This window comes from Diadema setosum, chromosome 20 (genome assembly GCF_964275005.1).
Source record: "Diadema setosum chromosome 20, eeDiaSeto1, whole genome shotgun sequence".
Lineage (NCBI taxonomy): Eukaryota > Metazoa > Echinodermata > Echinoidea > Diadematoida > Diadematidae > Diadema > Diadema setosum.
Genome location: NC_092704.1, coordinates 17,099,469 through 17,387,826, shown reverse-complemented (window position 1 = coordinate 17,387,826; position 288,358 = coordinate 17,099,469). Strand labels below are relative to the sequence as shown.

The window sequence follows — 288,358 nt, the reverse complement described above, 5'->3', positions numbered from 1 at the left end:
CTACAGTATACACGCAATTTTCATCCCCCGCCTTCCAATCCCCGGTCCAAATCTTAAGGGGGGGGGGGGGGGCGACTGCCCCCATCGCCTACCCCCCCCCCTTTGGCTATACACCAGTGCCTATATAGTAGTCAAATAATTCACTCTCTTATCAAGTATTCAGTTGAATAAAGAACCTACAACTCTGAATTAATATCGTGTATTGCCATATTTTCATTGCTTGTTTGGTCATGAAAATTCAAATAAGCAGAAGTCCAGTTCATATCTAAGCTATCTCTATTCTGTAAATTGAGTGTTGAATAACAGTCCCTGTTATGCATGTGTATAAATAGCCTGAATGATCCGGGAAAGATGTGAAAGCTCTCTAGAGAACTTCGTGATTGAATTGAATAAACCGCTGAGTAAATCATAGAAACTATTGTCATTTAATGAGATACCAAAAACTGAGCCAGACTCTCACAATAATCTATTTTGGTGGCGCTGCCCATGTATAGACTCACAAAGAACCGCTCCCATTAAAAAAAAAACAAAACAAAACAAAACAAAACAAAACAAAAAACATAAATAGATAAAGAGCAGATGAAATTCTCTGATTGAAATTATATCTTGAGAAATGTCATAGAAAGTAGGTTATTTTTTGTCAGTTCAAACTTTGTTTAATTGCTTAAATTCAAAATATAGTAAGCCTTATAAGAATTGTAGCATGATTTTCAAGCGAGGTTATATAGCATTACTACAAAAATCTAACATTTCAGCGAACATGTGAAGTTGACAAAAATTCTTGCCATTTTCTTCGAACAGTGGATTCTTTGACTAGTTTTCACTCCAGAAATGTATACTTTCATTCACATAAAGAAGTAATAATTTGAAAGTAAGAGCTCTGAAAAGGCCTATAATTTGATAATTCCCAGCTTGACACAAGCCTGTCAGACGTCTTCTGACCACTGTAGGACCATACTGAGTATAAAAGTACGTATATCGATTTCAGTGCTTCCGACCCAGGTTCGATTATCCCCGCTCACCGCTAGAGGGCGGCTGCCACTTGCGTTTCACCAGCGGCCGTGTAAAATCGGGAGAGTTGACCATTTTAATTCAGTGTACGATCTTTGGTACAATACATGCACGCAAGGTAGCAAAGAGTATAGAAGCTAGCGCTAAGAGGGCGTACTCTCGCGATGGCCAGAGCGGGTTGATAGATATATCAACCCGCTCTGGCGATGGCCAACCCGCTCTGGCGATGGCGATTTCACCACAGAACTCTTCGTTTGAAGTTTGAAGTTTGAAGTTTGATTTATTACTCAACGACCCTCATGGGGTATGGGAGTACAATGTCAATTGAAAATACGCAAAATAGAAAAATTTCAAATAAGGATTAACATAGATATACATGTATAATAATAATAATAATAATAATAATAATAATAATAATAATAACAATGATAATAATAATAATAATAATAATAGTGGCGACTTGTATAGCGCACAGGTCCACTTTTCAGTGCTCATGGCGCTTCAAAAATGAAAAAAAAATCATATATTTACATGCATATACATATTCAAACATTTCAACAAAGAAGAATATGGTAAACAAAAGCAAATATATACCAAATAAAGAATACAACATATATCAATTAAAAATACAATATTGATCCAATATTAATGACATACAGCAATTACAGTCCTCAGTATGAAAGGTACAGATAAGTTTTAAGTTTGGATTTGAATGGCTCTGTAGATGACAGTTCCCTTAACTGAAGAGGTAACTGATTCCACAATTTTGGTCCCATAACGGAAAAAGCACGATCACCATACCCATGTTTTACTCTGGGTGTTTGGAGTAAGAATGCATCTGATGATGAACGTAGCCTTCGTGTCGGATTGTATTTTTGAACAGAATTACTTATGTATCAAATTGGGGAAAAAGAATGAACTGAATGATGTACTAATAACAGAATCTTGAAAATAATCCTTATTTCTACAGGTGACCAATGTAAGGAACGGAGAACTGGTGACATGGAATCAAACTTATTAGTAAAAGTTAATAATCGGGCAGCAGAATTTTGCAACCGTTGAAGTTTTGTGACATCTTTTTTTTGAAAGATTACACAACAATGAATTCGAAAAATCCAACCGAGAAGAAATCAAAGCATGAATAAGTATCTCAGCTGCAGATTTAGACAAATATTTCCTTATGAAACTTAAATTACGCAACTGATATCGAACATTCCGCTGAATATGAGTAATAATACAAATATATACAAGATATCAACATACTTTTAAAATAAAATTTGCATAAAAGTATGTTATTAATAATATACTATACAAATGTAAATCTATCACATGAATTACGAACAATGCAGGCACTGCCTGATGCAAATAATCACGAAAAGGGTATATAAAATAAACTACATTTTGTAAATCAAACGAAATAATAAAGTGCAGTAACTAACTAAAAAAGGACATTATTACCTTACAAAACCTCGAAATGTTTGACAAAGTCTTTTTCTTAGTGGAATTGAACAATTGATCATATTTGAATGTGTTAGGATACTTCCTATAATACTTTTCGAGAAATCTTTTACGTTCTGTCTTAAAGAAGGGACATACAAACAAATAATGGAATTCATCACCAATATCATTTTTAGAACAATAGGTACACAAACGTTCAATTCTTGGAATGTCTTTGTAACGCCCAGACACTATTGGAAGCTTATGATTAAGGCAACGAAAACGTGTTAAAGATTTCCTATTATTTTCATTAAGACGAATCAGATACTTTTCAAAGCATAATTGCTGCTTAAAAATTCTATAAACAGTGCATTGATTGTTTAACTCAACATCACTGTGCCACTCCTGTTGACTCGTATCTTTAATTTTTGTATCTATTATTCTTTTGAATGAAGATAAAGATAGATTACTTGCTTGACTCTTCCACATGTCAGAAAGGCCTAAGCTATCAAGAGTATCCTTTACTTTGAGAATCCAACCCATCTGATTTTCCCCTTCAAAAAGGAGAAAAATCCAAAGCTTGATGCTTTGATGCTTGATAATTTAGCTGATTTCTCATTTACGAGACGATACCAGAACATTAGCATTCGACTAGTGACAGTTTTTTTCTAATTTGTAGTGCCCAAGTTCACCGTAAGTCATACAATTGGGAGTTCTCTTGTTCAGACCAAGCAATTCCTTACAGAACTTCAAATAAAACGTTTCAATTTGAATTACATTTTCAAAACCCCAAACCTCACATCCATATAACAGAATTGGTAATATCAATTGATTAAACAGCTCAAGTTGAATATCAGCAGGTAGACAAAGAGATGCGATTTTGCTCTTCATGGAGTACATAGCCCTTTGTGCTTGAGTTACTTGTTTATTTATAGCTTTTTTGAAGCTATTGTTATAGTTGAAATTGTTCCTAAATACACATACTCATCAATTACACTTAAAGGTTCATTGGCAAAATAAAACTTCGGAATATTTCTCACTTTTCCTCTAGAAAAAATAACAACCTTCGTCTTTGTGGTATTAACAGTAAGATGCCACAATTGGCAATAATCAGAAAGAGCGTTAAGAGCATTTTGTAAATCATTCGCACTTTCAGCAAGTATAGGTCTACAATAGTATCGTCAGCGTACAAAAGAGTGAATAAATTTATATAAACATCCATTTCATTCTCATAAAAGCAATCGTGAACTGATGTAGATAGAGAGCTCGGACCATTGTATCTCTCTTGTAAAAAGGATTCAAAATCATTCAGATACAGTGCAAATAAGATTGGAGACAAATTTTCACCTTGCCTTACTCCTACGTTACTCTTAAAAAAGTCTGATTTCTTACCACCATATGAAATGCAAGATTTAGTGTGGATTTCACACGCAAACGGATGTAGTACGTCATGGAGCCCCACATGGAGCCGAATGGCGGCCATTTTAGTAATAATAGGGCTCACACGGGTAAATAGTTCCCCATAGAGACGTGTGTTATAATTCAAATTTCAAAAAATTCTGTAAAATAGCTGGGAGAAATGAGGTGTTTCATATTCACTATCCTGAATAAGTGAGATATATACCCTTTCATCCATCAAATTTTCAAGGCAGGTTCTTCGGCTCAAACTCTGTCCAAGGGTCCGCAAAGTCAGACTACGAGTTCTTGTCACTCAAAAAATATACCTATTTTCGGTACATGCAGCCAGTGAAATATAGTCCCCTCAAATTCCATCAGAAAAGCTTTCATCTTCCATCCAAAATGCAGTTTGTAGAGGAATTCATACTCAATATCTACAGCTATTTTTTTTTTTTTGGCCAAACTGCATCACTGATTTTTGATTAATTTTTCTCTTCATTTATTTTGGTATCTTTGGTACGAATTTGTGAAGGGGTCTGGGACATTCCATTTTATTTACAGGTGTGAGCCCAATAGCGCGAGATTCTTAACACGTGAGCCTATGAAGCGAACCCCACCTTCCTTTCATTTTCTTCATTTCGAGTAGACACAGCGGTAAAATTGTGTTTCAGACCTCAAAATATCACAAGAAGTATATTTTCTGTCGATACGTTAAAAAATTTGAAGTAATGTCATTTACTTTTCAATCTGTAGTCTTTCAAAGTTTGCGTTTGAGCTGACAAACGTCGTCTACTGTATCCCTTTCTCTCTCGGGCTGCTTTAGCTCAAACTTTGTGGGACTGTATATTGGAAAATAAATGACATTTCTTCAATTGCATACTGTAGCTTCTATACTCTTTGGTCGGTAGTACTGTACTGAGTGTACTCTAGCTCATTTGCTCTGGCTTTGAGCTCTTTGCATGCTCAGCCCGCCCTCTAGAACCTACAGATTGCCAAGTACAACAACTCTTGGTCGAAAAGTGAAACGCTGCCGAAAATGCGCCAACTAGCGTTCAGTGAGTAAAATTTCCCGGTGAGCTGTACTTTCCCGATATGTTTGTGTGAGACCACGACAGGATGAGGACCAAAGATTCATGAGTAAATCTAAGATTGGTGCAGTGAATTAAAATGCACCAATAGGTACACCCAACCATCAACATTTCATCATCATTACGATTTCCAAAAGATTTAGGAAAGTAAGAAAAGTGTTTCATGATTCACGTTAGATGTAGAGTTTGCTGGCGTTAAGGTACCCGGACAAGTAACAAAAAATGTAGCCGCCTTTAGGGTGCCCGGACAAGTAACTGACAAAAAATGAAGCTGCCTTTTTGTCTTTAGATTTAACAAAAACTATGCATTCATAAGTGCTAATAGTCATCAATATTCATTATCCTCCATGATATTGCCTATAACGTTTGTGTCAAAAATGAAGAGATTTTGCGTGTTATTTTTTTTTTTTCAAATGGTTGTTTAACATTGTCTGATCTATAGGACACCCAACAACTGGGAAATAATGTGTCAACTGGAAAGGGGGTTGTATTTCCGATCACTTTAATATTTCAGATTTTACCGTGTTTTCTCATGAAATTTGAAGAGTCTATATTGCATTTTGATTGGGTGCTTGTACAGAAAATGTGTGTGTGTGTGTGTTTTTTTTGTGTGTGTGCATGTACAGAAAATATATGATTTTCTTTTAAGCATAAGAACTCGTAGTCTGGCTTTGCGAACCCTTGGACAGAGTTTGAGCTGAAGAACCCCCTTGGAAATTTGATGGATGAAAGGGTATATCTCTTCTTTCTTTTTTCTTTTTTTCAGGTTACTGAAAATGAAACACATCATTTCTCCCGACTATTTTACAGATTGTTTATTGTTTTGAATTTTTATGGGGAAATATTTACCTGTGTGAGATAGAGTATTATATGCATGCATGTACTGCACACAAGTCAATGGAAACTATTCATCCCATGCAAGCTGTGGTGTTTGTTTGTTTGTTTGTTTGTTTGTTTGTTCATTTTCCATCTGAGAGATGGCTGGATAGCCCATATTCAGCTACGTTAAGCTGGTCTTCCATGGGGTCCAGTTGGATGTGAGGTCACGTGGGACCACTTCACCGGGTTAAACACCCTGCTCTTTGCGATCAATGAATGAAGCGGGATCTTTTACGTGCATGAGTTGTTACTCTCTCATACACGGGACCTCCATTTTTACGTCCTATCCGAGGGACAGAGTGTTTTGCCTCTTACTAGAGGGGACGGTATGCTTACACACAACATTGCTCAGTCCAGACTCGGGTTCGAACCCGGGCCGCGTAATCGTGAGGTAGACGCGCTACCGACTGAGCCAACTCACCAACAACACCGTTTATGTTGTTCTGTCAACTCCCTCCCTCTAACTCTGCTTAACTACACTTTGCTTCCTTTTATGTTCTTGTGATACGAGATCTTTGTAGTTGAATTCATGAATAATAAAGTTTGCGATCATTATCACACAAGTTTGAATGATTGTGGTATTTTGATGCATTTATTTGTTTTGGCTACCACTGAAACATATAGTTCAAAATACACATTAATCCGTTGATAAATCGAAGATTTTTACAGTACTTTGTACACAATAAGTTGATGATGATTATCCCTTATGTAAGGATAACTGCATGTTTGTTGAAAAACCCCAATGTGCATCATTTCAAAAGTGTCTGGGTTCACATAGAAGTATACTATTCGGGTATACGGTGCACGTTTTCGAGTGCACGCGAATAGCTTGCATCGGACAACAGGATTTCCTAATACCGGGTCACATAAAAGAGGGCACTATTCGAAATTGCCGTATAGCTGCGTATAGTGTAATATAATATAATATAGTATAGTATAGTTTAGTATAGTGGGAATCGTGCTTGTTCGATTTTCGTGCAGCGTATACCATCCTGTTCGGGTGCTGGTATTCTGAATGCGTGCTTTGGTTGAATAAGGTAAGTTACAAATTATAGGATTTCATGGTACTCCTTTTATTGGAATATTGGAAACACTTGATTATTCTTATAATAACTTGAAAATAATGTGGAAATAGTTTTAATCCAAGAAATTTGTTTATAAAATGATTTCTTTATCATTTCACTTTTGCTATGAGTTCACAGAGCTGGGATGGGGGAGTAAAATTGCTAACCCCCCCCCCCCCCCATAAAAGTGACGTAATCAAAGCAAAGATAGGAATAGCTGATAAAATCATATAGTCTGATACATGCTTGAAATGTTGGAATAAATATTTGGAAACATAACTACAGTATTTCCAATCACATTCCCCCTTCCCCCATCCCCCACCCCACCCCCTAACCCCCCAAAAAATGAAATTTTAGTTCTTTGTGTGTAAAATCATATGGCTGAAATAACCCCATCTCGATCGACTGGCTGAACTAATCCCCATTAAGAAAATCATTAAAAGTTGTAATTATAAGTTCAATAATTTGTAGAGGGGATTTCTCTGCTTAAAACTAATCCAAAACAAGGTTATTTTCGAATGAGTCAATAAGATATGTTGAAATTTTTTTTTCTTTTTTTCTTTTTTCTTTTTTATACATAAATTAACTTCAGGTACAGACGCCAAAAGTATTTCAAAGTAGGACACGCGTGTTAGCTTAATGTGACCCGCCATGCCCGTATAGCGTATAGCGAATAGCGAATAACAAATAGCGAATACCGTATACCATAATTATACCGGGTGCTGTTCGTTATTCCGAAGGCTCGATATTCCGAAGGTTCGTTATTCCGAAGGTTCGTTAATCCGAACATTTGTGGCGTTATTCCGAAGGTTCGTTATTCCGAAGATTTGTTAATCCGAAAATGAAATTCAGAATAACGAACCTTCGGAATAACGAATCTTCGGACCGAAGAACCATTGGAATAATGAACCTTCTGAATAACGAGCTGTAACCCCGTATACCGTATAATTCTATGTGAGCCCAGCCTTAAGCAGCTTTACAACCCTTCAATGTGCAATTTCTCATAAATCATGTAGGTCGAAATATGAAAAACACATTTATGATTTTAAAAAATTATTTAAGAAATGCGACCTTTACTATGTGGCCTACAACTATAGATATAATGGAATATCCCTGACCGCATCACAAAATCGTACCAAAGTTACTGAAATGAGGTTAAAAATGATTAAAAATCAGAAATGCAGTTTGGCAAAAAAACAAAACAAAACAAAAACAAATGAAAAGCTGCTGATATTGAGTATGAATTCCTTTACAAAGTGCATTTTGTTTGGAAGATGAAAGCTTTTCTCATGAAATTTGAAGGTTTATATTTGATTGGGAGCATGAACAGAAAATATGTGATCTTTTCGAATAAAAAGAACTCGTAGTCTGGCTTTGCGAACCCTTGGACAGAGTTTGAGCTGAAGAACCCCCTTGGAAGTTTGATGGAGATGGATGAAAGTGTATATCTCTTTTTTTTTTCAGGTTACCGAAGATGAAACATCTCATTTCTTTCGGCTGTTCTACAGATTTTTTATTTTATTTTGAATTTCAACAGACGTCTCTATGGGGAAATATTTACCCGTGTGAGTCCTACAGACTATCCTTCATGCAAAAGTTTCACGTACAGTCACTTGAGTGTATATTTCAGAGAATAATAGTATGTCTTTGTCAGCTCATTCGATTGAATAAGCAATGATTTCCAATAATTCACCTATACAATATTTTATCATTGATACATTATGTATGATTATACATAATGTGATTAGTATTGGAAAATTGTTTGTTACGTTATATATTATACTTTGTGAAAAATGCAGAAATAAATCAAATCAAATCAAATCAAATCAAATCAAACGCGCACAATTTTTGTTTCCATTATTCTACAACTTTTTGGCATTAGTGAGTCAAACAATATAAGTAATTCACAAAAAAAAGTTTAATGTTTTATTTTCAAAGTGTATTAAAAGTATATACTTGTAATTGATTGCTCAATCAATTTCCTTCAGTGTACTAGCAGTATAGTCTATTTTCTTTTACCCGCTCAACGCTAGCGGGCGGCAGCAACTTCCGTTTCACCGGCAGCCGTGTAATGTGCAAAGAGCTTTTCCCAGTAAGTGTAATTAATTCTGGAGGGCGCAATTTAAGAAAAAAAAAAGTGTCACATAGATTCTAGTTTTAACATTTTCAGCAACTTCAATATTAAACTTGACACTTTCAAAGTGCCAAGGATTTTCTATGAAATCTTTTTAACTTCAGTATTATTAAGTCATACAGCACGTTTCCTCATTAATCAAGTCAGCATAATATTATATCACCAGTATCATCAGCATATTGCTCTTGTTAGTGTGTGCAACATTTGCAATGGGGACATTTGGAGGATGAAATCTTTAAGATATTATTGAAAAGATATAGGGAGGTCCATTTATATAAACGTACACATGATCTCACATTCGAAAAAAAATATATATTTAAGTGGGCAATTGCATGTGGACAAGTGCAGTGGACAGTTCAAAATGAAAATAAAGCAATTTATCTCTATTTTGGTCATGAGCATGTTACAAGTTCAACAGGATCAAATTAACAGATCATGGCGAGGTTAGAACTGGGATGCTATTCCAAGCATGGACTCAATCTGCAATTCGTCCTGGAGTTCCTGTCCTCCACTGCAAAAAATGCATCTCCAAGGAAATCTTCCAGAAAACCTGAACAAAGGGAATGGAGAGTTCAATTTGGTACTAACATATTTCACTTTTATAAATAAAACTTCTCAAACTATTTATACTGAAATCAATCTTATTGACCAGTATTGAGCAGCATGTTTTAACATATGATGTCCTTAGATCAGCTATGGTTGTCTAGATTATTGGACATCACAGTTTTTGTTACGGGTTATACGGAATTACAATGCATATTGTAACTACAGAAATAATGAAACTGAAATTTCCAACTACCCTCTGCTAATCATTATGATGTCACTACATTCCACCATTTTCACAACATGAAGCTATCTCTCAGCTAGAAGCACATGTCCCTCACAGCACCATGACATTTTGCTTCCATCATCCATGTCAAGAGATCGAGCATTCTGAATGAACTCTCATGAAGCACCGCGTACATTTCCGGGCATGCTTTAAGTCCAGTCTCCTGAGAATAGTAACAGCATAACTGGCATCAACTGGCATTTTAAGAATAGTAAAAAAAAAATCACTGCGAAGAACTGATGATCATAACTTATTCAAACTATTCATTTTACTATAAGTACGGACAGAGCGAGAGAGCCACTCGGGGGGGGGGGAGGGGAGGGTGTGGGAGGTTGATACCACCTCCCACGGTAGGGACTTTTTATAAAAACGGAGTACAAAAGTCGCGTTTTGAGAGCATTTAAAAGCAAATTTCTCGGGAATTAAACAGTGGAAAAAATCATTGCGAAGGACTGTGATTTTAACATACGGGGGTACATTATTTTATGTGACGGTGTGAGATCCTCGGCGAGGGAGCGAAGCGACCGAGTGGGGGAGGGTGTGGGAGGGGGATTTCCCTTCCCACGGTAGGGACTTTTTGTAAAAACAGAGTATAAAAGTCCCGTTTATAGAGCATTTTAATCAAATTTCTAGGGAATTTAATATAGTAAAAAAAATCACTGCGAAGAACTATGATCATAACTTATGCAAACTATTCATTTTACTATAGGTACGGACAGAGCGAGAGAGACACTTTCACTTTGCCATTCGTCTGAAATAAAATATTAAAGCTAAAACGTAATCGCATTGTTCGAGCAATAAAGATTATTCTTGTATTACTAGAAAGCATAGAAGAAAAGGAAAAATGTAGGGTTTACTAAAGGTATGTTCCACGGGGCACACTCGAGGACGCGAGGCTACCATCTATACTCTAAATTTACTCATAAGTAAATATTAGTGTATAGATATAAAGCTGAATGCATACACTGCAAAAAGTCCGGTGTTAAATAGTGAACACCGAGCTGGTGTTAAATTTTCGGTGCTCATTTATGGTGTTAAATTAACACCCCCGGGTGTCATTTCCAAATTTTAAACTGTTTTTTGAAGAGTTTCTTAGTAACTGCACTTCTTGTTAATTTTTAATTTAAACAAGACGATCAAGAATTTTACATTAAAATACTAGATTTTCGAAAAAATGTGAAAATAATTTTACACTTAAGTAACACCAGCTGGTGTGGTCCCTTATTGAAGCTGGACGGGTGTTAAACCATTGATATTAACACCAACAAGTATCAAATCAACACCATGTGGTGTCATTTTTTAATTAACACCAGTACAGTGTCAAAATAACACCAGGTACAGTGTCAAATTAACACCACGAAGTGTCAGGTGAACACTTTTCAACACCATCACAGTGCATTTTTAACACCTGTGGGTGTGGTCCTTTATTGAATTTGATCGGTGTTAGATTTAACACCCGTGGTGTTAAATCTAACACCCATGTTTTTACAGTGTATCGTTAGTGTATTATAGTTTTCGTCCCGTTAGGGGCGAAAATTTGTGACCCGCTACCACGAAAGGATCCAAAAGTCGGGATAGCAAAATTTTTTTGAAAATGGCATGACATTATTCCCTTACTCTTCTACTTTAATTTCATAATGGGATATAGTACAACTCATAAAAGTACTCGGTTGCGGAAATATCGATGATTTTATTAGCGCATGTCAAGTGGTTGAGGAAATCAGAGTTTCGAGAAAAACGCCTTCAAAGTTTTCCTTCCGACGCTATCATGATCAAGGGGAGGGGAGACAGTTTTCACCACTTGACAATTAGAAGGCATGCTCCTAGCCAGTCAGACCGCAACGTCCTGAAAAGCCTTCGCATTTATCGTAGGCGTATGCATGGACCTCGCGGACATGAATACGTAATGAGCTGGGAGACCACCTTTTTAGAGTGCTTTTGCGGATATTAGCTCCGCGCGAAATTTGCGAAAGTTTCATGCCCGCGAAAAGCATTTATACCATGGAAATAAAAGAATTGCAACGCGCCTGGCACGCAGGTCACACGGAATACCCGCAAGAAGAACATAGGTAGCACGCATCCAGCAAGTAAGACACATATGCACAAATCCTTGTCCGCCCTCAAAATCCTCACACGCAACAAGCCCGCGTAGCTTGCCCGGAAAGGTGTGACAGTTCCTTAACCCGTTCAATACGGGAACCTGGTGGCCTAGCCTGTGTATTAAGTCTATGGGGATTTCAGAATTTAGTATGAAATGGGTTAACATGGTTACGGGTAAAAATGATTTGCGTGCGCTCCTCCGGGCGACTACGGGTGAGATACGTGCTAAGTAATGTTACGTGCAGATCATTCTGCGGGGACCTCTGGGTAGTAAAAATTGTTCTTCGCAAGTCGCACGCAAGGCTTGCAGGCCGTGTCACACCTTTCCGGGCAAGCTACGCGGCTTGTTGCGAGTAGGGATTTTTTTCAGCACGCAGGAAAATTTTCTGCGGGCGGACAAGAATGTTTACGAGTTTCGCACTTGTCTCTTATTTGCTAGACACGTGCTACTTACCATCTACTTGCGTGTATTCTGTTTGACCTGCGCGAGAACTTTGAAACCGATCCGTTTTCTGTTACGAGCGACTTACGGGTACCGCGAAGTACCTGCGTTGGAGTTGTCTGCAAGGTGCTGCCGGTAAGGGTCTCCTACTGTTTTTTTTGCGTGTACCCCCGCAACTCACTCGGAGCATATTTTGAACATGCTCAAGGCCTTGTCATACCGTATCTGGGGAAGTTTGACTTGCGGGGAAGCAAATTTGCTACCCGGAGCTCTCCGCAGTTGGTCCGCACCTGACAGTGTACCTAGCGCGTATCTCGCCTGTATTTGCCTGGAGGTGAGCATGCAAGTCCGATTTACCCGCAGCAAAGTTACAGCATGATCAACACTTTTTTTTTTCCGGGTAAGTCGTGAGAATTCCCCGCAGAGGTACACGCAGAACGCCAGTAGGAGGCCCTTAGCGGCAGCACCTCGCAGGCAACTCCCACGCTTGTATTTTGCAGTCCCCGTTTGCGGGCAAATTAATGGAATACTGTGGTACTTCTGCCATTCCTTCAGAGGAATTCCTTCACTGAGTTGTCAGCCCCACGCACCTGGCACGCAGGTCACACAGCATACCCGCACGAAAAGCAATCGCAATAGCTTACTCGAGCCTTCAGATCGGGTGAGCTAAATATGTGTCTTCCCTGTCTTTACTGCTGCAGCAGGACCATAATCACTTTAACTCCTTAACCGTATTACTAGTATAAATCTCAAGCCCATCCATAGGTTTTTAGTTCAGTTACCAAAATGTGCAGGCAAATCCACCTTTAACTGCACATTTTGGTAACAGTTGATCCCGTCAGGTGTAGGTGCACTATCGGCACCTTTTGGTAAATTACCAAAATGTGCCGACACTATGTGTCGGCACATTTTGGTAACTGCACATTTTGGTAATTTACCAAAATGTGCCGATTTACCAAAATGTGCCGTAACACACCCTCATTAGATGAGCCTATCAACTCAGCGACCAAGACCATCTACATAAGGAACTCAGACATGTCACCGACGCTCTCACTACCATCAACCAGTAACCCTGACGGTAGTCTAGCGGTCGATGTATTTTTAGCCTGAATCAGTCCTTGATCGCCAGACAATAGAGGGCGCGACTCAGGAGAGCTGCTAGCTGGTATGGTTGTCAACTAAAAATACGTCTAGAAAGGGACCTCCGATTAGAGCGTGGAACCGGGCGTGGAAAGACAGTTGACAGTCTTCAATATCGAAGTTTCACTGGCTGAGCACCAATGTCAATAAAAACACATCGCAGAGTCCGAAGGAATTCTAGTCTACTCTCCTAGGTATAATACAGATTGTCTTTCAATGAAAATAGTATTTCCCTGTCTCTTTCACATTATTATAGTATTTTGTCATTCTTTCATGTTCATTCTGAGGTGTACAACATCTTACTTTACTTCAAATAAAAGAATGATAGCTTTCAATGCAACTACACGTATTTTAAAATTCATGAGAGTTCTGCACGTGGATACTACTCAAGAATTACTAAGTAAACTTTTCTCTGTTGTTGTAAAGTCTACTAGATATTCACTGTGATTGTCAGTTTTGAAAGTGTACTCAGTAATTGATGACATTTCCCCCATTGGTCATTTTTTCCTTTGAAATATATTTTCATATTAAATTTAGAGGAAAATTAGAGGAAAGCCATTGTTCATGACGCATATTCAAATTTGATTAGATCTGTCAGAGATAAAGTTGTTCGCCGTTTGTGACAAGATTTCATGAGAATTGTGTTCCTTCATGTCCTTTCCGAAGTTGTTCGAAGGATCGTTAATCCGAAGACGAGATAGGGTTCGTAATTCCGAAGATGAAGTTAACTGTCTTCAGTGACAAAATATGGTGATGTAACAAAGAAGTAGGATATTACGCAAGGGAAATTGAACATAAAAGCACGCACAAGTACCACCCCCCCCCACACACACACATACATACACGCACACAAGTCATATTTGCAAACACACAAACACTACCGATACACACACTCACTGGCAAACCGGAATACAATCGTAGTTTGAAAATTGTATTATAAATAAAAAAAAGTATTTTTCCCTCTCCTATGTATACCGCTATACTCATCTACAACATCAGATAGGATGAGCCATGTATGGCGTATAAACAATTATTACACCAAGAGGCCACCTAAAGGGAAAAAATCCCATCACCGAGGCACAACCCTTTTTGAACCCAAATCTTTCACATAGGATGACGAAGTCAGTTTCGTCCAGAATATTGACACTTTTGTCAGAATTGTACCAATCTCGATATGTGATATTAATAAACACTACCATTTTGTTGTGTACCTGACATGAGATCTATGTGATTGTATGTTACGGTTCTAAACGTGCGTAAAATACAAGAAAAAGCTGTAAATAAAATATCACGGTAACAAAACCGATTCTTCCCTAAACACGCTTTAGAATTGCACTGTAGGCCGTTATATCAAGTTACTCAATGTGCGATATCTAGAGTTTCTTCAAAGAAATGATTAATGTAGTTGGGTTAGAATTTGTAATATAATTTTTCCGACGAAATAAGTTTCCCAGAATATGGCGAAGCAAAGTAGAGAATTGTCATAGCTCCAAGGATGTACGGTTTTGAATAGGCAATAAAAAGAGGTTATCTCCATTCGATATATCCTTTCATTAAGGTGCCGAATTGACATTTCCCATTGGGTAGTAGAAGGGCAGTAAGAGCAGGCGGTAAGGATGACGAAAGCAGTTTCGCCCTTTATATTGGTACACTAACAGTTTTATATTAGATTTGCACTCCTCCTAATGGGTGATGGTAACAAATAACCTCCAATTAACATGAGATTTATGTTACGGTTGTGACGTCACCATTTTCACCGTTTTTGTGTCTCATTTTGATTCCTCTGACCCATAACACATGTCTCTTGGTGGAAACTTCTTGATATCGCAATTCTAAACTGGTACGACAGCTAATAGTACTTGAGCATATTCTGGACCAAATCAATTTCGTAATGGTTGCCGTCACCTTTTATTCACAACCTTCTCATGTATTTTAGCATTCTAATTTAACGCACACTTCTCCTTGATAAAATCTCGTCATATTACACAATTCTACTCAAAGTGGTATCACGGGTTGATACATTACCTAAGCATATTCTTGGGGGAATTAATTTTGTCACCGTTTTCGCCCTTTTTGACGCCCATATTTAGATCTTTCTTACGTACTAAAAGCCCTTAAACCAAAGGACGTATCTCATGGAGGACTGCTTAATTTCGTATATTAACAAGCATGCAATTCTCAGCAAAGTGGCATGAATTCTTGCATCTCCCAACTATGTTTAGGCCGAAATGATTTCGTCACCGTTGTTGTAGTCCTTTTTGTCACGTTTTATTTACAGTCGCCTCGTGTATTGGAGCCCTCGAATCGAAAGCTCATGACTCTTGGTAACGAAAAAAACCCTGCAACGGTGACGAAATCGATTCATCCCACAGCATCCTTGGGTAATTCATCAACTCGTAATACCACTTTACTCATTCAAGAAGTTTAATCGACGCTTAATCGATGTTGTCACGGTTGCCCTCCATTTTCGGCACCCTTTATTTACAACCGTGTCATGTATTTATTTTGAGGGGTCTTATCGAAAGCATCTGTCCCACGGAAGACTTCTTGATGATATAGCAGATTGAGAAAAATGCAACTCTAAGCAAAGCAGTCTAACAATTTGATGTGTCGCCTAGGGACTGTCGGGAAGGAGGGGGGGGGGGTCATCGTTTCTTTAGATTAGTTATATGAGGGTGGGAAGGTGGTGAAAATGATAAAGGGTGTACACAGTAGTTTTTCAGATGGTATCATCAGTACGCACATGCGTCATTTTTTTTTTTTGGGGGGGGGGGGGAAGGGAGCCTTTAGCTGCCTTCTTGTAATAATTGTTTCTAGGGCATACATGGCTCATCATAATGATGTCTGTTTGTTTCCATTAACAATACAATATTTGCAAATTGCAAGATTGTATTCCAGTTCGCCAGTGAGTGCATCGGGGTGTTTGTATATTTTCCACATCTCGCTCTCTATGGTATATATGCCTGTTTTGCTTTTTGTTTTTTATTTTTCAATTTTCATTGCGTAACATCATACCTTTTGCTATATCACAGTCTTCGGTCTCTAAAAGAAGTTTATCATTCATTTTCGGAATTTGAACTTTATTTTGTTTTTGGATTAAGGATACTTCGAATACATTCGACAAAGAAAATGAAAGAACACAGTATTAATAAAATCTTGTCAAGAAATTTGGGTTGAGTTTATTTCTGACAGATCTAAATAAATAAGTACCTACATAATCAACAATTGCTTTCCTCTAAACGAGATATTCTGGAAAAAAAAACGGTGTCAGACGCTTCACACGGATCTTGCGCTTTAGACTCAGTCATAGATTTTGCGTGTTGGGCTCCACTTTCCTAATTTGTCGTTTTTTGTGCATCATGCACAAAGGTTAGCTTGTTGGTGTTATTTAATTTAGCTTCACATTTTTCTGCATAGCCATGCATTCCGAATGGACAGAAGAGATATCCTCATCTACAAATTTGTGTGGAAATTGTAATCAGGGTCGACTTCCCTTTACTAGTATACCTGTACCGTCATCATTGAGCCTTCTGTAAGACTGGCGTCTCGTAATTTCGTGATTGCAAAGAATGCACCGTATTTCCCTTGGTACTTTGGCTTTGCAGGAATTCTTTTGTGTCGCAGATCCTCTCTTTTCCCTCTCACAGGAAATGTACCACGGACGGATTTTCTTATGACAGTGTTGTGATCACCCAAGAAAACGTCAGGAGATGTATGTTTAATGTCGATGGTGCTTGGCAATAGAGATTGTTATCTTGACGGCAGATTTTATTGATGTTTAGCAAATAACTTTATAGATTCAATATGAAAAAATGATCAATGAGAGAAATGTCATCAATTACACTTTCAAAACTGACAATCACTATGAATATCTCGTAGACTTTACAACAGTGAAAGTTTGCATTCGGCAGTAGGCCCTAATTTTGGAGAAGTTTCCACGTGCAGAACCCTCATGAATTTTCAAATGCATGTAGTTGCTTTGACTACTATCATTCTTTTATTTGTTGTAAAGTAAGATATAAAACACCTCAAAATGAATGGGTAAGAATGACAAAATACTATAATAATGTGAAAGAGGCAGGGAAATTCCGTTTTTATAGAAAGACAATCTGTATCATACCTGTAGGAGAGTAGACTAGAATTCTTTCCATCTCTTGGATGCGTTTTGATTGACACTGGTGCTCAACCAATGGAACTTCGAGATTTGATAACAGACAACTGTCTTTCCACGCCCGGTTCCACGCCTCTATTCGGAGGTTTCTTTCTAGACGTCTTTGTCGTCGACTACGTGCTAGTACCACACCGTCGCGCCCTCTGTTGACTGACAATCAAGGACTGGTTTAGGCTAAAAATACGTCGCCAGCTCGACAGAGGGGTGAAGATGACGATGATAATGAAGCAGCATTTGTATAGCGCCATCTGTAGAAACATTCAAAGGCGCTATTCATTCATTCAAACATTCAAAGATGGCAGTAGATGACAGGTTCGATTCCCGATGGTTCCTTTTTTCCAACGTGTTTGTTAAAATCATAGATCAGCAGCCCCTCCCTCACTCAGGTATTCATCTATACCCCGATTTTTTTTTTTTTTTTTTTTTGGCAATAGGGGGTCTGTAGAGCCCACTAACGTCAAAATCGACCACTAATGTCAAAACAACTACAAATGTCTTAAGACGTCGACCACAAATGTCACAACGACCACTAATGTCATAACACGTCGACCACAAATGTCATAACGACCACTAACCACTAACACGTCAACCATAGATGTCAAAATCGGATTAACAACAAATGCCATAACACGTCGACCACAAATGTCAAAATTTCCATTTTTACTGCAAATGTCATAACACGTCGACCACAAATGTCATAACGACCACTAATGTAATAACACGTCAACCACAGATGTCAAAATCGGTTAACCACAAATGCCATAACACGTCGACCACAAAATCAGAATGTCAAAATTTCCATTTTTACTGCAAAGAATTTAATGTCATAACACGTCGACCACAAATGTGAAAATTTCCAAATTTACCGTTGAAAAATCTTGTTGATTGAACTATTCTCTCATCTTTTGAGCAATTGACCCCAAAATTGGCACGTGAGACCGATAACAAAGGTAGATGTGCAAGACACCTTATTCGTTAGTATCACATAATGTGTTGCCATGTCAACCGGCATATTTTCATGAAAAATTGTTGATCGAACTACTCTCTCATTTTTTGAGCAATTGACCCCAAATATGGCACGTGTGACCGATAACAAAGGTAGATGTGCAAGACACCTTATTCGTTAGTATCACATAATGTGTTGCCATGTCAACCGGCATATTTTCATGAAAAATTGTTGATCGAACTACTCTCTCATTTTTTGAGCAATTGACCCCAAATATGGCACGTGTGACCGCTATCAAAAAAAAAAAATCTTCACCGCTATCAAAATCATCTTCAAAAAATAAAGATGTGAAAGACATCTCTTTCGTTAGTATTCACTAATGCGTTGCCATAGCACACCAAATTGAAAAAAAAAAAATCTTACAAAATGTGGATCGAACTACTCTCTCATTTTTGAGCTCTGGTCCCCAAATTTAGCATGTGTGACAGCTATCAAATGAAGATGTGAAAGACATCTTTTCCGTTAGTATTCAATAATGCGTTGCCATGCTAGCGGCAATTTTTTAAAAAGATCTTTCAAATATTGTGGATCGAACTACTCTCTCTTTTTTGAGCATTTGACCTCAAATGTTGCATGTGTGACCGCTACCAAAGGTAGATGTGCGAGACACCTTTTTTTTTTTTTTGTTATTATCACATAGTGCATTGCCATTGGCAATGACATATTTTCATTTAAAAATAAATTGTGGATCGAACTACTCTCTCATTTTTTGAGCAATTGACCCCAAATTTGGCATATGTGACTGCTATCAAATGAAGATGTTAAAGACCTCTTTTTCGTTAGTATTCAATAATGCGTTGCCATGGCAACGGCAAATAAAAAAAATCTTACAAAATGTTGTGGATCGAACTACTTTCTCCTTTTTTAGCACTTGACCCAAAATTTAGCATTTGTGACAGCTATCAAAGGTAGATGTGAAAGACACCTTTTTTTATCACATAGTGCGTTGCCATGGCACGCGAACGCTATATTTTCATTAAAAAATTGTGGATCGAACTACTCTCATTTTTTGAGCAATTGACCCCAAATTTGGCACGTGTGACCGCTATCAAATGAAGATGTTAAAGACCTCTTTTTCATTAGTATTCAATAATGCTTAGTGGGACCCTCCATTTCCATCTCCATCCTTAGTTAACTTGTATTATACGCTTCATGTATATGGGCGTTTTTTTCATCTGCTACTCATTTTCATATGTACTCTGTTAAATCACATTCTGCAATCATTACAAATATCCTGTACATATGCATTGTATATTATTTCTTTGTTTATTGATGGAAGTGAAAATAAATTTGAATCTTGAATCTTGAATTTTGAATGCGTTGCCATGGCAACGGCAAATGTTTTGAAAAGATCTTACAAATGTTCTGGATCGAACTACTGTCTCATTTTTTTTGAGCATTTGACCTCAAATTTAGCATGTATGAGTGCTACCAAAGGTAGTTGTGCGAGACACCTTTTTTGTTATTATTACATAATGCGTTACCATGGCAACGGCATATTTTCATTAAAAACTTATGGATCGAACTACTTCCTCATTTTTTTGTGCAATTGACCCCAATTTTGGCATGTGTGACCGCTATCAAATGAAGATGTGAAAGACATCTTTTTCGTTAGTATTCAATAATGCGTTGCCATGGCAGCGGCAAATTGTTAAAAAGATCTTACAAATATTGTGGATCGAACTACTCTCTCCTAGGCACTTGACCCCAAATTTAGCATTTGTGACAGCTATCAAAAAGGTAAATATGCAAGACACCTTTTTTGTTTTTAGCACATAGTGCGTTGCCAGGGCAACGGCATTGGTATTTTTTCATTTAAAAGTTGTTGATCGAACTACTCTCCTTTTTTGAGCAATTATTGACCCCAAATTTGGCACGTGTGACCGCTATCAAATGAAGATGTTAAAGACCTCTTTTTCGTTAGTATTCAATAATGCGTTGCCATGGCAACGGCAATTTTTTTGAAAAAAAATTACAAATGTTCTGGATCGAACTACTCTCTCATTTCTTGAGCACTCGATCCCCAAAATTTACCAAATTTAGCATGTGTGACCGTTATCAAAGGTAGATATGCGAGACACCTTTTTTTTTGTTATTATCGAATAATGCCTACTTTTTTGTTTTTATCACATAGTGCGTTGCCATGGCAACAGCATATTCTCAGAAAAAATTGGATCGAACTACTCTCTCATTTTTTGAGCAATTAATTCCAAATTTGGCATGTGTGACTGCTATCAAATGAAGATGTGCACGATACCTTTTTGCTAGCATCGCATAATGCCTTGCCGTGGCAATTGCAAATTTGTAAAAAAAAAAAAAAAATGTTGTGGATCGAACTACTCTTTCAGTTTTAAAGCAATTCAGTTGAAATTTTGGATATATGATAAATGCTATGTGTTATTGTGCAGCACGCTTTTTTTTAATTGTGAATAAATCCAAGTCCACTATACTTCTGTATGCTTTTTACTGAAAAAAAAAATGTTGTTACCATGGCAACACTTTGTTTAACAATGATGGTAGATTAAGCACATCGACTTACAATAGGCGGTGAGTTGGCTCAGTCGGTAGCGCGTCTGCTTCACGATCACGCGGCCCGGGTTCGGGTTCGAACCCGAGTTTGGACTGAGCAATGATGTGTGTGAGCATACCGTCCCCTCTAGCAAGAGGCAAAACACTCTGTCCCTCGGATAGGACATAACATGGAGGTCCCGTGTATGAGAGAGTAACAACTCATGCACGTAAAAGATCCCACTTCATTTATTCATCGCAAAGAGCAGGGTGTTTAACCCGGTGAAGTGGTCCCACCTCACATCCAACTGGACCCCATGAGAGACCAGCTTAACATAGCTGAATATGGGCTATCCAGCCATCTTCTCAGATGGAAAATGAACAAACAAACAAACAAACAAACAAACAAACAAACAAATAGCGGTAACATGTGCCAAATTTCGAGCCAAATGCTGGAAGACTGAGGGAGTTATTTTTGTATAGTATTTTTGTATAATTTTCATTCGAAATATGCTTTTACCATGGCAACGCATTTTCAAACAATGACGAAAGTCTAAGTTTGCACATCTTTGTACTATAGCAGTCAGATGTGCCAAATCCCAAGCTACATGCTCCAAGACTGAGAGAGGTAGCTGAATTTACAATATTTTGGTATGCATTTTAGTAAAAAAAAATGTTGTTACCATAATAAAGCATTGTTCAACAATGACGAAAGATTACGTTTACACATGTGCTTAGCAGTCACATGTGCCAGATTTCAAGCCAAACGCTCAAAGACTTAGGGAGTTAACTGAATAAAAAGTATGTTTGTATGATTTTCATTCAAAATATGCTGTTACTATGTCAACGCATTGTTCAACTGTGATGAAAGATTAAATTTGCACATCTATGTACCATAGTGGTCACATGTGCCGAAATTAAAGCCACATGCTCAAAGACTGAGGGAGTAAGCTGGGTCCTAAATATTTCTGTATGCTTTTTGATAAAAAAAAAACTGCAGTTACCATGGCAACACATTGTTTAAAGAGATGGTACAGTATTGGTGGAGATGAGAATTGGGCTTTAACTTTTTGCGAGATACCAAGAAAACACTTATGATATAGTACAAAGCATACCATTTTAAAAGGAATACAAAGTTTATTATTTTTGATGGAAATCGGGTTTGTAACGACTGAAACGTCCAAAAAAAAAAAGTAAAACAAAGCGATCGTAATGAAGTGTGGGTCCCACATTTTATTAGAATCACTCTTTTTGGGATATCTAAGCCATTTCAAGACCAATTTTTATCAAATAAACGTTGAATTCCTCGTAGAAGTCCATGCTCTTTCATATTTCATAAGAAGTTTCTCATTATCTCACCAAAAATGTAAGAAACCTGAAATTAGATCTCAACCAAAGTTGTACGATCCCTTTAACAATGACGATAGATTAAGTTCGCACATCAACATACAATAGCGGTCACATGTGCCAAATCGCTGAATTTCAAGCCAAACGCTAAAAAAAAAAAAAAAAAAAAAAAAAAAACTGAGGGAGTTAACTGAATCCACAGTATTTTATATGATTTTCATTCAAAGTATGTTGTTACCATGGCAACTCATTATTCAACAATGACGAAAGATTAAGTTTGCCCATCTACGTACCATGGCGGTCACATGTGCCAAATTCCAAGCCATATGCTCAAAGACTGAGGGAGTTAGCTGAATCCACAATAGTATTGTATATATTCTTTACGGTGAAAAATGCAGTTACTATGGCAACGCATTGTTCAAAATCGAAAGAAGATGTGCTCTAAACATCTATATACTGTAGTAGTCACATGCGCCAAAATTCAAGTCAAATACTAAAACACTCAGGGAGTTTGGTCAATCCAGATTTTTTTTTTTGTGTGTGTGTGTGTGTGTGTGTATATGATTGGTTTCGAAAAACTGTTGTTGCTATGACAACAGATTTATTCACATGCGTCCTGCACAATTACAGATTACATTTATCTAATATCCAAAATTTCAACTGAATTGCTATAAAACTGAGAAAGAAGTTCGATCCACAACGTGAATTTTGAGTGAAAATGTTCATTTTCACTCATTTAAGAGTAACCTCAGGGACCACTCGAAGATTTTGGAGTGATCCCTGAGGTCACTCCCAAATGAGTGAAAATGAAAATGTTCACTCAGAATTCACACTGTTCTGTTATTCACTCCTTCAAGAGTAAACATTTTCATTCGATTTTTTTTTTTTTTTTTTTTTTTTTTAGAGAGGACTCTTTCACAATAACGTGAAATGGACGATGAGAGAAATGTGCTAAAATGCCAGAACAAAAGAGAGTAAACTTATGCCAAAATTATTCATCACACAGTGCTCATCAGTCATGAAGGGATATTTTAACCTTAGCACTATACTTGCAAGTGATATCTATACTGCTCAAAGAATTATACATATATTGGCTAATAAGCGTATATCACTTTACACATTACGATGATTTTGAGCTCTCTCTCGCGTCGTTCGCGCATATAAATGTGTATGAATAAATGTTTCTGATAGGATATTGCACGACAAATGTTACTTCTGTTATTTTGAGTCAATAATACAGAATATAATTGATCAACCGTGAAAATCTACCATATACATTCCGAAGCGCTCTCTCGTTCTGCCCGTACTTAGTAAAATGAATAGTTTTCATAAGTTGTGATCATAGTCCTTCGCATTTTTTTACTATGTTTAATTCCCAATGAATTTGTTTTTAAATGCTCTATAAACGCGACTTTTATACTCTGTTTTTACAAAAAGTCCCAACCGTGGGAGGGGCTGTACCCCCTCCCACACCCCCGGCTCGGTCGTTTCGCTCCCTCGCCAAGGATATCACACTGTCACATAAATCTGCCCCCGTCGAGTTTTTGCCCCTCCCCCCACCCCCCCCCCCAAAAAAAGCTTCCCTTCCAAAAACATGCAATATGGGGGCAAGTTTGCTTGCCTCCCTCCCAATACCCTGAAATAGGGGGTATTTTTTATGGCTTCTCTTCCAAATGTCCGTAATAGGGGGTAAAAATCCTAATCCATTTCCATCATTAAAAGGGGTATCTCTACATAGGAATCTGGAACAAGCATATATGTGTATAATTGACCGTATTGGGGGGGGGGGGGTGGATAGCAGTTGCGGTCTTACAATTTTTTTTTTCGCTACAGATTCGCTACAGACAAATTGAAGAAAAGTTTAACCTAATGTTAATCATTCATGTGCCCTTTCGTCGGATTCATAAGAATCATTATCTCAGAATAAGTAAATCGAAGCATCACCCTGTCTAATAGTTTTGTATAATGTCACCGGCTACTGAAGAGTATGTCATTTCAAAAATAATTACTTGTAACACATTTACGTTTTGCCACATATCGACAAATAGTATTGCTTGGTACCATTAATGGCTATTGCACTTTCACTTATTATAGTTATATCAATTAAAAAAAAAAATCAATAGATCATATTCAATCCCCACTATCATTAAGAACACAGGGAGAGAAAGACATTTTGAACGTTATGGATTTATAAGATTATTTCGTCGTGAATATTTTTTCTCACAGCTTATAAATTGTACATCATTTTCAACAGCATACATACGGTCCATTATGATTTATCATTTAAAAAGATTCTGTACTCAGTTTAACTAGGATACATTTTACTCAGTAATGTTGTGTCTTGAGTGATATTAGCAGCAGAAGCAGAGACAGAACTTTGGTGTTCGTATGTAAACCTCCAGTCGATACGCGCAGCTTGAACTCCCAAGTTCATTAACCTTACATGCAAAAAAAAAAAAAAAAAAAAAAAAATCCCAGGATCACTACCAAATTTCCTTTCCTGCAAGTTTCACTCAAATCCGTTCGCAACTTTTTGAGTTATTTTGCAAACAGACAAACAAACCAACAGCGATGAAAACATAACCTACTGCCTTGCGGAGGTAATAATAGCATAAATATGTAGCAGATACAAGAAAAACAGAAACACTAAGAAAATCGAACAGAAAATGAAGTGGTAGAAATACACAGAGATAAATCAGAAAGAGACAGAAGGAACATCTATGACAAATTCATGTGGAGAATGAGGGGGTTAAAACGAATAAGAGAGACGAGCACATGTATCAACATTTTGCTGGTTTTAAGAAATGCGTGTATCTATTTGTTCTTTCCCGAAATCTCCACGATTGTAATTACCTACCGGACTTGCAGCTAACATTACCTTATGTCTCATGATTATGTAGCAGTTCGATCTAATAAATTTTCTTCACTAAATGCACTTGCCTTGGTGGTTCCTTGCAAGTCCAACGATACAGTCAATCATCAAAATGGGTAATGTTCGTTTTTGATTTGATTTGATGGATTCACAAAATGCATATAGGTCCTACATACATTATTCACAAATATGGACATAGTTTTACATGAAATATGATATCATACCACATTGTGTGGATCGTCATAAGCTATGAAAAGCTTGGCTGGGACGTCCAGTAGGGATAACTTACACATTATTTAAATTCATGAATTTGATTAATTACGCAGTACCCGCTGCATGCTATAAGGATTAGAACCAACACTTGCTGTCGGGTGAAAGCTCGGTGGTCTAGTGGAGATGACGCCTGTCCGGTGATCAGGAGGTCGTAGGTTCGAATCCTACTCGAGTATGTACGCCCATGATTTTTCTTTATCATGGCTACTACTAAAACACTGATCGATTCAGTGCTTATTCACGTCGATGTAGGGCAATTTGTCAATCAGTTGCAACTTACACATTGTTTTGTACATAAACATCATAAAAATGTATTATGCACGTTCAATGGATTCATAGATAGGGAAATAAGAGAAGGAAAGAGAAAGAAAGAAAGATAGAGAGGAAAAGTAAGAAGAGGGATACTCTACATCATGGTGGTTAAAGGTAAACAAGATTGATAATTCTGGTGACATAAGACTCGCTGCCATATGTACGTGATATACGTATGACAAAATAAATATGTAAACCTGGAGGTGTAGGCAAGAACCATGGAAATGGTATTGCTTGAACATATTCTTTTTTTTATTATTTGTAAAGAAGGGTATTCTTTACTTGTCTTCCAAAAGTATGCTTAGATTGGCACTGTCGTATTTCCTGAGAAAAATAATTCCAGACGTCAGGACCAGCATGTCGTATGTATCGGTGGGCAAGGACAGTTTTTGGATTTTCTAGGTGAACATTTTATTTTGTCGAGGTTCTGGTTGGATAACTATGAATAGCCGAATTAAAACGGTACATATTTAACAGGTTGGTGGGGAGTTGGTGGGAATGGAATCTGTACATAAACACAGCACTTTGGAGGTAAATGAATATCGTTATTCCGAATGTTCGTTAATCAAAAAAAAAAAAATATTCCGCAACAAAGTTCGTTATTCCGCAACAAGGTTCGTATAAATTCAGAAACACACAAGTTCCGTTACCTATAGAGATCGTTAATCCGAAAAAAAAAAACGAACAAAAAACACTTTCATTAACCGAACAATCGTGGTGTTATTTCAAGTGATTGTTTTTCCAAAGATTCGTCAATCCGAAAATACAATAAGGTTCGTTATTCCGAAGATTCGTTAATTCGAAAATAAAAAAATGGTTCGTTATTCCGAAGGTTTGTTAATCCGAAAAAGAAATAGAATTCGCTAATCCGAAGGGTCGATAATCCGAAAAAAGAAATCGGGTTCATTTATTCCAAATATTCGTTAATCCGAAAATGAAACAGGGTTTGTTAATCCGAAATGTAATAGAGTTTGTTACTTTGAAATGAAATAAGGTTCCTTAATCCAAACATAGAAAGAGATTCATTATTTCAAAAAATTGATTACTTTGGGACGAAAAATGGCTCCTCCTAATAAAGATATATAAGAGGGAAAAGGGTGGCATATGGAGGAGCAGAAAACAATTTAGTTTTTGTATCGATAACACTATTAAAAATTACGTTTGTATTCCAGTTCGTCAAAAAGTAGGTATATTGTATGTGTTTCTATCTATTAATAGACATTCCTTTGTGTGTAGGGGTGATGTGTAATTGTTTTAAAAACGCTGGTATTCGGGGATTTGAGAATTTTCATTTGACCTTTGACCTCTGCCCTTTGATCCCATGGCCTACAATTCTTCAAATATCATCTTGGGATTAACGAAACTTCGGAATAACGAACCTTACTTCAATTTCGAATTACGAACCTTCGGAATAAAAAACCTTTGGAATAACAAATCTTCGGAATAACGAACTGTTACCAGAAGAATAGAAGATTCATTGTTCATATCATTGGTGTTCTAAATAAACTGAAACCGTCTTTTTTCTCGATTTATTCCTTTTATTGGATTTACAATCACTTATATCTAAATCTATTTGTATACCGCTTTGTCCAACACTAGTAATTAAAAGGGATATGTCATTCGCATTTGCATCATAAAAGATATTCTACAAGCACTGCAAGTAATGATCTCTGCAGCTTCTCAGTAGGCATATATTTTGCAATGATAAACTATGCGGAGGAGAAATGCATATCAGCCAACGACCTTCTTAACCTGCCGGTTTCTCTTGCATGCCACTTTAAGCATCGAACGTGATTTAATGTTCAAATGATGGGGGCCTACTTATCAAAACCAATGTCATGCAGGAGAAGGGTTAAGTATCAAAATGGAAAAAATCTGAAACTGCTTTATCTCTGATGATTCATTAGCCGAGTATTGTCTGATGTACACACAAATTTAACACAAGATTCCATACTGAATATGATATTAGTTGTTGGTTAAAATAATGTGCGTTGATCAAGCGTTTTCTTGTTTCCTTCATTTTGGCCTGTGTTATATAAACTGTATACAGTAAGTAACATGAACAAGAGGAAACCTATCTAAACGTCACAGCTGAGCTGCTGGTATCATGCATAAAGAGCATGATCTTAAGCAATGCAATGTTTGTATATTTACATGTTGTGTAGTAGGCACCCTATCATGATGACACGCAAATATACAGTACATCACAACTGAACGTGTACACGTTAATACGGCTGGGGACGGCCGGGATAATGTGATGCGAGCACTCATCGTAATGCGGAGCGCCATTATGTACAGGCAAGCACACCCACATTGAGGGATGTGCAACACGCTCGTCTCGAAAAGGGCACCAGGTAAATACGCGATAGTGTGCTTACGTGCGTAATTCGCAGTGTGATATTTTGCCTGTGACACTAGAATGTACTTCAAAGGTACTCATACTCGTCTATTTGTACAGATTTAACACAGGCGTATATGTTTATGTCTATATGTGTGTGACGTAGACATTTAGTATATATATATATATATATATATATATATATATATATTATATATGTGTGTGCGTGTGTTTGCGTGTGTGTGTGTTGTTGCTTGTTTGCATTTATTCTGCTTTTCAAGTCAAAACACAATGGTGTAACATTGTTGTAAAGAATTAAACAAAACATAACCAAATAGCAAAAAAAAAAAAGAAATTCATAATCTTATATCATACCACAGAATGATTACTATAAGAAACATTTATGGCCGTATAAATCATGAAAGGTAATATATTTGTTTCAACAAGAAAGCAGAAGACCGTCAGCATGGCTTGACTAGGCTGACAGCCTAATGGGAAAGTAAGCACAGGTTTGTCTGTCACAAAAGGTAGATTTTTCAACAGTGGGAGAAAGATGCAAGGCAGTGCTGTGCGCGTGCAGCATGTGCATTATGTGTCATTTTGTGCTGGGGTCATGTAATATGGGTAGTTAAATAAAGTACCCAATTGTGACATTGTTATTTTGACAATAAAATAAGAAAACATTTTTTTTTGTTAAACAAGGGTTAAAAACATTCATGTTTAGCAATTCCTTTAAAAGTAAGTAAAAACTAACATTCTTAACTAGAAATAAAGCAAGTCAGCTAACAAAATAGCAGTGTGTGTTGGGGGGGGGGGGGGGGAACACGGTTCCTCGTGTAAGCGAGCACCACGGTGTCCCGCGAACACGAGGAACCTTCCATTCTGACATCTCTACCTATTCATACACTAGTTTGGTTCATTATAAGAGTTCGTTTTGAAATAAAAAAAATAATAATTACACTATTCAGGAATCGCACAACTCGAATTTCCGGCCAGGAAAAAGATTCAACAAGGCTACTCGTGTAATGGGACACCAAATATTCATTCGGCATTTTTTTTTTTCAAAACTAACACTGACAATGGTCAGTTTTGATATCTATTACACAGAAACAACAGCTACATTGCAAATTACGCGAAAGAGGTGCAATTGTTATAGTAATAAGATACCAAAAAATGAGCTATCAATATGCCCCGACGTAACATTTCGCGGGTCACCAAAGCCATCTGTGAAAATTACAATTGGCAATATCAGTAATAATAAATGATACATATATAGTGCTTAATACTGATGTTTCTAAGCGCATTGATACGAAAATATTACATTAAAATGCAGCATTATGTACATATTATAACACAAACAAAAAATTGGATTGATTAAATAGATAAGTTTTAAGCAATGATTTAAACTGATCTATACTTTCAACATTTCGAATGATGAAGAGAAAGTTTATTCCAGAGAGATGGAGAAATGACAGAAAAAGCCCTATCACCATAACGGGCTCAGGTGCGGGGACCATGTGATAATTGCAGAGTGGAGAAAGGACGGAGAGAGCGGGTTAATGGAGGAGCGGAGAGGATTCAAATCTTTGAGATAAAATGGGGTAATAATATTATATATCTTATAAACAATGAGAAGGAGTTTAAAGGTGATACGCTGATGTATGGGGAGCCAGTGGAGGGATTGAAGAACTGGAGTTAGGTGGTCAAATCTTTTTGTAAGGGTCATAAGCCTAGCAACTGTATTTCGAATTCTTTGTAATGGTGCGGTGCTATATATAGAAGCAGCGAGGCTAACAAGAAGGGAATTACAGAATATTTTTCATTTTTGTTTTTGTTTTTTCAGCAAATTCTCTCTCAAAATCTTTAAAACTATGTGAGTAGAAACAGTTCAACATTGTGCTTAATATGGATTTCTTCATCATAAGTAAAGTTTCCTCGTGTAAGCAATTTTCGGGACATCGAATCTTACATGAGGAATTTAACTTTTGAGATTCACTCGTGCAAGAAGTACCATCGTTTGACGTGTGATTTTGTTTATAGAATTCAAAATTTACTTGCCTTCTATCATTGTTGAGTCATTCAAATATATTTTTACAGGAATTACAGCTGTAAATGCATCAAACTGGTATCACAGTAAAAATGTCAAACAATTTTGCCTCAAAATGTCATGATTTTGCACCTTTTCTGTGGTACTTTGCAGTATCAAATCTTATTTTCCATCAAAAAGGAAGATACTTACCTGAATTATATTACTCAAGAGTAAAATTACTGTATGGCTTGTACTTTGAAAACAATGACATGACGAAACTAATAGTAGAGGGCATTTAACCACTGTGACCCTATTGGTATGGAATAACCCATATATCAGTTTTCATCAATATTATCACAATAACACTGAAGGTGTGAGGCGAGTACTAGTAACTAGACAAGATTGTGTGTGAATTATGCATAAAGGGTAATTACGTATTTCAATCAGTGTATTGCGTTTGATAGAAAGCAGATACTAATAAACATTCCACATGTCTGGTCTGTAGTGCCTGACTGATTGTATACTGTTAGGATTTTTGGATTTTGAAAGTGGAAATCTGTTGAGTATTGTGTAGTGCATGAGTGAATGTTTGTGGTGTAACCGAAGAAGTTTTGAAAGAACTGCGACATCAAATTCTTGGTATATTTGTACATGAATATAGCAATTCGGAATTTATCATAAATCATTTAGATTCAGCTGCACAATAACTTAATGAAAAGTTAACTTTGATATGTTATAATCTTGCAGACTATGAATATATACTGATTTTTTTGTTGTTTTTTCTGGCAATAACACCAACAAAATTTCCTTGCGTCTTGTCTTATTAGAACTTTCCCAAACAATATTACAGTGATTCATGTAGGGAAGAAAAGATGCATTTTAAAATATGATTTTGACGACAATAAATACCGCAGTTTATATAATAGAACATCTGCAGGATAATAATGACACTCATTATATTCCTAGGATAGTTATTTGATATTGTCCAATAAGGAATGTGCCGTAAATATACGAATGTTGCATTTAACATATTGTGATTGTGATGATTTTCAATACATGTAATTTGTTTTTGAAATGCTTAAAGATAAATTATACATTTGCTCAATGAATGAATTTTAGACACTTCAGATCTTATGGTGGTTAGATAAGGGTATAAATATTTGTATGAGAAATTAAGATATTTGTATTATCCGTGAAGAGTTTACAATTTGATAGTGGGGCCGAATTACCAACGGATCATTGAGGGACATCAGAATTTCTTCCCTTTTTTTTGTATTCGTTGCGACTCTGCAGTTTTAGACTGAACATATATTTTGTCGATTATTCAAATACGATACAAACAGTAATAAACCATTCCCTCGCATTCCGTATGATAATTCAAACACGTAGCTGACTGGAAGTTAGTAATAATAATAATAATAATATATATATATATATATATATATATATATATATATGTGTGTGTGTGTGTGTGTGTGTGTGTGTGCGCGCGTGTGCATGTATAAGCAACTCCTTACGCCCTCATTTCCAAGTGTTTGTCCTCTCTATAATGTGTATTAGTAAATAATGTGCCTGGAATTACTGCAAACGAAACAGAACACACACACACAAACACACACACAGACAGACAGACACACACATACACAAGATTGATAACATGAAAACAACCCGATGAATGAATCATTGATTTGAATAAAGATATCAGTATTTATCAGTATCTATTATCTATAAATATGTATTACTAACAACTATTACAAATGCTTGAGTGAAAAAGATATCTTAGAGTTTAAAAACCTTAAAATATGAAAACAACCCGACGAATGAATCATTGATTTGAGTAAAGATATCAGTATCTATCATTCATAAATACGTATTACTAACAACTATTACAAATGCTTGAGTGAAAAAGATAACTTTGAGCTTAAAAACCTTGTTTACCACTCAGTTTTTTTTATCATATTGATTAAACAGTTTCTGTTCATAGTAATTTACCTCCCTTCCTATTGCCTATCAGCATAGGAAAAAGACATACGAATTGCATATACTATACTTTTGCTGTCAGGGAACTGTCAGCAACGAGATCAGAAGTGCGATAAATTTTCCTTTTCTGCTGCATAATCTGCAGTCAGTGTTTCTGATTATTTGCTACACAGAAAGTTACAAGCTCCCATCATATTATCAAATATTCATTTAACAGTAGCAAGCCTTGCAAGCCCTTTTAATATTATTGGCATAGACATAATGACATTTGCTAATCCTATATGACTACCATGTACATCATTTAAAAAGTCAAATTGACTGGGGGGTGGGGGAGAGGATTATGCTGCATAAACTATTTCCCAAAGCAAGGGTTGACTCTTGTCTTTCCAATCGTACGTTACAACAAACACGATAACAAACAAGTGAATGCATGTTTTCCTTAGGACTTTATTGTTTTGATCTTATTTCTACATTAAGTCACAAATTTCAGGTGCTCTTAAAATTATTCCAATGTGTAATAAATCATGCTTTCGCAGGTAAACAGACAGAGTTGTTTAGATCGTAACATTGATATCAAAATTATTTCGTATTTATTTTTCAGACTTCACAGCATGGATTGTCATTGTCCCTTTTCAAGAAAATTATCTAGATGAAATTGTTGAAGTCAACCTGGAGATACCGACAATCAAAGATCAATTTAAGTCGTTATCCACATACTCCATTCTCAACATTGATTACTAGACACTACATCACCTGGGTAACAAGTTCCTAATTATGATCGTTCTTTCTGAAAGTGCAGTAGAGTATATATGACATTGTTTATTAAATCGATGGAAGCTTTTTTGATCGATATTTGTACTTGGGACTTGAGATGGTTTCGAATTTCCTGCACACTGCGTCCAATTCACTGTGGATAACGTTGTCATAAACACCTATATGTACCCTCATAGTTTCATTTTAGCAATTGATTTGAACTGATAGAATTAAATTCATTTCAACAAATCTTATTAAACGTAATTACATTGAAAGTATACACGCACTGGACAATGTACAAAGCAGAGGATATAATAAGTCCACATTGTACAAAATCTGCACTGAATTGATTGCCCAACAGTGTTTGCCCTGAATCATCCTCATCACTGGTACTATCCTGGGCATGGACATTTAGTTTGTTGGAAATGAAGGCATCATCTACGTAACGAGCTGAAGATGATATCAACCAAATTATTTTCGTATATCAGAGGAGGTGATGATGTAGATTCATACTTCTTTCATTTGTATGTACATCAAAATGTGCTGAGGATGATTCAAGGCAAATTCTGCGGGGCAATCAAAACAAGTGCAAATTTTGTACAATATGAGTTTAATCATTTTAAATCCAGAACGATTTCATGCAAAATGAGTTTCCGTTGATTTTGTTTTACCTGCTTTATATTGAATACTTAGCAATTTCCAACTCTTTCTGAGTGTGCACTTCTCTTATCTCTTGCCATATTCTAAATACTAACCGAAAGAAATGTGACAAAGAGTTGTTCTAGTTGGTTTTTTGTTTTAAAGATCGGATTAAGAATATGCGCGATTTTGTTGAAAAGTGTCCCTTGAACAAAAAGAGCAAATACATGGATGTGCCAAGCAAGTACTTATATGAAGGGAGACTCTGGAGGAGGGACAAAATCTGTGTCATAAGTGAGAGAAAAACAGACTTAGAAGAGCGAGAGTGGAATAAGAGGGAGAAGAAATGACCTGAACTGGAGGTGGAAGATGGAGAAAAGCAATTTCATGACGAGAGACAGTACACGAAAGAGACAGCTTACTCAAAACCCGTGTACCAAGAAAACGTGAGGATATAAAGCACGCACTCTGCTGAAAAGTGGGAGATGTGCTCGGGAAAGACATCGATAGCGCATGCGCATCATGAATCACATTTCGCTTTCCTTGCACGCTTATTAGTCAGAGCAGGGCAGGGCAACGTGACGTCACTCAGCTCTGGCAACAACAGTCGTCAAATGCTTGCGATGCGGCGCCTTTCGGGCAGATGTAATCCTGTAGTCCACGACGGCAGCTGTACGCCACTGAGCGCATGTCTTAAACTGTATTGTGGGTTGCATCTGCGTCTCCAAATCAAATGATTATACCTCGTAATCAACAATTTGGACATCATCCGCATCACCGATATAAATGTGACTAGCAATTGACATCTAGAAGTGATTATATGTTGCTGTGTTCTACCCTCTCTGGTGGGATTTTATCTCCACTGCACGCCGAGGTATCAGCTGTCTGCGGCTGCAGTTGCAGTAAACTTCGCTACCCACTAAGCATACGCATTTCTCCAGCCAACATGGGGACTGTACTGTCAATCTCACCGAAGCCTCACAGGGGTGACTACGGTGGTTATTCAGACACAACAACGCTCAGTGTGGGCAATCTTAATGAACTTTATTTGAATAACAGCAAAAATGTTGCCAGTACCAAGGAAAATATACATCTCGTTGGTGAGCGACCCATGCGCAAACACAACTCCGCCCTGTTTATCAGCGCATTAGGTCTTAAAATGTTCAGCGTTTCCAAGAAAAAGACCGCTAGTACTGGGGTAAGTACCACCTCACTAGACTCTAACTTCAATAGCAGTAAGCAGTCACTCACGGGATCAGATAAAGCGAATAACAATGTGCTTAAGCCTAAAAATCACTCTAACCATAATGCGAACAATGCCATGTATCGACAGTACTCGGAGAGTGTGGCAATTCTCACACCACAGAAAAAGGACTCGAAAACACTGGACTCAAGCATAAAAAAGTCGTTTTCGTGCTTCAACCTCAATTCGCACTGTCCTTCTACGCAGAATGGACATCACGCAGCACACAAGCAACATAGTAAGATCAGCAACGTGTCAGGCTCAACAGCCACTACCACCACCTCAACAAATGGACTCACTGGCTTCAGAAAGAGTTCGAGCCACGGAATTCGCTCCTCTGGAGTGCAGACAAACCCGAAAAAGATCTTGCAATGTTCGACTAGTGAGCTCCTGAAATGTCTCGGCAACTTCCTGTGCCGACGATGTCCCTACCTGAAGAGCTTTGATGCAAATGACGCGATCATGTGGCTCCGAGCTGTGGATCGGTCGTTGCTCATCCAAGGATGGCAGGACATCAATTTCCTCAACCCCGCCAACGTTGTTTTCGTCTATATGCTCGTACGTGATCTCCTTGGTGGCGACATCGTTGTTAAGAGTGAGTCAGAGCTGCAGGCAATGGTACTTACTTGCCTCTACCTATCCTATAGCTACATGGGGAATGAGATCAGTTATCCATTGAAACCCTTCCTGGTCGAGGACGACAAAGACAAGTTTTGGTCAAGGTGCATCAAGATCATCAATAGCTGCAGTTCTAAAATGCTGAGGATAAACCAAAATTCTAACTACTTCACGGACGTCCTTGCGGATCTTAAGTCTTTTGCCAGGAGTTGAACACATGACCATGACCCCAATGACAGCATAATTATGGACCTTTCTACGCTGAAACTGCATGTGCAACGTATCCATACCTAAAAACTGTGGATGAATTATACGGACGTGGTACTAGATACTTTGTTTCATATGTCATTCGCTTTCCTTTGTTTATGTTTTTGACAGTGATTTCTTCGAGTGTATTTCATGACTAAAATGTAAGAAAGTTTTTATGTGTATATTGTGCAGGTTTTTGATCGTTCTCTGTATATACGAGAAGATTTTACTTGTGTATTTAAAACAACATTGAGAGGCATATGACCCACTGTGTTTGTTATCACTGCACTTAATCGTCGGGAAAGCAATGCCTCTGGCAATTTCGCATGAAAAAGAAATGTCTTTGCTAGGAAATAATATGCCAAACATTAATGCAAAATTTCATTCCCGGAGCTAACACGAGATGAATGCTGCCTCTTGTCCGAGAAATCGAATACGTGTACTGCCGCTGATCCGGTAAACAGATGCTGGAATGTAAAACCCTTTGCCATCTCGTCTTCTCTCTCTCTCTCTCTCTCTCTCTCTCTCTCGTGGTCTGTCACTATTTTTCTATTCACGTCATATCTTGAGAATTTCTCTCTTGTGAAGCATAGCTCAATCTTACTTTGTTGTTGATCAATACCGAATCCTTTTCGATTGGATTATATCTTTCATCCTGTCACCATTAGGTCCGAGTGAGCATAAGTAGGTTAAGTGAAGAACGAACTTGAAACTGGGGCAAAAAAAAAAAACGTAATTCCGCATTGTGCTATGAAATATTTGACGCCATTGGTCCGGCTGTAGGTATAGTCAGTTAAGAATTACTTCTAACGGGACGCAATGCTTAACTGCTTGACTGATGCATTCCTCAATACGCTGTGAATATTTCGCAACTGCAATGTGTGAATATGTGGTGATAAATGTTTCCGTTGTGTACATATATATAATATTTATGTTTTTACACCAAAGAACAACGAAATATTTTTTGTAATGATTTGCTCACGTTTTTACGGTAGTTTGTTTTATTTCTCGCTTGCTGCTTTGTTTTCTTTTGTTTTTCGTTTGATGCTTTGTTTTTCTCTATGGCTATGTTGATGGGTAGATATATTTTCAAACAATTTAGATATCTCTTCCCGTCAAAATATATTTGCAATTCTGTTTTGTGCAATTACAATGATATTACGTTCCCTTATTTCCTACTGTTCATTAGTACAGCACATAACTGTGACTTAGATCAATCTAATCACTATCAGACATGTGACATAATCATATGTATGAACTAAGATAGTGTGTGTTATGTGAAATATGGAAACGTACTGAATAATCTGACTTAAACAAGGGACTACTTGCAATGTCCTACCTGCTCGTGTGCAATATAACATCTTGTTGTTGTTTTGGGGTTTTTTTTTACGGCTTGTTGATTATGGTTATTTGGATTATAGTCGGATCTGACTTTAAAGGAAAAGAAGCCATATGTACAGTTTGATTTTTTTTTTTTCACATTTAGACCTTTTTAAGACATTAAATCTGAAGATATTAAAACAACTCTGTTCAAAATAAATTGGCTTTATCTGCATTGAAAAAAAAAATGATATCTGTATCTTACATCTCTTCTCTCATCAGCGACATCTTGTCGCGCATACAAGGCGTTCATACACAGTGAGAGTGTCCACTAATTATTCGTTGCGGGTGTGCCTGCATGAAACTCAACCGGATTGTCATACAAGACGTATGGCTTCTGTATAAGTGGATTCGCCTAATGGCCTTGTATACAGTGTATCGGGTACTATGTGCTGTAAACTCCCAGCCAGAGCTTATTAGCATTATTGACCTGGCAAACCTCTCTCGTTCTCAACTGCCAATCTGCTTCGCATCCATTAGAAGCCCGGTAGCTATAGCAACGGGCTTTCATCATCGCATAATCTCATTATGCTCTGTGGTTATAGCTGTCTCGGCAGAAGGGTCGGCAATGAAATTGCGTAAATAATTTACAGTTCTCTTTCGTGTGGGACAGAACATGCACTAATTACCACCGATACATTATCTCGTTCTAAATCATTCAACGGACTACATCCTAACAAAAGCTGAAACGCCGAGTACAAACTGGACGTTGTTGTTATTGGTTCTTCACGTGCTGCATGCAATTGCCATCTTTGCTTGATCATTTTGAGGTATGGTTCAAGTTTAAACACAGATTAGTTGTCTGTTTGATTCAATTACACGCGAGGTATTTTAACTTGAATTGAGACAGATAACTGAATTGAAACAAAACTCGTAATAGCATGCGTCAAAATAATTTAGCACACATCCGGGTAGTAGCCGCCGAATGGTTGTCAAGCGTAAAAAGAAATTCAAGGATTGTGTGTCACCCCGCGTTTTCACGAATTGTTGCCCTCGCCTGTTGACTCGAAATGGAGGTAAAAACAAAAGTTCATAAGGCTGCAACGCGCAGTGTGTGTATCTAATAACGAGGTCATGCATTATCACTTAATAGAGCTGTGCCCGCGGATATGATGGTAATATCATCACTCGATCACACCACCGGAATTGTGTGCCGGATAATCACTACTCTTGAGCTGCTATCGCTTCCTTCAGGTCACTGACTATGCTATACAATCAGATTGCTATACAATCAGATTGCTCTTCTCTCTTTTTACGGTGGTACAATGGCACAGAAACATTTTTTTCCCAGGTAGCGCAATGAAACTATCTATTATAGTCAAACTAGACTTTACGCATGTTTGACTACTTTTTTTAAGTGTGAAGTAATTATGTACTTAAGGCCAGTTCTTGGTCAATGTCTAGGCTACGTTCTAAAACCTAAAATATAAATGATGTACACATCAGAGACACACGTTTGTGTACCGAATATCAAACACTCTCAGATAGAGGGATATGTCTTGAACGGATTTCCACTTACATGTGGTTCATATCTCTTCGCATAACTAGTACTTGATATCATTCTAGTGTAATTCCTTTGTTCCTTTAGCTGAGAATCACTCTCTGATTAATCGAATGCACAGATGTATCTTGAAGGAAAGTATTCTGTAATGAATGTTTGTGTATAAAGCCCCAACAAAGATGATTCATAGAATCTTTGTTCCAGAATTTCCGTACGTTGTTGATGTTAGAAGTACTGCGAATCTATATAGTACTGGTTACTGTTTGTGAATCAGTCTCCCATATGTTATGTCAGCAATGTGTTACTGCTTGAAATATGATTATTGAACAGATCTTTATAAATGTGTGTGACGTAAAAACAACAAAACAAAATGAATAAAAAGCCTTGTATAAGGGCATATAAATTATTCGAGAAATATGACTGAATTACTAGATTTGTTGAGAATGCATGGACATGATATACAGTATATGGGAATGCAATGTGTCTTGAGAGTAGGTGTGCGAGTGCGCGAGTGCATCATTCATGCACGTATCAACTCTTGACTGCATATATTGTTATTTCCAAACCTAATAAGAGCGTGGACGCGAGAAATCTCTTACACACACTTCCACATTATCATTAATATGCATCTACGCTATCACATAAAAACGTACACATGCCGACACATCCGTATTCATTCGTCTCTCTGATTAATTTGAGGCCAGAATGTGATTCTGCCTTTTACCAATATAATTTTTAATTGATCTACTTGAACACCAGATAATCAAATCAAGTATTCATTTTTTTTTTTTTGGTCAAGTGAACGGTTCTGTTTTTCGTAAGTGGACAAATTATACTTGGATGACACCATAAATAAAACATGGAGAAATTAGGAGAATGTATCTCATGGTCGGATATCCGGATATTTTTCGGCTGCTAGAGTGAAAACAAACCTACGACAAGCGGTTGTTGTTTTTTTAAAACGGAATAATCTACTCTTCTTCCGCAATTGGTTCGAAATTTCATTAAACTGTCAGATATTGTACATTTAACATTTATAATAGCCACAAGAAATGTTACGAACAAATTACGGTAAAGAAATATAGAGCGAGGATTCTGAACGCCGACGCCGCCGTGTCATCTGTATTCAATTCAATTCAATTCAGTTGATTTGAAACCAAAAAAACCAACCGTTTATCTAGGATTACATAAATTTTTGTAATATAAAATACAGGAATTACATACGAATGATTTTTCAGGGCCCCTTCAGAAGCCAGGCTTGTGAGTGGGGCCCTATACAAAATACAATTAAACATAACGTATAGACAATGAGATAAGCTGGACTTCATGAAAAATGAGACCATAAACACATGAAAAAACATACACACACACACACACACACACACATCCACATAACACAGAACACACACAAGACTTCATTTGTAAGCTCGCCAACCTGGCTTAAATAGTTCAATTCAAATTTTTAAATAGGTAATTTTTACATTGAACCTTGAACCCAGAGAATATTGTACTGATCCTTATAAAAACTGGCAGTTGGTTCCACTATTCAATACAAGTAGATTCGTACACTGCATGCTTGCATGCGTACACTGCTTTCAAACCAATTCAAACTCAAGCTCTGCAGTTGTACTGTACAGCCAGCCGTAAGAGGCGAGGCGTTTTTTTTTTTTCACTCCAGCTATACCGGAAGTGACGTCCGATCATGAAAATAGCGACTTAATTATAGCCAGTGCCAAACAAAAAAAAAATGACAAGCGCTTTTAGAATTAGGTTTTAGACAAGCACAAGAATCCGGACATAAAAACATATCATGTCTACAAAATGATGCAGAAATGTACATACATTTTCTAAACATTCGTGGGCCCTATATGCGGTATGTGTGAATTAAACTTCATAATCTGCAATGCTTGGATTGTATTGTCTGGATTATGATATGTGTAATGATACAGTTCTGGATAAGTTCGGTGGTTGAAGTATGATCGGATCTGTAACGTGCCTGCATGATATTTTTAACTTAGGCTACAGTTGTCATAAGGCAACGAAATCGAAACAAGCCACTTTCGACGAACTTTATTCATTAATTAAAGGAATCCTCCGGATGATTTTCAGACTTTTACATTTGAACAACTATAAATTAGTTATACCGAGTACAGAGTTTCAGAATTCATAGTGATTGGGTTCAGGAATACGAATATTTTCAAAATTTACAACAAATTGCAATGAACAAGGCTGATGACATGGCAGCCTCACCATAAGAATGCATGAGTTGGGGCTCGAGGAAGCAGAACAAAAGAAGATGGCATGCATTCATTCTACACAGGTAAACTTGTTAAGTAAGTGGTATTGTAATGGAATTACACTGCTACATTTCTGAAATTATGTGAGGCTCATATGTCATCAACACTGTTCAGTGTAATTTGTTTAAGATTTTTTTTTCGGAGTATCTTTTCTCTGCTCAAGGACCACAATGATTTCCACAAATCTATACATGGAGCTGTCGATTACTACATGATGTGAAATTATGAAAATCGTCTGGAATGCATCTTTAACGTCCCCTCATCATTTAGCAATGTAATTGATACGAAGTTCTCAGTGAATGTGACTATTTCCTTTGAATGCCTAAAATTACGTTTGAGAGCCGGTAGTTTCCTAGGAGCGAAGTACATTGTATAAACAATTGTCATCATACAATGCAAGCTATGAGTCATGTAATGCGCAACCGGGATGATTGTTGCAATGGTGTCGTGTGTTGTTACCATACATTGGCGAAATCAAAACAAGATCAGTTTCGAAGTCATCTCTTTGGAAGTTGAAACACTACGCATCATCACACAATTAAGCTGTCAGTGACGAGACATCAGAAAATGGAATGTACTGTATATGATGACTGGTTAAAATTTGGTAAAATCTCTCTCATGACAATGGAAATGAGTTTGTTGTTTCATGGTTTAAATTGAACCAACAGATGTAAGGGCGTATAAATGCGCAAATGGGATAAGTGTTTTGTAATAAAAAAGGCCAGTGTATCTTGATAAAGTCCTGAATATCTAATTCAGGCACCTAAGATATTACATCAACATCATAGTATTGATAAAAGGGATACACTGATATAGTGAAAAACAATCAACATACTTCCTTCTTTTGGCACATCATTCTTTTGTGGTGGCAACAATAGGTAAATTTAGCCTGAAATTTAGCTTTATAGAATCACATTTCCGTATGAATATGGATGTACAATGTTGAAGAGGAGATTGACGAGCGAATGCTAGCAAGATCAAATGTTGAGCATGTGGATGATGAAGGAAAATGACAGGGTCAAATGGAGGTGGAGCTGCAGGGAGAAGGCCGTGAAAAAAGAGAAAGAGATATACAGAGAAAAGGTTACTGTGTGTGTTTTAATTGGTGGCTTCTTGTCATTTATTGATATCAAATAATTTGATTAGGGAAAACTTGAAAATATATCGTGTTCGTCGTTTAAATCAATTTCTTATGTATTTCTTATGTAGAAACACAGAATATTGCTATTATATTTCGGAGACTGTTTTTGATAAAAGGAAACGTTTTTATAGGGGAAATACTTTTGTTTATAATGCTGCTGTTGGAACCAGCTTTTACATGTGTTTAGCATGCATATTATGCACAGACAATATTCGCACACAGATCCGATTGGATATATAGCACAAATACAAGCACTTATCTGCACATACACATATAAAACAACAAAACAACTTCCCTTTATACCCTTTGGAAGTGACATTCACGAAATATCAATGTATATGTTTATAAATAATTATGTATGTAAATATTTTTCCTCTTATTTCCTCAGCTCCATCGAATACAATCTCTACATATGACGGCGGTCAATGTTGGCTTGTTTTCTCCCTGAAGTGTTGTTTCTCGTCTGCAATATCGTTAATTTGCTGTATGTCAGATTTCATTAAAAAAGAATTGATAATTTCTTCTGTGATTGGCATCTTCTACTCTCGTAAAATACTTGTTATCTATGTGATATTTACCCTAGAGAAAAAATACAAAAAATAAACCTTAGACAAAAGCAAAGACACAAACAATTTTATATAGCGTGAATTGTTCATTCGTTGATTGTCTCACTGTATGCTCTCTCTAGAGTCTTTTAATACTTTTTTGGGGGTTTTGTGAATGCTACTTGCTGTTAAAGTTATGCCAGTAGCATTTCATGACAAAATGATGTATTAAGGCTGTTGACTATTTCAAACAAAACGTCACTTCAGATAAATATATATATCTGCTGTTAACTAGACAGGTAATATTTTGTGATTTTGTTATGTTTAGATCCAGCATCTCTGCGGAGCTAGGACATTCCCTCGAAATCCAAATAACGTATCAATGAACACATAATTTCAATTGTCATCAAGAATTGTGCCTGCTGTACATGGAGCCTCCGTGATAAAACAATGAACCGCTGCTTCTTCTTTTTTTTTCCACACTACTCTAAGATTGATAACAGTAGTAAATCAAACGAAGTTCATGCAACTTGTACTTACACGATTATATGAAATACCGTCCCTGCAAATGGGAACACGTCCGAAAAATGTCGACTTAGCGCAGTCTATACTGTGTGCGTTTATGGCGTCGCATACTTCCCTTTAAGATCGAGTAGAGCTGTAGACAGAGATGACAGTCAAGAGCAGATAGCATTGTCGATACCATTTTTGATTGATGGCGCATTGCCCATTGGCTCATCAAAGGGACACATCATGGTTCTTAAAAGTGCAATATTGAAGGTGATTTGATTTGTGACTCCCTCTACCTCTAAATGGCTTCATTAGTTTTGTTATCATTTGATAATACAGTAATGAAGAGGAACATACCAATATATTTATGATATGTTTTGCAATCTCCATCCATCTTTTTCCTGTAAGACTTCAATTCATATTCATTTATGATTATCATTAGCTTTGTGCAGATTTAGACATACGTGAAGGGGTGTGGGGTAGAAAACCTGTGAGTCATGGTAATTTGTTTATGGTTTATGGTTTTTTTTTTTCCCCTGGCAGCCCCTTTGTTATGTCACATTCTACTTTTCCACTTCTGTTTTGTTAATGTTTTGATATCCTATTTCATTGGTTCCTTTTTTTACGCTGAATTGAAATTTGTTTGTGTCTTTCTGTGTAGAAACAATGTCTGGAGTACCAAATAAACAACAACAATAATAATAATAATAATAATAATAATAATAATAATAATAATAATAATAATAATAATAATAATAATAATAACAATAATAATAATAATGATAATAATACTAATAATAATGTACTGCCTACATCTTTCGTCACGACAAACTTGCTCATATTTTTTTTTAGATAATTAATGTATGGCACACTACAGGAACTTTATGGCTATGTGAATAAAAACATCTTGACGATCTGCTTACTTATCGGACTTCCCAAATCAGCTGAACAAAGTTGGGATTACACAAGTAAAGATGTAATCTCCGCCTTAAGCAGACCATTGTGTTACCGACTGAATAAAAAAAAAAAAGGAACTAACCCTCTTTGTTTATAGCCATCACATAACTCTGACAACAGTAACTTTAATTTCAGCGTCAAAATGTGGAAATGCCACTTGATATTTTTCGTACTGTTGTTTGTACATGTAGGTAAACTTACCATCATAAATAGTCTTTGTAGCCTATACGATAGCCATCATTCCCATAGGGAATTGTCACCACCCCCATACCCATCCAGGATTTAGTCGGAGATTCAATACTTTCTTCTGACAAAAGAATAAAAAACTCATTCCAGGCATTTTTAAAGGATTCATAAAAACACGCCCGCAAAGAAACATTGTATCTAAAGGCCGTGTCACACCTTTCCGGGCAAGCCTTGCGTGCGACTTGTGAAGAACAATTTTTACTACCCGGAGGTCCCCGCAGATGACCCGCACATGACAGTACCTAGCACGTATCTCTCTCGTAGTCGCCCGGCGGTGCGCACGCAAATCTTTTTACCCGCAACCATATTTAGGCCTATAGTTGTCACACCTTTCCCGGCATGCTACGCAGGCTTGTTGTGTGTGGGGATTTTCTAGCATACCGGACAATTTCTGAGGGCGGACAAGGATTTTGACGAGTCAGAGCATGTGTCTTACTTGCTGGACGCGCTCTACTTAAATTCTACTTGCGGGTATACTGTGTGACCTGTGTACCAGTCGCGTGGGTGCTGACAACTCAGTGAAGGAATTCCTCTTAAAGAATGCAGAAGTCCCACAGAATGGCATTATCTTGGCTGCTGCATACGGGGACTGCGAAGTACCTGCGTGTGAGTTGCCTGCGAGATGCTGCCGCTAAGGGCCTCCTACTGGCGTTCTGCGTGGACCTCTCCGGGCATCCCCGCGACTCACCCGGAAAAAGTTTTAGTCATGCTCAAAACGTGGCTGCGATTAAATGGGACTTGCGTGCGCACCTCCGGGCAACTACAGGCGAGATACGCGCTTTATAGGTACTGTCAGGTGCGAACCAATTGCGGAGAGCTCCGGGTAGCAAATTTGTTTCCCCGCAAGTTAAGCCACAAAATTTCCCCAGATACGGTATGACAAGGCCTTGAGCATGCTCAAAACTTGTTCCGAGTGAGTCGTGGGGGTTCGCTCGCAGAGAAACACGCAGAACACCAGTAGGAGACCCTTACCGGCAGCACCTCTCAGACAACTCCAACGCAGGTATACTTCTCAGTACCTGTAAGTCGTTCGTAACAGAAAACGGATCGGTTTCAAAACTTTCAGGCAGGTCACACGGAATACACGCAAGTAGAAGATAAGTAGCACGCGTCTAGTAGGTAAGAAACAAGTGCGAAACTCGCAAACATTCTTGTCCGCCCGGGGAAATTATCCTGCGTCCTGGAAAATCTCTCCTCGCAACAAGCCCGAGTAGCTTGCCCGGAAAGGTGTGACACGGCCTTTAATCTCACAATCAACAGTTCCAATTGGTACACATGCTATAACGTTCCATATGTATGTTCCATTACGTATGGAATGGTCCATAATGTAAAGCAATGAACATTATAATATATAAGAATTCATGTTTTAGGTTTGGACGCCACAGAAAACCCATGGACTTATGCTGACAATACGTCATCCCTTGTGTCATCGCTTCCTTCCGAATCATGCTCCACATTGATGCCTGGAATTCTAAAAAAGTAGAGCAACTCATATGAACATCTTTTGCCATCTCAATATTCAAATGACGTGATTAGATATGGACACACAAATTGTTGAAATCATCAAAAACGTGTACAATTACGTCACATATCTTTTTTTTTACGTTTGTATTTTTTTTCTTTTTTTTTTGTGGTGTAAATCGAATGTCTTGTCCAACGTATACAACGCGTGGGAAATGACATTTTTGTCATCCCACATCTTTCCACAAAAATATAATCCAATATTATTTCTGCTAGCACGTACAAGAGAAATAGCCGGCAAACATTGCCTGTTTAACATCGAAAGCGAAGATTACTTACTCACTGGATCAGAAAAGTGGTCACCTTGTGCGAGTAGTCATGGTATGGACTTTAAAGGGATGGTACAGTATTGGTGGAGATGAGAATTTATCTTTTAACTTTTTGTGAGATACCAAGAAAACACATGATATAGTACAGAGCATACCATTTTAAGAGGAATTCAAAGTTTATTCGATGAAAATCGGGTTTGGAATGACTGAAACATCCAAAAACAAAGTAAAACAAAGCGATAGTAATAAAGTGTGAATCCCACACTTTATCAGAATTGCTCTTTTTTGGATATATCAGCCATTTCAAAACCAATTTTCATCAAATAAACATTGAATTCCTCATGACATTACATGCTCTTTCACATTTCATAAGAGGTTTCTCATTATCTTACCAAAAAATGTTAGAAACCTGAAATTAGGTCTCAACCAAAACTGTACAATCCTTTTAAATTATTCGTAAATGCACTTCCGTAACGAATTACTTACAGATATCTTTTCCAACCAACCACTATTACTGTTGTCAACTGATTTCAAAGAATCAAAGCTGTGAGTCTTTCTCTCCTTGAATATGACTACCCTTGTATAAAGGTCGTACGAAACATATCATTTTTTTTTTTTCGTTTAGCAAAAAAGCCAGTAAATTTCTGGCTTTTTATCTTGTCGACTTCGCTATGTCCGCGGAAGCACTGATGTCTATTATCAGGTACCTATTGAGAGTTAGGATTAGTCAAAACATCATATAGTGAAGTCAATTTCTTATTACACTAGAAACAGGTGGGGACTCATAGACATGATATAGTTTTTCAAGACTTAATCATTACCTTTTTTTTTTTTATTCACTTGAGGTTTGACATTCTGAACATTCAACCTGCCTATTTGAGCTTCGTAAATACACATGTTTCGGCTTCTCAATAAACTACAATCGGAAACTTACCAATACATACATACAAACTGCAAAAGATGAGAAATGCTGTGGTTCAAGATTATTTGCGGATTGCTGCCACAGGTGAGTGAGTGAGTGTGTGTGTGTGTGTGTGTGTGTGTGAGTGTGCGTGGGTAATATCTGTGACGCATCTCTTGCTTGCTATGTATTAGGTGTCTGTTTAAAAGTTTGATTAACTCAAAGAAGTGCTTGGATAATCATATTCCATGTTTGATTGTCTAGTGAGTTTTTTTTTATGTCATATTTCTGGGACTATAATATTTTTTTTTTTGCGGGGGGGGGGGGTCATTTCTTTTCAGAGGGAAATGTTGTTCTTTGAAACCACGAATCACAAGTTTCTTATGGGCACACCATGTGACAAATACACGCGTTGTCAATTAAGGCCGTCGTGTACTGAAATGTAATGTTGATATGACAAAGCCTCATTTAAAAGAAGGCTTGTATCAGATTTCAAAGTAGAGCGAAAGGCCGCTTCCTGTTCTCTCGAAGAGAAATGTGAAATGCCTTTCAGACCCAGGAAATCAGTTGCTTTACAGCCTGTATGGTATATGTTTCCTTACGGACAAATTGTATCGGCTATAACAAGTTTTGAAACGTTAATTTTGAGTAAAAGGAAGAAACCATATCACTGAATGTTGGGACAGCACATCAACGTACACACACAGACCCACAATCAGAAAGCGATTGTGATGAAATACAACAATGCAAATTCAGGATGCTGGATGCGAGGCGAAATAATGTATTAGAGACAGATACCATTCTCTGATATTAAATAACGTTGGCTCAACGTAAACGGGAATGCTGGAAGCGGAGAGATATAACCCGCTTCTATCAGTCTAAGGGAGTGTTGCAAGAAAGTTGCAATTAATTGCAAGTCTCCAAAATCTATTGCAAATCCTGCAATTCATTGTAAATTTGCGATTGATTGCAAGTTGCAATAGATCTATTGCAAAGCTGCAATAGATATTTGCAATTAATCGCAACTCAACTTTCTTGCAACACCCTCTAAGCATTATGCTCATCATTGTCCACTTCAATCTACCAAGTAACAAGCCCATCAAATATATATTTTCGCATCTTTGCCTGTAGAGGACTGAGGACAAAATCCTACAAATGCTTCGTTGGGTATTCAACAGAGTAATGCTTACTTGGCAATACATGTACACATGTATTATCAAAATTATTAAAATTCTCACTCCCTCTGTGGAGAGCAGCAAGGAAAATAACCCATTATTGAAATATTGTGATTACTATGACAAACATCTTTTGTTGTATAGCGACTGGAGAGAAACTATAGCCAGGAAATGTGACTACTTGAATACATGGAAAAGATATTACAAAGAGATGATAAAACGACAGTAAATGTGGTCTGTCAGTTTCAACATACGGGCCGGACATAAACCTTGATGTTCACACTGAATAAAGATAGTGAGAGAATGTAAGATAAAGAAGAGATAGCGGAGAGGGTTAGATGAATAGATAGGAAGAAATAAAGACAGCAATGATACTAGCACTTATTCGCGAACACTATATGTATGTTCAGCGATAGGGAATGAGACAAGGCATTATACATGTACCTCATGTCGTACTTATTGATTATCACATAAATATTATGATTTGTGGTGAAAATATAGCTAGCTTTAAAACACAACACTCATGTCGTTGCATCATCGAAACATGATAAACTGCTACGGCACGATCGCGTGTTTTGTGGGTAATTTGCATAGCATCAAATATAAGAGCAACAGAAATTCACGCGCTATCACACTTCAACTACAGACATAAGACTTCTGTTACATTAACTACTGTGATGAAAGTGTTCCCTATAATGCAGTTTACATCTCCGTGTAAAAACTCTACTAATAGCACCAGGCTTAGCAAAGGCAAACGCAAATGAAAATGTCAAAAATGTCAGTATGATTCAAATCATTTCGAAAAATTACAATCTAATCTATTTGTTACATTGACACTTGAAGTATCAAAGGTTTAAATGGATAATATAGTATTGGTGAACATGAGGATTGGGCTTTTAACTTTTTGCAAGATATCAAGAAACCACTTATGAAATAAGACACAGCACACCATTCTAAGAGGAATTCAAAGTTTTTTAGATGAAAATCGGCTTTGGAATGGCTGAGACATGGCTGGTGGGTCCCATCTTTTATCAGGATTGCTCTGTTTTGGATATCACAGCCATTTCAAACCCAATTTTCATCAAATAAACGTTGAATCCCTTTCGATATTACATGCACTCTCATATTTCATAGGAGATTTCTCATTTTCTCACAAAAGGAAAAATGTTAGAAACCTGAAGTTACGTCTCAACCAAAACTATATGATCCCTTTAATTTGAAATGAAGGACAATATCTACACATGGTTGTCCATGTGGATAGTAAATGAAAGTTATCCATGAAAACATATTCAGTACAGAAATTAAATCTAGCATTATAGTACCATCGTTAACACAATTGCTTTGATATCATCACTCTGTGTATGTACATAAACAACAAAGATGAACGGGTTACCCAAGAATGTTTTGACTGAATTTGTATACTGTTGCTACATGGAGGGCACATACATGTATGCTGTAGAACTAATAGCATATCATTATACGAAAGGCAGTGTGCTAAACATGTATTAGGAGCTCTTTACATTCACCGCAATACGCAGGACAACAAGAATATTTTGACTGAATTTGTATACTGTTGCTACATGGAGGGCACATACGTGTGCATGCTGTAGAACTAATAGCATATCATTATACGAAAGGCAGTGTGCTAAACATGTATATAGGAGCTCTTTACATTCACCGCAATACGCAGAACAACAAAATCACATATTGCTTGTCGTAAGTACTGATGTAATTTTGTAGCAATTGCAAAAACAGTTTTCAGTACTCCAAGAAAAAACATTATCATAAAATTAGTCACATTCAGCTTGATATTTCAAAAAAAAAAGTATAAGTAGTGGACACATTCCATTTTAACAACCCAGTAGCACAAGTACTATGTTATCATTTCTGCATCGTGGCATAGCAAGAGTCCTGTCGTTGTGTGATTAAAACCTTTCACTGAACAATCAATGAACGGCATGTACTGGCTATCAGAATCTCACCGCAAACGTTTGCTTGGCTTCCGTTTGATAACAAATCACATCACGTGGAGCGGAAAGACGCCGAGGTTTGGGTTGTGTGGTTACAGGAAGGAAAGATGAGCCAGTATAGTGATCCGTCCGATGCTAGATATCCAACAAGCACATACAAGGGGAAAGCCATTCCAAATTGGTCTTTTAATGTCGGAATATCTAATTGAACGTTAAAATTCTCAACATCATTTAATTAACATTTGTAATTGTTTAAGTGTACGATATCAACGTGAAACATGTCCTATAACAAGTGTAGGTCACACAGGACAAGATGTATATGATCATTTGTTCATACAACTACCGCTACACGTAAATAGTGTATGGGCAATTGTTGGTGTAACAGTGTAATTTGAGGAGCTTGGCTTCACTTTTAGGCTATTGTGTGGTATTCCATACAATCACAGATAACGCGAATACTACCAGCTTTTTGTTTGGGGGGGGGGGGGGGGGGGCGGAGGTGGAGCCGGATATAAGATATGCATTTCATGACAGTTTGATCAATGAACTGTGTTTACATCGACTTTTACCGTCACAATCGCTCAAGCTATCGCTGGTCAGTATGCCCTGTATAAAATTGTTTTGCCTTTTTATTTGTTTCCACCTACTGTAGTCACTAAAGAGATGTATTTTGAAAGGTCAAAAGCAGCTTCACGATTCCACTTACCTATGACCTTCAAGATAACTATCAGTTATAACCTATCGTATGCCTCCTCAGGGAACCAAATACTAGTATTTACGGTATATACATGCAATACAATTTATCCACATATTAATTTTTGAAACACCATCTATTTATTTGTCGTGTTGGGTTATTATGTTACAATACCCTTCTGCGCCTCAGAACAGTGCGACTAGAGTGATGGCCCATTACGAAGTGCTGTGTATTATTGTTATTATTATTATTATTATTATTATTATTATTATTATTATTATTATCATTATTATTATTATTATTATTATTATCGATATTGTTATTATTATTATTATCGATATTGTTATTATTATTTCATATTTATTTATTTATCTTTCTATCTATTTATCTATTCATTATAAATATTATTATCATCATCATTATAGACTTCTCACGTTCAGAGAAAGATAATACTTGAAATTCGTGGGTCTCATAATGAACCTCGTGAAGAAGTTTGTAAAAGTGTAATGGTTTTTGTCAAGCATCGGTGTAATCTGACCATTTACCCCCCCCCCCAAAAAAAAAAGAGAAAAAAGATAAGAATGAAAATTTCAATAAAGTCCTCCATAACACGTTACCACTGTCATGAACAACATTTTCCCCTCTACACGAAAACTACACTCTACACTGTGACAGTTGTTGCCTTGCGGCCAGGATTATGACATTCTTTTGGACCACCTTTGTGACTTGCGGGGGACAATTTTGGCTGTACCCAGAGGTCCTCGCAGATGGCACGCACCCGACAGTACCTAGCACGTATCTCTCCCGTAGTCGCCCGGAGGTGCGAATGCAAGTCCAATTTACCCGCAGCCAAGTTTTGAGCATGCTCAAAGCTTGTTCCGGGTGAGTCGCGGGGATTTCCAGCAGAGGTCCACGCAGAACACCAGTAGGAGGCCAGTAGCCGCCACAAGTCACAGACAGTTAACCCACTTGAAGTACGTAGGTTGCCCGTGGATCTGTGCCTATATGCGCCAGGACAAGCGCGTCATCTGCGGGCATTCTACGAGCATAATACGGGCAAATTACTGACAAGGAACAGTGTCGATACTGCCAACATCCGTGTAGCTGGTAAGATCTGCGGATTAACACATTGCGTGCATGCTGAGGGTCAGTTACTGCCTTTCTGTTGGTTAGTTGAGATTTGGCTGCGGCCAAGATAATGACATTCGGCGAGACCTCTGCCATAAGTCCTTATGCCTTCGCGCCACCCATTCGCTTGACACGCAGGCCACACGGAATACGCGTAAGTACAACGATAGTAGCGCGGGTCCAAATCCCTGTCCGCAAGGACCCCCACACGTAACAAGCTCGCGCAGCTTGCCCTGAAATGTGTGACAGTGGTTTATTGCCACTTGGTCTACTATCATAACGTAGTCTACTTTCCGGTTCGTCTAATACCACAACGCCTAAACTCATTTGGTCTAATCCTCACTTGGTCTAATGCTCAATTTGGATAGTTATCATTTTTTTCTAATGACTAGATGGTCCAATTGTCACTTCGTCTAGTATCATTTGGTCTATTGTCAATTCGTCTAATTCAATTCAGTCTATTCATCATTTTTTTGTCTTTGGACATTTCCGCTGATATCACTTGGTCCACCGTCCGCTTGTTCTATATTTCAATAGGTCTAATAGACAGTTAGTCTCCTCCCATTTCCGGTTTGTCCACTAGCCATTTTGTCCAATTAGCATTTCGTCTAATCACCGTTTAGTCTAATTTTCATTTGGTCCAATTTCCAATAGGGCTACTCTCGTTTCGTCTATACAGACAAGATACAAATAGGGCCTATCACAAAATGTTTACGTGTATATTACCAACTTTGCTGTGATTGAAGTTCAGTTCATGTGAGGTATACGTAACCAAATTGTGAATTCTTTTGTCTACTGTACATGTGCCTGTGTAGTTTGTGCCCCCGTGTCTGAATTGTGGATAGTTTCAGCGCAATCGTATAATCATGGAATCTATGGAATCATGAATAATCACTGAGCTTCAAACAAAAAAGTGAAACTGTCAGTTAATATCAGCCTTACGATTCAGGCCTAAATCTCGGTGAGTGATATAAGAATGAATACTAATACGAGTATGTGACCATGGTAGGGTCCATGATATGACCAAGGGGATTCTAGACGCAAAATATATACGATAGCTGCGGTAGCAAATTTAGCTTTGGAGTCCTGCCACTTGATTTTCTTTGATGAAAACACTTGGGCGCTTTTATTTCAGCCCTGCAAGATCAGGGACTCGAGGTAGAACGAAACTCTCTTGAACCACGGCGCAATAGAAACGAAAACTTCATGTTTCAAACTTTATTGTCTCTGGATTTTATCAATTCTAATCTCTTCTGCATGAAGTATTATCTCTTATGTAATAGCAAAGTTGTACACAAATCATGATAAAAGGAGGAAAGGTTGTGAAAATACTGTATGCCTTAAATAAGCAGTTTCAGTTGCTAAAGCTCGCCATCAAATCACCGAAGTGGGAGTAGACCAAGTGATAAATCCCCGTGACAGGGCCTAAACTTGGCTGCAGGTAAATAGGACTTGCGTGCGCACCCATGGACGTCACCTGCTGGCAACTACGGGCGAGATACGTACTAGGTACTGTCAGATGCGGGTCATCTGCAAGTCACAAGGCAGGCCTGCCCGGAAAGGTGTGACAGACTCTTGAGCATGTTCAAAACCTGTTTCGGTTGAGTCGCGGGGGATTACCAGCAGAGGTCCACGCAGAAAACCAGTAGGAGGCCCGTAGCGGCCGCACCTCGCAGGCAATTCTTACGCAGGTAACACGCAGTTGTAACGCAGTTACCTCGCAGTGCCCGTATGTATATTGTTTACATGGTAGGATGCTTTTACGCATCAAATGTGATAACTCAAACTTTTTTTTTTTTAAACCACTACCCCCAAATGATAAACAGTACCCATAATGATTATCACGTGACCTACAATCGTATCCACCTGGAGTAGAGTCTGTTCTAGTTGTGTCAAATTATCGCTCGTGATATTACCGAAGCTTGCATTTTTCCCTATATCAGTTATGAAGTGACATATAAACAGCACGCATGTGTAGGAAGGAGCAAATTCGACATCAAACCACAAGAGCCTGGAGTAGGGTGCTGGAGAATAAGACAAGACAATTTTGAGCGACAAAATGCACTCACAAAAAAAAAAAAATCGACATGACACACAAGGAGACCTACAATGACGTGACGGACAGCATGACTTTCATGTTGGAGCGACCAAGCATCACTTTCTTTGTGCGTCTCTAACATTACGAGACAAATATTATACTCAAGTCGCATTCAAATTTTACACCGATGATTCATCAACAGGCCTCTGCCCGTTCGAGCGCCGTCACTCCATTGTATTTATCAAGGCATGCAACGCGAGAGGAATGTTCCAGCTTTTAATACCCGTATGCTATAGCTTCTGACACCACGTACTTAGGCGTTAACCCTGTCCTCTCTCTTTTCTATTTCTTCTACTCCTTCTCTGTCAATCCGCTGAGTGAAAGACCTTTACTCCTGCATTTGGAAGAGAGTGCATCATTTTAATGTCATCAGGCGGTAACCTAAGGGCTAATAATGCGTGTGATGTGCTTGTGTGCGCTGGTCCGAAAAATTATCACTCATGTCTCGTCATGCATCATCATAACAACGACAGAACTGTCTTTCGTCGCTGCGGTGTTTTGAGAATGCGTTTCTCTCCATGTTTCTTTCATGTAGGAATGGTTTGATTTATTGGTGCAATAAACCGTATGAAAGAAAATTTTGAAATGTAAACAAAATCAAATCATTTGCGGGTTTTATATCGCAAGTTTTAGTCTTTTACAATGAAATTGCATCTGCAGAATCTACTGGCACATTCGTTCTCTCCTTGTCAAACGATAAACGTGTGATTGAATCATTTTTACACGTGCAAAGGACCTACCCCACCAGATGAACATAATTAAGCTAGTATCAGAAACCCCCTTTTCCTGTTTTCAAATCTTATGTTTGCTCCTTTTTACATCTAATATATTGCCTATCGAGTAAGTGTCCTGCTTTTCTGAGAAGCGTCGCTTTTATTCTAATTTTCTTTTGATAAGTGCCTTATACTTTACACGTATGTAATTTTCATTGCTTGTATGTCATAAACTAGCTTCTCTCGCTTGCAAATGGATCATTAGACAATTACATTGCTAATTCGGAAATAAGGTTCATTGCATTATTTTGTTGCATTATTCTGAACGTTTGCTAATTCATAGGTGAATGTGCACAAACTTGATAATATGATTGTCTAAATAATAGTAAGAAGATAATCATGTCGAAAACGGAAATTACCGCAGGGAGCGAAATGTAGTACTGTTTTTATGCCTCCGCCAACGAAGTGGCCGGAGGCATTATGTTTTCGGGTCGTCCGTCCGTCCGTCCGTCCGTCCCGTTTTGTTTTTGTCGATATCTCAAGAACCGTGAGGTGGTTTTGCATCAAACTTGGTATGAGGGTATATCCTGGGGGGATAATACTTTGTTTGGATTTTAGGGCCACGGGGTCAAAGGTCAAAGGTCACAGGTTATTTTGTGAAAAAAGGTTGAAATTTCATGTTTTTCTCCATATCTCGCAAATGGTTCAAGGTATCTTCATGGAACTTAGTATAAATGCATGTACTGATGGGCAGTGATTATCTAGGGAAGTTGGGGGTCATGGGTCAAAGGTCAAGGGGTCAAAGGTCAAGGTCAACCCCTCAAAATATCACTGCTTTCCTTATATTTATGCAATGCCTGAAGGATTTTTTTTTAACTTGATGTATGCATGTATAACCCGATATATATTCTGTGGGAAGTTTCTTGCCAAAAGGTCAAAGGTCAGAAGGTCAAAGGTCAAGTGAAAGCGCTAAATTGCACTCCTTCCTCCATATCTCAAAAGTAACTCAAGGTATTATCATGAAACTTACATATTTATGCATGTTCTACCTAACAGTGATTCTCTTTGGAACTGTGGGGTCAAAGGTCAAAGGCCAGGTTTCGATAATACTATTTTACAATTTGATACTGAAATTATACTTTTTCTCAATGCCTTGAAAGTTACTTAATGCATAAACTTGTAAAAGAGTCAAAAGTCAAGTGAAAATCATCAGTTCCCCCAAATACCTGCACTCTGACGTTTTAATCATTCATCCAATTGAACCTAGTTCTAGGAAAGTGAACATTCAGCACATTTGTGGCAAATCTGTCATTTTGATATTTTGCCAATTGTGTGAAACTGTCATCACACATTGTTAAGACATTGTACTATTGACCTATTAGGAGAACCATGCATTATGGCGGAGGCATACACCAGTCACCGTAGCGACATTTCTAGTTAATAATAAAAAGAAACGTTCCTTAGATTTAGAGACACATCTTATCCTATTTTATCTAATGTGCCCCTCCTGTCCCTGCCGAAATGTCTCACGCTGTGCTTGTGTGAGGGTGGGGGCAGGGGGTACAGTGCCCTTCCCTAATACGTTTTCAAGTGCACTTTTCTCTTTTCTCTTTTCATATCTGTTATTTTCTCTTCTGCACATAATGATCGGTCATCTTCTCTCTCTTATAAGTGCTTTGTTCTTCTGATGAGCGTTGTTTTAACTTTGATAAGAGTAGGAGGGGCATTTGCAAGCAAGGGAGCAAAATATCCCATATATACTGCCGTTCAAAGATTGCGTCTGCCTCCATTTAAATTGGGAGCTGTTGCGTCAGACAATGTCATACGACACGGCGGCAAATTCAAGTTCTGTTGGCCATGGACGGTAGATGAAACAGCGTGAGTAATTAAGCGTCTAAGTACTTTTCAGTAACGTCTGCGTTAATTTTGAGTAACGAACGAAAAGGCTGGTAAAAGGTCTGAATTACGTCTGTCAACATCTTAGCCTATAGTTTGAAAAAGGCCAAGATCAGCCGCAAACGAGTCCAGAAACACCCCACTCCTCTACCTGGGAAAAAAAACTCAGGTTCAGATGTCCCTGAGGTCCCTGAGGACATCCCAGAAAAGGTCCTGGTACAGATAGAAGAGATCACACAGGTGTTAAAGGAGGATGTCCAAACACTAGAAGAAGGGACATCAGAAGGGACACTATCGTATTCATCAGACATAGCGCGGACGAAGGAGAAACCTGAGGAGGCCTTCAAGTTAAAGGACCAGGAGGAAAAGGAGGAGGCCATGCCACGGTGATGGAGCTGAAAAAAAAAATTGCCTTCTCTTGGACCAGAATGGTCACAACTTCGAGAACAAGCTGGATATTTCTCTTTCTGCCCTTTGCCATGACGTAAACTTATACTTATTTCTAGCTCATGCGTTTTTATCGTAATTAAGACGTTTATAGACGTTCCTCTATCCGTATTGTATTGGATTGTCTTTGGTGTAAGATCAGCCACTCATACTTACATCCGATAAGTAAATGTTTCTCCGACGTTATTCAGCTGTTTTCTTACAGCTTTGACCGTTCCATAGATTTTTTTATGGTGCGTTCCGTGACTGGAGAAGGTCGAAACTGCCCGCCTGCCAAACGGGCATAAAAGTCCAAAACAGGGTTAGACCATGCACAGGTAAGATTCCGACAGAGTAACGATAAAAGCGGGGGAGGGGACCACCACCACCAAAACAAAACAGCAATAACATTTACAACAACAATAACAACAACAAGATCAACCAACCAACAAACAAAAAACTTCAGCGTAAATTACATAAATGAGAACAGTCAATCACTGTCCAAAGCTGTCCAGAGTCTGGAACGGCAAGCACCGTGTGCCAATATCTATAGATACCAGATGAAAAATGAATGAAAAGTTCAGTAAACGTATACGCTAGCGTTTTCAGACTGATCAGTATAGGAGATAAAACAGGGACAATCTTCAAAGGAGAAAAAAGCAAATAGAAAGAAAATATATTAAAGGGGAAATTATTATGTATGGAAACGCTTTTTATCAGAAGGTGAAAGGAACACCAATTGGCAGGGAAATTGGGCACTCATAAGAAAGTAAATGAACTTTTATTGGAAAAAGTAACACCTATCACAATTAAGAGAAGGATAAAGGCGCATATAAAGTAAAACGGGAAGAGAACGACAATTACCAGATATAAAAAAGAGCAAATATCAGACTTAAAATGGGGAGCGCCACCTCTGTTAAAAAGCATGATTACCTTTATCTGGTGAGGTAGGGCAGTTGCATAATTATGTTCAAAATATTTCAAGCACAAGTTGACGATTTGACATTTACGTTTTGTGGACATCACTATCCACGCGAAACGTAATGAAAAGACAAGTTTACGGATTGCGATTCATGTTTTGAGAGACCCCTGTTTAACGAATTGCATCTTTGTTCGTATTTTCAAAAATCTTTATGAAATGCATATTTTACTTTTCGCGTTGATTTTTAACGATTACGTTGTTTTACGAAATATGGTCCTACAGCCCTTCACGCAGGTCTTTTTCTGAAGATAAAAATGTCGACATTATCAATTCATCCTCTTCCCAACATGCTACCTCTTAGGGGTCCACCAGTGCCACTGTCAGGCCTTTACCGTCATAAATGTGTAAGAATGCTTTAGTTTTGATTTTGAAAAGATACATCTTGTATTCGAAATGGAAATGACTATGGCAAAATATTATCCTACATTATGAAAAATTAATTCAAACAAGTGGGAACAAATCTACTTGCAATTGACGAGAGAAAAACGCAGGAGGTCTTATTAACACATAATTAATGTACAGTAAGAGCGTCTAAACGTCAGTATACAAACAGTCGATTAGAAAGAGGAATATAGAAAGCGACTGTAGGGTGCGAACGTGTGTGCAATTTGTGTATGGATATATGTTGGTGGGTTTGCTTAAGTGTGTGTATGTGTGTGTGCTTGTGTGTTTGTGTGTGTGTAGGTATGTATGAATATGTATATATGAAGAGTTTGTTTGCAAAAACCGATAAGTCCATTTTTGAAGATTTTGAGTTGCGGTCTCTGTCATAAAGTACAAAATAATACCTTATAATGATATATTGGTCACTACATATAAAGGTATATTTTTGAAGTTATGGTCAAAAGAAGCACAAATTTTCTTATTATTCTCTTTATTCTTCTTGGCCTTTAATCGCAAGTATCTCTATTTGGCAAATATGGACTTATCGGTTTTTGCAAACAAACTCTTCATATACATGTTTATAAATGTTTATATTGCTTATTTTTATTTCTATTCGAACATCTATCCTTGATTACATAATTGAACATTCAGCTATTGTTGCTAGCTGCGTGATATTTCAAACATATTACTAAATATTACAAAGTGTGTCAAATTTCTAATTATTATACTCTACACAAATAATACACAGTAACTGCATTCACAAATGTACTCATCCCCGCAATAATTATTGAATAATAGAATCAACTCTTGATAATGGGTCAACAAAAGCGATATATTCAAATTCGTGAATTTGAATAACAAAGCAGTACCCGCTGCATGCTATAAGGATTAGAACCAACACTTGCTGTCGGGCGAAAGCTCGGTGGTCTAGTGGCGATGACGCCTGTCCGGTGATCAGGAGGTTGTAGGTTCGAATCCTGCTCGAGTATGTACGCCCATGATTTTTATCATGGCTACTACTAAAACACTGATCAAATCAGTGGTTATTACGTCGATGTAGGGCAATTTTTCAATCAAAAGCGATATTTATGTACAATATACAATACAAAATATACCCGTTAATTCATATACTTGTCATAGCAATAATCATCAAATAATGAAATCAACTATTGATAAGGAGTCAACAAAATAGATTTATTTTAATGTTTTAATACTCCCCCTCCCCGCCCCAGTCTCCTTACATCAAATTATTTAAGAAACATATTTAAGTTTCGTTATCTAAAAAGGCACCTAGTACCGCGCGCCTGGTGGACTCATTCACTTGTACCAGCACTCACCCCACTCACCTCATTCTCTGTACATACGTGTCTATACATTTTTTGTTGTTGTCGCAATGTGATGGAAGAATGACTCTGTTTTTTGTCTTTTCTTTTGTTTTCGATAAGTATACATGATGTATGTTTTGCCCGTTTTCTTTTTTTCTTCTCTTTTAAGGCTGTCGTATCTTCAAGCTATGCTTATTTGACGACAGTCTTCTGCATTCACACTCCCAATACATGCGCCATAATTCAGTCAGATCACTTGATTCACTATATCCTGAGTGGTTCCTAATTGACGTGTTCTCTTATTCTTTTCGTCAATCTGTACACGTATATCTCAGTTATGTTCGGATGTACACACTGTATGTTTTATTTTCTTGAAAATAAAAAGAAATGACAGTATTTCATTTGTAATATATGTTCAATACAGAATATTCCCAATAGATTCATTTGAATTGAATTGAATTGAATTGAATTGAAAAAAAACCCTACATACTTATGTCCACACATACATACAAAAGCTATACAAAATGTACATGATCAATGTCTGTACATAACCCATACCTATAAAACATTATCCCTCCATCGCTAACCCGCATCACCTCATCAACAATTCCCACTCTAGGCATACCCAGGTATACCTCACCTCAGCACAGATATATACTGCGAGATATCGATCCTGACCGAAACGTACGTGGTGTCTCGTTGTGAAGCATGTGTGTGGAAGAAATCAAGAGTGAGGCATACGTTGCTGTCTGCTTGTCCCTTTAATCAAGCTGTCGGCCTGTAATGGCCTCCATCAGGATCTAACAAAAGAACACATCATGCCATTGAAACAATTATTGTAATGCGTTATTTTGGTAGATTCTGATAAAGGCTATGGCAGGCAGGCCAAAAGCTTGATTAAATAGAAAAGCAGAGAGCAACATCCGCCTCACATTTGATTTCTTCCACATGTATATACATGTCATACGGATAAGTGAATACAGAACGGACGCAGGCATCCGCAGGGTCGTATTGAATGTAGACATCCGCAGACTGTCCGTAACTGATCCAGTGAACCGGAAAATTAGGGAATTACGAAATTTTGACATTTTCAACATAATATTTGTTATAAATACTTTATTTATCTCTTGAATTTGTCGTTACCGGAATTTTATAGGGATTTGTTGAAAACATGGGAAAAAGGGGGAATTAAGGTTTAATTACAATCAAGTAAGAAAAGAAGTATTCAAATACTAGAACAATTCGTATTGAAAGAAAAGTAGTTAAAAATGAAAATTTTTATTTGAAAAAAAAAGAAGATATGTTTCAGATTGGACCATAATGGATATGAATGGGGAATTTCATTCAGTGGATTATTTTTGTGATAAAGGGCACATGTTTTGAGAATTCGAAAAATATATAAAGCTCTGCCAACTGATCAGAAAAGGAATGCAGATAGCAAACATAGAGGTAGAGAATGATGAAGAAATGGGAGGAAAAATCCCTCTGGATAAGATTACCTCTGAAGATATTTATGCTGTATTGGTGAAGAAAATAAGTGATGATTTGTGGATGACAGAAAAAACGAGAAATTTATATTTTTGTGATTTTTCTAGTTTACTAGCTATTTTTATAGGGTAAGATGTAGCACATCGAGTTCCGTTTTTAGGGCTTTTCAATTTAGATTATTGCAAACAGTAGTGTGCACAAATCATCACTTATCTAAGTTAAAGTTCGTAAATGGTAATTTCTTTACTTCTTTTTGGTATTGATTTACCAAAGGAAAAGCTCAAATTGTAAATCACGTTATAACATCGGTTAAGAAATTACTTTTTTTTTGGAAGGAAAAAAAAAAACCCCACACCGACAACGGAACATTTGATTAAAATCTTTGCAGAAAAAGATAAGATAGAAGGAGAAAAAACAATTATACGCAATACGTTTCCACTACATTGAAAAAGTGGGAAAACTGGAACAAGTTTTTAAATTCCGTTTTGGTTTCTTTTTATAAAGTTGGATATCCAACAGAAAATGCCTTTCGACGTGCTCGAACTTATGCACATGTTTTAGTTGTCCCTGAGGATATTTTTGTGATTTTTGTGATTTTGACAGGAGGGGGAGGGGGTACATTTTTAAGAAAAAAAACTTCAATCGATGGATATTGACATCTAAGTTCAGGTAAAAATGAATGTGAGTATAAAGGCTCTGTTCTTGATATAGAAACTATATTATGTATAGTGATCAGTGAATAATACTGAAAAGGGATTATTTGTCATTAAAAATGATAATGTGATAGATGGATTGTCATCCATTTTGGTGAAATGATTCATCAGAATGTAATGACCATGATATTTATGTAAAGATATTGTATATTGTTTTGTACAATTTGTTTCCATTAATGAAGAATAAGATATTTTTTAGAGCAAAAAAAAAAAAAATATGGTGAATCGCATGCAGTTTCTGGGAAAATACGATTGCAAAGGCACTATCGATCATCACGTAACGTTCTAACATAATTTGATACAATGAAAGTCCCAGGATTTATTCTGTAATATTTTGTAATAGATAGATTGGTACGGTTTTATCCCGATTGCCACATACAATCAATTTATCCAATCTGAAAATTGTTTGTAATGCAATTATTCTTCCTATTTTTGATTATGGTGATATCGTATATGATGCAACCAGTGCTAAACATACAATGTTATTACAAAAGCTTCAACACAGAGCATGTCGAATAATATTAGGAATAAGTCCGTGTAGACATACGTCGGTCAGAGAGCTGCATGCACGTCTAGGCTGGAAGACATTAGCAGCTCGGCGTTGTTGCCATTTGAACACAATGGTTTTTAAGGCATTAATTGACTTTGCACCTCCGTATTTAAAAAATTAATTTCAATATTGTCACTCTAATTATAAACTCAGGTCAATCGGCAACTCATAGCATTACCAAAACGTAGGACAGAATATTGTAAAAGGACGTTTTATTATAGGGGTGCCGTGCAATATAACAATCTCCCTCCTAATTTAAAAGTTGTTTGTAGTCCTGCCTCATTTTCTAGTAAGTTAACGCCATTTGTTACAGATTTCCATAGTATAAGTTTATTTTCTTTGTAGCTTATATACTCTTTTTCTATTGTCAATGATATACATATTTTTACAGTTTGAATCTTTTTTTTTTCCAATATCAATTTCATGTTAGGACTCCATAGATGAACAACCATATCTTCATAGACAGAGTTGAATGGGCGATCCTACCGTACATATTAATTGTTTTTTTTTTCTTCCCTTTTCCTTATGATGTATTTCCATTTTTTAAGTATATATTCTTCTGTTGATTATATGTTTGTATATTGCCTGTCATATTTTTACTGTACTGTTTTTGCATGAATTTACGGTGAATAAATAAATCAAAATATGAATATGAAAATGGGTAAGATGATGACGTCTAACCTAACAATTTCCACTTAATTATACCCCAAAACAGACAAACAATTCTTCTACTATGAAGTCAAGGGCAGCACAAATGACCATTTATAGCCAGTATTGCAAGGTAGATAAACTATTGGACTATTATCTGAGTGTTCTTGTTTTGTATTTTAAACTTCAACGACTAACATTTTTACCTCTAACAATCCTAAATTTGGGTTTTTATGGTCGGACATTTTTACCCCTGACATTTCTAAAGTTGTATTTCAATGATCGCACATATGTAACTCCGGTATGTTTGCCTTTGAGATTTTTTTTAAACCTCCTATATTAATGTCTCACCTCTGGCATTTCTTCCTCTTCTCGGTACTGTCTCGCGTCGTATATGTGTGTGGGTAACTGAATGTCTGTACGAGTGTGTCGTCCTTCTTATATTTTCCCGGTACACCAGTTCAATGAACACCGTATGGGCATTAGCATTGATACTTATTTCCTATTATTGTCGAAGCCAGCGTATAGCTATATTTTTACAAACGACTTAAGTAATCTATATTCAGTATAAATGCTGTAAGAAAATAATAAAACAAACTTGAATGATATATTGCTTACTCATCAATTATCTAGGGATCCACGTCCTACAAGCTTAGCTTTTTTGTGGATCGCTATTTTCCAAAATTGAAGTTATTTTCTGAAAGCTCGCGAAATATACATGTATACGCATCGTTCCTTCTGATTATTGTACATATGTTGATGTATATAATTTATTTCGTATATTACATGAACCTTTTGTAAAAGTGTAGACAATATCATTTTATGATATGTATACTTTGTATTACGTTTTGATTTTCGTTGATTGGAAATAAACTATGATTGAACTTGAACTTGAACTTGAACTTCCTGTGACAGCTTTGCATCTGCATCGCGTGGCAATGCGTAATGCCTCGGGCATTTTCCCTTTGTCATATTACCTGGGTCATTTTTACCTCTGACATCTTTCTGACGGAAATGTAAGGGCCTGTGCATTTTTTTGCCACCGGAAATGTCTAATTAATCAAGCGTTTTCTATCTCTGCAATTTCACCTCAAACATGCTTACTGGGAAATTTAAGAGCATGTAGAATCTTATGCATGCAAATAAGTGCTGTTGATGGTGTATCGAGAACCTCTCGAATGTGATTACATTGGCATAGGGTGTTCATTGCATTTTATCTTCACCTCTCTCTTTCAGCCAACGTCATCCTACTACCTGCCTCTCCTAAGAAACTCTTGCCAGTTCTGTCATTTGGCTTCTTTTCGTATTACCCAACGAACTTTAAAATTGTAAGCTCAACCCTAGAGCAATCGAATGTGCAGTTTCATCACATTTCATTGTTCCCCTTTTCTCCCGCCAGTATTATTATTTTCACTAAGACTGACTACTAGTATTCTTTGCATATTCGGGGAATCTCGTGGTTGATTGCAAAATGCCATAATTATTATTATTTTCACTAAGACTGACTACTAGTATTCGTTGCATATTCGGGGAACATCGTGGTTGATTGCAAAATGCCATAATTATTATTATTTTCACTAAGACTGACTACTAGTATTCTTTGCATATTCGGGGAATCTCGTGGTTGATTGCAAATAATGCCATAAAGTAGCGGCAATTCAGTTGTGCGTCAGCTCTCCTCTGCTCCATATGCAAAGTCGCCCTGATAAAGATAACAATACAAAATCTTCCCTTCATTTGGCGATAGAGCTAGACGTTTGTTTCATATTGCAGTAGCGATCCAGAGATTGATACATCAGTTGAGTGCTGGATTCTTGAAACCATGCCACGGAGTTACATATTGATTGATTGGCAACTTTTGTTTCCTTTGAAAAATGAAAAGAAAAATGAAAACGTGGAGCTATGAGTATTAAAATAGTTCTGCCTTGCAAAGTCACTATTCAAGGAAGGGTCAGAATGAGTATAGTTATTGTTGTCACAGGAGTGTATCATCGCTTATTTAGCACTCCACATTAATTTCAAAATACTAGTAGTCAGACCGCAAAATGCAGCAATGGAGATAACGAGGCAGAAAACCTGGTTTTATGTACAGCACACCAGGGCACACGAGACTTCTTTGTGCACTTTGCATGCTAAGATGAGGTGAGACACTGCTTTTCCAAATCACGATAATTCATGATCACAATAGTGTGTCATAAAAGGGTGAGCATGACAGTATAGGAGATGCTTGGAACGTCTGAACTATATACAATGATTTTACTTTGATACCTGATTAAATGATTAAACATAAAGTCAAAATGGTGATTAGATATGAAATGGGTGTTTTTTTTTCTGTTCATCAAAATGAAAAATTAAATCTTCTTGCATCTCTATTATTCTTACATATTCTTACAGAATAAACTCTTCCCATTTACCTTAGTGTCATTTGTTGCATTTTCAGTGTTTCAAATGGGTCTAGGAGCTTGCAAAGAAACAGACGGATGGAAAATGTGACAATGGATCTCTACATTCCACGTATGTGGACGCCAGGACTTATGAGAACAAACAAAGCGATTGCACTGAGCAATTTTTCGTGTTTATATTAACTTTATACAAAAGGTTCTGTCGCTTTTGCCAAAAATGTCCCTCGACTTCATCTATACCGCTTTAAGCATGGGCTACATGACGATCCTGGTGTAATGATAATGGCCCTTTCGAAGGAAAGTGCTCAAAGACAAGAATGTATTCGAAGTGAATAATGCTGAAATTTTAAGACTATCATCATCATCACCATCATCATTGTTATTATCATGACTGAATTATCCATAGCCCCACTCACCATAAGCATGTTCACCAGTAAAGGCAAAGAGATACATATACAACGAACTATAATTATAGGAAACGTGACTTTTGAATTTGAATACTGTGTTTCATATCAACCTGATTCAGAGCATGATGGAAATTTCTCGGTGGTTCGGCGTAACAGAAATCAGTTGACATTCTACCACCCTAGTGTAAATGCAAAGGCTTTATGGCTTCGATCAGCATTCTTGAATAGAGGCAACCCATTTTCTACAAGCGTTCCGTCGCTTTGACTAAAGGAGTGAAAGACGGCCTTTGGGGAGCACTGCATACGTCACACAGCCGTCTGCCTAGCGGCGTCTTCTATGATAATGCACACTTTCTAGCCATACTCTATCGTCTAAGGGTAGAAATAAAACTACAGGCGAGGTAAAACTGGGTGTCTCCTGTTCGGATAGATAATAGACAGAGAAATTAAGACAGAATGATGATAGACAGATATAGACGACTACATACCTAACTAAACATAGACACACACACACACACACACACACACACACACACACACACACACACACACACACACACACACACGCACACACACACACAAAGAGAGAGAGAGAGAGTGAGAGAGAGAAAGTGGTCGGGGTAGATACATGGGTATTCGTACGTACGAGCTATAACATTTATTTTGGTACAGCTCTCTAACTGCGTGGAATATGTATGCATTCCTCTGCTTGCATAAAAAGGTAAAGAGTACCGTTACTTGAAAGGAACGTGTTGTCAACATACGTCATCTCTTTGAGTTTTAAAAGATGGCAGAAATGAAACCTATGGTGTATACCTATCGAACTGTTAGTAATATTATTTTTCCATAAGAGAATTTCTGCAGGATATCACTGCGAGAGAATGTTTTGAAGGTTCTGAATTCCCTAGAACAACAACAAGATACAATTTTTTTCCAAAAGAGAATTTTCTGAAGGATATCACTACGAGAGAATGTTTTGAAGGTTCTGAATTCCCTAGAACAACAACAAAATACAATTTTTCCAAAAGAGAATTTCTGCAGGATATCACTGCGAGAGAATGTTTTGAAGGTTCTGAATTCCCTAGAACAACAGCAAAATACAAATATTTGAGTTCGAGAACTAATGCATTTGACATTTTTACAAATGAATTCTGCAGAAATATTGTTGTATCTCTGTATTGCAAAGGTAATTCACATAAGTGCTACAAGTAAGGAATTGATCAAAGTTTACATGAAAATAAAACAAGATTAAACTTATTCTATGTTGAAACATGAAATCAACGTAATTTGACTACATTGATGTGGATCTCACGTGGCACTAAGACTCGGGTGACTTAGGCTAACATGGTTGAATTAGAATACCGATGGTATGTCAAAACACATGTGCGAATTTGTACCACAAGAACATGGTAAATATTTGCATGGGATTTCATTTTTAAAGCTGCCATTTTCAAAGCAGATTTTAAAATGACACTACAGGAGTTCCCGAGGAAATCATGACATGACATGACTTAGAGTGCAGTGGAATGGCCGTTCAAATGTAAGTTTCCCATCAGAGAGGACAACTTACATAATATACCGATTGACATTTCAAAGGCGGTTTCGAAAAAAAAAAAAAAAAACACGATACGGGGGAAACTGCCATCATTCAATCATAATTGGCCTTGAAACTGAATATAATTTGCCAGAGAATGGTTACCTTGACTTCTTCCCCAAAGATATATACAGTTAATCACACACACATTTGATATGAATATATATGCATATATATATATATATATATAGGTGAGAATAAAGAAGAGGCTGTAGACGTAGCTTTTGAATCCTCACAATTTGATTTTACTTCTCGAGCGTTCGGGCCCTGCCCTTTATCAAGACTGAGGACAAATCGGACAAGCACATAACATGGATATTATAAAAAAAGAATAATAATGATGATCAAGACAATACTGAAGATAATAACGACAATGATAGAGGCAGAGATAGCAGAAAATAACAACACTATAGGAGTGTATATATCCGTCAATCTTACATGATATAACATACATACATACAATCACAAACAAGCATACATATGAACACGTACAAACATGTATAACTAAACATCTGCGCACACACATGTACATATAGATACAAATATGTACGCATTATATATCTACATATATATATATATATATATATATATATATATACATATATACATAAATATATATATATATATATATATATATATATATATATATATATATATATATATATATATGTATATACATATATAAGGAACTAACTGCTGTAAGTTGATGATCAAGGAGTTGTTGATTTCATTCAGTTGGAAATACTGTCATGGTTCACTATACCATACGTTATGTACAATATTTCTTTTTACATACGCGTCCTTGTTGAAATATCAATGCGAGTATTTTTATGCAACATATCAAGAAAGCAACTGAAACCATCTGATGCTGATGATGACACATGATTGGCACATAAATTACTAGATTCTTACCGTCAATCACTTATATCTACTGTCATGCTCAAACTTGTGTTCCATGATCGTCATTAGTTGAAAGTATTACATCAGAGAAGCTGAGAAAAAGATATCAAAAAGCATTGTTACCATTAGTAGACTCCTTCACGTTTTTTGTTTAAAAAAATTCTTGCGAGTGTTGTATTGAACGTTCATCCTCCCGTATTTCTCTAACTACATTTTGGTATGGGTAAACACATACCAGTCACACCTTAAAAATCAGTTTGATCTTCAAAATAAAGTTTCGAATAATAGTTGGTGCATACCCAACGAACAATGCTGAGCAATACATCATAAAATGAGGCTAATGACAATTCATGATCTTGCTTTGTGTTTCTTTGTGTACAAAACTATGAACAAATTAAACCATCCTGTTTTAGAGACAATTAAAGAGTTTTCGTAATTACAGCACACGATCATCGACTTGTCTACATCTCGCAAGTCATAGAACAATCTCATATGAGTATGATATTTGTCTTACTGGACCAAAACTGTGGAACTCATTGTCCCTTCATGTGCCAGTGTCACAACTATGAATGTACTTAAAAGAAGATTTAAGAAATGCCTGTTATCAATGCACTCTAAAAAAAGTATGATTTGCCAGAATTGTTGATCTAGAGTAGATGAACACATATACATGTGCATTATTATTATTATTCCCTTTTTTTTGGGGGGGGGGGAGGGGAGGTGAATATGAATCTTGCTTTCTTCTTTTACTCTTTCTTCTCCTTATTTCATTCTTCCTCTTTTAAATTCGTTGTGTGTATTTGTTTGTTTATGTGTGTGTGTTTGTGTGTTTGTATGTCGTTTTTGTATCAATTTCATTCACACTGTTATATCAAGGCGTCCAAACATAAGTTACGTGTTCTGTGTAAGTTCTCGGGACATGCCCTCCTTGTATGTATCAGATTTACTGTTAACTATTAATTTTTGTTTCAGATATAGTGACCTCCTGTATTTTGTGATAGATTTGACTGGAATAAATGCATCTTGAAATGAATTGAATGGAATGATAATGATCCTTTTATCATCATCATGTTGTCCGTTCAGATCCATTAATTGATCACAGGAATCACTATTGATAAAATGCAATTCCACTCCACGTTCTGTAACTTCAATAGCTCAGACCTATAAAGCACAGATGAGTTGATGATGACTTCACGTCACAAGTCTCCATTAACAGAAATCATCATCTCTCTATTCTTTCCATCAAATCACTGTTGTATTTTGAAATTCTTACGTTGATGCCTTCTTCCCATGCACATGCATGGGAAAACACGTACGCACACACACACACGCACACACACACATACACACACACACACACACACACACACACACACACACACACACACACATACACACTCCAAAACGTTGGTTACAAGCAAGGTACTGGCTGACAACTCCAGTAACATTAAACAAGATGATATTCAACGTTGCCTTGTTCTCAGGATAGGCTCCCTGGATATTTCCATGTCATAATCTGTCCGGGAGTAAAAAATAGACCTTCGTCTCCATGTCTCCACCACTGTTTCATCAATAGTGAAGACATAGTCCTTAGTCCTTTCTTCAATGTCATTGTATTTTTAGGCACTATTCAAGCCCGTTGAAACTGTGGTGATGAGCAACCAGAGTCACTCTGTTCTTTCGATATAATCGTACCGTTAAACATTGTAAAGGCATGACCGACGTAAGGCAGTGAAAGCGTATATTATTTTTTGAATAACTCGTCTAATATGTAATCTAAATTTCAAGAGAAAATCTACAGGAAATAAGCCATCATTCATATTATTCACCCGTCAAATGCCTGTCATCAAAGCCGTAATGATTTATCTGGCTCGGTATAATCTTCGCAATATTTGCTCCTTATTGGCCTTGTTGTTTGTTTGACATCAGTGAAATATTGGCCGGATAAATCATGTAGCTATTTGTATGTAACGTAAACATTTAATTTTGAGGGAGTAGTCATTCCTTAGCTGCACCATATGCCAACCTGTGGTACAGCGAATCGCATTGCACTCGTCGTTCGTTCACGCTGATTGAACGAGATGTCGTGAGCATGATGTCGCTTTTGAGGTGCGGATACACGTAAGACTCGTTGCTAAGCAACGAAACCTCTGTTGCTCGGTAACGGCAGCTGCGAGGCAAATGCCTGAATTGCGAATTGGTTAGTGGGGGAGGGGGTTCTTAAGGACAGATGTCAAGGAGTTACAGAACAGCAAATACCATTGAATATGTGAATTTAAGAAGGTTTTAGCTGTCAATGGGATGATACTATGTGTGCCTTGAACAGAAAACAACCCTTTACCCGTTTTTCCCCCACCTTAAGTGTTTCTACTGACCCAGACGCTATGTGAGAGGATGTTAAATTTTAAAGTTGGTCGGTGTCATTTGCGGCGAACTGCGTGAATTCAATCATTTGTTTACTCATTGCTGTACGGTTTGAATAAATATTTATGAATGTGATATACCACTTCAGTCGAAATTTGTTGACTCAATATTTGAATTGAATTTAAACAATGCACATCACATATATGACATAATTAGTCAGTATAGACAATGCAAAGATCGAAAATCGCGAAATGAATGGACAGGGAGAACAATAATGAAAGAAAACTAGGACTTATTGCATTAAGTCTTACTGGGCTAGACATATTATATCCATGAAGTGAAGTTGATGATTTCACTCGTTTTGGTACTGACTATTTTCCTCATATCGATTTAACTCTCGAAGACTTGTCAAAGATGTGAAATCGGCAACATCACAGTCGCTCATATGGCAAACTTCGCCAGGATTCAAACAGATACACTGTCAGGATTCAAACAGATACAACTGTCAAGAATGTCTGATGCTTATTGTAGTGAACCATATTTGACTCTAACAAACTTACTGAATGAATTAAAGATTAATGTATTTCTGTCCTGTTATGTCCTGTTAAATGTCATGGCATTAAACGAATATTCTTAATATACATGAAAACTGTCTCCCCCCCCCCCCCAAAAAAAAAAAAGAAAGAAAGAAAGAAAGAAAGAAATGGAACAACCCAAACAAACGAACAACGGACTGATCGGTGGATTAAAAACACGCACAATATGCTATTCTATGTAAGACATATAGTAGGAGCTCAATGTACTATGTTATCATCCTACTACGGCAGGCAAATACGAAGCCAAATATCCTTCCTACTTATGATGTTCTATTGAGTATGTCTTGTCAAACCACTACTTGAATGACCAGGTATTTTTACAACAGGAATATCAGTATGTTTATAAATACACTGTATTATTCAAGGACACAAGAGAAAATTGACACAGTGAGGACTGTCATTTTACATTGATACCGCGAGGCATTCGCACTAATTCGCGCACCCTCAGCATGTGAGGGTAACATCTAGCATGTCTAGTGTGTAGTCACGAGTCACAAAACACCTGCAGGTGACGCACTCTCCTCAATGCCACACTGACATAGAAACGTATGAGGTTCTGGAACCTGCATCTTATTGCTTCAATATCCATGATAATATATGCTTTCTCGCTCAATTTCATCACATATTGCATTCAATTTAACAATGTTATCATTCAAGTTCGAGTGAATTTGAATTTGAATGATCAACGAGATCAACATTCAAAAAGGTAACTATCTCATTCAATTTAATTTCATCAGCATGCGATTTTATGACTTTCTCTAATAAACGTGTAAAGAGGGCGTTCAGTTAAAAATGTACGTGTAACGCATTTAAATTCGCATCAACTCAGTCGTGAAGAACGTTAAGGAATTCAAATTCAGGATAAGACAGACATTTATAACATATGGACTTTTTTTTTTTTCGTTGTTGCTTGTATTCTTTGTAGTTACTCGTCTGTTTGAATATGCAAACTCATCGTGCCTTAAAATGGTACTTTTGCTCGCAGAACTCCACATTCAGACACACACATGTACATTATTTACACACGACTTAAGCGGCTGCTAGAGCAAAGTATACATGGATATCTCGAATATGAACAGAATTAGTGAGCGAAGGATTTGACCACCAGCAAGACTATCATTGGCGAAACCCTTGGGTGAAGCAGGTATACAGCTGAGTCGATGACACGTACCACAAAACGAAGCTTAGTAATCAGTCCATTCTTGTTTGAGGCGATAACAACAGCTATTAACAAAAAGAAAAGATCAGGAAAGACCCAAACTAATCAAAACAATTCAAATAAGACAAAAGCAAAATTGCTGATATAAAGGGAAATCATTGAAGTTCTAACATAAATCTCACGAGAAGAAACCATTGGTGTATAAATACCTATAGTCATCCATATAAATACTGTTAGCGTCATACAAATGCCAGCCACTGCTGGCCTTCTACTACTACTACTACTACTACTACTACTACTACTACTACTACTACTACTACTACTACTACTACAACTACTAATTCGAGGGCATGTGTTAGCTTCAGCATATGCCATCTCGGGTTCCATAAACGAAGTTGTACCTCCGAACCCGTCTATCTAATATGGCTGTCCGCAGTTCATTAATGCTATCAAGGCCGGACGGATGAAAATGACCCTAATTCTTCCTCTTTTTGTGATTCCCTGTTTGTGCTCCTATAGTATGAGGAAATTGCAGATAGTTCAGGGTGTTGCGCACAGTGTCCCGCTAATCTCATCCTTCTCTCACGCACTTTGTCAAGCACTTATGGTAATGTACCATACAGGTCGACATTTCTAATGTAGTCACTCCACGATACATCAACAGCTATCCTGGGCATGAATGTGTACACTCCGTCCAATGCTTTCTCTTGTCGGGTTGTAAGTGTCCACGTCTTTGATTCATACAGTAGTACAGACTCAACTGTACTCAACTGCCATTTTATGTCATCATTAAGCATGGATTTCCACAGTTTCCTCATACTGTGCAAGGCATCCATGCATGGCATCCATGCATGGCCACGTCTGATCATGATGTTTCGTTCTGTCGAGGCAATCCAGAAGCCCAGATACTTGCAATAGTTCTTCACATCGAATACTGCACCATCTAAGGTTGTGATAATGCATGTGTCGTCAATATCAAATGCCATCACCTTTGTCTTCTTGGCATTGAGCCATAGACCGATCTTCTTGCACTCCTTTTCCACTGCAAGTAGCAGTTCCATTGCCTTTTCAGACGTATCTGATACCAAGGCAATATCGTCAGCAAAATCAAAGTCAGTGACCATTACAGGTAGAACACGACGGCTTTGACGGGGCACCAATGTAAATCCAAGCTCCTCCTCCTTGCCATTGATCGCAAGCCTCATAGCATAGTCAAGGATTACGATAAACAGAAAGGGTGCTAATGTGTCTCCTTGAAGTACCCCAGCCAGTATTTCAAAATACTCTGTCTCTCCATCAGGCGAGCACACCTTTGCATGCGTCTTGGAATAAGTGACATTAATTACATGAACTAGTTTCTCAGGAATGCCATAAGTACTGAGAATCTCGAGGAACTTCCCTAGATGGATGCTGTCAAAGGCCTTCTTGAAATCGATAAATTTGATTACTGCAGGAAGGTTTCTATATCTCACTCCTTCAAGTTTCTTCTAAGTGCTAGGATCTGTCCCACACTCGATCGTTCCTGTCGGAAGCCATTCTGATAGTCCCTTAGCATTGGATCTATTTAGGGTCTGATACGGTTCAAGATCATTTTGTTATTTCTTTTGGCTATTACTGAGCTTAGGCAAATCCCACGGAAGTTGTCAGCCTTGGAGAGATCCCCTGACTTTATTACTGGGATAAATGTTAAATGTAGACCACTGTTCCGACTGGTCCCCTTCTTCATATGAGCGGTTGATAAATTCTAAGATAATGTCATCCACAGATACATATTTCAGAACTTCAGGGGCTACCCCATCCTCCCCACTGCTTTTGTTGTTATTTATGCATGCTTTATCCTTGTAATCACTCAACGTAAAAGGCCATCTGGTATGGGGAGGTCACTGAAAATGGGTGCTATTGGTTCATTATCTTCTAGAAGCTCAGGAGGGTTGCCCAAGAAGTTCTTAAAGTGTGAGTACCAGGTCGCAACTGAGCTCTTTTCTGCACTTTCACCCTGAATCCTGATAGACTGAGATGTATTCCGTCTAGAGATGTCATTGAGAGCTTCCAGCTCAGTCCATACTTTCGATTTTCATGTGCTTCCTCTACTTCATTTATTTGAATAGTCCGTTTTTCCTGATCCAACATTGTATGTGTCTTGTATAAGTTTTTCCTTTACCTTGCATACTCTTCTCTGATCTTGCCATTTTCACTCTTGTCTGTGATGAACGTTCCATAAGCAGCTTTCGTCTTCTTCCTGGCAACAACTTTAGGGTTTAAACTTTTTGTACTCCTCCCTACAGGCTTCTGGTGATTGTTCTGGTGCTTGATTTGCATCAATGAAGCGTTCGTAAGTTTCTGTGGCTGACTCAGTCTCCTCCTGGAGTACATGGATTCCATTTTTGCATATTGCTCGTGTAATTGGCGGTCAGCTGTTAGATTCTCCCAAGCATATTTCACCCTTTTCACTTTCTGCTTTTTCGGCGCCCTGAGACTAAGTCTTACTGTTGCAGTCACCACCCCGTGATCAGACCCATGAGAGGAAAAGGATCAATATACTTCACTGTTAACGATGCTTTTAAGTCATTTCTTACGTGTCAGAATGTTATCTTAACTGATGAGTGGTCTTGTTTAGCGACATCCAGGTCCATAGTTTTCCCTTTCGTTTCTGAAAGAGAGTGTGTTTGTGGCCAATAACTGGACATTCTTCCATCATATCAAGCAATCGTCAGCCATTGTCATTATGGTCACTGCATGTGAACAGAATATTATCTGGACCGAGTCGTGCATTGAGATCGCCAAGTATCACCAAGAAGTGATGTCGAGGAATAGCTTCGATTGCTTGACGAAGATTATCTTTGAAATCAGTAATCAGTGAAATCAGTGTCAGTGCTAGCTGACACTGATTCATTCACTTCACTATTCCGCTCTCTTTTAATTTTCTGTTGCCTTTACTTTTTTTTTCACTTCAGGGAATGTTGTAGAGGTGTTGGGAAGTTCAGTACTAAAGAATGCATACCGTACAGGTAGCACACTATGATACTCCGTAATCTGAATAAAACCACTAAGTTTACATTGTTCCTGGGTTGCAAGGACAGACTTTTCACTCATACATTCACCAAAGCATGTACGCGCGTAAACACGCGTATAACACAACACAACATTATATAGATGATGACTGGCGGGGGAGGGAACATACCGAATGTTCCAGCCATGTTACGAGTAAGCTATTATAGATGCGTATGCAGATGACATACCTCTAGGCTTTCCACACAAGACGGTAACCGCGTGCGTGTATGCCAGTACGGGCGCTTTTCCGTAAAACAGATGAGTGGGCGTAACCCGCTATTGTTAGATGCGACGTGAGTCTTAGTTTTCCTGACTCCTGACCTTTTTAAGAGCTAATTTTGTTGCAGAATTAGTGAGAATATATTTTAGAGCAATGAATAAAAGTCATACCAATTGTCCGAGGGTTACTGATTATCTAGATCATAGAGGCTGAAATCTGAGTGACATTAAAATCTCTTGCAAAACGGCGTATTTTCAACATTTTCTTCTTGATTTTCTGATCTTAACGCAATTTCGGCACTTAAAAAGCCCTGTTCTTCCCACAATATTTTCTGTCTTTGAAATCTAGAGATCAAATTTCCATTTTCTTGGACCATGCTTCAGCTCATTTTCTATGCAAGCCGTCTATATAGACCGGTTCTGTAATCGCCCGTAACAACCAAAAAGCTTTCCGGAGGCTTGCATTTCCTATATCAACAACTAAGCGAATTTCTGCCTATGGGACTTAATAGGAAGGAACGGTTGAATGAAATGCTCCCTTACTAGGCTGTAGGAAAAGAAACATCCACATATTAATTGTAATAGATTACAGAAAAGGTCTGTTGTAGACAAGAGCGATTTTTGATGCGCTGCGGTCTGACTGCATACACATACTTGTATTTGTTTTTGTAAATTGGTTTCTGAAGTCCCGTTTAAAACAGAGCCTTGTTACCGCGACAACTTCCGGATAGCGTCCGGGTAACTTTCTTTATCCTGCCTGTTAAAACGGTCCCCGCAAAATGTTGCTCGGACGTTGTCCGTGTAACTTTTGCCAAATTCTATCCTAACCAGTCTATTCTACCCTTGACACGCGACATTACCGTAACACTACCCCGATAACCCTTCTGTTAGAACGCAGTTACGGTAACATTACTTTGATACACTGTCACACCGCGCGTCGATCACGTGCATGGATTGAACAACACACTGGTCCCCGTTGCTAGAAACTCAACTTGCGATTAAACGCAACCTCACATCAAACGCAAGTATCGCCCGAAAATTGCGTTCGATCCTGCGTTCCGTTGCTAGAAGAGACTTGCGTTTGATTGCAACTTGCGTATGATTCATTTTCAGATTTAACCATTTTTGACGAGGATAGTCTGAAATTAGCTGAAATAAATCCCTGCAAATAGGAAGCGCATCGTCTGTAACATTGCAGCAAGCGACGGCGGCAAGTATTGAAAAGTGCGCTCAAATACTAAAATATAGGCCTATGTCAAATCCCTTGAGTAATGAAGTTTTACAGAACACTAGTTAAGGATTAAAATAGCTCGGATACCTCGATATGCGCATTATTTGCTTGTACACAAAACAAACAAACAAATAAACTCACGCTCATGCTGACTTCAGTGAAAAATACATTCTGCGATGTGATGTTGAAATCAATAAGTGGGACTATGGGATTATCTAAAGCTGTGGTGAGTTCGTTGGGAAGGAGTTTTTGCGATCGCATTTATCTCAGGTTGTACATAGTTTACACTTTGCATAATTCCTGTGCAAGTCACGAGATCTTTATTACATAGATAAAATCTTGAAAACTATACAGCAGCGAAAAAAAGGACAATTACGATAGAAAGTGTATGATTTCAATTTCGCGGGATTATTGCAAGGTCTCCTACATACGGCATTACACATTATGAACTCTAGCTACGCGATGTACGTGGACGTGCATACATCCCATGCTATCTTGGATAGACAGGCAATCATCAAGGGGGGGGGGGGTCGTTCGCTTCTGGACTGTCACAGACAATGTAGTAGTTGATGAAAACTGACCTTCATTTGAATTTCTGTTTTGTTTTAGCGACTAACTTTACTTTTGCATGATTCAATAAAGCTTTGTTGAACAAAATATCAGCGTAGCCTACTGGTAGTGACAAAGTCCTTTTTTTTTTTGCTACAGTTTTTTGTTGGCAGTTTTATTGACCATCATGAACCAAACGCAAAGTTGCGTTTGATATTTGTGTACAAAATCAAACGATATTTTAATCAAACAAAGTTTCTAGCAGTGGGGCCCAGATCTCTTTGTAGTTGAGAATAGTGGTAGTAACCACGTTTGTTTACATAGTACATGTGACGCTGGCGGTGTGCGGGTAGTCGCATCAATGGACAAACCCCCTTCGTAGAAACCTAGCCGGAGGTTTTCGGTGTTTATCCGTTATCATAAAATTCCCCTTTATTGCCTGAGGAGAGGAATTTTGTTCTCCTGACGTTGTTGCGGGCGGTAAGGTCTGTTAAAATGAGGCTTAGGAGTTTTCTTTTTTTTTTCAAATGAAATATAACTTGTTGCATTTGTGTATTGACAGCTATGCCTTGGTAGTCCATGGTTGTTTCCTTTTCTGAACAGATTTATTACTTTGGGGGGATATATCTTTATCATAGAGTGAAAAACTGCGTATGAACATCTCGTATGCCCTGTCAGCAGCAATATCAGTCCGAATATTTTCCCAGTCTTCATGTTGCATACGTTTATTTTCTTATCTAATAATACTAATACACATGTAAAACCCAATATCTATATAACGCTTTTTCTATATTATAGACTCAAAGCGCTTCAGTAATTTCAACAAAATAGAAGAAATCAACAATATTTACTGAACAAAACAAAACTAATCTAAACAAACAATAAAGTTGTGAGGTCAATACCCGCTATGCAGTAGAATTCAGTCAGAACTAAAAAGAGGTCCTACTTTTGGAACGAATAACTTTGCAACAGTATTTGAATTGATTTGTGTTGACTGCTGACTGATGTCAGCAAATCATTGATAATTTCTGCCAGTCTTGGTAATAGAAAATACAGGTGATGCTTCATAAGCCACGTTGGAATAGTCATGGTGGAAAGTCTTGCTCGGGGAGGTGGTAACGAGCTTCTTCACTTCACCTATTGTTAAAGGATGAAACTGTGAAAGGCTCACATCAGGTGAACGCAAGCTTGACGTTCCAGATTGTTCAGACGAAAAATTCGGGATCATGTTCAGGTCAAGTAGGTTATTCCGAATGTGTTTGATTTTGTCCGAGAAGGACACTGCAAAGAATCAAGCCAGAGGTTCAGAAGAGTCGACATCAAGAACAAAGCGTTAGTCCTTATCTAAAAGGTATTTAAGTATTTCAAATACATGTATCTGCTTAGGGGAACTGTTTGTGAACACACTTCTATAGTTTGACACATTTTTTTTTTTTGTCTTTAGGAGGGTTTTTGCCATGTGCAATTTGGCTTCCATACATGGTGTCTGATCACAGTCTGGATTAGACTTTGATGACTTGCGGAGTTAGCTTTATTGTCTCTTTTGCTCTCCCTTAGCCTGCTGTACATTAGCATTGTACCACTTTGGCTTATGACGGATAGTTACTTTATCTCCCAAACAGGGGCATGATCGTCGAGAACAGAGAAAAAGGACCTTATCGAGTACCTGGATGTTCTCATTGAGGTCTTTGCTGTCACACGTGGGCCCTGTAATTTAGAACATACATCGTGAATCGATGTGCATAAGACGACTGGTCTATTCAAGCAACTTTGCGATACTCTCTCATTTTTTGTTGAGCAGTTGGTTTGTAACAATATTTTGCAACTGATTGCCGCATGGTCAGATATCTGATCTGGATCAACAGACATAGACTATAGACTTGATAAGATTGTCAACGTCTCCCGTGATCACTACATCAAGAATGCGTGAATGTGTGTTGCTTGTGTTGTTTAAGTAACATATTATCTTAGTCCAGTTGACTGCAGAGCGTGTTCTATGCGAATAACGTCAGATCTCAAAGGGTAGTCAAAGTGAACATTCAAGTCGCTAAGCAGGAACAATTTTTGTGGGAGATGGTCAAATTAAAAAAAGAATACAATAAAGTCGTCAAGGTTCTCCAAAAATTCTGTATTAAGACCATTTTGGCAGGAAGGGGAAGGCATATAGACAACTGTGAAATTCATAGATCTGCTGTATTTGTTATTATGCATCATTCCAATTAAGTTTCATAATCCTTTGGCAAAGGGACACGACGAGGACCGAGTTGTGACATACAAAGCACCAAGTCCAACTCCTCTGCCACCCTGACGCGGAACGTTGAGGTTTACGTATCCTGGTGGTGTTATCTTCTGTATAATATCATCATCTTCATCCGACAGCCACATTTCGGGGAGGAGCATAGGGCCTAACTACGTCCTAACAAACAACATAGTCAACCAGGATCAGTGATTCTTTTTTTCACCGTTCGAGCATTCCAATGACATAATGTCAGCAGCTTCGTGTTACCACAGTTCTCATCGGCTCAACTCCAATGGAACACGAAGATTTCTTTCGCCGAATGCTTATTGTCCCTCATGGCGCCCGCGATATTTCAAAATGCCATATTCTTTCAGTACAGACAGACACCACACAGGGTAACAGTGCATGTTTAGAGTCATTTTGTCTCAAAGCCATGAGGCTTGACCTTGAGTACTGTAGCCCACACCCATGATCATCTGCCATGGAAGGGGGGGGGGGGCAGTGAAGTACACCATACACTTTGTACCTCCTGCAGAAAGCTCATTGTATACAGCTCTTTGTTGAGATAGTCCATCAAGTTGTATGCTCCGATTGTTTCTTATGACTGCTACCCCAAGGAATCTGTTAAGCTGCTACCATGTAGTGCTTGTAAGGCCAAAAAGCTAAGTCAAATGTCGACTGGTCATACAACCCATGAGTTCGACACTAAGTGAAAAAGGCCCACGAGACCGACACATTAAGCCCCGTGTTGTAATTTCGAACTCAAGGGCTCTTTTTTTTTTTTAATCTCATGGGCCGTATTTGCCTATTGACGTACTCATGAACCTTTTCAATGTCAAACTCGTGGGGGTCGGTCTAGTGGGATGACCCCGTTTAAATGTCTGTATAGCTGAATAAATGTCCACAATGAATACATGTATTAAGTTAGGGTAGTTCACATAATACTATGGTAGCTATGTTGAATGTCTATATAGCACATCTCGAATATATGCGACTTAAGGCAGTTCAAATGTCGCATAACCAAATTAGCCCTAAGCAATGTTCCAGCAGAGAAATCAAATGTCGATCAGATCTCAAATGTCAATAGTCTTATACGCAGAGCTTACTTGAACCCCATAAGACCATTACCTGACAGTACGATGTTGTATTGTTTAGTATTTTCTTGCATGTACCATACATCAAATGCCAGACGATGGTGTCAAGAAATATCACTTATATTGAAAATTTCGTATAGGTTTTCCAGGTTAAATTTCCCCTATAGCAGAGCAAGTGTCATATTTTTGGGTACATAAAATATCAGAAAGGAAATCAAATGTCCACTTAGGAAGACCAATATCGTAATAAGTAATAAGATTCATTCTATTATACAAGTTTAAGGTGGTGATGAATTATGTTCCACCCATTATGAGCTATATTATACAGTATTGTGTAGTGTATTGAACATATTTTTACAGATCAACGTTATCACATCACAACTCACACATCACAGCACTATATGCACCTTCTGCACCACTATTCACTATATCGTGAATTGCGACATACCGTTGCATTTTAAGATAGTTTCATTCATTGTGTTGTAAGTTTATCCGGGGCCATCTTCGTAGTCCAGCTCTGCTTATGAAGTTGGTCCCCTGCATTTTAAATTTCATCTGATATTTTTTTATATCATAATATTCTTTACACCCAATCTTATCTGTTACTTAATACCGTGCAATGTACATTCAATTTGACATTGTTGTATATAGCTATATATACGTTTTGTTTCTATGATAGATCCCCACAATGTGCATTCATGTGTTGGAGCAATTCATATGATTTATGACATATCGTCAAATTTTGGATACAATGTATCGAAAACGGAATGCAGAAATAAACTGAACTGAACTGAAAAAAAAAGAATAGTAAATGCCTATAATAGGCAATGGGAAAATTGTGTCGTATTGCAAGACTTCATGGCATCAAACGTGACACAGCTTATCCTATCATCAGTCGAACGGAGGCCAGAGATTGAGTTGTTACGTTCTTTATATCTGCATCCTATGCACTTGTTTATATAAACATGTATAAATAAGTGCATTAATTAAAGATAATATAGTTGAAACTTTGATTATATTGTTTTTAATTTACATTTAACCCTATTCCCACCGGGGGTGGGGGGGGGGGGGCATTTTGGCCCTCCCCCCCCCCCCCCTTCGACGTTTCGCGTAATTATTCCGCAGCGCTTGAAGCTCTGGCCGCGACATTTCATGACTTTTTTTTTTCAAGTATCGCGCAACTTTTGAGACCAAATTTGTTGCTCCCGGGCATACCGTTTTGAAGCCACGCCCCATTGAAAAATATTCGTCGACCCAAAAATTGCTCAAAAACGTGATTTTGTGTACAAATCCAATGTAAATTGTGTTTTTGCAATTCATTCATATAATAATAAATATTTTTACTTTCAATGGTTGATAATGATTGAATTTAGCCTGATTATGCTTTAAAAAGTTTCTGCAACAAATTTTGACAAAAAAAAACAAAAACAAAAAGTAAAAAAACAAAGAAATACATAAGAAATTCAATAAACAATAAAATACATAAGAGATAATTATGAAGCCGAATTTTTGCTTCAATATTATTGTTGAGGATATTGAAAATAATATGTTCACCAAAAATTAGAAGTCTTGGAGCTTTATTTTTTATTTATAGGCAAAAATTATTTTTGCATAAATTAGCATAAATTAATTGATATAAAATACATGAATTAGAATTAGAAAAATCTAACTATACAGTCTTGTAGATTACATTGGCCTCTAAAAAGGCCCCCCCCCCCCGGTGATTTCAAGTCCTTCAAAAAACCCGGTGCGAATAGTACTTCGTTGAGATGATACTGATAAATTGACTGCTTATAAAGCACAAAGCATGTTCATAGAGGAGCAAAGATAAGAGTGGTTGGTTACTTTCGTCTGTCTGTTCGCTTTGAATGGTTTAAATTGGCATGGTAGGGAGCATCTCTGCTGTGATCGCAAATGTTATGCTTTGTTTTAGCAATTCAGACGCCGGCCATCAAGCCGTGTGTACCCACTGTAATGTCGTTGATTGTGTCTCATCTACCTCCACGTTATCTCCTCCTGTGTTTTGTGTGTGTTGTATGTTTGCGTGTATGTTCTTCTTCCAGATCTGTGTACATATTTCCACGTACTTACTGTTTCCAGGTCTGGGTGGAAAATTCATTAATGCCCCCTTTTTTTTATTCTAAACACATGGCTATAAAAGGTATTTGCTCTGAAGTATCTAACTGCGATGTACAGTGCGTATCAAAAAAAGGTAATCCAACATGGAGGGCTACTATTTCGTAATTGTCAGCTATGGAGAGCACAATGCTAGTTGTGAGGAAAGAAGAACTTTTGTTCTTTCCATTTGTACCTAATTATGTTGACAAATGTCATGCACGACTGAGCTTATGAATTTCAAAGAAAACAATGACAAATTGCACTTTTTTCCGAGTGTAAGTGTCATCATGAAGGAAAAATGGATGTCTCACTAAATGGATGCCCGGGATCTGTACATGAAAGTGGCTAAATAAATAGGCCAGCCTGTACGAATGCAGGTTTGTGTTTACGTTTTCTTCTAACATTCTATTGTCCATAACCTTTAACATGGCCACCTGTTCGATAACTTGGTCACTCTCAAAAAGTCCAACCCTCACAGTCCATTTTTCTCTGTTCATATATTCAACACATCGCTCGCAGCGACAAACCATGTTGTGAATATGAACAGATGAAGAGAGAAAAATGGATAATGGGTTTGCCTTTGTGGGAGTGACCAAGTTATCTGCAACGTGGCCATGTCGAAGGTTATGGACAATAGAAAGTTAAGAGAAACCCTAAACACAAACCTGCAGTCGTGCAGGCTGACCTGTCAATTCAACAACTTTCACTTACAGATCTCATTCATTCGTGAGACTTTCATTGTTCCTTCACGAAAACACTCAAACTTGGAAAAAATTGTCATTATTTTCTTTAAAGTTTCATGTTTGTCAGTCATACATGATATTTGTAAACATAGTTAGGTATCAATGGAAGACGAAGAGTTCCCCTTTCCTCACAACTAATATGAAATTAGAAATTATGAAATAGTAGCCCTCAAAAGTTGGATCACTTTTTTTTTATACGCACTGTATTTTGTAACACATTTAGATGCTCTTCCGAGTCTGAGCACACAAACAAAGTTTCCATTCCCTATACAAAGTATGATCGAATGAAAGACTCAAATGATCTTCTGCACAGCTCACCATGCGTTTTTTTTTTTCTGTAAACCATGCAGAATAAACATATTATCATATTTGCTGGCCCATCTGAATATAATCCGTAGTATCAACAGAAATGTTTTTAAGTTACGTTTACTCCTAACAGAGAACCCTGTACACTTGTTCCTTCATAGGGCTAACAGAATCATGGTTGAATTTTGATATAAGTGATTTATTTTCCTTACACTGCTTCGAATCTGTGCACAGTAACCGAAATAAAAGAAAGTCGGTAGTGGAGTTGGCTTGTATATTTCGAAAAGTTTAAATGTTTTATCCACGAGGGGTTGAACGTTGTTCTCATGACCGAGACAGTTAAATCCCTCTTTTTAGGTTGTTGAATTGGCAAATGCAAGTGATGGAAAAATACATCAATTGGTGTTATTACAGATTACCCATCGATCGTATACCCCATCGTAAGCAATAAAGATGCATATCTAATAAACTATTTCAATATTGAATCTATGAAATGTAACTCACAAAATACCTCACAAGAATTCGTAGAAACACTAATATCTGCTTTTTGCCGTTTATTGCCAAGCCTACCAGTGTTGTCGACAAACCAGCCACTCTGATAGATTGCGTGTGTGTGTGTGTGTGTGTGTGTGTGTGTGTGTTTCACTATTCTCCATCTTCCAAGAGTCTGGTATTGTCTTTCGGACATCTCTGATCATTATCCCTCATTTGCACAGCTCTCAATCAATTTTATGACCAAGCAAACCTACAGTATCAGAAACGACGTGAGATTAATAAAGAGAATGTTATCAATAATGTGAATTTGTGAAATAGTTTAAAAATATCAATGTGTTTTATGTATATAACACCACCGATCTTAACTTGTCTTGACTATTTTGTAGAAACTATTACTTCTGAAATTAATGATGGTATTTAATTGTGCAACATATAAATACAATAGAATTCCAAGTCTTCCGTGAATAAACCAATCTATTTTATGACCGCTTAGCAAGAAAATTATTTGTTTCATAAGTACAGATGCAACACCACTAATAAAGCAAGCCAAAAAACTGTGTCATGTAAAAAAGCGCTTACTAAATTATTTCTTAATACAAAATAATTTTTCGCGTAGTCAGAGTGGTTATCATAAAAATCATACAAAAAAACTTCCATAATGATAAAAGATGCTGTCATCCCATCATAATATGTTTAGAATATTTCAGAAATATAATGGGATTACTACATCCTGCAATGCATCCTTTGGTTGGTGGAAACATTTACTGATATATATATATATATATATATATATATATATATATATATTTTTAGTATTGGAATAAATTGTCACAAAGTATTCCTCCGTGTAGCAAACCGTTCAGTGATTTTTAAATACATCTGTATTATCTTATCATAGGATTGACAAATACTTGCTAAAAAACATAATTCCCCAAATAGTAGATCCTTTAGTATAAACCTATCGCTTACTGGCCTTTTGCCAAACAGTATGAAGATTCCTGATGTTATCTATATTAATGAGGAAGGGGGAAAAAGATGATATTGATCATCAGAGACCCATATGTTTACTGACTTTGATTTCTATAATTGTCAATGGAATAGATATATCCGAAGAGTGAAAATCTTTAAAACTAGCGATATATTAACAGTTTTTATTTGGGACCTAGAGAAAAACATAACACAACACTCGCGCTCCATGCTTTTGTTCAAATTCAACCTTTATTTTCCTTTTTTTCAACAGAATATACAAATTAATTTGTGAAATCGGACATGCATTTTATTGAATAATATATGGGAAGCAAAAAAAAATTGCAATATATTCATGTCTATGGTCAGTACAAAGAGACATATTCATAATCCTCATATTCTGCGAAAAAAAATATGGAGGTGCCCACTCAAAAGACTGTGCTATAGTGGGTACCTCAGAGGGAAGGGAAAAATAGGGGGTGAAGAACTTACAACTACATGTACAAAGAGTGCGGGGAAAATGAGGCAAGAAGGAACAAAAAGAAATAAAGAAAAAGGAATGAACAAAAAACAGGAAACAGAAAATATGGAGGAAAGAGATGAGACAGTTAAAAAATAAAAGTCTGGATCAATGTATAGGCCAATGATAAAAGCTCACAGGGACAATGAGCCATATCAGGACAGTATGACGTATAAAGCAACTACGACAGTGGCACAGGGAACTGCTGGCAGCGGAACTGGCTATACTCCGCGAATGAACGTATTTAGTGTACGCAGTAAAATGAATATTTGGTGTTATATGGAATGCCTTAAACGGACGCAGCCTGGGAAGAAACACTAACGACGTGCTTACATACTTGAGAAACAAAACTGATTTCTTTCTTTTACATGATAAGACTTCAAAAGAAAATTTTTCAATCTGTCTTTAAACGAATTCAATTAAGGTACATTTTAGATGTGAATGCTAAAGGAGTTCCAGAATCTTGGAACTGTATAAAAAAAAAAAATGTCTACTGACCTAGCACAGTTCATAGCAAGGATAAATGAAATTTATTTGAACGTCTAGGTGGATATTCATGATATGCCAGGTTAAGAGGAAACATGGAGTTAAAGATAGACGGAGGCACTTATCATTATCACTGTATATAAATTGCCCTGAGTGAAATAAGAATCTTGTATAAAAAAAAAACACAAAAAAGTTGTGTGCCAACTTTGAGCATGGTTACAAATAATTGGAAGTGCCTTCTTTTGTAAGAGTAAAACCATATCCAATAATATTTGATGCGTGTTTCCACACGCTAAGATTCCGTAATTCAGATAAGGTAAGTTGTTGAGAACGTAAGAGCGTGCAACAACAAATCTCCACTCATAATTATATAACATTTAGGATACTCTGTTGTCCGTTATATCTGATAGAAAATGTGGACGAAGAGGCGGAGTCGCCATGTTCTTTTATCTAACTCGTTATTGTTTAAAGTCAGGCCTGATTTGATGTGCAATGGGAATAAATCTTATTATGCATGTGTCAAAATCAATATGCGTGACTGAAAAAAAAAAAAACCTTCTGTGTAATATATAGGCCTTCTCATACAACCAGGGGGTAGATGTGGGGAGACAGTTGGCCCCATTGCAAATGAAATTATGGGCGGGGTGAAACATATAATTTTGTCACCCAATAATTCTCGAGATGTGGAAAATGTTCTTGCTTCTTTTTTGTTGTTGTCAGAAAACTGTCCAAATATTTCACCTAAAGTGTGCACCGGTTCGTTGAATTTCAATTCTGAAAGTGCTAAATCTTCCCTCCCATGACCCCTCCCCCCCCCCCCCCGCTCGGTCCCTTTCCTATTGATTTAGTACACTTTTATACGGATAGATTTCCGAATATTTCACCAAAAGTGTGCACCAGATCTGTCACTTCAAAAAAAAAAAAAAAAAAAAAATGCAAGTTCCGTCGCGTGGGAGGGGATATCTCTTTTCAATTGACTCTTTCCCCGCTTGGTTCCCCTCCACAGATTAAAGGTATTGTTGATCATGGGATTAGTGATTTAATAAAAGATATTCGAAATATCACATTTGATCCATAAATATGTTTAGGCCAGTTTGTATCACAAAACATCCTATCATGATTATGAGAAGATATAACTTCTTTTCTCACTAAACCATAACTATAGACGGTTTAGTCTATAAACTATAGAAACAATTTTCATTATAACCATTGTTCACATATTGTATATTTAACAATACTTAACATTGATTATAATGATAAAAAATTTTACATTGGTCACGTTGGTTGTTTCTATTCCTAACTCACATTTTAGAACTATTTTGAAGTACTATAGCTGTATTTTTTTCATCTGTAAATGGTAAATAATGCCTTTAAAAATACAGTACTGGGATTGAAAATTTCCCAAATTCAATAAAAAATGTGTTTATGAGATATTTCAATTTGAACGGTAAAAAACTCCCCCGTATGCAGGGGCGTAGATCCCAGAGGGCAAGTGGGCAGTTGCCCCGGCTCTCATAAAAATATTTGGGGGCAAATATATCTTTTTGCCCCCCCCCCCCAAAAAAAAAAAAAATTCAAAGAGGCAGATTTTTTTCCTTTGTGCTTTTTTTTTTTGATAGAGAATTGTTCGAATATTTCACCCATAGTGTGCACCAGATTGTTGAACTTCAACTCTGAAATTGTGAGAAATCTCCTTCACATGGGAGGGGAATATCCCTAAGATTTCTGTGAATGTTCATTTTTCTTACTTTTCTGAGAAAGTGCGCTAAATATTAGATCTAAAAATGCATAATCTCCCTTGTGTAGCTAGGGGATACCCCCTTCCCCCATCCTCTCCCAGCTCGGTCGCTCCGCTCGCACATATTTTCCAAGCCCCCCCCCCCCCCATCGTGAAAACGGACTGCCGTACCTGATACAAACAGTAATCTATTTCGGGCAATTCTAATATGTTAGTAGAGATGATTAAGAACATTTAAAAGGATTATCCATGCAATTGTTTATCCTTGTAAATAAAAACAAATATTTCTAATACTAAAATTTATAATCCATCAAGAATAACGATTACTTAATCAACGTTGATTGATAACATATTTAGTAACATTGATATAGATTATTTGAAATTTGGACTTTTGTAAGTTACATTTCTGATCATTTACCTACATTTTCTAATCGTGATGACATAAAGTCAAATTTACACCAGAAAAGATATCATTACTGGATGATGATTTAATCACAGAAACGTGATATATTATAGATATATATATATATATATTATATGTACAGACTCAAATATTGCTTAGAACACGTTCTGGAATGTATTTCTATCTGATTTTGATATACATATTCCCAATATTGAAAAGAGAAATAAAAAAAATATTAATCCGTTGATAACAAAAGGGAATTTTTTTTTTATTCAATTAAGATATGAAATACGTCGTATGATATAACCAACGACATCCTGATGATGAAAATGTCAGTAGGCAGATATTACAAATTATGACTCATTTACAAAAAAAAAGAAGAAATTGACTCAAATTATTAGGCTTTCCCGCAGAATGTAGCGTTTGAAAGTGCCAATGGAAGTATGTCAGCCACTTGGAAAGTTATTGATGACGTCAGTAGTAAGCAAAAGGAAGTGTTAACATTCTCACATTGTACATGAAGGACAAACGCTATATAATTTCAAAGATGTAGCAATACAATTTTGTATTACAATAGTTAGAGACATGAGAGGAGTCTTTTTTTTAATTGGAACGCCTTTAGCGATTTTGCATGGGTTCGGAAATATGCAAGTTGAGAGCGCAAGGTTGCAAATATGTAATATCTCTGTTCTTCCTAGTCTCTCTAAAGTAGTAGAAAGACTTGCAAATAACAGACTATGTGATTTCTTGATTATAAAATAATGTACTGAACCATGATCAACATGGTTTGAGGAAATTCCCTTCCACGGATATATTAGGCAAGAGTGCGATATAGTGCCAAATGCCTATTGATAGCTGTGCTGTGCGAAAGCATGTCATCGGTGTGTTCATGGACCTAAGCAAGGCATTTGACACTCTTGATTACCGCACTATCCTTACAAACAAATTACAGTTCTATGGAGGTTGAGTCATTCCATTAGAATGGTTGAAAGATTATATGCCAAATAGAAAGCGAAATGTCTGATATAAAATGAATCAACTCTGTATTATTACCTATACAATGTGGTGTCCAACAAGGCTCTATATTTGAGCCCTTACTATTCTTGGTGTATACATCAATGATCTTTCAAACTCAACTTAGTTACTACAATCCATTATATTTGCCGACAATGTATTTTGTTCCAAATCAGATTTTCGGTCACTCTTACGAACTCTTGATACTGAATTAACGAAATTGTCTACATGGCTCAAGAGCAATCAGATTATGACACAATTAAAAAAGACTAATTTTATTCATTTTCATAATAGGAAGAATAATGAAGATATGCAACATCCCAGTATTGTGGTGAATGGTACATTATTTGAACAGAATGGCCCGAATTCACGAAGGTGGTACAACTGAAACCATGGTTTTAACCTTGGACAAAGACCGTAGTTTTGTATGGGGCGCCAAGTGTAGCATGGCCTATTTCGTTACGAAATCAGTCATTTCGTAGACGAAATGAACATTTTGTTAACGAAATGATCATTTCGTCCGCGAAAATTTTAAGAATACGTAACAAAATGAAAAGTGACTGATTTCATAACGACGAAATAGGCCATGTGACACTTGGCGCCCCATACAAAACTGCGGTCTTTGTCCATGGTTTAAACCACGGTTTCAATTGTACCACCTTTGTGAATTCGGGCCAATGAGAGCACTAAATTTCTTGGGATTTGTAGAACTGAAAATTTGAAATGAAACGTTCACGTGCAACATATCACGTGTTACATTGATATAGTTGACTCTGGGTGCATGTACTGGTCGAGGAGGAAGGTCTCGAGCCTTGGTGATTAAGTTTGCCTTTTCCTGGCCTGGCAACCAGTGGTATGCACCTAGAATCACTACAATCTTTATATCATGTAATATAACTTTCTGTTTGTATCATGTTGATTGCCAAATAAATGGATAGATAAATAAATAGATTAATTAATTAATTAATTAATTAATTAATCAATGATACATACGTAAATAAACAGATTAATTAATTAATTAATACGTAATAATAATGATAATGACATTAATAGTATCTCTGATAGAATTTCCCGAAATGTAGGTATACTTCATAAGCTAAAGTAACATGTTCCAATAAACATTTTATTCATGCTTTATAATTCGTTGATATCATCGTACATCTCATATTACGACATTGTCTTGGGCAACCTCAAAAAGTTACAATGAGAGTGTATTACTCTTACAAAAGACAGCCATATGTATATGCGCTAACTCAGCTTTTTAGGATTAGTAAGATACCCTTTTCGCAGAATCATAAAAACAATAATATAAATGACATCGTCCATTTTTTTGGCAAAATTTACTTACTATATTTAGTTTATAACGGTCATTTGACACCACCTTTTTTCTCATTATTATGATTGAACAAGGACATACACTCTTATTCTACAAGACAATCTGAACAAAAAAAGCATTTATATAATGCTAAAATGGTGATGGCTCTGAAATCTGTCAGACACACCGGACCCGATACTTGGAACTCTCCTCCTAGTGATATTCGAAATACAGTGGCGTATCTAGGGGGGGGGGGCAAGGGGGGCACGTGCCCCGGGCGCCACTCCTTGGGGGCGCAAAAAAAACGAAAAAAAAAAACGAAGAAGAAAAAAAAAAAACGAAGAAGAAGAAGAAAAGAAGAAAAAGAAGAAGAAGAAGAAGAAGAAGAAGAAGAAGAAGAAAAAATCTCGCCCGGAAGGGGGAGGGAGAATGGTTGGGGGGGGGGGCAGAAAACCAAATCAAACAAGATAAAAACAAAACATGATGATGACGCGGACAAAATGACAATGTTTATTGTGTTCACACAAAAATTTTATGTTCTGTGAGCTTTTATACAAAAATTTTCGGCTCGCTCGCTGAGCTCGCTCGCCAAAATTTATAAAAAAAGAAGGTAAGAACAAAACGTGATGATGACAAAATGACAGTGTCTATTGTGTTCACACATGTAATTTCATATTTAGCAGGCAAAATGTTTCACGGAGCAGCGGCTGCAATTTCATTCGTTCTGAAGCGATCGCCCATTGGATCAAAAGAGGGCGTCAACGGTTTCGAACATACGGGGGGGGGGGGCGCAAAAAAACAACAACAAATCAAACAAGATAAGAACAAAACGTAATGATGACGCGGAAATATGCAAATTTCGGCTCACTCGCTCGTACTAATTAAAAGTATTTTTTCAAGTCCTCAGTTTGTTGGTATAAATCGTTATCTATAAGGCCGTCACTATATCTTGATTAGAATTGTAAGATTTAATAAGCAAAAAATGACAAGAGTTTCATGATTTGTAAGCTGAAATACAAAAATTTTCGGCTCGCTCGCTGCGTTCGCTCGCCAAAATTTGTATAAAAAAGAGAAAAAGATAAGAACAAAACGTGACGATGACGCGGACAAAATGATAATGTCTATTGTGTTCACTCATGTCATTTTATATTTAGCAGGAAAAATGTTACACGGAGCAGCGACTGCAATTTTATTCGTTCTGAAGCGATCGCCAATTGGATCAAAAGAGGACGCCAACGGTTTCGAACATATACGGGGAAGGGGGGCGCAAGAAAAAAATAAAAAAAGATAAGAAAAAAAACGTAATGATGACGAAGAAATATACAAATTTGGGCTCACTCGCTCGTACTAATTTAGAGTATTTTTTCAAGTCCTCAGTTTGTTGGTATAAATCGTTATCTATAAGGTCGTAACTATAATTGTGAGATTTGATAAGCAAAAAATAACAAGAATTCCATGTTTTGTAAGCTGAAATACAAAAATTTTCGGCTCGCTCGCTGCGCTCGCTCGCCACAATTTATATAAAAAAAATATAAGAACAATACGTGATGATGACGAGGACATTTACAAATTTCAGCTCACTCGCGCGCACTAATTTAGAGTATTTTTTAAAGTCCTCAGTTTTTTGGTATAAATCGATATCTATAAGGCTGTCACTATATCTTGATTAGAATTGTAAGATTTGGTAAGCAAAAAATGACAAGAATTCCATGTTTTGTAAGCTGAAATACAAAAATTTTCGGCTCGCTCGCTGCGCTCGCTCGCCAAAATCTATCAAAATTCATTACATTTAAATCACCCTCAAAAAGATCCATTTTAAGTGCTTGAAAAAGCATCATGTGGACTTTGTTTAAAGTCCCTACCGGGATGGGGTTGGGGTTGAACACTTTTTCAGAATTAGGGGCGCAATTTTCGTGCTTGCCCCGGGCGCCGTTTTCCCTAGATACGCCACTGTCGAAATATAAAGTCTATGTTTTCTTTAAAGAAAGTTGCGAAAGAAATGCTGCTCTCCAGATATCAATAATCCTTCAGTGTATTGATGCATGTGTGCTGTACATAAGCTTCCAATTGTACATATACCCGAACTTGATCTCATACGTGAACCTAACTTACAAAACTGAGCATCTGCACCTTGGTGAAAAAAGAAGAAGAAAAACATGCCACGGTATGTTGAAAGGGGTTGTACAGTACTGGTTTTCTTTCTCCAAATACAACTGCAAATGAAGACAGAGTGATACGTGATACAGAGTATGCGAAAGAGAGAGAGAGAGAGAGTTTAACATTCAAATTAATACAAGAAATATCATTTGCGTAACAACATTAGTCTGTAGTGACATATGAATCAAAATAACATATTAAGGCATACTGTATCTATGAACAAAGGAGAAATCAATACAGGGGACCGTCATCATAAGCAGAGCTTGACTAGGATGAGGCCCTCGAATATAACACAACACCAATTATATATGTACTCATAAAACTCTTAATCTTGATACACGAAACACATTTTGCGAAAGGAAAAAAAAACAACGGAAAAGAAAAACAGTGACTTGGCGCTTAAAAAAAAAAAACAGCACGCAGCACCACTGACTACTGGTATAGTACTAAGTAGACAACAGAAGTGTAGGTGTGTGCGAGTGACAGTGCGTTGTGTGTGCAGGTGACAGTGCAAGAGAGAATGAATGCTATAGCATGCCTATTTTGGGGGTAAGGTATGTGCTCTACTGAAGGTATGCAATATTCAAATAAGTGCCCCTGTAAAGTCATTATCAAAGAGAAGAACGGGAGGGAGTGGGAAAAATTGAAAAACATTTTGCATGGGTCAGGGCTGACTGAGACTTAAGAAAAAAAATACATTGATCGAAGACAACTGACTGGAAACATATTTCAATAATAAATATTTTTTTAAATGAGCCTTAAGGGAAAAAAGTGAAGTACACTGCTGTAATTGATCAGGTAGGTTGTTCCAGACATCGGGACCGTAATGTCTAATTGATTTTTTTTTTTTGGGTTCACAAGGTGAAAGTTTGTCGAACGACGAGTTGGATATGTGTGTATATTTGAATTTAAGTGAAATATATTATGAAATAAAAAGGGAAGTTGATTTGTTGCGTACTTGTACATAAATATACCTGTTTGTAAGATGTGGATGCCCTGATGCTTCAAAGTATGCAAACGATGAAATAAAGGATCTGTATGAAATAAATATGTAGAATTTGTAATAGTGCGAACAGCACGATTTTGGAGTAAATACAATGAATTCAGTTTCGTAATACTACAATTTCCCCATACAATATTTGAATACAATATATGAGGCAAAATTAAAGAATTATATAAGATAATCAGGGATCGTTCCGATAAAAAAAAAATCTTTCAACTTCCAGAGTACGCCAATATTTCTTGATAGAGTCCTTTGTATACAGGATATATGTTCGTTCCATGTCAAATGACAATCGATTGTAATGCCCAAAAATCTAATAGCCTGCTTCTCGCAAAGAGAAAACCCATCAATTGATATATTGACATTAAAATTAATGTTAATTAAAAAGTGAACGAAATTTGTCTTATTAACATTCAAAGATAACTTGTTTGATTTAAACCAATACAATATTTTTAATAATTCAGTGTTCAAACGATTAACAAGGGTCCCTATATCATGATCTGATGTAATAATGGATGTATCAGCAGCAAAAAGTATAAAATTCAAAGATGGAGAAGAATCTATGGCATCATTTATATAAATGTTAAACAACAGAGGTCCTAAAATGGAGCCTTGAGGTACCCCACATTTAATATCAAGTTTCTGTGATTCATAAGACTGAAAACTAACATACTGTTGACGGTTTTGCAAATAATTCATAAACCAGAGCAGAGCGTGACCTCGTACTCCATTTATGAATCAATATTTCATGGTCGATGGTGTCGAATGCTTTCGACAAATCCATATATATATATATACCTACAACATGCTCCTTATCAGCAAAAGCTTCAATTATTTTATCACACATGTGAGCGATTGTATAATCAGTTGAATATCTTCTAAATAATATCTTCTCTTCTAAATCCAAATTGATTGGGTATCAATAAACTATTGGTTTGTAAAAACCGATGTAACCTTTTATACACATTTTTTCAAGAACTTTGGATACACTTGGTAATAATGATATTGGTCTATAATTGCTCAATAATTTAGAGTCATCTTTTTTATAGATAGGAATAATTTTTGCAAGTTCAAAAGAGTTCGGAAAAAATGCCTGTTGAAAGAGACATATTAAATACATGATTTAGGGGGTTTGCAATGTAAAACATTATTTGTTTCAATAAATGAACACTAAGACCATCATGCCCACTCGATTTAATTGTTTTCAGATTCTGGACAACATTGATTATTTCATGATCATTGGTAGGCGTGAGAAATAATGAACTTCCACAAAGATTGGGTAAATAATCAGTAAAATGCGTATTACATGAATTTATGTTAGATGCTAAACTAGGACCAATATTTGTAAAATAATCATTTAATGAGTTCGCAATTGTGGTAAAATCAGTAATTTCCTCATTGTCAATGATGACAGAGTTGGTAGTTTCTTTTACCGTCTTTCCCATAAGAGCATTGACAGTTTTCCACAATGAAACAAGATTATCCTTATTTTTCTCTATATTAGTTGAATAATACAATCTTATTACTGATGATAATTGATTTCTATATTTCCGATATTTCATAAATACATAATTACTTTATTGCTTGCTTATATAACTTGCTACGGGTTGATATCGACCGCATAATACCTTTGGTAATCCAGGGCTGTCTATTTTTCTTTAAAGGTTTCCGTTTAACCAAAGGAATATTTTTCTTGTAATAATACAATAACCTGCTGATAAATTTTTCATAAGCAATGTCAGCATTGCTTTCATCAAATACATCGCCCAATTCTTCCTGCGCTAAATCAAATATCAAAGAGTTAATATTAGTTTCTGTTTCCTTATACACACACGTGTAATACATTTGAGATTTTCTTATTATCAAAATGTTGTTTTGTTTGCAAAAAACAACAACTATTATTGATGGTAAAAACAGGTAAATGATCGGATATATCATAATAAAATAAACCATTTATGAATTCTGTGTTTATTACATTTGAAAATATGTTATCAATAAGAGTTTTTGATGTACTAGAAATTCTTGTTGGGTTGCTAATATGTGGTTGAAATGAATAAGTTGCCAATAAGCTTAACAACTGCATTGTATGATTATCAGTATTATTTAAAAGATCGATATTAAAATCTCCCATAATAAAACTATCTTTCTTTTCCTGAGAAATAATACTCAAAATTTGATCAAAACTTTCTAAAAACAATCAATATTAATTCTTGGGGACCTATATATTACCTATTATTATATTTTTCGCTTTACTGTTCAAAATTTCAACAAAAATGTCTTCAGTACACTCGATATGTAAATCATGCCTGACTTTCATATCAATGTTATTTTTAATGTAGAAAGCAACCCCATCTCCCTTACTCAAGTAATGATCGGAACGATGCATTCGATAATGCTCTAAATTGAATATTGGTGGAGAATTTGTATTAAGCCAAGTTTCTGATATACCAATCATACTTAACTGAAAATTTTGTAAAGAGGAAAGAAATGATTCTATAGAATCAAAATTCTTATTCAAACTTCTGGCATTGATTTGAAGAAGACTAAACAAATCAAAAAATGATTGAAATTTATTTTGCTTTATCAGTGCATTAAACTCGGCAGTTGTGTAATAACCGCTTTCGGAGTCATTCAAACTTTGATCATCAAAGATCATACCATGAGGGATGAGGTGGGGATTCATGTTTATCACATTCCTAAGTGAGATATTGAGAAACCTCTTATGAAATATGAAAGAGCATGTAATTTTAAGAAGGATTCAACGTTTATTTGATGAAAATTGGTTTTCAAATGGCTGAGATATCAAAAAAAGTGATGATGATAATAAAAGACTACAGGCCACGCCTTTTATTAGGATATCTTTGTTTCACCTTGTTTTTGGATATCTCAGCCATTTCAAAACCGATTTTCATCAAATAAACTTTTGATACCCCTTAGAATTGCATACTCTTTGACATCTCATACAGTGGTTTCTGAATATCTCGCAAAATGTTAAAAGCTAAATCCTCACCTCGACCAGAACTGTACACACCCTTGAACTGTATGATGTACCGTATAAAGACCTGGGCCCACTTTTATGAAGAGTTAAAATTGATTTTATAGTTGATTTCAACTGTAAGTACATGGCAGCCTGTGTGGTAAGGAAATTTAAAATCGATTTTATCTTTTGATAAAACGGGGCCCTGGAAATCAAACCCTTGACATAGGACATTAATGATCTCGAAAACCTGTACAATACGGTGGTGATGAATCAAAAAACAACATTAAAAGAAATAACGAAAAGCATCCAAGGTTAAGGCTATCTGATAATACCGGATTCATGGTCATGTTATCACACCGTGCTGACCATTTACTTTACAAGATCTTTTTCCTTTCATTCTTTAGGACTTCAAAGCACTTGCTTCCGCAACTTCCTTGTAATTGTGATTGATTTGCGTGTGAGTAGTTGAGACTTGAGAGGATGCGCGTTTGCATTGACATTTCTCCAGCACACATATCTGTTTCTGTTTCTATCTCTTGTCCTAACTTTGGTTGACATGAAAAAAGTTCTTTCTTAGAATGGGCAAAAAGGAAACAACTCATGATAATATATATTTGAAATCCCCGTACATGCTTGCAGATTTGTCAGACATATTTGTTATATAATAATATTATATTCACTGTTTAAGATTAATACATGGTACGTCAATGCAAGGCAATCGAGGGAAAAAAAAAGGTACAAAGTATTACAGTGCATCATGGAAGATAGAATACAATATCTTCCGCAATTCCTTATTCCCAATTAGGCCTACATGCGTACAAAGACGGGTGGCATATACAGTTCTAATACGCCCGTAGACACTGGGTAGTTGGAGGAAGATGTGCTGTGCGAAATGATATTTTGCCATATCGTCGAATCTGTTGTGCTTTATAACCTCTCAGTATGTACGAGCAACGATCGATCATTCCTTACATAATGAGTCCGCCGAGACATAGCGTTCCCATTTTCACCGGTATATATATATATATATATATATATATATATATATAGATTGGCAAAATGAAAGCTACACGGTTTCGTCTCCGAGCATTCATAACAAGTGAGACAAAGGATCAGCCCATATTTTGTCATAAGACTCTTTACTGGATGGAGTAGCATGTTGCTGTTCTTGAAGGATTGCTCCTTCAACTAGGCAAAAGAAGTCCGCATGTATAATATATATACAGAATATATATATACATATATATATATATATATATATAAATGTATATATATATATATATATATATGAAGAGTTTGTTTGCAAAAACCGATAAGTCCATATTTGCCAAATGGAGATATTTGCGATTAAAGGTCAAGAAAAACAAAGAATAATAAGAACATTTTTGCTTCTTTTGACCACAACTTCAAAAATATACCTTTATATGTAGTGACCAATATACCATTTAAAAGGTATTATTTTGTACTTTATGACAGAGATCGTACTTCAAAATCTTCACAAATGGACTTATCGGTTTTTGCAAACAAACCCTTCATATATATATATATATCTATAACAGTAAAAGGCGAAGTTGTTGTTGTTGTCGGGGCCTTATGTATTTACTGTTTTATTCCGGCGTTCCTGGTTTGTCTATCTCCTCCCGAGCCGTCGGCTCCGGGCCCCCGAGACCGGTGCCGTCGGCAGCGGGAGGGTCTCTTACGTGCCTTGGACCGGGTTTCGTCCGCGCTCCGCCTCCGTGTCGACGTCGAGGACGACAAAGAGAAATTAATTAGATAGATGCATAATGCATTTTTGTGCGTGACGTCAGAGCCGAGCGTTTTAATATTCACCGATCCTGCGCTGGACTCCTGCCTTTCTCGATCGTCCACCTTTTAGCTTGCAGAGACAGTGGGGATACTAAAGTCAAAAAGATGATGGCGTGCAGCGAAATCTCTGTCATATTCCGGCGAACACGCACGCGCGCACACAATGTACTCTCGGGTACGGTATGCCAGTGTGTGGCCTGCGCCTGTGTATGTATTGACGATGGTTACACGAAACACTATCTGCGTGCGCGTGATCTGGACACTCATTATGGTATAATACACGGCGCGGTCATTGTTCGTACAAGGGCATTTACGTACAGCGACGTTCGTCATTGGCGTGCCCTAATGAAAACAACGAATGCTGTTATTTTATTGTATTTTGCACAACTGCAGGATACTATGCAGCTCAGGTACGTCATTTAGTTTACTCTCAAGTCGGGTATCATTGTACTCAGACTGTTCAGAACGGCTAAATATCCACTTAAATTTTGTCCTTGCCGATCGTACCCTTCCATATCAGAGTACACGCGCCGCTGTTCATTCGTTTACTGCATGGCTGCTGTAAACATGAATATTCATAAGACGAGCGGACGCGGGGGAAACCCTCGCTTTGCTGACCGCCAATTTTTGAAGTTACAAGTGGACATCAAATGTGTGGTATGGTGCATCAAACCAAGTTTTGGTGATAAAAATAAAAAAGAGGGAGCAAATGACGACAAAAATATTCTTCTTTCTCCCATAACGTGGGAAAAGAAATATCAAAGAAAAAATACGAGGCCCTGAGACCAATGGATTCGCACGGGTGTTTAATGATTATGATCTCCCCTCGAGTTCCACAAATAATGAAGATGCTTATAATGACAATATAATAATTATGATAATAATAATAATAATAACAGTAATAATAATGATAATATTAATAACAATAATGTACAGTCTGAAGCAGATAAACGGGTGGTTTTGTGATCTATCAAACCAAGGTTTGGTGATAAAAACAAAAAGAAGAGAGCGAATGAAGACAAAATATTTTATTTCTCTCAGCACAATGGCAACAAAAGCACCAGGGGTCTAATTATGAAGTAGTCCTGCTCAGCACAAGATTACGTATGTCAGTGCAGTGAAGCAGTTTTGCTATGGACAGTTTGCGCAGGACTGTCTTCAGAAAAGGTTTTATCAAGAGTAGAAAAATGGGGGAAACAGATTTTTAAAATTCTTAACAAATTAACATTTCCGCCTCCCTTGGTTGATCATCCCCATATTATAATTCTACTCTCTCCTCTCCCCTAAATAATAATAATGTTAATAATGATAATAATAATGACAATGGCAATAACAATAATACACTGAAATAATGGTAACAATACAATAGGCCAATGCAAATGAATGGGGAGGGTGCTATGATCCAAAACTAAGAGTGGGCAATAGAGACACAAACAGATACTGGATTGTTTTAATGTTTAAAATGAAATATCAATGATAATGAAGCTATTTGAAACATCTATCAGTCGTAGAGTAACCTTGACATGACGGGAAAAAATGTAAGATATTCACTATCCTTGAGCGATAAACTTTTTTCCTTAATTCCCTTGATCATCCCTATGTCAATTATTTATATAAAATAATGATAAAACCGAATGACTATGATCTCCCATCCCACAAAATGACAATATGATAATCATCATCATCATCATAATACTGATGATGATGATTATAATGATTATAAAAAAAATGAACAGTATCAATGAGATAAACGGGTGGTTCTAGATCCATCAAACCAAGTGTTGATTATGAAAACAGACATGAGGGAGCAAATGAAGACGAAAATATTCTCTCTTTTCCCTCATAACGTGCTTGAAGAAATATTCAAGAAAAAATACGAAGCCCTGAGACCCGTGGATTCCCATGGGTGCCAATACTTATAAAACCTAAAGACTATGATCCCCCTCGCCAAATAACAATAATAATTATAATAACAATATAACAATAGGGGACTAATAAGAATAATAATATGATGATAATAATGATGAGGTATAGTCTGAAGCAGATAAACGGATGGTTCTATAATGATCTATCAAACCAAATTTTGGTGATTAGGTGGTGGTCATGGGTAGAAGAGAGCACAAGTAGCGAAAGAATGAGAAAACTTTTCTTTTCATTTCATCAATAAAATGTGCAAAATCGTAGTCCTATACAATCTGTATATGAGAAAAATAAAACCCCTCAGACCCGTGGATTTCCACGGGTGCTGCTAGTATATATATATATATACATACTTGCAGGACGGAGAGTAATGTAATTTGCTTACTTTAAAGGTTCTCCGCTTTGGATTACAGCAGCAAGATGCCATGCAAGTGACCATGGAGATGCGCACTGTGACTAACGGAGCTTCGAGCTGCACCTCTCCGCTTATCTATACCAAAGATCCTCTTGGTCGCGTCATTGGGTCATGGCAACTGACTTACATTATGGACGGTTCCGATAAGCTCTTCCTCAGCAAAGAAGCCTGCACTGATTTGAGGGTCATTCCAGACAGCTTCTCCGCGTTAGACATGACACAAGAAGGGGCACATTAACCGGACACGGCAGCTGCCCTCAAGGAGGCCTTTGAGGAAATCACCTGTACCTGCCCTCAGCACCAACAGCCCCCCCCCCCACACACACACACACGAAATTGCCATTCCCTGCGACTGAAGTAAACTGAGTCAAGCTTCTACAGTATCTCCTTCATTACTACAAGTCAAGTACATTTATCACTTGTAAGCATCAACCCCTGTCTCCCATAGACGGACCCAATTAAATTGACGGTGGACCCTGACGTCCAGCCAGTAGCAAATCACACTCCTGGGCCTGTTCAACTCCACTCGCGAAATGCATTAAAGGCTGGGTTGTATAATGATGTTGAGTGTAAGAGTAAGATGGGAAACTATTTCTGGAACCACAAAATGATCGTAAACCACGTGGAACTGTCGACTTCCAGGCCTCCAGCGTGCAAGCTTCACCACACGCCATCACGGGAAAGAAATAAAAAAGAGAGCATTAAATACATAGAGGGGTTAATGGCGTGGACACACCCAGAGGATACCTTACCACCCTCATCACATCATTGGGCAGGTACAGCTACAAAATAGCCCCCCCCCCCCCGATATATATTGCCTCTGGAGACGGATACATTAGGCGATCTGAAGATTGCCTGAGGTGTCAGAGCAAGATAAGTTGTGTCGACGATGTCTTCGGATGGGCTTAGACATTAGAAAAAGTTTCTTCCATGCCGTTGTATTGCTGGATATCTGCTGCCACATCAGAATCACAGTCAACCCCAGGAAGTTTACGTTTGGTGCAGATGCTGTGAAACTGGATGGTTTTGAGATTACCACTACACAAAGTACACTCTTCCACCACCCCAAAACGAGATTAGGAATCCTCCAAAATATGGCCTACAATTTGGAATTCTCTGAGTCTGTAAATAATAGCGTTCAACGTTTTAAAAATTGCTGCAGATTCAAACGTAAACTGAAATATTTAACATCTTAATACAACAAGGGACACGACCGGTATGTTGTGATACCTTGCTAACTGTATGCTTGAACCCTGACCATAGTCGCTGAAACCAGTGCTTATACAGGCACTGTAATCTTTTTAACATAATATTTACTGCTTTTCAGTTTGTCGAAGACTTCTTCTTTATTGTCCTGTACTTCAATTATTATTATGCTTGGTACAAGTTGAAGAATTCAAAGTTGTCTGCACTTCGCGTTAGTTCAATGAAGATAAAGACAAACCAAAAATCAAAACAATTCGTTCCTCCATCAGTCCATGGAGATGTCGATTTTTTCCACGTATCATTGTAAACACGCCATTGAATGGACTGTAATCTCTTCGTCATTTCCGATGCTCCCACCCCCGCATGATTGCGCATAAAATGAGCACAATCATGTTGTACATGTATGCCTACGAATAAAGTTCTATATGTGTCACAGTAAACGAGCATATTATGCATACATGCGAGCTTATTGTGTGTGTGTGTGTGTGTGTGTCGGGGGGGGGGGTTGTTAGGGGGTGGTTTTTTTTTTTGTTTTATGTCACTTCGCATAAATTCAAGTTCAGTTGAATTACGTATGATGTCACAAGTACTGCACTGTCAACGTGTGCATTATGTTCATACACGAGTTTTGTACGTACAATACGTGCGTTTTTATGCTATCTGTTTTACTCTCGATATTTCTCTCAGTAAACGTCTAATTTATTTCTACCTCGAAGAACCTATTCTATAAGGTTTTAAGCTTTTCATTATATAGGTTTCTCCCACTAAGATTAGTAAGATTTAGCTAAATGGCATGGTCGTTTTCATGTCTGTTTCTTCTCCTCACATAATGATGACGTATTGAACTTTATGTACTTTCAAAATGTGTAGTAGGTCTCACATTAGCATTTTCACTTGCTTCAAATCTGCTTTAATCTCTGGTGGTTTTCTCGTTACAACTGTATTGTTCTGTGTTTTGTCGTCACCAATTATGCTACCAAGGTCAATGTGTTCGGTTTGTGTCCTTTGCATACGAGAATGTGAATTGAAGAAACAAAAACGCTTCCATATATAGCGGTCACAGACAACAAATTCAAAATCTTATCGAAAGATCCGTCTCTGGCGACTTCCTCTTCCTCTCACTGAAGTGGTCAGTTTTGACAGACTGCTGTGGATGGCAACGTGAGAGAATACAGGGCTCAACCCATGACAAGCATTGTCATAGCCAATGAACTTTGGCTGTACTGCCTTATACCTCATCAACACGGTCACGTCACATTTTGACTAGCATACTATCATTACTTTAAACTAGAAAAATCCTCTGGCAATTAGTATCCATTCTGCCAGTTGGGCCTCTAGCTCTTTCGCATGTACTATTGACCGCTCTTATACAATGTACTTTGGTACAATGGTCTCTTTGTGAACAGATAGGCCCATTCATGAATTCATGAAGATGGTACAAACGAAACCATAGACAAAAACTATGGAGCGCCAAGTGTCGCATGGAATATTTCATTACAAAATCAGTCATTTCGTCGATGAAACGATTATTTTGTAACGAAATGACATTTTGTAACTAAATGAACATTTCGTAAACGAAATGGTCATTTTGTCGACGAAATGACCAATTTCGTAACGAAATATTCCATGCCACACTTGGCGCTCCATGAATTTTGTCCATGGTTTAAACCATGGTTTCATTTGAGTTTCATTTGTACTACCTTCGTGAATTCGGGCCATTGCGTTTACAGAAAATGACTTCTTGCCCTTTTTCCGTCTCCTCTTTTTCCCGCTAATTCATCCTCGCGAAGTGATGTTAAAGGAGATCTCAGAATAATTTTCAGACTTTCACATTTGAATAACTGTACATTGGTTATACTGGAAACAGAGTTTCAGAATCTATAGTGATCGGGCTTAGGAATAAGAACGTTTTCAAAATGTATTTAAAAATCACGATGAGCAAGGGTGATGACATTGTAGACCGACATAGGAATAGAAGAGAGAGGGCTCAAGGAAGCAGAACAAAATGAAAAAAAAAAAATGCATAAATTCTACACAGGTGAACTTGTTGAGCAAGACGTATTGTAATGGAATTACATTGCTACATTTCTGAAATATTATGTGATCCTCCTACATCATCATCCTTGTTCAGTGTAATTTGTTTTGGAGTTTTTCAGAGTATTGGTTTATCCGCTCAAAGACCACAGAAATTCCACAAATCTATAAAGAGAGCTGTTGATTTAAGAACTACATGATGTGAAATTATCAGGATCGTCTGGGATTCCTCTTTGATTAGGCCTAACTTGCCAACTCATAGTTTCCGTGTTCTGCAAACCACCTCTATAACTTTCTCTTGGAAGTTATTTGAAGTTTGTTCTCTATCAACATCTGGATCTCGGTCATTTTCGTCTTACAATGTCTTACCCTGAAATACGATTTGCCACCATAGGTCGTGAAGAGACGAACAAAAAAACCCTTTCATCTGCTGATGCCTTACTGCTGTCATCTTCCCCAAACCCTTGATAATGTAGTACGCTCTTTGATAGTAACAAACTGGATTAAGAGTATATACTGTAAGGTTCTCTTTCCTTTAATCTCATGTGGTCATCATAATCTAACAAATTGTATTATTCAGCCCCCCCCCCCCATCTAGGTTCCAGGGTCGATAACGATTAAAAGGGTTCTTGAGATAATGAATGAGAGAAAATCAATAATTTCAACTGTCATTTCACTGTAATGATACAAGATTAAGTCCTATTGTCCACAGTGCTATGCATTTGCATTCTACCCATATTTTCATCTTGGTTTACCATTGAAGGTGATGGTGACGAGCTGGATCTGCTTTTGACGGTGGTGAGCAAAAATTGCAAGTCAGGTCTTTCAAGAGTTAATCAACCTTATCTAAATATCGATAGACGACCGCACTCACTCTCTCTCTCTCTCTCTCTCTCTCTCTCTATATATATATATATACATATATATATAATACTATGTGTGTGTGTGTGTGTGTGTGTGTGTGTGTATCTATATTGCGAGAATGTGTTTGAAAATACAAAAAGCGGATTTCGTTTCTTTGGTTAAAAGAGTTACAATGTAAGTTTGACATTATTTTGCACAATGTTTGTGTCACTGCATTTTGTCTTTGCATAATGTTTTGTTTTTGTTTCTGTGGAAGTGAATTTGGGGATATGAAATTGAGCGAAATTCGAATAAAGAATAAAAAAAAAAAGTATGCATCCACACAGGTATTCATGACTTTAGACATGATGCAAACTTTGTTAGGTCTATGACTAGTTAATACTACGAAACGAAAGAGGAAATCATTGTCCTGTGCAGTAGTTACGCAAACGGCACTTTTACACATGAATGCACAATGCAAATGATAATAATGTATGGCAATTAAACTGGGGTACAGACGGAACAATGAGAAAAGACAGATTCTTGCAAAATAGAAGTATAAAACCATAAATACCAGAAATACCCGTGAGTAAACTGAGATGGCATCCCAACAGGTAAAGCGCAAATGGTTCTTTTTTTTTATTGACATTCCACACATTAATCAGTAAAGAATTGAGGATCACAAACGAATATCATTAGGTGATCTGGTGACTTGATAATAATAATAATAATGATGATAATAATAATAACAATAATAATAATGATAATAATAATAATAATAATAATAATAATAATAATAATAATAATAATAATAATAATAATAATAATACTAATGACAATATGTGGGACTTATAAGGCGCCAAATCCACCTAAAATAAATGTTCAAGGCGCAACCATCTTCAACATAAATGAATGACATACAGGTACATAAGAGAAAGTAAAAGACAAAGAGAAACAGTGCAGGATATCTATGAAATATTGATAATCAATTATTATAAACCAAATCAAACAATACTTCTTGAGATCATTCTTAAATAAAACATATACACAAAGCAAAACGTCAAAAATATCAAAAGAAAATGAAATTCTGACATCATAGGTATAAATGAGATAACGATTACGAGTAAACCCATATCACCTGAACATGATTATAATTTCAAAAGCTCACCGCTTAACAGTCACCTCTTCTAATCTTTTATAGTAATATTTTCTTACATATTTCCTACCTAAACGAATCGACTTTGTGAAAAAGATACACGGCAAATCTGTATTTCTCATAGACACCCATGAACACAGTTCCACGCAGTTGTATACATAATTATGTCGAGATTATGGTTAGTATAATGATGTCGACTGCGTTCCAGTGGATTATGTGCACGATACATGCATAATAGACCACGTGCACTTGCAATTTGATTTAACCGACTTACAATGTATAGGCCTATAGTATATGGACATGTTTATACGTGCGTGTGTGTTCATTTGCGTGCATAAAAGAATGAATGCGATGTAACACATACTTCTGGTCCATCGCATGTATGCATCTCATCATTATAAAGTCTATACTTGCTGAAAAAAAAAACAGCAACTTACAAGCATAATGTTGTTTATTCGATAAAGCTTACTTTTAGACTAACTAATGGTCAAAATGGATATTGAGGCACTGAAAGTATATAGCTTCCGCTATTGCAATTAAATCTGCAGCGCATATATGCGGTCCAGTCGACTGCCCCCCCCCCCCTCCAAAAAAAAAAAAAAAATCTGCATGCTTCAAGGGCAAATTCGACAATATCAATAACTAAACGAAATTAGATTTATCCAGCTAGGCAGGTTGAGTGCTGTTCAATGCAAGAGAATTTAACTTCATTAGGGACCTAGCCTCCAATGCAGTCTGATTTACGAAAAGAGAGATATTTGCTTCGATGAGTCGTCTTTCCGAAGCTCTCCAAGTTTACGTTGTATAAAAGAAGTAAACTTATTGTTTTGATCTATCATACGTCATACAGTCATTATTATTCACTTACTCAGATATCTGCGTCCATTTCATGTTTGTTTGTTTGTTTGTTTGTTTGTTTTTTTTTTTAGGTAAAGCTGCATATAATGCCTGTGATATGCTGCCTCTGTCCTTCACTCTTCATGTGATGTTATCATTCGCAGTCAAGTCATTTGAACGATGTATACTATAGTAATTAGCTCTATTGCCTGCTGTAGGGCATACATTCATCGATTATTTGTAATACACTCGTAATATTCATAACAGTTCAGGTACACTGAGTAGAAGCATTAGTAGGGCCTTACATGTTGACAGCATAGTCCCAGTATCAGCAGCAGTACATGTATAGTACTCGCACTTGAAGCGAAAGAGCAGCAGCAGGGAGCAACAGTGAAATTATTGTACTACAACTTACAGCAGAATACGTGGTAACATTGGAATTATATGTCAAGCTGAATTGTCCAAACTAAACGTAGTGCTTTTAGCTTTCACTTTGGTATTTCACTATATAATGGGCAGTGCGTTCTCAAACCCACACGTTGACACATTATAATAAGCCCACAAATAATGAACACAGTGCCCATTTCCTTCTCTCTGTTTCTACATCGTGTTTGCTCTCTCCTCTTCTATGTTAATTTATTTAGTGTTCGCACTTCGTGTGCGTCAAAATGTCCATTTCATCGTAGACAAAATGAAACATTTCGCATTCTGATATTTTGATGATCAACGTCGAGAGGTAAAGACTTGATCGAGGACTAGCTGAGCATGACTCATCCGCCTACAAGAGCTATCATTATGCATGCATGGGGCACGCATTGAGCAGAGATGGCTAACGAGGAATGTACATTGCGAAGCGGTTTAACTACTAGTATGTGAAATCCGTACATACAGAGCTGTACTCTTCGCTGTGTCTTCTGGTGAAATAGTGTGTCAAATGCGCTGTGGTGATGTGCGCGTGCGTCTCTGCATAGAGGACTGCCGTGCAGATCATGGGGATATGTACTATATAATACTTTGTTCGCCATATTGCAAAAACAAGGATCGCGGGCTTCTGTTCACATAGGGGTTTAAAAATTGGTCACAAAAGAACAGTGGTTAATAAATTCAAATTCTGAAGATCAAGATAGTGTGCTGAAAATGGAGAAAATAAAAAGAAGAGGAGGAATTTAAAGACATTCGGTACCAACCATATTAGGCCCCTATGTATCATAGGCATAAACACCAAACATCAATTTGTCCTACAGAAAATTGACAGGTTCCAGAATACCACTTTTTAAAAGCGGGGTGTAAAAGTATTTCCTTCATGAAAGCAATCAACCAAATTATAAAACAGTAGGCCTACTTAATGGGATCCACAAGCAAGCATCTGATGAGCTAGGATGTGACGTGTATTCTTCTGGTGGCTTTGAAGAACAAATAGATATCTTTGGCGATGATTCAACATATAGTAATATTCAATATATTTATAACATCAAGAAGATAGGGTCACGATTCAGTCCCGTCGCAGATATGCCACTTTCAGGACAACTTGATGTAGCCTAATGAGCGTGGCACTCACACGGAAATCATACCGGACCCCACATAGCCCAAGGCAACTGAATTTATTGTAATAGAATTGAGCGCATATTGGACCTGGCGTATGTGCCATTCTGCTGACAGGTTAACTCAAAGCAGGCAGTAACAACAGAAGGGATGTCTCCCATGTAGAACCACATGACCATACAGGAAAGTAGGCCAACTTGTAAAATGACATGACACAATTGGCCCTGTATAAAGAGAACAATACACCGATTGCATGAGCCATTGGTTGTTTGGTTATCTCCAATGACCTGACAACGGTTTTGTGGTCGAATTCGGTTGACGTCGGGTTCTAATCATGGCGTTGGTATATACGTAACAGACATGTCGAATGTGATATGCCACCAAGTGGCTGTACATGGCAATGTGACAGAATAATCAAAATGATTCTCCGCTGAGAAAGTACATAGACATGCATGCATACACACACACAAACACACACACACACACACACACACACACACACACACGCACACACACACACACCCACACCACACACCTACACACACGCACTCACTCATAAACTTCATTCCCCCAACTCGTCTACTTTAATATCAGCTGTGACTACGCCAGGGTCCACACAGTAAAGGTCACGGAAATTTGAATTCATTTGCTCTTTTTTTTCCTCGACAATGTATCGGCCTGACAGCTATGAGACTGCACAGTCAGGCAATTCAAAACTTCCACTACAGTTGGAGCAACGCGCAATCCACGAAACCTTAGTATGCATAGGCCTACATGCAGATACAGCGAATAATTCAGCGTAGTATATTGGTATACTGTCTGTCTTAATTAATCCAGTTCAATTCAATTTATTTTTTCCCACAAAACATGAAATAAGAAATCACAAGTGGTCTTGGGTATAGTCCCTCTATTTGTTGACTGCAAGATAAACATTAGTGGCAATTACATTAATATCATTTATACAGACTTTCAAATCAAACTCATTAAATCATTATCTATATGTTCTGGGAAAAAAAGGAGCTAGGGGTCCACTATGAAAAGCAGTGTTTGTTTATTCTGGGCATACAACAAACATTACATCACAGACAGGACAGACCAATAAAAAAAAAACACCCAACAACAACAACCTTGAAAACAAACACAACAACATGACATGACTACAACGGGGTAGTGGGGGGGGGGGGGGCGAAGGGGACGCTCGCCCCCCCCCCCCCCCAAGATTTGGAAGGTGAAAAAAGGGAAAGTAAAGTTGTGTGTAATTTTCTCTTGCATTTATAAATGCCTTGTTCGCCTTGGACTACTTAACATAACAATGCCGGAATTTCGGGGCTTGGGCATTTGTTCCAAGTTCATCGTGTCACTGCCGGCAACCAGCGATAGCCTGGTGGTAGCATCGCTGCTCGGAAAGCAGTAGATGACAGGTTCGAGTCCCGTGGTTCCTTTTTGCCGACATGTTTGTTGAATTACACATCAGCAGTTGCGATCTTACAAATTTCATTTGTTAGAGGGAGACAAACTGAAGAAAATTCAAACCTCAAAATAAGATTGTCCAAACATTATTTTCATCCAAGGTGTGCACCAGATCGTTGAATTTCATTTCTGAAAATGCAAAATCTCTTGCTTCGGAGGGTGGATATCCTCTCCCATCATGGGCGTAAATCCCGGGGGGGGGGGGGGGGATGGGGGGATATATCCCCCCCCCCCAGAAATGGAGGAGGGGGGGATGGCCTGTACAATCATCCCCCCCTGAAATTTGAGAAAAAATGGAGGAAGCAGAAATGTGATTGCATCAATTTTGGCATATTGCATGACGTTCGTACGCCCGCCTTCAGACAGGTAACAGAGCTGAACAGCATTCTATATCTTGTAGGATCGTAAATAATTTTCTCAAGCGCTCGCTCGCTTCGCTCGCTCGCGAAGAAAGTAATATCGACATAAGGTATGGTCCAGACGTTGACAACGTCAAATAGCATAGGCTTACGTGTAAACATGCTATGACGCGAGCAACTCGGGACCATCTCCAAATTATGTACGAAAACAAACAAACAATAACAAAAACTATTCCGCCATAATTGAACCCCCCCCCCTCCATTTCCTGAATCATTCCTGAAACAATGATGACTCTGATACATCTATGGGCATACCCAGGGATGATCAGGGGCGTCGAATCTATCTGGGGGGGGGGGGGGGGCAAAAGGGGGGGGGGAGGGGGCACCAAGCTTCACCAAGCCCCCCCCCCCCCCCACCCCCACCAAGGCTGCGCCGGTCCGCTTATGGGCTTGTAATCGTGGTGATGGTGACTATCCGATCATCCCCCCCACTCCTCAGTACGGATTTACGCCGTTGTCTCCCATACCCTCCCGCTCTGTGGCCTTTTCCCTATAGCCTTAGTACACTTTTCAGATTGATAAATTCTGAATAATTCTGAGTGCACAAGACTTGTTACTTCAATTCCAAAACTCATAAGTTCCCTCGTACACAAGGGGAATATTCCCTGTTCAATTAACCCTTTCTTAGCTCAGTTCCCCTCCATATCAGATTTAGTACAATTTTTTTTTGACCATTTCTCGAATATTCTATCAAGTATGAGTAAACGAGATTTATTTCAATTTCAATTGTTCAAAAGCTCCCTCGTGCGGATGGGAAGGATGGGGATAGCCCTCTCTACGCCTTCCCCCTGCTCGGCCCCCATCCTCCATATACATAGACTATGGCTACACTTTGGAGATTGACAATTTTCGAAATATGCCATAAATGTGTGCACCAGATTGTTTAACTGCAATCACAAGACAAATTTCATGAAATTCCAGATATTGTGCGCCAGATCGTTGAATTTCAGTTCTAAAAATGAAAAAGCGCCCGGATGCTCGGGATTCGAACTCGGGTCCTCCGATTAGGAGTCGGGAGTCTTATCCACTATGCTACAGCGCCCCCACAATATGCTTTTTCGGAGATGTAAATGAAAGTCATCAAACCACTTTAGGATACTTATGAAATGTTTAGTTTCTCGGAGGTGTGGAGACGAAGATACGTGGGAGTGCATTAGACTGTATAATTAAACATGAACTGACCCAGCTCAATGGAACATATGCTTATTGTTGATCTTTAAGATTCTGTATTTAGAGAGAATAGTAAATCGAAAGGGGAACGCCGATCTAGTCTGCAAATAATTTGTAGTGCCTACCTTTGTAATAAGAGCAATATATATAACACATTTTGGCGGGCGCCTTTTCCCCATGCTAAAATTCCGTAATTAACGCGAGGTAAAGTGTTCAGGAAGAGTATAACGTCAGTCAAGAAGAGAATGAAATAATTTTGAGGTATTAAGTATCATGTGGTCTATAAGTTTATTGTCGACAGTAACGACAAGAAATTTAACTTCAGATACATTTTCCAATGGACTGCCAGCAAATATGACATAAATTTTGTCTGTGAAGCCACTTCATGCTTAAAAGAAAATCATATACTAGTTTTCTAAAGATTTAGTGGCAATTTATATTGGCGCTTGTCCACTGAGTAACTGTTTGCAATTCAGAGCTCAAGATGCCCACGAGTTTGTGGAATTTAATGGAAAAATAGCACATTCGACTCATTTGCAGTCTTCTGCTATCATCTGTAAGTGTATAAACAAGGACCTACTACACATGGACATTTATCGCTCGGTAATCATTCATGCACCCGTTTCTGTCACTAAAAGCGTCACAATAGCACTTTGAACATAAGTTTGTGCTGTGATCTCACAATCAGCGCCGACAGTCAGCCTGGACAAAAACAATACGGCGCTTTGAGAAATTTAAAAAACTATACATTCGCAAGTGCTTTGCAAGAGAGAGAGCAAATATTTTGACAAGTTGGTAATGATCTTAATCTTATTTTTTTACCATTTTCTCACATTGTTTTTGAGTAAACATGGACAGAAAAGGTAGACGACAAGTGTTTCTTACCATTAAGCATTGCATTCGTGTCCACAATAGTATCCACTTCAGCATTTACCAATTTGTAACAAAAAACCCCTGCCATTTTGAGGTGTGCTGATGTTTACTCAAAGGCATGCAGTTGAGTCTGAAAAGGCACCTCAGCCAAGTAAGACCAAAATGAGGAAAACGGTTCTTTTGTAAGTGACAATGTACGATTACACAGTTGTCATTGTCCAAACATCTTAATGTACTCTCATCAAAATGCACATAATCAGGAGGCGGCGGCGATGATGATATCAAAGAGAGGCCACCTTTCACAGTCCGTATGTTATGCTATATGCGTCCATGCTATATTAAATATGAAAGGATGGTGAAAGATCTGTGAAAGTCATTTAAATGAATAAAAAAAAAAGACTAACAGACTAAGCCCTGCGGAAGGCCAGGTAATAACTATCAGGCTTGAATTATATTCGTCTTAGACGGCTTATATAACTTTACATTCATTAGTGTATAAAATCAGTAATGTTACGTATAGATTTGTGGAATTTGTTGTTGTTCTTGAGCAGACAAACCAATTCTCTGAAAAACCCAAAACATAAACACTGAACAAGGACGATGACATAAGCTGTGTTCAGACGGAGGCAGTTTTGGTCGGAGTAACTTCGGAGGAAGGGTCGGAGGAAGCTTGGTCGGAGTAACTTCGGAGGATAGGTCGGAGTAGTGCCCGTCTGAACAAGGTCGTGGTAACTTCCTCCGATCGGAGGAACTTACCACGACCTCTTCCTCCGAATGAGATACTCCTGGGTTTTCTCAGGAGTATCTCGCTACCACGACTAGCCGGTCGGAGTAAATTGCCCGTGCGGACAAGCCCTCGGAGTATCAGTAAGTTCATAGATTCTATGAACTTACATACCTTACGACCTAGGTAAAACTTCCTGGGTCAAATCGCAATGTTGACATTTTGCGAGTACACGTGCAATTCTAACCTAGTCGATCGCGACGAAGAAGCTAGCGCTCATGCAGAAATTTCCATCAACAAGAATGGAGGAGACAAATGCCACTGGTAAAAAAACAATCGCATGGTCGACGTGCGCGGCGCTACCACTTCCGGAAGTTACACCGACCCTCGCTCATAGATTGGTCGGAGTTTCTTCCCACGACCGTCGTGTGGACACAAGGGTCGTGGTAGGATATGCATTAATTTGAATTTTAATTGCCGTGCCATAAATTTTCACTCCGACTAGAAAATACGTCTGAACATGGCTAGTGAGGCTTACATATTCCAGTATGTAGCAATGAAATTCCACTATTATCATTGGTTTTAATTCAAAGACGTTTCCAACTGAAAAGATGCATCAGTCAAATAAGACTGGAATTAGGATCACAATTCTTTTGTTAGTGACGACGCATGATTATGCAATCATTTTCGAAACATCTGTAGGTACACATTAAGATGCACATAGTCAGGTGGCGGCGAATCTCGTATACTTCAAAGTGGTTAGGTTCGTTGAAAGTCCATTCGTTGGTAGGTCCATGGTCAGACCATGGACTTACTACACTTGGGCCGACGTCAACTAGAGCCTCGGCAAGACTACAAAGGATTGCGGAAGCAAATTATGCTATTTCTGCATTCTTTCCGCGTCAGAAGCGGAAAAGGTGTGTGAATAAACTTATTCTACGATATAACTAGGAATCTCTGCGGACTGACTTCAGACATATCTAGGAGTGTCCTGGGAATCAATCGGGAAAGGCTTAAATGCTGCGGAAAAAGCCGATAAAGGACAGCACGGACACATCAAGGATCACACCAGGAGTGGTAAAATCATGGACAAGGACAATTAGGATGATTTGATTCTGACAGCCATTTAGACAATAATAATTATGAGGAACTAATGCAAAGTTATTCTTCTCCCCCTCTCATATTAAGCCTCCTATCATAGCCGACGTGTCCTGTTTATCCTCTTATTTGAATAGGAGATTAGGATAGAACTAATATCTAATCTGCAATTGTCGTAATATCAGCGTAGCCTTTGCATGATATTACTTTTTGGCTGCAATGAACTACTAAACAAACAACAAACAAAACAAAACAAAAAACCCAATGAGCCAAAACTTGCAATGATGTGCAGAAATGTACAGAGTGGTGCTGTGGGAAAATTAATTCACGTTACATAAAAAAAAAGCATATCAAGCGGTAATCTTGTTCCAGTTGCGAACATCTCCAGTAGCATGATCGGGCGCCATATGCACCATACAACACCAATCATACTTAGAATTGGGCCCACACTCCAAAATTTTGTCATAGTACATTGTATAGGTTTTCCAAGGCATTTTTTTTGTAATAAATTATCATCCATTTTCGTTCTATGTGCATTCACATTCATGGTGTGTCTGAAGTGGTGCATGGATGGTGTTTTGAAGTGCTTACTCCGCCCGTCGCAATACGAGTTCGAATCAATTGCCTGTAAACGAGAAATGAAAGCAATTGATACGAACTCGTTAGACCACAGTTACTCGAGTAATTGTGGTCTAACGAGTTCGTATCAGTTGCTTTCATTTTTCGTTTACAGGCACCAAAATTAATGTTTACAGTTTAAATCTGGATGTAAGCGTATTGCGACGGGCGGAGTAAGCACTTCAAAACACTTTCAATTTCACTTCTGAGAGATCGAATGTCAGAACTAAGCATTCAATTTTGTAATACACATACATATAAGCAAGTTTGATATCAATTTTCCAAGTTCTTTTCATCATAATCATCACATTGTTTGTGTAATACAAAATTTCATTAGGACCACCACAATATTTTCTGATCTTCATTTTACATTTTTATCTTATCATCAAGTGTGTTCCACATAATTCTGAAGATGATAGTCAGCCATCAACAGGTTGACGTGCAAAGCACCTCGCCTCGCCATGTAGGAATATATCAGTATCATTGCTCAACGAAATGATTATGCAACAGTGGCGAAGCACACAACCTCATCCAGCAAGCTCGACGCAACAGCATCGATGCCATTACCCAAGAGTATTGTGACCATATAATGGTACTGAAATATCAAGGCCTACCGTACATGGCGTAGTGTTTAGCACGGCAACTCATAGCTGGCTTAATATCAACTTCAGGGCTATGTGGATCATAGATGATGATGAAAATGAAGATCACAAAAAGAATGTGATGATCATGATGATAATACAGATGTATTAGAAATGGCGACTTGTATGCCTCCGCCATAACGCATGGTTCTCCTACTAGTACAATGTCTTGGCAATGTGTGATGATAGTTTTGCATATTGGCAAAATCTTAAAATGACAGGCTTGTCACAAATGTACTGAATGTTCACATTCCTTGAACTAGGTATAATTGGATGAATGGCTATATTGTTTAAGAGTGCAGGTATTTGGGGATTTGAGGATTTTTACTTGACTTCTGACCTTTTAATTAGGTTATGCATTAAGTAATTTCAAAGTATGGAGAAAAAGTGTAATTTCAGTATTAAATAGTAAAATTTTAGCATTTTAACCTGGCCTTTGTCCCTTGACCTTTAACCCTATGACCCTAAAATTGCCAAGAGAATCACTGTCAGGTAGAACATGCATAGATAATTACTAAGTTCCATGATGATACCTTGAGTTACTTTCGAGATATGGTGGAAGAAGTGAAATTCAGCACTTTCATTTGACCTTTGACCTTTTGGCAAGAAACTTCTAAGATAATCTCTATTGAGTAAGACATGTATATATTCTGTTTCAAGAAAAATCCTGTAGGCATTGCATAAGTAAGAGGGAAATAGTGACATCTTAAGGAGTTGACCTTGGCCTTTGACCCCCTGACCTTTGGCCCATGACCCCTACATAATCACTGCCAGTCAGTACATGCATTACAAGTTCCATGAAGATACCTTGAACCATTTGCGAGATATGGAGAAAAAAGTGAAATTTTGATATTTTCATTTGACCTTTGACCTCATGACCCAAAACTCTCTCTGAATAATCCTCATTTAGCAGTACACATATAAACTAAGTTTCAAGAAAATACCTTCAGGCATTGCATAGATATGGGGGAAATAGTGAAATTTTGAGTATTTGACCTTGACCTTTTGATCTTTGACCTTGCGCATGTGCACCAAAAAGTTGATAGGCACAACTTCGCCCACTCATACATATACATGCCAAGTTTTATTAGAATACCTCAAACAGTTTTTAGTTATGTTGTCCCCAAAATTGATTACGGACGGACGCAAGGACGGAAGGACGGAAGGACGGACGGACGGACGGACGGACAACCCGAAAACATAATGCCTCCGGCGACATTTCGTGGCGGAGGCATAAAAATGAAGATTATAAACACAATACGATGATCATGATGAAAATAAATATGTCAAATGAAGATCTAAAAAACATTATGATGATCACTATGAAATTAAAGATGTAAATTAAAGATCACAAAAACAGTATCTTTATCAGGAAGAAAATATAGATGTAAAATGAAGATAACAAAAAACAATGTGATGATAATGATGAAAAGAAGGATTCATATTGAAAATCATATAAAATGTTGAGCAAAAAAAAATTTTGAGACTTTTAAAAAAAAGTGATGATCATGATGATGAAGAGATTAAAGACAAATAGTAAAAGTCACATTCAATGATTAAGTTAATGGTCATAACTACTTTTGCTCATAATATGAATGTGTATTCCAAAATTGTATGCTTATCTGTGAAAATCTATCGCCCAAAAAAGAAGTTAAACGTGGTTAACCAGTGCTTACCCCATTTGTCGCATTAATTTGAAAGCATAAATTCGGAAATTCGTGCAAAGACATGAAATTGAATGCATACATCCGAATGTGAACTTTGAATTAAAAAAAGTGGGTGCATAAAGACGAATTACAAAGAATTAAACATGGAATTGTTTGACCAAAGTCACTCCATGTTTCAGATACTTCAAACATACGAATTTAGATGCATATAAAATAAAAAGTGATATTTTTTAAAATGGATATTTTCAAGTCCGTGAGTATATATTGTCTCTTTCTTAATACAGAAAATTTGTTAGTGGACGTCATGATTGTATTCTAAACTTAAAAAAGGCAATTCCAAAGGTTTAGATGAACGAATACCGGAAGGGGATAAACGTGATTACTTTAACCAATATCATGATAATGATTTGCAAGTAACAAAGGGCAATGATTGCCTAAGATTATCTGTAACAACATGATGTTATGTGAGGGTAGGAAAAGCGATTTTGAAAGTGCTTTATTGTTATATTAGAAAGAGAGATTTGATCTTAACACTGATTTTGATTGGAGTGATGTTTTGAAACAAACATTTCGAAAACTAAAAACTGCACAAATGAAAAGCTAGAAAGCGACGAATTCAGTAGAATTAATAATGACAACATTTCCTGCAATTTCTTCAAGAATATCACGAAATGTAATTGACTACTTGTTTTTTTATTCCTTTATTTCAACTGAAATAGATTACTGGATCTTAAGTTTGCAAGTTCAGCATACTGCCCCTGGTTAGAAGCGTAATTGATCCAGATAAAATTATGCGAAAGAGTGCTCTAAAATGCTATAGGAAAAAAAAAACAGTGAGGATCGCGTTGTATTAATCAAAGATAATGAAAAGACAACGATATGCCAAAGATAATAAAGAGCAATAGAAGTAGCACGTAAAGATGAAGAGAAGACAAAGTTATCAATTAGGAATTTATTTAGCAGCACTGCACGTTATTTTTAAGCGCCAAATGGATGACTCTGTGGGCGGAACAATTCCTTAACCAATGTATGTTAGCGCAGAGAGCGCATCCGAACGAGGCTGCAAAATGTCGTTCGGCAGACAGCGTAGGAATTTTCACGAGCACTCGTGTATTTGCTCTTCAAAACGATGCATAATGAATTCAGCCTTCAGTGAAACGCACGTCTGGGCCACAAGCTAATTAACATAGACGGGTTTGGAAGGGGTTATCGGGTGCTCATTTGCATTCAACGGCGGGTATAAATCTTGCCATCACTGTATTCTCTCTTTTCTGAAGAATGTTCATTGCATTCAAACGATTATGGAACTATTTCATATTTGATAGCACCTGTTGAATGGTCACTGTATTGAACACAATATTTAACCGACGACACTGTATTCATCGTTGTTTACAACTGAATTTCCATTGCGTGTACTCAGAAATGTTTCGTTGTTAAATATTGTCAGCCAAGGAAGACATTAACATTTGCTCACAGTTGTAGTTGTAATACATCTACTATTACAACAGCATACGTACATTAGCTGCAAGAAATCATTGTTGAAAGACAGTGCTAATATCGTAATTTCCCTGCTGTCTCAGAAAACTACACATAATGGTAAGATCTAATAATTCCAATAGTAGATGAGAGAAGCTTTTCCAGTTTCTTGATATTGTGAGTTCACCTACTTTGATCACCTTTGTTGCCGTGAATTAAGAATATTATGAATGTACTCAGGGAAATTACCTCTATCCCATCTCCCTTCATGGTTGATCAAAACCAACCCAAAACAGACAAACACACAAAAAACAGCCGAGATCACATTCAAGAACAATGCCTCTACTTGTAATGCTCTCATAAACAGAGCATGAGCGTCGGCAAAGAAAATTTGAGAAAAATTCAATGCTAGCGAGCCAACGTGACGACGATGGATGGAACATAGAAAGATGGCTGTAGTATATTTGGGTGCAGACATTTGGGTCTTCATATGTATAGCATTAGTGATATGCTCATAAAAATTGGTGTTTTTATGTTTTCATGTTTTGCGTGCTTTATTGTTTGTGGCCCAATTGAACCCTCAAAAATGTAATTTTTTAAAGGTTTGCTATTTCGATGTTTCGTTAGTCCGAAAATGAAAAAGGATTCGATAATCCGGAAATGAAATATGGTTTCTTATCCCGAAAATGATTTTCTTTTTAAAGTGGCAAAGTAACATGTTGTAATTCAAAGATTATAGCATACATTGCAATGAAAATCGGGTGTATCCTCAGGGGAGGACGATGCATGATTACATTTCTCGGGCAAAGCAGGTGTTGCGTTAAGAAGTGGCGTAGATCAAGAATATTGATTTTGATTTCATATGAGCAATTTCTGCCTGAGAATTGGTGACTGCATATTTGTGAGTAATATATCTGTAACCTATTTTCAGTCAAGAGGGATTTGTCTTTGTCTTTGTCTTTGTCAGCTGCTACTGCTACTTTGTGTGATAATGATCACAAAATAAATGCATGATATGAACACAAATAATATTGATGATAATACAGATTATAATAATAATGGTAACAATGATAATACAATTTCTAATAATAATTCAATTCACAGGTCTAATTATCATTATTGTTTGTATTTCAATACCATGTCTCAGTGGTCTAGTGGTATGACGCTTGTTTAGCAATCAGAAGGTTCCAGGATGGATTCCAAGTAAGTTTGGACGTGGCATTTTTCAGCAGCGGTCTAAACATGCACTGAGAATGTTGAAACAATGACAACACAGTAATTAAAACGAGAACAAATTCTATAAGGACATTTATAGAAAAAAAAATTAAAAAAAATGAAGAAAAAAAATGACCATCGCCGTGGAAATCAATCTTTCAGATACATGGATAATTCCTTGTGCAACGGCTTATAATCATGATAACCCCCTTTGAAAGAACCATGTATATGTCCCTGGTCATGATAGATCAAACCTTATAACATCTAGACAGAAACGGCGACTCTCTCCCACCCCCTTCCCCCGGCTTCACCACAAATTATTTCATTTTCCGACTAATGAACCCTTTTTTTCACTTTCGGATTGACCAACCTTATTTCTTCTTTCGGAATAACACACGTCATGTTCGGATTTACGAACCCTATTTCACTTTCGGACTAACGAACCTTCGAAATAGCGGACTCTTTTTTATTTTCATATTTAAAAACCTTTGGAATATCGAACCCTACTTAATTTTTGGATTGAGGAACCTTTTTTTTTTTTTTTCGTTTTCCGACTTCCGAACCTTATTTTATTTTAAGATGAACGAACCTTTTTGCATTTGCGGACTAACGAACCTTATTTCAAGGTCGGACTAATGAACCTTTGGAATAATGCCGTAAATGTTCGAATAATCGAATGTCTATAATTATGACAATGATAATAAGGTCTTCTTTATCCAGGGTAGCCTCTTCAGTGTTGCCACTGTTCTATACCAGAGGGCCCTGCCATTATTATAACCCTAGCGTTTCCAGCTACCCATTTATACACCTGGGTCGAGAGCTACGTGGTAGGTAAAAACATCTTGTCCAAAAACGTAAGCACTGGGTGGGAATCGAATTCGGGTCCTCCGATTGGGAGTCGGGGTCTTATTCACTATGCCACAGCGCCCCCACTGTAATGATATCTGTATTTCGGAATATCGAACCTTCAGAATGACGAATATCATCGTCAGTAACCCTCCTTTTTTCTAATTTTCCCATTCCATACACACATCTCCCTTCTGGAAGCTGACCCGATTACCACAACGTGATATTACAGCAATGTCAAACAGTTGACAATTTGACTCCTGTCTATGACTTTTATATCCCCCTCACATGAGTGGGACGGTGGGTCGAGAGTCTGGACCAACGAAGTAGGAGTCCGGTAGAAAGTTCCCAAAAGTCCCCTGCCTCCGCCACTAGATGGGATTTACTCTCCAGTGCTCATTATTGTGTAAGACATTGTATTTTCACGGTTTTAACCAGTGTCTCTGCAATCTACTTTTCCGTCATTATACTATTCACTACAAATGCTGCATGTCATGCAATATATCAGGTTGGGACTGAACAGCTTAACTGTTGTATGAAGAGTTATAATTGATTATATAATCGATACAAGTATAGTGGATTTCTATGGTAAGTCTATGGCAGCCTGTGTGGTATGGAAATTTATAATCGATTATATCTTTTGATGAAACGGGCACCTGGATACCTGTATTTCTATTGTTTGAGAGCAATGTTTCCATTATTTTTTCTTTTGTTTGCAGCTCCAAGCAGTAGTAGTAGACTTGAGCAATACTTACTCTTTCTGTCTTCAAGTGTAGGGCTTTATTTCGCTCATCAAGCATATCTCAGCAATTTCCGTGGTCTTCCACAATCTGTTCTCTTCAGATGAACTATTTATGGGGAAAAAGAATAACGGGACAAAATGGAATGAAGATTACGGAGAAATGGATGATGATTCCTCACAGACACACACACAAACATAATGTATATATATATATATATATATATATATATATATATATATATGTATACAGTATAGTGGGATGATGCTGTTATTTTACCAAACGTTTTTGTCTTCTTGGGAAGAATGATATAATTGAGACATACATATGTATGCATGTATATATATATATATATATATATATATATATATATATATATATATATATGTGTCTCTATGTGTGTGCGTGTGTGTGTTTGTGTGCACCCAAATAGGACGCCCTACTCTATTTCGACGTGTTTACGAGGAGAGACCTGAAAATAGTCTTTTCCCAAATTGGACAGTTGAACATGCTTTAATCGTGTTGTCGTGATCTTCACAGGGCAAAACAATGTGTTTTGTAAAATTTCCTCTTCAGAGAGAGAGAGAGAGAGAGAAAGAGAGAGAGATAGAGAAATAAAAATTTCAACCTTGAGCCCACGCAGCGCCTTATCTTATATATAATTACTTGTTTCATGCTGTCAAAACAACTTGATATTTTCAGATATTCAGTTCCTCAGCAAGGTTCGGTTTTGTGTCCAACAAATAAATAATTATGTCAATGACATGGTAATCATTATCTACAGACTAGGAACCTTCCCGACATGTCAACGAGCACGCTTATCTATCGTACATGAAGCATTGTTTGTGTATGCAAAAAAATAAAATAAAAACACAGAAAATACCGTGATTTCGCCTGTTACTAAAAGTAAATTCTTCATGACCATCTGAAACATTTCTTGGTTTTGATAATACTTATTGGCTGCGATACAGTGACAATGTCGTTATATTTACATACACGTCTGTTTGTAACTAGCTCTTTAGACATTTAGAGCATGCTCAGTATTTATTTCCTTTCATCTTTAAACGTGACATTGACATTATGCACACAATACATCTGTTTGTACTTATGACTAAGGCCAGATTATTTATTTCATTTTCTATTCAAGCGTCAAAAATTTAATTGAATCCAGATGCATATAATTTTGCTTTCTGATTCTTTGTGAATAGTGATCACTGCTTAGTCACTATTGTTGGGTGATACACTAATGTAGTCTTAAAGTTGCATAATTAAGGCGTCAGAGGCAGAGTTCTCTCACGGTTAAAGAGCTACCTATTCAACCGTCACCAGTATGAAAGCGTTCAATTCATTATTTTTTTTTTAATGTTCACTTTACTTTATACCATACTTATACTTACTCTTTATCTACTGTCGGACCATGCTTTTCTTGATAAACATTTATGACATTAATAACTCATTCTCTATATTAAATGACATTTTATTCCTTGATTATTCTTTTGTGTTTTACTCACACAAAAGGATAGGTTTATTAATTTATATCTTAATAATAAATTGAAAAAAAGTATTTAAATTGTTTAGGTGTAAGATAAATTATCACTTATTATTAGGCATAATTGCTTAATGATTTTTTTTTTAAAGAATTCACTCTTTTATATATCATACTGTAACATCCTTTTGGGAAACCGTAACAATTTAAAAATTAATTCTTTGAGAAAAAACCCTTCGAATTTGCACACAAGCTTCCTATTTTGCTAACACTGATATTTTGTTCCATCAATTCAAAACTCTCAAGGCTCATGATATTCACTCGTACCTATTTAATGGCTATATCTATGCGTTAATGGGTAATCAACTTCCTTTTGTCAATGTTTCAGATGATTTGATTACTTTGGATGTAAACATAGTCATTCATACTCAACATGTCGTCATGCATTTATCGCAGTGTTTTCATTGATTGATTTTGGTATGACTGATGCTGGTCATTCATTGCTATATGATCTTCCTTACGAGTACCATAGAGCTACTGTAGCCCCATGCTAATACATGCACACACTAGCATCACATGTATTTTACTGCAATTTAGAACCTCGAGCAGCATTTATGAATCATGCAGCCCTCTTGTCCATTATTGTATATATCAAATAAGGCCGATAATTCCTTTAAGCTCTGTTTACTATAACGGCCATCTGCACTTTCTAAAGCTGTTATTACCGATATCTATATACAATGTTTGTTCCGATATAATGCAATATCAACTTAAATCTATCTGTACATATCTTTGTTCTGAATTATAGTTTATAGATTCTGTACTTTTTTGTACAACAAAACATCCTATCGTATGGACAGTCAAACCTGTCTACAGCGGCCACCCAAGGGAGATGGAAAAGTGGCCGTTATAGACAGGTGGCCTCTATAGACAGGTAATCCAACTTTGTGTGCATTGCTTACATGTACATGTATCATCGTTGTATCCTTACATGTAGGCCTACGTGTATGTGTGTACGTATCCACACACCGTGTGTTTCATGCATTTAACCATGACGGTGTATATGAAATTGTTGCACAGCAGCATGTGTATTGTCGTGAAGAAAGCTCAACATTAGTGCATTATCATGACTGAATGAGGGATGAATGCAGCGGTGGCGATCACTGAACGTTGCCCACACAGCTACAAAGCAGAAAAACACGCTGAATTATTGCTCGGCTACGGCTCCATTTGGTTTTTGGCCGCGTTAGACAGGTTATAATCTGCCACGGGAAACAAAATTTGTGGCCGCTGGCCGCGTTAGACAGGTGGCCGCTATACACAGGGTCTTTAACAGGGCTTTTCTCTCGAGGGGATTTTTCAGTGGTCGCTATAGACAGGTGGCCGCTCTAAGGCAGGTTTAACTGTATTTTAAAGCACTAATGCTGGTTTTTGTTTCGTCTGCAAATGGTAAATTATGCCTTTAAGTGATGGATTTCATGGCGTTGCAGCGTTTGTGTTTTTTTAATGTTGGTGATGTGTTTGGGTATAGAGGGCGTGTGTTTGTGTGGGTGTGTGTTTGTGTGAACAATGTGAACAATAGTTATAATAAAAATGATTCCAGATTGAACCGTCTACAGTTACGGTTTAATGAGAAAAATACAGATATCTCCATATACTTTAAGTTTTATCGCTTATCATGATAGGATGTTGTGTAGTACAACAGACCTACACATGTGCATTAAATTTCATATCTTGAAAATATTCTAAATCACTGTTCCCAAAGGTAAACAGGACCTTAAACAGTGGTCACTCGATCACCGCAAAATGTATGTATACCTTTTCTATATAATTACATTATTAGTATATCCTAAAATGTGTATATGTGTGTGTGCGGTTGCTCTTTATATTTGCACGCCATGACATATTACTTTGTAGCGATGTTATTTCACACACATGTAAGTCATGCTATAAATATCGCTGGCAGTGGCACATTAGTCATTAGTCATTTTGTTTGTCTGTGTAAATCCTTACTCCTATATATATATACACATATATATGTATGTATGTATAGTGCGAGAAGAAGAGCATTCGTGGACGTAGCTAGGAGCTAGAAGGAGCTACACTGGTGCTGTACATGGTCGGGACCCCTTCTCGCATTCATATTATATATTATATATATATATATATATATATATATATATATATATATATATATATATATATACAGAAGGATAGAATCACCAAGTGTGTATATATATATATATCAAGAGAAATAATCCTGCATTGGTTATACATTCCTTATATTCCTGCTCTCAATGCTGGCTGGTGAAACAGGTGGCGGCACAAATCACATTGATGTTTTCGGTTACAGCTTGTTATTCCGAAGGTTCGTTAAACTGAAGGTTCGTTTATTCGAGAACGAAAAAAGGTTCGTTACTTCAGATTTTTTTTTTTTTTTATCACAAAATGAAATAAAGTTTGTTTTTCCGAAAGTTAGTTAATTCGAAAACGAAATAAGGTTCGTAATTCTGAAGGTTTGCTAGTATGCACCTCTTTCCATTTTCATGATTTTCGGAATAACGAACCTTATTTCATTTTTGGATTTAAACTAACGAACCTTCGGAATAACGAACATCACCCTATTTTACTGTGCATATCCCCATAGTAATGACATTGATAATTGATAGAGCAGCATATCTCATAGTAGCCATTTTTCAGCGTACTATTCTTAACTTGTATCTTTTCTTTTAAACAGCCTATTAACATTAGTGAGAATGATTGTTTTTATATTTTGAAATGTAGAGAACATGCTTACACCAAAAAATCCTATTTATAACAACTACGAGTTATCTTAAATGATAAACATTACCATCTCAGCACGCAGTAACGATTCGTATTATACTTATCTGTCATCTCTGTAATCCCAATGTCGCGCTGAGTACATTGTATACTCTCTTATTCTTGCGTTAGACATTTCTGTTCTTTCAAAATTCGTGCAGCTTCGTGTCGCACGGCCTGAGCAGATCGACAGGGTTCTCTGCAATGTAGTTGCAAATTTGCATTCTACCTTGACACCAGAACCGGCTGAAAATAGAATCCTGCACTATCAAGCGTATTTGATCTAGCAATAGAAGACTGCTGGATTTGTCTCCTCCGACTCCCTTCGCCCCGTTTGAGGTACCTGGGTTTTCTTTTAGGGTCGGATATAATAGTATGCGAGCAAAAGGCTAGGATCTGCAAGAGAGACAAGTAATCGAAAAAAATAGAATATCCGAGAAACAAATGTAACAAAAGAGTGATGTGGGAAAAAGGAATTCTAGTGCCGCAGTCGTTGTCTGGCTTCGCCCTACTGAAAAGAGCAAGACATTTACTAGAGAAGCCATGAAGAAGATAATATAAAACATATCGTCTCTGTGGAGATCTCCCCATAACTGTAAGGAAAAGACACGCAATGAATATACGACCTCTCGCAGCGCTTCTCCCTCACACCCCGCTGCCACATACCTCATTGTACGTGGCAGCGCAGGAGAATTGTATATGTGGGCGTGTAAATCAAACGGCCTTTACGTCGTGCCATCTTTTGCTGACGTGCTTCTGATACATCCGGGGAGAGCAAAAACTGCACAAACACAAATACAATTCACATATCACGGCGTCCTATCCTTTTCGAAACCTAAACATATATCACGTCTGCTATAGTTATTGAAGAGGCAAATTCATTGTATGATGTTTGCAGATTTGGATATTTTGCAAGAAAAACACATTCAGTACATGATTTGCAATGACATCATCTTACTTTTTTTTTTCTTGGCTTTTGTCGCATGATCTGAAGTGCTGAACTGAATTTGATATGATTATGGCAGTCAGTTAATTGTGTTTGTGTTAATTGAGAACAAGGAAAAGTAGAAATTACGCGGTACGTAATATATGTCCCCGCCGGAAGTAGCATTTTGTAACAAAATGTGCAATATAGGTAAAAAATCAAGGTCAAAGGTCAAAGAAGTCAAAGGTCAAAATTCTGTGTAGAAGTTTTGAAGCCCTCACCTAGTGCCATCACATAAAGCAAATGGAATCGAAATTGGGTTAGAAATGGCGAAGGAGTAGCATTTTGTAGCCAATGTACAATATAGGTCAAAAATCAAGGTCAAAGGTCAAAGAAGACAAAGGTCAAAATTCTGTGTAGAAGTTTTGAAGCCCTCACCTAGTGCTATCACATAAAGCAAACGGAATCGAAATCGGGTTAGAAATGGCGAAGGAGTAGCATTTCGTAGCAAAATGCACAATATAGGTCAAAAATCAAGGTCAAAAGTCAAAGAAGTCAAAGGTCAAAATTCTGTGTAGAAGTTTTGAAGCCCTCAACTAGTGCCATCATATAAAGCAAACGGAATCGAAATCGGGTTAGAAATGGCGAAGGAGTAGCATTTTGTAGCAAAATGTACAATATAGGTCAAAAATCAAGGTCAAAGGTCAAGAAGTCAAAGGTCAAAATTCTGTGTAGAAGTTTTGAAGCCCTCACCTAGTGCCATCACACAAAGCAAACGGAATCGAAATCGGGTTAGAAATGGCGAAGGAGTAGCATTTTGTAGCAAAATGTACAATATAGGTCAAAGGTCAAGGTCAAAGGTCACAACTGAAATTCTGTGTAGAAGTTTTAAAGCTCCCATGTAGTGCTATCATATAAAGCAAACAGAATCAAAATTGGCTCATAAATGACAGAGAAGTAGCAAATTGAACATTTTGATCACACACGGACGCACACACGGACGGACGGACGGACGCACGGACGGACGCACGGACACACACACGTACGGAGCCCGTTTCATAGTCCCCTGCTTGGAATCGTTCGGCGGGGACAATAAATGAGTATCAAATGCATATGGGGTACTGGACACATTGAGAGACACCCTTCATACTTTCTTCCCATCTCCTGTTGTCATCAGCACGCATACGTGCAATGTTACTATTTGGAAGGTCTCAAACCAATAAAGTGGGCTGAACGCACTCTCTTTTAATCTAGGGAACAATGTATTTTTGTTTGGCATAGATTCAGAAAACACGTACAATTTTGAGTGGTAAAACCATAGTCTTTAAAGACCTCTGAGCGGAGTACCAGAAGAAACTCCCGATCCCCTTGCAAATTTCAGCACTGGAGTGAAAGGAGATGGTTTTCTTTAATAGATATGAAACACGAACCACCCTGAATTTTCAGTATATTCCTTAAACGTTTGTGGGTTTTTTTGTTGTTGTTGTTATAATCAATATTTTGGGTCTAGCATGGAGAATTATTTACAGGGGTGAGACCACAATGTGGTTGTTTAGCATTGCTATAGTATGAGGGCGCTATTCCAGGAGATATGTCTTGTAATCTCCGACAAAACTCTGCAGTGCACTTGTGTACATTGCTTCGCCGCTCGAACAAGGGAAGATCGGCGAGCTCGTCTTCTTGCCTTCTCGGACTCGAGAAATTCAAGAAAACCTGTAAGAAGATCTTACGACTCGCCTTCACGGACCCAACAGGCGAGAAGACAAGATCTTTGAGCTGCCTTCTTGCATTCTCTGATCAGAAAAGGTCATCCCGATAACACCATGAATCTTGGCACGGGGGGGGGGGGGCAATGTTAAGAAAAAAAAACTCGAAAGGAATAAAGGTTTAATCAGCTGTGGAGTTTTTGGCCCACCCACCCCTCAGGCGGTTAATCATATACATCTGCTTGTTCTGGATATTTAGACAGATCCCCTTTAAAGATGGGAATAGGTGAGAGTTTTGACCTCCTTTCATGGGAAAAACAAATCTAAATATTAAACCCATATCTGGGATATATGGGATATCCCGTATTTCACGCAAAAGCTACAAATGCCGATTTAAGGGATAATCTGTAGCAGAATGGCTTGGACAATGACGTCATTAATAGAACTTATCAAAGCCTTTGAACTCTGACCTGACATTTCACAGTCCTTTTCCTCACTTACTTTCACTGTTGTTTGGATTGATATTCACTTTTGAGGTTTACAGCTAACATAATAGGTCCACATCTACGCAAGATCGAACACTGCAGTAAGCGCTCGTACTTTATTTCAGTCCGTTCCATGGGATTTATGCGTTAGACCACATGAGTCCACAGTACACAGCTATTTATCATTTTTAATTCAATATTTCTTCATATTTGTTAGCATTTTACCCTATGCGTTATATACCATTGAAAGCTTACATTATGAAAATTCCATTATTGATAATTATTTTTCTGTTTGAAGACAATGAATATTTTTTGTTTGTGGTTTCTTTGAATAAGCGATATGATTATTCATAAATGTGGAATTCATACATGAATATTTTCATATTCATGTAATTCATCGCATGATACTGATTTACATTATTTTAAAGACCATTACTTTCTCTGTCGATTGATAGATTAAAGGTGTTGGTAACATTGAAATGAATGATACTGAAAAGGCTTATGAGAATTGGGTTGAAAGATTTAAAGCCGCCCTAGACACACAGGCTCCTGTTAAAAGGAAAAGAGTGCGAAAACAGAAGTCTCCATGGATGAATAAACAAATACTGGACACCATGCGAGAAAGAGATAATATGAAAAATAAAGCCAAAGAATCTGGAGTACCTGCTGATTGGCAGCGATATAAAAAACTTAAAAACCGTGTAACTTCTCTGATTCGTTCAGCAAAACGTGTGTATGTTGTAGACAGTATTTGTAAGAATAAGGGAAACTCCAGTGTTATATGGAAATTAGTACGATTTTTGATACCAGGCAAGAAGACATCTAATATTCAAAAGGTAAAATTTAATGTTGAAGAAATAACAGATGGTAAACTTATAGCAAATGTGTTTAATAATCATTATGCTGATGCTGTAAGATATAGAAAGGCATCGATTGATTTCCAGGCAAATTCTGAGCAATTTCTCAAACCAATGTCACGTGATATTTTATTTTACTTCACTTCCGTTACTGAGAAGGATGTGTTGAAGATAGTAAAGGAAATACCCAGAAATAAAGCAACAGGACTTGATTATATTCCTTGCAGTGTGATTAAGGACTCAATTGAATGCATTGGTAAATCGTTGACAGATATAATAAATCTCTCATTAATGGAAGGACATGTTCCTGATGAATGGAAATTAGCTCGGACAACTCCCGTGTTTAAAAATGGAGATGTTTGCGATCCTCGCAACTACAGGCCGATTTCTGTTTTACCCGTCCTATCGAAGGTAATTGAAAGAGTTGTTTTTAAGTAGACTTACACATATCTCACGGAGAACAATATCTTGTGCCCGAATCAATTTGGTTTTAGGCCAAGCCACTCGACAAGCCTTGCACTCTTAGAACTCACTGAAAATATAAGCACCGCCATAGACAATGGTTATGTTGTGGGTTTGGTAACCTTGGACTTAAAAAAAGCATTTGATATGATTTCCCATGATATTTTGCTCAGGAAACTGAAATTGTACGGTTTCAGTGATGATGTATTAAAATGGTTCAAATGTTATTTTTCTCTTCGTAAGCAAGTAACTATTATAAATGGACATACGTCGACCACATCATTTGTCACATCTGGGGTGCCCCAAGGCAGTATACTAGGGCCATTGTTATTTATTCTATACATGAACGATCTACCTTGTGTTGTCCATCATTGTACTGTGTCTCTGTACGCAGACGATACTTGTCTATACGTAGCAACTAAAGACCCCTATGAGCTTGAAAGAAAGGTGAATGATGACTTAGCCTCAGTAGTGTACTGGCTGAGCCATAACGAGTTACTATTGAATGTAAAAAAGTGCAAAGCTATGCTGATGGGATCACAAAGGAGATTATCCCGTTTTCGTAACGTGTCCTTCTTTATTAAAAATAGCAAGCTGGAGTTTGTCTCGGAATGTAAATATCTTGGCGTTATTCTCGATAGTCATTTGTCCTGTACTCCACAAATATAACAAGTCATGTTAAGTCAAAGGCATTAAGTAGTTTACACGTGTTAAGACGCACACGCGCATTCATTGACCTAGATACAGCGATCTTATTGTACAAAAGCATGATACAACCCCATTTTGACTACTGTAATACAATTTGGATGCATTCAAATTCTACCGCCATACGAAAACTCCAGGTCGTTCAGAATAGGGCACTGAGAATAATCCCACAAGTAAATGGTATGTATAGTCGAAAGCTACTGTATTAAACCTTACATATAGACTGTCTGAATGTGAAGTTAGAAAAAGATCTGGCTATATTGGTTTTCAAACTACTACGCAAACTTGTTCCTAGGGAGATTTCTGCTAAATTAACAACAAAATTGTCACATTACCAACTGAGAAATAACGTATCCAAAGTTTCCCTCCCAAAGCCAAACACAAATTTCAAGGTAAACAGCGCATTGTATGTAGCGTCAAAAGTTTATAACAGCCTCCCGATTAATCTCAGATGTGAAACCTAGTTGAATAGATTTGTGTCAAACATTAATTGTATCATTTTCCAAACTCCGTTTTAATAAGGTAATTTTCAGATTTGTATGATTTATTTTTTTTGTCTAGATTACTTTTTTCCCTTTGTTTTTTGTATCTATATTTCTTTTACCCTTATCAAACTTTGTTACTGTATTTTTGTTTTGTCAATATGTTTCTTGTCGTGTTTGTGAATGCTATTTTTGTTTTGTATTTTACTTTTGTTGTTTTATCCCATGTATATTGATATATACGGACTCACTGAAAAACAGCCCTGAGGCTGATAGTGGGTTTTTGAAACCGTATTGAAATGAATAAAACAAAAACAAAAACAAAAACATCACCTTGAATTTGAGACAGCACAGTTAAGTGAACGTGTGTGAAAAAGGCACCGACAGCTTATAAACTGCATTTATACGCCACCGGAGGATATGGCTTAACCCCCTAGCAAGCTTTGTTCTTTTTTTTTTTTTTTTTAAGGCAAGCCCGCTAGTGTACGTACAAGCAGCGTGACGTACATTGTATGTACGACGCATTCTAGACCCTATTTCAGGATTGTCCGGGAAAGATTTTGAAAAAAAAAAAAACAAACACTCAATATCAGATATTTGTTGAAAAAAAAAACCCCGAAAAGACTCCCTATTTCAACGATTTTTTCGGATTTTCTTCCATAATTGAGCCTCTAAAATGTACTCCTTTTCCCAGAAATGCGCACGCGGTATACAAGTAATGACCATCCGAGTGGGGTTGGATGCGTGTCACGAGCTAGACACCCACGAGTCATACAGCCCACGACACTAAATGAACAAGGCTCTAGACAAGACACTAGGCAAAAAAAAAAAAAGACCAACACACACACACACACACACACACACACACACACACACACACAAGCTCGACAATAGGCAAATAAGACACTCGAGCTCGACAGGATAAACTGCGCAATTCATTAATAAGTGCATTTTTTAATAGGGTGTCCCGATCATGGCATGAGGAAGAAAATTTCTTCCACTATTCATTTCACTAATAATGGTGCAGCCGACCCTCCCCGCAGAACATGGATGCTTAATCAGAAAAAAAAAATTAAATGATGTGTACATTCAGGTCGGCCTACTGGAAAACGCCCAACTTTGAAAGAAGTTTACACTAGTGGTCTTTGTCGGCGTGCACGCCTGCTTTACGTGATCCGGAGTGGTAATGGTAGTGGTAGCGGTAGTCATCAGCGAAGGTGTGAATTTAGTATGAAATCACAGCAAATGACAGAAAGGGTTATCAAGGTATGTGTAATGATTCAGGAAAAACAAAACGCATCCATGTAAATAGTCATTTATCCACTCATGATATCATTGTTTGGAGGAAAATTATCATAAAAAAAAAAGAAAAGGTAACACCTGCTATGGCGAAATCAGTTTCTAAAGAGTATAAATGAATATTGTATAAACAGGTATACTTGCATCTAAACATGATATCGATTTAATTGTGAAGTATAAACGTCCATAGAGCCGACAGATAGAAATACCTTAACAAAGGTTTTACGGAAAGTGAAGTCGATACACTTTTTGAACTTTTAGCTAGAGATGAGAAGGACATATCGAACTCGGGTCCTCCGATTGGGAGTCGGAAGTCTTATCCACTATGCCACATAGCAGGGTGAAATGTTTTGTCCAAAGATGTAAATACAAGACGCATTCGACCTCCATAAACAGTTCGAAGTACAAGAAAAATGATGCACACAAGAATTTTTCCTTAGGGGAGGGGGGAGGGGGTAGTGATAACAACTATTAAACTTTTAATATATAGTGCCGCAAATCAGTCCCGACCAGAACTGGCGCGGTGTCTCGCGTTATGTGGATGAAATTATGTTTGAGACGTTGTTCTCAAATGCTCTCTGTAATCATCGAGCTTTCGGCCTATATGCGACCTTCATCAGAATAAGCAAAAATGATAGTCTGAATGGCATGACGTGCCATAAGTGATCAATATCATGATTCTGTCAAATATCGAGATGATAATATGAGTTATAATTCTTCTGAAATATTATCTTTGCACCAATCTACTAGTATAAATAATATTTCAACATGGAAACATAATTCATAATAAACCTCCAACTTCAAAAAGAAAAGTGCATAAGAACACCTAAGAATATTTATCCGAGGAAGTAAAGATTTCTGAGGAGTGATGATTTTTTTTTTCCTTTGGGATGATTGCCCAGGGGTGTTCATGGGATGCTGCCGTCCACCTAGATAATCGTGCCGTCACACCGGCATTCCTTTCGGAGCCTATAGGCGTAATGAAATGTGTGGATTGCGTGAATGTAGCAATGTGAATAGAACATATCACTTAAGTTTGAGGAAAATTAGACAATCCGTTTAAAGTGCAGTAAATCGCTGGATGAGACGACTACTACAGTTCGTGACCACACGGTTTTGTACTAAGATATGAATAAGATGAAGACAATTAAACAAAATTTCATTTTGTTAATGAAAGGCACACACTCCCTACATTGCTTTAGTGACATATATTATATGCCAAGGATGATAAATAATCTTCCTGCTTTCTGAAAGAGGTTAGTCAAGTGCTCGTTTGCTTTGCTAGAAAAGTGAAACTATGTCGAATTTTCTTTATATTTTCTTTACATCGTTGTCCATACTTGACGTCCTAACGTGTTGCAGTCTTCTCATCCAGCGATAGCTGCACCAAATTCATAACTTTTGAACGGATTGCCCGATTTTCCTCGAACCTCGCTGGTGTTTTCTGTAATATATTGATACATTTCCCTCAGTTAACATATTTGGCTTTTATTTCCGAGATAATCACTGATGTCACATGCCCTCAATCTAAAACTATGTATATCTTAAATGGAAACTAGGACAGTCTATCGACTGAAACATTGGTATAATATAACTTAAAATAACTACTCTGCTCTTCTTGATTAGACATTAGCATTGCATGTAGCTACGAAACATTTTGAACATGTCGAGCGGAAACGCACATTTCGCGAACTTATTTAGTTTCTGGATCCTGGTAATGAACTAAACATAAATCACCGTTATGACATTATGCGCCAGGAGATGTGACGTTATGCGCAAAAAAAGTTAACAAAAATAATAACAACAAATAATAAGAAAAATACGTCTTTTCACTTAACTGAAGGAATTCAATCAACTGTACCGCATAGGAAATAAAACATTCGTATATATTCTTGCTCACTTACAGTTTGCTGACAAGAAGTCACAAATATTGGAGAAGCCCACGTGCATAACAGAAATGTTGATGCCAGATAGAACCTTATGAAGTGTCACTTCTAGTTCGAGCCAAAGGAAGGCAATTAAATAAACCAGAATACTGCTTTTTCACCAAGTTACACCAACCTAGTGATTGAGCACTGCTAATAAGCCCTTGCAGTCTTGCTGTATAGCTGCTGCAGCTACCTGACCAACGAAGTCTTGTTGGGATACTTCTCAAGACCTACTCTACTGTTAAGCCTCAAGTGACTCATGATTTCTTTTTCAAACTGCAGCTTTGATCTGGGAAAAATAATGAGAAAGCACTAGAGCAAAACAAACCCTTTCTCAGCCTTCATGTTGACTTGAAAACAACATCACAAGCTACCATGGAAACCAGGTTTTCCATTTACTGCCCTTGTAACCTATTAATAGATGCCATAATAACAAATTTCCCAGTAACAATATTTACTTCAATAGGAACACCCAAGCTGACATTCAACCTGTTGTTATACCTGGCAATAATGGAAACCTAAATATTTTAAAGCATTATAATGGTAATGTCCATCCATGAACCTACTTCACGTGGTAATTCATCGCTCGGTAATCAATTCATGCACCTTGTTGCGACCAAGGAGGTTCAAGAGAATGGAGTCACAACCGTCTTATTTGCTTTGCTGGATGTTCGATGCCGCCACTCAAAAATATTTGAAGCATGTGCCAAACAGGATCTGCCACGCAGACAGGAAGACAATAGACTCATGTCTCATTGCATAATCACCAGCCACTTTAAAGAAGATATTTCTTTGTGATGGTAATTACTTTTCGCTATCCCGTCTTATATAAAAGGTAGGTTGTACTGACACGAGGACGCGCGAATAGAAATTGGGCAAAAAATACTGAAATAAAGATAAAAATTACTCGAATGGGCATACCCGGGCACTAATCTGACATATCTATCAATAAAGAATTGTACTTGAAGATTATTCCATATTAGTTTTATTTGCGGAAATGAAGTGGAAAAGTGATAAAACCGGCTTTCGAGGATGGTACAGTTTTAAACATTTTCACATGATACAGCTCTGATTTACACTTTTGCACAAAGTTCTGGACGGGATCGGCTTTTGTTTTACATGCTTTATCATTAAGTGAAATTTCATTTGATAAATTGATAAATAAGCAAAATATGGTCAACATTATGTTAACGTTCACAATAATATCTTCAAATTGCTCAGCAAGACGGCGGCATCAATCATCAAAGGCACAAATGCACCTGTGGAATTCTTTTCCACATCAATAGAAATCTGACAACTGTTTGAATAATTACAGCCAGTTGGAACTCCAACTCTTAAACCTCCTTGGTCATACCCACCGGAGCAACCACCCCGAGCCGGGGGAGACAATATTTGACGGGGCGACAATTTATGTCGCAACAATTGTTTTTGCCATCATAAATTGTCGTCATCGAGGTCAAAAATTGGGTACTGCACAAGAATAAAAAATTGTCGTCTTGTCGCCAGACGACAATTTGTGACGGGGCGACAATTTATGACGCCAACTCCGTCAAAAATTGTCGCCCCGAGCCGGGGGCGACAATCTTTGACGGGGCGACAATCTTTGTCGCAACACACCTGTTTCTGTTAAAAGCGTTACAATAGCATTTTAAGCATACTTTCGTGCCTTGATCTCATAATCACCGCTGACAGCTAGCCTAGATGAAAACAAGGCGGCGCTTTGGAAAATCTAAAAACTATCGGCGCAGAAGATAACAACTCTCGTAAATTAAGACAAAAAAATGCATGTGTAGTTGTAGTGTATATTGGGATATCATCGCTCAAGAAATTTATTGTGCGAAATACACGTACTTTATCACGAGAAAGCAAACATTTTGGCAGGTTGATAGTGATTGTTAATTTATTTTCACCATTTTCTCACATTGTTCCAGAGTAAACATGGACAGCAACGGTTGACAAGAGTGTCTTACCAAAGCAACGTTACATGCGTGTCCACAAGACAGTGTCCACTTCAGTAATTACTAATTTGGGACACAAAATTTGTCATGTTTTGAGGTTTGCTGCTACCCATCATTGATGTTTATTCAAATGCAGTTGAGTTTGGAAAGGTACCTCAGCCACAGTGTCAGCCAGATACGACCGAAATGAGGGGAACGGTTCTTTCATCACTGACGAAGCACGGTTACACAGTGATCATTGCCCTAACATCTGAATGTACTCATTAGGATAAACATAATCAGGAGGCGGAGGTGATGATGGATCTAAGAAGACCTCCGTTCACAATCCATGTTATGTGTAGTAGGTCCGTGAGTGTGGTAAGTCCATGGAGAGATGGAGTTCCAACTGGCTGTAATCATTCAATCAGCTGTCAGTTTTCGATGGATGTACAAAAGAATCCCGCAGGTGCATTTGTACCTTTGATAATCGGGGTTCAATGCCGCCGTCTTTCTGAGCAATCTGAGGATTCATTTTGAACACTACCATAATGTCCTCCATATTTTGCCTGTTACACTTTGCCGGATCGGCCCATCGTAATATTTTGCTCATCCGTTATTCAAATCGTCAGTCCGGTGGACAAAGTGTAAAGTTTCCGTTTTGAAGGAGCGTGCATGTATGGTTTAGGGGCCGAACAAAACGAAGAAACAACGCACCTGAAGTGATTGTGTACAGGACAGGGGAACGTGCACAAACGCATCAGAAATGAATATGAACCGAATGCCCACAGGACAAAACACACGAGGAACAACTGGGTGACGCATTAGACGTACATCGAAAGTCAGAGATCCATTGACGTGACGGCTATTGGGCTACAAATACTTGCATCATCTTGGAGCGTCCACCACTCGGCCAGTTCTGCCTCTAGCCTACTACCTCCACACTTCACTTCACATCTTATTAGATTTCGTCAATATGCAAAAGGGATCGAAGACTAATACTTAGTTTCATGGCTACTAGTTGCTCGACATTTGACACCACTTTCTTCATTTGGGTCCCAATATCACATGCAGATTTACCCAAAAGTTTCGCACTTTACACGAAGTCACCTTCACACATGCCCGGTGTTACTTCACAAATTAAACCTTCTTTATATTTCTTTTTCTGATTTTTTTTTCAGATGCTTTTTATGATGATTAACAGCTGGGACAACATTGATTTCCTCAAGTAAAAGCACATATTCTTCAATGAACCCATCATAGGAAGATCCTGAAGTCAAAGAACATCAAATTGACTGCATTCAGAATATCAATGTCAGCAAGACATTTTTCGAGTTGGGACATTGACTCAAGGTTTGAAGCAGTCTCTGTTTTCTCTCAAACAATTTCTGTGAAACATCAAATCAAATGCAGCACAGTAAGATGGCTCATTTAGATTTCCTAATGCTATTCGAACCTTGCCGTCATGGGTTTTAATTTTGATGACATAAATCTTCTACTCATTGTCTCACTTCAACTCGAAGTTCACCACTTCAGGCATCAGAGCGATGAAACTCGCAACTTCTAACCTGTAAATATCCAACAGTTTATCTCAGCCGATGCCCAGTCACATTGTATATGCTTCATCGCCCTATGATAGCGAATCTGATCAGTGCTGCCCCTTTTGGTGGTAAAACCTACAACTAGTGTATTATAGGTGATAATGCTTCCCTAAATTTGTTCAGATCTCTGCAGTTCCTCATTATTTACAACATTCTTGTAACAGCCATGATAGTAAACTGGCTGAAAATCTTGCTCTTCCGAAAGACTTGTTGTCTTGTCACAGAAGGGTGAGAGTTGTTTTGTTTTGTTTTGTTTTTCAATAATACGCCAGTTCGGAGTTACCTCATAGGCACATTGGTCCGAATGACCTTTCTTTTTTTCTCATTCGGTTATAAGCGTAATAAGCTTTACGTAACGATTTATGGAATTCATTGATCCTGTTCTAACAAAGAATGAACTTGCGTAGACCAGATGGCCAGAATGATCCGTCAATTAACACTTGGGAATGCATCCATTTCAAATATTTTGAATTGAATGTATTAACAATTTCTTTCTATTGATATTGCCAAATACACTTCTGCTGTCAGGTGGATGTGCTGGCAAGCAGCAGTTATAAGGATTACATGAATAATCATTCCATCTCAGATGATTATCCCAGTGAATTTAAAAACCAACATGCCTATTTGTACGAATTACCTTTCTTCTGCTCACGCGCAAAGTGGAACTGCGAACTGGCTCATTATGATTGTCCTTCCGACCTTAAAGCATAACACGCATCTTGCTTTCTATTTGATGTGCACCTCACCTTTTCACCTGAAACACATTTGCATGGTTAATTCGGGGAGACTTTAAAACAGCAAAGTAGTTCTAATTTGTTTCGCCTCTATAATCTTGTGTCTATGACAATTGGTCATACAAACCAAATTGCCTGCGTCTATCAGGACCAATTTACCACTTCTTGGCCCACACATCCCTTCTCTGTTGCTTACGTTGCTTCCCCCGGGCGCCAGTATATTTCTGGAGGGCCATGTTGCATTATTCTGCAGATTCAGATCTGCCTGCAGTATGGCTGCCCTGTATCGATACATAGCTTGGAGCCGGTGGCAGTTCATCATGACAGGGAGGCATTAAATGAGAAGGGCGAGGTCCTACGACGTTTCTATAATAATAATGTCCTTGTAAGAGTCAGTTGCAGCAAGGCTGGTACATATTCGTTGAACATCAGCTCCATGTCCTGTTCATATGCTGTGGGTGTGCTGTAGATATCATGTAGATATGATGTAATACTTATGGCCGTCCTGTTCGTTTGTCACCCGTAACTACATACGTTTTGCCCGGTAGTTGTCATGCGGCTATGCCGTGGGTATGCGTTTGATATGTTGCACATAGCCATTCCATCCGTTCTATATCTTGCAGCGACGGACTTTACACGAGGCCTTGCGGATTGAAATGCGTGGAAAAAGACAAAGTACAGCACATGATACAGGAGAAAATGTGTAACTGTAGGATAAGGGTCAGATCGCGCTGTTTTTGGCGAGAGAGAGAGAGAGAGAGAAAGAAAGAGAGAGAGAGAAAAAAACCTTTGTGCATGAACAATTTTTCTGGCCGCTCTGACCGAAATCACCGAAAGATAAATGTTTATCCAAAGGATAAAAAGGACATGAAACACATTTTAACGGATATCAATAGATGCAAAAAATCGACATTCGTTTCTCATGCGTTTGCCTTATCCAACAAAGTGTGACAGTGGCATTATTTATCAAATGAAATGAAATTCCACATACTAGTATAACGATAAAGGATATATTAAAGGAGAGTAAATACCGTTCAGAAATACATCGTATGTGCAACAGGAGACTCAGGGGTCTCGCACTCACCCGACTATCACATGTTTACCTTCCACCCATTCTAGCAGACTACTACCCAAGAATATTGCAAAATTGGGGCAGCTTTGAGGGCTTCTTCTATTGGGGCATGGTGCTCATATGCATATTCCATCATACTGGTATAATACCTGCCAAGTACACTGTATTTAGAAAATTTAACTATGCAGTTAGAGAAAAAAGAAAACAAACGTAAAAATTGTCCCCCCCCCCATTCGATCCCAGCCCAACCCCTGGATCTCCTTTAAATAAGCACTTTCACTATTGTACTCATGTCATTTCCACTCAATATTTCTTCTTTTTTTTTCTTTGTTGAAATAGGGGGTTCTGTGGTTCTTGTATTCAGTACATTAACTGTCACCCTTGTGATAATGCACTGGGTTTCTTGACAAATTTGACCAGGAGTTTTCAAGAAGAAAAAGAAAATGTGTTGGCCCCACCTCCAATTGAACCTCCTCCTCCGCCCCAGCCCACCCCTGGATCTGTAGAAACTACAGTAACCCATCTACGTACTCATAGCACTGACTTAGCTTATCTCTTCTGGTTCTAGACAGAAGATTTGTGAAGATTCTTAAATTTGGGGGCTTCACCCCCCCCCCTCCCCTGGGGGCATTGTGTCCCTTGGAGCCCCAAGGTGGAGAAAGGTGCCCAATTGCACAGATATATATTCTATCACCCTGGCGAAAACCCCTGCCTAGTTTCATGAAAATTTGATCATGCATTCTCAAGAAGAAGATGTACTTACTCACGATATTAACTTAGCTCTATCACTTCTGGTTCTAGAAAAGATTATAGAGATTTCTTAAAGGGGTATTCCAGACGATTTTCATAATTTCACATCATGCAGTACATACATCAACAGCCCCATGTATAGCTTTGTGGAATTTATTGTGGTTCTTGAGCAGAGAAACAATACTTTGAAAAACCTTAAATAAATTACACTGAACAAGGATGACATAGCAGGCTCTAATCAGTGTAATTCCATTACAATACCGCTTGCTTGCGAGTTCACCTGTGTATAATCTATGCATGCCTTCTTCTTTTGTCCTGCTTCCTCGAGCCCCAACTCATGCATTCTTATGGTGACCTTGCCATGTCATCATCCTTGTTCACTGCAATTTGTTATAGATTTCGAAAATATTCTAATTCTTTATCCCAATTATCATAAATTCTGAAACTCTGTCCTCAGTACAATTAATTTATAGTTGTTCAAATGTAAAAATCTGAAAATCCCCCAGAGGTCTCCTTTAATGGGGGGGGGGGGGGGGTGGGTATGGTCCCATGTGTACAAATTGAGATCCTATCCCCTATCCCTTACTTTCAATTTTGGTGAAAATCATACATGGGGTTTCCAAGAAGAAGTGGAGAATGTATAATTTTAGGCCCCCATTTGGACCCCCCCCCCCTCCCACCTCCAGGAGCTCAAAGGGGTGGGGGGTGGGCATAACCCTGGAACTGCCATGAACAAACTTGAAACCAGAGTCATCACTGTACTAACTCATAGTATTCACTTGGCTCTATCACTTCCAGTTGTCGAGAAGAAGATTTTTAAAGATTCTGAAATTACGGGGGTTCGGAACCCCTGTCCCCTGAGGGCAAGGGCCCACATGCCACATAAACAAATTTGAGATCCCCTTCCCCTACGGATGCTGCCTGCCAAATTTGGTGAAAATCCATCTGGGGTTTTGAAGAAGATGAAAAATGTTAACAAGGAAAAGTAGAAATTACGCGGTGCGTAATATATGTCCCCGCCGGAAGTAGCATTTAGTAGCAAAATGTACAATATAGGTAAAAAGATCAAGGTCAAAGGTCAAAGAAGTCAAAGGTCAAAATTCTATGTAGAAGTTTTGAAGCCCTCACCTAGTGCCATCACATAAAGCAAACGGAATCGAAATCGGGTTAGAAATGGCGAAGGAGTAGCATTTTGTAGCCAATGTACAATATAGGTAAAAAATCAAGGTCAAAGGTCAAAGAAGTCAAAGGACAAAATTCTGTGTAGAAGTTTTGAAGCCCTCACCTAGTGCCATCACATAAAGCAAACGGAATCGAAATCGGGTTAGAAATGGCGAAGGAGTAGCATTTAATAGCAAAATGTACAATACAGGTCAAAAATCAAGGTCAGAGGTCAAAGAAGTCAAAGGTCAAAATTCTGTGTAGAAGTTTTGAAGCCCTCACCAAGTGCCATCACTTAAAGCAAACGGAATTGAAATCGGGTTACAAATGGCGAAGGAGTAGCATTTTGTAGCAAAATGTACAATTTAGGTCAAAAATCAAGGTCAAAGGTCAAAGAAGTCAAAGGTCAAAATTCTGTGTAGAAGTTTTGAAGCCCTCACCTAGTGCCATCATATAAAGCAAACGGAATCGAAATCGGGTTAGAAATAGCGAAGGAGTAGCATTTTGTAGCCAATGTACAATATAGGCAAAAAATCAAGGTCAAAGGTCAAAGAAGTCAAAGGTCAAAATTCTGTGTAGAAGTTTTGAAGCCCTCACCTAGTGCCATCATATAAAGCAAACGGAATCAAAATCGGGTTAGAAATGGCGAAGGAGTAGCATTTTGAAGCAAAATGTACAATATAGGTCAAAGGTCAAGGTCAAAGGTCACAACTGAAATTCTTTATAGAAGTTTCAAAGCTCCCATGTAGTGCTATCATATAAAGCAAACAGAATCAAAATCGGGTTAGAAATGGCGAAGGAGTAGCATTTTGAACATTTTGATCACACACGGACGCACGGACGGACGCACGGACGGACACACGGACGCACGGACGGACACACGGACACACACACGTACGGAGCCCGTTTCATAGTCCCCTGCTCGAACTCGTTCGGCGGGGACAAAAAGTTTATGCACCACGCACGACACACAACGCACAATGCAAAATGGACGACGCGCTATGAACGCACAATGGTGAGTGATCGCAATACTATAAAAGTGGATATTTTCGCAGTTTGTGACAACTTTTGCTTATTTCTTTGATCTCACAGTATTTTCAACATGTGAGCTTTGCATGTTAAAATAGAACAGCTTTGTCTTCTCCCAAATTGTTTACAAGCACTTAATTTTCACACTCTTTACACATGGTCAAACACATACACATCACAGATTTGACATGACAATGAATGCATGTTCATTAGTATGAAATAGTGTAACATCACTAAAAGACAATTTATTCACTTTCTCATAATTTTTGTAATATAATTGTACAAATTCAATTATGCTCATAGATCTAAAATGTTTTGCTCTTAGCAGAGACAAATTCTGGTCATTGTATAAAAAGTACTGTTTCTACAAAAGCAGTATATTATATATTACCTATATCAATTAAAACTTTAATTGCAACAAATCTCTGCTTAAATGGATACAGTTAATATCATTTATAGTCACACCCTCGCAAGTCAATTTTTCTTCTGTAAGTTAGTAGTACTTCACTGTCATGATCTGTATTTGCAATCAAATATAATTTTACATGAGATGTCCCTGTACTTCAATTGAAGCCATATCTCCCAGTCAATCTTCATGTAATTCACATAATTGGCAAGAAAGTAGAAATATCATCAAATATCTACGAAATATATCATTACTGTTTCCATGGAGTCATTTCATGGCTTTGAAACAACTGTATTCATTAACAACTTTATTCATTAACACTACAGCTTGTAGTTAGTCTCCAGTGCACTGCACTCCCTGACATATAAGAAGTACATGTATGCCCACTTGACTGTGATGCATAATAATTATGTGGATTCATTACCACAATAAATTCAACAAGAATTATTGTTCGAGTGTTTTTTAGTGAAATTATTCCAACATAGAGTCAGTCATTTACAATTCAAAATAGCTTTAAACTAATAACACATATCTAATCCTAATGAGTAAAACTAATGCTCAACACAACTTCAAAGTCTTTTCAACTTATGTGATAAAAAAAAAAATGAAGCGACACTTAGAGAATATGACAAGCTCAGTACTGGGTGCTTATATTATGAAGGCAACTCAGGAAGCAAATATTAACATTACCTGATATGTTTCTTTACTTTTTAATAATAATAATAATAATAATGATAATAATAACTATTATTATTATTATTATCATTATTATTATCATATACATATATATATATATATATATATATATATATATATATATAATATATATATATAAATATATATATATATATATATATATATATATATATATATATATATATATATATATCATATACCACGGTATATTATGTATACATGGTATATATTATATACCACATATTGCTCTGTCAAACTTTTATCAACATCAGTTTGCATAAATGCAACTTTGTGGTGGCATGTTAAAGTTATTACTTCAGTAATATTCAGTGCTTGTCAAACTAAATACAACTTTTAACCCTTTTAGGACGAGTTGATTTTGCTGTGACACCCATTTCCCATAAACACCAGCCCGGGTACACTCGGGACTTGTCTTCAATGGGTTAAGGATGGCAATGATTGGAATCCGTAAAAGTTTGTGCTCTTGTGATTCAACAGTTTGGAGCAAGAGGTGGAGAAATAGTCATAATCAATATTGTTTTAAAAAATACAATGAATTCCATTCATTTTTCATCTCAAGAATAAATGGCTCTAACTCATATGAAAAAACGCATAAAATGTATTACACAGACTGTAGAATTCATTACTTTGTAATGGTACTTTATGTATAAAAATTATGAAAGCTCTTATGTAAAATACACACAACTATTCTTCCCATGCACATTTCTCTCCTATATGGAATGCTATGGTACAGTGCAGTGGAACCTCGTTATACTGAGGTCAGATATAACAAAATACCTAATATAACAAGGTAATTTTGCAGGTCTTACTCCTATATTGTTTTGTTTTTATCCCTGACAAAACAAGATACCCAATATAGCAAGGAAATTTAGAGGTCTAAAGCAGCTTGTTATAACGAGGTTCCCCTGTACAAATTGCGTAGCTTAAAATACAAATCAAATGCACTACTTCTATATAGGCATGTATTATAGGTATGTATCAATATTTATATGATACTGCATGTGTCACCATTTGTCATTCCTTTGGCAGATAATGCACATAAAATGCATCCCCTCTTCCTGCACTTGAAGAGTTTTGCTGAGAATTTGACCTTGTCAAGGTTAATGCAGAATACATATAACTGGATGTTACCATTCTCTAAGCATCTTTGTAAACTGTAGCTTAATAATTTCCTTATTTGATCATGATTTATGCATACATTACATTGCACTTGCAGATTTTGATTCAATGCAATCTGCTAACTTAAGTAATTTGTGCCATCATGAGACATCATACTGAGGCAGGGACAGCAAATGTTTAGCTGTCTTGTTGACTGAACAACATGAAACAATGAAAATATGAACTTGCATTTCTGTGGACAAAACTTAGCCTTAAACTGAGATAAATGGTTTATTTCACTTCAGAAATGTAGAACATACATTCAGTTGATGTGTCAGTCATCAACACTATAGTGTATTACTGACTCTATCAAACACTACTTGTTAAAATGTGTATCTTAATGGTTCCTGCTGCTATCATGCAATTTTTGGGGTTTTTTGGAGCCATATACTTGCTGTGTACTAGACTAAAATATCAACACAATGTTATCTATGATTCACATTCAGCATGCACTCATCTACTGAACTAAATCCACAACACAATGGAAGGGAAATCTCGTGATAACTTCTGTGGCAACTGCACCCAATATGATTTTATAGTAAACCCCCATTTTCATTCTGTCAATAAAAACCTTGTGAATCATTTTGAAAGTGTGAAGGATCAGGGTAGTTCTGAAAGCATGATAGTTCATGATCAGCCCAGCTGATGGTTCATTTCAGTAATCTTCATCATCAAGTCAGTTACTCAGGTACCAACTGAAATACTCTTAATGAAAATTTCTTTTCCATTTGCCATTTACCAAATGAGAGTAAACAAAGATACCATGATGTTCAAACAATGTGCTCTATGATTTTGCTTCACTAACATCTAAACAGAGTACCTAATCATAATAATCACAGGAGATATAATACCAGTGGTGGATCCAAAGGGGGGGGGGGGTGCACCAGGTGTGCACCCCCTTTATTTTTTGTTAAAACAGAAGATATAAAAAGGAAAAGGGGGGTCACTTGCATCCCCTTTAATTTTGCAAAGGTGACCCCCCTTTACGGAATTCCTGGATCCGCCCTGTAATACTACGCACATGAGTAATTTGACTGCAGTAACAACTAGTGAGAGGGTGAAAACCAGTACAAGGCAAAGTTTGGGCTTTGGCAGTTAAAGATTTATCCAAGTGTCTAGTGAGCCATAGGAAGCCAGGCAGTCATATTACAGTGGATGATTTCCAACTGACTAATGTCCCACAAGAAACATTCTGATGGCTTGGGAAATATTGTGATATGAATTGTTTATGCACATAAGTTACAAGCATAGCCATGTGTCCACGACAATATAAACGCTGCTTCTAAATCTCAGACAAACAAAAGTCAGTAGTTGTGAGCAAAAACTCCTAGCTAGTATGCCCAAGGAGGGACTAGGTAAGCTTGCCAAATACCTATTTGGTCTGCCTCAAAGATGTCTGCCTCCTTGCCAGCTCTCCATCTGAATTGGAAAGAAGTTTAGTCTCTCCGTATACTTAAAATTGAATGCGTACCATATTGGAATGACAGTGTATATCAAGAAAAAAAATTTGCCCCTCTCCCCTCCCCCTAAAAAAAAAAAAAAAAAAAAAATTAAAAAGGGGGGGGGGTGAGAGAAATGTCACTGTTTTGGTGTTTGCTGGAACAAATTGAGTGGTGAAGATTTTCAGCTTTCAATACTGGGCCATTGTAGTATGAAGCCCTGCTGTTCTCGGGTGAAGTTGGGGGCGTCGACACCAGCTTTTTGGACATGAATCTTGCGCTGTTTCTTGCCCAATTGGCACTGGAGATTCTGACTGACGAGAGTACGAGACTCACGTTTCCTGGCACTGTGAAGTTATATAGAACATAACAAAATAGAATGAGAAATATTGTAGATTAATTCTGACTTATGAAAGCAGACTGGCTCCTACAGTGTACAGACCACTTTAGGTTGACATACTGACATTTGTAGACTTTGAGGCCTACCCTGCATATTTTCTTTTCTTTAATAATCATTTTGTTTCCCAAATGTTTAATTGTGTCATTGTTATGCTGACGATACACAGTTGTACATTTCATTCAGTCCTGATGGTGAAAATCATATGATTAGTCAATCACCACATAAAATGCAAGCTATATGTGAGACGAACGGAAGAGCGAGAAAAGATTTCATTGTACTGCTGCATTTGGTGATTTATCAATAGGTTTGTGGGTTTGAGCAGAATATGCGAAGATGTCATGCCGTCGACGAGTCGGATGTGCAAACGTTGCACATAAAGAGTTAAAAACAAAAGTAACATTGGGGGATTGTGCCTTCAGTTGTGCTGCTCCAAAACTTTGGAATAAATTAACTGAGAAAATGAGGAAGGCCCCATCACTTACTGTCTTGAAAATGAAAGTAGAAAGTCATTCAACCCAAATCAAAACTCCCAATAAACTGACATGAATTTGCTATGATATTCTCACCAGAATCATGACATAAAATTCTACATGAAAGTGTTCCAATGAAAAAAACAAACAAACAAACAAGAAGAAGAAGAAGAAGAACAACAACAACAACAGCAACAAAAAGAAAAAAACTATACTCTTGTCAGGCAAGCGTAGACTACACCACTACTGCTACCACCACCTCCCTAGCTACCACTGGGTCTGCATTTAAAGCAATCACTGGGATGACAGGTACGTACGTATGTACATAAACATGTTTCTCCCACACCCAGCCAACTCCCTTATCTGCACAGGCGCCAGTCCCAAGATGACCAAATTACAAAGGTCAGACTATACTTTCAAATATGACACTGAATTAATTTTTGTAACATATGGTACATAACATACTTTACCAATTTGATACCTAACAGTTTTTTCCAGGGGTTATTAACCTGTTGAGGACGAGTCCCAAGTATACTCGGACAGGGGTCTAAGGGGAAATGCGTGTTGTACCAAAATCAGTCCGTCCTCAAGGGGTTAAAGATTGTGCACAGTTATGATCTCAAAATGCCACTATACAGGCTACAGTCACACATGTGTGGCTGCAACCTGTGAAATATCATTTTGATCTGTTTTTTTTTTAACATTGTAGACCGACACATTAAAGGGTGTGTACAGTTCTGGTCGAGGTGAGGATTTAGCATTTAACGTTTTGCGAGATATTCAGAAACCACTCTATGAGATGTCAAAGAGCATGCAATTCTAAGGGGTATCAAAAGTTTATTTGATGAAAATTGGTTTTGGAATGGCTGAGATATCTAAAAACAAGGTGAAACAAAGAGATCCTAATAAAAGGCGTGGTCTGTCGCCTTTTATCATTATCACTTTTTTGGATATCTCAGCCATTTCAAAACCAATTTTCATCAAATAAACGTTGAATCCTTCTTAAAATTACATGCTCTTTCATATTTCATAAGAGGTTTCTCATTATCTCACTTAGGAATGTTCAAAACATGAATCCCCACCTCAACCAGTACTGTACAGTCCCTTTAAATTGAGAAATTTTTTTTTCTTCTTTTTTCATTTGTATCTCTCACTCTGGGCCCTAATGCATTCTCCCAGTTATAGCACTTGCCACTGAATAGATGAGATGCAAGAATCATGTCTTGCAATGTCTACTTTCTTTTAAATGTAGACAGAATAGTCAGAATTGCACAACACTGTGTGACCATGCAGCCTTTTGACTCCTATTGGGCTTTGTTTTGTTCACCTGCTCAGCAGAATCCTGCCATACTGTCAAAGACCAAAGACCTCACTAGAAATAATAGTTTGGAGTGTTGTCAATGAACACCAAGATAACAAAAACATCATTGCCCTTTTAAGAGGAGTTGTTCAAGAAGTATTTGCATGACTGTTCACAGCTCAAGATCAGGATAGCAAAATAAAATGGAGAGAATCTGGATTTTGTAATAAGAGTCATCAACAAAACCAAGGACATTAACAAACTTGTACAAGTATCAAATAATCAAAGTAATTTTAAAAGTAGGACGAAACCTAGACACACTCGAACATTAATGCCATCTACAACAAACTGAAATTGACTGACTGAAGACATCATCCTCATCACTGAAGGACCGGAGAAATACTAATCTGCATGTTTGCCTCACTTGAGGTTGAAGCATTTATCTTACTGTAAAAAGCTGTATACAATGGAACAGGATTGGTATGAACAGCTTGAGTTAACTTCACTCTATACTTACTCCTTCCACATGTTGGCCAGAATTCCTAGTAGTTCTGGTACTCTATTCTCCGGCACTGCACTTGTAAGGCAAACCACGATGTCATTGTCACCTGACAGGTGTATAATGATCAGCTGATCTGTGCCTGGTGTCACACTAATTCCTGTTACCTTTGTGAGTAGATATAAAATATTGTGATTAATGATGAAATTTCATGATGCCCCTTCACAGGAAATGACAAAAAAAAAACCCCAAAAAACTAAATCCTTATAGCCTTAAGCTAATGTTGTAACAGCATTATCACTTTACGATCTGAGTTATATTATTTTCATTGTACATGAACTCATCAAAAATGGTTTTGAAGACGCCCAAGTGTCTTCAAAAGTTTTCATTTTGTTTTTGGTACAATGTTCAGTTACATCTGAGTAAATCTTTGAACCAATAATATTCTTGTTTGATATAATTGCATCATATGTATAATAGATGAATGTGTATTCTCTACAACTAAGGATGACACACACACACATGACATGTAAACAAATAATAATAATGCACTGTCACTTGTCATGGAAATGGACTCTCTACATAATTTAGTGTCTATATATTCAAGGCGTGGCCAGATTTGTGTCTGGATCATTAGAAGATTGAAATGTCAAACTACCATGGGAGAAGGGGTGACAAGGCTGCCCTTGAGTCCTGTACTAGCGACAAGCAATTCACTTTCTTACAAATAATTCCTGTCAAAGTCTGTTGATATCTAATCAGACTGGGATATTGATTTTAACTACAGGACCCTCTCTGAAATTATCCTGATTGTTGTGATTCAGAGGGATTTTTTTTTTTTATTACCTATGTGGATTCAGAAAATGCAGAAATGTTTAGCGACAGACATCAGTGAAATATTGAGAAAAAGGTTTTGAATTCATGAAAATTAAATCCATTTTATGTAAGCCTATGCCACCCTTTCTACCTGGAAAATCTAGAATACATAGTTAAAAATGTCATGTTTGAATTATGAAATGAAGAAAACAATCCAATTCAAATAAGCTTTGACATAAAACCCAGTGGGTCCAGCATTCACTTGAGTACTGCAAGTTCACTTTCCACATTCTCTTACACACTTTTACCTATAAAGAAGAACATAGCAAACTTGGGGAGTTTTGGAGGGATCCAGGGGGCATGGTGTCCATTTGTATATTCAATCACACTGGTGATAATACCTGCCAAATTTTTTGAAAAAAAGAAAGAAATTGATATGCATTCTTGAAAAGAAGATCAGAATGTGAAGACTGGTCTTCAATATGATCCCATTCCCACTTGGATCTGCCATAAATGAACTTGAAGTACGGTTTGACCTCTGTTATCTGGCAATGTCAGACCTGGCACCCCCCTGGATATGTGATGTGGACAGATATTGGAGAAACAAATGTTTATGTATACATGAGTAGAAGTAGGCCACCGTCCAAGTGGCTACTATGTAGGTCATGTACACCTCAACAGAAGTGCAATTTATACTGGCCTACTTAAAATAGTCATGAAATTGAAACATTTTAATGCAAAATTCACATTTTTTCGTACAGAATATCAAAGGTAAATTGCACAAGTTTCGTAGGAGTTTCAATGTTGAGTTTGAAATAACTTTTGTTTTTGTCCTCACTGCTTGGAGGCATTCGGATAATAGAGAGGTTGGGTTAAGAAGGGGCAGATAATCGAGGTCAGACTGTACACTCACTAGTGTATTTACTGACACAAGCACCAGTACATTTCTGATACACCTGGAATGTATGTGGAATAACCGAGCTTAATTTCAATGAAAGCAAGAGATTTTAAGCAGAAAGGTGAAGATATGGGGCATGAGTTTTCTTCAATTTATATGCCCTCTGTACAAATGAAATTGAAGATTGCAACTGCATATCTACATTTTAACAAACATGTACAAAAAAGAAACCAGCAGGAATGGAACCTGTCATCTACAGCTTTCCAGGCAGTGACACTGCACCAGGCTATCCCTGGTTGCCGGCAGTAACACGATAAACGTGGAACACATAACCAAGCTCTGAATTTCCAACAAATTGAAGAAAACTCATACCCAGGGCTTAATTTCTTGGAATATTTACCTCTGACACTGGGATGCCTGCTCGCATCAGCTTGAAGTTCTTCTTAGGATCCAGTTTGTAGATGAACCTATCTGTGACAACAAGTGCTCTTTCTGCAAACTTGTTGTGTTTGTTGACCTGGAAAGGGTAAAAAAGAGGGATGTTGATGTAAAGTTCAATATCATTTCAGATACATGATCTACACACACTCTCTCTTTCCATGGCTCATGTAACCTAATGATCTTCAGATGTGTATATAAGTAGAAATCAAGAACTTTTCTCTTGTTGTCCTGGGGTGGTATTTGAGCCCATTTCATTTCTGTTTTTAAAGTCTGTTGTAACAAATCGGTAATCTTCTGTTGTAACTGTGCTTCATCTCATGCCCTTTTTGCCTGAGGATACCACTGTCTAGGGTTATGCACATGCGCATAACTTTTGGCACAAACCTACAACCATTAGGCTACATGGTATTCTGGAGACGGTTTTATCTTCTTCGTTTTTTGTAACTCTTACCATATGCAAATTTATGCTTCTGAGGTAAAACAGGGTGGAAGGTTTTTTAATTCTGTTGCAACTTAACTTCTCTTTAATAGTGAGATAGTTTATCAACTCAATCAGTCCACTGGAGTATGCAAGTTCAAAATAAAAAACAAAACACAAAGTACAAATATATGAGAACAACATATGTACAGAATGGCAAAAGCCAAAGCAGTTTGACAAAATATAAAGTCATTTCATAATACAGAATTGATTATTTTAACCTGTGCCTTGAAACTGCATTTTCCTCATATGCAGTCCTCTGTCTCGCAAAGTGAAAGAACAGAAACAAAGAAAACCCTGCTGACATGTCCTAAGTAGCCCCAGACCCCATCCATAACCGCCCAATAAAAGCTGCCTGATAGCAGACATTCTTCCTCTACCTTTTGTAGGAAACCAAACCTAGGCCAAGGCAAAAGGGGGAAGGAGGTAGGGTCTGCACAAGTATAAGAATTTATCACCTAGGGCTACAGATAAGATGATCATTCCTGATCCTCCTAATCTGCCTCATGATAAATTCTTACCTGTGCCTTTAAACTGCAGAGTAGCACAGACCCTAGCAGGTCGCCATGAAGACAGGGAAGTGACCAGACTTAAAGGGCTGAACTCCCACCCTGGCTGGATGCACCAGGGCGAGAGGGAGTGAGATGCGAAGCACAGAGGGCCATGGCACCAAAAGAGGCTTCACGTGGGACTACATCTTTCAAATAACACAAAATAAAAGAATTACAGGAAGCCCAAAAGGCTGCTTGTTGGATTTGGCCAATAGCAGCTCTGTTAAAGAGAGCCTATGAGGTACTGAGGGACCTTGTGTCGTATGCATGAATTGTGGCCCGGAGTTTGAAGCGCTTCATCGGCAGCTGATTTGATACACTCTAAACCACCTAGAAGATAGAGTGCTCTTGGAAGCAGCGTGATGAGGCGAGGTGGGTACAATGAACAGGTCAGAAGATGACCGAAGAGAGTTAGTGCCATTGACATATCATTTTAGGGCTCGCGCGGGCACCATACCTTGTCCTCTGTGACAAAGAAGGAGGAGGAGATGGCTGGAAGAAAACCTCGAGGGGGCCAGAGGAGGCAGTCTGGTTTTTCTTGCCAGAAGGAGGCCTTAGGAACCAGGTGAACACCTGCATTTTCCCAGCACAGGGTCAGGTAGTAAAGGAAGGTTTGATGCATAGGTTCAAAGAGAGCCCTAGCTAGGACTCGCAAAACTGCTGGGAGGCTCCAGGCTGGGATAAGAGAGTGAGAAGGGGGATGCTCAAGAAAGAAGGCCCAAAACAGTCTGGTGATGACCAGGGGGTGTTTCATCAATTCCCCGCCCGATGATGTAGGACACCACCGTGGAATTATGGCACTAAACTAAGTCCCTGAAGCCCAACATCTCAAAAAAAGTTGATGTGATGATGACCTTTGAGAGATGACCAGAAGCCTGAGATGTGATGGAAAGGGAGGAAGGCCCCCCATCCCTGCCAAGAAGCATCTGTCATGATGGAGAGGGAGGGGGAGGGCTTGAAAAAGGCTTGCCTTGGAGTAGAAACTCATCTGAGGAGACATGGGAATAAGCTTGAAAGGGGGGGGGGGGCCCAGGGTCTACCTGAAGGTGGAAAAAATGAGGGGATGCAGCTGTAGTGAATGCATGAGACTACGAAAGTTTACTACCAGGTCTGTGAAGATGGCCAGATGACTGACATTGCTGCAACTGAATAGGGGCAATCCAGCGGGCTGTGAGAGCAGAAACCAGTTGCTGAAGAGCCATGATACGATGCTCTGCTGGCCTGACAAGGAGGGAGGGAATGTTGAGGGAGACCCCTAGGAACACTGGAAACTGAGATAGCAAGCATCAGGAGAAGAGCTTCACATAACATGAAATGTCGAGGGACGGTTGCAAAAGGAAGGAGGGAGAATGTCTGCTATCAGGCAGCTTGTTTTGGGAGGTTATGGGTTGGATCTGAGGCTACTTAGGACACATCAGCGGGGCTTTCTTTGTTTCTGTTCTTTCACTTTGCGAGACAGAGGGCTGTATTTAAAGAAAACACAGTTTAAAGGCACAGGCAAGAATTTATCATGACGCAGATTGGGTGTTTCCAAAAATATTTCTTAAGCGCTTATTTACGAAAATTTTCAAAAAGCCAACACTGAAAAAAAAAAGATAATGAAATTTGTCACCAATCTGACCTGAAGAACAATTTTCACAAATTCTTTCACTTCTTGGCATGTACAATCCCTATACCACAGGCAACTTCTTTAATATTAAAGTACCTAAAGTGACAGAAAAAACCCAATCTATCAAAAGGACTTAATTGAATTAAATAATTCTTAAATTCAAGTTCATATCTATGTGTAAATATGCTATAAAGTGTACATTCTGTATTGGAATACACTTTATCATGCCAGTCTTGTTTCCTAACATCCAACAACCTTTGAGTCATTTAATAGTTTACTTAAATGTTGACAGTGTCATCATGTCTCATGCTTGATTTTCCCAAATATCCACGAAACCCAAACTATCAAGAAGTCCTGTAATCTTTTAAACGCTATGAGTGCTGTTAAGAAAAAATGAATAGTTATAATAACATAAGCCAGATAATTTTTCCTCTTTCCCATGGATGAGTCTGTACCAAAATAATAACATATGATTTGCAATGACATATGTGACCGGCGACAACGGTTTCCGGCAAAAGTCAGGAATTCTGAAAATTCATTTTTCATTGAAACATATTGCCAACTTCCTGAGCTTCACATTGATATAAAACACTTGTATTCTCCGGCACCGTAAGTGGTCATATAAAGCGAAATATAATGCACTTTTTGATTTGCTAGAATGACAAAATTGTGAGAAAACAGGCTTTGAAGATACACCTCTTGCTCGAAGACAATGCCGAGCAGCGATGCAAGGTGAGAATCACCCATCTGTACTATGGTGCCAATCGAGATTAAGCTCCGCTTCTAGCAACCACAGCTGCAGCTTCTGATTGGCTCACTGAGAGAGTCAAATTTCCTGGGCACCTTCCTCGGAACTCAGCGTATGGAGCCAAATACACAATGCGTTTCGCTCGGGTTTGTTTACCAGTACGTCTTTTAAGATGGCGGATACGACAATTACAAACTTGCTGGTTATGTAAATGCGTGTGTACTGTATGTGCACGTATTTAACAATGCATCCACACGCTGTGCCCATGTGTACACGTCACAGGAGCCACAGGAGCGGGTGGCGCACACGTATCCACATCTTTACAAATCATGTTATCATTGCGGTTGATGTGTCTTGTAAATTTCATCATTTGGGACCCTTTCGAATCCAGAAAGAGGGCAAGGGTCACACTACCGATTGTTTTGTTTTGTTTTTCAAGACGTGCATATGTGCTGCATTGTGCAATAAAAAAAAAAAAAAAAAAAACCACGACTATACTTAGTTTGGTGCAATTTTGATGTTTAGTATTTGAATATTGGTCATTCATGACTGCTCCTTTCCTCTCTTCTGCTGCCTTTTGAGTCAACCTGCTGTCATATTTACTGTAAGCACAATTGAAAAGTGAGTTTCCGATTGCACGTTGCACGATTTATGTGGCGATTTGCGACTCCGATACGTTCAAACCATGTTCCGCATCGTCCCTATCTGTTTTCAAGTTGGAAGTTGCTGCCTAGTGCAACTGTTTACTTTTTGTTTCACTTCCGCGGTCAAACATTGTGCTGTAGAAAAGCTTGGATAGAAAGCCAAACGAAGCAACGAAGAGCATACACTAGAGAGAGAGCGAACTGGTGGTATCTATAGTAGCAACAACAATGGAGCATGCATGCGTGGACAAGACATTTCGGAAATGCTGCGGGACGTACTCCGAAAAGCCAAACTATGTAAATGTGCGCGACGCATTAGCCAATCGCATGCAAGATGCCGCGCCGTAGCAACACAGGGCATATTGGCGCGACATTTGAAAGAAGATCGAAACTAACGAGCGCGATCCAACATAGGGTGTTTAAAATTCCATTTTCGATGGAAAAACCTTGGTCTTATGCTATGAAATTTAGTGTAGATATAGAAAACATATCAACGATTCTATTTCTGCAAAAACCCAAAGTTTGACAAAAATAATGGTCAAAATCTTTTAACTCCGCCTAGGTGGGAGTTTGCTCTTGCGACTTTTGCCTGAAACCGTTGTTGCAGATCACATATTCTAATTCATAAGCTTCTAGTTCCCATAAACCATAAAATTTAGAGAACTCTTACGAATGGCCGATGTTTTTTTTTTTTTGTTAAACAAAATTTCAAATAAAAAGACTGAATTTGACAGTCAAATCTCATTACCTCACACCTATGCACTAAAACCAGTTATATTAATTGGTCAAACAACTTCAGTTGTATGTCAACAGGAAGGCATGAATTGTTAAGCTCTGCTGTAACTTTGTTTTATTTCTGGCTCTCCTTGCCTGGGCATGCCATTGTACAAAATTGCATTAGTTTGTGCGCATGCCAGAGAATGAACACTTGTTAAAACATGCATAATTAAGCATGGCGTGCACACGCTTTTGCCCAAGGCGCAATCATATTGGTTGAAATGTCTTTAGATGTTACTTCTAACGATATTTCCTATTGGCCATGATAATTGCAGTGGGCGTGGTTTTCATAACTTAAACAGAAGTTACAACACAGATAAAAGCAGTGTCCGGAATACTAACCCTGAACACATTTTTACTTCTTTGAACTCTGTAGAAGTATGGAGAAGTAATCACGAGTCAAAAGGACATACAGGATGAAATAATTCTGCTTTCACCACAGTATAAATGTATAAACCATATGTTTGCATTACCCTATATGGAATCTGAAAACTGATGTACAGTGTAATGAATAGATATATCCAGATTTGTAAAGCTAACAAAAGTTATTGCAATACATTCTTCTTTAAAGGGGAAGTCCAGTCCAAATATAAGTTAGTCTGATAAAAAAAGAGTAAAATCTTACGACTTCGACAGTAAAAATTTGACTAAAATTGGATGAAAAATAAGGAAGTTATGACATTTTGAATTTTTCTAATTTCTGGAAAAACCATTCTTGTACAGTGAATATGAATATGCAAATGGTGAGCTATGTCATAACCTCACAATTTTCCACTGGTCGTGTACAAAAAAAATGACAAAAATTCAATGTTTCTGTCATTGAAGTCTGAAATATGATGTTGTTCTGGGTTGAATAAACTTCAGAATAGTGATCAGTTAGATATACAACGATTTGAGCCCCGGGCATAATTGCGTCTGAATGAAAAACTTGAAATTTCAAAACTTAATGTACAAACTATATGGAAAGTTGTGAGGGGATGACATGCTCAATTTGCCATTTGCATATTCATACTGACTGTTCAAGAACCGTTTCCCCTAAAATAGTGAAACTTCAAAATGTCATAACTTCCTTATTTTTCATCTGATTTTGATCAAAATTATACCGTTGAACTCATAATATTTTACTCTTTCTTATCAGTCTAACTTATATTTGAACTGGATTTCCCCTTTAAGCTCTGAGTGATATACTCACCTTCAAGATCATTGAGGAGAACAGCACTTCACTGAACTTGTCCTTGACCTTCAGCTGACCACACATTGACACATAGACCGGTGATTGAAAATTCTCGTCCATCTAAAACATGGGGAATATTACAATATTTTTAGATCTCATAAAAAGTACAAATGCATTGGTACAGAAGAGATTGTTTCTCAAAACTTATGTCACTTGGAAGCACTTCTTTAATTTGTTGTCTTCTGTGTTATTTCTTCAAGAGGCCATGTTAAAGACAGGGAGCAGCAATGGTTGCTCTTCTTGATAATTCAGAGTGATGCATTGCACATCAAAACAATCACGTTGCTTTTAAACACTTAATCCTATAATACTCCTAAAGTATTCCTGGGCATACCCAGGATTTTTTGAAGGGGGATGTTTACAACTTTGGGGTTTGGACTATGCTACACCCTATCCATGTTTCCTCTTTCATGTCCTGTACCTCAGTTCACTTGCTCAAGTCAGGAAAAACACAAGAATATGCATACGATTTCACATGACAGGAAAGCAAGAATTCACATCAGGACTAACTCAGCACATTTCATGTGAACAATCAGTGGATTGGTTTCGTTGATAAATGTACTGACTTATCACACTTCTTCAACAGTGATATTACAAAAAGAAATGTTGCCCTCAAGCCTTATCATTTAGAACAGCGAGCTGATTGTAGGCCCTATAATATGCCCAGATATGTGCATAAACAGTGAGATACTCTTATAATGAAAATCTCGAAATACAGCCGTATCTACAGTTCGATTCATAGCCTGTGAAGTTATGGTGGTGTGCATTAATTTGATGCTTTCATATTATCAACTTTTACTCACTTGCTTAACCTTAAAAGGGCCGGGCTTTTTTGGCTATGCTAAAACCGAGGGGGGCGGATTTCGCCCCCCCCCCATCAGTGGTGCGATCGCGATGAAATTTTGCATGCGTGAGACCCACGTCATAATCTACAAGATTGTGTCATAAGATTAAAACAATCAATTTCTAATTTTAATTGATTAATTATGCAAATTAAGCTCAATATCATATTTTAGCCTAATTAAAAGCATTGAGAGTCTAATTTTTGATTTGTAAATCTGTTTTAGCATATTCAACAATTGTACATCAAAAAACTTTCAAAACTCATTCAATTCTTAAGTATTTTATTGTTTTCAGAATTTCTTATGTATTTCTCTGTTTTTCGACTTTTGTTTTTTCTTTGTTTTTTATTGGAAATTGTCACTGACCACTTTTCTACCATAATTAGCATGAAATTAATTGATGAAAGTGATTAATTGTAAAAATAATCAGGTTTTTTATGACTTTCATGACAGAGCACTGTTTTCCAAAGGAAATGTACACAAAATTGTGCCCGTTTTGGGGCGACATTCCGTTACAAAAATGGGCGTGGCTTCACAAAAGTATGCGCGGACGTTGCAAATTTGGTCTAAAAAGTTGCGCGAGACTTGAACAAACAAAGTCAAGAAGCTTCGCGACGAGGCCTTCTCGCGCTACAGAATTATAGCGCGAAACGTCGAGGGGTGGCGGATTCCGCCCCCCGGCCCTTTTAGGGTTAAATCATGAAAAATAGAAGTTTAAAACCCAGACAAGCGAGTGCTCAAAAATTTGAATTTTTTTACGTAATGGGAGGGTGATATATATTCCCATCAGGAGTAACTCAGAACATATTGATAACAATACAAGGATTTATTTCATCAATAACTACACTGACTTTTACAATACCAGAAATCACTGGTTTTCTATAGTGAAATGTAAATATGAAGCTTTTACCCTCAAGCATTGTCACTTCGAACAGACAACTGATCGTACACTTCAAAACCTTTACACATGGACAATGAGATACTCTTCTGATGAAAGTCTCAAAAGACCTACAGTTTGATCCACAGCCTGTCAAGTTATGGTGGCATGCATTCATTTAATGCTTTCATGTCATCAACTGTCTATTCACTTGCTTAAAAAAAAAGAAAATAAGAATCAAAAACCTGTGAAGCTCATGTATGTATGCTTTTTACATAACAAGAGAGCAAAATAAATTCACATCACGACTAACTCAGCACAAGTTATGGTAACAATTCGTGGATTGGTTTAATTGAAAACCACCCTTACAGAAATTCAAGCTTGTAGAAAGCATGTCATTTACATTCTAAAAATCTTACATTGCATGCACTTTCCCTATGTCACTTCCCTCTTCCACTCTTCCTGAAGTCCTCTCTTTACCCATTCCTCTAAACTTCTCCAAGAGCCTCCAACAGTCAGCAAACAGTAATCAACCAGGCACACTGTGCCACAAGCTTGAATGAATGAGTGAACTTGGAAAGTTAAAAAGAGTAGGCCCCTACACAAAACTGTTGATGATGCCGATGCCAACAACAGAGAAGTGACGCCTGTGTCTCGCTTCAGCTATGCAGGGGGAGACAATGGTCCTTTCAAGGACATGGTATTACCCCATGGTGTTACCTGAAACCTCCCTTCCTCAACTTGAAGTTATCTTGATAAGCTGGTGAAGACAAATTTTAAACTATGCTACTTGTTTGCACTCTAACTGTGCACTTATACCATATGTGACCCGCCATGTGAAAGGGATCCTAAAGTCACTGATGGCTGAGCTGAGAAAATCGAGTTTGAAGTCAGATGATCAAAATCGGTCAAAACCATCACATTTTTGTTTTTGGCATAATTTTGAAGCCTAATGTTTTGTCTATCATCTGCTGAAATTTCAAAGCTATTTGATCAAAGGAAAAGCAAGAAATCAGTGTTTTTCTGGGCCATGATTCTCACGACCTTTCAACGGAACAGCAACGTGTCTGAAGATTTGGATTTAGTGCCGCGGATAGACTCCGCCCCTAGCAACAAGGGAGTGGCTTCATTGGTCAGTGCGTGGCATCCTGGTAACTGATTGGTGGTGCATAGACCACTGGCACTAAGCTTGAATGAACATCGCAGAGGTTGCTAAGAGCGTACCTTCTATTATTAGGAGGTGAAAACTGTGTTACTTCACCTTGAGCACAATTGCGTTGGAAAGAAACCTTTGCAGGCGGTTTTCTCAAAACACTGTTTTCCTAGACCATGCGACATGCTCTCTTAAAATCATCGATATCTCCACGACAGAGTACTTTTATTAGTCATGTTACATGTGAAATTAAAGTGGAAATAAATTAAAAGGAAATAATGTCACGTCACTTTAAGAAAATCGACCTCCCGCGACTTTCAGATCCTTTTGTTATAGCGGGTCACATATGTGACCCTGCATCACAAAACTAACAAAAAGTCAGCAGGAATGGATTTTTTATGAAGGACAGATTCTGAAAGAGCACAGTTTAAGCTTTATAATAATATGTTACTCAACTCAAATGGACTCTCCTCACTTATCTTAATGTTGGAAAGAAGGCACACACTCTGGAAGTGTATATACTGAGAAAAGAGGCCCCGAAGTACAAAAGTCTATTCAAGTGCTTAATCTTACACGTCGTCCTAGCTGTGCAGTGATGAGACCAAAAAAAAAAACAAAAAAAACAACGACCCAAAACCAAAACACCACAGTAACAACAATGAAAGAATTATCAGATTACGCCAAAATTGTACATACTCTATTAAAACATTCTCTCTATGACTACTACAAACTTTTAAAGCAGGATCACCATCCTTTAAAAAGTTGTTAAGAGTTGAAAGCAAAGAGTGTGTTAAGGATTATTAAGAAGTGAAAAGGGGCCTCTTTTGAATACGTATCTACACAATTTTACAAAGAAGGTGTTCTAGAGAATCTGCTACAGACATCATTCCCCATTTGTTTTATGATCCCGAACTTTACAGTAATGTAGAAGAAAAATTGCTCTCTTAAAAAATATGAAAAACTCAACATTGATTAGGTTGACAAGTTTCACCTATTTTGAGTTGTCACGCAAAATCAAGGCTTGCAACTTTTTGTTGGTTTTGGGATGTACAGTCACGTATGCTTGCAAGACTATGCAAGATTGTTGCAAGCTTGCAGGATAGCTTGCAGGACTGCTCATGACGCTTCAAAAAGCTTCATGAAATGCCCCTCTGGACCACTTTCCAAGAATTCAAGAACTGAGAATTCAACCGCAACAACCATGCCTGACACAAGTCAATCAAATGCCAGATCAACCGAAGCTGCCTCTTACGCCAAAGCCATGGTGCCACCACAGCCCATGCCACCAACATACATTGCAGGTAAGAAACACTGTAGGCCCCTATTACAAACAGGAAGCAGCCACAGTTAGAGTCATAATCTAAATCAGTCACATGACCAGACTACATCAACTTGAGCTGACATATACAGCACTTGAAGAATTCAAATGCTAGCATGGTCTGCAGGAAATTCAGTAACTGACAGCAGAGGACTTGTCCATCAAATGCAAACTACTGTTTCAAGTGCCTGTTTGTATGCCTGCAGAACTGTCAAAATGTACATGTATGCATAAGAAATTAGTGAAATAATGCAGCTCTAAAAACACAATTTCTGTTGTGTGACAACAAAAATGTGAACTATTAGCAATTAAAGGTTCACAAGAAGTCCACAATCTTGGCGCTTACCCGATCATGGTTGCTATGTAATTTTTAATAAGTGAATAAAAATAATCGACAAATTAGGCCACAGCATTATCCATCAATCTTCCGTTCTAGAGAGAATTGCAAGCAGATTATGATGACAAGAGCACATTAATCATCACATAACATTCTACCTCCCCACAATGCTGAATGGGGAGGGCCCTTCTCATTAATGAATAAAAGTTGTGTGCCATGAATACTAATTCTACACTTTTGATCTCAAAACACTCTAAAATCACTCATCATCATCTTGGCAAATCACCTCAACCAGGTAAGTTTTTGGGAGACTCTTTCTATGTATTGCAAGTAAGATCCAAATGGTGGAAAATAAATTTTGAAGCCTTCTGAAGGGGCGTGGGCTCCCACTTTTTTTTTTTTGCATACTTGGATAATGCTTACATAATAACATTAATGAAAAATGAAGTTATTACACTTGGAAAAAGCACAAAAGAAGCTATGAATTAAATATGTCTCCATATTAACATCATTATAATTTACATCTGATAACTTTCCCCTCCTCCTTTTCTTATTCTTTTTCTAATTTTCCTTCTCATTCCCATTCATATTCATTAAATCTAGGCATGCTTTCTCCCCCATTACTAACTCCAATCAATAATCTATACTAGATATTTATTCTCCTTCTCTCATATTCTTCTTCTTGTCTCCTGTCTCCTCTTTGTTCTGCATTAATTCTTCTGCAATACCTTATTTCATTTAATTTCCAAGCCTTCTAATTCCCCTCCTGTTGCTTCTATCCTTGAATTCTTTCCTTCACTGTCATCTCTATTATGTTCATGTCAAACAAATTTGATGTGGTGCACATATGCTCTAAATAAGAATCTTTGTACCAGTTTACACTGCTAAACACAAGCATCATTTTTTAAATCAGCATGAAGTTTTGTTGTTCTTTTATGTGTATATAAAACATTTTTTTAAAAGTAGACTACAATGGACATGAAACATGATGACTTGTTGTGAAAGGATCAAGGAACTTGAACGAACAGGCAAAGCAAAGGGAAAGACTGTTGAAACTTGTTTCAAAGAAAATATCTGAGAAGTGAAACCAAGAAACTGATATACTTCATAGCTTAATTATTTCCAAGTACTCACTTATATTTGAATGATATCAGTTATCAGGAAGTATCAATATCGACGCCGACATTCAAGTCGTCGCTCAAAACACACTCACTCTTTGCGAGAGATCGTGGCGAATGCTGCCTGCACAATCTAGAACTGAAGTTAGCCATCTAAAACTGTGCAAACGGGGAAACTATACACAGGAGCTAAAACTGAATGTGCAATGATTGGGCAAGTTGTGTGATTTTGGAACTATATTTTTCATTCAACTTGCCGCAAATCATGTGTACATTGATATTTTGCTCCCAATTACCATGGTACTTGAAAGATTTGTCTCATGATACTAGATGGCTAACTTCAGTTTGTGTGTGCGCATCAGGCAGTGTACAGCGCGATTGCTCATGCTAGAGCAAATTATTTTGAGTGATGACATGAAAGTCGACATCTACACTCACGCTTCCCAATATGCGATTTGGTTCAAATTTATGTGAGCAACTGGATATGAGTCATAAAGTATTTCCTGTGATTTTGGTGCAATTTGGTAGAGTGAATGTTGAGATATCGACATGGATACGGAAGTACGCTAGCACTATACCTACACTACAGCGCCAGCGCTGGGATCGCGAAGCAGCAGCACTGTACAATACTAGTGGCATCTGCCTGGTCAGGCCACACTTCGAGATAACCCCTACTAAAACTAGATCTAGTCCTTGGTGTGAATAAGACCACCAAGAGATATATCTTGGTTAAAAACATCGAAAATCCTAAAACCAGATACCTTACCTACAAATTTTCAGCACAGGAACAACAGAGCCTGCAGGACAAGGGTCTAGATCTAGACCTTAGAGTCTGGACTTTCTTCTGGACATTTTTCCACTAGTTCTGGCAGCAGGGGTATGTAGCTAACGTTACGCTGTGCCTTTTTTTGCACTGTGCACATACAGCTGTCGACGGCGAGTGAGTGTACGCATCAATTACTAATTAGCATCGTCTGTATATCGAGTTGAAATTCCAACATTGAGAAATCAGAATGTAGGGCCTACCCATGAAGTCTTCCAATGTTAAAAATGTTGTATACTCTATGTCGAGGATATCCAATTCTGCTAGGCCTCAGGAACAGAATGGTGTGGGTGCCTGGTCAGTTACACTCCCTGTCGGGTAGCGTAGGCCCTGTAAACTACTAATGCATTGTGGTGGTTAGCAAGCAATCGCTGTCACTGTGTTTTACTAGTCCTACAAGGACTGCCACATTACTCGTTCTTGCTATGTGCGCTGGGTGCTGTTTTCTTCTAACTAGGCATAAATCATGTGTGCCATTGAAGACAGTCTATTTGGATTTAGATTTTAAGATTCACTCAGCACTCAGCTACGTGAGGTCTAGAAAACTGTCGATATGTAACCAAGTATCACTCAATGCAAATAGTGTACTTACACACAGTTTTCTACGGTCAGCATGTATGGATAACGATGCCAATTTCATTTTGCATATCTAGAATTTCCCCAACACATTTTATCTGAATAAAAAGCTTTTGAAGAGATTCCTTTTGAAAATTAATAAATATTGTTTGACATGTTTATTTCAGATCCATATTGCAATTTGACTAAATAACAACTTTTGCAGTACTTCATGTGAGATTTCATCAGTAAATTGACTTGTGTACTTTGTCTTGCAAAAGTCGCAGTTGTGCTCCTGTGACGTACACCAATTTCTGTGGATCATTCCATGGCTTGCTCGTTTTCAATTTTTTCAAAAAATCATTACAGGATCCTGGGTTTTAAATCCTCTCTTTCCAGTAGTAGGTAGTAACAAATGTATATAAGAATTATAAGACAATTAGACTAGAAATGTCGCTTTGGCGACTGGTATGCCTCCGCCATAATGCATGATTTTCCCAATAGGTCTAGATAGTACATGTGGACAATGTGTGATTACATTTTCACAAAATTGGCAAAATATTGAAATGACAAGTTTGTCACAAATGTCTTGAATGTTCACCTTCCTTGACCTAGGTTTAATTGGATGAATAGGAGAGCATGTATCTAGGGATTTAAGGACTTTAACTTGACTTTGACCCATTCATACATTTAGGCATTGAGTAATTTTCAAGGTACAGGTGTGGAGAAAAAGTGCAATTTCTGAATTGAATAGTAAATTGTTACCATTTTCATCTGGCCCTTGACCCTAAAATTCATAAGATAATCACTTTCAGGTAGAACATGCATAATATCGTCTGTTGAGAATGAGAAGGGTGTTAAGTTATCTTGAACACTATGGGTTTTGTGACAACTTAACGCCCTTATCATTCTCAACCGACGATATGTACTAAGTTTCAAGATAACTTGAGCCACTTCGAGAGATACGGAGGAAAAAGTTAGTTCAGCACTTTCACTTGATCTTTGACCTTTTGACCTTTGAGGCAAAAAAAGAAGAAAAAAAAAACTTTCCAGAGAATTTCTATTAGGTTACACATGCATACACCAAGTGTAAAAAAATAATAACCCATGCTGGCATTGCATAAATATGAGGGAAATAGTAAAATTTTGAAGTGTTGCACTTGACCTTTGACCCCTGACCTTTGACCCCATGAACCCTACATTCTCTAGATAATCACTTCCAGTCAGTACATGTATATACTATGTTCCATGAAGATACCTTGAACAATTTTCCAAGGCACGGAGAAAAAAAAGAAGTTTTGATATTTTTACTTGACCTTTTGACCTTTGACCTTTGACCTCATGACCCAAACTTTCACCAGAGAATCTTAATTGGGTAATACATGTATACACTAAGTTTCAAGAAAATATCTTCAGGCATTCAATAGATATGGCGACGAAATAGTGAAATTTCATGTATTTGACCCTGACCTTTTGACCTTTGACCTTTGACCTCATGACCCAAACTTTCACCAGAGAATCTTAATTGGGTAATACATGTATACACTAAGTTTCAAGAAAATATCTTCAGGCATTCAGTAGATATGGTGGAAAAAGTGAAATTTTATGTATTTGACCTTGACCTTTTGACCTTTGACCTTGAGCATGTGCACCCAAAAGTTGATAGGCACAACTTCACCCCCTAATACACATACATGCCAAGTTTCATTAGGATACCTCAACAGGTTTTGATAGTTACCTTGTCCACAAAATTCATTACGGACGGACGGAAGGACGGACGGACGGACGGACGGACAACCCGAAAACATAATGCCTCCGGCACCACTTCGTGGCGGAGGCATAAAAATGTCACGACAGTCTTCTTTTAAAGTCTGAATTATGTGCCTTTACATGGAGAATCTTGTTATATAAAGAAAGATAAAGACATACCAAACATAATAAATGTAATAACAACTACATGAAGATGTATGTGCAATGTACAACAAGGAATATGCCTGATAAAAAAGTAAATGGTTCATAAAATGAAAGAAATCTAAAATGCTCATCCAAGACAGTGGCTGAGTAGGCTTATGAGAATATGTTGTACTCACGTCAGCCAAGTAGTCTCCTTTCCACTTGCGTCTGTGACCCCAGTTTGGACGTCGACCATTAAGGGCTCCCTGGGCAGCTGACTTTAGACGTACCTCTGGCCAGTCCTCTCTCGGTACATTCTTCAGGATTTTGGCTGCCACCCATCTATGGGCATAAACAGTGTTTCATGAAACAGAAGCTCTGAAATTTTTCAATTTAATGATATATGCACATCAGCTCTAGGGCTCTGCAGTAACTATTTGACTGGTGGTCTGTTTGGGCCAGTATTTTTTTTTTCTTTTTTGGCCAAAAATGGTATGGAGTAGCCCGATATAAAAGCAAAAGTAAACTTCCGCTTTGTATCTCTGTTGGCCCATTTGGCCACCAAAAGATAAATTTGGTGGCCTAACACCTATTTTTAGGGCCCTGGTCCACTGCTAATGTTAAACCCTGAGATATTTATTTTGTTTTTGTAGACACCATTATTATAGTGTTTGCTTTAATCAATAATGTATTCGACATAATGCTCTGATGTTTGTATTAAGTCAAGATTACATTTTTCAGATTGTATTTAAAGATTCCATAAAGTTTAGTAGTGTGCCACGGTAGCCATAATGGTTTGAGACCATTGCAAATGCATAAAGTTAGCCATTTGTTTAAATGTTGAATGTTCATAAGTTAAATGATTATGATGGAATTGTATGCCCAAATGCATTATCACTAGCATGTGCCCACATTTCACTGTGTGCTGCTTTCCAGTCTCATATTTTCACATGCGTTGCAAAGTAGCCAATGCTAATGTTTTAGCATTGCAAAGAAAACCATGATTTTTATTCTATCAATTTGTGCTAAAGAAAATTGCCAGTCTACTGCCTGGTATTGTTTGTAATTTGTATTTATCAAAATGTTTTCCATAAATTCATAGTGTAGTACCACATACATTTCAGTGCACATGCCTACAAGATATAAAAAAATTGCCCCCACCTCCGATGTGTTTTCTCAAGCAGTCTGGCTACTGGCACATTCCATTGGTGTGGCTCTGGCCACTGCAAGTTGCGACCATAGTCCCTCATCTGCTTCACTCGCCCAAAGGTGGACTGGACCTGGTTCATGTAGGAGCGCTTGACATACCGTTTGTAAGCTGCCATGATCAGATAGATGGCTTTCATCTTCTTGACCCGCCATCTTGCTAGTGTGCCCCTCCATAGCTGCACCACATCAGATAGAAGTACAAAAGCAATTATATGCCTTTACAGCATATACACATACATCTTGTACTATAACAATAATAATAATAATAATAATAATAATAATAATAATAATAATAATAATAATAATAATAATAATAATAATAATAATAATAATAATAATAATAATAATAATAATAATAATAATAATAATAATAATAATAATAATAATAATAATAATAATAATAATAATAATAATAATGATAATAATAATATCATTTATATGGTGCTTTATACTGGTACTATATATGTATCAGGCAATAGTTTGAAGTCCTGGTAATAATAAAGATCTGCATTTTGGAAGATTGATTTTGAAGACTGCCAACTTCAATGCTTTTGATGACTTTTATGGAATCAGCTGGGGTTTTTCTCTCCAACCACTTTGTAGTATTCTTCTTTTCTTTTCTTTTTTTTAAAAATTGCAACTAGCTACATCAAATATATTTCACTCATGAAATTGTGTGGCATGACATTCTGTTGATCATTACAGTTTTTTAAATTAATATAAATAATGCTGCTCGGTATAGATTAAAACAACATTATTGAGTATTTAACTGATAACAGCTGGTACAGTTACACAATATCACATTTCTTTCAATGCAACACACATCACTACAGCTATATTCCTATCTTATCATTTGTCAATAACACTGCAATATGTTGCAACAATATAGCGAGTTCACTTTATGTGCATTCTTGCAGATAAACCAAGAACATAGCAAACTTGGGTGGCTTTGGGAAGCCTCCAGGAGGGCATACAGTGGGGGGCAGGGGCACTTTTGGATCCTCCATGAACAAAATTGAAACTACAGTCACAAATGTACTTACTCATAGCACTAACTTAGCCCTATTACATCTGGTTCTGGAGAAGATTTTTCAAAATTCCCTAATTTTAGGGCTTTGGGGCCCTTCATGCATAGTGGACAACACATGCCAGATGATGTTTCAATGATATTGCATTAGCTCACCTGAGCCAAATTAGCATTGTGACTGAGACAATAATTGCACTTTTGTTAAGAAAGCTAAATCCTTATATTATAATTGTAACAAACAATGTAAATACTAAAATGATATTTCACAGTAAAGAATATTAATGTTATTTTGGAATGAGACTATGATGTGCATCCTGACAGCTAGTTGCATTCATTGCAGCTATGGACAAATAAATTGCAGTGTAAGATTTACTTGTAGATGGGAGACTGTCAGGGCTGTGACACTGGACGGATTTATGGGCTGCCATAAATTTTAGGTTGGTCGGGTGAAAATTTTGAGTGTTTTGTTGCAGATAACAATAATCTAATATTTACAACTAGAAATGTCACTATGGCAACTGGTATGCCTCCGCCATGATGCATAGTTCTCCCAATAAGTCTGTAGTACATCTTGACAATGTGTGATGACAGTTTCACATAACTGGCCAAAAAAAAATAAAATGATGTATTTGTCATAACTGTGGTGATTGTTCACTTTCCTTGAAGTACATGTACATGTAGGTTCAGTTGGATCAATGGCTATATTGTTTAAGAGAGCAGGCATTACGGGATTTGATGATTTGATGATTTGATGATTGTTTTATATGCGTTGACTAATTTCCAAAGTATGGAGTAAAAGTGTAATTTCATTAGTAAACAGTAAAATTTTAGCATTCTAACCTGGCCTTTGACCCTTGAACTTTGACCCCATGACTCTAAAATTACCCAGGGAATCAATGACAGGCAGTACATGCATAGATATGTACGAAGTTTCATGATACCTTGAGCCACTTCCGAGATATGGAGGAAGAAGTGAAATGTAGCCTTTCACTTGACCTTTAACCTTTTGACCTTTGACTTTTTAGCCAAAAACTTTCCAAGAGAATTTCTATTTGGTAATACATGTATATACAAAGTTTCAAGAAAATACCTCCAGGCATTGCATAGATATGAGGGAAATAGTGAATCTTAGGGAGTTCACCTGGAACTTTTAACTCATGACCTTTTAACCCTTGACCTTTGACCCCGTGACCCTATTATTCCCAAGAGAATCATTGTCAGGCAGTACATGCACATGCTCTAAGTTCAATGAGGATACCTTTAATTGGACCATTTCTAAGATATGGAGAAAAAAGTGAAATTCTAGCACTTTCACATGACCTTTGACCTCATATCCCAAAACTTTGTCTAAAGAATCTTTCTCAGGTAATACATGTACACACTAACTTTCAAGAAAATATGTTCAGGCATAGCATAGATATGGGGAAAATACTGAAATTTTCAGCATTTGACCTTGACCTTTGACCTGGAGCATGTGCACCCAAAAGTGGATAGGCACAACTTCATCCACTCATGCATATACATACCAAATCTCATCAGGATACCTCAAAGTTTTTAGTTACGCTGTCCACAAAATTCATTACGGACGGACGGACACTTCATGGCGGAGGCATAAAAAAGGTTTTGAAGAGGAATTGGGTGTGAATTACTTGCAGTGCCTAAATATATAAAATTGTGACCTGCAAGATATCAATGAAAGAGAATACTACTGTCTTTAATATTCTAAACAATAAGTCTGAGTTTAGACATACAGAGTGTATAGGTTGATCTGGTATAAATGCAAATTGCATTCTTTTGCAAATGAAGACCTACATGTATAGTAAGAATGGCTTTTGGAAAAAAAAAACCCTGAATTTCAAGGGTAAGACTGTCAGTTGAGCTTCGGACAATAACTTTGTTTTTGGCAAGTTAAGCCAATGGCTGGGTTTCAAATGACATTTTGCAGAAACTAGCTTTCATAGCAATGCTATTAAAGACATTAGTAATTTGACATTAAGTGCATTGACCTTTGAATAATTCAGGTATTCATGAATTAATGAAATTGATGTCAAGGACATAGGAACCCATTTTTTAATATAATTGGTCAAACTTGTGAAATAAACAATTTAATCAAAGAATGTCACACTTTGGCCATAGTTGACCCAAAATTGACCCCTCTTAAAAAAAATACAAGAGATACTTTCCTGAAGATAGAATTGTTTAGTACCACAGGGGTAACCTAAAACGCATTCAAACCTTTGTTCTCGTCATTCTTTCACAGGACATACCTTGGTACCAGGTACACACCTTCCTTGTACAGGTACAAAATTTACATGCCTTTGTCTCAGGCATAACATGCATGGTAGAACAGGTGTTTGGACTACCTGGTGTGCAGTTTTTGTTGTGTATGTACATTTGGAGCGGGAGAAACAGAAGTTGATGATTTGATTACACTTCAAAATGGATGTTAATTTGATACCTTTTGGAGGAAAGTAGCCAGGGCAGGTAGTAGTCTGGTCCTAGCCTCCTCTAGTTGCACAATGGTTCGTGGTGTGCGGATGAAAATCTTTGTCTTGCCATATCTGACGTCGTGCCCCAGAGAGAGTTCCTCAATCAGAGTTTGGACTCCTTGCTTGTCATTCCCACCACGGAAATTGGGCCAGGTGTAGCCAGAAAGCATCTTGTATCTGCACAATCATGTTATCACAGTTTTAAACTGAAAATTGAAATGGACTGTGTAGTGTATATGCTTATTTATCAGGTTCATGCAAAGAATGGAAAGAGATTGGTAATTTTTACTCTATTGTAGGAAGTTGTAAGTTTGATACTGACAACTGAAACTAAGTTTGGTGAATTTGACATTAAATTTGACTTTTTGTCTTACTCAAGGATCTGATCTGCTAACTTATCTGTAAATTATCTCTATTTCCTTCAAACCAACCTACTTCATGATGCATTCACTAGATCTGAAATATGATGGGCACCATTTTGGGTGACCAAGGAGAAGGTTCTCATGATGACACAAAAGATAGTCCTGGTTAATATGATAATTGTCTTTTCATGGTTCAGGCAAGAAATAATCACATTTTATGAAGGACCACAATAACACATACTACACTGTGAGATGACCTAGTAAATTGGTTAAGGTTATGCAGACATCCAGGAACATGAAGCAGTGTTTTATGCCCATTATTGTCAACCTTGGCCTTCACTATGGAACATATTAGATATCTGTAACAAAAGTCTTTGAGGCCATGAACATTAAAAAGACATATAAAATGGCCCACAGACTATATACTGTATTCCCACTTGCAAAACTCATTATAAAAGCAGCATACTCTTTGTATCAAAGACAACTTTTAAAATGCTAACTTGAGATAAGATGTATTATGTGAATTTTCTGCTACAAATCTGAGTCACAGAACAGAAAAAAAAAAATATATATATATATACATGCCTCAGCAAGAATCGTTTGTAGAGCTGTCTAGAAGCAAACCCTGCTCTTCTCACTCTCACATTTTCTAGTAGTCCCAGGTATCTGACTTGGTGCAGGCACCTGGTGTCATCAAAGAGCACTGGAGATTTCTCTTCATTTGGTTTGATGCACCGGACATAAAAAGGTTCCTAGAAGAGAACAATTTACTGTTACACTCCTGTGTAAGGCACACCTTGACTGTGTGGACATTGGGCCAGAAAAAAACTAGAAATGTCGCTATGGCGACTGATGCCTCCGCCATAATGCATGATTCTCCCAATAGGTGTATAGTACAATGTCTTCACAATGTATGGCAAAATATTGAAATGACAGGTTTGTCAGAAATATCTTGAATGTTCACTTTCCTCGAACTGGGTTTGTTATAATTGTCTAAGAGTGCAGGTACACATATTTGGGGAATTGAGGATTTTTACTTGACTTCTGACCGTCCCTTTTATAAGTTTATGCATTGAGTAATTATCAAGGTATGAAGAAAGAGTGTAAGTACAGTACAAAATATTTTTTTTTTTTTTGCATTTAAACCTGGCCTTTGACCCTTAACCTTTGACCTTCTGGCTGGAAATTTCCCAGAGAATCTCCATTAGGTAATACATGTATATATTAAGTTTTAAAACTAATAATGCAAGCATTGCATAATATACTAGTATATGAGGGAAATAGTAAAATTTTGAGGAGTTGACCTTGACCTTTGACCCCCTGACTATTGACCCATGACCCCTAAGTTCCCTAGATAATCCCTGCCAGTCAGTACATGCGTATGTACCAAGGTCCATGAAAATACATTGAACCATTTGCAAGAAAAGTGAAATTGTAACATTTTCACCTAACCTTTGACCTTTTGACCTTTGACCTTATGACATGAAACTCTCTCTGGAGAATCTTTACACAGTAGTACATGTCTACATTAAGTTTCAAGAAAATACCTTCGGGCATTGCATAGATATGGGGGAAATAGCAACATTTTTAGCATTTGACCTTGACCTTTTGACCTTTGACCTCTTGCCAATGTCACTTAAATCTACTCAACTAATTGCCCCATCATACATCATCCTTGGACCAAGTTTGGTGAAAGCTGCTTCATCCAGTCTTGAGTTATCGCGCAAACAAATACAATTTCATGATTTGACCTTGACCTTTGACCTTTGGCCGATTTCACCCAAAATCTAATCAAGTAATCGCCCCATCATACTTTATACTTGGACCAAGTTTGGTAAAATTCCAGTCAATATTACTTAAGTTATCGCGTAAACGAATGCGGACGGACGTCCGTACGTCTGACGTACGGACGGACGGACGGACGGACAACCCCAAAACATAATGCCTCCGGCACCACTTTGTGGCGGAGGCATAAAAATGGACATAGTTTCTTGCATTCATGAGTAAGGTGCACGCCCAATTTTCAATATTTTCAGGACAAATAAGATGCGCCATACACACAAGTGTTTACAGTATTTGATAGTAGATGCAATAGATTTGAAGTTACAATACCTTCAAATCATACAAGAAAGGAGTACTACCAATTTTAGGTATAACACGCTGGTTTGCCTGCATTTGTAACCTAAAAGGGGTCCATAGATCTTCCTTCACTATTTCACTCCTGTACAACCAAACTTATCACAACAAAGGCAAGATGATAACATGAAACAGCAATGTGAAGGAAGATAAGAAATACCTACAAACACATAACAGTGAACTTACAGAAAATCATTCAAATGAAAAAAAAAAATACAGGACACAGAATATGAAAGAGTCTGACTTGTAACTTAGCTCAAATGTATGAACAAAAGAATCCTGAGTTTTTTTTTTTAATTACTGCTGAATTACAGAGAGAACATTTGAACAGTTAAACAAAGTGAAATGATCAGGTATAATCAAAATGCAAGAGATTTGTTTGTGGTTGTGTGGAATATAAGTGGTCTTATGAAAGATGTAAGAAAGACTAATGTAACTTGTCCTTGAAATCAGCTAGGTTTTTTCTATTTTTTGCTTTTTATATTTTGCTTGTTATTTTATTTTGACATGTCCATGTGAGGTAATTGCCTAAAAGTTTCATCAATGAACTATCACATCACAGTGTGCTTTTGATCAAGTTTGATTAAATCTATGGCATATGCTCCTTCAAAATATAATACTGGTACTCAAATTTCAAGCTTGACTTGATACATGTACATCCAGAAATCTACTGAACTAATGTTATGCCATGTATTTCTTTGTTTCTACAATTTGTGTTTAATTCATAAGTGTGATTAGTGTACAATATATAACTTCAGGTCTCACTTTTGAGGCAAGATTCTTGACCAGCTCAATCATGGAATTCTTGAAGACTGTTCCAGCAGTGGGTGGTCGTTTGGTTACCTGGATGGAAATTAAGTTTCACTGACATGTTGTAGGCATCTGCTTCCACCATCAGTAAATACAGTATCTCTTTAAAGTGGCACTGACTCGATAACAAACTGCAAAATATACTAGCGACCATGCATCACAAAACTTGCAGTCACACAGGTAGATTTTTTAGTAGGCCATGAAGAATATGTACATATGATGGGTAAAAAAGGTCAATATCTGAACTTTGGTAATTTTTAAAAGAGCTATCCTTCTTCCACCTAACTAAGTAAGTTTAGAATTACGAAATCAAGAGTAAGTAATATTTATTACAGTTCTGGTTAAAGCTGACATTTCACTTCTCTATTGAAACCATTTTCATTCATTCATTCATTCATTCATGATTGTAAAAGTGGAAGTACTGTCCAAATATGGCTATGTGCAAAACATACACACAAATCTGGCAGTGAGAGTTCAAACCAATTTGCAAGTAGGTGAATGAAACACCTGGGCCATATTACATTCTTGATGTGTCATGTAGCTACCATAAGATCAAAGATAGTTGTCTATCACATTACTGCGACCCTGTGTCTACTTACAGCTGTCACTTTCTGTTGCCCTTCAGGCCACATGTGAGAGATGCTAGGGTTTTGGCTGGAGTAGAGGAGTCGCTTGAAGTCCTGGAAGAGAGTGTCCTTGTTCTTATCCATAAATCCATCCACTTCATACCTACATGTACACATACATACATGTAAAACACATCAGAAGATCACTTTGATTGCCTTCAATACATGGACGAATATGGTCCATTAGGTATGCAAAAGAATATTGAACAAATCAAGATCCTATGACCATGGGGATGCTACCTACCAAGTTTGGTGAAAATTTGTCAATGGTGTTTTAAAGGCCCTGTCACAACTTTCTGGGCAAGCCTTGCATGCAACTTGTGAAGAACAATTTTTGCTACTGGAAGGTCCCCGCAGATGACTCGCACATGACAGTACCTGGCACGTATCTCACCTATAGTTGCCCGGAGTTGCACACGCAAATCCGATTTAACCGCAGCCAAATTTAGGAGCTGTCACACCTTTCCGGCCAAGCTACGCGGGCTTGTTGCGTGTAGTGATTTTCCAGCATGCAGGCAAAATTTTGCAGGCAGACAAGGATTTGGGCGAGTTTTGCATGCATCTTACCTGCTGGACCCGTGCTTCTTATGTTCTACTTACGTGTATTCCGTGTGATCTGCGTATCAGGCGCATGGGTGGCAAGTGAGGGCTGACAACTTGGTGAAGGAGTCCCTCTGAAGGAATTTGATATGGCAGAAGTCCCAAGGAATGTCATATCTTGGCCGCAGCCTACTCTCAACTAATCAGCAGAAAGGCAGTAACTAACTCTCAGCATGCACGCAGTTTCCTCATATAGCTTGCTCCACGCCCGCAGAACTGACCAGCTACACGGATACTGACAATATTGACACCACTCATTGCCAGTAAAACGCCCGTATTATGCTCGTAGAATGCCACGATGACACATGCTTCCGGCGCATAAACGTAAATCCATGGCAACTTACGTACTCCAAGCGGGTCAACTGCCTGTGACTTGCGGCAGCTACAGGCCTCCTACTGGTGTTCTGCTGGCAATTCCCGTGACTCACCGGGAAAAAGTTTTGGTCATGCTCTAAACTTGACTGCAGGTGAATCGGACTTGGGTGTGTCCTTCAGGGCAACTCTGGGCAAGATACGTGCTAGGTACTGTCAGGTGCGGGCCAACGGCAGGGAGGTCCGGGTAGCAAAAATTTCCCCCTGCAAGTCAACCCGCAAGGTTTCCCCAGACATACTGTGACAAGGCCTTGAGCATGCTCAAAACTTGTTCCGGGTGAGTCGTTGAGGGTTGCCCGCAGAGGTACACGCAGAACACCAGTAGAAGGCCATTAGCGGCAGTACCTCGCAGGCAACTCCCATGCAGGTACATGTACTTCGTAGTCCCTGTATGCCGCTCATAACTGAAAACAGAACTGAAAACAAATTCTCCCGCGTGCTGGAAAATCCTTACTCACGACAAGCCTGCGTAGCTTGCCCAGAAAGGTGTGACAGGGCCATAAGAAGGAGCTTAAAATGCAATGGTTATCATAATTATCACTGAGAAATACCACTTTGGTGGCATGTTTTCCTCTTTGATATTTTAGACCCTATTTCTTGTATTGCGCCTCTTCAAATCTCAGTTTCTTCTGTTTTGTTCAAATCTTTTTTCCACCATTATATTACTTCCCCTAATAAAACAGATGTTTACATTGCCTTTGTAATACCACACTCTCCTTCTCTTGTTAATATAATATATACATACTATATAGGTGTGACGGAGGAATGACTGCTGGCAGGCATTGCAGTATTATCACTTTGCCTTTAATTCTCCTAATCTCTGTCCCAGGGAATATGGGGTACTTCTCATGTGCAAGATGTAGGGAAGTGTTGAGGACAAATTGTTTGGCTGTTCACTGAATAACAGTGATGGCACCTTATCACAATTATGTAACTGTTCAGCCATAAATAATTCTGCTGCGAACAGTTTAATTACTCTTGTGACAAAAAAAAAAGTTGCACTCGCATGACAGAAGTCCTGCAAGTGGTTGTGGATGAGCTGTGTGTTCCTGGTGTGCCATAGAAAACAAGGGGAAATGCCAAGTGTATGAAAGCATAACTGTAAAACCAGAAAATGTTCGCATGCATGAAACTTTGAAAATTTTATGAGTCAAGACTTGTGAAAATAAAATGCTCATGAAAGTTTTTGTCTGCACAATTACATTGAATGCCAATGGCAATAGTTCAGTTTCACGCTGCAAACAAGGCAAGTTTCATTCTGTGAATGTTTCTGTTTTTTCAAGTTGTAGCTCTAACAAAATCTCTGGTACAATTGTAGAGTACAATTGTACCAGTCAGATGTGTTTTTTTATGATACCAGGGCCCCGTTTTATCAAAAGATAAAATCGATTTTAAATTTCCTTACCACACAGTCTGCCATAGACTTACAGTTGAAATCAACTTTATAATCGATTTTAACTCTTCATAAAACAGGGCCCAGATCCTAAAGAAAAGGCCAGTGGTGTTTGGGTAATAGCTTGCAGTGCTGGCAGTTACAAAGTTTTAAATTAATACACAGAAAGTCATAATTTCTTCTTATTATTACGTCATAAGTTATTTGTGTGTAGATGTTTCATTAGCATGTGTCTACATAATGGCTGTTTTTGTGTTAGCCTAGCAGCGATCAGACCCATTTCACACTGACTGTACATTGTATAGTAAATGCATTTGGAGGGGTGTTTGAGTGGTACGTATGTGATTTGCTACTTTGTATATTTCTATATTTGCAAGTCTTTCACTCACATTTTGCACATTTGGTCAAATATACCACACTGCCTATCATGCTATTACAACAGAAAAGATATAAAACAGTTCTAAATGTAGACTATGCAAGCATATGCTCCGGTACTACAAGCACAGTTCAGTGACACACTGGAGCTCTGCATGATTGCTCATTTATTTCTGATGTACAAAGCTACTGGTGTGTTTGCAATCAATGAGTTAAGTACTGTACCATGTGGATTAATTCTTGATGTATTTTGGGGTAAATTCCTCCTTTAATGGAGTTGATCATATTGAACAAAGACATGGATCAAATATCTAACTTTTAGAAGAGATAGAGAATTCTTCATGATTATTCATAGTCTGCACCATCAACTACATAGAGGACTACCACTGAGAAGAGGAAATATCTGCTAGACAGGGTCAATTATAGATTTCTGTCAGATGACTTTGTCTCTTTGTGAATGCAAAAGCAGGGACTCATAATTGATGAGTCACATTTCTTCTGAGATGCGACTTACATGACATCACCGGCATAGTGCTTTATCATGAAGTGTTTGCCATGCTCCAAGCTCTTCTCAGCAGGCTTCAGGGCCCGACTGGTGTAGTGAGGATGAGAGGCAAGCTTCTTATTCATTGCATCTAGAAAGATCTAGTTAGTTTTTAAAGAGAAAAACACCATGAAAATTTTCATATATAAATGCATAAAGCCATTTTAAGGTTAAAAAGTTAAAGTAGTATCTGTACAATTGAACATGTAGTTGAGAACATCAGTGAAAGTGTACTAATACCCTGGAAATGGAGTTTGTTTACAGGTAGAATACACAAAACAGATACAATTCACCTGTGATAGCCCCTGAAAGTATACATATTTTGATAAATCAGATCATATCACTTTAATAATTTGGCACTTGTGCTTGGTACAGTTAAGTTCTGCTCAATAAGTGCTGGTACTGATGTGCGCGTATTCTAACTATTCGTGAGCGTCTTTACAAATAATATTGAGATTCCATGTCGATCAGTAAGCTGATCGTGCGCACACATTGCATGTCACTATCATTCAGGGCATATTTGGTAAACAAATGAAAGAATTGGGTGATCAACGAGTCCATTTCAAATCATATTTGTTTATGTACATTCTTTAAAATTTACATTTAAACTCAAATTATAAATCCAAATTGGAATGAGAAAAAAAATTCTAATACTTTGCAGAGGGCATGTCTCAAGTATATTCTACAAATATAGCAAACATAATACTCCGAGTATTGGTATCCTTTAAATATGATTTGAATTGATTTGATTTCTGCATTTTTCACAAAACAGATATTATATAGCACACAATTTTTTTCCAAAAATAATCATACTATACACTGAACAAAATCAAATATATGTATGAACATGTACAGTGTATATAAACCAATCATATAGTATTGTGTGAATTGTAGTAACACAAGATCTATTGGAAAATTGTTGACAAATAAATCAAATCATTACAAACAAAGTGCAAGAGACCGCCATTTTAAGTGGAAGCTTGAGTATAATGACAGCATCTTATAAATGATATATGCTTAGTTATTACTAGGATCTACACCTGTCTCCCTCTGATTTTCAAGGAACAAACCATAATCTATGAGCTTCAACACACATATCCAAACACATACAAACCCATCAGTATGATTAATCTGCAGTAACACTAACCTCCTGCTACTGGTTTCATGCTAAACAGATCAAAAATTACATTGCAGATATAGTATTGTAGATTTGGTTTTCAGAGAACCATAAACCTGAGAGCATCAAAAGTCAGTTATTTTGAAACAGTGCAATTCACTCATACATGGGCCAGTGATTGTTTGTATTTCAAGATGTGCTTGGTGCAAATTTGAATGAGAGTGGGTGATGGAAGAAAGACTAGGATAAAATGCCCCATCGGTCCCTACTGTAAGTCACCTTGTCCGTGATCTTGCCCACGTTTAGGCAGGCCTCATCCAAGATGGCAATGACACCTTTGTGCTGCTCCTCGACAAGGTCACAGATGATGCAGTTGTTGAAGTACTCAATATTGGTCCACTCTATGCCTTCCCGCTCATATTCCTCCTGCTCCTGTTTCAGCACCAGCTCAATGAACAGCTGCTGCAGCTTTTCATTGCAGTAGTTGATGCAGAACTGTTCAAAACTGGAAATGGTATTAACTGGTGTTGATATTATTTATTTTTATAGAAATTAATGCAGAGCTATGGAAAGGAAAAAAACTTCTACATGAATAAGTGTGAATGCATCAATTATTCTTGAATCAACGTGCAAATGAATAGAAGTAGATGGTAAAGTAGATGAATAAATAAATCAGACACACAGAGAGTGGAAGGATTAGAGGATGAATTAAGTATATAAAATATTGTTTATGTGTAGTGCAACAATAATTTCCAAATACTACAAAATCTAAATTCAATCAATTATTGAAACCATTCTGAGTACAGTAGGCCTATTCACCACATAAAAGGCCACCTGATAATCAGGAACATGGGTGAAATGATGTACGCCTTCCAGAAACACTTCCAGTGAACACTATTTTAACTCTTTACGCGCCATGGTGAAAACCCCGTGTGCCACATTATTCTGAGAGACCAACGTAGTCATGGTTGACATGACATTCTGGTTTTCCAATCTATGTACAGGGTAACTTCTATAGATTTCTGTTAAGCTGGACATATAGTATTAAAGCAAAATTGTACAGAAACTCCCAAGCTTTGCTTTGATGTAAATTGTATGACAAATCTAAAATTGTTTTTCTTTCAAATGACCAGTAGCTACAGCTGTATATTACTGTTAAATGCAAGACTTTTGCTCACAAAACAGTGACGGAAGCTTAATGTACACACAAATCCAGTCGGGAACACAGGTTGATAGTCACATAAAATGCAAGCTATATGTGAGATTAACAGATGCGTGAAAATGCTTTCATTGTACTGTGTTTTACAAAAAGTCCCTACTGTGGGAGGGGTATCCCCCCTCCACATCTTATTCGGAAGTCAAGATCTTGTAGTAAAAGTTTATTCCACTGTAAACTCAAGTTGTCTTTTCGCAGGTGATAATTCCCAACAAGTGATCTTAATCTATTGTCAGCCTGGTACATAAAGCACCTACAGATGACACAGATCTCACATCTATATTGCTACAAATGCACTACTGGATTACTTTGCAGATGGTGCATAGTTGTGAGTGCATTAGAATGATGTATGATTATGCTAGTATCAGTATCTTTAATGAAGGTGTAAACTACACTTAATGTATCTCTCTGAGTACATTTTGCTTCAGTGTAAATAACACCCTTTTGTGCTCTGAATGACCTAAAGATCTGAAACTGTGCATTACATGATTAGTCTCTGCAAACAATTTAGCTCAACAGAGTTATTAGCTTGTGTGAAGGAAAAAGTATAGTCCACACTGCTCCATTACTCACACATGATGGTATTATGCACACCTTTATTCAAAAAACTGACCTTTGATGTGAATGACCACTGCAACAAATGTATAAGTTGCATGAAATCAGAGCAGTCACCTGAATGAAGTCATATGCAACTCCAAGTGACTACTTTCTTAATTCTGTCTAATATTCTGTCATACAGTATCCTTGTGTCAAGCAAAATCGATTTCTTTGAAATACTAAGGAAGCAATAACAGGAAAATCTTTGAATTTGCTATGAAATCTGACTTTCATCACGTCTATCCAAAGAAGATGGGCTAGTGAATCATACTGTCTTGTTTTCAAAAGCTTTCTTCCAATGTTTTTAGACTGGATGACTGCACAGGCACAAAAAAAAAAAGAGAAAAAAAAAAGAAAAGTAAATTGCTTGCTCTATCAGCATGTGGAGGATAAAAAAATTAAACCCCTTGCATTTGTCCTCCAACACATTCTTCTAGTGAATTGCTTTACGACAATGAAAATTGGCATGGTAAAGGTTTCCTTACCTATTGTCATCAAAGATTTCAAAGCCATATATGTCAAGCACACCAATGACTGTTTCCTTCCCATGTTCCATTACGGTTCCCTTGACCTCGATGGCACTGTTGATCTTGCCAACAATCCAAGTGAAGAGTCGCTCATATATGGCCTGGGTTTACAGAGGAGCATAAGATGGTGTTTGCAGGGGTAAGATGGATTTGCACCCAGTCTCATATTTACCTTTGCCATTAGGGTAAAACCTACTTTCGGCAGAGCTTATGTTTCCGGTTCTGTATGTTTGTCAGTGTTTTTGTCTGTCCGTCGGTCTTTTTGTCTGACTGTCTGTCCGTTTGTATACATATAACCTGAGAATGAACAAATTGTCACCAAACCTGCAGGATGTGTTTACAATGAGGTAAGAAAGAAACAATTACATTTGGGGGTCATGAGGTCAAAGGTCATAGAGATCAGTAGGCCCAAGGACATAAAATAAGCTTTAATCTCCAAATAACTCAAGAATGGAAAATCAGATTTTCACCAAACTTGCAGGGTGTGTGTATAATGAAGTAACAAAGAGACACTTTAATCTGGAGGTCATGAGGCCAAAGGTCATAAGGGTCATAAAATACATTAGATAAGATTCATCTCTCAATAACTTGAGAATGGATGATTTAATTTTCACCAAACTTGCATGGTGTGTTTATAATGAAGTAAAAAAAAAAAAAAAAAAAACAGTTTAATTTAGGGGTCATAAAGGCAAAGGTCAAAGGTCAAGGGATCATAAAAGACATAAGATAAGCCTAAGCTTCCAATAACTCTATTCACGGATGATTGGATTTTCACCAAACTTGTGGAATGTGTTCATAATAAACTAAGAGAGAAACAATGAAACAGGGGGTCATGAGGTCAAATGTAATGGGATCATAAAGGACATATCGGTAAAATAACTTTACACAGCAACAGATGATCAGATTTTCATCACATGTATTGTGTAGATGTCCCTATAATCTACTGTATGAGCTGAAATTTTCGCGGTGGTTTTATTTTCGCGAATTTCGCGAATCGCCTTTGAATCGCGAAAATACTAACACGCGCAAATAAGTAAGTTCAGTTAGACCCTCGCAACCGCGAAATTAACAACACGCGAAAAAGTCCTCAAAGGACCAATTCGCGAAAATATCTGTACGCGAAAATTTCAGCTCGTACAGTAAGTACTGTAAAGTTGGTGGTGTTCCCTGTATTTCATATTACAGAAGGCTACATTACTCTAAGTGCCTTTGTAAATTTCACAATCATAATAGACACATGGGCTGATGATAACAGACAATGGCTGAATATTTTGATCATGAAAGGGATTATGTTAAGTGCTTTATTTGTCAATACATACAGTGAGTGCATGTCATTGTACAACTCACTCAAGTGAGAGGAAAAAATACCATGTGGTTCAGATAGCGACGTTTGCATCATATAGAGTTTGTGACGGAAATGTGAGGACAGTTTATGAATCTGTCATATTTTCCTGACAATATAAGCACAATTACAGGTACAGGGTAAAAGAGATTTCACATCAAAATGAGGGCAATCATTAGGTGCACTGTATGTAATACCCTCAACCTTATTAGTAGGTGTGGGACTACATAGTTCAAGAGCTTCAGCCTTTGGGACTAGTATGTGTAGTAGTAGAGCAGGCCGGTAATTAAGTGTTAATCTTATACATGTACTAACTTTTCTAGATCTACCCAGGGAGTTGTTAGAGAAGGAAAACTGATGAGAATTTCTCTTTTCGAAATGTACCAAGCTCTATGGCATGGAAAAGTTATGTGCTTCATCACAGGTGTTGATAAATTGTTATGACAAATGACAGCCCTTCTCTTCAAGTATGCATCCTTCCTCAATGACAACAACCCTAGTGAGAGGCAGTTCACTGTCCCCTTTAGTATTTTGGTAGCAATTACCTAGTGTGCACAGAACAGGACACATTAACAAAATCCAGTAAAGAATTGTACTTCTCTAAAGTCATATGATACTAAACATACAGAAACATGCACTAGTTAATTACCATACATAATCCAAAAGATTTAACATTCAAGTGCCAAACCTGCTGGCCAAAACTATGCACAAATGTGTGCAAGATGGTTAAATGTCAACTTTTTATAAGCTTCTGATATTCCCTTTTTTCAGTCCTGAGTTATTAGTAACAAGAAAATATGAAGAAAAATTGGAAGGATTTGTTCTGTACCATATTAACACCAAGTTCATAAAGGATTTTTCTCTAAAATACAGCTTTAAAATTGTTAACAACAAGAAACTGTTTTTTTGGTCTCCAAATCCCTTATCTATGGAAGACACCATAAGAACACCTTCTCTAACAATTTCCTTCATCATACAAACCCCACCATACCAACCCCACCGTAACACCACCACCACTATACCATAACAACTTCTTCTCTAACACCTCCCTGCTCCAGGCAGGGAGGTGTTAGAAAAGGAGCAGAATCTCTTCACAATTTGTGCAAATTTATGCATAGGTTCTGTAGCATGACAATTGAATGCTTCGCATTCTACTGGCTTTGATGTTTCACGCTCCACGACTTCTCTTCCAGAGAGTTTGGACATGAAGACCAAAGAAGATGTTCTTGATTTTAACGATTTTAAGCTGTATTACAGATGAAATGTTGAGATCCTGTATGGAACGTGGTGGTAATCTTTGTGCAGAACAACTACTTTAATAATAAAGTTTTTCTTGAACTCTCTTGGTTATTAAGACCCCCCGGACTGATAAAGGAGCATTATACCCCTTTCAGTAACCCTCTTGGCTCGGACCAGGAGTGGACCAGGAGCGGACCAAGTCAAAAATTTTGAGTTTATGAATGGGTGGGGGGCCAAATTGGCCCGCGCCAGGTGCGGACTATTTTGGCGCTGCTGCAGCTAGCACCAGGCACACACCAGGCACGGGCCTGGCGCTGATCAAAGAGTTTATGAACAATAGCAGCGCCAGGCGCGGGCCAAAATTCCTTTCACGGTCAAAGGTCACAGCTTCCGCTGCTCAGCTCATAAGCGAGCAGTACGCACATCAAATATCGCATGAAAATGCATTTCCACTCTGTCCATGACGTGTTGAGTTACCATGGCAGTTATCCCTTTTTACATTACCGAGTTTATGAATGGGTCATCGTAAAAGTAGCGCGGCTCTGCTATAGTTACTGAACGCAATTTTTACTGCTTGGTGCGGGCTCATGAAGCTCGGACCAGGAGTGGGCCAAAAATGCATGTCTTGTGAGTTACTGAAAGCGGTATTAGTGTCTCATAAAAAGGTTACAATATATCTAAACCATCTTGCGTACATTTGTGGATAATATTGTTCACCAGGCTTAGAACTTCAATACGTTAAATCTTTTGAATGAGAAGTAATTGGTGTAATGCTCTTTCTTGCGTGTTTAGTAGCATTTTACTGTTAAAGAAGTAAAATTTCTACTACTTTTCTTCACATGTCCTATATCCTTTGCACACTCAACAATTGCTGTTAAAAACATCGAAGGGGGCAGCTAATTGCTGCTGGCTAGGTATGTTGTATTTCAGGAAAGATGCATATTCAAACAGAACTGCTATCTTTTGTCAAAGTAATTTATTAATGCCTGTGATAGAGCACATAACTTCTTGGCGGCATGGAGCATGGGTAAAAGGAGAGATTCTTGTTTCCTCTCCTTCTCGAACACCTCCCTGCTTGGAGGATGGAACATTAAAGCTAGAGAAATGCCGAGCATTCAATAGTCATCCTATTGAACTCAGGCATAAATTTGTACAAATTGAGAAGAGAATCCACTCCTTTTTTTAATACCTCCTTAATCTACCTACATGTAATCAGGCTCTAAAGAGTAAAGACATTTGCAAGCATTCACAATCTCCTCGAAATTTCTTCTTTGGATAGCTTCTGACATTAATCAGAACAATTCTCTGAAAGTTTTAAAACTCGCCTTAGTATCTCCATCCATTTCATGAAATATGAAACAGATTTTCTGTTTTGTTTTCTCAAGACTAAAGGCCTCTGCCAGACACTTTCTGAAGGAAACCATCAATCATATCAGTTCAGCATTACATAACTGTGACCATGTTACAATAGAATAAAGGGTGACACCATGACCTGTCATTTTAAATTCCAGTTAGAGACTCTGGCTCATTTCTAAAGATCCCTTGCAATGTTGTGCAAATGTGTTACTCTGCCTTTAGAATCTACATCAAAGTCATCAAATGCCATAGTCTATTATAGGCCCTTGGTTTGTTAGTAAGGCCTATGGCAAGTGACATACAATTTATTTGCTATGCATCATTTTATTCACTGGATTCATGGAATTTTCCCTGGAAAGAAACATCTTTGTGGACCCTACACAATTTTGTTTCAATGATTTTTGTCATCAATTCAGAAAACACTTTGTAAAATTTGGATGTACAGTGTAGTTGATGTACTTTCCACAAATCATGCAAAATTTATCCAAGTCTACAGTATTAAACAGTGCACAGTGTAATAACGTCACATTATTTATGATTCCCTGACATTCATTAGCAATCAACGAGACTGCCCCAGTTAGACTATTGCAAACAACAGATCTACGTAAATTTCTTATCATTTGAAATATATAAGAGTATTCACATGTAGGTTTGGACCTGCATTTCTTGATCAGTAATATTTGTACATTCATTTGTCAACATAATCAACCCATATGTCCATAAAAGAATCAGATGATAAAAGATAAAATTGCATGGTGATGTGTTATAGCTTTGCTATTTGTTATAGCTTTGGGGCATATCAGACTGGTATGGTTATGCTATCATCTGCAGCTGATATGCATGATATCAGCAAAGTGTGACAAGCTTGCAAGACACCACAGTAATGGCACTGTGTAAAAATCAATCCTTTGATCAGTCTACGTACGAATCAAATATTATATTTAAGAATAGATTAAGTTGCTCTTGATAAATATGATAAAAATTGTTTTCTCTTGAGATCTGGCATCACCTTTGCAAATGCATCCCTGCCGTAGTAAGCTTGAGCCTTGGTGTGACCTTTGTGCACAACCTCACTGGAACCAGCAGCTACAACACGGAAGCAGAGTGCTTTGATAAGGTCATCTTTGGTCACATTGAGAAGTTTTGCCAGGGTGGAAAGCTCTTTCTCATTGACGACCTGGCACTCCTCGTCTTTGTTGGGTTTGCTTTCAAACTGGACCTCACCCTACGTAGAAACATTCAATACAACCCATGTATAAATGAACATCAAGGACAAATAGGCCCATGTAGTGTCATACATGTACCGTATGTATGGCATCTGAAGTGCATCTGGAACTCTGCACAAGCAGCAAACTGTAAACACTTCATGAGTAAAAGAGAGTTGTCTACGGGTACTAATCATGATCATCACAATACTGTTTCTATGAACTTTGCTGCAGCAGGTCATCACTATCATGCACTACAATCTTTATGACTACCAAATACATTAGGATTATGATATAATTACTAACTGCCATCAATGTCACTTTCCAGTATAATCATAAAACATAATCATTAGCAATGACCCTATTCCCATGTCCATTATCATGGCAGCTATCCTGTCATTATGGCATTATTTTTACCATGTCTCCTACAATGATTATGGTAGCAAACTACCATTATCATGATTATAATAACTGCCACAAGCGGAATCCCTACCAACACCATATTAAAACATGTTTGATGTAATTTCATCTCTCTTGCAGTTCATCCAATGAGGTGGATTAAGGAACTGTGATAAACTCAAGAAGGGGAAAAAATCCCGATGAAACCACCACCCCTCGATGGCATGGTAAGCTTTATCCCTTCCATTTCCATGAGAATAGCATCTTGTCTGCATGGTCTACTTGAATACCAATTCTAAAGATCTTCCTAAAATCACAACCAAAGATACCGATCACTGAATGCCCACATCTACTTCCCCCCAGTGTTCCCCTGATCCCAACTAACTCTCCTCATCCACAAGATCAAAAATTCTCATCCTTACCAGATGGATTATGGCTGCAACCATGGTCCACACTGTCTTCTGCTCCTCTGGAGTGAATCTCATATCTCTCATAGCTTCCTGGGCAGCCTTATAGTCTCTTCTATCATGACCAGTTTGGCTGCTCTGAAAGTACAGTACGTACATCAAAAGCTCACAGAATGTATGCAATTCATGTAGACTGCCCATTAGATTACATGAACAGTAACGAAAATAGGACAAACTTTCTAAAATTTTACAGAATATACTAATACAGCACGTACAAATTGTGTCACTTTGTAAATATCATATAAAAAAATCAAACATCACAAAAGTGACACCATATATGTATCTGTTATGATCTATTTTTTGTTAACCCCATTTGACAAGAATTGATGAGGTATATATTGTTATTTCTTTTCAGTACTTACTCCTGTTCCATTGCCCTGGTTGATGTAATAGTACATGCTAGAGTCTCTCTGTAGCTGGAATTCCTTCAGCTGCTGTTCAGGGCTGCCCACAAGGAGCTGGTAAAAGGAGTGGAAATTTCTCTCCCCTTTCTGCTGGTGAATCACCCGAGACTGTAACAGACATATTCAAGATTGACATTTAATCAAGAGGAATGAACGTAAGATGATATAAATCATCATGGCGCACTGCACAAATCTTTTCATCACAGGCATACACAGGCTGTGGTGAACTTGCCACTTTGTGGCTAAGTTTCATCACCATTTTTTTTTCCTTCATCTTCTAGTCACGATTCATTTTCACTTGTCTTCTTCATATAGTGCAATCCTTGGTAATTCTTCCAAAGCCAAAGATCAATGCCTTCACTATGCCACTCATCTTTCTCAATGTTCATATCCATAAGTGGCAACAGTCCACATCACGTCTCTCAGTTTTATTCTTAATTCTTCTGATCAGTACACTTTTTTTTTTTCAAGTCATGCATGACCCTTCCAGTTCTCTTGATAGATCTTTTTCTCTTCAAACAGCATGTCACAAAAGATGTTGGCTAAAAAAAAAAGGGGGGGGGAGGGGAAGTTCGGACTTTGGTAGTTATTGGGGCAAATGTGAAGGTTTGTCCACTGGCAGGTTGAATCTCATCTGAGAACCATTCCTACATACATTGTGAAGACTCCCATTTATCTTTTAGGGATGGTAAATTATGTACACTACGTTTACACCATGTTCCCGGCAGCCACAGCAGCTCTGTTTACCGAAATATACAATCTGTAGTGCGCTGTAAGGAACAGCCCCCCTACCTCTATGCTACGTATGTATCAATGCAGGCATCACACAATGTGACTGTGAATACGGTATGTAGGACTCACCTGAACATCGGGTCATTGGTTTTTGCACAACTTGAATTTTACATTGTTTTCAATTTTTTTTTTCTGACATAAGTTTTGCTGGGCAAATATCTTTGTAAAATTTCATCTGTACATCAATGAGTCCATGATTATTTGATATATCATCTAACTTACAGGACCATCAGAAAAAAAAAGAAAGATATATTACGGACAAATTCTAAAGGTAAATTTTGCTCAGTTTTCTTCGTAAAAATATCGCTAAAATTTAACTTTTTCTGGAGATCAAATTGTTCATTTCTGCAGATGATTATGTTTGTATGTTCATTAGAATCAATATCCAAAGAAAAAAAAAGCAGTTTATACTTTTTTTTTTTCACACTGTAGATTAAAGAAAACATGATGTTTACTTATGCAAATAAGGTGCTGCGGTCAATGGATTTCAGCTCAGTAATTGGTGTGCTCTGCCGTGCCCGACTACCACACACCTCTAGTTTTCGTTATGGCCTATTACGAGCTATATAAGTATAGCCACACCTTCTTTTCAAGCATACGGCACAAAGTGAATGGTTGATACTGTTTGCTGACTATTGCTACGGTTGCCTAGTCACCTGGGACAAACCACGAGGGGTAGACATCATTCACCTATTTTTCTTGTGTGGGTAGGGAGGGGAACCACTTCACCGAGTGCCATGAATGAATGAAGTGGGATCTTTTACATGCATATTAAAGTCAATCGTGGCTATTAAAGTCACTAATGGGACCTCTATTTAATGTCCTATCCAAGTGACACAGTGTTTTGTTTTATTTTTTGTTTTGTTTTTTGTTTGTTTTTTTTTTTTTTGACGGGACAGAATGCTTACACACAATGTTGCTCAATGAGACTCGGGAATTGAATCTGGTATCCTAGGCTCTGGAGGCAGACATGCTACCGACTGAGCCAAATCATGGCCCTATAGCAACACTCTGAGGCTGGGACATGTTTGATCCATATAACATAGAGTCACACTTGGAATAAGGCTAGTAAACTTATCAAAATGGGCCAATTGCTGGCATGTGATGGCCCATTGTCAGGCATTCTTCATGCCTCATTCAGAAGATTACAATGAGGTACAATTTGTTCAATTAATCAATTTCCTTGTGAAGGGAGATTATTGTCATTGGGCAAATAGGGATATTCCATAAATGAGATGATGCCTGAGATGAGCATGTTTAAGATTTTTTTTTCCAATTTTGATACCATGTGCACATAATTATACCACATAATCACTTTCCTTTACAACTAATTAATTACTTGAAAAATCACCAGGAAACTGGATATCAAGGTTGTATTTTCACTCACATGGTATTTCTCTGAATATCTTATGCAAATTGAGGACAGTAAACGAATCAAAATTCTGAATATAATATCCCTTCCATACATAATGTATGGAATACAAATCAAAAGAAGCAGAAGAAGAAACTGCATACATGGTGTATCATGTATTGAATTTAATTGCATGTATTTGAGGTGAACACATTCAGGGGAGGATAATATGCTATATGTACTGTAGCTATTATAGGAACAGTCTTATGTTATCCCAATGTGCATTTAAATTCTAGCTGTGAACATCTGTTCTACTGTTCTATTATATCTGCATACCTATCATCAGTTGCCATTAGAAATGCTTTTATTTAGTATATCAATTTCTGTGCAGCTTTCAACCTTTAGACTCCAAACTGACTATCTCTTTTGCATAAGTATGGTAGACACATAACAATTATCAAACATACATTATATGCCAGGGGAAAAAAACATTAGTGCAGATACAAAGCAATAACACATTTCACATTCTAGAACTACAAATGATTGCAAAAAAGTCCATGAGAAGAAGCTGAGAATTATGCATGGCAGTATTATTATAAATTACGTATATTCAGGAGTCATACATGCTATACCCAGACTTCATGGCTGTTCTTCCCCTCCATTGTCACAATGTTGTCCTTTTCTTATGCTTTCTCAACATGAAATTTTGTAGGATCTGCCTTAAAGGGAAGATAAACCCCAAGAACAATGTGGATTGAGTGAAAGCAGCAACATTAGTAGAACACATCAGTGAAAGTTTGAAGAAAATCGGACAATCGATGCAAAAGTTATGAATTTTTAAAGTTTTGGTGTTGGAACCGCTGGATGAGGAGACTACTAGAGGTTATGACGTATGAGTGGACTAGAATATCAAGAAAATATAAAGAAAATACTACAAAAATCCATTTTTCATGAAAATTACAAATTCCATCAACTTGATATTGACATATGTTAAGGGTAGCAATTATTCCCCCTGCTTTCTGAAAGCGGTTGGTCCACTGCTCTTTCATAATTCTAGAAAAGTGAATTTTTGTTGAATATCCTTTATATTTTCTTTGTATTGTTGTCCACTCATACGTCATATCCTCTAGTAGTCTCCTCATCCAGCGGTTCCAACACCAAAACTTTAAAAATTCATAACTTTTGCATCGATTGTCCGATTTTCCTCAAACTTTCACTGATGTGTTCTACTAATGTTGCTGCTTTCACTCAATCCACATTGCTCTTTGGGTTTACCTTCCCTTTAAAAAGTTAAAGATTTTGGCAATTCTTTCAAAAGTTTTGAAGGCAATTATTAAAATGTGAGAGGTACCTAAGCTTGTATATAGTTTAAAGGCATACTGTAAAATGAGGAATGTTCGCGTGCATTTTAATTTCGCGAATTTCGCGAGCGCCAAGATTCGCGAAATTTAAATGCACGCAAAAGTTCTTGTCTACACTATATGCATTGAATGCCACTGGCAGTTCGCAAAAATTTCATGCTGCAAAAAAGGCCGTCGGCTCCAATTCGCGAAAAATTCATGCCGCGAATATATCATGTTTTACAGTAGTTTGCCATTTCGCACATGAAACAAAAACCCAGCATCAGTGCTTTAAAATAGTTCTAAATTGTGAGTTAGGGATAGAAACAACCACCGTAAAAATTTGAATCCCTATTATTGATGTTAAGTATAGTTAAATATACAAAATGTGAACAATAGTTATAATTCATAGAAATGTTTCAACTCAGGCTAAACCATCTACAGTTACAGTTTATTAAGAAAAATACTGTTATCTCGATTTTAGGCTTTATTGCAAACATTTTATATGGTAGGATGTTTTGTGATACAACAGACCTACAGTGTACACATATGCATCAAATGTAATATCCTGAATTTTTTTTTTAAATCACTGCTTCCAAAGGTAAACTAGACCTTTAACAATAACATTCTCTGCATAAGATTACAAAAGAAGAATGGGAGACATGGAGAACTGTGCATATAAAAATTAATAACATGTTTTATCTACTGTTACTTTTATGTCATTTATTATATCCGCCACGGAAGGAGGAGGTTAAGTGATCATCGGCGTTGGTTTGTCTGTTTGCAAAATAACTGCAAAATTTGTGAACGGATTAAAATGAAACTTGCATAAAAAGTTGATATTGACACAATACCTCATTCAGTTTTGGTAGTGATCTGGGAATTTTTATGGATTATTGAAGGATTTTTCATCATCTGGCATAAAACTGCATGTGCCATCACACAATGCAAAATATCGATCAGACATGCAATATGAATAAACCATGCACCAATGGGCTCACAAACTCGTTTGTTGTACACTACAAGGGCACCCGTATGGGGTCAGCAAAAGTCAAAATCTAGTGAGCTCAGCCTTGATAGCTACCTATGTCTTCATACTAGTTTTATAGCAAAACAAGCACACTACATTTGAAAAGTATATTAGACAAAAATACACACAGTTTTGATACAGAACAAGAATGTATATTGATAGAAGAAACTCTAATTTTTGATCAAAGTAATTTTTCTGGTTAGCACAACACAAACAACATGAGTTTAGGCCACAAATGCAGATACCCTTGTCTACATTTTGCAAACATGGTATCCCAGCATCCTGCAAAGGAGTTACTGGTAATGCTACAGGAATGTTTGTGGAATGGGTTAATCTGGTTTTGCGTTTAAAAAAACCCCATCAAAATATCAATAGTATGGCTATAATGACTATGAAGAGAAAAATTAAGAAATAATTGATGCCATTAGATGTGAGTAGGTTGTAGACCAAGATAAGTTGAAAAAACTTTTAAGTTTGTAATCATGTCCATTCTGTTCTTTAGAGTTATAAGCATCTCTGATACTTGTTAATATTTAAATTAACTATTCCATTCATCCAGATTCCAATTTAAAATATAAATCCAAATGACACTATCACAGAATATGACCATGGTGAAATAACAATTTCATGAGACTGACTTTTTTTCACACCCAGCAAAGGATCAAGGACAAGTGAGTTGATATCAGTGGGTGTGAAGTTCCTTTTCTTTCCATGACCATGAACAGCTGTAGTCATGGATACTGAGGTACTGTTTGTCTAAGAGTGACCACAAAGGCAATATCATGCTCATATCTGTCACTGCATGCTGGGAATTGTGGCATTGTTGCTATAAGAACTACACGTTACATCCAATACATATGGCTTGCTTCACCAATGGATTTAATTCTAAGAACATCTTCTTCTCTCCTCATGCTCTGCTCACCTATCTTGTTCTTTTTACCTCTGCCAAGGAGGTTATGTTACAGTTTTTTTATTATGATTTTTATCCGACCCTCACCTAATTGGGTTCTGTTTGTCACCTATGATTGTTCTCACCAGATCGAGACTCCTCCCCATTGCTTGGGTGTATGCTAATGACCCATTGCTTGTGACCCTGTAAGACAAAAACCATGGCAGGCGCACCAGCCAGGGCTTCAGAATTGCGCAATAATGGTCAGAGAGGTCCATTTGAGTTGATACAAAGCATGATCCAGCCACAACATTTCTGATACTATGTACAGGTTTAAGTGAGCTAATATCCAAGAACTTACAAGCTCTCTGCATGTGTATATTTAAGAAGGTATTACCCACATTAATAAATTCATTCGAACCATAATTGTCATTTTCTTTGTGTTTACTGTAAAAGTGGAAATTTTTGCAGTCTTGAAGTTCTCCCGCATTTCGCGCAACCCAAAACTAGCGTGAATATAAAAGCACACAAATATTTTTGCTTGCCATATGTTCAAGTAGTTGATGCCTTGATTCCACAGAATTAAAAACACGCAAAACTCTTCTTATCCCGTCAAGCGCGAAAAATAAGTCGTGCAACAAATATCCACTTTTACAGTATATTATAAGCAACCAAAGGTGGCTTTATAGTGAAATAATAATGTTTGAATCAATGTTTTTCCTCTAAAAGTGCTCTCGAAATGAAACTTCTGAACATGATTTTTTTTTTCAAAAGTCCTTATTAACACAGGAGGGGGATCCCTTCTCCCATACCCTCTCCCCCTCAGACTTTCACACCCTTGCCAACTGCACTTCTCATTTCAAAATCCTGGAACTGCCACTACTAGAATGCACCATTTTAAATGTCAAATAAACTAAAAATGTCACTATGGTGACTGGTATGCCTCCGTCATAATGCATGGTTCTCCCAATAGGTCTAAAGTACATCTTGACAATGTGTAATGACAGTTTCACATAATTGGCAAAATATCAAAATGATATTTTTGTCACAAATGTTTTGATTATTCACTTTCCTTGAACTAGGTTTAATTGGATGAATAACTATATTGTCTAAGTCACTAAAAGATCAGTTATTTGGGGATATGAGGATTTTTACTTGACTTTTCATTTTTTATAAGTTTATGCATTGAATAATTTCCAAGGTATGGAGAAAAAGTGTAATTTCAGTATTAAATAGTACAATTTTAACATTTTACCCTGGCCTTTGACCCTTGACCCCAAAATTCCCAAGATAATCACTGCCAGTCAGTACATGCATATATACGTACTAAGTTCCATGAAGACACCTTGATCCATTTCCGAGATATGGAGGAAAAAAGTGAAATTTTAACATACGAATTCACTTGACCTTTGACTCATTGCCGAAACTCTTTCTAGAATCTTTACCGAGTAGTACACATACACTAAGTTTCAGGAAAATACCTTCAGGCATTGCACAGATATGGGGGAAATGGTAAAATTTTGAGCATTTGAACTTGACCATTGACCTTTGATCTTAAGCATGCGCACCCAAAAGTTGACAGGCACAACTTCACCCACTCATACATATACATGCCAAGTTTCGTCAGGATATCTCAAACAGTTCCACAAAATTGATTACGGAAGGAAGGACGGACAACCCGAAAACATAATGCCTCTGGCTTCATGGCAGAGGCATAAAAAAATTGTCAAAGCTCCCTCCAGTGGAAAAGGGAGGGGAGGAGGAAAGACACTCCCCTTCCAGACCATCCCCAGCCCCCCCCCCCCCCTAGTTTGCAGGCACAAACCCTTGTTGGTCGTATAGGAGTCTGCATGCGCCAAGACTAATACACGCACCACTACACTGCAGCGGGTCTAGGGCAATAACCCCCTGGGCAATTACCCCGCACCCTTCCCCTGGCCCTAATCCTAATCCTAATCCTGAACCTAACCCTAACCCTAACCCAAACTCCTAACCCTAAACCTAACCATAACCCTAATCTTTACTCTTACCTTACCACTAACCAGTATGTGGCCGGGGGGGGGGGGGGGGGGGGGGGGTAATTGCCCTCCGGGGGTAATTGCCGGATACGCACTGCAGCCTCTCCCAGGAGAAGCTTCAACACAGGGCCTATGGGACAGTGCCAAAGTGGTGCATGTAGTAGTCTTGGCGCAGACTCCTTTACGACCAACAAGGGTTTGTGCCTGCAAACTACCCCCCCCCCCCTCACCACTGCTGCTTTGATTGATCATGTTTTGTCACTCTCTCTCTCCCTCTCTCTCTCTCTCTCTCTCTCTCTCTCTCTCTCTCAGTGTCTCACTCTGAACTCTCATTCAAGGTCGGCAGCCCTGCATTATAGCCTTGATCTATATTCCTGTGTGTTTGTTCCTATTGCTAGGGTTTGCAATGGATTATACCCATTCATCATGACATAATCAGATATTTGAGGTATGCGCTCACAACAGTAATACATGCATCATAAACAAATTGAAGTTGCAGTGTCATGCGATGATCGGTAATATCACAGGCCAAGGGTTGTGTTGCAAACTTGACTTGTGGTAAATACTTATCTGTACACAGACAGGCAAGCATACTGTAAAACACGATATATTTGCGGCATGAAATTTTCGCGAACTGCCACTGGCATTCAATCTTTATAAGTGTAGGCAAGAGCTTTCGCGTGCATTTTAATTTCGCGAACATTCCTCGTTTTACAGTACATACTGTCCAGAGCAAAATCTGGAACGTGAGATACTCTTTATGCGCCATGCTTCAGGTGCATGAAAGATCACATCACAGACCCTAAATCTTATTCAGACATGCAAGAAGAATGACATGTTTATGACTTTACTAACTAAATCATATTTGCCAGCAAGAGGTGTCAATAATAATCTGAACTATCAAGCTACCTGCAGACTGCAAAGTGAAGTGTAGCATCAGATAAGGCCTTGGACAGGATGACTTAACACACCTTTTTCAGCTTACTGCCTTCTTTTCTTCTAGCCTAATTCTCCAGATGTAATGGGCAGTAATACAGTAACAGGTAGCTTCCAATATCACAAGAACAAAAAAAAAAAAGTCAAACATGAACATTTGACTCCTTCCCCCTTTCCCTTTTCTCTCTCAGTCTCCTTCAGACATTCTGGTCTTCCTTCAACATCAACATCTCTTCCCTCTACCTTCACATTGAAATATCACATATGATGCATTGTGCTCATTTTTCACATGGCTTTATGTTTTATGTCACCTTTTGTCAGTATAGATAATTTTGTCTCCCTGTTATCGTGACATCAACCATGCAGTGAATAAATTCTGATTCAGCAAAAAAGACCAAAGGTCACTTTTAGGTGTTGAAAAAAAATCTAAATAAATTGAACTGGTAAGTCGAAAATATACAAAAAAAAAAAAAAGCATTGCCACAGGAAAAAATATGCATAATAGTCTGGAAATTCCAGAAAAAAAATGTGACAGAATGTACCTAAAATGAAACTGGTTCTGCAAGCATAACACTACATATTGCACATCATAGATGAATACAGTAGAAACACATGCCACTGCGTGTTGAAGTACAACCTCTTCATATCTGCAAAAATTGCACATAACCCACACACACACATACATACATACAATTGTATAATTTAGATTATGTAGAAAGATGTAATTTGATTCTTTGTCAAAGGTTGTTTTTTTTTTTTTTTTCTAAAGTATGTAGCAAAGTTTAATAAATGCAGGTTACTGAGTTCATGTCATTGATTTAACTTCTAATTTATAATGAGGACGGTTTGATTTTGCTTCAACACACATTTCCCATAGACGATTGCCCAAGTATACTCGGGACTCGTCTTTGACGTGTTAAAATGTGTTTGGCTGGTGGAGAACACTTGTTCACAAAAATAGTCATGTTAAGTATGCAAGAGGGGAATCCCCCATTCACTGTTTGCATTGTATGTCTGCACATAAGCTAGCATTTTGCCACAGTAGGTCAAAGCTGTGTAAGCAAAGGTGATGAGTCATAACTGGTTACAGATATTAAAAAATCTGTCAGTAAAATTTTCTGGAAGGCTGGCTACTGAAACCATAATAATATGGGCAGAGTTCCACAGCAAAGAGAATTCTTCAAAATCTCGCTTGTGAGAGGTTTATCACCAGCTGTTATCTGGATATTTTGGAATTGTCATCAGACAATTGGAGGATGTTTGCAACAATATAAAGAGTATATAAAAGAAAATTCAACATATTTTCACTGTTCCAGCATAATGAAAAAGCACTGGGCTTACCTCTTTCAGAATGCAGGGGGAATAATATCATCCTTGACAAATGTCAGCAACAAGTTGAGGGAATGTGCGCTTTTCATTTAAAAAAAAAAAAAAATTTTGTGAAATTCTCTTTATATTTTCTTTACATCATTATCCTGCAGTGACATCATTAACTGTTGTAGTCTTCTCATCCAGTGATGGCTGCATTGAAACTTTAAAAATGCATAACTTTTGAATGGATTGTCCAATATTCCTCAAATTTTACTGATGTGTTCTACTAATATTGTTGCATTCACTCAATCCACATACCATATGTTCTGACTAGTAAGATTTTTCCAACATTTACCTGGCATTACTTCTTCAAGAAATTGAAACTACTTTGGATAACTTTGAGGAAGAGTTTTTCTGATCACAAAATTTCCAGTTTTAGTAAAAGAAAAAAGAAAAGAAAAAGCATCGCTCCTCAAAATTGATAATGTACACAACATCAATCATTCCCACGAAATATACACTTCTAGCAGTTAAAAATAGCATATTGACAACCATGCACAAAGTTAATTGTACACATACATTGTACATATGATGCCAGAATCATTTTCAGGCAAGAGCATTCCTGTTTGGAAGTACAAACGGTGATTCATCATACCACATGACTCATTGCATGATAGAGATCAAGGGTCAAGAGTTCTTAGATTATGAATGGTAACCACACCTACATCTTATCTTTACAGGAAGACATTCCACTCTGAATATAACCGGACTATAGCAAGAAAAAAAGAAAGAAAGAAAGAAAGAAAAGTCACCACTGTACATGAAATCAAAAGAGGCAGAAACTGACTTACCTCGCTTGGAATTTTTAGTATTCAAATTCAAATTTACAAAAAATGATGACATTTGTTAAAATAATTTTTTAATTAATATGTAATTGCTATCAGTAGTAATGAGGTCAAAGTTTCACTACTAAAAGTGCAGAAACAACATACTCTATAAAGAATCAAAATGTTAGTACAGTGTATGTATGAGCATTTTGAGACAAAGAAAGGGGGAGAGGGGTAAATAATACAATTTTTATTAATGCAAATACCTATTCTTTGTTTTTACCTGCATCAGATTAATTTGCATTGCTCTTTGCTGTATCTTGCATCATGGTGACAGGCCTCATATGAAATTATTTTCTGTTCACTCCAACAATAAATCAGCCAAAGGATAAATATTTGCAATAGTGTACATGCGATGAAGCAAACATCACAGGATTAGATGGTTTGTCATCTTGATTTACAATGTAGCACAGTCTGCATAGGACCTTCCAAATAAAATGAAGTGCAAATGGAATCTAAGGATTAATCAGTTTCCAATCAAAGTGCCAACTATTGTTTCAGATTCCTTGTTGGTTTGACTAGAAAAAAAAAAAATGCATCTCCATAATATTCTGAACACCAATCTATTTTCATCTCAGCTGGAGCATATTGGTTTCATTCCTATCCATCTGTTCCTTAAAGGTACAGTTTGCCTTTGGGAACAGTGATTTAAAAAATTTTCAAGATATGACATTTAATGCATATGTGTTGGTCTGTTGTACCACAAAACATCCTATCATATACAATTTTCGCAAAAAAGCCTAAAATACAAGGAGATATCTGTATTTTTCTCAATAAACCGTAACTGTAGACAGCTTAGTCTGGAAACATTTTCATTGTAACTATTGTTCCCATTTTGTTTATTAAGCAATACTTAACACAGATTTTACCGATTCAAATTTTTACAGTGGTTGTTTCTGTCCCTAACTCACATTTTAGAAACATTTTAAAGCACTAATGCTGGGTTTTTGTTATATCTGCAAATGATAAATTATGCCTTTAAGCAATCTAACAAAATGTTTTATATTGGCACATACACACAGATAATTGCACCCAAACTAATAGTCTATAATTGCAAAATGCTGCTTATCAGATAATAACAGTTGGCAAAAGTTTAAGTGATATCAGACAAATATCTAGAATGTCATGACAATCTGAATGTCAGACAGTCTTTGAGTACTGTGCCCAACAGGCTCCTCATGATAGCTAAATGTGGTCAGTCACAATGTGGTAATATTTATTTGTTCTAAAAGGTCACTCACACTTTCACATCTCTTGAGGCATAGGTCTTGTCAGACTTTATTATGATTACGATCATCAATAATGATGTACAGAAGAAGTATATGACTCATTGTCTCAAAGAAACTGATTAAATGGGCATGATTCTCTCTGTGGAGAATACAAATCAGGATCTTTGTGCAGGTAACATCATGGTCAGATAACTAGGACACGATGTTATGAAGTCATGACAAGATGCCACGTTAGATGTCTAATTGATATTCAACTGTCAACCTTTCAAAGGAGAATGAAACCCAAGTATCATGTGGATTGACTGAATGCAGCAATGGAAGTAGATCACATCAATGAAAGTCTGAGGAAAATCAGATAATCCAGCCAACAGTTATGAATTTTGAAAATTTTGGTGCAGCCATCAATAGATGAGAAGTTTACAATTCATGATGTCATGTCTGGAAAACGCTATAATACATCTGCACAACAATTAACAACAGATTTGAGAAAAAAACATTTCAGATTTGTATTTTTAATACAAATTTCTTACTTCTTACGTTTAGTAGATCAAGCCTACTGACATAAAAATTCACTACAGTTCTGAATTCAGCAACAAATGCAGCAGGTTTGTCATTGCTGTCTTCTGGCCAGTGCTGGCATGCTTGCATTTGACTGCTTTGCATTTAATTGCACTGTCAACTACTTGTACTCAGACTAAATCATCTTCCATTTTTTCCAACTCCCCAATTCTTTCATCATCATTATCACTATCAGAGTTGCAAATCGAATCCCTCTCATCATCAATTTCAATATCCAGATCATGTTCAATAACGAAATCATGGGCAAAATCTGATAATCTGATGAAGAGCTGACTGAACAGTAAATGCATGGCAATGAATAGGCTTCACAGGACCAAAGGAGAGCTCTCTCTCATGCGTGTCGTTTGAATGACGTATCAATCTACCGGCTCTGCTTCAGAAGACAAATATAATGATGCAAATTTGCGAGTTTAAATTCACGATTCTGTCTGCCTGAAGATTTCTGATTCCTGGTTTTTTTTTTCAAGAAATTCATTCATAGTTGTTTTATATCTCCAATGATATATGATTTTTGTGATTTTTTTTCACATTTTTTTTTTCTGTCTCTGCCAGCTATCATCTCATCCTCTGCTGGGTATGTTCTCCATGGAGTATGCACTACATGACCATGCAATTAAAGAATAGCTGTCTGGTTCTCTAACAATTTTGTCTACATAACTGGAAATTGTATCAGCACAGCGTATTGTGTATTGGACATATTTCAACCACCGACTGTGCAACCAACTGTGATTTTCCAGAACTGTCAGGCGATTACAATACCATCTATCCATATACAATATGCTCATTCTATTTATATTCTGGTTAATTTTATGGGAAGGGGGCAATGCAAAATCCTTGCCTGATTGAGTAATAGCTGAGACATTGAACCATAATGCCTTTTGTCACTATCAATAATTGATACCATCCTGATATGGCTTGTTCTAGATACATAGAATTATGTTAGACTCACATGCTTATTTACACCTGTGCTTTCCTCTTGAATGTTCTTGGGAAGAAGAGGTTTATCACACCAACATACTGACATCACCCTTCCCTTTCTTGACCATACCTCTATCATACTCTACGTCTCTATCAGTCATAAATTGAGCAATGTTCATTTTCATAGCAGTCAGTTCAGTTTAATTACATTTATTTCCAGCAAATGTACATATCAAATACAGATAACAAAGTGATCAATTTGACTATGCTGAGGGCAAATCTCTAACAAGTAAAGAACTTGTAATGAGCATACCCAAATAAAAATACAATTAACCAAGGTAGAGACAAAGACAGGGACATACATACAGACAATGACATTGATTTCAACAATAACAATAGGGACATAACAGATGTGCATTAGAGGGAGGTTGTCGAGGTTATAGAGAATGGAAAATGGAGGAGAGTCACCAGGTATAAAAACCATTCATAAGCTAGAGTGACTGCATGAAAAAAAAATGAAATAGTCTCATTCTGAACACCATACATGCCGTCATAAAGAAGTTTTAAGCCATAGAACAATATTATGAAAGGATAGATAGAAAGGAAGATAAAGATGAACAGGTATGGTATTGATGAATGACAGTGAGTATACAATGAAAACAGATTGGAAAATTGAGTCAGCACAAAGCCAATAACACATTGATAAATAAATAATACCCTGTTTACTCTGCAAGGGGGGGGGGGGGGGGGGGTTCAGAACCTCCTCAAGGAGGTTCGAAATAAACCAGCTCAAAAAAAGGGTTTTTGTCTGTTTATACACGTACGTCCTGCTTGGGCTGGTAGTTGTGTATTGGTGGTAGCTGGTCAAAATGGCTGGTTTGTTTACATTACCTGGCGATGACCTTCATTGGTAACCTCCAGGTTAGCAAAAAAGTGGCTTTAGCTATATTTGATATTGCTGGTTGCCATGACAACCATAAACTGATAACCATGTCAGTCAGATGTTGCATCTTTTTTCTGTTCCATTTCATTTAACAGTATGACAGTGTAAAGAAATGGGTGTATCTTGGCTGAAATTTGCCAAAGAAGCAAAATGTGAAGTAATTATGGTCCTCGAAAGTTTTTCTTATTATTTCCGGGGGGGGGGGGGGGGGGGGGGGGGTCCCCACTTGTAGTTAAGCACCGTGTGGACACAAAAATCAATGCACTCAAAGGGGATTGGAAATTAACCTCGAGGTTTCGTAACCTCGAGGTTAAGCTCAGTAATATTATTCATCAAAGAATTTTCACTTCTCAAAGTGGTTTAACATGTGTTTGTGACTGTGCTCTCTAAATTATTGAATTGCTTTCTTTTGAAGAGCCATTATATGTTTCATTTTTTAAGCAGATGTGTTTGCCAATACCAAGTTACAGTATGATTGAAATGGAAGAATGAGAATGCAATATATTATTCGTAGGACATTACTCGGCAATATACGTGTATGTGAGAGTTTGCTTAAAACACCGGTATTCTTGAAAATTCTCCTGCTGACCTTGATTGTGTGGTATTTCCATGACAGTCTTGAATCGAGATGTATAATTCCAAGAAATTTTGTTGCATAATCATGTGGATTATTAAAACTTTTAGGATGATTAAAACCATTAAAAGTAAGACTGAATGTCATTACATCAGCAGATCAAAGACTATTATCATAGCCAATTATCATAGGCGATTATCCATGCATTATTACAAACCTTTTCCAGGAGGTAATTGTTGATGTGTCCACCAATGGGGTCACCCTTGAAGTCAAAGTTGATGTCCATGTACTTGCCAAAACGACTGGAATTGTCATTACGGTTAGTCTTGGCATTGCCAAAGGCTTCCAAGAGAGCATTAGACTGGATCAAAATATTCTTCACTCTGTAACACACACATAATAGTGATTTGAAGAAATACATTAAACAAACATGTTGCTTCACACTGTATACTGACAGTGTGAAGAACAAGCATACATCCACACATTCTTGCATATCGTCGCTGGGGTGACAAGACCTCGTATCTCAAAAATGTCTAAAAAAATTTTTTTTAGCTTAATGGTCAAATAATGGGTCAAGTGATGTCTTGGCCAAATCCTAACTGTCTTACTCCAAAATGAAGCCACCATGACATGTCAAAGAGAAGGCTTTCCCATTCACTATAGTGCTTTGGCCGCCATGGTTTTTCGCTCTCCTGAACATTTGACAATTTTGAGATACAAGGTTTTGTCACCCCAGTGACGATATATTTATTCAGGAAAAAGAAACAGATTATAGTCATAATCATAAACACAGGTCATTCACAAAACATTGCATTGTCAAGCATAGCTCCCATTTTCTCCATCAGATCTGGGGGGCGTTTCATCAACGAGTTCGTCGGAGGATTTCACCGACGAATTTGCTATCAGCCAATCAGACGCAAGGATTTACACTGACAACTGTTAAAAGCTAAATGAAATCCTTGGTCTGATTGGCTGATAGCAAATTTGTCGGTGAAATCCCGACGAACTCGTTGATGAAACGCCCCCCTGATGGTCACTTCATAGTCTATCATTATCATTTCATGGGGTTCAGTACATTATCACCTATTCAAGCACTCATGCTTGATGATGGACCATGTGCTGAGAGAATCACTGCAAAATGAATGGGAATCAAACCATAACTGCTAGAAAGAAGGCTATTGCTATATAACATACAAGTTTGAGACTTGAACACAATGATATAAAAGAAAAATTACCTTTCGACCTCTGCCTGTTGGCTGACATTTGTGACTGCAGCAATGTACCTCATGATGATTTTAGACGCTTCTGTTTTCCCTGACCCACTTTCTCCTGCAAGAAGAAGATTGGCTTATTTACACTTCAACCTTAAAATTTCCTATAGTCTGTACAAGCCGAGCTGTGATCTTATCTCAATACAGATGATCCATACTGCACAAGAGTTGCAATCATAAGTTGCATGCAACAAATGGGAAAATAAGATCATATATTAAGGTATAAATACACTGTGACAAATTATCCATGGGTACCAGGTATTCAGAGAATCTCATTTCCTTGCAGTTTATTCAATAAAGAAAGGCCGGTTAACACAGAAGACTGGAAAATTCATGATTAAACTCATAATTAACCATTTGCAGATGAAACAAAAACCAAGCATTAATGCTTTAAAATACCCGTAGTTCTAAAATGTGAGTTAGGTAAAATATGAACAATAGTTATAATAAGAATGGTTCCAGACTAAACCGTCTACAGTTATGGTTTATTGAGAAAAATACTGATATCTCTTTAGATTTTAGTCTTTATTGCGAAAATTTTATATGGTAGGATGTTTTGTGATACAACAGACCTACACATATGCATCAAATGTGATATCTTGAATATTTTTAAAATCACTGCTCCCAAAGGTAAACTGGACCTTTAAGCTCCTACATTGCTTGTACACATATAGAATCAACTACTCTAGTAAAGGATATTAAAATAAAATCCAAAAGTTACATAACACATGGAAGTAAAAGATAAAGTAAAGCAAATGATATGTATACAAAGACATACACAGAAATATTGATACAACAAAAAGAATACCAAAATGCACTGCTTGTACAGTATGTCTATCACTGTCTGAAGGGTCCAAACAAATTCTAGACATTGTTGAAGACTACAATTCTGTTCAGAAACTTTACTGCCTCAACACTGAGGAAGCAAGATATTAATCAAAACTCATATGTAGTCAACAAGAGACAATTTCAAGGTAGGCACTTTGTGAACAATTAAATTCATTCAAAGACCATCTGTGGTTTCCATGCATTATGTAGTATTAGTGGCAAATACTAATCCCCTAGTTTGGGATTATTGTAAAGGGCTATGAAAATGTTGAAGACTAGTCCCGAGTATTAACTTGGACAGGTGTCTGTGGGAAACGTGTGCTAAAGCCAAAATCAGTCTGTCTTCAACAGGTTAATTGTATGCTGTTTAAAGGATCTTTAGCTACAATGTCAGTGATATACCATCATTCGTAGCACATTGATTCTTGGCACTAGAATTGCTAAAACAACAAATTAATGCTTTTGTTACATTCTCACTTGAAGGATGGAAGGTTTTGTACAAATGGCTCTCACCTTTTTTTCATAGATCCCCTTCCAATCTATGCTCTGTTGATCATCCTCTATCCCTGTTCTCTCTCTCTAACACACACACACACACACACACACACACACACACACACACACACACACACACAAGCACACACACTCATATATTATATAGCATCTATCTGTTTCAGGATGCAATTAGCTGATTTCTTTCTGAGTACACTGTGACTCACATGATTGCTTTCCTACAAAGCATGACAAGAATTGAATTACTGTTCATCTAATATGCTCATTAACTAATTAATCTGGAAAAGAACATCAAGAGTCAATATAGGTAATTACAGTCTGGCTTCTGTGAAATATGGCTGCAGCCACAGTTTGATAAAATCTTTAACAGAGAAGATCAGATTTCATACACCCATCCAAAAGTACATTTTACAAACATGGTGTTAGTGGTGTAGATAGAGTATCATGTGAAAGGCTCAACTTACATGTATTGCTGATCTCTTGAGGATATGTATCCTTGTATAATTAGGGTTCATGTCCTTTGCCAGTTCTTACAGAAAGGGGTTGGACAGTTTTCAGCAAATTATCATTTCAAAGTTTTGTTGTTGTTTGTTTGTTTGTTTGTTTGTTTGGTTGGTTTTTGTTTGTTTGGTTTTCTTTTTTTTGGGGGGGGGGGGCTATCACTTTTTTTCCTAATCACAAAAGATCATCACAATCATATATCATCACTTTTAGACTAAGATAGGCTAACAGTTTTTTGTTTGAATCTGCTATGAATAGGATCTCTTCCAGAATGCATTGCTTGTCAATTTCCTTGATCCAGCAGCCTCACTTTGCTGTGATTCCTCATGAATACTAGTATTACATACATGTATGTCACATAGGACTTTTCCTTTAATATGGTTAATGAAAGTTCTCCCTGCAAATGAGATCTTTTCTCTAGTCAAATGGCTGACTCTTTCCAAAATACACCAGATGGTTGACAGACACCCACTAGTTTTCCTTCTGTAGCAAATGGGCCACAAAATGAATAGCTACTCACACAAAGATCTCACAATGTAACACCTTCATTACAGTGCTTGCAAAGACATGGTAATGACTACAAAAGGCGGAGTACAGGAGGTAAGTAATGAATGGTACAACATTAATAGATTTCAAATTTGAAAAGGCCAGGCCTGTCTTGACCTACATTGTACAATAATTGGGAACCGTTTAGTGGGAACCCTGCATGTGTAAGAGCTACAAAACTTGACGCAACAAAATTTTCAGTGTTATTTCCATTACTTAATTGGAACCACAAACCACTTTATCATGACAAAATATGGCTGAAACACTTTACTGTCCTTCATAAATGTCTAAAAATGAGGAGCATACCATCAGAAACAATAACAGGAATTTCAATTCCTCACCAGAAGGTTGATATTCTTACCAATCACTGACAGATTCTGACATGCTGATTGCAGTCTAAACATTTGTGACCCACTACAACAAAAAGGTCCTAAAGTCGCGCACGGTCGAAGCCGTGAAAATCGAGTTTGAAGTCAGAGCATTAAAATTGGTCGAAACTTACGATTTTCTGATTTTGATATATTATTGGAGTCTAACATGTCTTCTATTATCTGTCGAAATTTTGAAGCAAAATGATCAAAGGAAAGACCAAAAAATAGCGTTTTTCTGAGCCATGTTTTTTTGGCGTTTCAACGAAGCAGAAACTGGTTCGAAAATTTGGATTGAGCGCTAGGTTCCGCCCCTAACAACGACCAGAGTGATCTCATTGGTCAGTTTGCTGCTTGCTGCTAACCGAAGCGTGAAGCTCGCACACTGCCCAGTCGACTGGTGCGTGCGGGCGGGGTGCGCTACGCTCAGCCGCTTCTCACATCCTGGTCACTGATTGGTTGGGGAGGAGACCGCCGACGCTGATGTGCTTGAATGAACTCTTCGGGGGTTGCTAGGGCTTACCTTCTATTGTCCAGAGGTGAAAACTGACTTGCGTGTCCGCTGATCGCGATTGCGTCGAAAGGAAGACTTTTAGGGCGCTTTTCTCGAAACAGTGATTTTCCAGACGTCTCGACATGCTCTCTTTTAAACATCGATATCTCCGCAGCCGATTATTTTTATAAAATGTGTTACATATCAATCTAAAGCAGAAAGATTAGGGGATTATATCGTGCAATTTTCAAATAATCGACCTCGCCCGACTTTAGGATCATTTTGTTGTAGCAGGTCACATTTGGTCACTCACTGCATGAAGTGTCACATTGAAGGACAAGTTCACCTTCATAGACATGTGGATTGAGTGAATGCAGCAATATTCGTAGAACACATCAGTGAGAGTTTGAGGAAAATTGGACAATCCGATTAAAAGTTATGAATTTTTAAAGTTTCTGCTTAGTCACTGCTGAATGACAAGACTACTTCAGCTTGTGATGTCACATGTGTACAACTATATATAAAGAAAGTATAAGGAAAATTCAAGATATTTTCACTTTTCTCGCATAATAAAAGAACACTTGACTTCCCTCTTTCAGAAGGCAAGGGGAATAATATTATCAAAAAGTAACATTTTGTGAAATTCTCTTTATATTTTCCTTATAACGTTGTACACATGTGACATCATACACTCTAGTAGTCTTCTCATCCAGCAGTGACTGTGCAGATACTTTAAAAATTCATAATTTTTGAACGGATTGTCTGATTTCCCCCAAACTTTCACTGATGTATTCTACAAATATTACTGCATTCACTCAATCCACATGTACATGAAGGTGGACTTGTCCTTTAATCTTCAGATTGGTCCCATAATTCGAGTCACAGTAAATATCAATCATTTTCATGAAAAAAAATGAACTTATCAGTTTTTGCAAACACACTCTTCATATATATATATATATATATATATATATATATACATATATAGCTTTGTTTTGTTTTGTTTTTGTTTTGAGATTCCATTCTTTTGTTCTGACTGCTCCCTATAGTGCATAACATACCTGAAATCACAATGCATGTGTCTCTTGCCCTTCTCTTCATGGATTTGTATGCTGCATCAGCAATGGCGAAAATGTGTGGGGGGCGCTCATAGATTTCCCGTCCTCTGTAGTCATCCACATAACTCTTGCCATAGATGTCTACTGTCCGATAAGGGTTAATAGATACCACTACTTCCCCGATGTATGTGTATATCCTGCCCTTCTGGAATCTGCCCATGTATGTGACAAAAGTAAAACAAAAAAATAGTCATGTAAAACAGTCATTAGTCTCCAGATTACAGATACCACATATCTTGATTTCAAATGATGAAGCCAAATGATAGTTTATACTAAAACATGGGGGGGGGGGGGTGGCATCCGGGAAGATCCGGGATAGTTTCTACCTCGATGGAGTGTCGACGAGTGTTGATATGACTGTACACACGGCATCAACACGGCAAGAACAAGGATAAGGCCGGAAGAGCGCAGCGGCTACACGGACAAATATGGTATCTACACGGATCAACATGGCAGCTACATGGCAGCCACACGGACCATCCTGAATTGCTCTGCCAACACAGCAATCCCCGGATGACGCCGGATGTTTTTGACCTCCAAAAGTTGCCGTATTGTCCTCCTGGACGTCCGCGGATCTACACGGACATACACGGATGTTCAACGATGTCCAAAGCGTCAACACAGATCTCTCCCTGGATCACCCCGGGTCAGATCCGGGGTGATCCGGGATGTCTATGTGACTGGGGCATTATGTCTCTTTTATTGTATATATACTCTAAACAATTTCAAGTATAAAACCAAATACAACTAATCAAAATTAATACACCACTGAAACAAAACACACACAATGTAGACTGTATCAAAAAGACCTATGCCCCGCCAGCATTGGTACCACAGTGCAGGGATATGTCTGTTCCCTCGACATGGGGATCATTAACCCGTTTAGGACGGTTTGATTTTGCTACAACACGCATTTCCCATAGACACCTGCCCGAGTATACTTGGGACTCATCCTCAACGGGTTAACAGTGCCCCATGTCAACAGCATTGAAGTCGTGATCTTTCCTGGAAACAGACATCTCCTAATCCTACTTATTATACAGAAAGGGAAATAAGTGCCTAGCTGGTAGGAGGACCACAAGAGATAGGATAGAAAAGATAGGATAGAAGAGAGAGGCATAGAACAGAGAGGTGCAGACAATGTATATCCAGTATAATGATGAAATATTACTCATATCAGACATCTGAGCTGTGATTCTATGAAATTGTATTCCCTTTGTTTTAAGTGCCAGCAGGTAGAATGGGGAAAATGTCTTATATCATCCTCATTCACTCAAAATCTCCAGAGAAGGGGACAGACGAATGAATCTTGGCAGCTGGTTTCATAGACTTGGACCACATGCCTGGAAACATTGTCACATGTTGTAGTGGTGTGTGTACAAGGAACATGAAGCAGGGTTTTGTCTACGCAATTATCAGGAGTATGGCAGCAACAGAGATTTTTGTACACAAAATTTCTAGTACAGTGTACATGGTATCATTGTATAGTTAAGATTAAAGAACAAGGTATGCCAAGAGGCAAGTTAAGATTTGTGAAAATACAATCATCATGCTATGACCTTTCAATAAATTTGATCCCTTTAAATGAAACCTGGTAAATAAAATGATGATCATGTAAGACAGTTAAAAACACTAATAAGTGACAGATTAAAGTTAAATTCTTTCTATTACCATTCCCTCCTTGGTGTTGTTGTTTGTCAATAATGAAAGGCTGCATTTTAAGCCTCAACTGATTGTCTGTTTATTTGACAAGTTTCTTCCTTGGTTATTCTTTATCCTTTATTATAATTACTATACAACTATTACATTATTTTCATCATCATCATTCTTTATTACAGTAATATTTATCAGGTATTTACTGTGGTAGTAAAATTCAAGTAAATTTCAAGGCAGAAGTGGAAACTATCATCTCATTAATTGGGAGAGCATTGTAATAATGACCACATAAGAGGGGTGCTAGTGAGATTTAATGCAATAGGAATGTACTGAGTACAAAAATATTGAATACTATACACTGCAAAATGCTAAAATATGCAACACATTCTGAAACAACACTGTACAGCAATCCATCTGCATATTCATTACTGTTCATGAATGGCATGTCTATTACTCAGAATAAAAAAAAGCTGAATTGGCCCTTTTTATTAGTAATTAAGAAAACATAAAAATGCTGCCCGAGGTTTCACCTTGTAGACAGAGTAGCATGCAGGCAAGCAGATAATTTGATCAGATATGCCAAGCTCAATATTGGAAAGGCAATTGGCATATCTGTTACCAGGTTACAAGCTTATTAAATTGAGCGCAATAATGCCTGAAAGCTATTATGGGCAGTATTTGTTCATTGCTCGGTGGATTTTTATGCTCCACCTCTTTGGCTCTGTGCCTGTCATGATCAAGGTTCTATGTATATACATGGACTTACACCAATTAGGGTTTGTATGATGTCATGTAGTTCGTATGCGATTCTACATACAAGTCAAGTAAATACAAGGTTTTGAATTATGTGAATTACATAAATTATCAGGAAGTGTATATTTTGGATTTATTGTAGGTTAAGCAGCTATTTATGCCACATAAAGTCCTCAAATATCAAGCTTTGTTTTTGATCCAAAGTGTGATATCATAAACTCATGAATAGGTCATTGGCTGCACATTTTTTTATATCAATGTGAATTCAGAAGCTAAATCTCTGAACTTAGATTTAATATCACCACATCAGATACTGAACAAAGCAAAGTGTATGCTGTCAAAGATCTATGTTGTTTCTCTAAAATGTATCCTGAACTTATTTGTGCATATTTGATGGTGATTATGTCCAGATTCAGTCAAACTACACATAGTGAACAGTCTAGTGGGACATGAATGCATTCAAAACAGCCACATTATATATAGTAACAGTGACTATGTAATAACATGCCAAGAACCAGAGAAGACATTCAATTCATTTATTTTTATACTTCTCATTTATGAACATTACAACAGAAATAATGATACAAGTTCTTTTACCTTGTAAACAATGTGCAGAAAACAAACAATATACATGGTAATAACACAGTAATTACATGTAATGATATCTGGTCAAAATCGAAATGGGGTTGATCAAAGAGAAGTATGACGGGACCTACATGAGAGCTAGCTTGTTTGGCTGTAAGCCCCGAGTAAACATTGTTTGTGAAAAAGAAACGGAGAACGGATTCTAGAAGATAAGACCAGGTGGTGGCAAATAAGAAAAGCGGGGTATGCCTATGTGATAAAAAAAGAAGAAGAAGAAAAAACAAATAAACAAACGATACTAAAATGTGAACCATTACTGTGACCGAGCTATCATTGGTTTCCGGAGTAGAACATGATTTGCATATAAAGCCTATTTTGGTACACATATACACTATAAACTGTTGTTGCATTAACTATCGCAAGGATATGATCAGTAAGACACAAAAAGTAACATGTACAGCTATTAAGCCATTTGGTGCCTGCCGTCAAGCTCTGGAGAGAAAGTGAGAGAGAGGTAGAGGGAAGGAGGAAGAGAGGGAAACGAAGTAGAATGTGGATTTGCTAATAATGAATTCAGAGAGCCTGATGGCAAGACCCAAAATGGAATCTGCAGCGTGTAGACAAGAATGTTTGATCGGACAATAACATACCGCAATATTACATAAGACATTACAATTATTCAGTGTCTGCAAGATATGCACTAAATAAAGACTCTTTTAATTTGCATTTAAAGGAATGTAAAGACGAGCGGCTTGTTATTTCGGGGAAGAGGTAATTCCAGTATCCAGGGCCCGAATACATTATTGTTTTTTTAGCGAAAATTGTTCAAGTACGTGAAAGGTGAAATGCGTCACTTTGGCGGGTAGGATAATTATGAATCAAATAGTTTTCCTAAACATGCCAGTAAAAACATCCGGTAACTCCTTGGCAGAAAATTTATACATAAATGCCGACGCTGTTACTGAACAGATCTGATATTTTCAGTATTTCATTTTTTTTTAATAAATCATTCGTGTGGGACAAATATCCAACATGGTTGATATTTCTGATGGCGCGTTTTTGAATACGGAACAGTATATCAAGAACTTCAAGATTTCTAGTTGCATTCCCCCACACAAGAATACCATAATTGAGGTATGGAGTAATCAAAGTAGAATAAAGATTAAGCAGAATTTGACTTGGAAAAACACTCTTAAGTTTATTAAGAACACCCACGTTTTTAAAAAGAATATTACTTAAATAACTAATGTGGGATTTCCAAGATCATTATCAATAACAAGAGACCCACGGGTCTAGCGCTCACCTGAGTATTGCAAGTTCACTTCTCACGCAGTCACTAATCTAAATCATTCACAGCTCTACTAAAATTTGACCAGGCATTCTCAAGTAGAAGATGAAAATGTACAATAAGGGCCCAAATTTTTTAAGATTCCTTAATTTGGGGGGATTGGGCCCCCCTGGGGCCCTCTGGGTGTGGCATGGTGCCCATTTTGATAAATTGAGATCCTGACCCCCTAGGGATGCTACCTGCCAAGTTTGACAAAAATCCATCATGAGGTTTTCAGGAAGATGATGAAAATGTACAATTCAGGCCCCCATTTGGACCTTCCCACCTCCCCCCCCCCCCCCCCCCCCGCCCCCAAGAGGGGCACCCCTGGATCTGCTATGAACAAACTTGAAACTACAGTCATTAATGTACTCACTCATAATATTTTCTTAGCTCTGTAACTTCTGATTCTAGAGAAGATATTTAAAGATTCCTTTATTTTGGGGGGTTTGAGCCCCCTGAGGGCCCCCTGGGTGGGGCATGGTGCCCATTTTAACAAATTGCGATCCTATTCCCCTAGGGAAGCTACCTGCCAAGTTTGGTGAAAATGGGTCAAGGGGTTCTCAAGAAGAAGATGAAAATGTACAATTTAGGCCCTATTAGGACCCCTCCCCACCCCACTCCCCTGGGTCCCAAGGGGGGCACCCCTGATTCTGCCATGAACAAACTTGAAACTACAGTCATCAATGTACTAACTCATAGTATTAACTTAGCTCTATCACTTCTGGTTCTAGAGAAGAAGATTTTTACAGATTCCTTAATTTGGGGGGTTTGGGCCCCCTGGGGGCCCCCTGGGTGGGGCATGGTGCCCATTTTAACAAATTGAGTTCCTAACGCCCTAGGGATGCTACCTGCCAAGTTTGATTAAAATCGGTCTTGGGGTTTTCAAGAAGAAGATGAAAATGTAAAAAGTTTACGCACGACGGACGACGGACGACGCATGACGCACGACGGACGCCGGACGAAGGGCGATCGCAATAGCTCACTTGAGCCTTTGGCTCAGGTGAGCTAAAAAGCCCTAAAAATTTGATATTACTAACTTGATTTAATTCAATTTCATCAAACTTAATATGAAAAGGAAGGGTTTTAACACTGTTGCTAAAACGCATACGATGAGTTTTATCAATATTAAATGACAATTTATAAGCATAAATCCAAGATTGCACAGATTTGAGTTCTTTATTCATTGTGTTAACAAGAGTATAAGGATCTCTGTGTGTAAAAAACAGATTGGTGTCATCAGCAAAACATATAAAGGAAAGAGTTGGCGAGGAACTAGGAAGATCGTTAAAGGGAAGGTAAACCCAAAGAGCAATGTGGATTGAGTGAAAGCAGCAACATTAGTAGAACACATCAGTGAAAGTTTGAGAAAAATCGGACAATCGATGCAAAAGTTATGAATTTTTAAAGTTTTGATGTTGGAACCGCTGGATGAGGAGACTACTAGAGGATATGACGTATAAGTGGACAACAATACAAAGAAAATATAAAGGATATTCGACAAAAATTCACTTTTCTAGAATTATGAAAGAGCAGAGGACCAACCGCTTTCAGAAAGCAGGGGGAATAATTGCTACCCTTAACATATGTCAATATCAAGTTGATGGAATTTGTAATTTTCATGAAAAATGGATTTCTGTAGTATTTTCTTTATATTTTCTTGATATTGTAGTCCACTCATACGTCATAACCTCTAGTAGTCTCCTCATCCAGCGGTTCCAACACCAAAACTTTAAAAATTCATAACTTTTGCATCTATTGTCCGATTTTCTTCAAACTTTCACTGATGTGTTCTACTAATGTTGCTGCTTTCACTCAATCCACATTGTTCTTGGGGTTTATCTTCCCTTTAATGTACAAAATGAACAATAGTGGGCCTAATAAGGAGCCCTGTGGAATACCACATGAAATTAACTTTAACTGAGAATCACGGCCATTTATACTCACAAATTGTTTTCTGTTTGATAAATAATCTCGAAACCAGTCCAAAGCCTTCCCACGTATACCATAATAGGCCCGTGCACACACAACAAAAATCGAAATTACAATCGCGATCCAAATTTCGATTTTTTTTTTTTTCGACCGCTCATACACAAGGAAAAAATCGCACTTCGCAGCAAGGAAAGAACGATCAGTGGCCAAATTGCGCATGCGCGAAACTTGCATGACCGAAGACTGACCCCGCGGTCCCAATAATGTTGACGTTCAAGTTCAAGTTCAAGTTCGAATTTATTCGTTTTTCCACAATAAAATCATACAGACATAAATCTCACTTTCTTGAGTGACAGAAACAATGTATGTAAATTTGTACAAAGAAACCAACAATAATGAGAAAAACTAATAGTATCAATACATTGCAATTGTTGCAGAAGTAACGAAAATGAAAGAATTGTCAATATGCACTGTGTGTAAAAAACGGAGGGACCCACTAAAAAGACAATGCTTGTAGAGTGTGGGCCCCTCTTGTATTAAAAACTCGATGCAAAATTTGACTAAATATAGCAACAAAGCAGCACGAAAAGTTTGGCATAAAAAGTTTAGCAGCCCACTAAGAGACAGACGGACAAACAGTTACACACAAGACAAACGAAATAATGAGCATGAGACAAGACTGGGACAGCAAGAAGACTACTTATAGGGAAGAAAACTGACTTGACGACACGACAGGAAACAAGACTACAGCGCGACGAAGAGGTAACAAAATAGACAGGAGTAAGCAACAGTAAGCAACAGAGACAACGATCCTCGGAGGTTAGAGGAAGAAAGAGAAGAAGAAGAAAAGAGGAATATACAACAAACCCTTCAACTGCGAGGTATAACTTAAAGAAGATCTTATCATAATCAAAGCTAAGGCAAAAGTAACAATAATGAAAAAAAAAAACGGCAATAAAGATTTTGCGAACGGGAAACAAAATAAGCCTATGAACTAATCTCATTCAGGGGGTCGTCATTATAGGATTGCAAAAGAAAAAACTTCAATCTCCTTTTAAAGGAGTATATGTGACCCTGCACCTCAAAACAAACAAAAAGTCGCCAGACATGAATTTTTAGTTAAGACCATATTCTGAAAGAGCAGACTTTAAGCTTTAAAATGATGTATAACTTAAATCAAATAGACTCTCCTAACCTATCTAAATATTGGAAAGAAAGCACAAACTCAGGAAAAGTGTAAACTGAGAAAGAGGCTCTGAAGTACAGTGTCTATTCAAGCGCTTAATCTTTACCAAACCGTGCTGGCTGTGCAATGAATGGGACAAAAAACGGGAAGTAAACCACCAGAGTAACAACAATGAAGGGATTATCAGATTAAACTGAAATTAAGCATGCCTCATTAACACATTTTGTCCATAATTGATGCCAACTTTCAAATCAGTAGCCTTATCCTTTCAACAGTTATTAGAGTTGAAAGTGAAGAGTGTGGACAAGGTTTTTCAGAAATGAAAAAAAGGATTCTAAAGACACACCTAATCACACTATTCTACCAAAAATGTTCGAGATAAACTGCTAAAAAAAACACACTTTCCTGCCCGTTTAATGATACCAAATTTTAGCATAATGTAAAAGAAGACCCGCTCTTTCAGAAAATATGAAAACGTCAAGTTCGGCTAGGTTGACCCATTTCACTTATTTTCAGTCCTCACGCAAAATCAGTGTGTGCGACTTTATGTTCGTTTTGAGGTGCACGGTCACATATAGAGGGAGCAGATTTTATATCGTGGTTCAGGGAATTCCAATAATTAGGTCCAGTGTAAATAAGTGTATTCTTTGCTAGAGTCGTTCGAAGAAGTGGTAAATGAAACTCGTTAGAGCGTCGGATGGGGTAATTATGGAATGATTGATTTTTTTTGGAACATAGAACCAAAGATAGGTGGCAGTAAACTGTTATCATACATATACATAAATTGGCCTAAGTTGTATAAAAATAATTCGTTAATTTTTAGTAGCTTATTACAGTTAAACAATACATTTGTATGTGAACGAGTGGGAGAATTGGAAATGATACGGAGGGCTTTCTTTTGCAATAATAACACTCTATTCAGCAGCGTCTGATGTGTATTGCCCCAAGCTAAGATTCCATAATGAAGGTAAGGGAGTATCAAAGAGGAGTATAACACAAGTAATGTCTTTTCAGGAATATAAAATTTTAGTCTGTTCATAACACCTATATTTCGAGAGATGATTTTGCAAATATGATCAATATGTATTTTCCAAGAAAGTTTATTATCTACAAAAATACCAAGAAATTTGAAATATGACACACTTTCTAAATTACAATCATCCAGAACTATTTCTGAATTCAAAGAATCAACAGTGTTGCTGAAAAGCATATATTTTGTTTTTTGAACATTCAATGACAACTTGTTAGCTCTGACCCAGTTGGTCACTTTTTTCAATTCTGTATTAGCTTGTTGAACAAGAACATCGATATCGTTATGGGCAAGAAAAACACTGGTGTCATCAGCATAGTGTATAAAGGAAAGTACCTCTGAAACAGAGGAAAAATCATTGATATATATTATGAATAGCAGTGGCCCTAAAAGACTTCCCTGTGGAACACCACACTTTACATCTCTTATAACTGAATTATTATCTTTAATTGAAACAAACTGTTTTCTGTCAGCTAAATAAGTCTTGAACCACTCCAAGGCCTTCCCACATATTCCGTAGTGCGATAACTTGTGGAGTAAAATGTTGTGATTAATTGTATCGAAGGCCTTGGAGAAGTCCAAGAATATACTAACTAAATGAGAATGATTGTCAGTTGCATTAACAACTTTATCAATAAAATGAAGAACTGCATGGATGGTACTATGTTTTTCTCGGAAACCAAACTGGGAATTTGTGAATATTTTGTGCACATTTAAAAATTTGGTAATTCTTGTGTATATTATTTTTTTTAAAACTTTCGATAATGAAGATAATAAAGAGATTGGATGATAATTACTGACATCCAGATTATTACCTTTTTTTAAATATTGGAATTACTTTAGCCAATTTCAGTTTATCAGGAAACATACCATTAGAAATTGACAGATTAAAAATGTGAGCCAAGGGATCTGCGACTGATGATATAACACCCTTAAGAATACAATTATCTATATCATCATAACCGGAGCTACGTTTGTTTTTTAAAGAGGATACAATATCGATAATCTCATATCTATTTGTTGGAGTTAAAAAAATAGAGTTGGGGTTACACTGACCTAAGAATTCAGTAAAATTCTGTTCTGTAGCCGGAATACCATGAGCAAGCGTTTCACCTATTTTTGAAAAATAAGAATTAAAAACATTTGCAATATCAACAGGGTCATCAATTATTTCATCATCCCACTTTATTTCATCTATTTCTGCTTTTTTGTTCGGAATATTCATTGCCTGCTTTAAAACTTTCCAGGTATTTTTAATATCAAACTTAAATTTCAACAACTGCTGAGAATAATACCTTTTCTTTTCCAAACGTAAAATCCTAGTTAATGTGTTTTTATATAATGTATATTTGTTCTTTGATCGTTCAGTTTTTTCCATTTTATATTTATAATACAATCAATTTTTTCTATTAATTGAACGAAGAATTGATTTTGAAATCGTCTTTTTATAATCCATTTTACTTTTTTGCTTTGGAATAATATCATTCAAAAGAGAATTAAATATTTCCATAAAATTATCAAAAGACAGATTAACTTCATCATTTTCATAAACTCGTGACCAATCAGCATTATCAAGAGCGGCATCAAAACTGGCTAACTTTTCACACGAGACTCTACGTTTGCATAAAGGAGCCGAAGGTTTAGCATCATTAGCCAAAGTTTTCAAAGTAAAATGAGTCATGATTGGGAAATGGTCGGTCACATCTGAGAGAATTATAAAAGAATCGGGAAGAGGTAAGATATTGCAAAACAGATTGTCAATTAAAGTAACTGAGTGATCCGTGACGCGAGTCGGTTTAGTAATGAGTGGCAAAAAGGATGAAGACAAAAATGTCTCAAGAAACTCGCTTGAGATATAATCATTTCCAGATTTCAGCAAATCAATATTATAATCACCAAGTAGAAAGCAATCCTTATTTCTAAAAACTGGGTTTTTTACCAGGTCTGAAAGATATGTCACAAAATCTAAAGTATAACATTCACGCGTTATGAACGATGGGATTAAAAATACCGATGATGAATAACCTGAATGCAAGACAGCTGGTATTCTAAAAGTGACAAATATTGTGCATCTACACACTACATTCTGACAACACAATTAATATCAAACAAGCACTTTTGAATGTACAGTTTATGAAATAATACACATGTTCTAAGCATATATGACAAAGTTTGAAGAAGAGGCGTAGGAAGAGGAAGGAGAGCTACGGCATCTACATCTACAAGGTTCTGAAGCAAGTCCAAATATATGACAAAGTTTGTTCTTTTCAATATGAAAGTGATTATTGAATAAAATTTGTTGTAAAAAAAAAAACTATTTTGCACATACAGAGTATTTTTGAAAAATAAGGACATATAGGACTTTCAAGGGTTGGTACAGTAATGGTAAAGATGAGAATTGGGTTTTTAACTTTTTGTGAGGTACCAAGAAAAAAATTATGATATAGTACAGAGCATACCATTTTAAGAGGAATTCAAAGTTTATTTGATAAAAATCCAGTTTGGAATAACTGAAACATCCAATAACAAAGTAAAACAAATCAATCATAACAAAGTGTGGGTCCCACACTTTATTATAATCACTCTTTTTTGGATATCTCAGCCATTTCAAAACCAATTTTCATCAAATAAACGTTAAAGGGACTGTACAGTACTGGTTGAGGTAGGGATTCATGTTTTGAACATTAATTAGTGAGATAATGAGAAACCTCTTATGAAATATGGAAGAGCATGTAATTTCAAGAAGGATTCAATGTTTATTTGATGAAAATTGTTTTTCAAATAGCTGAGATATCCAAAAAAGTGATGATAAAAGGCGACAGGCCACGCCTTTTATTAGGATCTCTTTATTTTACCTTGTTTTTTGATATCTCTGCCATTTCAAAACTGATTTTCATCAAATAAACCTTTGATACCCCTTAGAATTGCATGCTCTTTGACATCTCATAGAATGGTTTCTGAAAATCTCGCAGAACGTTAAACGCTAAATCCTCACCTCGACCATTACTGCACACACCCTTTAAGTTCCTCACAGAATTACATGCTCTTTCATATTTCATAAGATGTTTCTCATTATCTCTCCAAAAACTGTTAGAAACCTGAAATTAGGTCTCAACCAAAACTATATGATCCCTTTAAAGTGAAATAACAAGTTTTGTGATTGCAGAGGGCTACACCTTCTTCACAACCTTCATGTGCAAGCCATGCTCCTACAACTTGTACACTCCCTCCACAATGTCTTGGCATATTCTGACATCAATATCAGATAGTGTCATGGGCACTTAATTTGCTGCTGCAAGTAGGCATTAATAGGAAAGAAGAAAGTGGCCTCTACGCTACACAGGGTTCCTGTCACAGGAAACAGGAATTCTAGCAAGGTGACTGAGCTGGGCAAGCCTGTCAATCCTGCACGTTACCCACCCACTTTGTCTACATATGAACAAAATGGTCTAGAGGGATGCTATATTGTGCTAAAATAGGTTCACTGATGTTGAACTACTCTATCATTTGACTGCAGAGTTGTGAAAGCATGACACCATCACCTCATTTAAAGAGGAAATCCAGTCCAAATATAAGTTAGTCAATGATAGAAAAAGTAAAATTTTACGAGTTCAATGGTAAAAACTTGAATGAAATCAGATAAAAAAATAAGGAAGTTATGAAATTTTGAATTTTTGATAATTTCTCCAAAACAGTTCTTGTACAGTGGGCATGATTATGCAAATGAGTGAGCTAACCATGTTATACCCTCACAATTTTGCATTGATCGTGTAAAAAAAATGACAAAATTCAACGTTTCTGTCATTGAAGTCTGAAATGTGACATTATTCCTGGTTGGATAACTTCAGAATAGTGATCAGTTAGATGTACCTAATGAGGATTTGAGCCTCGGGCATAATTGTGTTTGAATGAAAAACAGGAAATTTCAAAATTTTATGTACAAACTATATGTTAAGTTCTGAGGGAATGACATGCTCACTTTGCCATTTGCATATTCATATTGATTGTTCAAGAACTGTTTCCCCCCTAAATAGTGAAACTTCAAAATGACATAACTTCCTTATTTTTCATCCGATTTCGATCAAATTTATACAGTTGAACTTGTAAAATTTAACTCTTTCTTATCAGACTAACTTATATTTGGACTGGATGTATATGGCTCTGTTTGTTTTAAGATGGTCCAAACATTCAAATGCACTTCAGTTGACTCCAGCTTGAAGCCAATATTATGTGTCAGCAAATGTTTTACATGATAATGTCAAGAGTTAAAAGGAAAGTGGTGCACTGCAGACATGCAAAATAGAGCCAAATGTTAATGCAACTTTGTAAAGTTAAAAAAAAGTAACACTTTAAAGTGTGCTAAAATCAAGAGAAGTTTCCTCATGAGTCCCATTCTTCAAGTTTTGATACGTGATATCTGCAGATTTGAGGAAAAGTTAATATTTCTTCTAACATGAAGAACAAGAACTATCTCTCATTGTGATTAATACCCCCACCTACAACTAAGGGGATTAGCTCAACCAGGACTTATTTTGTTACTTTTAATGGGAAAATTTGTTACGATGGCAATGCACTGTTCAACAGTGAAAAAAGTATTTTGCTCACTGATAGTCACATGTGCCACATCTCAAGTCAAGTGCTCAAAAACTGAGTGAGCAAGAGAAATACACTGGCAATTGTTATTATTTTCATTAAAAATGGTTACATTACCATGGCAACACAATCTTGGACATCAAGAAAAAAAAAATGAAGTTTGCACAACTATATACCACGGCATAGCTGTAACATGTGCCAAATTTCAAGCCAAATGCTCTGAGTCTGAGGGACTTAGTTGAATTCACAATATTATTGTATCATTTTCATTCAAAATACACTGTTACCATGGCAACACATTTTTCACCAATGACAATACAAAAATATATTTTGCACATCTTGGTAATGTAGTGGTAACATGTGCCAAACTTGAAGCAAAATGCTCTAAAATATTTGCAGATCTGGGGCAGAATAATGAAAGTGCAAAAGCAGCAAACACTGTTCTAGTTTTAACGCAGGTGTCACACTAGGCGTATTCACACACTCTGAAAGAGCACAATTGAAATTATGATTTAAATCATGCTTTTTTTGTGCTCTGGTTTGCATATCCAGGGAAGAGACAAATCACACCGGTTTGCAGAAAAAAAGCGTGACCCAAATCGCACCGGTTCAAGCGTGCATGCGTGAGTCCTGGTATTTGACCTGACTGTTCCATGGGCTGGACTTCAAAAACTTCAATCGACACAGTACATCAAGAACATATAAACATCAGGTCATTTGTAAAGGTATACAATCTTAATTGTGTCATCATATGACTGCTGGCGGAGTTTCTCAGGCTCGAGCAGCAATTAACTTCTTGAGCAGTGGCAAAATCTGATTGACATGCCATCAGTGCCATCAGGCAGCTTTTAGTTTTACTTCATGAAGGCAATGCAAACAAAGTAAGAAGCCGCTCAATTGCCAAAGGAAGGCAGCATGACTATGTGAAGCCCTTGCAATGCTGGCATGTTAGAGTACAATGACATTGAGATTGGACCACAGTGACTGTAAAGATGGCCTGACTTGAAAGGCTCCAGTGTTTCCCATCTGTCATGGTAATGTGGACATAAAGCCAGCATAACTATGAGCATCTCCCTCAGTCAATGCAACTTTACAGAGCAGTGGCTTGTGTAACTTGATAGCTGTACAATTAATCACATTCTAATTCTTGCAGAATGGTGTACTTTAGATCATTCTCTACAGAAGGCATAAACTGTAAAAAGTACCATACTTCAAACTATTAGACTTTGAAGTTAACTCTGCACTGAACAAGGAAGTTATTGTACTTTGGGTAATTTGTGTTACCAGTCAAACAGTTTGAGCACTAAAATTCTGAATTGTAACATGAGCTTGCACACGTAGTACAGTAGCAAGCACTTATACATGCACTTACACAGTAGCAAGCATTCTCATACACTTTTACTCGTACCGGTAGTACAGTAGCAAGCATTAAAGGGAAGGTAAACCCAAAGAGCAATGTGGATTGAGTGAAAGCAGCAACATTAGTAGAACACATCAGTGAAAGTTTGAGGAAAATCGGACAATCGATGCAAAAGTTATGAATTTTTAAAGTTTTGGTGTTGGAACCGCTGGATGAGGAGAATACTAGAGGATATGACGTATGAGTGGACAACAATACAAAGAAAATATAAAGGATATTCAACAAAAATTCACTTTTCTAGAATTATGAAAGAGCAGTGGACCAACCGCTTTCAGAAAGCAGGGAGAATAATTGCTACCCTTAACATATGTCAATATCAAGTTGATGGAATTTGTAATTTTCATGAAAAATGGATTTTTGTAGTATTTTCTTTATATTTTCTTGATATTGTAGTCCACTCATACGTCATGACCTCTAGTAGTCTCCTCATCCAGCGGTTCCAACACCAAAACTTTAAAAATTCATAACTTTTGCATCGATTGTCCGACTTTCTTCAAACTTTCACTGATGTGTTCTACTAATGTTGCTGCTTTCACTCAATTCACATTGTTCTTGGGGTTTATCTTTCCTTTAAAGCACTTTAAAGCAAAAGACAACACAGAATACGGTGAATGATTGCACAGCCAACAACGGTCGCCTACGAGGAATTACCAATAATACATTGGAAAATACTCTCATACTGCACAGTGAAAATCAAGCAGCCAAACGACATGTTTTCACCCATTGAGGATGGACTGACTTTGCTACACTTTGTACAACACACATTTCCCATACACACCTGCCCGAGTATACTCGGGACTCGTCCTAAACGGGTTAAAATTTTATGAAAGTCATATCAAAGAACATGGAGTGGAGATTCCCACTGTAGTGAAAAACTGCCAGATACCACGAAATATTACTTGTGAAAGACGGTCTCTTAGACAAGTGCCCACACTTTTGTACTTAGCCTAACAGGGCAAACAATAGCATTTTTTCTGCTTCTGTTCCGGGTCTTTTCAATGGTTAGGTCGATTACAGTGACTACAGGAATTACAGGTTTGTGTGCAGCAGGAAATTCAAGAACCAGTGATGCCTAAATACATGTATGAGGAAATGACATGTACTCTGTAAATTACAGTATATGCATACTATCTGACTTGTGGGAAGGCATAGTTTACCACTGAATGTAGCATGCTATCTCTCTACTTTCTTTAATTATTTGACAAGATCTCTCCCAACATTGAACATAATACTACAAAGCAACATAATCTTTTCACGAGAGCAAATGAAATTTGCTTTAACATCTACGCTCTTAGCAAGGTAGAACTCAAAAGAGTTGACAGGCTGGGGGATGTTGTGGAGGGAGGTTACGGTATCCCCCTTTCACTAATAGGGAGCTCTAACAATTGCACTGGTGGTACCGGTACATATAAAAGTATGATTTCAACACATTCACATAGAGTACAATGTAGGTATACCTATGGGAAAATCTTGAAACTTTGGGTTTGGACTGTAAGGGATTTTGGAGACATTTTTTAACATTTCCTTTTGTCTGAGGGGGGGGGGGGGGTTGAGTTTGAGGATTTGTTTATCAGAGGTAGACAGAACTGGGTAATCTGTAGAAGCGTTTGCAGCCCTGGACTTTTAAAGGCACTGTACAGTACTGGTTGAGATAGGGATTCTTGTTTTGAACATTCCTAAGTGAGATAATGAAAAGCCTCTTATGAAATATGAAGGAGCATATAATTTTAAGAAGGATTCAATGTTTATTTGATGAAAATTGGTTTTCAAATGGCCGAGATTTTAATATCCAAAAAAGTGCTAATAATAAAAGGCGACATGCCACAACTTTATTAGGTCACTGTGGATCTCTTTGTTTCACCTTGTTTTTGGATATCTCATCCATTTCAAAACCGATTTTCATCAAATAAATTTTTGATACCCCCTAGAATTGCATGCTCTTTGACATCTCATAGAGTGGTTTCTGAATACCTTGCAAAACGTTAAAAGCTAAATCTACACCTCTCCCACAACTGTACACACCCTTTAAACCTTCATAAACCCGTTGAGGACGGTTTGATTTTGCTACAACACGCATTTCCCATAGACACCTGCCCGAGTATACTCGGGACTCGTCCTCAACGGGTTAATGGGGAGCGACACAACATATGCTGTGCCGACACATACATAGTGTATACTATATTGTATGTTCTGAAAATTGCACATGACATATGCTGCATGACATTTGTCCCTCTGGCAATTGCTCCACCGATATTTGCTCCGCCGACATTTGCTCTGCCGACATTTGTTCCTCTGGCAATTGCTCCACCAATATTTGCTCTGCCAACATTTGCTCTGCCGACATTTACTCCTTCGACATGTATTCTACCGAAAATTGCTCCGTCGACAATTGCTCCACCGGCATTTGCTCCGAAGATACTTGGATTGCTCCTCTAACAATTGCTCTGCCGACATTTACTTCAAAGATATGACATAAATATAGGCTCTGCCACCAAATGCTCCACCAACTCTCCTGACGATTGAATTCTAAAGTACATTTAACCCATTCCTTGCGGGAACCTGGTATACCAGGTTCCCATGGTGTCAACTGATACACAGGAACCTGTTTCTTTCCACCTCCCTGCTGGTACTGTACCTACAGTGTACCATCACTCCAGGAACTGTCTTTTTTTTTTTTCCTTCTTTTTTTTTTTGGCCATATCATTTCCTGCTTCACTGTGTATACTCTGGCAATTTAAGCCCCAAACATATTCCTTGGAGCATCAGCATCAATAAGATCAAGAGGAAAAAATTAACCATGTACAATCTTTTCCCCCTCTGCTGGCAGTGCATACACTGTACATGAATAATAATAATAATTTGCCACATGCACTCCTTATGTTTCTGTGTTGGCACCAAGAGCTCCATGTGATTTTAGACCAATATGGTCTGGGACAAATTTCCTACTTTGCTTTCATGATGTCTACCACCACAAGCATACAATATACATGTATTCACTCATTTTAATACTGGTTTGGTAGGTTGCATTTGGAGAAGTACCAGAGTAATACTGGACTACTGTACACAAATACAGTGCAGCTGCATGCTAATTAGCTCATTAAGGTAATTATTATATTTTAGACACTTCCAATGTTTGAAAGTACAAACTGGTGTTTAAAAAAAAAGAAATGGATTCCAGGTCATAGAAAACCTTTAAAGAGTCATATCATCTGTGTTTTTGGGCTTCCTGCAGTGAAATAATAACCACGCACAGATTAGCAGAATATAATATGGGCAAGTCCAAGATATCGCGCACCTTACGTATGGGACATTCAGAGATTTCAAACCTCTGAAAAGTAATGAAGGAGCACTTGGATTTTATTGTTTATCATCAGGAGGACTGGTACTCTTGAGAAGAATATTGTGTTTAAGTTTGGTGTCATTTGACCTTGGGTTGATTATTTTATTAAGAAAAATATGCCAACTTACGTATGGGACCAGAGAAAAACTGGATTTTTCAAAATAAAGTTTGAACTGAAAATTCTCTGAAAGTACCTTACTGATCAAGTTCTGTTTGGAAGTGAAGAAAGGTACAATACTGAAGTATCTTTCAGCAAAGTTTCACTGCAAAAGAATAAAGCATATTTTCATGAAGTTGGTTTAATTAACGAAAGTACACCTTACGTATGGGACATGGCTCAACTTACGTATGGGACATTTGTCTTTAGTGCACAAATGCATTCATGGGAATGACTTTAAATTTCCCCATAGTGTCATATTCAGTTCCACAAATCATGCTACAACATGTAACAAATGAAATAGACTTCTAAGTGGGTACTTTCCCGGTTCAGGTACCCAGCAAAAGCTAAAATAAAACAAATAAAAGTAATTACCAATTTACAATTAAATGTCTTAGTTTGGATTCCGTCATGCATTAACACTGTCCTCATGATGTCTACACATGCAGATAATAGTATACTGACACTCTATTTCTAGCCCATTTGTAATTACTCTAGTCAATATTTTTTCATCAAATGAAAAAAAAAAATGAGCAAATTCTAGCTTGTGACCTTGATATAGCATACATGTACATGTACAATAACTAATTTGTAGTCTTGATAATTTCAACTTTAGAATCAAATGTCATGTACAATGTATTTGCAGATACAGTTTGAAGTGGGTACTTTCAGTAGCTCTAGGCTTACCTTGCAAGTTGTCTAAGTTTTTATAAAGCTTTATAATTGTTTGAAATGCAGCACAAAACACAACAACAAGAGTACTTCATTTTGCTCTGTAATCATCATGTTTTGCCATGTGAATTTTAGCTGAACTGCAAAATCAATCAAATTTTAATGAAAGTTTTAGATTTTAAGGAGATAGAAGAATGTATGTACCAATGCTGTTTCTGTTTTTTTTTTTTCAAATTGCTTGGCTTCGTGTCTATGAAACCAAAGACGACAAAATTTGTGCTACTTTGTACATACATACATGCTTGTGTAGTGATACAGGAAAGATTATCATTTGCACATTCAAATCTAGATTTGAAACACTTAAGTAACTCACTGATCTGCAAATTACAATTTTGAATAAATTCTAATAACCTCATTTGATCATACACTACCAGATTGCAGTGTATGTTGATAATTGTGTAGATGTGGGGTACAAAGTAAGTATGAGTTGATGAAGGTGTCTCAGAGCACATCTGTCTCTTCAAACACAAAATAGAAAAGAAAATTGAATTTCCTATTTGTTTGTGTAATTTGTGTTTTTAGCACTCCAACCACAGAACCAGTATTGATATTGTGGTTTATAGCAAATGTAAACTATAGTCTTCATTTTACAGGATTTTCAGAAATCATGTTCATGACCTTGATAAGTCATGACATATTCTGAGGGTGAACAGTTGAAATATTAACAATCATATCAAAATAAAAAGTACAAGTGTACTCTCATAGGGTTTTTCCTTTGCTATCAACTCAAGTAATGACAAAGTTACCTGCTCACACCTTAAGTGATTTTTCTTTTCAGTAAGACCTATAATGTTGTCATTGATGCGCGCCATAAGCACAATTGTTTTGATTTCGCTTTTGAGGCTGTACAACCTGTGGTACATGCTGAACAGTGTACTGCACCTAAAATGACACTCAGAGAATCCCATTCTTGGACAAAGTCATTTTGTAGAGAGGTAAAGTTGAAAATGATAACTGAATTAAGAAAATGTCCAATATCAAAATGTTAACGGGGAATGTTAATTCAAGACCAGCAGCTGCACAGCCTGTAATGAAAATAAGAAATTACAAGTATAAATGAATATTCTTTATTTTCCTTTCTTAATCATAGAATGACTCAATAATGCTGTCCTTACACTCTCCCTGAGGTCATCTGAGTAGGAGAGGCAGATATATAGACATATTCTTCAGAGTAGGTGCAAAGATAACCATTAACCAAACAAATGTAAGGACATATAGCATCCATGTCAAAAGGCGGTTTTCCCATTCACTTTGCATGTAATGTCCCATACGTAAGGCATTTGTCCCATACGTAAGCAAACTTTAATTAGTTATAAGATGAAGGACTAATTAAATTTCCTCATTTAGTTTTGCTAATCTGGAGTTGAAATGAATAAATTAGAACTTCCTAAAGTATGATTGGTCAATGTTACAAATCTTCAGAAAAAACTTAAAAAAACATACTCAAATCCTTACGTATGGGACACTATGTTCTGGGAAAGTGCATAATTTGCATAATTAATGTGCTGACCTTGTCTTACCAATTGCAGATTATACTAACTCATACAGGGGTCATGTCCATAAAGGAACTAGGTCAAGGACAAATTCAACTGATTTTAGATGAATATTTATAATTTGTCCCATACGTAAGGTTTGTTTTTGATTTATGCAAATCAAGGCCATATTCTTGCATAAATTTGCATAATTCAATATTTTCTTTGCTGGAAACATATGATTTAACTCTTTGGCTACAAGATGATATCAATAACTTTTTGATAAAATCAAGATGAATTTTGAGCATCTGAGGGGACATTATCTTGGACTTGCCCATATGCTAAAAATTTACATGCAGGCTAATGAAAATAATTGCTATTCAACATTTATTTTGACACACAAAACTATTGAGTAATCAAACTGTAGCCGTCCTTTTAAATAGTCCTTTCTCTCCAGAGATTTTGGACAGTAAGTACAACACAAATAGGTTTTTTTTTTTTTTTTTGTGGTCACTTACTGGCACCCAAACGCAGTTTGAGCATGGAACAAGAACCTTTGGAAATTTGGCGGGATATAAAGTGATGAAACAAGTTTGTTTTACTTTTGTACGTGAAACATACAAAAAAAAAAAATGAATCTTTCATGCATCATGCATGTACTTTATTGAATTTTCACATTTCTTATCCTGGAGAATTGTTTTCCAGGTGTGAGAGTTCAAACTCCCTTTGAATGCTGAACATGTGTCTACCTAGGTGCACCGTACCTAAGTGCACATACACCAGAGATTATGTCCCTACACAGGATGTTTGTCTTAACTGTTCACAGATAGTCTGGCATGACTATCTGATCTCTCCTGAGATCCTTCCAATGTCCTCCCTTACTTCCTTCCTTCATATACAACTTGGGCCTTTTCCTCTTTCACTTTCAATTTTACTCAACTGTCAGTGCTACATCAACGTAGTCAAACACAGTTATTACTCATGTAATGTACACATTAGCAAGCAGAAGTTACCTTAAAAATGCTTCATCTGATGTCATATCTTTATAATCATAATCTCTCTTACACACAGTGAATTGCATGACATGTAGTCAATAGCACAAGGAATATATGGACCCTTACAATACTGTATGATGTCCTCACACTTGAACTTTGTTCATTTTAAAGAGATATCGTGTGTTTGCATGTGAGGGTGAGATTGAGAACAAATGTTGCAACTTACACGTCATTCCTGACCTGCTGCATAGACCTGGCATAGTGTTGCTCTCCTCACAGGCTAAACGATATTAAGTCAAATAGAACATGTATTCTGGCTTCTTGACTAAAGGTCCTATTGATTTAATCTTGAAATACTCTCTTGAGACTTTTATGATACAATGACCAATTTCAGAGAAATTGACAGCTCCTTGACTCGTGTGGGCCTTATTCTGCACTAGCTGACATAGTTTCATCACTTAATGACTAAACTACTCCACTCACAATCAAGCCTGGAGCATTTAAGAGAAAAATCCATATTTGGGGAGGAGATGGAATGGTGAATTTTTTTTTTTGTTTAACTGTGATTAACATAGTAGACTCCCTATACTCCAATGGTATGCTTTGCTTACATTTTACTGATATGACCTGTGGTTTGATATCTTGATGAATTGCACAATTTCTGTAATACTTTCACAGGATTCATGCTGACTTTATTTCGGGAAAGATTCTCCTACTTCACACTATGCAGTGTGCCTGTGGGATATTCTTTAATGCTGCGAGACATGTATCAATGGCCTTAATTGGGCCTCAAAAGAAATCATACTTTGAAACAGTGGTTTATTGAAAGTCTATGATTGTCACTATTCTCAAAGTCAATCCCTAAGTGCCTAACATCTTTCGAAGCTCGATCATTGTAGCATATTCTTTCAATTTAGTTCTACCAAATTTCCTTTAAAATCGCCATAGATCTGGTACTGAAGCAGCATGTAGAACTTTGTAAACCACCCACATAATTATTTAGACCAGCCTACAAGGAAAGAACTCTACTTTTCCTACTCTGTTAAACATGTTATTATGAAAGCCTGATAAAGTCACTAAATATCAATATTGTAAGTGGATAAGTGGATATTTTTGCGCGAATAATTTTTCACACTCAGCGGGGTAAGAAGAGTTTTGCCTGTTTTTAATTCCGCGGAATCAAAACCTCAACTACTGGAACATATGGCAGGCAAAAATATTTGTGTGCTTTTATTTTTGCTCTAGTTTCTGGTCGAAAATTTCCACTTTCACAGTATTGTCCTGCTAGCATTTTCCAGGGCATTATTTACCATTTGCACAAGAAACAAAAACCCAGCTTTGGGGCTTCAAAATAGTTTTAAAATGTGTGTTTACTGTTAGGGAGAGAAACAACCAATGCAAAGATTTCAGTCAGTTTGATCAATGTTAAGTATCAATGAATATACAAAATGATGTGAACAATAGTTATGATAAAATTGTTTCTAGAATAAACAGTATACAGTTATGGCCTATTGAGAAAAGTAGTGATATCTCCTTATATTTTAAGATTTATTGTGAAATTTTTATATATTTGGATGTTTTGTGATACAGCTGACCAACACATATGATATGCATCAAATATACATCAAAATTGTTTCAATTGTTTCAACCTGTACAGGGCTGCTGCCACATTGTGTCTCATTCATTTGGGAAAATTAAAAACAATATAGGCCTATCGCTTTTTAAGATGAATTCATGCAATTCATGAATATTACTCAAATTTGCCAGCAATGGGTGATTGTATGAATTAATTCTGTACAAGATAGGTAAATAAGGAAGAACTATCAGGTAAACTGAATCATGTGACCTGAAATGACCTTTAGCTGTGATATAAGAATTTGGACAGCATCGCAACAAAAGACAGCCTAGTACATTTCTGACAAATTTGGTCACATTTGGAGTTAAACAGTTGGGAAAAATCCTTGTCACAAGAGATTGTGGCAATATGTAAACTTTGACATATGAATAGGCAACAGATGATGAAAGACAGGTGAGAGATGAACAGATGGCCACTTGGATCTCTTAGCAATGCCTCCACCTTCAGTGGGTGAGACAAAACTGTGAGGAAAGCTGGTCACTCAACAAAACACATGAAAAAATATGCTTCAAGATTGAATAGATGCAGACAAGTCTGAGGAACACCTGTGTTCTACAATCTACCATAAAAATACCAAATTTCTATTAATACTGAACAATTAACCAAATATTTCAAAATTCAAAATTGACACAATCTCTCTTTAAACTGGTATCAAAATTCATAGAATTCAGTGTTGTGGGCTTTACAAAAATCTATCAGCAGTGTACCATGCAAGGGAAAAAAAAAATCCTCTCCCAAATCAGCCATTTTAGTTATTTAACTTGCCATGTTCCAAGTGATCATTCAACTGAGACAAAAAAAAAAAAAATAAAAAATTAGGTGGTTTTGCATCCACAGATCTCTTACTGCGATGGATCTATACGTGATGATTTCATGTCTACAGGTGAGCATGCAACACAACTCCACCTTTCCTAAACTTTGTGGAAATATGTGATATGCTCCAATTGAATGGCCTCTGAAATGTCCAGTTATATACAGTACCAGCACAGTATCCATGAATAAATTTATCACAATGTCTTCCAGCTTTACCCTCTCTACTTCCATGTACCACCTGCACCCTAATTACTAGTGTCTTCCCTGAGCTTTGCAATTGTCAAGCATGAACCTACAATGTACTACACTTGGACAGTCATTAGTGTATTAATTTTAATTAAATCTAATTGTAATTTAAGTTAACTAATTCATGCACAGATCTGTTTCAGTACGATTTAGTGTAACAACAACATTTTGAAAATGCTTCCTACTTTGATCTCATCACCACTGGCAGCTAGTCTGAATACTAGTAAAACCAAAACAGTGCTTCAAGAAATCTAAAAACTACATTCACAAAAGACAATAACTCCCTTAAAGAGGAAATCCACCCAGAATGAATTAACTCTAAAAGAAAGAGAGAGAGAGAAAAAAAAAAAGATCACTGCAACTTTCCAGCATGGCAGAAAGAGGATAATAAATAATGAAGGTACGACATTTTGTTATGAATCTATCCTGCCCTCACAATTTTTCATAAGTGGTGTATAGGTCTAGACATTCAGAAATTTTTTTTTTATTTTTAGCTAAGGATACAGGTAAAAGGCTAGAGTGCATGATGAATATATTCCCATATACCAAAATATATCAGAGTTAACACTTGCTCCATTTTTTTTTTTGGGGGGGGGGGGTGGTTTACAGGCAAGTTTACAGCTGAAATGTGATTTTTTTTTTTCTGTATGAAATTAATAAGAAATGGTGAGAGCATGACGCTACGTACATGCTCACATTCTTACAATATTTAAAACAATGATAGGATTTAGATCCACTCCCTAAAGTAAATGCAGTAGGGCCAAGGGCCTACTTGATGCGCTTGCATGCTAGCAGTTTCTGTGGAGGTTGGACTCGAGGATTCGTATAAATACACCAACGGTAATTCTCAACGACGTGACCCTAGCAACACTGGCACTTTAGTTTACTTTTGCCACCTAAGACATTCCGGATGGAACTCGGCTCAAGATTCATTCTCGAGCTAAATCTTGCACTCAAGGCTTTATAGATTACTGGTAAACATTCAAATTGTATCTACAAGAAAGTGCAGTATAGTAGACAGTAGACTACCAACAAACAACAACTGAACAACAGTTAAGCATGTTAAGAGAGAAAAGTCGAAGGTCCTACCTTGTTTCCAAATTCGCCATAAAATGTTCCTCTGTTATTTCATCCAAGAGGACAAAATCTCCTTTCCCAAACTGAGTGCCTTCCTGGTGCGCCATTTCGCTTGCTTCATACACTTCTCATCAAAAGTGAATACTGTACTGCAATGCTCCTTTTATCACATTACTCTTCTAGTAGTTTTTCAAGTAGGGATCCGGTTAAACTCTTCCCCGGCCCGGGTCACAGCTCTGCCCACACGTACGTGTAAGGTACGATAAGTTTCCCCTCTGTGCCACCGTCGGCCGACACGACGGGACTGTCACACGGTGCCTGGTCGTCGGTAGAGTTCTCTCGGTGACTGCTCACAGTGTGCTACGCACAAACTTTTATATTTGTGCGCAAATAAATCCCCATCATCAGACTGCGCTGCACATGTGGACGCTTCACTGTATAGCCTACTATTCAGGCACTCTCTACCAAGAGGATTACCGGAGTATAAACAGTCATATTTATTGATTTTAGACAAACTACAAATTTCATATTTTCCTTGTCTAAATAGTTTCAAAGCACTGTAGATGATGATTGTAATACTTTCCATATTTTCCACACATTGAGAAAAAAAGTTGTGTATCTGAAACCATATACCACACATCGTGCGGAGACAGACTGTAAAACCGCACCCACCTGAACTTCGGACGGCGACGCGCGACGGTACATACACAAACATGTTTTCAGGTATATCCACTTGCTACGCGTCCACCAACAGGAGCGCTCTATTCAGTGTGTGTACAATCAGGGAGATGGGATTCCCACCTCAATGAGCTTTGTGCAATAATATAATTTTTATAGGCACCTTCCATTACACATTTAAACAAATGATTGTATTCAAATTAATGAACTGCTTGCGTCGATTTATTTGTTTAATTTCATCTGATTGACAAATTGGGCTACACTGATTAGTAATTAGGTGCTTATCTACGTCGCGATATATGGCAATTTGTGAATCAGTTGCAACAAAAAAAAAAAACCACATATGTGTACAATTATATATATATATATATATATATATATATATATATATATATATATATATATATATATATATATATAATGTGAAGTGGGCTTGGCCTCGTACGTGGTGGGTACTGCATCATTATGTGTGACGGAAGGAAAACTTGCAGTATAGACGTTGCAGTGATGTTCAGTCTTGCCTTTATTCCCCGAGCTTTCGGCTGTTTCACCAGCCTTTTTCAAGGGGATTTGCTCGTGAGTGGTGTGGTGTCAGGAGGACGAGGCAAGACTGAACATCACTGCAACGTCTATACTGCAAGTTTTCCTTCCGTCATATATATATATATATATATATATATATACATGTTGAGATTTCACGTATATCATTTTTGGCCAATAAAGCATGAGTTTATCCGACCCCTACGTCCTCTTCAGGAGTCTTGACAATGACGGTATCAAAACAAAGCAAAACTAAACAAAACAACAATTTTGTTTTGTTTTTGTCGGGGGAGGGGGGAGTAATAAATTGTGATTCTGGTGCAAGGACAAGATGCGAAAGACGTCGATTATTCCATTACGAAAATCGTGTCCGGAATTATGATGCGATTTTTCACCGCGCTAAAAGACAACTTTTTGGAGAGGGGTATATTTTCCAAAAATCGGAGTGAAAATTTTCGTAATTTTGCCGAATTCGTAATTTTCATGGCTTTTTGAATAACTGGTGCTTTTTTCGACCGAAATTTCATCCTTTTTTTCATCATTTTTTTAAACCGAAAATTCAGAGGCACTAGAAAAAAAAAAAAAAAAAGCGTCCGGTGGTATTACGATCCACTCTCCTATAGAAACTTATATATACATATATATATATATATATATGTCCAAACATGTTGCGAATTCACGTATTGGCTCCAATATAGCGAAGAATCAAGAAATAAACTAGTAATGCATTATTTCGCCAATAAGAATGAGTTTATTGAACAACTCAAATTTTCGGTGGCCTCCACCTTCTTCAGGAGTCTCGACGCGGAATCGTCGGATCTGATTCCGCGTCGAGACTCCTGAAGAAGGTGGAGGCCACCGAAAATTTGAGTTGTTCAATAAACTCATTCTTATTGGCGAAATAATGCATTACTAGTTTATTTCTTGATTCTTCGCTATATATATATATATATATATATATATATATATATATATACATATATATATAAGTTTCTATAGGAGAGTGGATCGTAATACCACCGGACACTTTTTTTTATAGTGGCTCTGAATTTCTGATCTGATATAATATTATATATATATATATATATATATATATATATATATATATATATATATGTGTATGTGTGTGTGTGTGTGTGTGTGTGTGTGTGTGTGTGTGTGTAGTAATTGATTCGCATATAATTATGCAGTAATAGTAGCATTTTCATCCCCGAAAATTTGGATTTTTTTTGTTAATACCAATCGGCATTGAATGCATTCATCTATCGTGGTATATATATATATATATATATATATATGTGACCGTGCACCTCAAAACGAACATAAAGTCGCACACACTGATTTTGCGTGAGGACTGAAAATAAGTGAAATGGGTCAACCTAGCCGAACTTGACTTTTTCATATTTTCTGAAAGAGTGGGTCTTCTTTAACATTATGCTAAAATTTGGTATCATAAAACGGGCAGGAAAGTGTGTTTTTATGGCAGTTTATCTCGAATATTTTTGGTAGAATAGTGTGACTAGGTGTGTCTTTAGAATCCCTTTTTCACTTCTGAAAAACCTTGTCCACACTCTTCACTTTCAACTCTAATAACTTTTGAAAAGATAGTGCTACTGCTTTGAAAGTTGGCATTAATTATGGACAGAATGTGTTAATGAGGCATGCTTAATTTCAGATTAATCTGATAATCCCTTCATTGTTGTTACTCTGGTGGTTTACTTCCTGTTTTTTGTCCCATTCATCGCGCAGCCAGCACGGTTTGGTAAAGATTAAGCGCTTGAATAGACACTGTACTTCAGAGCCTCTTTCCTCAGTTCACACTTTTCCTGAGTTTGTGCTTTCTTTCCAATATTTAGATAGGTTAGGAGAGTCCATTTGATTTGAGTTATACATCATTTTAAAGCTTAAAGTCTGCTCTTTCAGAATATGGTCTTAACTAAAAATTCATGTCTGGCGACTTTTTGTTTGTTTTGAGGTGCAGGGTCACATATATATATATATATATATATATAGGCCTAATATGCTTTCTTGAGGGATGGGTAGTTCCCTTTATTTCAGTGGTCGAGGTATGACATAATTATCATATAATACAGAAGTGTAAACAGGGCGAATGCCATGGACAATACCCAAAGATTAAACACGCACAGGTCCATAAGGCTGGTCGTTTGTGGGACTTCTTCACCATAGTGCTTTAAACGATCGACCTGTATCCAATGTATATAGTCATTCTTGTATCATCAATATTATCATTATTAACCCTGTTTTTTTTTTCAACACAACACTGACTGTAATAGAAGAAAATGTTTAAAGAAAGCAAAAGCAAAGATTTTATCATTTATTTTCAGGCTGCATTACGGGGGTTGGTGTCGCTTTATTCAATATCTTGTAGACAATATAATCTATAGTGGTGATGGGGTTTACTTCTTTTCTTTTTTTTAAAGCAACAAGCAAGGATTACAGGAAGAAGTGTTTGCATTCTTTGTATTTATAGTCCGATTGGCTAATATAGACACACTGGAATTCGAAGAATAGTAACATGAAACTTCGGTGGACAAAGTCCCCTTCAAAAAGACAACGAAAAGATGTATCGAGACCTCGTATTTTTTCATACTGCGTCGCCATAGAAGAGATAAAAAATAGGCATGCATACAATTATACATTTATGTTATGTTATGCAACAGCAAAACAGCAAAGGGTTTCTGCTCGGAGTCTAAGAGGATTGGTTCACAACACTTATAATAATTTAGGAAACTTCTTGACAGACGCTGTTTTAACGAATTTTCGCCCATAGGGCTTCGTCATCAAGTTAATCGCAGATTTTATTTTGAAGATGGTATTAATCTAGATACTAGTAAGACTTATGACGTCTGTTTTTCCTGCCTTTTTGCTATTCTTTTTCACGTCTTATTTTATTTCATAAACGTCTATTGTGCAGCATGTTACTTGTTCTCATTTTATATATGAGAAGAATCTTCTTTATCCCCGAGTATTAATAGTCATTCTCTTTTGTTAATTCTTAGTTTGGTCTTTAGTTGTACACGTGCTCCTCATCCTGTTCTCCACACTAGGCTTTTGTGGGGACGTACAATCAAAAGCTTTGCTTTTTAGTAGGTTCTATCGTATTTCTCTTTAGCATTCTTTTACTTTGATTGAAAATTACACATCGACCGCTATGCACTATGTCTGTATGTCTTTTTGTATAATAAAAAATATCCAAGCTGGACATTCTGTTTTATTACATTTTGTTATATTTTATGTATTTTCCATCGAGAAATAAGAAAATGAAATTGAAATTGAAAATTAAAACTATTTTGTGCGCTACTTGTAAATACCTGAATCTGATTTTGATTGATATATAGCATCTTCAAATAAAATCTGTCATCAACTTCACAAAGCCCCATGGGCGAAAATTCGTTAAAACAACGTCTTTCACGGAGCTTTTCTTGTGGACCCCTCATGTCTTTTCTTTTTTTCTTTTTTCTTTTTTTGGTCAGAATGTACATAATGTAATAAGTTTGGTTTGAAACTAGAATGTATCAACATGTTTTCAATCCGTTAATTACCTCTAATTTGCATCTTCCAGTCAAGCGATGTATATGAAGATCTTGTACTATCTTATATAGAAAATAAGAGTTGAATTGAATATAGATAGATGTATTTCTGATAGCGAAAAATATGATATACAAAATCATGTAACTTGTCCCCAAACTGAAGTCATTCGTACGTTTCACAGAAAATGTCGCACCATTGTATGATGCAGTATATTGTATGTATAGTAACAATGACAGCAGCTCCCCCCCCCCCCCCCAACAAAAAATAATGAACAGATAGTCGTGATGATGAATGGGTATATCATCTGTTTAAGAGCGCTGTTAGCAAATGCCTTCCTCTCACCCGGACTTCACTTTCCTGATGCAGAACAGATGATTAAGAAAGTATATAGCTGTCTGTCATTGTACAGATTTCTGTCTGACACATGTCATCTCAGACATATTAAAAGGTATCCCGATCTTTCTCAAAGATTATATTATATGGGCTTGCTTTCACGGCCTTTATATCTCCTGATGCCATGCGGGGTTTTCAGGGCCGGTGCAAATCGAGGGGGCGGGGGGGGGGGGGGGGCACATTTTTTTCCATGTGTGTGTGTGTTTTTTTTTTTTCCATGTGTGTGTGTTGTTGTTTTTTGTTCTTTGTTTTGTTTTGTTTTTTGCTTGTGAGCATCAAACCCGCAAGCGGCACCAGAGTAATATATAAGTTAGTCTGATAAGAAAGAGTAAAATGTTATGAGTTCAACGGTATAAATTTGATCGAAATCGGATGAAAAATAAGTAAGTTATGAAATTTCGAAGTTTCGCTATGTTTTGGGGGAGGAACAGTTCTAGAACAGTCAATATTATTATGAATATGCAAATGGCAAAGTGAGCCTGTCATTCCCTCACAACTTTAACAAATACTTTGTTCATATCATGATAAAATTTTGAAATTTCCAGTTTTTCATTCAAGCGCAATTATGCCCGAGGCTCAGATCCTCATATCTAAGTGATCACTATTCTGAAGTTATTCAAACAGGAATAACGTCATGTTTCAGACTTCAATGACAGAAACATTGAGTTTTCGTCATTTCTTTTTTCTTTTTTTTTTCGTACACGATCAATGAAAATTTGTGAGGGTATGACATGGTTGGCTCATTCATTTGCATATTCATACCCACTGTACAAGAACTGTTTTGGAGAAATTATCAAAATTTCATAACTTCCTGATTTTTCATCCGATTTCAGTCAAATTGTTACTCTTTATATCGGACTAACTTATGTTAGGACTGGATATCCTCTTTAAGCCCTTTATTAGAAACTGCCCCCGCCGCCCCACTTAAAAACAAACAAGCAAGCAAACAAACAAATAAACAAACAAACAAACAGCCCCGGTCCTGCAGGACATGCACCACAACTACATACAGCGAATTTGTCCCAAGACCCAAATGGATCCTTTACCAAAACACCATTTTCTTGAATTTAAGACACAGTCTTTTTTGTTAAACACATTCATAATTTTCATTCTATCAGCTCTCAGAAGTAGAAGTCTCCAAACTCTGCCCCTTCACCGACTAAAGCGGGCGCGCTTGCACTTCTCCGCGTCAAAGAACTGGCTTGGTTGTTGGTGGTACTGATATGAGTCAAGCTGCAGAAGTCTTCAACAAGTTCTATAGTCTCGTCAGTATCTAACCGCCTGTATGACGTACTAGTGCTGGCTAAAAGCTGTAGAAATTACACAAGAAAGTAAAAGCAAAGTGATGTTACTGTTAGGTGTCGAACGTCTTATTCTAAACTGGTGTGCTAAAAGTATATGATTATTCATAATAAGAGACAGTTTTGAGTGAGGTCATTATTTTAATGAATTTTGGCTTAAAAATTATACCTAACTACATTATGCAACAGAACTGTCAAAAGACAGTTAACTATTCCTCGTTATCTTTCGTTTCTAAATGAAACGGCGGTTTATATACATTATCGATGAATGCATCACAAAATGTAGAAAAAAAAATTAGGAGGCACTACTCTTGAAATCGCCTGTCACACGTGAATTTATTCTAGATAATCACTTTTAGTATTCACGCCTGTTTTCCACAAGATGGGCCACGGTAGAAAGAAGTGACTTGCGCTTAACCATAATCACCCTCAAAAATATTGGAAGGAGGTTATTTACATAGAAAAGCATTGTATTGTAGTCACATTGTGCAAAATTGGGGCTTCAGTAAGCAGTCATGTCTGGCTCACGGAACCTGGAAAAAATCCGAGCATTCTAAGGAACATACAGACGATCAATTAAGGAGTAGTTCTCTCTGTATATTTTTACGCAATATAGGCAAATTATATTTGCACCAATGCAAGTTGCTTTCTGCCAGCGTTCTTCGTATCCTAACGACAGAAATTGTGCCGAGTGAAATAAGAACCTCATTTCTTTCCATCTAATATCATAATTACAAAAAACCATAGAAAATGCAGCCCTAGAAGGGGGATCCCATCCCGACATAATATTGTTTCTATGAAAACAGAAAAATAGGAAAAGTGAATCAGTAATAACTTGGTAAACTATGTAAATATCTGAACATTTTACAACTTTCGTATCATATTTCTGATTTTGATGAAACCTCCACCAGTCTTGACACATTATTCCAGTCATAGTGCCAGTCTGTTCATGTAAGTCAACTTGAACACGATGTGGAACTGAACTATAAGTTCCGTCACTAGGGACATGCTTCGACTGCACTATTAAGTCGCACCTTCTCTGTGTTTCTGGAATGCATGGAACAACCGGGTTGTATAATGCAGCACACGGCAACAGACGAGGTGGAAGCAATCAACTCGATTAGCAGCAGGAAAACATTCAGAGCGTCGATGAAAACACGATACTCCTGTTCAAGAAACAACATGGATGTGGTGAGTGACGATAATGATCAGAATAATTTTGATTGCTATGAGACGTTTTATGCAAGGCTCTGAAAACTGCGTCCATGCCGACGTTTACTTTAATGAATAGCAATGAAAATGCTGATGATGATGATGCAATAACAGTCGTTGGTGATAATGGTAATAAAATGTTTATCACGCATGCATCAAATTGTGACTTGAGTCTTGTATGTCGTCCATAGACAGCTCCTTGGATTCATTTCCTCATGAAAGAAGAAATTGACCTTCCGAACCCATTATCCTGAGAATATTGTTCAAATAATATACTGCTGTACTGTAAATACGCTTTACAGGGAAATTCTTGAAGTCATGAGTGGAGGCCGTTCCATAACCTGAATTGCCAATATCATCAAACAATAACAAGCGCATGGCAATCACTAAGAGGCAATGCAGAAAAGTATAATGTTGCATTCTTAATTTTATCGGTTGTTGGTGTGTCTTTATGTTGGTATGTCAGCGCAACTCCATACGATGTTGGTTTTATTAAAGTGAGTGAAATCAGACGAGCGGAATGGTGATTGCATCCTTCACAAGTCTCCCACTGAATAGCACACAACTCCAGGATCCTTGTACTGAAATAATAACAACAACTTTGAGGGTCAAAAGAGGTTGCAGTTGCAAGATCATAAACCATCTACGAACGATTTTTTTTTTTTTTTTTTTTTGGGGGGGGGGGTATTTTTGTGTACAAACTATCGGGAGAGTTGTGAGGTGATGACAACATCGCTTCTTCCGAATAAATGGCGTGCACTCAGTAAAAAATGCAGAAATTAAAAATGTCGTAACTTTCTTATTCTTGCTTCATTTTTGAAAGCCAACTTTCACGTGGAATGGAGTTGCGCTCTATTTTTTTTTTTTTTTTTGTGATTCAAGTTTAGAGTTTCCTTTGTATATCCTAAATCGGACAAGATGGATTCAAAATGCTGTCGAATGCTGCGGATGCGGACTGACGTTCTTAGAGTTCGGAGCACTTATAAGGGGCAAAATAGATAAAAGTTATAGCTTGGGACCTAGCACAGACTTGTTATCCTCGCTTAGATAGTACATGTGTATAGGAAAATCTAACTGGAATACCAATCTAAATTGAAGGGGACAATGCATCCACAGAGCAGAGAAAATTGTTTAAATAGACATGGATCCAGAAAATCAGTCCCTTCCAATATAATACTCAAATGAGCAGAAAATGGTTAACTTGTACACAATCCATGTTTGATTTGATTTGATTTGATTTATTTCCGCATTTAATCAGATACAAATTAAATACAAAATTCCACAAGCACAAAGACAAAGAATAGCAAGTGCAGTGAAATAAATCGATAACAGTACACAAATAGATACACACAAGTGATCGCATTGAGCAGTATACATACACTGAAACATAAAATAAAATATACAGTATTTTTCAGTAAATAAAAGATAATAAAATTGAATGCAGGAGACCGCCATCTTAAGATTAAGCTTGAAATGGATGGGGTCCTCTATCCATGTTCGTACAATTTTGGTATCTCAGGGAATGCTAAACGTAAAAAATTACAATAAAAAAAATTATTGAAAGAAAGATTTTCAAAAAAGATATTGAAAGAAAGATATTATTCAGAGGGGTTAAGGTTCAGGTGCGAGTTTCTTCACTTTGTCTCCCTCTACAAATTAAATTTGTTAAGATCGCAACTGCTGATCTGTAAATTAACAAACATGTCGGAAAAAAGGAACCAGTGGGACTGATCAGCAGTTAATTTGGAGAGGGAGACAAAGTGAAGAAACTCGCACCTGAAAAAAAGTTATTTTCCAATACTTCATTGGCGCACTTACTGTATGCCGGCAATGCGGAATGACGACTGTTGGAGCAGGGCAGCAGTCTATCTCAAGCTGACCATCACGAAGTATGAACCACGCTGACAAGACAGAAAGTGACAGCGATACTGTCATCGATATTATCGAAAGTATCGTGAGGCCCCGAATCTGTGTAACGATGAAGGTGATAGTAATCAGTGGTGGTGTGTGCTCGTGAGAAAGAGAGAGATGGAGGGCAATCTTGGGATGAAAATAAGTCTGGAGATGGATGAGATATCCAAAAACAATACGTCCTAGTAAAGGTGGGACCCACCTTTTTCTTAGGACCAGCTCGATGTACTTTGCTTTTGGATACCTCAGCCATAATTTCCAAAACCGATACACATTCATTCCTCTTAGAATTGTATGATCTTTAATATTTCATTAGAGATTTCTAGATATCTCGCAAGATGTTAAAATCCGAATTCCCCTCCCAATCACGACTATACGACCCCTTTTAAGATAACAAGAGACCTTTCACTTTTTTAGAATTGAAATTCAGCGAAATGGCGCACAACACTTTAGTGGAATATTTGCAATTTTGATAAAAAAGAATACGGATACTATAAATATTCATTTGCAATGTGAATGGTAAATCATGGTATCAGTCAACTCTTGATTTGCGTGTTCATCTTCACTGTGTAGCAAGTTTATTGAGGTTGAGAGAAGGGGGAGGGTGTTTCCCTCTCCCACGTCGTGAGGAGGCTTTTGCCTTTTTTTTTTTCAGAATTAAAAGTCAGCGATGTAATGCACACTTTCGGAAATATTTGGAAAATTTTCAACCTTATATTTCTAATACCTTTTGAGCAGGGTCTCAAATATAAGATCTATCAAAAATGCTTATTCAAGTAAGAAAAATATGAAAATTTAGCTTTAAAAATCAAGGAAGGAGGGATAACGTCCCCCCCCCCAAAAAAAAAAATAGTCCCAGGAAAATTCAAGGGGAGACTCCCTCCCCCTCCCCCCCCCCCCCCCCCAATCGCCGCACGAGCAAGCGCGAGGAACAAAAGTGTAGTGTACATGCGCGCGAGCAGAGGCGGGGTAGTGCCAGCTGTGGTCGGGGTCGCGACTGATTCCTTCTTCCCCCCACCCCCCACCCCCCCCCCCCCCGGCTACGGGCCTGAATATGGTGAAAAGAAGAAACAGGGGAGGGAAATAAAGACCAGGAATGTGCATTGAATTACAAAATTAATATGATAAAAATAAAGGAGGTAACTCATGTAATCATAATTTAAGATCTGAATAGTGTGGGTTTCGAGTAATGTATACAGCCGGAAAACTCATTCTTTTCTTTCATTATTATCAGTGAATGACACAAAGGCAGCTCATACAGTATAAGTACATGTATGAATAAATCCGACTTTGAATAAAATACATGCCTTTGCATGAATATGGTAAAATCTCGATCATGAAAAAAGATATAGATACTTTTCATTCAGGCTGCAGTAAGCGCAATTAGGCAATCAGGGTATTCAGCTAAAATTATTTCCTTATAGTTATAGGCACATTAAATGGGAAGTTTCCCAGCTATACTGTAATGTGGATTGTAAGAATGCATCATTATTGATAGAATACATCAGTGAAGTTCGACGAAAATTGGACAATCTGCGTTCAAAAGTTATGGTATCTTAACTATCGGCTCCTCAATCGCTAGACGAGAAGATTACAACAGCTTGTAAGGTCACGGCAGGACAACTGTATAAAGAAAATTAAAAGAAAACTCCGCAAAATTTTTCTATCATAGTGAAAAAGCATTAAACTTGGCCAATACATCTTTTAGAAGGCACTAATATTATGTCAGCAACAATTCAAACAAATGTGTATACTTTTCCTTTAAGAATTGATATTTTGTGGAATTCTCTTCGGGTAATATTGCTGGGAGTTCTTGGGTACATATTGATGCATACACTCAGTCAACAATATACTCTGGGAAACTTCTCCCGAATATATGTGTATATTATAGATTTATGTTCACAAAGATAATGCTGATGATGTCCGCATACCGCTGAACAGCTCCGTAGTCGTTTGTATGCCAACAATCCTCCGATGCTTGTCGGCAAGAAAATCTAAACGTAATGCAGAGAGGAAATCATAATGAAAATTGATTTAGAAAGGTGACGAAGATAATATTATGTTGCATTTTCGTCTATGTGATTTACTATGATTCCAGTAACAAATCTAATTTCACTGCAATTTACGTTGAACACATTTCGTAACATTCTTTATCTTGATTTTGTTTCATTGTCTTCAACGTGTCCGATCAGCCTACAAAACATAAAATAATACTCCTAGATAGAACATTTCTACTTGCTTTAATGTCTATTGGTATAGATAATTATAATAGTTCATGAGAGCTATGCAAATATAATTATTGCCCACGTAGGCCTATAACAGTTTTTTTTTTTTTTACTGATTGATTAATTTTCTTCTTTTTTTCCGAGAGTGTCCCATGGAAACAAATTTGAATTTCTTACCAAAACCGGGCTCCAAATGGTCACTGCTAAGTATGCCATGTAACTCTTGGCGACAACACCCACCACACCCGCAATGATCAGTAGCACGGAACACAAGGCGTGAAGTATTGATACGTTCTGAACTCATGCAAGTGCCAATACATTGAAGAAATACAGAAAGAAATACGTATAAGATGTCTGAGAATTGGGATAAAAGAGTTACGAAGAGACGTAATGCAGAGACTTCGGACTAAGATGAATAAAGAAGAATGGTAAAGCAGATTTACAACAGAACTGTGTGTGAAAGCGTTGGGACTCATAAACCATTCAAAATATTCACGTTATTATAGGACGTATTTCGACAGTTTATTTCCTGGACTAACTTCTGAATGTCTACTGCTGCAGGCAAATATATATATATTCAGCTTATATATATATATATATATATATATATATATATATATATATATATATTGTATACATATACATACATCAAATTATATATATTTTGCCTTGTTTTGCCGTATTCTGTTCAAATGTATGCAAATTGGTTGCTTTTCTGCTTTTGTGTTTACGTCCCAAGCCCTTGAAAAGACCGGTAACTCGGTCGAAAACTCGGGAGAATTAAAGGCTATAAGTGATACTGCAACGTCTGCGAGCAGTCATCCCTCCGTCACACACACACACACACACACACACACATATATATATATATATATATATATATATATATATATATATATATATGAGTGTGATATAAACCATAATGATTATTTCATCCATTCAGATCAAGTATTCAGAAGCATTACATGAATATAAACATAGACCACAGAATGACAAAACTTGGAGGATTAAAGTCAAGAACAATAAAAACATTCACACAAGTGTATGTGAAAATCATATTCATTAACTAATGTTCGAGAAGTCAACCTTCCCATGAAGCGGAATTATTAATCCATGACTAAAACTGACATTTTATAGCTTATAGAGTTAGAGCACTGCCCGTATAATCCCGCCAATTCCATACCCTTATAACGATCGCGAGATTCGTGGTTGCAGCAACTCTTGAAGCCCATGTTCTCCACGCACTTGCCGGGACTGAATAGCTTTGAAAAAAGCTGCGCTTCGAGAGTGCTATATAGTCCCATGATTCGGAAGGACTATGGCTCGGTTGGGTGATGTAGTATTTCCTCGTCAGAGCTTGAAGGCGTTCATTCAGGCCGGTATCAATCTCACCCTCCTCGATCTCAGTATCTGAGCCTACATCACCTCCATCTCCTTCGATTTCCTCTGTTCTCTCCCGCTCGACGTGGGCATCATTACTTCTAATTGTCTCATTTAGCTGATAGAGCTGGATATCCCCATTAGACTTTGACTCTCCATCCATATTCACGTCCAAATCCGAGACTTGATCTGTTGGCGTCAGCGAACACTCGCGCTCTCTGGCTCTTTATTTTACTGTGTTGCATTCTGGTTGTCCGGTAGTCGCCCGATAATGTACCCAGTTTTCCTAATTTGGCTCGACAGCGTAGTTACTCTGATATCAGGCACATGTTGCAATTAGGTACAGTGATTTCTGAAGCATTAAGTCTGCCAGAAAGAAACAATACACATCAACATCACTACACGCTCTGACAAAACATTATAATTGCCTATATGAAACAGTGGGCAAGTCTTGAGCGAGAGACATGATATTACAACCAATAGATCCAACATGATAGAGTTATTATTACGTCAATTTATTGTCTGATTGTTCTGCCAGGATTCCTCGCTTGGTAACCTTGGAGCCCTCATAGACGAGGTATTGACCAAGTTTCGGTCTGATACGTTTGATCGATCACCAATTTCAAGGCATAGCCTCTCGAAGATAGTCTTTTTATGGAGGTTAGTTTCTGAACATCGTTTTGTTACTGACATCACGATGGGAAATACAGTGTAAAAAATTGGCATTACTGCAAATACTGTCTGTTAGACGTTATTTGTAGTTAGGCTTCACAAAATTACAATTTCATTTTCTTCAAATATAGATGTGCAATCAAAAGCACACTGATGGATAAAGGACATGCATTGTACAATCCCCTTTGTCCAATTCTGTATTTCAGCTGACAGATATCGATACCTTAAACGAGCGTTGTTTTCTTATGACGTATTCATTTAAAGAAACAAGATGACGCTAATGTAGATTTCACGTGAAATTCAATCACAAACATAAATTAAGTGCGTTGGAAGCAGAGAATCCGATGAAATCTTGGTGCTGTTAAGTAATATTGACGAGTTTTTATAATTGCTTCCAAGAACGTCTTTGTCGCCTGTGGTGGTGGAGCAACAGTTTCGGAGGTTTATGACTTTTCTTAACAGGACTCCTGTTTGCTTTGGGCGTGAGAACTTGAAATTATGAAAAGTTGGCCTGCTTTACGCATTGACATCCTGAATAACTGGGTGAACAAAATGGTGGCATTTGCAAAGCAAATTTCACTTTAGCGTATTGACAAATATAATGCAAAAGTCCGAAAAGCTAAGAAGTTCGCATAAAACAAAAATTATTTATAAAAAATACGTCACATAATCAGGCCACTTAAAAATGAGAAAATACACCCACCCCCCCCCCCACACACACACACACAACAACAACAACAACAACAAACCTCTATGGACTAACCATTTTAATAGGTCTTCAGGACATTGCAATTTGTCATTATTACTTGCAAGGAGTACCCTCCTTAGCTTTGAAGTGTGTCTTTACCATTTAGTGATACCAAATTTTGTGAAGTTATTATTTCCACTTCTAGCATCGTAAGCGTGATACTTCTCGACTCACTTAAAAAAGGTGCTTTCAACCAAACCAAACCATGTAGGTGACATTATCAGCTATTTAAGAATCCTCAATAGTCACCAATAGTGCCTCACCGAAAGATCACCATCGTGTACAGGTCAATGGTGTCCTGCTCACGAAATCAACTAGTCACTGATTCTTTGGCCGGGGACTAGTTACACGCGTGACGTAAAGCTTAGAGTTGTGTCTATATTTCCACGGAAATTCCACCCAAATCTTTAATATTTCCAAAGCTGATGAGCGCACTGGATTCAGTATAAGTTTAGATCCCTCTCCTCCTCTACCGTGACTGCTGAGTATGTGAGACTTCAGTCTGTTTAAGAGAACCGTCAAAGTAAAAAAAAAAAAATGTATATAATAAGAACTCCTCCAAACAGACGGATTTTCCTGTCTACAATAGTGCTTGTGAACAGACATCGCACCAATAAGTGAGATGCAAAGCTCAATGGCGTGGAAAGCGTCGCTTGACAATGTACCCTCATTGTTCCGGAACAACGAATGAAGAACAATTTCTTCCCATTTTGCATAGATTTGCCTTATGAAGCTTCCTCAACCAAACCACCCTTAGAATTAAAAAAGAAAAGAAAAAAGAAAACAATGAGTGATAATATCAGATCTCACAAAAGCCAGTCATGCTGCATGGAAATAAGAGCAGTCTAACCTGAAACTGTTTCTTCTGAATCAAGCCAGCTCCACATAGAGGGGGAAGGTTGTATTCATTCACGGCTTTATACCTCTTATAGCTATACGATTGTATAGAGCGATCACACTGACAGCTTATTACAAGGTGAATGGCTGTTGCCATAAGAGTTACTGTTGAATGATGAACATTGATATGGATTCTCCTATGCAGAAATTTCACGTTCAACAGTCTGCAAATGATTTACATACAATTTGGGATTGATATTATTTGGCATATCTCAGTAGTCCAGATCAAATACGTGTTTATTCACGTTTGTTCGTGTGCATATTCTAAGGCCATGGCGTCCTCGTGAAGAGGGTTGTTTCCAGGAACAAGAGTCCTTTGCTAATCCACAGGGTGGTAAACAAAATGTACCTCCACCAACAGGTCATGTTTTGCCAACGTTGTTGTTGTTGTGTTTTTTTTTTAACTTCATTCTGAAAGTTGAAAATGGATTTAAACTTTTTAAAATCTTTTCGAGGTCAGAAGTGGGCCAAAGGAAGAAAATTATTATTGTTGTTGTTGTTGTTGTTGTTGTTGTTGTTGTTGTTGTTGTTGTTGTTGTTGTTGTTATTGTTGTTGTCCGGGTGACTGTGTGTTTGAAAAATATTGGGATATGAGAATGATAATTAGTTCTCTCCTGAAAATATTTAACACCGTCGGCCTACAGTTTGCGTTTGGGGGCCAAGAATTCTATACACCTGGTAAATGTTTTTGGCCCATGATGATTCTTTTAGATGGTAATCTATACATGCATAAATCGACTAGATGATTTTCATAAGTTCTGCGTTACCTTCTCTAAAACAAAATAATATTTAAATATTTATGACGTTTGTAAACAGGGTGCCTCGGTGATACTCTTGTGGCACGCTGAAGAATATGAGTCTAATTTGCGCTCCCTAAACAGTGTCAGACAGAGCCACTAGGGTACGACCTGGACAAATGGTATAGGCTTCTAGATTAAACGCACCGAATTTCTATTTCCTCTGGCTCTATTTTTGACATCAGGAGGAGTTGCAAGAACACCAAGGAGAAGAAATGGTGCGCTAGTTGCCACCTACGATATTGTTCTCGCCTGATTGGATTTTTTTTTTTTCGTTTGTTTTTAGCTCCTTCATAGCGTGAAGCCTGAATTCAGTTTCAATGGTTTATCGTCATACCTATCTAGGCTTTGAGTTATCATGTCATTAACTTAGATTTGATAAGTTATAATGATTTTGCAGATTACTAATTGGCGTTTTGAGCCCAAACGCTAGCTCATGTCTTCTTATGCTTTAAAGATATTGTTTTATTGTGCTTATGTCATAATAATCAGCAGTGTGTTACCTAAAATGACGCGTGTGCTCGTATGAATCTCATGAAACTTCCCAAACGTGGGTGAAGAACCCTTCACTCCTCGTTCATAAGATAATTCAGTGTGTAACTTAGGCCGCACTAAATAGCGCCATCTACGGTGTGCTCATGTGTTGCGATCAGTGGACATGATTGTTATAGGGCTCACACCTGTAAATATAATGGAATGTCCCTGACCGCTTCACAAAATCGTACTAAAGATACTAAAATAAATGCAGAAAAAGATCAAAATAAGAAATGCAGTTTGGCAAAAAAAAAAAAAGAAAAGGAAAGATTCCTTCAACTCAATTGGATCATGTGCAGCGACTTAAAGATTGGGCAGCCCGATTAGTATTTCAGGATTTCTAGGGACTGCCCATCTCAGCCACTTCTATAAAATCCTCAACAATCAAGCCCCAAAATATCTAGACGTCTGTTTGACTTTTTTATACACCTACTAGAAATTTGAGGTCATCTAGTGATCCGCTTCGTCTCACATACTCTGTTACTCGCACCTTAGCCGGTGATAGGACATTTACTGTGTCTGCTTCAAAGCACTGGAACAATTTACCACTTACCGTTAGACAGTCTCCATCAGTCAGTGTTTTAAAAAAAGCCTTGAAAACACATCTTTTTAGTAGCAACTAGTGCGTAGCTGTAACATTATTATCCAATTACACATACTGTCGTACATGTTTTGAATGATTGTAAGCGCTTTGGGCCTTGTAGGAATAGCGCACTATAAATAATAGTAATAATAGTAATAATGATAAAGATAGCTGCAGATATTGAGTATGAATTTGTTTGGAAGATGAAAGCTTTTCTCTTGGAATTTGAAAAGATTATATTTGTTTGGGTGCATGTACAGAAAATAGGGGATTTTTTTACTGAAAAGAACTCGTAGTCTGGCTTTGCAAATCCATGGACAGAGTTTGAGCTAAAGAATCCCTCTTGGAAAGTTGGTGGATGAAAGGGTTTATCTCACTTTTTCAGGTTGGTGAAGATGAAACACTTCATTTCTTCCAGCTATTTTACAGAATGTTTTGACTTTTGAATTTTAACACACGTCTGTATGGGGAGATATTGGGTGCTGTTCGTTATTCCGAAGGTTCGCTATTCCGAAGATTCGTTATTCCGAAGGGTCGTTAATCCGAAACACACGAATTCCCTATACCCGGGGGTTCGTTCATCCGAAAATGAAAAAGGGTTCGTTAATCCGAACATTTGTGCCGTTATTCCGAAGGTTCGTTATTCCGAAGATTCGTTAATCCGAAAATGAAATTCGGAACAATGAACCTTCGGAATAACGAATCTTCGGAATAAAGAGCCTTAGGAATAACGAACCTTCGGAATAACGAATCTTCGGAATAAAGAGCCTTAGGAATAACGAACCTTCGGAATAACGAGCAGTAACCGAAATATTTACCCCTGTGAGCCCTATAATCACGTCAAAACGCATTTGGACATGATAGCAAGAACTGTATGTGCTAATTCTGCTACTCTCGGTAATTATCATTATTATCACTATCACTATCATTATTCCTGATTTTATACATTAAACACTTAAAGGGGAAAGAAACCGAAAAATACATGTTGATTGAGTGAATGCAGCAATATTAGTAGAACACATCAATTAAAGTTTAAGGGAAACGGACAATTCGTTCAAAAGTTATGACTTTTATTGGTGACGAGACCGCTTGTTCAGAAGACTACTTCGATCATAACATCACATAAATGCACTACGATACAAAAATGAAATAGAGAGAAAACGCAACATAATATTTTAATTTTTCTCGCATGATGTAAGTGCACTAGTTTTACCTCTTTCAGAAAGCATGAGCAATGATATTACCTTTGACATATGTCAGTAACAAGTCCAGGGAATGTGTACTTTTTCATCTGAAATTATATTTTGTAGAATTTTCCTTACATTTAATTTATATCGTAGTGCATATGTAATGCCATGGTTTGTATCTTCTGATCCAGCAGTCTCGCCACTAAAATTCCAAAAATTCATACCTATTGAACGGATTGTCTGAGTTTCCTTAAACTTGTCCTACTACTATTCCTGCATGTATATTCGGGGTAAATTTACCTTTGGGAATACATCATCATAAAAAACAAAACTGAAACCAAGTTCATGCTGTATTCACCAACAGTTTATTTGGGCGGTGAGTTGGCTCTGTCGGTAGCGCGTCTGCCTCCGACCCAAGCGACTCGGGTTCGAACCCGGGTCTGGACTGAGCAATGTTGTGTGTAAACATACCGTCCCATCTAGCAAGAGGTAAAACACTCTGTCCCTCGGATAGGACATAAAATGGAGGTTCCGTGTGTGAAAGAGTCACATCTCATGTAGATCCCGCTTCATATTCATCGCGAAGAGCAGGGTGAAGGTGGACCCGACCCACATCCAACTGGATCCCATGGAAGACCAGCTTAGCATAGCTGAATATGGGTTATCTAGCCATCCTCTCAGATGGAAAATGAACAAACAAACAAACAGACAAACAAACAAACAAACAAGCACACAAATTTTCGAGCGATTCGCTCTTTCTCAAGTGGTGGTTTCAGTTTTGTTTTTGATAATATTAATATCACGCCAACACGTGGACAACTTACTCAATTTTTATTGTATACATGTAGTGAAAACTTCATCTATTATTTGCTTCTGGTCAGTTTTCCCTTTCTTTGTTTATATATATATATATATATATATATATATATATATATATATATATATATATATATATATATATATATATTATCCAACAGAAGTGAGCACACCCCACATGAGCATTTGAAAATTCGAATGTAATTCTTCAAGTTGTTGATTTTAAATAATAAGTCTCACAGAGATTCTAAAAAGGACCTGGTGTGATAGGAATTGAGGCAAAAACTAGTATTCACAACCTTAAATATTATGCATATCAATTTTCATGAAAATAGTGGCAACAAAAGTGAGTACACCATGTGTAATATTTGCATTGAAATATAATCACATCTGGAGTTTTATGGTCCTAGTTCTTCCTTAGCATGAAAAACATGTTGATATTACATGGCAGTGACCTTGCGTTTGTGTTCCATGCATGTATTGTAACTGCTTTTTCTGAAAAGTTACCAAGGGAGTCAAGGGCATGTTCAATGATTTCTCCTGACCACACTAGTCACACCAGTAGTAATGCACAGAGGAATGCAAGAATTAAAGTGAGTCAGACCCTGACCACTCCAAGAAGTCATCAAGCAGGAGTTAAACACAGATAAAAGAATGCAGAGGGGCATTATAAGGCAGTGCCATGTCTTATCAACATGTTTTTGTTTTTTGTTTTTTGTTTTTTGTGCTAAGGAAAATTATGACCAGTGCTGTTGACCATAAACCTCCAGATTTAACCATGTTTCCATGCAAATATTACATATAACACAAACAATATAAAGAATTACATTCAAATTTTTAAATGTTCACATGGGGTGTACTCACTTCTGTTGTATACTGGTATATATATCTATATATGTAATATATATATATATATATAATACAGTACTCTGGTGACAGCATAAATTGACTGCTGATTTGAAATCAGTATATAGCATTGATTTAGACTGCTCGGCATGGTTGTTGACCAGGCCCACATGGTTTCGTCTTCAATTTATTTTCCATAGTTTCTTTTCTCTCGCTGCTGCAGACACTCATATTATTTTCTGTCTCTATGACGGTCTTGTTGGTGTATTCACTCTTTCATTTCTCTTTGGTATGTGTATTTGCGTGCGTGCAGTGTGTGTATGTGTATGTGTGCGAGTGTGTTCGACTTCTTTTATGGTGACCTACCCCAACAAGCATCTGATTTCCTGTAGGTTCCCCCGCACATTTCTAATTTTCTAATTTGAGCATGACATACTTTAGAATGATGACCATGTACCATGTACCTCTGTACCATGAAGCATCACTCAAAGTTCAGGCTGTGTATATTGAGTTTTCAAAAAAAAATTGTGATATCACTCTTCACCGAAATTGCATTAAAATGAGCATCATTTTGACGGATTTCAGCGCTTTATAAGAGGCCATTATTCTTGTTATCATTATCACTATTATCAGTATTGTTAATAGTATTAGTATTAGTATTAGTATTATGTTTATAGTATTAGTATTAGTATTATAGTATTGGTATTATTTATTGATCTGTAGATGTATGTCACAAATGTAATCTGTGTGAAGACGTATAATAAATGTTATGAATAAAGAGTCATACCAGCGACTCCTATATTGTGGTTCCAAAATAGACCCTGCAACTTGAAGCGATATCAAGAAAATAGCGAGACCGCAGAACATTTTATGGTTCATGGAATGCCTATCTCAGCCCTTTTCTGCCGCAGTGGTATTACAAAATCAACGAATCACTTTCAGAAGCTCAGGAAAATAGAGAACATATCTTAACAAGGCAAATCATGACACACACACACACACAAACACACACATAGAGAGAGAGAGAGAGAGAGAGAGAGAGAGAGTGTGTGTGTGTGTGTGTGTGTGTGTGTGTGTAAAAGTCAAAGTTAGTTATTATATTAGTTATTAGATATTCAAATGTAAACAAAATTTGCAGAATGAGATAATTAAAAAGTTGCAAAAAATATTTGTCAGACTTAGTGAAATGGTATATAAAAACGTAGGCCTAAATAGTGAAGATATTTAAATAATGAAGAATGTTCAGGAAGAACTAGATGTGATATACACGTATAAATGTAGAGGTGCATATGTAAGAGCAAGAGAAAAATGGATGGAGTTCGATGAGAAATCAACCGAGCTTTTTTTATAACGTGAAAAAAAATGAACGGAGCTAAATAAAGAAATTGATTGTGTTATTGAAGATGGTAAGAAGTTGTTTTCTCAAAGTGAAATTTTAAAGAGTATGGTGAAGTATTATGAAAAAAAAAATTGTATTCTTGTACACAATTTTTGATGATGACGAATTAGATAGTTGTTTAAAAGGAACAAAGTTTTGTGAATAAGATGGATTGGATACAATGATTATAGAAAATGACTGTTACAAAGATGTTATGTCTATGTCAAATAACAAAGCACCTGGGCGTGATTGGGTAGGTATTAATTTGACAAATGCTTTAGGACAAATATAAAAGATTTATTGGCTGAGAGACTAAATGAAGCTTATGTTACAAGGTGATTTATCTGAAAGTCAGAAGCAAGGTGTTCTCACACTTGTATTTAAAAAGGGAGATGAATGAATTTAGATAATTGGGGACCAATATCATTATAAAACACAGGTTATGAAATAGCTATTGCTCGAGTTGTGTCTCAGCGATTACATAGAGTTCTTCACAAAGTTATTTCCTGTGATCAGACTGGGGATATAAAAGGGCGTTCAGCTGCAGATGATTTGAGATTAATCCAAGATATTATTATTGTCATGTGTTTAAAAAGAAAGGAATCCTTTTTTTTTTTTTTGATTTTCTAAAAGCGTTTGATTGTTTAAGTCATAAGTTTCTTTTGCAGGTTTTTAAAAGATTTAATTTTAAGGAATCGTTTATTAATGGATAGATGTTTTGTACACAGATGTAATGGCAAAGATTATTAACAATGGATGGGTTACAAATGCATAAGATTAAAAGGGGTGTTAGACAGGATTGCCCTTAATCGGCGTTATTGTTCGTTTTAGTTGTTGAGGTAATAGCAACACGTATACGGTCTAACATTAATATTCATGGTATTAGCACACCAGTTCATGAAGATCCGTTTGTTTATGATATTCGTATTTCACAGTTAGCTGAGGATGCTACATTAATTGTTGATTCGATAGAGTCAGGTAATATTGCAATAAAAGAGATTTTAACTTTTAGTGAATATGCTAGGGGACAGTTGAATTTTCAAAAAAAAAAAAAAGTTATCTTGAAATTTCGATATTAATGAAGTAAGTTGTATAGAAAATTTAGAAAGTACTGAAATGTTTAACAAAAGACATTGGAATGCACCTTCCCCCCGACTCAGCATAACTTGCATGTTCCCTCGCCATGTCTTTTGTTAGTCACATTAATATCACAGAAACATGCAAGTTATGCTGAGTCGAGAGGAAGGTGCATTCCAGTGTCTTTTAATAAACATTTCAGTACTTTAGCAATGATTGACAGATGAGGTCATCTCAAAAATATTGGTTTGGAAGGATTTTTTATGGGCGTTCCCAAGTAATCTGAAGAAAAATAGAAGAGAAAAAAATCGTTAAAAATATATAGAATGTTTCTAGATATTCGTTTCACCGCAAAAGTGATATTGAGGGTATCATAAATCAACACAAATCAACATGCATTTGGATTTCAGGGCCCCTTTAAGTAAAATAAGCCCACAAGTTATACAGCCCATGAGTTCGACACTACGCACAAAAGGCTCACGAGACCGACACTACGCAAATAAAGCCCACGAGACCGACATTACGCTTAAAAGGCTCACGAGACCGACAGTACGCAAGCAAAGCTCACGAGACCGACACTAGGCAAAAGAGGCTCACGAGACCTAGACCCCGTTTACAGTGCGGGGCCGGGCTCGGCCGCGGCTCGGCAGCAGCCGAGCCCGGCCTCAATTGCGCGGCCGAGCCTCGCAATTTTTGTCCGTTTACACTGCTGGGCTCGGCCGCGCTTTTAATTCAAACCTTTCAATATTTTGTCGTAGTGGCGCTCTGCTTGTAAACAAATGCAATTTGGTATTGTCTGGTTTTCAGACCCTTTGCCAAATGAATTCCGTGGCGACGAAGTCGCCGTTCGGGCAAAGGCCTTTGCCGAAGGAAAAAATCCTTTGCAGGACAAAACCACCTTGAACTATACTAGTTTTCGACGTTGAGGGGGTTAATATCCTGAATAGCGAAAGATACAGGCAGAGGGTTTGGAAGCCAGACTAAAATTGGCCGCGTATTTGGCCCAGTTTGCGTTTACACCAAGAAGAGGCAGGGCTCGGCCGCGGCTCGGTCGCGGCCGAGACCACCTCCAGAGCGAGGCCAAATGCGAGGCCAATTTTGGCCTCGCATTTGGCCTTTTGCGCGTTTACACTGAAGCGGGGCTGGGCTCGGCCGCGGCTCGGCCGCGGTCGAGCCTCGCACTGTAAACGGGGTCCTACACTAGGCAAAGAAGGCGGTAGTGTATTAAGGTGCAAGGCTGGACGGTCATGAATAAACATTACACGATGACGTCTCGAATCCGTCGATTGCATGCATTGCATACAACACTCGCACCAAAACACGAATGCATTAGTTCAGCGTGGGATACACAAAACATTATAAGAATCCAAACAACCCAAGCATGGCAGCGAATCTCGCATAGCTCAGTGGGTTGGGCGCAGAGTCACAGACTCAACACGAAGGGCTGTGCGGTTTCAAAACCGGTTCAAAACCTGATCATTTCACCATGTTTTTTGTGTTTTTTATAAATGGGATTGAGGTTTATTTCGTCAGTAAATTGAAGTCTTTTAAGACATCAAAGTGCAATACACGTCTATGACTGACGTCAGTACTAATGCGTATTCATGACCGTCCAGCCCAGCTACCAAAGAAAAGGCCCACGAGACCAACGGGATGAACAGCGCCACCTATATTAGACCAACGGTGTCCAGATAATGACATAAGGAAGATATGAAAGATGGAAAAGAAGAGTTGCTAGCTGTGGTGTTACCCCGTCAGTTGCCCTCCTTCACCCCCTGAACTGTCCAAGATCTTTAATTGTGTTTGCGTGTGTGAGTGTTTGTGAAAAAAATAGCAAAACTCAGTTAAAGTGTGCATCAGATCTTTCAACATTAATTTCAAAAATGCAAAACACCCTCGTTTCCATTTCCACAAAACACATACCGGTATACACCTACTGAAAAAAAAAAAATAAATTCAGATCAACCAACTAAGAAAATAGCCACCTGTGAAATGAAATTTACAAGAAAATATTTCACAAAATGGTCAATGTTGCAGTGCACACCTGCTTTACATGATATGGAGGGGGAGTAGTCATCTGCAAAGGTGTTGATTTAGTAAAAAAAATCACAGAAAATAATGAATTTATTAATCGTCTATTAAGGTAGCGTTGCGGATTCGGAAAAAGAAAAAGAATCCATGAAAACAGCTATTCTATTTCATAAAAAATGTACTCTTTTGAGTAAAATAGTTTTATAAACACAAGCCACAAATCGAGGTGAATCGCTGCAATATATTTAAAATGCTTTCATCCGTTGAATGTCATACATTATAGTTACACAGAAAATTACAAATGTAACTCTAAGCAGACGGGTATAGCAGGCGGACAGGGTATCTAAGTAAAGGCCTACTTAACTAGTTAAGCGAGAAAGAAAAGGGCGACAAAAAACTAACATCCTGTCCACCGTCTAGTTAGAAATTGGGAAAGCCTATTAAAGATAGCACGATGGCATCTAAAATTTGAAATATACATCGTTCTTGTCCTCTATCATTTATTCATACATTTTATTTTTTTTTAATGGTAACAATGTCGTTCCCCGCAGCGTGTCAAAACTGCCCCCTAAAAGCTACACGTGTAGAAATACATACTTGATGTCGTTAATATGTAGATGGTGCTGTTCAATTAGTTACAATCTCTCGCTTAATAGCGTAACGAAATTGCGCCTGCCAGTATGTAATTTTCCCCTTCATGGAACACCCTGTACAGGTACATATTTGTAATTGACATGTAGATGGCGCTGTTCATCCTGTCGGTCTCGTGAGCCATCTTTGCCTAGTGTCAGTCTCATGGGCTTTCTTTGCCTTGTGTCGGTCTCGTGAGCCTATTTTGCGTAATGTCGGTCTCGTGAGCCTTTATTGCGTATAGTCTCATGGGCTTTCTTTGCTTAGTGTTGGTCTCGTGAGCCTTTCGTGCGTAGTGTCGAACTCATGGGCTGTATGACTCGTAAGCCGTGTAACTCATGGGCAGTATGACTCATGGACCTTTTATGTCGGTTTCGTGGACCGTATGACTCGTGGGTGTCGGTCTCGTGGGATGACCCCATGCTGAGTCGAGGGGAAGGTGCATTCCAATGCATTTTATTAAACAAATATGTTGAAGTGATATAAAGAGGTAATGTCACACTCATGCATATTGTTTTTTCATTTGGAAAATATTTGAAGAATATACACTTCTAAGAGAGGAGACGAAGATCATGTGATGATATGTCTACAAGTAATTGTTTATACCCATATTCATTATGTTCCTATATCATTCTCTCTGTACGTTTATGAATCTTTTAGATATTTTTATATGTTAAATGAAATAAAGACCCTCGAAAGAGGATGACGAAATATATATATATATATATATATATATATATATATATAGAGAGAGAGAGAGAGAGAGAGAGAGAGAGAGAGAGGATGACGAAATATACATATATATATATATATATATATATATATATATACATAATAAAATATATACAGAGAAAGATAGAGAAGCAAAAAGTCCGAATACACATGGCATCAGAGTTTGTAATCTTAGAAATATTTATCATTTATTTCAGAGTCATTCAGAAAAAAAAAATGACTAATGTTACAAAGGATACCGTTCGCATGTACCTTCCTTTTCATCTTTCCCAAACAACCGTGCTATTTTTCTTGCACACTGGACAATAATTGTTTGATGACATGTAACAGTATATTAAAAGCCATTAATTATTTTATAAATATCCTTGACAAAATTATAGTAACATGACCTCTGGGCGGTGATTGATCCTCTCAACTGGCTTGCTCACAATCTTGACAACTTTTTGGCTTCCACGATAATAAGATATTGGAACAGGCCTTTGAAAAGTAAATAGATAGACATAATTGATGAAAAAGTGTCAACTATCTGATTTTTGCATCGTGCCTTCAACACATTATTTTGGAGAAATGAAACTGACTTTGACTCGACGAACGTCCGACATCCCCTTTTATAGATGCTTTAACGTCTCATGAAATATTTTCCCACATCAAAATTTTCGAATTCGAATTCAAAAAATTGTTTCATGTCTTCCTTTTCAAACTTTTGATGGAATGTGTCTGCCCTACTATCATATCTGCCCAACGGGAAGCTCCTTGGTCTGCCTACCTTTTGTCTGTAAGTCTGTATGTACAATCTTAAGTCTGTCTGTTTATTAGCCAAGTAATTCACCCAGTCATTCATTCATGATAGACTCAGTTAAATCAGTCAGTCATGATAGACTCAGTTAAATCAGTCAGTCAGTCATTGTGTCTGTCTGACCGTTTGCAGCCGTCTGTCTTGTTTCTATCTACATCTATTTTTTTACATGTCATCTGTCTGATTCAGTGATGTTCTTTGTTCCAAAGGTTCGTTAAATCCAAACCACAATTCCGTATACCTATAGACGTTCCGAAACCGAACATTTTGTGGCGTTATTCAGAAAGTTTTGTATTCTGAAGATTCGCTAATCCGAAAATAAAACTAGAAATGTCGCTAAGGCGACTGGTATGCCTCCGCCATAATGCATGATTCTCCTAATAGGTCTTTAGTACATGTGGACAATGTGTGATTACATTTTCACAAAATTGGCAAAACATTAAAATGACAAGTTTGTAACAAATGTGTTGAATGCTCACCTTCCTTGACCTAGGTTTAATTGGATGAATAGGAGAGCATGTATTTGGGGATTTAAGGACTTTAACTTGACTTTGACCCATTAATAAGTTTATGCATTGAGTAATTTTCAAGGTATGGAGAAAAAGTGCAATTTCTGTATTGAAAAGTGCATTGTTACCATTTTCATCTGGCCTTTGACCCTAAAATTCATAGGATAATCACTGTCGGGCAGAACATGCATAAATATGTAGAAAGAGTCAAGATAACTTGAGGCACTTCAGAGATATGGAGGAAAAAGTTACTTCAGCACTTTCCCTTGATCTTTGATCTTTTGACCTTTGAGGCAAAAAAAAAAGAAACAATTTTTCAGAGAATCTCTATTAGGTTATGCATGGATACACCAAGTGTAAAAAAAAATAATCCTGCTGGCATTGCATGAATATGAGGGAAATAGTAAAATCTTGAAGTGTTGCCTTGACCTTTGACCCCTGACCTCTGACCCCATGAACCTTAAATTCTCTAGATAATCACTGCCAGTCAGTACATGTATATATACTATGTTCCATGAAGATACCTTGAACAATTTCCAAGTTATGGAGAAAAAAGTGAAGTTTTAATATTTTACTTGACCTTTTGACCTTTGACCTTTGACCTCATGACCCCAAACTTTCACCAGAAAATCTTAGTTGGGTAATACATGTATACACTAAGTTTCAAGAAAATATCTTCAGGCGTATTTGTACGTATTTGATCTTGACCTTTTGACTTTTGACCTTGAGCATGTGCACCCAAAAGTTGATAGGCACAACTTCACCCCCTAATACACATACTTGCCAAGTTTCATTAAGATACCTCAAATTTTAGTTACGCTGTCCACAAAATTCATTACGGACGGACGGAAGGACGGACGAACAACCCGAAAACATAATGCCTCCGGCACCACTTCGTGGCGGAGGCATAAAAAAAAAAAAAATGGGGAAAAAAGGTGCATACCATAATTATAGAACTTTCGGAATATGCGAACCGTTACCATTTCCTTTTTGGATTAACGAACCTTGGGGATAACGAACCTTGGGAATAACAAATTGTAACTATTGTTTTCTGCTTGTTTTCTCTCAAAGAGGGCCATATGACAGAACGTGAACGTGAAAGGGGGTACTGCAGATTTGAATTTGAGATAGTAAGAAAGAGAATGAAGACTCGTGTTGGATTAAATCTATCATCCGCCAATCTTGCACACCGATGTATTCTTGTCATCACAGTATTTCTATGCAATTAGATGCCAACATCTCACTTATGGTAACTCATGTCAGTATACTTGAATACCGGTAAGATTATCTAAAAACAAGACAAGATGGAGGTGGAACACTTTTGTACACTACATAAGGTTACAGATCAAATAAGCTCAATACCAGTCTGGCAAGGGAACCATTATGATTACACGTGGTATGAAAATTATGACTTTGCACCTCGGTAAGCGATCACTAACTTTGCCAACAAGATACTATTTTGTAACTGCTCATAAGTGAAGAAGGCAAAATGCTTTGATTTTTGTACTGTGGGAATGGCTTTATGATATGAAAAATTGATGAAAAAACTCTTCTGGCCTACACTAAACATTATTATTGACAATCACTTCACAACACTGGATTATACCAATGCATGCTCTCATATGTCAAATCTGTCATGATATGTAAAAGTTCACAGAAAATTAATTCTCTGTAAAAAAAGAAATAAAAACCGGCATTGATCTGAAAAAAAAAATCACATGAAAAATGAGGTTAATTAGTTACAAATGCAATTTCAAGTCCAAAATGAAAACATGAAATACACCCAATGACATAGATATTGCATACTGTACAGAATTATATATACATATATATATATATATATATACGTATATAGGCAATTAGATTCACAGTAAAATTGACAGTAGAAACCATCGACAAAGCGTCATATCATATTTTTTTGATGACTTATATAATATACATCTTTCTCTTCATAATAATGGGACTCTCAGCAATTTACATGCAGTCATCACAACAACTTCATTTACGGCGTATATAAAACAATATACCAAACTCGGTATCAGCAGGTCAGCTTTATCTAAATCGCAGTGAGATGAAGGTGGTTATGTTGATTACATGAACAAACAAAGCTCCATTATTTTATGCCTACAAGAAACACTTCACTTAAAACAATCTAGAAGTTAGACCCAGTAGAATCTTTAGAATCTAAACTAACGTTTAGTGATCAAGCGTTGACAATGTATTTCCTAATGTGTGGTTTAAATATTTTGATCCATAATTCAATTTCTTCGGCTTTAAGCCGTCAATACATTTTGATGTATATGTGAACACCTTAGAATACTAAAGAACCATTAAGAACCGTTCATCACATCCAACTCATTTGCTGTATCCTGCTATATACATTGTGGTTGTTGAATATGTAACAATTGTGTATTACAAAGTCATGACCATTATAGGAATTTACAGATGATCGTCATATCAGATTATGGTATCAAATAAGAGGATCGTAGTGTGTTTTGTTTTTGTTTCAACAGATCATTATTTGATAGTGATTGTGCCCGGCAAACAATCAAATAAACACAAGATTTTAAAGTGTGATATCTCCTTGTAGTTGTTTATGTACACCCAACACGCGAACAGACGAATTATTGAGTAAATGCAGCATCAGTCAATGACAAATGGTATAAATGTAGGTATGGTCATCTAGTAGATATAACAGATGAAAATAAAAATTAATTTGGTGAATGATTTGTCATGAACAGTTTATTCGTGTCATAATGCATTGTCACTGGATTTTTTTTTTTTTTTTTTTGGGGGGGGGATAAATTCTAACTCTTATTTACTTGACATCCCTAGCTTGATAGACAATGCAATTCCTAACGTTTTTGCGAGTATTCATCTCACCTCTTGTTTTCCAATCTGTAATTATCACAAAATTGTCAGCCATCAGATATGGTTGGACCTACTACTAATCGACCGCCTAATGTTTATTTGCTTGATAAGAATATTTAACACTGAAATTCACGTAAAAAACTTGACCTACGTGATTGAGAAAATCCAGCTCTATCAAATGCCGTTGTTCCCTTTTCGATTCGAAGTTTCAGTGCAAAAATATCGCCGACGAACTTGCGTGGCCTCGTTTCAGCTCCCCGCGGTAAATCGCATTATTAGGATCGACCGCTGTTTTTGCATTGACAATGCACGCAAACCGAGTTGTATTGAACACCGTGTTGTACGAAGCTTTATAGAAGCCTTTTAGAAACTTCCATAGACATTACATTGTGCTGTCATTACGATTCGGTGAAGATATTCATTCGAAATTTTGTCCTTGATTAAAACCATTAATGAACAGTGAATTATCGCGTTTTCCCACACCATCCTCATCTACATTCAAAGCCAATCCATTTTTATGTGCTTTGCGCGCAGAGAAGTGCGTACTAAGTGTTCAGTGCGCGAATTATACGCGGTCGGTTTCAATAAGAGTGGTCGATATGTAGTAGGGCTACCATACTGACCGATGATTGAGGCTCAACATGTCATTCCATGATCCAGATTGCAGAATATTTCCCTCAGCTGTTCACTCAAGAAAACATCCTCCCCAGTGTAATGCTATTTCTAGCAGTCCATATTGTGTATGGTATGACGAAGGAAGATAATGGAAATATATTACACTTTATTATAGATTGAGGAAGCTTTGGTTGCTCTTTCAATGGAGTCAGTTCGGTGTATAGGTTAATAGTGTCTCAATGCTGAACAAACATTTACTAGAGGCAAACATACTAATGTGAAATACCAATGCACAAGGACAGGAGCGGAACTTCCTACACTCTCTTTGCAATCTTTTATCTCTGTACAATATCAATACTTACTTATTAGCTATATCTCAGAAGGCATTGTGAAATATTGTAAGCAAGTATTCTAGTCTGTTGATATCAAGCTTCAGATGGAAAGGAACAGAGTGCACATTTTTCATGATCTTTTTAAAGCCAATATATATGATTACCTGATAATGGATAACAGGGTGTGAAACGATGAATTCAAGTACCTGTACTCTGCGGATGTTATGATGCCGGTGTAAGTACAACCGACAAACTCAAATATCTTATTTTCCAACTTTTTACATTTTACATTATTGTATTATCTTTAAATGTGAGAATCTTTGGCAGATACGTAAGATTTCAGAGTATATGAACATTAAAGATTACTGTAAATTATTATCTGGGGAAAAATGAGGACAACTGTAATAGAAAAGCACAACAAACAACGCTGATGCTTTTAAACTGAGAATTTACTCATATCATCACAGACGTGTTACGTTTCACATACAAATATCTATGAAGAATATGCTTATTAGCTGTTGACAGCAAATTCCTGGTGTATGTTGTAAAATGTATAATTGTAAATGTATACCTCCCATTAATCAATTGTGCGTTCAATAGCGTAACTGGAGTCTCAGATCCCACTTATCATATATAATATAGCATTATCATATTGGGAAAAGGGATTCTGATGCTGACAGACAGTGAGGGCAAGACGCCGATTGCTATCTTACCGCTCAGACACTAAACTGCTTCTCGTTGTGTCGAGTTATATGTGATAAGGCTATTTCTTTGCTCATAATGGATTTCGTCATGTTTGCCAATATTCTCTAGCATGAGAGCATCGGTAGCTGACCGTTTTCGGCTCGAGAGAGCGGGAAACGCTTTGCGAACGCGCTCCCTGAATCGGCCTCCCACAAAGGCATACACGAATGGGTTTACACATGAATTCGCATATGCCATACAATACGCGGTCGTTTTGAGGGCTAGCGTCAATTTAGTGCGAGGGAAATCGGGATCAAGACGCTGCCAAAGATTCATTGCGTGTACGGGAAGCCAGCACACAGCAAATGCAACGATTACCGCCAGCACCATGCGTGTTATGCGCCGTTTCTGATTCAGGAAGCGCGTCTGGGCGCTCGACCGCGTCTCTTCACATGGCTGAATCTGTTTCCACAAACGCAACAAAACAATCGTGTAGCACACGCTGATGATGCTTAGGGGTATTGCGTATACCAGGAGAAAGGTATAGATTGCGTAACCCGGAAACATCAATTTGCTGGGCCAGACCTCTTCACACACTACGAAGTCCTCATTCTGGTCATCTTTAGACACGGCGTCAAAGTATATGGCGACAGGAATAGCTAGCAACGCTGAACCTGCAGACCAGCGGGGGGAAAATGAATACAAAGATATTCACATAGAAATTCAAGAGTTTGTGTTTCGGGATTCTCCGAGCATTGAGCAGTTCCTTGCTGTTTTGGAATATTTTCATATTTCTTTCATATTTATCTTTTCTTCACGAAAATAATATGCATTCGCATAAGGTAAAAGGTAAATGACAATTATTATCTAAAATGATTTATATAAAACCCTCCAAAATGGGGTGCTGTGAAGGAGAAAGGGACGACTCATTGGAGTTACTGCATGGGCAAACTTTTGTAACGAAGTGGATTGTGCGATACCGGAAACTTTGTCAGGGTTCGCATGAATATGATAGCATAATGTCACAACTCCTCATACATACATACATACATACATACACACACACACACACACTAACAGACAGAGACAACAATGTAAACGTTGCTTTTGGTATGCGTACATCCATAGACACTGGTCACATTATAGAGACTCGAACCATCACTGAGCCGCCGCGACCTTCCACACAGTGCTGTATTAATTCCTGTTGCTTATCAATATCAACCTGTCGTTTCCACAATATTTTCACTGGACTTATACTGTACATAACGTACACAAATAGTTTCAAGAAGTGGCATCCAAGCTATACAGTTGCAGATGTTTTGATTGTTAAGCTAAGCAACAGAAAACTTAACACTGCAGTAAAAAAAAAAAAAAAAAAAAAGTGTCTCCGATACCATTGAAGAAGGGAAGTGATGGTATAATTATGAACCGGACCTATCGATTTGATCGTCATCCTTCAATGTATTTAGATATCATTCCTTTAGACGGGTGGGATGCTTGATGTTCACATTCTTCTAGATTTGTGGCCATTTTGTTCCAAAGAAAACATTTTCATCTACAGAACGTATCGAATATAATATCATAATTTTAATTTCAAGAGAAACACATATCCTATATGCTTACGTCAGAATTAAAAGGAATAAAATGCGGTAGACGACAAGGTGAGGCACGCAGGAAACACAAAACCTCAAAATGAGCCTGTAGCGGCTCAATTATCTGCTCATAAATTTGTGTGTAGCAGCCCTTTTTTGGCCAGTTTGATTTGCCGCTGATTCTGTATTGAATATCAGTAAGATTTCCCCCAGCCTTATTTCATATATATATTCCTGTGGAAATTTCCACGCATAGTTGTTTGACCTTAAATTCTGGTTCAGACCGGTTCACGGTCATGTCGTGTCGCAATAATGTAGCACACGTTTCATAGATTTATTATTCATCATATAGTGTTAATCCAATCACTGTAGATTTAAGTGCGTAATCTATGTTACTTTTGACCGATCGCGACCGCTATTCGCACGTCACTCATCGCACGTGCGAGATGTCACACGACCCTTCGCGGCATCGAACCACTCCCGCATCAACCACCGTAGAGGAACGACCTCCGGATCGCCTACTGTAGAGTCACCCTTCACCTTCTGTGTTTAATTATGGGCCCGCTGGCTGTAAAGTTTCTACCCGGCAGCTGCCCTCTCTGCGCATCGGAGATTCGGGGATGGAGCTTCGCAGTTTTAGCCATGTTGCCTCCTGCACAGAACTTTCATTTATTCGTCCTCCGACACGTTTCATTGACATTGTCGTCGAGTGACCGCAACCATTCATCGTTCTGGCCATGGACGACCCCACTGTCCGGCTGAACATCTACATCTACCTCGTTCCAGGCGATTCACTATCCTGTCGAAATTATTTTCTTCAGCCTCCCGCCGACTCACCGCGCTGGTAGAGAGCTGCATTTCACCTTTCTCGTAACCTCCGTCATGGCTCTTTAGCCCCGCTCACCACGGAGTGTCCCATCACTTCAAGTCTCCGAACGATCTCCGCGTCGAGCTCTTCCTCGCATCTTCGCGTTCGCCCAGCTCCGCATGATCCCGTTCGTCGAGCCCCTTTTCTGTCCCCGAGTCCAATCCTTCAAGTTGGTCTTCTACGACAGCGATTCGCTTACCTTCACCAGTCGGTACGATAAAATCGCTCCGTTTAATAGACCGTGGACTGTGGACATTTAATTCGCCAAACACTTACCTTTACTACTTTTAGTTGGCTTTACTGGCTTTACTTCAAGCTGACTTTCATTCGTTGGTATGTCCTCATTTCATGTTGTATTCTGTAGCGCTAACATTACATTCTACATGTTGAACCCTCCATATTTTGAGTGTCTTACAATGTCAGTTTAATATTACACTCTTCTCACTGGTGCAATTTTTCAATTCGAACATACCAGATTTGTATAATAGATACAGAAAAGAGAATATTTTCGACTCATTTTAATTATTTGTGTGAACTTCTTACCAGGTAGATCATAAAGTTAAAAAGGGAGATTGATTGTGTGAACACGCATTTTGATTGTGTAATTGAAGATGCGATTTTATTTTAATATTCCAATAACTTTAAAACCACCACCACAACACATATTACCTAAACTAAATCAATTTTCCCACAAGCCCGTTCAGCCCGAGTGGAAGCTGTTACAGCATTTTCATTGTTAATGTGAGAACACTGTTCAGACTTGTTTTGCGATGGACATACATTCCACAGGTATGGTGCTGGAATGTATACTCTTATGCCCCAGTCACATAGACGTCCCGGATCACCCCGGACCACCCGGATCTGATCAGGGGTGATCCGGGGAGAGATCTGTGTTGACGCCTTGGACATCCTTTGACATCCGTGTATGTCCGTGTAGATCCGGGGATATCCGGGAGTTCAACACGGCAACTTTTGGAGGTCAAAAACATCCGGCGTCATCCGGGGATTGCCGTGTTGGCAAAGCAATCCGGGATGGTCCGTGTGGCTGCCGTGTAGCTGTCGTGTTGATCCGTGTAGATGCCGTGTTTGTCCGTGTAGACGCCGCGCTCTTCCGGCCTTATCCGTGTAGCTGCCGTGTTTATACCGTGTGTACAGCCATATCAACACTCGTCGACACCCCATCGAGGTCGAAACTATCCCGGATCTCCCAGGCCTAAGGCCCCAGTCACACGATAAACACGGATCCTCAAGGATCTACACTGTGATCCGGGGAGATCCGAGATAGTTTCGACCTCGATGGAGTGTCGACATATGTACACACGGTATCAACATGGCAGCTACACGGATAAGGCCGGAAGAGCGGGGCGTCTATTATACGCGGACAAACACGGTATCTACACGGATCAACACGGCAGCTACACGCAGCCACACGGACTATTCCAGATTGCTCTGCCGACACGACAATCCCCGGATGACGCCGGATATTTTTGTCCTCCAAAAGTCGCGGTGTTGGCCTCCCGGATGTCCTCGGATCTTCAAGGACATACACGGATGTCCAAGGATGTCCAAGGCGTAAAGTGGATCTCTCCGCAGATCACCCCGAATCAGATCCGGGGTGATCCGGGATGTCTATGTGACTGGGGCATGAAGGCCCTGTCACACCTTTTCGGGTAATCTACGCGGACTTTTTGCGAGTAGGGATTGCCTGCGACTTGCATAATATTCCGTGCAACATACGGGGACTGCGAACTACCTGCGTGAGAGTTGCCTGCGAGATGCTGCCGCTAAGGGCCTCGTACTGGTGGTCTGCGTGTACCCCTGCCGGCAAACCCCCGCGACTTACCCGGAACGAGTTTTGAGCATGGCCTTGTCACACTGTGTCTGGGGAAGCCTTGCGGGTTGACTTGCGGGGGAAAAAGTTTTGCTACCCGGACCTCCCAGCAGTTGGCCCGCACCTGACAGTACCAACGCGTATCTCGCCCGTAGTTGAACGGAGGTGCGCACGCAAGTCCGATTTACCCGCAGCTAAGTTTTGAGCATGACCAAAACTTTTTCCGGGTGAGTCGCGGGGATTGCCCGCAGAGGTCCACGCAGAACACCGGTAGGAGGCCCGTAGTTTCTGCAAGTCACAGGCAGTTGACTCGCTGGAAGTACGTTGCCCGTGGATCTATGCTTATGCGCCAGAAGCGAGTGTCATCTGCGGGCATTCTACGAGCATGATACTGCCAATATCCATGTAGCTGGTCAGTTCTGCTGGCGTGATATACGAGCCAATTGCGTGCATGCTCAGGGTCAGTTACTGCCTTTCTGCTGGTTAGTTGAGAGTCGGCAACTTCCAAGATAATGACATTCTGTGGGACCTCTGCCGTATCAAATTCTTTCAGAGGGATTCCTTCACCGAGGTATCAGCCCTCACTCGCCACCCATGCGCCTGACACGAAGGTCATACGGAATGAACGTAAGTAAAAAAAAAAAAAAAAAATTGTCCTGCCTGCTGGAAAATTCCCACACTCAACAAGTCCGCATAGCTTGCCCGGAAAGGTGTGGCAAGGTGTGGCTGCGGGTAAGACACACGAGTAAGACACGTGCTAGGTACTGTCATGTGCGGGTCATCTGCGGGGACCTCCGGGTAACAAAAATTGTTCTTCGCCAGTAGCACGCAGGGCTTGCCCGGAAAGGTGTGACAGGGTTTTTAGACTGCAATACATGTAATGGTTACCGTTTTATTTCCTCGACGGCTGGGCCACTGCATACACTTATCAAATGAATGCATACAGTTAGTGATGTCCACCATAAAGCGGCTACTTGTGATGTGACTGCGCATGAAACAGAATAGTAAAGGCACTTAGAATGTGAATGCCAGCCACAGCAAAGTTAAGAGTATTACAAAAATATATATATTTTTTTCACATCTGAAGCATACAAATGCATCATTGACGGCTTACATATGGATTATCTCACAAACGTGGGACATTTTTGAAGTAGTTTATGCATGATGAACATGATATCTCCTTCCTGTTTTCTGTCATCTCCATTGTGGTAATGGATGAAGCTTGATACAATGGGGAAAATATGATAAAGTCACATACTGCAATATAGCAAGATAATCCAGTGCAATAATTCAATATGTGGCGCTATCTAGGGCACTATTTTGGCATTTCTTGACAAACGTAATGCCACTGCAGTATGAGGTTCGGGGCTACATCGCTAGATGTTTAGAAGGTAATACACACGCGCTGCACTGCATGCTCATGGGCTAGAGTAGCATAAAAAATGCAGGAAGTTTGTAACGTTTACATGGAAATGTGTGCAATTTTCGGTGCATTTTTGTAGCAACAACTAAGGAATAGTAGTCTTGACAAGTCTCATACTATTGGCCGCAGCAATACCAATGTAGTAGCGGCGTTTTCGATAATACAATAACTTGTTCTACCGTTGTCGTTACGAGTTCCGGGATTGTTTTGCCCCAGACGGAGCGTCGACGAGCGTTGATAATTGAACACACGGTATCAACACGGCAGCTACACGGATGAGGTCGGACCAGCACGGCATCTACACGGTATCAACACGGCGCTTACACGGACCTCCACGGACCACGCCGGACCCACCCGGCAACTACAAGGTCCCTGCCGGCAGAGCACGGCGTCTACACTGACAAAAAAAAAAGCGAGCTGATTTTGGATTTTCATCAGTCTTCTCGATCTCGTCACGTAGGGACCGTGTAGATCCGTTTTCAGTCCCTGTAATACCGTGTTTGAACGTGATGGTCCGTATAGTTGCCGTGTGGTTACCTTGTAGGTCCGTGTAGCTGCCCTGATGATCCTTCACGGTCCTTAATGTGAAAAAAGCCATCACGGACTGCCAAGGATACTCAAAGCACCTACATTATCGTTCCAGGCAGCAACATGGACCTTCACGGCAACCACACGGCAGCCACACGGACCATCCCGAATCGCTCTGCTTACACGGCAGTCCACCGATGACGCCGAATGTTTTTGACCTCCAAAAACTGCCATGTTGGCCTCCCGGACGTCCACGTATCTACACGGCCCTCCAGGGACCTCCACGGATGTTCAAGGTGTCTACACGGATCCCTCCCCGGATCACCCGGGATCAGATCCGGGGTGATCCGGCATGTTTATGTGAAGGCCCTGTCACACCTTTCAGGGCAAACTAGCAAGGTTGTTGCTTGTAGGGTTTTCCGACGTTAGCAAAAATAACCACAACCATAATCTGATGGAGCCTTTGCTTCACAGTGACATAAAATGCGCATAATGTGGTATTCATGGGTGACTGTCCGAAGGTGTTTTATTTGAGGAGCATGCTCCTGTTGGTCTGTTGGCGGGGAGGTGGGGTGGATGGTGGATGGCTGCCTCTGACTTCTCTCTTGTAACGGTAAGTAAGGCAGTAACTGTTGCGGTACACTGGGTGAATCTCAGTCCAAATAAATCAGGACTTACGAGGTCATCACTAATGAAATACATCATTTTGATGTTAGGCCTATATAGGATTATATCCATATGAATTTGTATCATTTTGGTCTATGAAGGACTGATAGTGAAGTATGAATAATTGTAGGGGTAGGTTCGAGTACTAATAGTTATATGATTGCCCTATAAGGAGTTGTAATTGTAACGATTTTTTAAGCTTGCTTTTATGTTTTGCATGTGCGTTTTTAAGTTGATTTGGTTTATGTTATTTTTTATTGTGAATTTTTTTTTTTTTTTTTTGCTGTTCATGAATTGCTATCTGTACATAATGAGAGCAGGCTCCATCGGTAGATCAATTACTGAAACTAAAAGGGCTATCTTACTTGAATATATAATCCAAATATTCTTAAAGCTGATTAAGTATCAATTCATTCTATATTAAGCCTAAACGTGACCAGAGGGGGAAAAAAACCAATTACGAGTCTATAAATCTCTAGTCGCTACGGCTTCAACTATAACTGAGGAGACCCTTGATGCATCCAGTTATTATTATGAAAATAAGGAGTGAAAACTCTGTTTTTATTTATTATTTGAAATAAGGAGTGAAAAAATGTTTAAATTCAAAATGAAATTCAGAATACTAGAATAAGGATTGAGAATTTTGTGAAAATTATTTAGGCAATAAAACATAAATGGCAGATTTATCGTATCCTGATTGGTTAAAGGAATTCCGTAATGCGTGTATGGATGTAGGCACCTACCTATATATGTTGTTCGATTAATGGCACTTCGGCCCGTACGAGTGACAACTATCTATGACTATACAGGGATGTAGGGATGTACAGTTGCACAGCTGGTTGTACGGTATCTTTATAGATATAAGGCCTATATGTGTGTATGTGTATGTGTGTCTGTGTGCGTGTGTGTCGGTGTGTCTGTGTGTGTGTGTGTGTGTGTGTTGTGTGTGTGTGTGTGTGTGATGTATATTTTATTTGACTATCCAAGACTGTTGGGAAATTATCACACGATATTATTTGATTGATTTCATGCTCATTTTTGATAATTATTATGTTAGCATATTGATAATTTGTTTGTTTGTTTGTGTGTTTGTTTGTTTTTATACCGTTTATTTAACAACATACTTACACGTCCAAATGCCAATGCTGACAAGAAGGGCTATCTGTGGCGTTCTACTCCGTAGCGATCGCAGCGGGTAGACGATGGCTTGGTACCTATCGACACTCATTGCAGTCAGTGTGATACACGTGGCCTGAGCGCTGACCTGTTCAAGTTAGAGTAAAAAAAAAAAAAAAAAAAAAAAAAAAAAAAAATGAGGTGATGAAATTATTGCAGTCGCGGTGATGAAATTATTGCAGTCGTGCTTCCAATATACTAAAAACGATACGCATAACAATGTTTGAAGACTAGTATGATCAAGTGGTCATCGATTGTTCACTGATGACCGTCATTGGTCATCGCAGATGAGAATTGGTCATTTTGTACAGTTTGGTTATGTGACTGTGCCTCTGTTTTCTTCAAGTGTTGAATTCGGTTCTCACGGCATATTGAAAGCCTGCAACTAATCTCCATTTCAGTTTTATGAGTAAATGCAATACAGTACAGATATTATTAACGTGATTGAAGAAGTCTGAAGTCCGGAAACAACGCCTTTCTGATCACTGTGTACGTCACCAGAAGGGTTTTCTTCTTATCAACCAATACGAATCATACGTGATATGATTGAATGACGACATTGAAATAATGATTACAATCAAAGTTAATTGTAATCATAAGCGATTTGACGCTGACTTTAGTTTGACGGCGGTGGCTACGTAGTCGAGGCAATCAATATCTAGGATATTGTTATAAGCTTGTATTACCGTATGGTTCCTGTTATTATCGCAATTTACCGACCCACTTTACTGTCCTGCGTTCACAATATCGCGGGCTCCTTGTCGGAAATGTACATGCCGGGAGTACTTCGAAAGCAAAGGTAATCGAATACGCTCATGGTGTCGGGAGACGGCTAAATGCGTGTAGCGTGACATGTTGTACGTGCGTATCGCGGCACCGAGGTGATACCCAGCGAGATCTGTGCTCAAACAAACTCGAATTTGAAACGTGGCCGACAGGGTGTATTTTTTTCTTTTTCTCTTCTTTTTCTCTTAACACTTCCGTACACAGGTGCGATTCATCGCTTTGGAAATCAATAAAATTCCATAAGACAGAATTTGGGTCTGTCAGAGTGGTCCACGCAACAAGAAGCGCAGTCAAAATCAAAGTGCCCACGAGACATTATCCACCGAAATGCAGTTTGATAATACCTAAGTGAGGGGCGAGCGGATGCAATGGAAGGAGAGGATACTCCCTCGCTACTCTTTTGCAAAGTGAAGGGCGGTATCAAGATGAAACAAAATAATGTCTTGTGTCCATAACAAGTAACATTTCAGTAGAGAATGCTGATGGTAATATCGTCATCTTTCTGCAAAGGAAGTGATACTTCATAGTGAAGTTTTATACGAAAACAAAGAGATTGAGTTGGACGATACAATTCAGACAGTGTTAGACCCAAAAAATTCAAATACCTGTGACTTTAACGGCATAGCCATTGATTTTCATTTGTCTTGGGCAAATTTTCATTAACTGTTTGTGATAAAAGGGCACTCCGTTCATGATAATGAAGTGCCATCCTGCCCTACTGTAATTGGTAGAGTACATTCGGGCCAACAGATCTGGTATATACCATTTTATCCTTGTATATACACTCTTAAAATAGTTTTGGCGGTCATTTTGGTGGCCGTCTGGGATGTCTCAAAGCCCTTAAGGATGCAAGGGTTGTATCATCTATCTACGTAGATTCGGACTCAGCACCTTCGGAATAGGGTAAAACCTTCGAAAAAAAATTGGGCTGACAAGAAAATAAGGTTAGGCCCAAAATCTGACTTTGCCACCCGGAATCTGACTTTGCCACCCGGACTATGTTTTATGATTCCAGCAACAGCATTAATTCTATTGCGCTTTGGTGTATTCTAAATATACGGTACTTCGAATTCGGTTAAAATGACAGTTACAAACATGTTTATTTTTTAAACAATAGGATATCTATTTCAAAAAATATTTCATAAAAAGGGAAAAGTACACTTTCCTGAAACTTGTTATGGACAGTATATTAAAGGCAATGTCATTTCCCCTGCCTTCTGAAGGAGGAAAATGAAAATGAATCGTCTTTACATTTTCTTTGTATTATAATTCCGCTATAATGACATAACAAAATGCTGCAGCCTTTTCATTCAACAATAATGGCACACTGATTCAGCCATAACTTACAATAATTTATTCATAATTTTTTGAAAACTTTTGATAGGGTTCTCGATTTTCCTTAAACTTCACTTTGTGCTTTACTGGGATTTCCGCATGAAAACAAACCCCCAACAGCTGTTAGGGGGTAATTACCCATTCACAACCATAATCGGAGAACTTGGCAATGTTTATCATAATAATCAATGGAAAGTATTGTTTTTCTCATTAAAAATCCAAGGTCTCACAAAACAAGATCAAATTTGCAGATGAATCTGTGATCGGCCTAGGCATATTCTTTTATGAAGTTGGGGAGCTGTCGTCACGTTATTGATGTCGCTACCATTAAAAGGCTAACACTATATACATGAAGATATAGATACAAAAAAATATGTCACAAGTTATGATATGTAATGCGGTTACATTAACTGTCTACATTTTGCCAATATGCTTTCAGGAAAACAGAAAGAGGATGGTATTAGTCTGCCAATGCGAGCAAATGCAGCGAGAAAACTCTGACATTCTGCATTTTCGAGATACACAAAGATTAGAAGGGACAACTTTAATAATTAGTGTAGCTATAGCGTGCAAGTCTTAATATGACATTCTGTTTTTGTAAGTGGCAATTTTAGTCCACCCCGCTTTCTTATATAGAATAGTGGCACTGAAAAACAAGCATTGCACATCCCACTAATGGAGTGGCTCTGAAAGAACTGACACGCCTACACACACACACACACACACACACACACACGCACACACATAACAGATGTACAGAGAAAGGAAGAGAAGAACAGGTTAAGGCCACTCTCTATACACATATTCCTCTGTATAACATAGTCTTGTTTTTATGAGACTTTGGATTTTACCTGATTATATTTCAGTGATTATTCATGATAAAGATGCGAAAAGGGGTCGCAATAATATCGTTTAATGAATTCAATCTTTGATAACACTAAAAAGGTCGCTATGGCAACTAGTAGGCCTCTGTCATATCGTATTGTTCTCCCATATAATAAGTCTGTTGTACATCTTGACAGTGTGGGGCGAGTTTCACATAAGTGGTAAAAAAAAATGAAATGGCATGACATTGTTTGAAAATTTCATTTCACACCCACAAATGTGTTAAGTGTTCATACATTCCTTGAACCAGATTTCATTTGGATGGCTAAATTGTTCAGAGAGCAAGTATTCGGGAATTGGAGCATTTTCACTTGACCTATGACCTTTGTCCTTTGACCTTATGGCCCAAAACTTTCTTCAAATAGGCCTAATCACTAACTGGTATTACATCCCTCGCAAATTATTTGCCGCTACCTCTGGCACCTGGCGATGCTTGTAAACGTACCACCAATGAGCTGGAAGCGTGCATTAGTGTACGAGAAGATATCGCATCGATCCCTACTCCCTGCATCAAAGGTACAGTACGGGTTTTCCACCAAACATGGCGTCTCCGCCTTGCAAAAAGACATGTTGTTGTTGGTTTTAATGGCTGGATCACACAAGATTGAGTATTTACGCCAAAAGACAGGTTATGTTTTCACTAGCCTTTTGTCAAGGCAATTTCGCTGTAAGATGGCTATAACGGGCGAGCGAAGCGAGCCCAGCCGAGCGCGACAGCGCGCGACCCCACTCGGCTGGGCTCTCTTCACCATACAGAGAGAGGGCCTTGACAAAAGGCTAGGTTTTCACGTACCAATGAATGGGTATCGTGTACCGCAGACAATGCATACACTTTTACGTTGAATTTTCTGCGCAGAAAAAGTGAACTTTGGAGATCGGTCAATGGTAGACGTTACAATCGTGAAGGTGAGTATAACCTCACTTACTTTTCTGTTGTACTCTTATAATTCATGGGGAAGGATATAACCAAATATAACAAGGTATTGTTCGAGGTTCTGGTTGAAACGATACATGTGCCTTCGATGACTTCAATAGTAGGCCCTACTTTTAAAGTCACCTCATGCACATACAACAACTAGAACCTCTCAGGCCAGGTATATTTGTCCTATCTAATTTTCATGACAATACTTTGAGATATTTTCAAAATATGGGAAATATAGTTACATTTTAACGTCATCACTTAACCTTTGACCCCAGGGCAAAAGAAAAAAAAAATCTTTCCTTTGAAAATCATTGTACAGCAATCAATTTATAGTGTCATTATTAAAGTGTATGCACTGAGTAATTTCAAAGGTATTGTATAAGATATTAAAAAGATTAAACAAATTTTTGGAGGCAGTTAAAGAAATGTTTCAGGTACACTTTTAGTGAGCAGGATGATTGAAAGGGGCCCCCGCGAGTATTCAAGTTATAAATGGGCCATAATGACCTACTAGTATTCAGGCTTTAATGTGCCCTACGTCGAAAGATCTACCCAGGTTATGTCTTCCAAAAGGAAGTGCCCCATCAAGGAAAAAGCAACAACGATGAGATCATTTTCGGGGGAATTAAAACACGTGCTAAAACGACAAATTGTCATGTAACTCTGCACGAGCCTACCCTCCCCCCCCCCCCACAAAACATTATTCGATTATTGTAAACTGTAAAATTTCCCCTACTCTTACCTCCTTTCCGTGCCACACTTGTAATAACAGCATAAACACAAGTGTTTGTTTCGTTGGTAAAATAAACAAAAGTCCATGTATATTAGACCTATGGCAGACCTTATCTTAGGCATTTCAAAATGGGGTCCGCTCAGTGCTGGTAATATGACGTCTAAGCAACACATAAAAAAAAATTACTTACATACACTCTGGCCGAATTGGGCAGGGAAAAAATTCCGTTAATTCGACAGAATAGTTGGAGGAGTTTAACGTGACATGGTCCCACGGCCAAGGGTTAAAAAATATGCTTTTAACGAACCGGAAATCAACTTTAAGCACAACAACAAAGATCATTCAGCTTCTGACAGATTTGACACTCAGTATGAGACTATCCAAAGTACAGAGTTTTCGTCCTGGTAACCTAATTAATTAGTTAAATCAATCAAACATTGAGGAGAGCAAAATATTTAAGAAAGTGCAAATAAAAGCAAATCATACCTGTACATGAAAGAAAATGAACTTGACGGCAAAGAGAGTTATATTTCATTTCGGTAAAAATTTCAATTCGTACAAACTTTGAATATAACACATACAAATATAAAAACATGTGTATGTATATATATATATAGATAGATAATGCAGCACCCACAACGTACCAGGCCAAGCCCGCTTCACCTTATATATATATATATATATATATATATATATATATATATATATATGTGTGTGTGTGTGTGTGTGTGTGTGTGTGTGTTGCCAATGGTACAAACATCAACGATTACAGCTCATTATTCACACGGGCTTCGAAGGGTTTGTATAGTCTGACAGTTAGATAGAGTTTGATGCTCGAAAAATTGACTTACTTCTGTAAATGAAAAATCGTAAAGGCTATCTGACCTTGTTTCATTTCCGGAGAAACGAACCTTCGAAAAACCAAGCTTTAACGATTTTGACTTCGGAAAAACGAGCCTTCAGAGTAATGAACCTTCGGATTATTGATATTCTGCTAAACTAACTTTATTTTGCTTTCAGAATAACGAACCCCCATCAGGTATTGGAATTTTTGCGTGTTCAAAATAACGCACCTTTTAAATAACGAGCTTCACCCACCCAGCTTCGTCAATGGTCAAGTTCAAATTATTGATCTGACTTCTAAGACTGAAAACCTCAAACAGAGAGTAACGAGAGGAACCATAATATTATAACTTATGATCATATCTAGAATATGTTTCTTTTTGTGTCAGGAAACTTTTAAATCACCATCAAGATCATACTCAGTTGATTATGTTGTAAATTTCTTTTAAATTTCCTTTACCTGTAAGTGTAAGAGTGCTTTTGAAATGTCCAACTATCGTCCTATTTCTGTACTGGCGGTATTGTCAAAAGTTTTAGAGAGAGTGGTCCAGCGACAAGTAACGAAATACTTGAATGAGAATTCAATTCTCTCTTGTAAACAGTTGGGTTTTCGTGCAAACCACTCAACCAATACTGCTCTGTTAAATGTTGTTGAAGATTTACAAGATAGTATGGACAAAGGTCTTATTACGTGCCTTGTTACTTTAGCTCTTAAGAAGGCATTTGACATGGTTGATCATGTTTTTCTTCTAGAGAAGCTGAAATGGTTTTGATGAGGGAAGTGTGCCCTGGTTCCAAAGCTACTTAACTGGTAGACTTCAGGCCACTGTGCTGAATGGATATACTTCATCGCACAGGAGAGTTGAGTTCCCTGGTTCGGTGTACCTCAAGGATCGATACTTGGCCCACTGCTGTTTTTTTTTTTTTTATTAATGATATCCCAAATGTAATACAAAACTGTCAACTATTACTGTATGCTGATGACACTTGTGATCCTCATGTTATGTCTGTCTCAATTGATGAAGATTTAGAAAGTATTTCGTCTTGGCTCACGGATAACAAATTGATTCTGAGTACGACTAAGTCTGAATTTGCTCATTGATTCCCAAAGACGATTGACTGGATTTAATGATCATTTGATTAATCGTGCTATAGGCGGGGAAATTTTACACCGTGTTTCAAAATGTAAATATCTGGGAGTGATTTTTCATTCTACTCTAATTTGGAAATACCATATTGACTATATTCGTGGTAAGGTTGTTAAAAGTGTATTTCTTCTTCGTAAAGCAAAATCATTTTTTAATTCTCATATTGCAAAAATGTTATGTCACACAATTATTCAATCTCATTCTGATTATTAATTGTTCTTCTGTATGGACCAATGCTAATAGTCCAATCTGAATGTGCTTTTCATTCTACAGAAAGGAGCCTTGAGCATTGTTGAGTTTTATCCTAAATGCTGATATGTTTGCACGTAGTGATGAATTATACAGTCAATCAGGAATCGAACCTCTTTAAAGGAGATGGAAAAGAATGAATCTTATTCTTATGTTTAAATGTGTCCATCACATTGCGCCTGAATACCTTGCCAATCGAATATGCATGCAAACTCAATAATATTCTCTTCAAAATACTTTATGTAAAATATTTTTGCCAAAACAAATACGAATTTTAAACGGAACAGTTTTTTATATTCCAGTGCAATATCTATTAATCTACCCTAATAATATTCGATCGAGTGATACAATCTGTATTTTAAACAGAATATTAGAAGACACGATCTGTTTCGAGGCTGCGCTTTAAATATACATATCTTTCGTTGTTACTGTAGGTTTTCCCGCCCAATTTCATCAGATTTGCATTCGAATTAATGACAAGGCGTTCAAATTCAAGTGATTTTTGTCACTGCTCTACTCTCACGGTTCACTTTAATTCTTTGAGTATTCAATTTCATTTCATGTCATTCCTTTTAGATTTTATTTCATTCAATTTAGAGAGAAATTCAATTTAACGGGTCAAAGTTGGCATTCAATTTCGCGCTAGCTGGATAGACGTTCAAATTCGCACCAAATACCAGTTTCACTTTCATTTTTAGACACACAACTTCGACCTTTGAACGTTCAAATTAAATTAGCATAACCAAGTCCTGTAATTCTATGCAATTCTTACGAATATTCTTACGTTGATGAATGGCAAATTCATCAGCGTTCAGTGTTATCATTTCAATTACAATATCTCTTTTTCATGTTTTTGTTTTATTCGGCTTGTTTCACTTTATTTCCCCATCAAAATGGATATCACATTATTTTACAGAATGGTTAAACTCCGACTTTGCTAACATAATGAGAGATCACATGAGAACATCGATATGTCAAGTGTGATTGTAGTCGTATCACAGATTTTGTTTTCAGTCACGTTTGAGGTTTGAAATGTGTGTGAGATACATTGCATTGGGATATTCTTTCTTTTATATAATTATTCATAATTTCGATGTTCTGTCTCTCAGTCTCTTCAGCCGTCGATCCGCTGACGCGCTAGGTACCTTGGCCTGTACGTCTGAAAGTGGTTGTACTATTATTCAAACAGATGGAGAATATACAAAGAACAGGAGCAGCAACGAAAAAAAAAAAAAATGCCCAGATGTTGTAAATGTTTGCCTATTCGTTAATTTGAATTCCTTAATGTTCATCCCAACTGTGCTGGTTCGAATTGGAATGCATTTCACGTGCATTTTTAATGTGAACGCGCTGTAACAAATCAGGAATTCGAATGCTGATGAAATTAAATTGAATAACTACTTAGCTTTTTGATTGTTGATCTCGGTGATCATTTAAATTCGCTCGAAAATGAATGCTCGCATCATTAAATCGAATGCAAATCTAATGAAATTGGGCGGGAAAACCTATAGGCCTATATATATATATATATATATATATATATATATATATACATTGATTGATATTTATATCATGAATCATTATTTGCATACTCTGGCTTAGAATTTAATCTATGTAGGGACACTTTGCATGCTTTTGAAGTGAACAAGTATACATGTATATTTATTATGTTGAGTATACGTTTATTATTGTTTGCTTTGTTGTATATAGTTGTTTATGTAATTTACGTTTGTTTGTTTTTCCCTGTACACCATTGTATTTTCACATGGACCCCTCTGGAAATCAGTCTTGTACTGAATGGGCTATCCACCCTGTGAATGGAAATAAATAAATAAAAAATAAAAAGAAAGTTAAAAATAACTTAAGGTACATCATGATATTAGGTCCTACTCGCTTAAATCCTACGTACTCAAATGCTTTCATGCATTTAGAGTAATAGTTTCTTTACGTTATTGTACCAAGTCTAAATATCTTTCTTTTCAAAAGGACAATGTTACGATGAGCTTTGTGTGTAGATCAAGTGGGAGATTTCGTGAGACCAGTACATCCCCTCGTCTAGTAATTTCAAGTTGTTGCTACTAATGTAATATTTTTGTAAAACCTGCTAAAATTCAGATTCCTACGACCCCTAACATTTTGTTAAAATTTCACTTTATGAAAGCCAATTTGAACATGATGTGGAAATACAAGATATAGCGCTATTTGGTGGCAGTGATGTTGAAAGAAGTTTGACGATGTCAATGAGTTAATTTGTGAAATTTCTCAGCGGTTTCAATATTCATTACTACTCTTCTGGTTTCGGTAATAAACTTATTAACTAGTCAAACCAATTTTGGATGTAAGACATACATTACACAATACTGGAAATAATTATAAGACAAATGGATGAGACAAATCCATTCAGTACATAACCGCTTTGTATAAATTTTCGTATTTTTATATTCTTTGTTATTTATTACAACATCATGTTCATGGTCGGAGTGGAGCGGGGTCATTCAAAGAGACCGACACCCACGAGTCATACAGCCCATGAGTTCGACATTGGAAACAGGTCCATGAGTTATACAGCTCACGAGTCATACAGCCCATGAATTCGACACTAGGTAAATAAAGCCCATGAGTTCGACACTAGATTCTAAAAAAACAAAAAACAAAAAACAGCCACCGAGATCGACAAATGCAACACGGGGCTTAATGTGTCGGTCTCGTGGGACTTGTTTGCTTAGTGTCGAACTCATGGGCTTTATGATTCGCGAGCTGTATAACTCGTGGGCTGTATAACTCATGGGCTGTATGACTCGTAGGTGTCGGTCTCGTGACGTGTACCCGAGTAGAACAACCACCATATACCAAGGTAAGGCGGAGAAAAAACTACAAGATTGATGATGAGCATATGAAGTATACAGTTAAAGACGCCATCTTGCGCTATCTAAAACTACTCGAGGACATTCGCACGCTAATCCGATTGTGCTTGTGTAAGTGTGAATGTATACCGTTTGCCAATATTGTGGCAAGAATCTTTTACGTTTAAAACGAAGGAGGCTAGAAAAATCTTCAATGTTGTCAATGATGAAATTGATCACCGCATACCATGAAGAGGATTTTAAGTTAAAATCCCGAATTGCGTTCGCTACCACCCTCACCAAATCAACTCTATATACCCGTTGTTTCATAATGCAATTATTTGCAGGGTATTGCTATTATGTCACTCACATAAGCTACAAGGACAACAGTGACAAAACTATTCTTCATGTACTACTAATTTCAAATGTCTTGTGGCATTACAAACTGAAAAAAAAAAATCCATGTCCTTAGCGGATAGAACCGGTGTCGCCGCTCCTCTTTGAAGAACCAGATTATCGTGTTTGCCAGGCCGTCTATTTGTTTATCCCAGGTTCCTAGACTCGGTCGATTAATCCTTTCAGCGTCCGGGCGCCATTTTTTCAATCGTTAACGTATTACTTTCTAGGCAAATACAATGATTCACATTCATGAACCAAGCTGTATGGGAGCACAGCTTGGTCTACAGATCACGGTCACGTGGGTCTACTTTCCTCGCTCAGGCAGATTTTATAAGGTTCATCTCAGTTGAAATCAGACGATTGTTGCACCGGTGGATTCAAATTGAAATTCCGAAATTCCGAAATTCTGAATACAGTCAATAATGGTAATTGCAATGATAGTGATAACAATGGTATCAACAGTCATAGTTCTTGGAAGCAGACGCCGTAAAACTTCAAAGTTACCGTAATCTTGAATTGTGGGGGAAAAAAATTAATTCGAACGATTCTGCACATATTATGTAACCACTGTTGTCAAAGTTTTTCTTGAACAGGTGATGAGACTAGCCAAGGTATGTTAGACAATCATTGCATAAATTGATTTGATAATTTATAACTTAACTCACCTGCATCATGTAGAAGACAAATTTACACATAAATCGTCCGAATAACCACGTAGGTGTGGCGTAGACAGATGCTGTGAAAGGTGCGCAGCACAGCAAAAACGCGATGTCAGTAAATGCCAAATTAAGAATGTAATAACTCGTTACTGTTCTGGTTTTGCTGTGACAGTATATGGTGTAAATAACCACAAAGTTTCCCGCTAATCCTGCCAGTGTGATGACGCTAAAAATAGTTGGCACCAACCAACTATACACTTGCTGAGAATCCCTGCCGTAGGGTCCACCCATTGAGTAATATGAAGAAGAGTTCTCGTCGTAATTTTGAAAAAGGTCGTCATCCTGGTATTGATCCATGTTAAGCTATTCCAATGAAGCCCTTTCCACAAGCTCTAACACCCGATGCAACGGTTGGCCATGAATCAGATGAAGGAATGGTTTTCTTTCTGATAGGGTTCAAATCGACAACGATGCTCAATCTAAATCCACATGATTCTGTTACACGTCGTTCTTCTTCAAGGATGGGCGGAGATCCCTGCATATCAGAGATTGAAATGAAAAAGGTCAATAGTTACTCTACTGGCGGAGATTATATGTATTGTACTAAAATCGGTAACAAACATTGATATTGTGTATTTCGCAAAGATCGCAATATAGTAGACAACGCCATTATTTTGACCCTTTATTGATAAAACATTATACGCATTCAATTCTTCATGTTTGTCAAATGAATTTACACTCACTTTACTGAGATGTATAAAAATAAACACTTTATTATCTCTCTGTGTGGTTGGAGAGCAAAGCTTGATAACAACAACCCTTAATGCAAATTTATGTTAACAAAAATAATGTTGATTAATTAATAAAGACATAATTCTCCAAATGCAGATCCAAAAAGGTGCTTGGGCTGAATTCAAGAAAAAAAAAGTTATTTCAGTAATATTCACCGATAGTACTTGCGAACCAACTCAAAGGAATAAAGTTGAAGTTGTGTAAGTCGTGTAATCATACATAATGATTCTGAAACAATGATATGCCATTACAAACAAAATAAAAAAACTTACATGTAAACGTCATTAAATATCGAGTATAACAGCGGTGTAGTGATATAAGCATTATGAAATTTAAGCCATTTACCACACCACTTCGAGTAGAAGCAACTTTTTTTATTTCCAGTTCCCGAGATGCCATGATAACGTACAAAGGTCTCGTACAAAGATGAGACGTTAATAGGTATTGACATAAGTCTATAATAGGAGGTTTGTGAGTTGAAACTCAGCACATGAGACAAGCTATAGAATGCAATGATACTCGGTCAAATACAAAATGTTTGCACCCAAATACGATGCCATGATACAATTTGTTGATTGAATACAACTTGAAAATGCATTTAGAATTCAAGTTGGTTAGAAAAGCTTTTTCCAGGCAGAGCATGAATCCTTTTGTTTTTTCTTAGACAACAAATACAGAAAAAATGCATGAAAACAGTGAATGCTTGCTTTTGCCAGTTTGCCTGCGATTTAGAGGCAGTGGTTGTTATTCTATTGGGTATTATGTTGATCTATGAATGAAATTACAGTGTAATGTAGGGAAGGGAAATATAACCATGTATCTATGATTCTGTTGCGTGACGTGTTTTTCTTCAGATTTCTGGAGAGGAGATATGCGTATCTTGTTCAGAACAGCAAATGATTGAAGTCTCTAATTACTATTTTCATAGTCACTTCTGACATAAGATAGCACATATATGGACGACCTGTTTTTTATCAGTGCGTATTAAAGAGTCAAATAATTGTTTTCCTAGGAGGTCTATAGAAATCAAGTGCACAGTCCTCCCACATTATGCGGTAGTTCCTTCGGATGCTTTCACCAACAATGTAGCGGTAGGCCCTGCATTGCTCACAAACAAACTTCCTTTAACAACTTTATTAAACATCATTCGCCCTATGACACCTGATAACCCTTTGTCTACTACTATCAGAAACGTTCTGATAAAATAGTGCATCAATGTCGACTACGAAAGGCAGGTTGAAGTAATTCTTTTTAAAACAGTATCACACATGAAATTAGAATATTACCTACAAAATATCATATTAATTGGCAGAAATGTCAAGAAGAATGAATTACCACCAAAAAAAAAAAAAAATCAAATTGATTCAAAGACTTTTCCGCAACTTATCCACTGTCCTTTACGTTTTTTAGTAACTTGTATGTGTATTTATGCGTGTGTGTGGACGTGACAAAACATACAGACGGGGGAGAGGATGTGTAGAAGGGTGATAATGAAATTGAGTCCCGTGTGGTGACTACGACATAAATTGTGCAAATAAGAACTAGAGAATAAAGAAGTAAATGGAATACTGGAAAGGTGAGAGTATGTGCTTCTGCGGAAGGAAGAGAAAGGAACAGAAAATTGAAAATAAAATGTAAACTGCGAATAAAGGCGGAAGAGAACCCATAGAATAAGGATTATGTAGGAGTCGGAAAGACCAGCAGAATATAGGAATAGCCCAAAATCATATCACTCATTCGAAGTGCTGGACTTCAGCATTACATTCCTCATAAGCTCGGTTAAAGTGGCCTTGGGTTACATACACACATAAACACACATACACACACGCACACACACACACATACACACACACACACACACATGTTCTGGACAAGTGTAAGTATCCCTTACCATGACACCAGCAAAGCAATAATTGGGGAAAAGTATCTACTACGCGACAGGATCTCTGGCAGCAATCACAGTCTGTAGACTGCCAATGATCCTCTTTTAACTTACCTCAATAATATCCCTCTTTCACAGAAGGATGAAAAGTAAGTCCATTACAAAGGAACTAGGTGGTATGGTTTTGCAGCTCTGGCCGTTGGTTGAGTTGAAATCAAGCCCAAGATAAACGTAAGTGAAGATCACCGATCTCTTTAATGAGATAGCTCGAAGAATTTAGGGAAATCTCCATAGGTCAGAGCCAATAGAATCTGAAGCCAATATTCATCTAGTCATATTGGCTTACGGGTACGTGGCTAGGGTGACATCTTCGCTTGTTGTCCTACCATGGGGGAGCTGCGACTTGGCTTTGAACGGATATTATCCCAGTTGGCACTTGGCGCTCTTTGTAGTGCATATGTGCAGTTCGCTCAATGCAGTTCATTTCATTATTATTTCTTGCCCCGGTCTGCCGACTTTCTTGAAACCCACTACTCACCTAATGCACACATCATCGCTGCAACCCCTGCTTTTATCAACGTCTATTTCAAGCAGGTTATGAATGCTATCATGTGATAATCTGACTATTCCCACCCCCACCTCCATTTTTGGGAA

General features: G+C 37.5%; 4 protein-coding genes across 4 annotated transcripts; 1 reads left to right on the top strand and 3 right to left on the bottom strand.

Moving 5' to 3' along the window:
- Positions 1–34,470: 34,470 nt before the first annotated feature.
- On the top strand, positions 34,471–36,121 carry LOC140243813 (uncharacterized). The gene has a single exon (XM_072323481.1). The coding sequence runs from the start codon at positions 34,571–34,573 to the stop codon at positions 35,822–35,824; it is 1,254 nt and encodes a 417-aa protein (XP_072179582.1). The 5' UTR covers positions 34,471–34,570; the 3' UTR covers positions 35,825–36,121.
- A 111,252-nt stretch (positions 36,122–147,373) lies between these two features.
- On the bottom strand, positions 147,374–234,489 carry LOC140243920 (unconventional myosin-Id-like). The gene is made up of 20 exons (XM_072323591.1): positions 234,230–234,489; positions 209,211–209,419; positions 204,865–204,958; positions 203,847–204,012; positions 188,791–188,940; positions 188,384–188,506; positions 187,367–187,582; positions 182,379–182,521; positions 180,360–180,585; positions 178,934–179,064; positions 175,653–175,782; positions 175,009–175,086; positions 172,693–172,859; positions 171,715–171,922; positions 168,182–168,405; positions 167,218–167,362; positions 158,063–158,164; positions 152,023–152,139; positions 149,927–150,075; positions 147,374–147,586 (listed from the first exon to the last, which is right to left on the bottom strand). Exons 1-20 carry the CDS (start codon positions 234,322–234,324, stop codon positions 147,424–147,426), a joined length of 3,036 nt encoding a protein of 1,011 aa, XP_072179692.1. The 5' UTR covers positions 234,325–234,489; the 3' UTR covers positions 147,374–147,423.
- Positions 234,490–240,501: 6,012 nt separating this feature from the next.
- LOC140243468 (uncharacterized) lies at positions 240,502–247,572 on the bottom strand. Its single transcript, XM_072323144.1, has 6 exons — positions 247,213–247,572; positions 246,207–246,323; positions 245,736–245,798; positions 243,712–243,861; positions 241,716–241,847; positions 240,502–240,690 (listed from the first exon to the last, which is right to left on the bottom strand). Exons 1-6 carry the CDS (start codon positions 247,570–247,572, stop codon positions 240,502–240,504), a joined length of 1,011 nt encoding a protein of 336 aa, XP_072179245.1.
- An 18,611-nt stretch (positions 247,573–266,183) lies between these two features.
- LOC140243466 (G-protein coupled receptor 54-like) lies at positions 266,184–285,042 on the bottom strand. Its single transcript, XM_072323143.1, has 4 exons — positions 285,037–285,042; positions 279,376–279,396; positions 274,181–274,316; positions 266,184–266,818 (listed from the first exon to the last, which is right to left on the bottom strand). The coding sequence occupies exons 1-4, from the start codon at positions 285,040–285,042 to the stop codon at positions 266,184–266,186; spliced, it is 798 nt and encodes a 265-aa protein (XP_072179244.1).
- Between the last annotated feature and the right edge of the window lie 3,316 nt (positions 285,043–288,358).

Excerpts from the sequence above, each read along its gene's own strand:
- LOC140243468 (XM_072323144.1), bottom strand. The coding sequence starts at position 247,572 with ATGGATGGAGAGTCAAAGTCTAATGGGGATATCCAGCTCTATCAGCTA. Across the intron at positions 245,799-246,206 it reads CCATTTGGAGCCCGGTTTTG|ATTTTCTTGCCGACAAGCAT; the intron begins GTAAGAAATTCA and ends CATTACGTTTAG. Across the intron at positions 241,848-243,711 it reads TTCCGCATTGCCGGCATACA|GAGTATCGTGTTTTCATCGA; the intron begins GTAAGTGCGCCA and ends TTTCTTGAACAG.
- LOC140243466 (XM_072323143.1), bottom strand. Across the intron at positions 274,317-279,375 it reads TCATTTTCTTTCATGTACAG|GTCAGCGCTCAGGCCACGTG; the intron begins GTATGATTTGCT and ends TAACTTGAACAG. Across the intron at positions 266,819-274,180 it reads CAGCATTGGCATTTGGACGT|GTTCAGCGTTGCTAGCTATT; the intron begins GTAAGTATGTTG and ends GCTGGTCTGCAG.
- LOC140243920 (XM_072323591.1), bottom strand. The coding sequence starts at position 234,324 with ATGGCGCACCAGGAAGGCACTCAGTTTGGGAAAGGAGATTTTGTCCTC. Across the intron at positions 204,013-204,864 it reads CAACAGGCAGAGGTCGAAAG|AGTGAAGAATATTTTGATCC; the intron begins GTAATTTTTCTT and ends TGTGTGTTACAG. Across the intron at positions 180,586-182,378 it reads GAAATCTTTGATGACAATAG|TTTTGAACAGTTCTGCATCA; the intron begins GTAAGGAAACCT and ends TACCATTTCCAG.
- LOC140243813 (XM_072323481.1), top strand. The coding sequence starts at position 34,571 with ATGTTGCTGTGTTCTACCCTCTCTGGTGGGATTTTATCTCCACTGCAC.